Source organism: Aythya marila (assembly GCF_965140915.1).
Source record: "Aythya marila genome assembly, chromosome: 8".
NCBI lineage: Eukaryota > Metazoa > Chordata > Aves > Anseriformes > Anatidae > Aythya > Aythya marila.
The window spans coordinates 12683363-12946228 of record NC_139049.1 but is presented as its reverse complement, the minus strand read 5'-3'; the positions used below and the strand labels follow the sequence as shown (position 1 = coordinate 12946228).

Here is a 262866-nt window from a genome sequence, read left to right as displayed (position 1 = left end):
GGTGGCAGAGGCAGCTTCTTCTCCCTGTTATATTTTTAATGGAAAATGGTTAATTTGGTACTAATGAAGCCTCACATGCTCATGTATCTGGCAGGAACACCCCTTATGGGTTCTGCATTCAGTGCAACACCAGTACTGAGCAGTATGAAGGGTTAAGGCACGGGTGAAGGTGCCGCATCCCTGCCTTAGGTCCTAACTCGGTGCCCCAGGAGCTGAGCCCGGGGTTGCTAAGCTTCCTCCAGTAGCTATAGGAACGGCAGCCTTGACGCTAAACACCGTTAAATTACACCACGCAAGCTTGAGCTCCTTTAGGTTTGTGCTCTGAGCAGACAAATCCCTCGTGTTGAAGTGGCTTCACCTCCTACCCGTGCTCTGGATTATGGGTTAAAATTGCTTTGATTTGAAACAAAACAACTTCTCATTTCCATACCAGCTGTGACCCCCCAGGTGCCAATCTTGGCTCAAAGGCCACCCTTATCTGCAGCCTGAAATCCCCAGTGCCATCCTGCTTGTGCTGGGGATGGATTCAGCCCCATTACTCTCGCTGGGACTATTGTGTGCTGACCACCAGGCACTGACCATCCAGACAATGGGTTCCTCATGGTTTTGGTAAAAAGGTGCAAGGAGCTGAAGAGCTCCTCACTGCATCACCAGAAATTTTACCAAAGCTCTAAGAAGTCATGAACTTCAGGTATTATTCAGAGCCAAGATGTGGTCCTGTTGAGATGGGACCTGCCTTGAAGGGCCAAGGCATGTGCAGTGCCAAGAGATAGGAATTGCCCCATCCACTACAACATGCTCCTTCTGGGACTTTTGGTGAAAGGATGAGGTGGGATGACAACCTGGGGTTCTCCAGCAGGATGGGTGCAATAGCTCAGTGGTTGGGTTTCTGGGGATGGGAGAGGATAAAGGTGTGCTGCTTTGGTGTGATCTGACTTTGCTGCTGTCTGCAAGTGCCGTAATCTCGAGCAGTTTCCCTCTCTCACTGCCATTACCCCCTGCTCTGAAGCTCCTATCCAGCTCCCCAGGGAGCGGCTGTGCCTCTCCCTCTTCCCCTGTTGCTCAATGAAAATATTTCCTTACTGATTCCTCTCCTACAATACCAAGGTACTCCTGTAAATACAACTATTCAGACAACTCACAGCATTTATGGGGTTATTATCCCACATTACTGCAGCGTTCCTGCTGCACTTTTTCTTCTCACGAGCAGGCATGTGGGACACGTTTGGTAGGCTCTCTTTCTTTTTGTTTATGGTTTCTGGCAAAGCAAGAAAAATGGAAATAAAATGGAAACAACTCCAAGGTGGAGTGACCACCTCTTTCACCTTTGCTCCTCATGGTGACTTTGTCCATGCTCACAGGGGAGGGAAAGGAGGAGGACACCTGAGAAGACAACAAGGTGGGGTGGGTGTACCTTAAGCAGTGTTTTGGGGCTACTTACCCAAAGCTGGGGACAACTAAGCAACTCAACTCATGAGACTAACCAGAAAGTTAAGCTTGAGTGCCTTCAACCTGATGGTGAAGGCACTGGGTCCATCCAGGGCTTTTCTCCTTCGACACCCCTGCAACACCCCGTGGATGAGCCTTGCTCAAGGGGGGCTGCTCTCAGAGCCCCCCAACACCTCCTCCCCAATCCTTACCACCTCCTGACCTCCCCCACAGCTTCTTGGTGGCCCTGGCTGACCTACGGGTGGCACAGGGACTGATTAGCACTGCCTGCGTTTGATTGACTTGCTGGCATGAGAGACTCACCGCGAGCTCCTTGGCCTCTCTCCCTGCTTTTTTTTTTTTTTTTTTTTGTGTGTGTGTGTGTGTATGTTCCATAGGAAAGTAATTATGGCCACATGCCAGTGCGCAGAGCCAGGCTGGAGCTTCGAAGTGAGCCCTGTTGCAGGGCTGCAGAGCAACCTCAGTGGTGGGAACAAAATAAAGTCCTCCCAAACACCTCGCCGCCCAGGAGAACCCAGCCTGGCCGCTGGAAGTGCTTGCAGGTAGGATGAAGGAGAGTGTGTGCACGGCCATGAGGACTAGGTAAGGATGGTGAGCAGGTCACGTGGCTCACAGCTTCAATGTCATGGTTGGGCTTGGTCACCTTGGAGATTCTTTCCAACCTAGATGTGTCTGTGATTCCGTGACCCCAACCCACAGACAAAAAGACATCCATTTGCTCATAGAAACCACCAGGTTCATGGACCCGAACCCAATACTCGTCGTGCTGGGTGCCCGTGGGACACTGCTCAGCGCTCATTTCTGGGCAGCAAATGGTGGCATCACCTGGGTGGATGGATGGCTTCAGGTGGTGGTGCTGCAGGGGCAGTTGCATCCCCACAACATGATGCTAGGAGAGCTTTCTCTTTATTTTCTTTTATTATTATAAACAGAGTTGTGGGAACAATTTGGGGCTGCATGCACAGTTTGAAAGGTCAGGACTTGTCTATCCAGGAAGAGAAGTCGCATTAATGACAGGTTTGCAGGTGAATTTCGGCCAGCCCAGGCAGGAGTTTAAATTAAGGTTCAAATTCAAGTTTGGCAGGTGTCGAACGCTCAGCTCCAAAATGCTTCAGCTTAGGGGATCTGAGAAAAAATCAATCTGATACCATTTATGTGCACGGGGCTCAATAAAATGAAACAATCTAAAACTGAGAAAAACATTTGAGCACTTTTGCCCAAAATGTAACAGAGCCCAGTGCTCTCTTTCCCTCCCAAACAGCCTCTCCGCACACAGGATTTGCATCTTAGGGGCCACTGAAGGAAGAAATAGAGAAAAAAAAAAATCCTGCAGAGCGTCCTCCTTAAATATATATTGTAGGTTATTTTTACATGTTGCAGTCCTGAGCAGCATCTGTGGCCCCTTTTTTATTGCCTTGCAAGTGCAGTCACAGCAGGCACAACTCACACCATGGGACCGGCACAGGTATGGCACAGCTGCAAAATATGGAGGGGGGAACACAAGAGGGACGTGGTGAGCACTGTGCTGGGGATGATTTAAGATTTGGACAGCCCAAGAGCATCTCCAAGTGAAACCAGATTGAATGCCTTGCTTTGGGGCATCAGGTGCCCCAGCAGTCCTGGGGGGGCCGGGGCTGTGGATGGATGCAAGCTGGCTCTCGAGCTGTGCCAGGGATGCCCGGGGAGCGAGCACCTCCCCCTGCTGACTAATTGCATGGTTAAGCATGAAATACTCTGATGCTTTTAACAGCATTCCCCAACTATATGTGGAGGAAGAAATCTATAGTTCCCCGAGCTGCCTGTAAATTCAGCAGGCTTAATAATTCATGTGTGCCTTTGTGATCACAGCCTACATTATATCTTTCTTTCATTACATACTCTTTTATTGAATTTTCACGGCATATATCAATAGCCTCTATAAGCTCCCACAGGAAAGGATGAGCGCAAAGTTTTAGGGCAAACTCATTTCATTAACACATCAGCAGCTGAGGCCTGAATCTGGCCCACAGCACCCAGCTGTACGAGACACCTTGCTGCAGAGTTTTGTAGACTCTTTTTACCCAGGAACACACAAATTCATGGTTTTGGACGGGGCTAGAATTTTTTGGATTTCCTACCCTTCAGTGACACAGCCATGAGCTGTGTTTCTGACCCCTGAAATGAAGCTCTGCTGGCCCTGGAGCAGCTCTGGTGATGCTCTGAAGCCATAAAGCTGGAATTAACCATAATTGCGGAGCATTGCAGGGCACAAACACCCTCTAAATCCTCTTCAATTACGTGATAGTACTTAATCACATGGCAACTGGAATTTAAGCACAGAAATAAATACAATGTTATTTTTGTCTTTGGCAGGGACATTGGTAATGAATTTTGGAGGGTGATGGAGGACCTGCTGGCACGGCATGGTGGGGGCTGTGTGGTGGGGCTGCCATCGCTTTGCATCCCACAGAGATTTATCGTGAACTGCTGAGAAATCTGACAAAACGGTTGGGCTTTTAGCTCTTCCTGTATCCTTGTCTGGCTCAGCTTTTTCTCTGCTACTCTGTTTTTTGCCTATCCTAAATGGACTTCAGGTGCAAATGACCATGTGATTGCTTTCTACTTACGGCTACATTTAGCACCTGTATGGCAGGAGCTCAGTGTGGGGATCTGGTGCAGCACCACACGAGTGTGCAGAGTTGCCCTCCTTCCCTTTCTCTCCCCTGCTCCCCTTGCCATCATCCCTCCCTCTTCCCATCCTTGCACAGGCAGAGACTCATGGACAGACGGTGGCAGGGCCACGTGGCCATCCTCCAGCACGGAGGGAACCCAGTGCAAGAGAGAGCCTGGATCCCCAGTGGATTCATCTCACATGAATTACACTGGCTTCAGGTCCCTCTTGGCCACATGCATGAGGTGTTTTTTTTTTTTCCCCCATTTGCTCTCAGCACACAGCAGCAAAGCCTCGTGCTCATGTACTGGGTGCTTGCTGTCATGTTTCATTAGTGAGCGAGCCGTCCTGGCCCTCCTCGCAGCCTTGCACTTAGCCGCGGTGGATGCAAATTCCCTGACTTAGGGAGCCCCCATCCTGGCTCCACCAAAGTGCTGCCAGCTATCACCCCCCTGCACGGATATTATGCAAATTAAAGATGCACGGAAGGGGCTGGGAAGCTAGATGCATTGGCCAGGGGGCCATGCAAAGAGCAGGAGGCGAGCACTGCTGGAAGGCAGAGTTGCGTCGGATTTCATCTGTGGCACCAGGGCACCTGGCCCCAAAACGGGATTTGGAAGTGCTGCCACAGGACTGCATGGCAAAGAAATGCCCGTCGGGCATGTCTTTGCATTCATTTTCCCCTGGGTGTGTATTTTTACACTGTGGAGAAGGAGCAGACCTGATGCGCCCCTCAGGTCGTGCGTGCTCTGGCATACCTCAGATTGTTTATACCTAGACTGGAAAATTCTCATTTTTCTCCCTTTTTAACATATCACTCAAGCTAAGCCATGGACTGCGGCTGATTCACATGCAACCTGGCAGGTGGCAGCAGGGATCACACTGTTTGAACCCTCCAATATTTGATATTTCCTACCAATTGCAGTTTCTGCAGAGTTTCCCCCAGTTATTCAGCAAAGCAGCAGACACTTGTGCCAGACTTTGCTCCCCTGGACGGAGCACACAGCCTCCCCCCACACAAGTAACACCGGCTGTGCATCGAGCAGCGTACTGCTCGTGCACCAACCACCTCCCATACCTTAACCTCAGCATTTTGGGAGAGCAGCAGAGATGCTCACCCCCAGCCCCATAGCAGGGCTCAAGATGATTTCTACCATCAAAAAGACAACCAGAGCAAGGAAATGAATCGTAGACCTGCTGCAGAGACTTCATTTGATAAATAATGTATATAGAGTTTGCAGTAATAACCACTATTTTTTTTTTCCTGAGCCAGCCAGCTGGGCTGTGTTTGACACATCCTCGCTGTACTGTCAGATAGGTTAATCTGTTTTACTTATTTTATTATTTTTTTTTCCATGCCAGGTGAGCCTTGTGTGTGCGTATGGAGAGGAGGTGGCAGCCCTGGGTATGCACAGGGCTGCCTGCAGGTACTGGCTGCCCCAAACCCAGGGCTGCTGCTCCCTTCATCAGCCTTGAGCACACACCCATCTCCCGCTGCTTCCCCACAAGCACAGGGCACAGCTCGCCAGCTCCATTGTCTCTGGTTTAGTCCTGCCACCAAATTCTTGAGGTAGAGTGGGAAACCCCCAGTCTGTCCCCATTTTACGTCCCTGTGTAGGACCTGGTAGCAGCGTCTGTGCCTTTTATTGCAGGGAAAATAAAGGTGATTGGGAAGCCTCAGTGCACCAGCATGGACTTGCACAGAAGACCTGAATCAGGCTGAGTTTTTATTGCCCTATAATAGGCAAGTACCTCATTAAGGAGTGGATATAAATGTGTAATATAATTTTGCTGAGCTTGGAGCCGGTGCAGGGCATGAGAGCTTGGAAGCAAGCCTGCTGGTCTGTCAGGCTTTCTAAGCTCCAGCTTGGTTTTGCTCACTTAAATTATCCCACTAGCATCATGAGTGTTGGGGTTGGACAGTTTACAAGCAAGCACTTAAAATCAATTTTTTTTTTTCCTTTTTTTTTTTTTTTTCTTCTGAAGAATTGCATGCTGAAGGAGACCCCTTCAATGCTGTGGCAATGATGTGACACAACCCCTGTCACCAGCAGAAAAGTTCATTGTGCTCTGCTCCCTCCTCCCTCCATCCCCAGTGCCAACCCATGCACATACACAGTTGCCCTTTGCTGATCAGGGAAGGCTGATTCAGCACTTCTTATTTCTCTGAGTTGGTGAATTTTATAATTTCTAAGCCCAGATTAGCCACAGTCATCTGGAGCACTCTTTCTTGCCTGCCTTTGCTGCCCTTTCCCTTTTGATCCAAAGGGTAGATAAATAATGATAAATAACACACTGTGGTCTTCCTGTAGGGCTTGCTGAACTGAGAAACGAGATCACTTGGACGGCAATTGCAGCACCGTAGGAAGGGGGGAAATAGCCAAAAATATTTGCAGAGTTGGAGTGCAGCAGTGCGAAAGCCAGGGATTATTGGTTGTGAGGTGCTTCTGCATAAACCTGCGAGCAAACACCTCCTGGTGCCAGCCGGGAGCAGGACACAGCCACTAACTGAGATGGACAGGGGCTGCCACTCCCACACCCTAAATACAGCAAACAGAAAGATAGTGACTTCTTCACCACGGGGGCACTGGCACTGGGTCTGTCCGTCTGTCCTGTGCCTGGGTGCTGGGGCAGACCCACTACAGTTCCCACCATAAGAAGATGCAAGTTCATGTTGAGTTGATTTAAAATGATTTATTTATTTATTTTACCCAAAATACTTTAGTGAAAAGTGCTGACGGCAACAGGATCCGTTCCTCCAGCATTTATCTAGTGGCTCAGCCTGTGCCTGCACACCTCTGGCTGTTGGTGTCAGGTTTGTAATTATGTTCTTGTTAGCACATTTTATTTTTTTCTGGGGGGTGGGTAGGTGATGGAAACATGCCTACATTTCATGTCAGCCTTTCTTGGCATGTCAGAAAGCATTTTCTATTTGCCATGACAGCAGGAGCTTAAATCAAAGCTTAAATATCCATAAAAACCTATTGGTTGCTGAATTGCCTGGTCCTGCGGCTGGCAGCCAGCTGATCCTGCAAAATCCACAGAAAAATGGGACCTGGGACAAGGTAAGGACCTGAGGGAGCAAATCTGCTCCCTCTGCTCCAGCTCCCATTCCCTCCAACACAGAGCTGACTTTCCAACCTCCTGGTCCTTGGGATGGAGAGGAGTGAGGAGATGGCCCTGTGCTCCATGGGAGTCTGGGGAAGGGCTGGGGCTGAAAATATATTTTTATTTTATTTTATTTTTAGACAACCCCTTGGTGGTGCAACATCAGAGCTCCTCCTTGCCCAAACACTGGCTCAGCCTGGGCTGACTTCCAGGTGAAACAGCTCATGGATCCAAGGCTGCGCTGTCCTGGTGATTCACTCTGCCACAGGGAGGGCATCTCAGAGCCAGCAAATTTTTGTTCCCCCCCAATTTAATACCAGCTCCAGCATGCAAAGAGGTGCCTGGCAGGGTCCACGAGCCCTGGCTAAAGACTGAACATGCACAGATCTGTGCGCACATGGACTGAGTAATGCCCAGCTTTGGGGCTGCAATGTACCCCAATTTTATTCCAAACTAAAGGACCATGGATATAGAGTGGGGAGTCCGACACATAAATCCTTGCAAGGCTTACACTAAGAATTAAAAAGAATCTGCAACTAATGGAAAATGTAACTTCGGTTGCATTTCTTTGCTTTTTGTCCCCTTGAAAGTAATAAAGAATTTAATAGAAAATGATTTTCTTACAGGTTTTTTGTGGCTCATGCTCTATGAAAGTGAGAGAATTATTCTCCCTGCCATAAAAATGTATTGGCTAGTTAAAACCACTCTTAGAAAGAGCAACCCGAGCTATTAAATCCTACAGGTTTCAGGGTAACCCTGCTAGCTGCGTTGCTATTACATCCTGTGGGACTTTTCCACAGGGTACAGTTTCTTAGGAAACTCAGACCATGCACGACAGTACTTGGGCATCTACAAGAGCCAAAATCACAGCAATAACATCTCCTGCATACTGGGGATTTTATCCCCCTGACTTATTTTATTTTTCCATTTTCTCTCCAGCCACCTGATGAGGTGTGGGGATGCCACCAGCAGGTGGGTCGACACCCGCCCATGGTGCTGCAGGAACCCTGGTCCTGGTGCAGCTCCTAGCCCCATGGCCCCATTTATTAGATAGATAGATAGATAGATAGATAGATAGATAGATAGATAGATAGATAGATATTTTTTCCCCTACATCCAACAGCCCTGACCCAGAAGGACCAGTGAACATCCCAGACCCATGAATCTCTGAGGAACTCTCCGAGCATCCTGGCCAACCCTGTACCAGAGACATAGGATGTCATCTCCCTGCTACAGACCTCTCCTGCAATGACAGCACCTTAGGGGTGAAGATTTTTGCTACATGACAGTGCTCACAGTTTTTCTGTCTTATTATTTATCAGGGCTGGAACTTGTGGTGATAACACAAATGGGAGTTTTTCTACCAACGTCTCTGGGCTGGTTAGCCATTAAAGGATCTGTGCACATGCTGGTCCTGAAGTCAGGCCAACTTTCTCTTCCAATTTCCCCTCCTATCCTTCATCCTCACTGCCTGTTTTCCCTTTGGGAGACCTGTTGTAGTGATTTTTTTTTTTCTTTCATTTTTTTTTCCCCTGTATATAGCAGAGTTTGATTTGGCGGCCAGCCAGGGGACTTGCAATTGCTTTGTCCTTTGGTCTGTTGGGTTATTTCGACTTCATGTTTCTCTATTGGGAAACTGATTAAGACCAAAAAAAAAAGTCCCATCTTCGACGGAAAATGGACTTTCAGTGATAAAAAAGATGTTCCTAGGTTATCCTGGAGGCAGGTGCAATCTCCTGTGTTCTTTTTTTTCATTTTTTTTGGCCTTGATTTATTTATTTATTTATTTTTACTTGTTAGCTCTTTCTTTTTTTTTTTTTTTTTTCCACAGGTGCTTGAGCATTTAAAGGATGCTTCTCCCCTTCTCAGGCAGGCACAGATGTTACTTTAAACCCATGAAATCCTATCCCCTAGAAGCAGAGGCATGCTTTGGTGTGGAATGTCCCCGGGGGTGGATGACCTAAAGGCTGGTGGAGGCAGGCTTACCATTGTGGTGGCCTGTCCTTGACCTCCGATGGCCATTGCCAAGGCATTCTGGTCATGCCAGCTTGCTGGCAAAGCAAAGATGTGCCAAACACCTGCCAGAGAAATGCCAAAAAATGGCAGTGAAAAACAAAAAGTGGTGAGATCAGAAAGGGGATGAGAACGCACATAACAAGGAGAGTGTGGTTGAGTATGGCAAATAAAAAGGGTGATGTAGTCTTAGAGCTTTGTTGTAGGTCTTAAATAGGATTATGGGGATAAACAGGACCCAGTGTAGCTTGTTTGGGAAGAAGGAAACTGGCCACAAAGGAATGAAGGAAAACGGGGCTCCATGAACAGGGCATTTCTCCTGAAGGTTAGCAAGGGGCCGGCAGCAGGTTACTTGGATGTGGGTAACCTGAAAGGGGTGGCCAAAATAGGGTGAAACTGTTGGGCCAGACCTCACGTGAGTTAGGGTGGCGAGGTGGGTGGATGCGAGGGGCTTTTCTAACCTCAGGTGCCTCCACACCGTGCAACCTCATGGCAACAGTGCCTTCGATTACACGGACACCTCATGGGAGAGGTACGACAGGATGGAGCCATTCAGATCTCAGGGTATGTGATGGCAACATCTCGTTTCCAATGATGGAGAAAGCTACTGGAGAAGCTGCTATTCTGGCTCTAATTTGGGCTAATAGAGAAGAACTGTCTGAAAAAAAAAGTGGGAGGTAATTTCAGGAAATAAATTACAAAATAGCGGAGCGCACAGTGCCACGAGAAAAGGAGCGAGAACAGCAGAGTGAGGATAATGGACCGAAAAAAACTCAGGGAACTGGTAGGTAACATCGCTAGGGAAGATGATCTGAGGGATAAAGAGAGCAGGGAAGCTTGCAATTACGTAAAGTGACTGTTCTAGGGGCACCAAAACAAGCCTTCCTGATGCAGTGGGATAGGAGGAAAGTGGCTCAGACAAAAAGGGTAGCAGAAAAGGGGAAATGAGGGCAGAAACCCAGTGATGGGGTTGGCAGAGCAGATGCTCAGCTAGGTATGAACAGGACAAGCTCCAACAGGCCATCAACCTAAAGGCTGTGAAAAAAACTTTTTGTAAATGCATTGGACAGGGAAGGGGAACTAAGGAGAGACCGAGCTCACTGCCTCCGTGGAGAGGGGGAGCTGAGAGGATCCACTGTGGGCTGTGCTTCAGCCCTCCCTCCCAGACAGCTAATTAGGCCAGGGTAATCATGGTGGGCTTACGAGGTTTCTCCAAGAGCTGCTGGTGGCAAGTGAGCATCTCTTCAGCAGGGCAACTGGAAGCCTGGCTCCAAAACAGGGAGCATTATGAGAAGGCAGGGAGAATTACAAGAAGTCATTAAGCAATCAATTTGTAAGAACCTGGAGGGTAATGAGGCTACAAAGCAGCAATCAGCACAGGTTTGTCGAGAACAAATGTGAAACCAATTTGCTCCTATGATGGGATACCTGCTCTTGAGGCGCAGGAGATATGCCAGAACTTGGTGATGAGGCTTGAACTGATGTGTGCAAGTCCCAAAAGCAGGATAAAGAACTTGGTCTGGTGTGGTCCTCACCACGAGGAGAGGAGAGGTGGTTGAAACACCTCCCTCAAGCCATGTGGGGAGAGAATTGAGGGTCTCCAGCCCAGCTGTCTCCAAGGGGTGGGTTAAGGCTGGTGATGTTGGTGAGCAAGCTCATGTGGAGAGGGAACGGAGTCAGAAACAGCGATGAGCTCAGCAAATGGCATGAGCAGGCTGCAAGCACCAAGGTGGAGGTGCACAAGGGTGATGGAGAAATCACTTAGAGCAACTCCAAACCAGGCATTAACAGGACTGCAGGAAGGACTGGGGACTGTGTGCTGAGCTCAGGAGGAGACGACCCGATGCACGTGGCTGAAAATGACAACCGCGAGGCACGGTGGCATCAGCTGCCCTCTGCCTCGTCCCCTGAGGCAGTGCCTGTGCTGCTGAGATGAGCTCACTCGTGTGTCTGTCCTGGCCAGGCGCTGACATCGCAGCTCTGCCCGCAAGGACCAGCCCTGCCCTTGCTAGGTCCTGCTGCAGTCACCAGCTGGTCCCAGTCACCGTCAACTCCACTGCAGGGGCTCCTCATCCTCATCCTCATCCTCATCCTCATCCTCATCCTCATCCTCATCCTCATCCTCATCCTCATCCTCATCCTCATCCTCATCCTCATCCTCATCTTCATCCTTGCCACCAGCTGCCCCTGCTCCCTGTCTCATGTGTTCAGAGCCCTGAAGGACAGCCCTGCCCTAAAGCAAACCTCACAGGGCTTGCCCAGGACTTGTTCTTGTGTCTCTGCCTTGCACCTCGTGCTCGTGCTGCAGTGCAACGTCCCTGCTGCCACCACCTCCGCACTGCGTCCCCAGGGCCATGGTCCTGCCGTGCTCGCTACGTGTCCACATTTGTCTGAACAGTTGACCCCTTCAGTTATTATTAGCTTCCTGGTCACCTCCACCACTGCCTGTCATGATGAATTAGAAATATAGTCCTCTCTGCATCATGGTCCTCAATAAACCAACCGTCTCTCCTACCTGCTGCAGTCACCTCATTATAACTCCATTACCTTTAACAACAACTCCATTACCACCCATTATCTTTCTTATCATCTCCTTTACAAGGCTGTTATCTGCTCCTCCTCCTCTACAGCCATCCCCTCCTCAATTACGATTCCATTATCTTTATTACCACCCCATTAGAGTCATAATTATTCCCATCACAATTCCAGGACCTACTCCTCCATCCCGACAAGCCGGTGTCTCCTGCAGCCCCCCCACCGCCACCAGCACCACTCTGCACTGCCTCTGTTGGGTAGCGCTGTCATCACCACCTGCCCTGTGCTCAGCATCATCCCTGTGATGATGGCAATATTTTAATTAGTCTTCATTACAGTTTTACTGATTTTATTTTATTTTATTTTATTTTATTTTATTTTATTTTATTTTATTTTATTTTATTTTATTTTATTTTATTTTATTTTATTTTTTATTTTATTTTTTTGCTGTTATTGCTTGCTTTATCAGCCATTTTCCTTTCCCTGTTGTGGTTGGGATTGGTGCCTGGGTGTGAGCTGATGCTTGGGTCCATGGCATTGCACTGATTTGCACCAGCTCTGAGTGGGTATCTTCCCCTCATCCTCTATCACAATTACAGCATTTTCACCTCTGCTAAAGCCCTAATTGGTGACATTATCCTTCCATTAGCCTCCAGCTTCCCTGGTGGGTGCGACCACCTCCTCCCACCATCTGTGCCCCCTCTCCTGCCCAGGCAGGGGAACATCCGCAACCCTCCCTGATTTTCCATGCCTACAGCTTCCAACGGCTCCAGGCATGGCTTATTCCTTTCATTTTCCCCGTGGTTTTAGTGGAAGAAAGGTTTTTGTTGCAAAGGTGCCCACTTCCACAAATTCCCATGGTGCAGCCCTGAGCACCGCATCCTGTCGGTGCTGTTCTGGTGGCTGCTGTGCTCTGGGCAATGCCAAAACCGCCCACCCTTCAGCCACAGCACCAGCAGCTTCCTGAAACCACCTTATTCACTCAGGAGAGGCATTCAAAAGCTCCTTCATTGGCATTAATAGTAGGGGGAGAGTCTCTTGCCCAGCACAGGGAGGGCTGCACCAGCACTGCACCCCTTGCTCCATGGTTTTGGGGATCTGGCAGTATTGTATCTCACTGAATATCACGGGAACAGGGCAGGGCAGAGCATTAGCTTCTTATGAAACCTTCCTGGCTTATCGAGCATGATCAGGGCATCATAATCCAGGTTTTATCAGCTGATCACAGCCCCTTCTCTGTGTGTGGCCGCACAAAAATACCACAGGCAAAAACCAGGAGCGTTTAAACCTGGTGCTGGTGAAGGTGCTGGGCTGGGCTCCTCCACCTCTGGGGCACTGCTCTACCTGGAGAGAAAGGGTGGGAGAGAGCCTGGGTGTTTTGGGCACCATTTCGGGTGCTATGTAGGAACAGGGCACTGCTGTGTCCACCCTATGGCACTGAGCAGAAGCCTGCAGGTTACAGAGCCACAGAATTACCAGAGGATTGGGAAAACACCTCTCTGTGAGAGATTCAGAGAGCTGAGCCTGTTTAGTTTATCAAGAAGATTGAGAGGTGATTTCATTTATTCCTGTAAGAACTGTCAAGGCAGGGAAACACTAAAGAAGGCACTAAAGATCTCCTGAAAGCTGCGGAGAAGAGCAGAGGGGGATGGCAGGGAGCAAAGGCAGGTGGATTTGGGTGACTGATGCAGCACACGTGGATTACAGTGCGAGCGATGCCCGTCTGCAGCAAGCGATGCTGCAACATGTGCTGGGCATCCCCAGGCCCCGTCCGTCTGCAGGCAGCGCTCAGGGGCTGAGTGTGGAGCTGGGGAATTGGGGTGTTGGGAACTGTTAATTATGCCGGGCTGACGGGTAATTAACGTCGGCAGGGCGAGCTGCGATTTCGATCATGTTCGGATGCCCTGGGGTTATTTCCCACGATCGATGCAGTGCATAAATAATGCATCCCATGGCAGGGGGGAACACTGCCTATCGTTATCAGACTCTGTGCTGTTTGGATCAGTGATGCTAGGAGGGAACACGGCTTAGGGCAAAAGGGAAAAATGGGAATAAATACACTGGTGGGGCTTTGCTAATTCTAGCTCGGCTGAAGTGGAATAAATGAAGGGAGACAGTGCAGTTCTCATTGCTCAGCTACTATTTCTAGATTGCTATAGGATGGGTATAATAGAGGGCAGTGGGGAATTTGGGTGTCAAAGGAAAGGATTTGGCTGACGAGCTGGCAAGGCACAGGGTGCTGTGTTTAAAGCAGGGCCAGGAAGGAGCCTGACTCTCTGGGCTTCCAGCTTTAATCTGTAGCCACAGGTTGCCTCTTAAAAGGCATCAGCAGGGCTCGCCTGAGCGAGCTGCCTCACTGCTGTAACCTGCTGTCCATTCCAACCACTAAACCGCATTATTTTGATATTTTTTTTTGTTGCTAAAAAAGACAAGGAAGTGGCAGAAAGTGGGCAGTGTGGTGTCCAACACTTTAAAGATTCAGACAACACAGCCAGCAAACCCGTGCTGGAAGAGCTGGTGCCACCGAGGCACAAGCATGCTGAACATCTGGAGAGGGAGCACCTGGGAGTTGTTTTTTTTTTTTTTTTCTGGTTGTTGTTGGTTTTGTTGTCTTTTAATTAAATGGAAACTGTTTGGTGAGGTCAGTAAATGATTTGGGGGCCCAGCCCTTTTTTTGCTGTAGAGCCCCATGGGGCTGCTGCCTTGGGTTTGCGAGCTGTGGTTAAGAGCAAGCCCACTGCAAACCGCAAGGCTGGGAAGGGAGCACCTTGGGGAGTCTTTAAACACCGCTTAATTACATTAGCTATACACCAGCCGAGGGATAATTCACCATCTCGAGACAGACACTTTAATCCTGGCAGCAGGATGGAACCAGAAGTGCGCAGGGGCTGATGCAGGATGCTCTGCTCCCTGGGTACTGCCAAGGGGCTGAGAACTGCTGCCGATGCCTTGCAAAGGACTGGCCCCAGGGGCTTCACTGGCAGCGGGTTTCTGAGTGTGCCCAGATACCCTCCTGAAGGAGCAATGTAGTATTTGCAAGACCCCAGCTGCTAGCTGGGTTTGGGGTTTGCTCCCCCAGTCCTGCTCTGTGGGGCTGGCAAATCCGGCTCAGAGCTGGCTCCCACACCATCATCAAGCTACAAACACTCCCGGAGAGAAAACTGGCACTTAGTACATGCTGGTACAGCCATGGGGTCATTCCCTTTCTCTGTATCTCCAATACTCAGAGATTTGGAGCTTGGCTGGTGGGGACAGGGCTTTCCAGCCCCCCAGGTCTGCAGCCCAGATGGTCTGCACAGATTACTGCAGCCTCAGGAGCCACCAATCCCGGGCAGTTTGGCAGGGCTGAATTCCCTCCAAATGACAAAAATAAATAAAATCTCTTCACATTAGATGCTGGGAAGCCCATGAAAAAGCTGTGTACACAGTGAAAACAAATACGTGGTTAAATAGCCTCTCCAACAGTATTTCTCTAAAACGCCTCTCTAAATAACGCAGAGTGAAAGGCTTGCTCAGCAGTGATTAACCTCCGCTCGGGAAGATGCTCTGTATCAAATCATTACCGTCAGCTGATTAAAAACGAATTAAACCGAACAGAAAACAATTCCCAAAACATCATCTCTCCTTTTGAATGCAACGCCCAGATGCGAATCATAGCACACCCTATCCCACCGAAGAGCATGTGGAGGCACCTGGAGAGCCTGAGGATGAAGGGCAAAGGAGATGCAGAGAGGGATGGGGCGAAATAACTCAACCTGGAGACAGCTCTGCCTCGAGGGCCCTTCTTATTTCCAAGCTGCCGGTTTAGAAAAATAAAATAAATGAAGTAACGGGGAAGGACTGCAGCTGATTTAGCAGCCTTCGTCTGCTTGGCATCCGGTGGAGGTCTGAGAGGTCAGGAAGGACAGGCAGGTGGGAGAGACCCGCGCCGTGCCAGGCGCTGGCACCATCTCCCATTCCTGCCAATCAAGCCTCGCCAGCTTTTAATTGCCACGCTCCATGTGACTCCAAGCAATGGCAAAGCATCAAATGCTGCTTCTCATGCTAGCTTTTTTTTTTTTTTTTTTTTTAAAGTAATCCCATTTTTCTTGTTCATTTCCCTAGTAACTGCACAATTGTTGGGTCCCATCACTTCTGCCCTTCTTGGGGTTGACTCTCTTGGGGGCTACACCAGGGCAGGTTGGACTGAACATTGGGAACAATTTCTTCATGTGGAGGAAGGGTGGCCAAGCACTGGAGTGGGCTGCCCAGGGAGGTGGGGTGTCCCCATCCCTGGAGGTGTTTCAGAGATGAGGACATGGCACCGAGGGACGTGGGTTAGGACTTGGTAGGTCAGGTTGATGGCTGGAGTAGGTGATCTTCAAGGTCTTTTCCAGCCTAGAAGGTTCTGTGACTCTATGATCCTAGAGATGTGCTGCCCCGTTGCCTAAGCTGGAGGGAGGAAGGAGGAAGGCCCCAAAATTCCTGCTGCTTGGACAAAAATCTGCAGTATTACTAAGGAGAGCCTAATTACCAAATCTAATTACAAAGGGGAGTAAATCACCTGGATTTTTTTTTTTTTTGGGTTTTGGAAAGTGTCTTATGTATCATAAAAAAATGAATAATGGACAACCAAGTGAGCCCATCATCCTGATACATTAATGAGAACCTATTTGGAGCCACCAAACCTGTGACTCAGCAGGTTGAGAAGTTGCAAAAACAGTCACGGTGATGCCCTGCAGAGGCTCCATGACCTCATCCCTTCTTGTGCCCCCTGAAATCAGCAGAAAACACAAACAGCAGTGTTAATAGGAGTACATATCTATGCACCCAGTTCTTATATACCTAGATACCAGCACGGCACCTGGGCTGTGCCAGCAGGAACTTTCCCCCACGCTTTGCTGGGGCGTCCTGGTGGGGTACCACCGCCCTCGCCTCCTGCAGTACCCATGCCGGAGAGCTTGGTGCATCCTCTGCTTCTCTTCCCGAGAGCAAAAGGAGCCCGTGCCCAGCCCAGTGGTGCTGCTCTGGGTTTTGGCTGGTGCAAGGCGATGCAATTAATAGCCCAGCCCACTTTGCAGAGCCATCGGGGTGTCGTTAAGGGGGGAGGGAAGGCACCATGGTGTCGGTCTGCAGTGCAGGGAATAAGCACCACTGTGCAACTTGCTTTGTTCCCAACAGCTTTTTTTGACTAGGGCTGTAAAATTAATGTTTCAGCAGATAGCCGAGAAAATAGGAGGCTGTATAAAGTAACTTGGGGCTTGGCAGGGGAATTCAAATGAGCTGCATTTGGGAGATGCCGGGGTTTTCTTCCTTTCCTGTCGTCTCCCCACCCCGCAGGCTGTGAGAGGCAGTGGTGTCTGGGCGGTGATGACGACCCTGTCCCCATCCTCTGCCCCCAGCTCCTCTCATCTCACCACTTATTTAACCACCCAGTTTTTCTCCCCATCACTTCCATGCTCTCTTTTTACCCAGCTCTCCAACAACTCAGCCCCTGCTTTATTCCCATCTAACCTCCCTCGCCTCTCCCTCGCAATCTGAGTTGGAGCATTACCTATTTATATTCTTAACCTTTGCCTCTCTTCCCTCTGCCTCTTTAATCTGTGCATCGATCTTGTTTACCACCCCCATTGCTTCTCTCCTCTTGTGCCCATCACTGCCCTGTGCTCCTGGCCCCAGCCCTGAGTCCCCACCAGCACAGCACCTGGTGACATTTCCTCCATGCACCACAGCCTGGTGGCAGATCGGTATGGGCACAGCACCTCAGCATCCTATCCTGGGGACTTTTCACCTGGTTTGGGGATTTAGCCTACTAACAGAGAAGTTTTCTCCTGCGCATCAGCATCAAGGGAGTGGCGATGTACAGGGGCACCCTGCTTTTCCCAAATTCCTTCACCCAGAGGGGTGAAGGAAGGGAGGCTGGAGAAAAGTCCCTCCTGCTCCTCATCTCCTTGCCAAAGCCTTCACCTGTGACACCCACCTTGCCCTGGCACCAAGCCGTGCTGCAAAACGCCAGCTTGCCTGCAGGAAAAACATAGCCTAGGAGGGTTGGTTGCCTCACTGTGTTCTGCCTGGCCCTGCATGCATTTTTTTCCCCTGCCTCTCCCTCCCCGGAGGGTGACAATTTTCCTTGTGCTCACTCCCGCCTCCGTTGTGTCATTTTTGGGTGCTCGCCCCAGGGACTGGACTTCTTCCAGCCACATGCTGCAGGCGCAGCCAAAAAAAGGCCACCCGTGCACGTGTGCTGATCAAAGCGCAGCCTGCCCCGCGGGCTGCTAAGCAAAATTCTGGGGGCTCATTTTCACCAAGAGCTCCCCCCGCCATTCCTCCCCCCAACCCCATGCCAGGCACCGCACATATTGAAGCTGAAAAAAAGCCTTTTTTTAGTAGAGAAATCCCCTGGCTCTTCCCTCCAAGTGGGGACGTGGCTGTTAGGGTGACAACAGAAGGTGCAGAGCTGGGTACCTGCGGATTGATGGGCTGTGCTAGCCTTCGCAGCACGATGGGTGTCCCCAAATCCTGGGGTGGGTGTCCCCAAATCCTGGGGTGGGTGTCCCCAAACCCTGTGCATCAAGTGCAGCCTTGCTGGAAGAAACCCTGCCCTTCGCATGCTCAATTAAAGATGTCAGGTTTTTACCTGTAATGTATTTGTAACACTGGCCCTAGCTGAAACCCCTGGCTCAGTGCCTGTGCCTCAGTTTCCCTAAGCTGTCTGAGTGCCCTGGAGACCTCTGCTCCCCCCCCAGTGCTGCAGGTTAATTAACTAGGTAATTAAGTAATGAACCCCACAATCACAAAGTTGGTGTGGCTTTAGTTACAGCTATTCCACCGGGCTGCAAATTACTGGGAAATGGGAGTTTTGTACTCAGCTGCAGTGCCGGCGTTACCGATAATCAAGAGGCGCCTGTGATGGGGACAAAGTGCAGAGAAAGAGAGAACATGGTAATTACTGTGTAATTACAGTAACGATTGGAGCGATGTTGTAAGGCGAACATGGGGCAAACACCCATCCAGGACATCGGCGGCTCCATGGGACAGGAGGGAGGACTGAGAGGCTCAAATTGTACTGCGAAGCCTCAGAGCTGGATCTCTTTAACTCCCCTGCTGCCCTGCTTAACACAGCTGTGTAAATTACTAATCCCGTGGTTTCTGCTCCTGGTTCCAGTGGTGGAGTCTCTTAGCTTCACAGGGCACTTTTGGGGGGTTAAAATTCATTGTCCCATCCAGCCCTGGAACTCTTCAGCCCCTCTGGGTGCAGTGGGCTGTCACTCCTGCATCGTGGGTGCTGGTGGCAGGGGCATCTTTGCTTGGTCGCCCCACACATCCCTTCTGCCCACACTGGTGCTCAGGTCTGTCCTGAAATACGTTTGTCTGACCAGGCCATCCAACCCCAATTTCAGGACTTCTCCTCTCTCCAGCCCTATTTGTTATTAATTTTTGGAACCCGTTGGAAACAGACTGGTTTTGACGCTGGGGGACTCGCTGTCGCCAGCGGCTGACCAGCTCCCATCAGTCCCGCATGGTGGGGCTGGCACAGAGCGTGGGGTTTGTGGGCATCAATGGGGCAGCCAAAACCCAGGCAGCAGGTCGGGGAAGCACGGGATCACACCCGGTGTCACCTTGGGATCACTCCTGGTGTCACCTTGGGACTGGTCCTGGTGTCACCTGGGGCTCACATGGAGGGCTGGCCATCAGCTGCAGCGTGCAGCCCTGAAATGAGGGAGATCCACGTACGCCAGGCTCACTGTGGGTGCTGCAAAAGCCCCTTTGGATGACACCGAGGCGTACACAAGACCATCAGTCTGGTGGCCAGGGTCTAATTAAAGCCTCTAATCAAGGCCCCTTTGACACGGCTGTCTCACAGGTTGAGTTGTGAGGAAAGAGGGAGGAGGCGAATGAAGGGGAAAAGTTTGGCAGAGGGGAGCTGCAGCACTACAAGCTGATGGATGCCACCCCAGGGCCCCCAAAGTGAGGGACAGGGACAGCATCGCCCCACCTGGGGACTGGCGGGGACAGTCCCATGGTCCCCATGGTCCCCACGGCCAGGGCCAGGCAGAGCATCACCCATACCGCCGCCCTGCCAGCACCCATTTCCATGGAAACCTGCCCTGGTGCTCCTTTAAGGAAATCATCCCCTTCCTTCCTTCACTCCTCCTGTCCCCTTCCTCTCCTCATTGCCACCTCTTCCCCAGGCTCCTCTCCCCTCCCTCCCCGCTGCTTATCTCAGCCCCTCTCATCTCCCAGCCTTTGTGCCACTGCCTGTCTCCACTCAGCGCGCTCCTTATCTCCTCTCCCCCCCACTCCGGCTCTGTTTACATCGCTAAAACACTTGTCCAGGTCAAACACGTTTTCCTGATAACCACATTTCCATTGATTGCTGGGAAGAAAATCCTCTGGAGCAGCAGATTCTGTGCTCTGGGGATCGATAACAGGAAGCCCTTTTACCCCAGCCCAGTGAGCCACAGCCCGAGGGCGTGGGACCCCCAGGGGAATTTGGGGGGCGACCCAAAAAGCGAGTGGTGCCCATTTCCCACTCACTGCCACCAGCACCCAGGGGTCACCCTGGCCATGCGGAGGTGACAAACCATTGCATCCCACCGGGGACACCTGCGTGCTGCTGCAGGGTGCTGCACACCCAGGCAGCCCCCCCATCTGCAGCCCCGCTGGGAGCTGGAGCAGACCCCGGGTGGGCTCCCGCTGCCTGCTAATGCACTTGCGAGGGGGAAGCTCATGCGTTTCCACAGCGAGTGGCTTAGCCATAAATCCACAATCGATAAAGAGAAATTTAAAGGGATTAAGGCTTTCTGCTTCTGCTGCAAAGGAGCTGCTCCCCGCCAGGGTCTCTGCTCCCAGACCACTGCCGTGGGACATCAGGGTGAGACATGGCCGTGGGTGCCCATGGGTCCCACCGCCGTCTCCTGGGTACCTGCAGGGATGCCATGGTCAAAATTCACCCCAGAGGATTTTATTTTATTTTGTTTACAATAAAATTGCTGAGTGGCACCTAACCTACTGTGCAAATCGATGCCTCAACCACAGGCTTGGCCCGTGGTTTACCTCGTCCGCAGCAAAGCACCAAGGGCAAGCCTGGGAACTGCAGCCAAATGAGCCGTGCCATTTGGTGAAAAAGAGGAAATTAAAATAATAAAAGCTTAGCAAGAAGCCAGCCCCGGTGCTCCCTGTGGCCAGGCTGCCCCTGCAAACTCCTAGGGCTCGGGACCGGGGGAGCTGGCACAGCGCAGCACAGCGGAGTGTTGGTAATGAGAATGAATCCAAAGTTTCCATGGGGCTTTAATAAAGTCCTGCTGCAGAGGGTGAGGGGAGATGTGCAATTCTGTAATGCTTGGGAATGGGCTGAAAGGCTGGGAAAAAAGAAGCAAGAGCCCCGCAGGCATGGTGGGTTTGTGGGTTAGGCTGCTGGGGGGATATAGTGTGTGCATGGGGAGACAGAACCAAAATGGTGATGTCTTGGGTTAAATCAGCAGCGTGTGGCTGGAGGCAGAAAGCAAAGCCAGCGCCAGTGTGGGAAGCCTTGGAGCAAAAATACCCAGGTCTAATGCTGAGGTCTGAGCCCTTCCTGAAGGCAAACCAACGCCATGGGTGTCTGTGGGGCTGGAGGGGGCTCTGCCCCATGCCCCCCACCTGGCTGCAAGCCCACGGCACTGCTAAACCTCTGCCCTGCTGGGATGGCTTTTTTAATTGGATTGTGACAAACATTTAATACCTAATAGAGCTCACACCAGCACAGTTAATTAAGGATGTGACTAATCCAATTCACTCGTGGGAGCGCGGGAGGAGACGAGCGGGAGTGAGCGCGTGTATGGGGGGGCAGCAGAGGGGAGGGAGCTGGATGGGGAGAAATCAGCTTAACTGCTATCGCCATTCCTTTCATTTTGTGTGCACTCATAAATGATGAAGAAAGGCTTTTCTTTGCCGGCTTTTACTCCCCGCTCCCCTACCCCTTCCTCTGGGGGGGAAGCTGAGCACCACGGGAGCATCCCTGCTGTGGGTGGGATGCGGGACCCCAGCGCAGCCCCGCAGCGTGGCAGCCTTGTGCCGGGGCACGTAGTGCCGGCCGGGCCAGCTGTGCCAACATCTGTATGCTGGTCACTCCCCGTCCCCCCGGAGTTTATAAATAAAACAAGTGGAGTTATTTTAGCCCCACGGACAGGGCTGTCTCCCGCAGCACAGAGCTGCTCTTTCTCCGTCTCGAGTTCATTGTTATTCCCCAGCTGAGAACAGGGCGCGGATTGAGCGAGGTCCCCATCTGCGGCGGGCAGCCGGAGAGAGCCTCTCTTCATGCGAGTGCCTGACGCAATAAATAGCGCTTTTCAGCCGAGCCGGGAGGGAAACAAAAGCCCGGAGCAGGGAAGAGAGTGTGGTGAGGCTGGTGAGGGAGAGGGACGGGTCGGGAGCAGGAGGGGGAGATGGAGGGGAGGGAGAGGGGAAGAAGCAACTAACGAGGAGGCTGCGAAGCTTCGTGGCCCGGCTTTGGGCCATTGGCTTTCCCACCCACTTGCCCAGGGAGATGAAGCATCCCTGGGCGTGCTGGCCCAGGCTGTCTGAACCAGGCAACGCTTACCCCGAGCGGGACACCGATCCCCTTTCCTCGAGCATCCCCGAGCCACCCCATTCGCAGGGCGATTGCACAGCGCCGAGCAGGACTCCAGCACAAGGCTAACAAAACCCCTGCACTTCAGCAGAACGGCAAGCAGACAGATTCACCCCAGATTTGCTCACTGATTCCCTGCCCTGAGGGGACCCGGTGCTGCTGCACGGGCACTCTCCCAGCCTCCACCTGCACGGGGACGCCACATCCCTGGCAGCAGTGGGGATGCTGTGGGTGAGCACAGGACAGCCAAAAACCACATCATCCATCCTGGTTTAGCTGCCAAGAGGGGTGCTCAGCGGTAATGAATGAGGAATTACACAGAGGGCTCATCCCTTCTGTGGCCGGGAGCCCCCCGTGGCACTCCAGCCCTGTCCCCCTTGTAGGAAATAGTTACTTACATTAAAATTATTTGCTAAATGAAGCAATTCCTTGAGCTCTATCTCAGAACTGTTTGTCTGCTTTACTCTGTTCCTAGTGCTCTGTGATAAATTATCTGGGTAATTAAGGGTAAGTTTAAAGCTCGTGCTTTGCAATGGGATTTCCTTGGACATCTCGGGGTGTGGGGGGGTCCTGTTAGCACCAGCTTGAGCATTTCCCCCAGGAACCCCTGCTGCACCCGAAGGGAAAACAGCCCGATCTATCCCAATCAATCTGCATTTAATTACCAGCCGAGAGCTCCAGCTGGCTAATTTGGAGGCAACCGGCCTCCAGCGTCAGGGCTGTGCTCTTGCTCAGGGATGGGCTTTAGGAATCAGGAGTATTTTCAGAGCTTTCTGCTGATTATCATGATTTCAGCTGAAATAAAGGGAAGAGGTTCACATTTCCAGTTTGGAAAGGGTGATTAGGGACTGAAATGGGTTGGAAACATGGATGCGAGGGGGATGTTGCATGAACCAAACCATCCTTGCCCCTCTTGCCTCCCAGCTGGAGACAGGAGACTCGGAGAGCAGACATCACCTGTGCTGCCCTTTTTGATGAGGGCTTTTGGGTGGTCTTGACTCCCCTATGCCCCCCAGCTGCCCACAGGGGGCACGGAGGGAGGATTTAGCATCACTGTGATGCCTGCCACACCAGCAAACCCAGCAGCAACCAGCCATGGGGTCACAAAACAACCACGGAGCACATGTGAAGGAGACCAAACCCCAGCTGAAGAGCAGGGGCATTTCTACACAACCTCTCAAGCCTTAGCAAGAGCCTGCACGTGGCCACAACACCTCACAGCACTGCAAGTCCTGCAGGACCTTGGCTCTGCTCCTCACGCAGAGGCAGTGAGCGCTGCTTGGACCTTCCTCTCATGGGTGACCCCCAGTCTGCCCCCCCGGGATGCTGGCCACGAGGGTCACCACCTCCAGGAAGGCACCAGAGCCAGGGCCAGTGGTGGGACAGCCCAGGCTGCACCTCCAGCCCTTCAATTTTTGCCTCCCCTGCAGCTGTGTTGCTGGAGGGGAGCACCGTCACTTACGGACCTGCAAGGCTTTGACACTGCAAGGCAACAGGGAACAAAGCACGGGGGGAAATCAAACAGGTCCCTGGGGATCATCAGGAAGCTGCTGCAGGAGGTTGCGAGGGGTAATTATAGAGGTAAAGTGAAGGATTTAGAAATCAGGCTCTGAGATAAGCATAAGGAGACAGGGGGGCTTAGAAGAGGAGGGCTGGGGAGTGTATTGTGGTGCAGCCCCATATGGATCTATCCCCGACCCCTGCAGCCATGCCAGTACCAAGAAGAGGAGAAGGGGAGCAGAGGAGAGAAGGAGAAGAGGACCATGCCGCAGCCACTGGAGCCCGTTCCTTGGGAAGGCTCACAGACCTCTGAGAGGTCCAAAGCATCCCACAAAGAGCCCCCTGGGACCAGGGACGTCCTGGCAGCGATGTTTGGGCAGCCATTCCCAACCATTCCCAGCTGAGAGCAGGGTGCCCAGCTCCATGACCAGGTGGCTTTTGAGTGTCTCCAAGAACAAAGACTCCCTGGCCTCTCTGGGCAGCCCGTGCTGGTGCCCTGTCACCCACACGGTGACCCTTGGGTGCTCCTGTCCCTTTGCCACCTGGGAGCACTCTCTGGGTGCGCCAGTAGCTCCGTGTCTCTTGACTTGGGGAGCCCAGGATTGGGTCCAGCACCCCAGGTGTGACCTCGCCAGTGCTAGGTGGAGAGGAAAAGGCACCTCCTTGGTATGCTGGCAGCTTAACGCAGCCCAGGATTTCTGCCCACCGTGGTGCCCACCGGGACCCCCAGGCTCAGCTCTCAATGTGACATCTCCACAGGCAGCGCACAGCCGGCTGCAGCTCCAGCCCCCATCCCGGGCTGGATTCCTCCAAACTTTGGGTCTACTTCAGACAATACCATAAGAAATCCATCTGTGCAACTGAGCCAAAGCTACCGGCTGAGTACCTTGTCCTAAGCTACCCTTGTCCCAGGCAGCCCCAAGCTACATCATCCTACGCAACCACCCTTTGGGGCAAGGAGCCGAGGAGCCCTCCAGCACTGCAGCCTCAGCAGTGCCCGTCCCTGTGGCCCATGGTCAGACACAGTGGGGCTGGCTCTCCTCCTGGGGTGAAAACAGACGCTTTTGGTGCACTTCTCCAGGATACAGGAGGATACCACAGATTCCTCCATAAATTTCCTTCTTCTTTAATATTTTTTCCCAATCATTTGTATTCCCCACTGCCCCAGCCCACTTCTCCCTGGGGACAAGGGCTGTAAGAGCCCGCAGCAGGGCTGGGGGGATCTGACCAGCCCTGGGTTCGCCCTCGCTGCAGTTTTAGCTCTGGTCTGGCTGTGGGGCACGTGGCCGAGCCCCTGCGTGTCCCCTGTCCCCCAGTGCCACGCCGATGGGGATGGCGAGCGGCGGCAGCTAATGACATTGACATTTCATTTCTCATTACAGACACGATTAAAAGCAGAGGGGATTATAAGCGGCTGCCACGCCATGTCACCGTGCTGCCGGCTTTATCCCTTCTGCTTGGGCAGCTCCGTCAATGAATCGACTCCTTCCAGCACCTCACTTGTGGCTCTGCTCCGTTTGTTTATGTAATGCCTCCCAGCACCGACCTCGCACCCGCACGCCCCTGCTCACTGACGAGCATTTTCTCGACGCGTTCGCCACGCGCCCCGGCAAGACGAGTGGGGCCAGGGGGCTGCCGAAGCTGGGGGAGCCTGCCAGGAGCTCTGACAGGTCCCTGCTGATGGAGTGTGCCGAATTCATCCCTGCCTGGGGCACGGCCGTGCCTGTCCTTCCCCGGCTGCTCGGAGCGCCGGGCTCCCCGGGGAGCGGCTCGGCAGGGATGCTCCAGCCCCAGCTCCTGATGGAGGAAAGAGGCCGCTGAGATCCGGCGTGTGGTGGTGCCAGCGGGGCCCTTTCCTCCGTTTTGTTTTCTCTCCGGCTCCACGAAATGACAGGGCTGGCGTTCAGACCCTCCGGGTTCCGCCCCAAACCCCCCCAGGTTTCACCCCAAAACGCAGCCACGCGCGGGGCGCCTCCGAGCTATTCCCGAGCAAGCAAGAGAAGGAGGAGAAAAAAAAAAAAAAAAAAAAAAGGAACCTCGTTCAAACTTTGAACGCGACCAGAGAGAGCCGGGCTTTGGGCAGCCCCCGCTGCTCGGCGGGGCCCGGGTGGCCTCGGGGCTGGGGCTGCCCCCACCCAGCCCGCCCGGAGCCGGGGCTGCCGCCTGAGAGGAGTCCCCGTGGGAAGGGGAGCCGTGGGCTGGAGGGAAGGGGTGTGGGGACGGAGGCACAAGGAGGCACAAGGAGGTACAAGGAGGCACAAGGAGCACGGAGCGGGGGGTGCAGCGAGGTGTCCCCGGCGCTGCCCGCAGGACGCAGCGAGATGCAGCCCCCCCCCGCTGCCTCCTCTCGCCGTGTGACGCAGGTGCCGAGAGCCAAATTTCCTCAACCTCCTTCCAGCAACGAAGGGAACTCGCAGAAAGTGCGAGCGGCTTTTGCCGCACCCCCCCGATCCCCCGACCCTCTCCCCCACCGCCTTTCCCCCCCGCGCATCCCTCCCTCCCCCAAATAAAACCTGCGCCCCCCGCCCCCCCTCCCCGGCCGGGCTCCGTCCCCCCGCCGCCTCCCTCCGAGCCTGGGGGGCGATGGGGGGCGATGGGCTGGGGGCGATGCGGTGGTCGGGGGGGGCTGCAGGGGCGGCGGGGGCCGGGCAGCGCGGGGGATGCGGGGCGCGGGGTGCGGAGCGCGGGGTGCGGGTGCGGAGCTGTCCGCGGTGCTGGAGGCACTCACCGGGCCGGGCCGGCTCCTCCTGCCGCCGCCGTCGGGTGGGAATTTGGGGAGCCCCCGCTCCGGAGGGGTCCCCGGGCTCGGCCTGGCGCCGGCAGCCCCGCTGCCTGCTGCGGCGGAGCGGAGCGACCCCGGCACTGCCTGGCTGCCGCTCCCTCCCCTGCTTAAATTTCAGCAGCTTGTTTTTTTTTTTTTTTTTTTTCTTCTCCTTTTTTTTTTTTTTTTTTTTTTTTTTTTTTTTTCCTGCTCGCCCCTCTTCTCCCCTCGCTCCCCGCTCCGGGCTCTCCTCCCAGCACGCAGCCACCTAGCGGGCAGAAGCGGGAGGAAAAGCCCGCCCGAAAACCCAGGCGGCACTGCTGCTGCTGCTCCTGGTGCTGCTGCTGGTGCTGATGCTCCTGATGCTGCTGCTCCTCCTGCTCCTGGTGCTGCTGCTGCTGGTGCTGCATCGCCGCCCCCGCCGGCCCTGCTGCAAGGCGGCTGCCCCGGGGGATGCAGCATCTCCAAAGGGGCGTGCGGGGAAGGCAGCACCATGAAATTCCCAGGAGGAGCACAAAAAAAAAAAAAAAAAAAAAGTAACAGTGACAAAGTAAGAGATGGAAGGAGTGAGCCCGCTGAGTTTGGCTGGGTTGGGAATGCAAAGCAGCAGGGCAACTGCACGCAACAAGGGTTGGGCCTTGCTTCCCTGCTGAGGGTTAACAGGGGTGGAAACTGCCACTGGTGTGTGGGGCTTCCTGCCCTGTTGGACCACAGCATCACAGAACAATGGGATGGTTAGGGTTGGAAGGGGCCCTAAAGGTCACCTGGTCCCAACCCCGCTAGGTCCTTTCTACCCAACACCTCCCGCTAGAGCCCCATCCAACATCCACAGGGACCGGGCATCTGCAGCTTCCCTGGGCAGCCTGTACCAGTGCCTCACCGCCCTCTGAGTGAAGAACTTCCTCCAATATCTCATCTAAACCCACCCTCTTTTAGTTTAAAGCCACTGCACCATGTCCCATTGCTGCTCTGCCCAGCAGACAGTCCCCCTCCATCCCTCCCGCAGACCCCCTTCAGGTGATGGGTGCCAGCAGCTGCTCCAGGCCTTGGGGAAGGATAAAAAGGCCAAGCTGGCACTGGGGTTTTTACACCTGTCCTTGTGCATCTCAGTTAAAAAGCCCTGAGTTCAGCAGTCCCTGCTGCTCCTGCAGAGCCACGCACTGGCGTCACCTTGAACAGGAGAAATGAGCCCAAATCCCCCGCGGCCGCTGCCTCAAATACGGCCAGGAGGAAGTGCCAATTGAGTTCTCTCCTTGCAGATTTAAAGCTATTTGTGAATTCCTGACAAATCCACCCAATTACCATCACCCAGCCAAAAAAAAAAAAAAAAAAAAAAAAAAAAAAAAGCAGGGAAGATCCTGAAGAGATTGTGATGTTGTATTTTAACAGATTCAGAGCACTCTGATTCCTTTCGATTTCACAACTTAGCTGAATATTCAAAGTAATGAGTCTCCCAAAGCTTTGTGCTCAGCGAGGAGTAGTGCCGTTGCTGGCTGAGGTTATTTCCCAGCTGAGCTGGTTCACCAAAGTTGGAAAAGGCAAAGCCAGCCTGAGGATGCGCGTGGGGTTAGGCAGTTTCCAGCAGTGGCTCCAACCTACTCCTTATGAGCCACACTGCACGGCTCCGGGGCAGAGGCAGCAACCTCACCAGCATCAGCAAGCAGAAGCACCAATACCTGGCTGGTGTCCTGGGCAAACCTCAACCCAACCTTTCCACACGTCCTGCGCCCTCATATCAACCCCCAGAAATCTGCTCCCATGCAGCAGCTGGGCAAGGGTGAACGCTGCTGGGTGCGTATGGAGCAAAGCAAAACCAGGCGGCAGCCCTGGGCTGGAGAGGCCAGCAAGTGGCCCTGCAAGCAGCGTGTTTGACCTTGCTGGGCAGAAACCGGGGAATTTTTTTTGGCTGAACATTAATATTACTGTGCGGCATCGCTGCGCGCTCGCGCTGCTCCAGCAGGCGGGTCGCAGCTGAAACCGCGTATATAAAATGCTTATTACGAGCAGATAGCTTTCTGAAAACATCCAATAAAGCTGTGTTTATAGACCACAGGCAGCACACAAGAAACCAAATGGATTTTTCATTTTGCCTTTGAAGGAAATGACCCAGTGGTGCCGCTGACAGCACGGACACCTGTTGCTCTTTGGGAGAGGTGGCGCTGTAGGAAAAAGAATTTTAAAAAGAGAAAACAAAAAAAAAAGAAAAACAACAAAAAGGATCCAAAAGGGTTCCGGCTTTGGAGAAAAGCCACCGGGTGGATCTGCGCTCCTGCTGCTTTCAGCACAACTGCTTTGGCTTTGTGGGCATCTTGCCCCATCTCTGCCAGTCTTGTCCCAGACTGGTGCAGCAATTGCACAGCAGCAGTTGTCCCCCTAGCAGGGGCTTCGCCAGGCTGCTCCCATCACACAGCCTCCAAACGCTACGCATTTGGAAAGCAAATGGTGCTGAACTGAGCCCCAGTGTTGCACTTGGGCATCCTCTTCACTGGCAAAATACAACCCGGCTCCCCCAGGCACGATGCTGTGGTGCGTGGCCATGGAGTCCGAGCTCGCCCTGGGGACGCAGCATTGGGAAATCCTGTGGCTTGCAGTGCAGAGCAGAGGCAGACAGAGCAGCTGCAGCAGGAAACAAGTCAATGCCCAGCAGAAAAGCTCCCCTTGCTCCCCTGCTCAATGGCAGAGACCTGGCACCTTCTCCGTGGCTTTTGGGGACGAGGTTGGTGGCATTTCTGCAGGGGCAGATTGAGGCCGTGCCTCCGGCCACCCATCCTCCTCTTTGGTCCTTCTCCCTCTCCGGCTTCCATGCCGTCCCAGGTAAGTGGCGCTGATGTTAACGCCTCACCATCAAAGCATCATTGCAGCACAAGCCCTTGTTTTCTCATTTGTCCGTGCTGAGAGCATCTCCATCACCAGAATAAATCACTCAAAAAGGAAGGCAAGAGGCTGGGTGATGTCCCCAGCCCTCACGGAGGAGTGTGTTTAATGTCGGGTTCATCGCTGGCTGAGCCTCAGGTGGCACCGGGAAGACAGAAGCAAGGGGTTCACAGGCACAGAGCTGTCCTTCTGCAGGGGCATTTCAGTGCCTCTCTGACTTAAATGAGTCCAGGCAAGCAGGATTATTTATTCTGAAAGAGAATCTTTGGCCACAATGCTGGATGACGTAAAGCAAGGGCAGGCAAGTTTTTTACCCCATCATGTCCAGAAAACAGTATTTTTGGATGTTCTCCTCTTTGCAACCTCTTGTTTCACAGACTTTCCAAAACCTTGTTCCTAGAAAATCTCCTTTACCCAAACCAACCCCCTCCTACCCAGGCGCCCACACCGCAGCCCCACCAGTGCTGCTGAAACCGATAGCTTTGCGTCAGGGTAACGAGAGGCTTCGCCAGCTTGCAGACAGACAAATAGCTCTGTAAACAGCTACAGGAAAAATAGGCACCCTGGGGACATTGTTACACGGACCACGCTAAGCACAGGGATTTTAAACCATGATTTTTGTGGCAAACAAGCCCGACATGCTCGCAGCGTGGGCGCTCGCACGCTGCATCCGGCTTGCTCGCCGCTTGCTGCTGCTCTTCTCCAAACCTCAGGGCACCGGGTGAGGGTGGCTCGGTCCTTGGGCACAGGCACAGTTTGAGGGGGTGGGCAGAGGAGTGGCATCAGCCCCAGGGTGGGGGACCCTCGCCTTCTGCATCTCCATCCCCTCCTCAGCGGTGGGGCAGAGGGGAGCGCAGGGGGAATTTGCAGCAGCGTACAGCGGGCTCCTGGGGTTTTTTAAAATGCAAAATTCCCTTGGGTGCTGCTCTTACCAAGAAAATTCATTCCGATGTTGCAGCGTGTTAAGGAGGGTATTAAAGCAATTAAATTCCACGTTCAGGTTTAGCGTCTGGTACTGAAATGAGACTCTGGCAGCCCTGGGTGCCGTGGGGAGGAGGGCTCCGGCAGCAGCCAGTGGCTCTGGGGACAGAAGTGGCCAGAAGGGGACTCGCTCCACAGCTGCATCACCCGCTGCCATACAACAGCCCCTGCCTCCCACAGCTCCCTGAGGGACAAGAGGAAGGAGGGATCCTTGCCCCCACTCCTGTTCTGCTGGATAAGATGCTTGGGCTTTGCATGGTGGTGAATTCACGCTCATTACACAGCTGGGTAAAACTGAGCCCAGGCAGGGCCAGCAGCTGGGAGTGCCCAGCTCTGCTGGGTTGTTGAACAGCCTGCAGCTGGCTTGTGGCAGTCCTGCAAACCCCAGCTCCTGTTCACCATCATTCAGCTCCATTTCTTGGGCAGAAACTTAACAGCAACAGGAGTCGACCCAAACTTGTGTCCTGGGGATGCTGCAGCAGGGTTTCTGTGCACTGCTGTCCCTGCAGCTCTGTCCCTGACTGCCAGCAGCTCGATGCCCCCTGTTTGATGTTCCCAGCCCTGTAACAACACCTTCACCAACAGCCAGGGGCTGGGGGCTCACCGGGTCCCACCAAGCCGGAGCACAGCACGGGACTTGGTCTTGTTCTGCAAGGAAGCAGCACGTAGGTAGGGGTGTTGGCATCACGGGGCTGCACATGGGTTATTAGGAAAGAAAGATGATAAATAAAGATAAATGGATGAAAGTGGAGCATGCTGGCAACCCTTCTCCATCATCCCTTTTCTTCCCTAAGTAGATCAAATTATGACCTGAAATCACTGAATGCATATTTTATTATGTGGATAATTTAAAGGATGAAGGCGAGAGAGAGAATTTGTAAGGCACAGTCATGTTAAAAGACAAAGAATTACCATTAATCTCCTATGGGGAAAAAAGAAGAGGAGGAAAGGAAACGTGGAGGGGGAAAGAGAGCACATGGGATGCTGCCTGCTCTTGGGCACCAGAAACCCGGCGGGTGACCAGTGTGTGTTATTCTCCCACCCCTCCGTGAGCATCGTTTTGGCACCCGTGCTGTTCCCAAATAATTTCTGAGCCCCAGTGCTGCTCAGTCCCCAACTCATCCTCACAGTCTGCTGGGCTTTGGCTCAGTGTCACCCATCCGTGATGGGAGCAGCGATGCTCTCATGCCTTGGAGGGGTCGCCCCGCTTCGCTGCCCCTCTGCCCCCACCACAGATCAATAGTGCCTTCAGGGTGTTTTTTGCTGCTGTCGAGCAAATGCAAACCAGCAGGGGAGGAGTGGTCCCTGAAAGACGGAAAGGAGAAGTAATTCTGTAAAAAAGATCCCCTAAACCCATTTACCCATGAGGATGCTCCTGAGCCTGGGGAGAGCTCCAGCAGGAGCATCCCCATGGGTAAATGGGTTTAGGGTCCAGCTCTGGACCCTAAGTGGGTTTAGCAGGTCCAGCCCTGCTGTGGCATTTGGCCAAAGGGGGTCCCGCAGCCCCAAGGAGGCACCAAGACTGCTCCTTACCTGCATGTGGATGTTCCTGCACCCATCTCCATCTACTGCGAGGGGCCCAGCCCCAAGGGACGAGGTGGGGCAGGGCGCGGGCACCGGCTGGCAGTGGAGGGGGGGACACACGAGCAAGTGGCTGCCAGCCTTGTAAAAGGGGCCACCCCTACAGCAACCCCAGGAAAAGGAGCTGGCGCCCAGCACAGAGCCTTGCCCAGGGCCCCGGCTGCACGGGCACAGCCAGGGTGGGATTGGCGTTGGGCTCGCACTGCTGGCTCAGTTTGGGCTGTCACTTGCTATTATTCATGCCTCCTAAGGATGGCCTTTACATTCTTCATATTTGAAAGCCTCCAAATTATTTTCTTCGACTGCCTGGGAGGATTTTGGAGACGAAGTGACAGCGTGCTCCCAGCCCTCTCCTGCCGTCCAACTGTGGCTGATCCAAGCGGGCAGAGATTTTGGGGAGGATGCTGGGGCTGGTGCTGCTCATTCAAGTCCCTGAGGAGATCCCACATCACTCCCTCACCCGAGGGCTTTTTCCTGCTGCTTGATTTTATAGGACAAATTCTGATCCTGCGATGGTGAATCATCACCCAGACCCAGATTTAAGGGGTGAAAGTCAAAATGGAAACACTGAAACCTGCTGCTTTTGAAAAGCCTCCTGAAGTGGTTTGCTAAGGTGGAGCAGAGAAGGAAGCTGTGCTTTAACCCACCCAACCACTTTATTATCAAAGCCCCTGAAGATGTGGACCAAATACCCTTGTACTGCCTTGTTGAACAGAGAGGATAAGACCCACAATCCAAGAACCTCCTCTGAAAGCAAACCCAAAGCAAAGCATTTGGTGATGGTCACCAGAAGGCTGTGGGGATGCCTACAGCCGCCTCTCTGAAGGAAGAAGAGATGTGGGCTCTGGTCCCATGTCACAGGTCCTGCTACACCTGGGCTTGCCTTCTTGCTTTCTTCAAGGCACGCATCATGGTGCTGCTGCACCTCTGACCACTGCCTGCTGGCTATTGCTGGCCTCCAAAAAGGAGAAAGAGGACTCATGAACAAGGAAGGAGCTGGGCTTGCCTTTCCAATTATCTGTGGGTGTCTTTGCAACCTTCCGTGGTTAAACAGAATTACTCTAAACGAACAAGGACCCAGCACGTGGGTCGAACGCTGGCATTCGCGGCCCGCCTGCGCTCACTGAAGAGCACCGACATATTGATATTAATTTAAATTTCCCCTTGACCATCATTTTCAATTCCCTCCAGCTATGAACTCCTTTCTAGCACTGAAGCATGTTCCTCCTACTCTTCTATTGAATGCTTTGAAATTAATTAAAGAGGCTGGCTTGCCGTGCGGGATTTCCAATTCCCTTTCTCAAAGAAAAGCCTTCCTCGCCCAGCACCTCTCCCAGGGACACAAACACCGGAGGCAAAACCAAAAACTATTCTGGATCAGTGTCCACCACCTGCAGTTAACTTTTGCAGTGAGAGCAGCTCAGCACTGGACTGAGTTTCCCAGAGGGACTTACGAATCTCTGTCCTGGCTCGGTCACGCGTTTGAGCATCTCCAAGCCCTGGATGGCTTCTCAAGGCAGCAGACGAGACCCTTTGCAAGGCTGCGCAGTCAGCACATTGCCTCTTCTGCAGGCACAGTGACTGGGAGGGGGCCCTGTCCTTCCACACGGGTCGCTTTTCTTTAGGGTAACACACGGCAAAGCAAGGGCTTGGGAGAGCAGCGACTAAGTTGGAAGAAATTGAACCAAACGCTGCTAAAAGATTACAGTAAGTAATTATATGCAGCTTAATATACATCAACAGCAGAGAGTTACCTGAAGGAAGGAAAATTAAGGGGATTAAAATAAAGAGCGTATCACTTGTGACAAAAAGACAAAGACAAAAAATGCCATCAACTCGTGTTTATGAGCTGCTGTGTTTCTAATTAGGGCCAGACACCAAATTTGCATTTTATCTTGATTGAAGCGGAATGAAAACCTAAAAAATAAAGAAGGCTGATGTTAAACTGTTTTCCCTGCTTAATTCAAGGAGTAACCTTGCAGCATTCAAAATAGCTGTTTTCCCTTCTGTTTTTGAGCATCTCGGCTTCAGCAGAGCCATTTCAATTTAAAACACAGAGGCCGCTCAACGTGGGGGGCAGAGAAGGCAGGCAGGCGCTTGACAAAAAGTGGCTGCCCGTGGCACAGAGCTGGGGTACAAGGGGAAGCGCCCACAGGCTCTCATCAAAACACCAGACACAACAACAGCAGCTCACAGAAGAAATCAATAGGCACCAATAAATGAGAGAGGCTGGGGGAAAGCTGAGATCGAAGCGAGGGAAAGCAGAGGGGGCAAGGGCTGCTGGCAGGGCTCAGGGCGCAGTCACCCACCAGCAGCCTCTGGAAATGGGCACTTGGCAGGGAGCATCGGCTGCCCCGACTTTGACAGAGCCAATTTCGATCCCTTCTGGCACAGTGACTCTGGTGACTCACGTGGCTGAGACCTGCAGATAGTACCCCAGAGCAGGACAAACACCATCTTGTGATTTTTCTCATTCCCCTGGCATGCCAGTGACCGTGGGCGAAGCCCAGCGCGCACAGGGTGCTGCCCACGCAGCTCCTGCAGCTCAGCGCCCTGCGCTTCCTCCCCCCAGCCACGACTCTGCCAAATGATCGTGTCCTACACCCACCTGCTGAGAGCCATGGCCGTCAGCTCAAGGAACCAAGGAACGCACAAACTGACGCAGGACAGGATCTGTCCCCAGCTTTGCTACGAGCCTTCATCCCTTCTCCTTTGTTTCATACTAAGATACTAAGAGCATCTTTTATTTTTATTTTTTTTTTGCCTTGTGACCAAAGGAGGTCGCAAGACCCCACAACCCTTCTGGGAAGAGCAGTATCAGGTGTTTAACACGTGAAGGACATACAACACCTTTCAGCAGCTACAGCTGCTTGATGGGTGGCCTGAGTGGAGCAGGACTTCACTCTGCCCATGCAGAGAGCGCTATGCCTGTGCAGCAACCCCAGCCTCAGGGACACAAGGGAGATGAGCACGGCTGTGAGTGAATCCCAGGAGTGCTGTCTGTGAATGGAAACGCTTCCTCCAGGTACTGCTGCACATATCACACCTTTGCCAGACACAACCAGAACAGACACTCCACCCACCAACTCCGCCTCCCAGCCTAACAAGTCCTGGCATCTCCCCAGGACTGTTACTCCTGAAGTCTGTCTGCACCTTCTTACCCCCCCGTATTCTGCCAACAAAGCAACAACAACTCTTAGCTTCACGCTTTATTCCCCCTCTGTATGTACAATTTAAGTGTATGCATGACCATTAAAAATAAGGCTACTTATATCATGGCTCTGAAACACATTACAAACCAACTCCATCCCCTCTCTTATTACAACGTTCACAATGCTCAGCTCCCACGGATGGTTTGCAGAGGGGCAAACGCAATCGGACCACACGGGACAGTAGTGGTGCAGGGCTTTGGTAACTGGATCAAGAGACTTTCTACTCTAGCTGGGATAGTCAAACACAGCCAGATCAGTGGTGGTGAGGTCGTTACTGCGCGACGTCTCGGTGAGGTCAGTCCGGGTGCCAGGTTCAGGTCACTTCAGCACAGTTGTTGGCAGGCAGCAGGAAGGGCCAGGCTCACGTGGGTGAATGGATGACTTGCTCCTCTCCTTCGGAGCAGCCCCTTTGGGTTGAAGCATGGGCACAAAGAAGAGCAAGGAAGCTGCCCTTCTCTTCTTGACAACCAGAGGACTACAGTCTCCAGCGGCGTCAACCTGGGTGACAATTTCTCAACATTTAATGCATCTAAAATAAAAATCAAAAAGTCAAAGGAACAACTCAACCATATCTCAAAATGAATTGCTTGCGTGTCCAGGTACGGCTTGGAGACTTTTTTCCCCCCAGTAGGGATGAACAGTCCAGGTAAAGGTAACTGGAGATGTGCAACTGACAGCAGCCCTGTGTGGTCCTGTAAGTTCCCTTCCCAAGAAAATCTGTTCCCATATGCAACAAGAGAGAATCTTCCAGCTTCAGCTTGTGGCTCAATAAATTTTATTATTCCTTTTTGTTTTTATTTAAAAGAATTTGTTTTCCTATCATAAAAATTAGACAACCATACCACCACCAGCAGCAGCAAAGTCTGTGGAGTTAATGTTGATGGCAGACAGTTCACTGGTGTTCCCAGTGTCTCAAAATGTCCTCAAAAGTCCATAAATGGAAAACAAAAAAAACAAACGCGATGGTTTTGGGGAAGAACATCAAGGTGGTTTCGGTTTCTTGTCCCACTGAGGATCCCAGATGAACACTGTAGCATATCAGCAGGACCAAGTACCTCAAGCCTTGAGAGAAAACCCTTCATACCAGCTCCAGTACCTGATTAATAGGGAAGACAAGACATTTAGAATATGAATTTACGACACTCATTACCTCCTATATCAGCATATAGATCACTAGGACATGTCTGACCCTTCCTGTCTCCCCTTTTCCCCTTTACTCACCAGCACGCAGTAATACCACGCGATGAGACAAGAACTGTGAGGGGTGGCACCTGCTGAGTGATTTGTACAGCCGGTAATACCCCAGGCTGGTTTTAGCAGGGAGGGCTAAAGGCTTTAGCCCACGAGTACAGGATGGCACGGCTGAAGGGGGTTTGTGCCCATGGTGTAATTGCAAATTCAGCCCTTTCCCAGGCCCTGCCAGACCATCACACCATCCCCCCTGCCTGCTGATAAATTCAAATGGAAATATCACAATTCAAATAACCTTGGCTGTTTACACATTCCTCCCTCCACCTTCTCTCATTAAGAAGCAAAGAGCATGAGCAAAACCTCTCCTGTTGCTGCTTAATTCACTTAAAGATATCAACAGCATCTGTATGCTTTGCCCATTTTACTAAGAAGGAAGTGACCGAAGTAACAAGCAACCAGTTCCAAAGCCTGATAAATTAGTCACCTACAAACAAAAGGCTACAGCATCACACACTGCAATAACAGGAGTAACCACACCACTTGTGGCCTAAAAAAAGGAAGAAAAAAATAAATTTTGTCACACACACAGAGGACACTTGCGTCTCCCCTCATTTCTGCCTTTTCAGTGATTTTTTTCTGGATTTTTTTTTCTTTTTTTTTTTTTTTTTTCCAGCATCGTACAGATTATTGGCTCTGGTCTGGTTTCACAGAACTGCCAGCACAACAGGGGCACAAGGGAGAATCGGGAGGAGTCTCACAGCTTCACCAGGGTGGCAACCCAGCATGCAGCTTTGCAGACAGCAAGTAAATACCTTTATCAGCAGCTACAGAATGTCAGAGCTCTGGGCCACATGCACGCAGCACTAACCACCAAGCCCCAAGAGCATGGTGAGGTGAATGCTGCTGAGCTCAGTCAAGGATGATAGTGGATCCAAGGCTCTCCAGAGCAGCCAGCACCTGGGCTTGGAACTAATTTTGCCTGGCTACCCATTTGATATGCACGCGAAGGGGGACAAAGCCTTTTTCATATTGCTCGATGCTTCATGGATAGAAATGCATCGAACAGATATTCTGGAGAGACTTTTATCTGAGTGCTGAAAACCTGGCAAAACATTCGCTTCTCTTCTGTGCACGGGGAAGGCTGTTGCTTTCATAAAACCCTACGCTGGCAGCTGCTGTCTGTTAAAGTCAGTCCGTGCGCTTGGAGTAGGCAAGGCGAGGGAGCATCCCTGCTCATTTCAAGCACTGCTCTAGCTGGCTGCACATCAGGAGCTCAGCTTTCAGCTCTACTGCACCCCACATCGGCAGCAGCCAGAGAACGGGGTCTGGCTAATGCCAGCGAGCTAACGCAGAGCCTCCTCTGCTGTCACAAAAATCAACACGAGCGCGTGGAGATGTTTGTGCCAGACAGCACTAATTTAAAACCTCCCCATTCAAAGCAACGCCACACAGCTGCTTTTGAACCAATGCGAAAACCCAGCGGCTGCTGTGGCAACTGAGACATGGCACCTATTATCAGTCAAGAAAAATACTGCATACATAAAACCCAGCACCGGGCCCAGGTTTAATCTAAGCAGCACATCACTGCCGAGCACCGAGCTCTCCCCGATGCAAGCTGGTTTCCCTGCGCACCACCCAGAGTGGCGGAGGCATGGTGGGTGCTGGGCAGCTGCCAGCAGCTTTTCTCCACCTCGTCTCTACCTCTGTTTCATTGCTCTTGTGCTGTCTGCTCGTTCCTCCGTGTGCCAGAGGCAAATACATCATTTAAATTGCAAACTTCCACAGCTGGGATGACCTCCTCTAATGGTTTCTCCTGGCTGTACCATGTCTGTGACCTTGCTCTTTGCTAACAACGGATTCAAGTGCTTAAAGAGAAGATGCATGAAATAACTTACCTTAATTGTACCCTGACTGTTAGCAGCAATCAGCACATTGGACTCCTGAAAAAAAGAAGAGGCACTGTCACAATTCACCATTGACAGTTTTCCCCCCCCCCCCTTTTTTTTTTTTGAAGCAGTACTGAAGTAGTTTGCTTTTTCCTTTAGATATTAGGGGTAGATCTGATTGCAAGAGAACTTAACTCTTCCCATTTCCAGGGTGCTCTGGAAGCTAAAAGTCTTTATAAAAAGTTATGTTGCCTTAAAGAATTAGAAAGCAATAATCCTTACTGCTTGTACAGAGCTTTAAATCTCAAAAGCAATTTACAAACATGAATTAATCCTTACAGCCTCCCTGTGAAGTGGGCAAATAACAACAATCATTTTCATCTTTTGGCAGCATATGGACAAAGGTCTCTGGTGCCTTTCCTAACTGAACTGACTCATCAACGTGACAAAACCTCTCCAGCTCTGAGGCCACCCAACCTCCTGCCCAGCCGAGAGGTTTCAGACCAGTAAAACAAAGAGCAGCAGCTTTGTCTTACCCACCATTAGAAAGCAATAGCAACTACACAAAATTTGGAGGAGAAGAAAGGGCTTCAGCCCTGCTATTACTCAGAAAGACAGCATCGATTTACCTCCTGCAAATTGATGGAATTTCCTTTGGAGATATCCTGGTTGTCTGCAAATTAATGCTCCGCCACCCCAGCTGGGCAACCCCAGGCTAACAGCAGGTGCCAGCCACGGACAGGAGAGCCTCTGCCCTTCAGACTGAACTCCTGACGTGACCAGCGAGTGCAAACACACCCTCCCGAACCAAAACCTTTTGGGGAAGGGAAGCCCCAAAGGAACCAGGTGCCAAAAACCCTATCAGAAGTGAGCGCTGGGGCAATGGCACCAGTGGTCATAGGCGATGCTGCCAAACCGCCCAGCACAAGCTGCTTTGTCTGAGGGTAGCTGGTATTTTTTTCCTCAGGCATGTCTTTCAATTTCTCATGCTGCTGCTATCCATCCTCATAGAAACTCGCTGTAATTATCCCGTCACTTAACACCTGCATTTTTAGAGGAAGCCGGTGACTGGAACAGCCCCGCTGGCATTTGGGGCTGGAGGTGGAGAGGCAGCCCCGTGGGCAGCAGGCACAATGTGGTCAGGGCACAAGGGGATGGATGGACTTGCATGCTGCCTCGCCACCAGATTCAGGAGCCTGCACAGCCACCAGCTCTCAAGCAGAGGGAGAGAAATCCTTTCTGACATGAAAACCCACTGATCAGGTAAGAGCAGCCTTCTGATAGCCTGCTGGGCTAATTGTTATAAATAGATTTGTTCACCCCCAGTACTACCCATTAGGGGATTAGTTACGACTCCTGGTATTATCTCAGCAACGATCCTCCAAAGTCAAAGCTCCCAAGAAGAAAATACATCCTCAAAGGAAGCATATACTCCAATTTCCATTAATTTGGTGGCTAGCAAAGTCTAATCCTGTGAACTCCCCAGCTTCTGGTTAACAGTTACAATCAGAAAACACCAGGGGGAATGCAGATCTAAGTGTGCTTTGGGAACCAGAACAGGTACCAGATTGCTCTGGGATGCCTGATAGGATTTTGGAAGAGAGGCACGGGTACCAATCTGTTGAGAAGTGCCAGAGACTTGAACTCCTGGGTACAGACAATCCAGGGTCTGAACGATCCCCGTTTTCACTGCAAGTGATTGGTAATTCATCCTGTGGCTGCAGTCTGCTGGGGTACCACTGTAAATGAACTCTGGCTCAATGAACAGTTTTACCTTGCTAAATAAAATAAAAATGCCAGAGAGTAATATACTCTCTCTCTCTTGTTCTTCAGAGGCACAGTTTTTTTTCAGCAGGGTCTGAGCTAATCACTGCTCTGCTGCTTTCATCCAGAAACAGGAGACACAAACAGAAGCAGACAGCAGCAAAATTAGCACCAAATCTGTCATCGAACGAACAGCGACTCGTGTGTTAAGGCGCTCTAACATTGCTTCTCTGGGAACACAGCTAAGTAACTTTTTGAATCCTCTAGAGGAACAACTCTCTTCCTTCTGTGTTGCCTGTAAAACAGCCAATACATTCAATGCGTTAAAACCTAAGCAAGTCACAAAGACGCTTAGATAGTAGGAAGAGACCTGCAGGTTTATAACTTGCAACAGCCATGCACTGAACCGACCTTTTTTGACAGGGCACACGTGAATGGAGTTACTTCAAAAGACAACCACCACGGCCACCTAGCTGGTGGGATACCTATTTCCCCTGTGGCACCGCTACAAGCATCTACAGATCTCAGGCTATCACTGTCAGCTTCGCTTGCACATCCTGCTTTATCGCTACCACTTTGTGACTCTGTAGGGCAGGAAGGTCAGAAGGTTGGCCTTCTCCATCCCTCCTTGCTTGCCGCAGGGGCCAAAAGCTCCCCAAGCAGAGGCAGGAGAATACAGAACAATGCAGAATCCACCACAACTGAGTAGTCCTGGCTCTGGAGAAATGGGTTTGTGAAATGACTCTAAGCACGCACCTGCGTGGGGTCCTGCTGTAGGAGGTCAGCAGCTGTAGCCCTTCGAGGCAGCGGGTGCCAGCTGCCTTTGCTAAAACAAGATTGAAGGGGCAAACACAAAAGGAACAAGTACAATCAAAATTGAGAGAAGGGTTTACTGCCTGGCAAACAACAGCATTTTGTTCCATACGGTTGCTAATCTCAAGTATTATTTCACCCCTGTGGAAAGCCATAGTCTGTGCTACCTGATGAGATGTGGCAACCTCTCCTATGCCCATCAGTGCAGATAAGGAGTGATGGGTGGAGACGTGACACAGCGTGCTCAGGTTCCCCACACTGAGATAGCGTGGCATTTCAGTAAGCCAGGGACAGACATAGCATTGACAGGAGACTGTTTAAGAGTTTTGGTCCTGTTAAATCAACAGAAAAAAGCAAGGCTCTGGGAAAGTCAGCAGAACGCACTGCTGCTTGCCTCTTGGAGACACAGAGGAATTTAAGAGGATTAACTGCCAAATGTAGGTGCGCCTCAAGACTCTCATCAGGGAAATGAGATATCATTATCAGATATTAAGGGAAGTCTGAAGAACAGTTCCTTGACACTGGGAAGGATAAGCCCACCACAAATCTTTTACTTCCTGGAGACTGGATGTATATCCACATGAAGGTAGGCATTATGCAAAATGAAGTTGTAAATCAGACTTGGGAACAAAGACAGACCAGATGCAAGCACCTCTGTCCTCAGCCTGACATCCCCATCACCTGGAACCAGCACTGGAAGAATGTGATTCATCCACCCACAGCAACTTCAGAGCATTTACCCTTGGGATTCAAAGGGACTTTCACTGATTGCGCCAAAAGAAGAAATTGCCACAGCACACTCTTGAGGGGAAAGAAAAACAAAATCAAATTTGGGACCTTCCTGAGTAGATGAGATACCTGCTACATTCATCATTCAACGGAATTATTCACCTGGTGACAGCTGGGTTTTGAAGCACTCTGATTTGCTCCCCTCCTAGATGAGCCCTGTATGTGGATGGCCCTGGGGAAGCAATTTGTACAGGGAAGGGAGGGTGGGGAAGGAGGGCCTGGCTGACTGCTGGCATTCATGCAACAGTAGTCAGCACTAGGAGAATCAGAAATGATCTGAAAGTTTCATGAAACTTGAAGAAAACTTAGCCAAAAAAATTGAAGCCCTGAAAATTGTCAGAGCTGCTTCAGTGTAATAAGGAATAAGACTCTGGGCAAGAAAACACTGGGTGGGGGGACCTAGCTAAAAATGTCACCCAGACAGTGGTTACAACTGCAATGAGGACACGTGTCTACTTGGAAAGCATGCTGATATTCAGGCAGACAACTCCACAGAGCAACTGCAAGGGTCATCTCTGGCCATCTCCCCTCATTACTGAAGAGGTGAGCAAGGGATCACTCCGTATGTCCCTTGAGGATGCTCTCTGTCCACCCCAAGCATTGCAGAGAGCACTGAAGTCTCCCCTGAGCCTCCTCTTCCCCAGCCCAAACACCCCCAGCTCCCTCAGCCGCCCCTCGCAGGATTTGTGCTCCAGGCCCCTCACCAGCTTTGTAGCCCTTCTCTGGACACGCTCCAGGGCCTCCGTGTCCTTCATGTAGTGAGGGGCCCAAAACCAAACCCAGCACTTGAGGTGCAGCCTCACCAGAGCTGAATACAAGGAATGATCACCTCCCTGGCCCTGCTGGCTGCACTATTCCTGATACAAGCCAGGACACTGGTGGCCTTCTTGGCCACATGGGCACACTGCTGGCTCATGTTCTGCAAATGGGGCAGTTTCGTGAAAGCTGTTCTTACCAGGAACAGAGTCAGAGCTCTTAAAGAGGTGGGAAATGCACCGGGTAGCTAACAGCTCTGACCGCGTATGCAAATACATAAAAGATGCAGAAGCACTCTTCAGTGCCGTTAGCCAGACAAAGCTACGCTTCAAACAGACTTATCCAGCTGCTTCCCACCAGGACCACACTGAGGAAGAAGGAAAGCTTGGTTAAAGGAAAAATGATACAATCTGTACTTATTTCCTACGTTTGTACTCCCCCCCCGCCTTCTACAAACAGCGGCAACAATGCAATGGGATGAAGAAGTTGTTGGTTAGGAGGATTAAGGTACTGATAGTGGAGAAAGATGTTCCTACAAGTTACATGCGCACACATTTGTGCAATAGACTGAAAATCTTATTTGGGACTTCCACTGTATCATAAATAATTACAGGCCAAGAAGTTTGTGCCTCTCCCATTCCCACATTTCTGCACAAATAAAGCACATTCCCCCCAGCCTTCCAGCCCCATAGCCATTGAGGTAAGCATAAATTTTCTGGATTTTCAGCAAGAGTTGTTCTATAGATTCACAGCTAGGATTCTTAAAGATCTTATTTTAAATTAGCAACTTCTCACCTTCCCGCCCCAGCAGACGTTTTTGCTAACAAATGCCTGGTTTGTCAGCAATTCCCTTTCAAGCAGACAGACTCACTGCCGACTAACCCCGAACATGCATTCAAAGGAGCTAGAGCCCTAATTAAGTAAAGCTGTTGGAACAATGGGAAAATATAGTGGGTGAGAAAGCTTGGCCATTGTTTTATGTTATTTATAGATGGAATAAGAGTGCACAGTTGAACTAAATCTAGTGCTGTTTGCACAAAAAGCCATTTCTTCAGCAGTAAAGCTGCTCGGTCTGTACTGAGGATGGCCATTAGTCAGCGCTGGCTTTTAAGACTAAAGCCACTGACCATCTTCAAAACATTTCACTGTATGCTTCCACATCGACATCGCACACGAAGCCTTTTCATATATCAAGATGTGTGAAAGTAGCTCCCCAACAGAACACCAATGCTTGACTGCTCTCCACCTTGTAATTAGCAGATTATAATGGCTCTTCACTCTAAATCCCTCAAGATCCCGTTATTTTCTTGTTGCATGACTCAAGTCAGCTTTCATTTTTGAAAGAAAATTACAAATTCTAACCTGTGAAACAAGATGAACTTCCAACATACAAGTTTATTTTATTTTTTTTTTTTAAAAGAGTTAAACTAGTAAATGACAATTCCTCCCATCAGGGTAATACATTGCACACAGAATTATCTTTTTTTCATTGTTGTGATACAATCTTTAATCGATGAACGGGTGCACTGTACAATTGTTTAAGAGCAATGCACAACCCATTATTTCCCTGCATTCCAGAATTTACTTTATGTGCCATCACAACTGCCTAATATTAATCCCTTCTGAATAAATTTAACAGAATACTATCTCCACTAGGAACATCAGGCCCAAGCAGAATTACTTCTTTAAGCTGAGAAGTTCTTTAAAGAAGTTCTTTATTTATTGTCTTACACGCAAACTATGCTATACCAAGACTTTTCAGTAGCAGCACCATCCAGCTCTTCAGGTTTTAAATCTGGAACAGAACACACATGCCTAAATGGTGAGTTTTTTAATCCTTGGAAACTGTATTTTTATCTTGTTCTGAAGGTAATTCCTTTATACACGGAGATCAAGCCTCCTTAGGCTTATCTGAGGAAAAAAATGCGATGACTAAATAAATCTAAAAAAGGTCTCATCTGTGCTTCTTTCTAACTCCAGCTGTAGATACTGAGGTTTTTTCCCCTCTCCAAGTTTATAAATGCTACACAATCACACCTGCATAGCATAATAAAGACATTTTCTTAACACATTAACCTACAGATTTACAGATGACAACACTCCTTTGGCTTGCTTTCTTTGGAAAGAGTTGCCCACAACCATACACGCACTCATGAAGCTTTTTCTCATGTAGGAATCCATGGGTACTCTATAAAGGGAAAAAGCATTCAACCAAATTAGTTTTCCTCATCCTGCCTCATGCAGAGCTTGAAGCTTCTTCACGAGATCTTCACGAATCTAGCCTCCCTACGAAGTGAGAATAGGCAGAAATTCAGCATCTCATTGAATCCCTGCCCTCATTTTTCTGCAATTCCATACTTTAACCTCTTTTCCATGGACGCTTTTATTAGGTTTTCTGACACTTCCACATCTGGCATTTTCCAACTGCAACTCCCAAAACATGAACATATCCTTCTTTCCTACCCTAAGAAAGCATCCCCGAAGAAGCAGTCTGCTCATTTTGGGATTTTACACTTAATGTATTTTCCTACTTCTATTCAGACCAAACTCAGCACAAGAAGATACCACGCAACTGGAAGCTTATTTGCTACTATATACACCCAGGTTTCTGTATTCACAGCACGCGGGTGCTCAGAGGAAAGCAGTCCAAGGCTTGCTCCAATGACACACTCAAATAAGTAGTAAGCTATCTCTCAGCCAAGTGAGAAATCACTTTTTCATAGCATGACCCTTCTTTTCAGTGTGCAGCTCTCAAGAAAACAAGCTCAACAAGGCAACTAAAGACCAGGCTAGAAGAAAAGAGGCACACACATGGACGGAGCTGCATGCAACTGGGCACCGATTTGCTCCCTTCTGAATTCAAGATGCAAATGGGGCCAATGAAACTGCTTGGAAGAGGGCAAAGAAATCTGTACAAAGGGAAGAGCCAGCCAGCAAAGCCCACCCTAGGAACTGCTGGCACGTTACAGGCAACCACCTCTGTAATTTAGTCGTTTTGGAACCAAACTGCTTTTGATGAGTGCCTAATTTATTTAGAATACAAGATGAGAATAACTTGTCACAGGCTTATTACTCTGCACCTAGTGCATGCTGAACTACACAGCTTAAACAGCTGTTGCACATCCATCGTCAGGCCAGGTAGAGAGACATGTTAAAACCAAATTATGTTGCTATTAACATACACACCCACCAACCCCTCTCCCTCCCCAACGGGCAAGTTTTCTCCTCCTTTACGTGTGCAAATACTGAGCCCCACTGCCCATCTATCTGTGATGAGATCTCTAAAGCTGCTCATTTCTATCACCATATACTGTGGGATTTCAGCCACTCCCCACAAACAATCAGCTCAAGGCCTTGAACAAAGCGCCAGCAGTATATAAATATAGCTTGCAATAAGCCTACAAAAAACATATACATAAACATGCAACACATTAGCATCAATTCTGCAAAACCACAGGAAATAGTTAGGCATTAGTTTTGTGAAAACAGCTTTTAGCATCTATTCTATTAGTACTAAAGCCCCCAAACATTCATTTGGCAATTCTACATAATGCGATGCAGCACGGCGCTCGACAACTGCATCGTCCAAGAAGTGCATTCTTATGCCCATACATTTTCCTCCTTCCCTCCCTCCCTCCTTCCTCTTCTGTTTGTTGCACTCAGTCATTACCTCATGCTGGAGGTGATGAATTTAATCTCTTCGCAACCAAGGTCATGCCGCCCTGCCCATCAGTGCTGCATGTGGCAAAAGGAAGCCCTGGGGTGCGGGTATTACTATTGTTATCACTGCTGCGTATGCCTCCCTCCTAAACGCTCATTTTTTAATCAGAGAAAATGTGTGATCTGAGAAATCACCACCAACTCTGCATATGAGTACTCAGAAGTGTGACCTAAATCTGGTGCTTTAGATTTTCATTTCGTGCAGACCAACTGCAAACCATCAGGGATCAAAGGCTGTAAACAGAAGTCACTAGAACGTGAAAAGCCTCTTCAGATCTAGCTCCCCCGAATTACACAAGCAGTTTACTCGACAAACACAGCCTACTGCGAGTGCTGCACAGCCCAGTCCCCAAGCACAGCAAGGACCACTGCTCCCAACTGCTGCCCTGGGCTGCTGCGGGGGAAGGAACAGAGAGATGCTGCTGGGAAACCCCTGAGAGATGCCAGAGACATCCCTGGCTATGCTCCTCAGCTCCTTGCTCCTCTGGAACTTGGAGCACTCTCCTTGCCCCACTGCGAAGGGCAAACTCCAATTTGTTTAAACCCTTCTTCATGTTTAGATAGCTCTCCTATGCATCTCTTTCACTCTAAAGATGTGTTCCCCCGTCCCTCTTACCTTCTCTTTACTTCTTCCTTCTCATTTTCAGCAAGTCAGTGCTTCCTCTCCCAGCTACACTACATCCAACACTTTCCAGCTGCTCAGTTCCCTCTTTCAAACCTTCACACAGAAAGGGACAACTCCCTGGTTTGTGCAAAAACACTTCCATCTTTCCCAGACCATCTGTCCATATCCTTTGGGGATTTCGTATGTGAGGGATCAGTCCCTCACATAGGTTCTCTCACCACAACCCTACTTTCAGTGCTCTGTTCTCCAGTTTCAGGTGCCCGACCTACAGCACCATGCCACGTCTTTGCATCTCCGCTCTCCCTGCCTTTGTGAATCCAGCCTTGTAAATCCCGCTTCCCTTTATTTCCAACCCTTTTGCCTCCAGCACACTGTCACTAACACCAGCGTGCACGTTTTGCTTGGGTTCAGAAAAGGAATGGACGAGGGCTGACCCTCCGCTCCAGCCCCAGCATCCAGCCACTTGACCAACCGCACCTGCTGCCGCACGCCTCCTCTCCTCCGCTCTGTACTTCCAGGCCCCTGAACTCCTTAGTGCACGAGGATGCCATACCTCTTCCCCTGGTGCTGCCTTGGCTGTCAGCTACAGCTTATTCACCTCAAACATCTGCCTGGTTAGAGAACAGAAGAACATAAGGAGGCAGAAGCCTTGAGGTTAGAGGCTGAAGCTCCACGTGACTTTGTGGGAAGATAACCACTGCTGGGCCAGGAGCCGTCAGCAGGAGGTGATCCACGTCAGCAGCCTGGCACACACGTTCCCCCAGACATCCTTCCTTTGCTGCTTTTTTCCTGGAACACCAAGCTAATTTCATACGTCATCTGCTACGTCGAACTGGAGCGTGCACTTCTGAACGCTGACAAATGGTTTCTAAGTCAGTCCAAGAGGAATGGTTCAATGACACCTCCCATGCCCTCCAAAACTCAGCGCACTGCTGATCCTGCCAATGGTTTCCCCAGGCCATGCACTGGCGGTGAGGTCCTGAATTAAAACAGTCTCCACATGGAGACGCCATGGAATAACTCACTAGGTGGCCAAGCTCCTGCTTCCCTTTCTCTCCCAATGCCATTTACGTCCTCTAAGTTTCCAGTACCAGTTTAATCCTCTAAACAGGGGGAGTGCTGTAGGCTTAAAATTGACCTAACCCACCTTGATGCTAATATTTTAAATTATTAAGTCTTAGTTCTCTAATGCCAATAAATCATTTATATGTGCACATTTAATTAACAATCCAATCAGTAAAAACAACTTAGCATTCACACAGCATACTTTACCAGAGGAACCAAAGACACATTACAACATTAATTAAGAGTAACAAATGTCCTGGTGAGGCAGCTGAAGCATTATCCTACTTTGACATGTGGGGAAACCGAGGCAGCACCCCCAGTGGATTTGCTCAAGGTTAATCCAGATGTTCACAACGAGGCACTGAAGACAAGAAGCAGCAAGTAATCCCCCTGAGATTTCACTCTTCTAATAAGCATTCCTTTTCTGAGCTGTGCCATTTATTTATTTGCTGACGAGAGACCTGTTCCAGCTGCACTCCTCTCCCAGACGGACCAGGGGCACAAACCCCATCAGGCACACTGAACCCCTCCAGCCCACAGCAGCCTGCCAGGTGAGGCTGAAGGCACCAGGCCCAATGTGCTACCTAGCCGAGGGGTTGGGACAACATGCAGTGGCCCTTCAATGTCAGAAAATACCAGGAGCCCCACCATCCTTGCTCCTCTACAAAGCTGTGGCTTCACCTGTGCTTCAGGCCCTGCAGAGCCCCTCCTGCTGTTGCCCCTTCCCTTCTCACATCCACGCCAGCTGTTTGAGGACATGCTCCGTGTCCTGAGCCTAAACAGTTCTGGATCCAGCACTTTAGTTTGATTCCCCTGGTTGGTACAGAAAAAGCAGTGGTTCTTGGGACCGATGCTATAGCTGACAGCCAAATTGATTTGCCCACAGTGCTGTCAGTGATGGCTTTTTTTTTTTTGGTAGCGCCTGGCAGCCACCTGGAATTCAGCACAGCAGCCCATCCCAGGCAGGTCCAGCCTTGTGCTTGCTGAAGCTCATTAATTCTGCTCTGTATGCAGTTACTTGCTGTTGTAATGCTTTAGGTTTCCCAATTATCACGTGATGAAGCATTTCAGACCCAGATGATGCCTACTGTCAGTCCCTTTAATTCAACAGCATGCCTGTAAGCAAGAACAGCTGCATTTTTGGAAGTTTTCACTGAAATGCAGAGGAGCTCATCTCCTCAACCTCTTTGGCAACTGGATCTCTGAAATCAAGGGACCTGAGTACCGATGCCTTACGACGGCAGGATGCAGAGCCATCCTTCTCTGAGCACAGTGATGCACAAAGCCTTGCTTAGCCACATGGGACTAAACCCATCGCATGACACTGTCCCCTCAAAGCAAAAGTGGAAGAACAATTAATGCATTATTGTCACAGATGGTGGAAATCAACATGGGAGAAGGGGTTAATCCTAAAAGATGTCAGGAATGGCAGAGAGCCAAGCTGAGTCAGGCTGGCTGGGTCAGCAAGAGGGGAAGGTTTTGGCAAAAAAAAAAACTCACAAAATGGCTGATGGACTAAGGAAATGAATTTATTTAAAACTGATAACAGATGCATACTCTGCTACTGTTCATTTTATATGGCTTGGCTGTCAAGCCTTCAGGGGCAATAAACTGTCACTTGCTGTCTGCTTGGACAATACCTAGCAAATTGGATCTTATACCGATTGCAGCTCCTCTGCGTTGCCCTAATGAAAGTCACCTCCACCTGCCACACATGCAAAAAAGCTCACGTTCAGACAAGCCGAACCCAGACAGCTCATTTGTAAGCTTTAACTGTAATAATGTTCCCTGAACATCCCCATCCGTTCTGACGTGAAATCCCGCCGCCAAGCCAAAACAGAGCCCTGATAGCACAGCAACGAGGGAGCCGCGGCGGATGCTGCGCGGTGCCTGCAGCAGGCTGCTGGCTGGAGACCACGATCCGTCACCTCTGACTGCAGCTAGGCGAAAGGGTCGGGGCGACGGTGGTTCAGACTGCACAGGTTAACGTCTCCCTCTGCAAGCAAGCCAACTTTGAAGGCTCGGGACATATGTTAAAATCCTGACCGGTTTGTTAATGGGTCTTGGAATGACGCTGCACAGGGACTCGAGCGCTCTGATACCTGCAGAACACACATTAACTATTCTGGATGCTCATGCCAGCTGGAAAAGAAACACGATGGTTTCGCTGCATCTGCAAGGCTTCTAATTGTGTTTCTGGATGGGCCAGAAGTTTGGCAGCCATGGAAATCAAAGCCTTCATTTCTCTTTAAGCCAGGGCTGGTATTTCTAACAGCAACTGGAACAAAACCAAGGGTTTAAGTGCCAAGGCTGAGGATGCTGTTTGTAGGGGGAAAATGACAGCACACCTGAGATGCTATACCTCCACCCAAGGCTGCACACAGGGAAGGTGGGGGTTTAGGTGCCTGCGTGGGAAGCAGAACTACAGCAAGGGCAGGGGAAGTGAGGCTCAGCAGGAGAATGGAAATATCTGACCCCTGTCAGGCTGCTTCTACCCTAAGGGCTGCAGCTGCGTGGTGGTAAGAACAGAAGAGGAAAGGATACCTGCCTGCAAGACGGCCCAGCCTGTAGCTGTATAAACCACTCCAGGAAATGTAAAAATAAATATACACAAAAATATATATACACACCCACTTCCTTTTTTTTAGGGCAGGAGAAAATACACAAGCTGCAACTCTGAACACAAGTGTTTTCACAGAACAGTTTTCATCACACTGGAAGGAGAAGTGTCAGGGGAAAAAAAGTTAGAAAAGATATCAGGGGGAAGGCACAAGGACAAAAATCCATGAAGCAGCCTAGAACATAGCATGGCTTGTGTATCACGAGTGAAACCACCAGCACCTGGTGAGAAAAGGGACAAATTGTTTCTTGCAGAGAAAGTGTTAATATTAGTATGTATCTAAGCTCCATGAAGTTATCCCTATATTAGTGTTATTTATACCATACACCTGTTTTGGAAAGAGGAATTGATTTAATGAATAAAAGTTTAATTAAGGTAAAACAATAGTTTCCATTAATCTTGAAACAATTCACAACCTGCTGCTCTCCTTTAACTTTCAATCCAGCTAATGGTATAAACAGGCTCAACTGCAGCACTACATACCTGAAACCTCCTGCAATGCAGACAAAGCAGCGCTTTACCTAGAAACAGGAAGCCTTCTCTCCCAAAAATAGCATTTCAAAGTGCTCCAAACACAGCAAGCAAATATTTTCACTGGCCAGGGCATCATATGAACACAAAGGAAAATCACACGGTAGATAATCTGTTGATAAACTAGAGGTTGCCACTGAAAACCAGCTACAGCCTCTAGTCATTTTCTTCCTCTGCTTTCTATTCTGGTGCAACAGGGTAAGCATGGATAAGGATGGGGCAGCGGCACTGGGCATCCTCCCCCAGTCCCCCAGGCAGCAGAGCCAGCCCCCAGCTCACCCACAGATGAGAATGAGGTTGGAGCCAGGCTGGCTCGAGGTCAGCATGGTCTCCATAAATCCTTATCGTCATGAGCATATGCACAAGGGAGCTGAACTGGACCTCGAGCTGGGTCATGCTTGCAAGGCTGTCAGGCAGGGTGCTGCCTTTCACTGAAAGAAAGCGTGGCATTGCTGAAGGAAGCTATGTTGCAGCCCGCCTGACATTTTTGCGAGTCAGCTCTCAAAGGAAGGCCACGCTGCAAAATATCAGCGTTGATTACCAAATGGTACTGCTGGTGTTGAAAGACATACAGTAAATTGAATTTTAATAAAGGTATGACTGTACATAAAAGGTGAAGAACTTCATTAAACATAACCATGCGGTGTACAGATGATACATATGAGGCTGTTTCTCTAATATCCTACTTCTGATGCTTTCTCTACTGCATTTACCTGGGGGAGAAGGGAGCAGGAAGAGACAATGGCTATGCCTTAGCTACTGAGATTGATGAGAGCACAGCTTTATAGCTTTAGTGCAGTAAGTGCCAAGCATGACATCTTCCCTACTTAGTTCTGCAGAATGAACTATTCAAAAGGTAATAATGAACTTCACATCATCTGAAGGACTCAATTGTGCTCTGCTGCCTGCTTCCCTGATCCCATCCATCTAAAACAGCCCAGGATCCAGAAGGACAAGTGAAACCAGCAACAGAAATGCACCTGAGAAATCAGAAATCACTGGGTCATTCAACTGTTGAAAAGCGTTTTAGATTTAAAAACTATGAGAATGCAAAAATAATTGCAATCCTTGGTGGGTTGTTAAGTCAGAAGAAAGATGTAGGATGTCTTTAGGTAAGTTCACTGATTGTGAGAGGAGGAAAAAAACCAGCCACCCTAACTTGACACACAACCCTTACAGCCAGAGAGAAATTTCCCTATTCTTTCACCTCACCTCCCTGCAACTCACTCGCCTTTTGGAGGGACACCAGGACATGGCCTCTGCATTCTAATTGCATTTGCTACTCTACTGATTGCGTGGACTTCAGTGGGCAAAATCAGTGGGGCTCACGTATCAGGTATTCTCCACAATACTGGATGAGAAGTCATCTGAAGCTCTAGATGGGTGTTTTTGTCTACAGCCTTTAAATAATTCAGGGAGAAGAGCTGTCAAGCTGAATCTGCAAAGCCCCCTTGACTTTGTACTTACGCTATTAGCCCGACTGCCTATTGTTTACAAAGACGAAAGGGAAAACATTACAGGTTTATATGTCCGCAGAGGAGGGGAGTCAAGGACTAGAATAACAAGGGCTATCCATACAGAAGCCAAAAAAATGGATGGGAAAGCAGAAGATTCAATAAACGAAGTACAGTTGTACCAGCAAAACAGAAGAAAGTTTCTGGTTCAGTCATGCTATAAATAAACAACGCCAGTGGTTGCATGCATGTCATTCTTTAAAAAGGAAAACCCCAAATGCAAATGGTAACTTCAATTAATTAGCAATTAAAAGCACTATTTTTCAGATACACAGCTGCAACCACCTCTTCCAGATCTGTCTCACTTCTGCAAAACAGTGACAGGAACCAGGCAGCAGGCCAGCGCTCATCCAAAAAAACTCAAGAGAGCAATTCCATCCTCCCTGCTTTTCCTTTCAGTACCTGGGCTTTCTGGGCACACAAACATGGTCAGGTCTGTTGAAGATTCACTGGAGCCTGTCTGGGGACACCAACAGATGACTGCAATGGCCCTTGGCATGCCAGGGAGCTCTCACACTCTGAGGTGCCTTTTAGATACTAATATATGGATATATTTAAGTGACTCTGGGACATGAACAGCTTTGATGGGCTTTTGCACAGTTATTTTCAACCAAAACTGTAAAGCTGGCTCACAGCATATTACTGCCTCTAGAAGCAGCAGGACAAACTGAGAAGGAAGGGGAACCCCAGGACGTGGAGACCTGCTCCATCCCATGCACTTTTCCAGCAGAATTTAATCACCTCTCCAGCCAGCTTGCTATAAACCTAACGAGGACTTGAAAAAAGGACATTTTAATACAAAACACAACAGCTCTGATTATAGTCTTTGTTTACTACGGGGCTGGGCTACCCCTAAGCAATTATGCTTAGCTTTGGGTTGCCAATGCCCCCCTTTGGACCTTCACAGCTGGCAGCAGAACAAGCTGTGAAAGCAGCTGCAGGAGCTGTATCGGCCCATTTTGGCTTAAAACATGTATGGAGGGGAACGATCCAGTTTAGTTGGCTCTCCTAAAGCAGACAGAGACCTCCACTTTACTCTAGGAAGACTGCAACAGTGGACAAAACACTCTTCGTTTGCCCACGACTGGTCCCAACTGGTCCAGCAGCTTCCAGCCCTCGACAACTCGATTAAAACAGACTTTGGTACAGTCCTTTATCCACAGCTTCCGCCTGCATCAAATCCTAAATGAAACGTGATTGAGTGCATGCAAATAAGCTGGAGAAAAGAGGATTCAAATAATCGAAAAATTATCATTAAGTGCGCAAGTTTAACTCAGAAGGTCAGAGTCACTCTGGCCACAAGAAAGAGGCTGCACAGGACACAGGCACAACAGGGCTTGACAAGGCACGAAAGGCTCCTTTCTTATTCACCTGGTGACTGCTAGCTAGCAGCAGTGCCTGAAGCTGCAGTGCCTTTAATAAGCCCCTAAATCTCCTGGCCTTGACTACCCTCCTAAACCACAGGGAGCAGCGTGCCAGCAGCATGCTGGCTGCCAGTGTCCTTACAGCAAGGCCATTAAACAACACGTACACTTTTTTTTTTTTAGATGCGGTACATGCATCTATTACCAGTTCCCGAGTGTTACTGATCACAAACCATTTTCTTGTGGCAGTCCTCAAATTATGTGATGGACTATCAAGCTTGCAGGTCACAGCCTGGAAGTCCTCAAATTAGATGCTCCCCTCCACCCCATGCTCTCATCTTGCTCCTCCAAAAGCGAAAAAACAAACCTAAAAAAGATGAAATCGTTATTCTGTGCTGTAACTGGAGATTTAAGACAACCTGCATGCTCTACATGCTTCCTGCTGAAAAACAGGAGATTAAAGAGGCATTAATTCTTAAAAGTTATGTTTTTGTTGTTAGCATTGCTGCAGCATAAGCACAAAGTCGGGGCTGGCAGCAGCAGTGGGAGCGAGGGGAGGCTGCAGCTTTGCCCAGCGATGCCCACTGCAGGGTCCTGCAGGGCTGTCAAAAGGTCTGGGCAGCTGGAGCCTCCATTTGTCTTTCCTTGCTATTTTTTTGTTTTGACAGAATCTGAAACAAGGTTCCCAGTCTGGAAATACAGCTGCACTAAGGTACTTGAATTTCTGTCCTGACAACTGCACAAAATCAGCAGTGGCTCAGTTAGTGGCAGACCTTTAAGCTGTCAGAGGCTTTTGCGGGTGGAAGGAAACCTTTATTCTTATTGCAAGACAAAATTCCTAATATGCTACACAGATTTAGCCCATTCCACACAACAGCTCATGACAACTTTAGCTTATGACAACTTAAAAAAAATCAAAAAATATTTCCTTTCTAAAGAGCCAGAAAATAAAGAAAAAGCATCTTCATGTGGTGCACATCACAAGTAGTTCATATACTCATGATTTCTCAGTATTGCAGGACTGAAAAAGGATTTTGATAAAGTGAGATCTGGGTAACGTTCTACATCACTGTTTAAGGACAATTCAATCATCTTCTGGATTAAGTCTTGCTCCCGATTAATCTTAAGAGAGCGATGAATAGAAAATCCAGGTCCCAGGAATGAGGAAGATTTTATCTGTAAACCCAATTCACGAGTAAAATCATCTCACTTACAATGGATAATTCTAGTACTGTTCAAGTTATTTTCACACAGTGGGTATAAAAATTATCTCTAGATATCTCAAATTGAAATGACTGTTTTTAACCCTCATTCTGAGAACATGCACAGATTAACAATACTGTATCAAAAAAGGAGCTCAACAATCAAGAAATCCATTAAGCTACCAATGACACTAACAGCCAAGGGGATGTTTAAGAAGATTCAAGCCCATAATGAAAAAAATCACGCCATTTACTACTGGAATTGCAGGAAGGAACAAGTCCCTTGTTTAGAGACACAGTACCTCTGATTTCATATCCTTCAGCTACACAAATATGAGAATACAAACCTGAGCTCTGCTGATGAGGGAAGACAACAAACAATTCCAGCATTTGATTACTTTTTTATTATTAATTTCCAGCTAATCTGCTTCCTCCTTCCTTTTTTACTACCCTTTAAATGCTCTTTCTGAAGAGACGCTGCTGCTGACTTACTCCTTAATAGACATCATGGCTCTGGAGCTGGAGAACAAGGCAGGTACCTGCTGTTTCCTTGCAGGCTCTCAAAGTCTGAGAATATAGGACAAAGCACAGTGAATCTGAGAAGATAAAAACAACTGGACTAAACAAGACCTACTTCTTGTCGCAGCACACCTATATATGCTGCTACATCAGCAGCAGGAGGACAGCTCCTGCAAGAAGTTCACAATCAACTACCCTAGCCACAGCTTCCAGGCAAGAACTAAATGATGCAATAAGAAAGGGATCCTAGAAAAAAAACAAAACAACACAAAGCACATACACAGTATGTGTTCCTCTGGGTAAGGAGAGGCAGAGACAGCATGGCTTAGTGTGCATCAGATTCGTTACTTCATTAATTTTTATTTATAGGGAGATGGAGTCAAATTCCCCATTTGTGTGTCACCATTCCAGATATAAAGAATACAGAAGCCCCATCCTGGCTGAGAACACATTTGTCTGCATCATAAAACCACCTTAAACCTGCTCAGAAAGGAAAACGGAAACTTTAAAGTCTATATAAAAATGAATTCTCACCCGTTCTGGTGTGGGGAGGGAGCCGTAATTCCCAGGTTCAAAACAGGGATCAAAAGCTAAAGATTTTGAGACTGCAGTTGGCTTACAAGGAGACGGTCTTGTCCCCACCTGCACATTCAGTCAGCTCTGCTCCTGGGAAAAGCAAGGAGCATTTTTACAGGAACCGCAGGGATGGCTGCAGAAAGCATCCAAGGGACTTGGAGAGGGTTTGAGTTTGCAATCAAGGATGCCCTGGGAAGGGTGCTGCCAGCGAAGTGAGCCTCCTTGCCCTGGAAGCATACCGCTATCCAAACATTTATCTAAAAGAAATCTTTAAAGCAGTATTTTTCTTATACAAACATCTGAGCACCAGCAGAGTGATTTTCAGTGTGACTCTCTGCTTACCCTTCGTAAGGTAAATATATACTCTAACGTTTTGGAACAAGGAAAACTCGCGCATTCCCAGCGCAGGCTGCTTGCTGCAACACCAGCACCCAGATTTCGCAAGCTGCTAACTCCTGTTTTACCTCCCGTTCTCAAACGTTGCCTAACTTCTGCCAAATGAGAACCTAACGAAGAGAGAAAGGCTACAACAAGATGAATCCTTTTGTACTAAATAAGGACATTTGTATTTCACTTCCAGCTCATTTCTCTTTTTTTTAAAACTGCTGCTGGCTCAAATTTATCCTTGCTAATGCTGGAGCTAACATGCGAGCTCTAAACCAAGACACACACAGAAGCACTATTAACCTCCTATTTTAATCAAGGATATTTTGCTCTAAACAAGAGAAGACTTTCCACAAGCACACACTTCCCAGACTAGACAGGCTTTCCATTAGTGGGTGGTCTGGAGAACAAACTTGTCCCAATCAGCCTGCTTTGTAAAGAAGTCTGTCTTGGAAGAGAAAGGCAACAATTGCTCAATCGAATTGATCAACCAAGAAACTAGGAAGAAAAAATATTCATGTATGCTTGCTTTGGAGGCTTGACCAAGGATAAGGATGCTGAGTCTCTGCCAGTGAGGAGGGGTGTGGTTTCTCCTGCTGCAATTAATTTATAACACTATCTACAGATTAAAGAAAAAAAGCTGCTTTTACCTGTAATGGATCTGAACCAATCTTTCCTCCCAGTATATGTAATACTGCTTATCTTCCCTCCAGTATCTCTCATTATTATAAATAAGTGGAAAACAATGCAGTTGTCTCATCTGTCTGCGCCTCTCTGCTCAGCTTAATATTCACTTCAGACATATGAAGTAAATCTAGAAAATCCACTATTGCATCGCACAGCTTACTTTCCTACAGCTTTAGCAACCAAATAAAAGTTCAGGAAGCGATTCTGATATACAACAGCATGAAAGAGGTGTTGCTGTTTGAGGCACTGCTTTCCTCGCAGAGCCTTGTGCGAAGGCAAACCCCGCTGCGCAGCTGCACGAGCAACACCACCAGCACCACTCCTGGCCAGGAGGTACCCATTAAATTGTAAAACATCATTTTCAAGCCATACCGGATTCCCTTCCTTAGGCAGGGCTGATTGTTATAACTGTAGGTATTCAACAGAAAATAATCACGTCCTAATTACATACCCAGGTAGTTTTGATTCCAGCTGACTGCGTGCAGGTAGCTAGCTCATCTGGCCTTGGTTAGGAGGTCATGACAACACTGAGAAGCCTGGGGTAGTTTAACTAGGCTAAAGAGACAAATCTTTTTTGCTGATAGAAAAGCAGCACGACAAAAGCTGAAATTCTTGCCTTACTAAAAAGCAATGCAATTGATGTTAAACTGGTCACAAGTTATGGGGTTTCAGGATGCTCTGGCATTTTGCTATTGATAATGGAAGTGCAGAAAGCATAAGGAAGCCTCCAGAAGGATTACTCCAAAGCCAAGAACTGTTAATGTAGAGACCTGCATAAAGCAAAGCTTTTGCAGACCTGTGCATAAACGCTTCTACTTCCATTTCACCCAGAGGTTAAATTATCTGATCAAAATCTTGTGCTGGAAAGAAAAAAAAATCAGTTCATATTTTTTCCACTTCATTTAGACTCTGTAAAACATTAAATCCTTGCCAGTAAAACTGCTTAATTAGGAGCACCAGAGCACAAGGTTGATGCAGCTCATGAACCACAACTCCTGAATGGTGGTGGCCTTGCAGAACTCGCTGTCAGGAGGTACACCAGAAAATGAGAAAAAAATATTGAGAGGTTGCTTTGACGGTAATTGAAGCAGTCACTTTTTTTTTTTTTTTTTTAAAGGGGATGAGGTTATAAAACCACCTTCAAGCAGCAGTGACAGCAGAACATCAGCAGTGAGCGTTCCAGATATCCTCGGTGTGGGAATTGTGCTGCTCCACTGAAGATGACTTTTGGGTGATGGTGAGCCTGATACCAATGGCTTCCTGAAACCTGCATCGCTCTTACTCCTCTGAAACCAGGCTCCTTCTTCAGCACAAAGTGGTGAGATGTATTTTTACCCTCACATTTCCATCTTAAACAGCCCCTTCATCTACTTCATAAACGACAAACCAAGTACTGCCTAGCTCCCTGAGTAGCTTCACATAGCCAGAGCTCATCTCACAGGCTCCTTTGTTCCAACCAGAGATGTCAGCAGATAGATGGCACTTCAAAAAAAAAAAAACGAAACCACAAGCAAAGCCAGATGAACTTATCAGGGGACAGGATAGCAGAGGCTGCTTGTGTAGTCTTTGTGACTAATCCAGAAGAGACCACCTTTTGTTGGCGTTTGAGATCAGGCAACAGAAGCAGACTCCAGTACCTGCAAACCTTGCTTGTTTCTTGCAAGGACTTACTGCTTGCAGTGTCTTGGAGCAAAGCCCCCTGTGCAGGGACAAGAAGGGGGCAGCAGTGTTATTTGGGGAGTGGGGTGGAAGAAATATTAGAAGTAGGTCTTCCTATCCAAAGGCTATGAGTTCTGGGGGAAGAGAGAGCAAGCCTGCCCCCTGTAAAGCCTCGTACTACAGAGGATGAAAAAACGAGGCTGAGCTCTCTCACAAAGACATCAAGAACAAACGGAAAAGAGGAGCTGACAACTCACAGTAAGCAGGTTTCTAGGCTTCATCTGAAAAAAAAAATATATGTAAACCTTATAACAACCTAATTAATTGTTTGATTCAGCATCTTTACAGCCCAGCAGGACATGTATCAGAGTTCAGTCCAAGGGTCCAACAGCAGCACTGCAGAGGTTTGATGGGGGAGGAAAAATCATACCAAAGTTTAATTTCATAAGCAAATGCTCCCTGAATACAAATCTCTTATTTGCCCTCTACAGAATACATAAGGGTGTCCCTGAGCATTACCATAATACAAGCAATTTTCTATTAACTGGTCCTGTTGGGGATACAGCATATGTGAAGGGCCCCACAATACATACTGCTGCTCCTCAGCTTGTATGGTACAACGGGGAACAAAGGATGGAGCTGGGAATGAAGTCAAGGTTCCAGGTGCATTCCTGACTTGGGTTCATCCATTATACAACTCAGACCTTTATAATGAATTGATGGTTACTAAAGCAGCAGAGTCCCAACAGGGGAGAAACACAGCCACTTACAAGTTTAATGACAGCTGCAGAGACTTTGCGCCCCCAGCTCACAGCATGTACCATACCAACGCAATTTCTGATTGTGTGGGGGTACTGCTATTTTCTTAAAACCTAGGAAACAACAAGAACCTGCGTGGACCTCTGCTTACAGTGGAGTGAACTGCAATCCATTATCCATACAGCTGCACCGCCGGGATCAGCTACTGAGCTGTAGTGTCAACAGTACTCAGAGTTATGCTGACCACCGTGTCATTCACTTGCTCTAGGAAGGAGATGACTCCAAGAAGGAAGATGTCAGTCCCATCTGCATCACGCTTCTCCCGGCACTAGGAGAGATGCGTTGGTAAGCAAATATCAGCTACGGAAGTCTGAATGTAAGTATTGCCTTCATTCAAGCGGTATGTGCAACTTTGATCTTTCTTCACTTCTAAAAAACATCACCCCCGTGGCAATTTTCTGTGATTTATGCAGGAAAAAAGATACACACCTCACCTTGCAGGAGGAGAGAGAAATTGAGTTTGTAAATGTAAACTTAAAACTAACAAATGAAAAAAAAAGAACCACCTACACTTCTTGGAAAGGCTATTCTTAAAATAGAAGCTAGAATGATATCAGACTGCTGCAGTACCACAGGGGACCTGAACTTCCAGGGCTGAACAAAGGCGACAGCCTCATCCCCTCTGCTCGCACAGGCTGCTCTGCATCTAGAAAAGGAAGAGTTAACATATGCATTATGTACCAGCTACCTGCTGTCATGCCGTGTCGAGCCCTGAAACAGCAAAATAGGGGAGGCGAGGCATCTTTTTCTGCCCCCAAATGCCCCTCAGCAGACATGATGAGCGCGCAGAAGCCAGTGCTAGGGGCAGTGCCTGACACCCTTCAGCCCTGTCCCTGGTGCTCGCCCCCATGCTCCATGGGAGGGAGCTCAGAGGGCACCCTGCAGCCGGGGGAAGGTGGTAATGAAAGAGCATTTACCAATATTTGTCTTCTTGTACGAAAGAGTCCAACTTAAACACTTTCTCCTAAAGCCTATAATTTGCATAATCACATTACCAAGATGGTCTTTCACATGGACTGAAGTGTCAAAACATTGAAGTTTCAATATAATGCACGAACCATTAATAATAGAGGATGTTTTTCCCCAAGAAGTTCTCTGCAGTTGGACTTCCAGGATTGTGATGAGGAGTAAAACACTGTTATAGAGTAACTTTTTTTTTTTTTAATTAATTCTCTTTGGCCAAACAAACCAAAGCCCCAGAATGAGTGTTTGAAGAGATGCGGGTATAAAAGAATATGGACATGTTCAAAACAAAGGAGCACGCATACTGAACTACTGACTTTTTTTTAATGTCTAAGGTAGAAACTATTCTGCACACAACAATAGTTTTCAAGTGGCATACAAAACAAAATATACCGTGTATGTTGGTATGCATAAGTAATAAGGTAAGATTTGGAAGAAAACCTCAAGCATGCCTGATGTTATCTTGCAATATTCTAGCTGCCACTGAAGATCCGAGATTCCCAAGCAAATAAAAGGAGGAAAAGACATGAAAAAGGTAGATTGTAAATATGTTTTATTTCCCTTCTAAGGCTGGAAAGTGTGAAGCAGCTAAGTAAAAAAGCCGAAAATGTCTTGTTTAAAGCACAGCCAAAGGCCAGAGAGAAGAGGGCATTTAGAGAAGAGTGGGAAGCTATCACACAGCTTCCAGCTTCACAGCATGCACGCTACGGGGCTTAGGCAAGTTCCACCAGAGGGAAGAAAATCTTTGAAGATTTTTAGGAGGGGGAGAGGAAAAAAAAAAAGAATAAATCTGATCAAAGCTACGTCTCCTAGCTTTCTTAAAAGCCGATCATTCTCAGCTTGCCATAAACTGCTGTGTGTATCAGTCACAAGGGAAAACTACTGCATTTCCAGGACACTGCAATGCCACACCAGAGAATAACCTGCAAGAACACCACTTTGGGAGATGCTGCTCAGGAATGCCGGGGCCAGCTTCCAAGGAACCTAAGTCGGGCCCTGCTTCAAGCAAGAAAAGATGAAGCAGAAAACATCAGGTCCCCTCCAGGGACACGCTCCCACTGCTGCCTGCGCAGCCACCTGGACCAGAAGGAGGCAAAGGATGGTCTGGGTTTGACCACTTCATGCAGGCTTTCTTCTCTCCCCTATGATAGACACACTTCAGTAATCTGAAGCTTCACTGCTATCTGAACAACTAGCTGAGGATGCTCTGAAAATAAGCAAACCTGAGCCAAAGACATAAGTCAAAATTCTGGACAGTTTTGAGACCTTAAACTTTTCAGCAGCAAAGAAGCACAAAAATATGAAGTGTTCCTCCTGTTCTCCCCCCCAATCCCATTGAAAATTTCAAGTTACAAGGGACGTAGTTGCACTCGATACAAGTTACTCAGGAATGTCACTGAATAAGCAATTTGGTTATTTGGGAATGACAAAGGAGGTTTCATTTCTAACGTTCATAAGTCATCCAAATTAATTAGTGCTTTAAAATGGCAATGAATCACTTCCCGAAATAATTTGTATTGGCTAAATTAAATCCAGTGAAGGGAGCCAATTTGCTGATTGTAAATTATCAGAATCCACGCTAGCTCATGTGTATGCTGCGTACCATTTATTAGGCTACTGGGAAACAAAGGATGGCTACTTTTCATCACTGAACAAGATTACAGCCCTATTAAATGACCAGCTTATTGTGAAATAATTACAGGTTTCTATTTAAAGAATTCAAGCCAGACATCATTAAGAAACAAAGCTGAGCGTTGAGGGAAGTTGAAAAAAAACAAACAGAGGAAAAGCTTGCTTTCCAAAGAGCTGCACCAAAAACCTACCTGAAGGGAATATTTCCATCTTCAAAGATTAATGAAGGTTAGTTCGGAGATGTAAGACTAGTTATGAAGATCTCTGTCACGTGAGTGCCTAAAGGCAGCCTGAAGCCCCAAAGTCCCACAGCCTGCTTCTTGCACTGGTGGCTGGACAGTTGTTTCCAGACTCCTCTAAATTGACCTGACTGTTGTGGAGTGCCAGCAAGGTGAGGAAATGCACACCAGCACCTCCCATGTCATGCAAAGCAGATGGCTGCACAGCGCTGCCGTGCCCCTGCTCTTCCCCCTGCTGCAGTCCTCCCAGCACACAGCCCCCGACCCTCTCATTAGAGCTAGGTACCTTGGACAGTCTGCAGCACTGCTCTCAATGCATCCCCTTCCTTACCCCTCTAAAAGACGAAACATATGTATATTTTATACATACACACACAAATAAGTAAGGCTTTACCTAAGCTAATTTACATAGCATTTTCCTGCTCTTAGCTTTATCTCCTTACTCGTATCGAAACCTTGACATTTCAGCTTGAGAAATCTTTCCCCAGCTAACCTGCTTATCAGCAGTAATGAATACTCATTCAAACAGGTACAAAATTAAATGGAGTCTTTACAGTGATTATGATAGATTGAGCCACGCTTAATCTACATAATCAAATTGCTTCTGTGTTCAGCAGTAATACCTTTTTGCTGTCCTGGGAGCAGGTTCAGCATTGGTTTCTCTTTTGACAGCTTCTTTCTGAGAAATGCTAACCATGACTGGGAAAGGGGCTATTTGACATACAACAATTGAAGAGATGTGCGATTCACATCTTGGACTCTGGAACATGGCAAACCGGGTCCAAACAAAAGGTGTCCCCTTTATGGAAGAGGAGAACATCATGTCTTTAGTCTGCTTAGATGCTAACAAAATAGAAGAATGTATGCAGCCATCTCAAGACCAGATTTGGGTTTCAAATCAAGTTAGGTAAGTCCTGCTGAGGTGCCAGAAATAAGGGATGACAGGTATATTAAAAAAAAACTTGACTTGTGAAACAAAGATTTGGTTCTGGGGGGATTCTGAAATGTGTCTCTGATCCTGCTTCTAACTTACCAACTCATATTAGCAGGTCACTTTGGCCAACAATTTCCTGAAGCCTTCTCTAATTTTCAAAGAGGAAAAAGAAGCGACAAATGGCATTACCCACAAAATACTAATGATTGCCTTAAAAAAAAAATTATAGCCCGTTTACCGTTGTCCAAAATGCAGCATCAAAAGCAGCACAAAGGCTTGCTCCCTGAAGTACATGCTGAAACGTTTCTCTTTGAATAGTCTAACAAATACTACCCTACAAGCTAGTGCTCATTTCTAAAAATTACTTAACTGTAAGAGTTGAAAAATAAATAAGCCTTACGCAAAAAGCTAATAAGCGCTTACAAAGAACAGTTTCTCTAACTCAATACAGCTTCAACATGTGGAAAAAACACACTGCCTGTACCTCCACAGCTGGAGAAGCGACAGCTAGAGTAGAAAGGTCTCTGCATCATCCTAAGCAGGGGAAGACCAAGAGAGGGGGAAACAACAGTGGATTCTGGCAAGGACTGCTGGCACAGCTAGACTTTGGCTCAGGAGAAAGGAAAGAGCTTGAATTATACAAAAATAGATTTAAGAAAGAATCAATGACATTTCATCTGAAAGTTCTGGTTTAAGTTTTAATTAGGATCCAAGATTTTGCACTTAAGTGCGTGAAATGGAGCACATGTACTTCTGCTTCCCAAGATAACTGACAGATCTGAAACTTACTCATCTCAAAAGGTTAATTAAAGAACAATCCTTGAGAGCACCGCCATGGGGAAACAGAAGAGTCTGCTCCGCTGGGGTGTCCTGGGGAAAAGCTGGCACGCTACACCCGCAGCCCCCTGCCTGAAAGACTCCCATTTGCAAACCAAAGTTACTGCACAGCGACCACTGCTGTGGAGATGAGCAAGATGGTGTTGAACTGGCCCAACAAGGCACAGAGACCAGCACAAAGCTTACCCACAGCGTTTGCTACAGCTCTTTGGCAGGCTTCCTAGCCTGTGCTGAGCTCTGCACTTCGACATAGGTATCCTCCAGCAGAACCAGCATGACCACCCCCAGCAGTAAGAGTAGGTGTGGTAGCTCTTGTAATGAGGAAACTAAGGCCGGGTGACTCACTCAGGATCAAAGTCTGCAATTAAGCTAGAAATAGGCTGTAAGTTTGCCAATTCCCAAACATGCTGACAGCACTGCAAGGCAAAGGACTTCTCTCATCCGAGCATCATTAAAAAACACGCCGGCTTTTAGGGAGCCCATACATACGCAGCTCATTTGAGGATCTTGTCAATTTAAGAAACGTTATCAAAAAGGAGAATAAAAGTTCCATCATTTTAGCAAGACTTTGCGGATGTAAGTGACCTTTGGCTGTGCAGTAATTTAATTTCCAAAGAACATGAGCAAAGTCTCAATTAGACCTGAGAGGACCACTACACCCTTACAAGAGGGAGGAGAAGTGTGCGGGCGCGTCGCTGAAGAGCACTTCACGTCTTGGGGAGGCTGGAGGGATGGTACAAGGAAACATGAAGGCTTCTTGGCAAAAGCAAGCGTGACTGCTTGCTTGCGATGTAAAGCAGGATGACACGCACTGCAGACATGCAAAGCAAAATGCTCAGCCAGTGGCTCTCAGATCACAGGCAGCTTTTTGCTGTTTTCATTACAAACTGAAGCCAGGTACCAAGGCTACCATGGGAGAAACACTAATTTGAAAGTAGCCCAGGGAAAAGCAGAGGAGTGATAGGAAAAAAAATCAGAGTGGTGACAGATTCTGAATGCTGCTTAACAAGGGAAAACTTGAATGTTATTTGGTGCAATCTTTGTGGGCCTGATTTAACTGTTCCTGACCTGTTATGGTTTTGAATTCTTACATTTTCATCGCACAGATTTTTTCATTTTTAGTTATGAAGAATTGTTTGACAGCCCTTGGTGACTGCTCAGAAGTTCCCCAGCGGTTTGAACAGCAGGTTTGTAAAGCACAATAAGCCCGGTAAGGAGCGAGCAGCAACAGAAATAATGCAAGGGGTGAGACCACAATTGTCGTGTGGTCTGAAGGAAAGCTGGACAGGAAGTCAGCAGGACAACCCAACAGAAAAACACTGTAGTAAAGAAAGTTAAAGAAAGGGCGTATGTGGACCCAGGTTCCCACAGCACATTTTTATCCAGCAGAAACAAAATTACACAACTTCCAATAGTCACTCTTCATCTGAGATGTGCGATCTGTATATATGAAATCCCCAGCCAGAAAAACAGTGACCCTACATCATTTACTCTCGTGCCCACTGCTCCAACTGAAACACCCCACTTTTCAATTTTCAATTGCAAGTGCGATCTATTATTTCAGATGCTTGATCTTTGTTTATTTTTATTTTTTCTTTGCTCAGAAGCTTTCATCTGACATTCGTGACAGTTAGAGCTGAATCACAGTTGTGGGGGCAGTTTCTTCATACTGAAACAGATTGGTAGATGTTACCCTTCCGAAATGTTATCTTTGTGAATGCAATGTCTCAGGACATCAATTAGGCAACATTCCATTTTAGCTGCTTGATAAGACTGCATTTAGGATGAGCTCCTCTCCTCCTCCTCCCAGCAAACCAGTTAAATATCTGATTTTCAAACACTTACATACGAGAGAGTCACTTGCTCAAGGTTTTTTTTTTTTTTTTCCACAAGGTTTTCAAAGAGACTCAAAATTTACAAGCAGCATTCTTGGCCTCCAAAGCAGCCCCACGCCTGAAGAACACTCTCAGAAGTGGATTCAGGTCTGCTTGTGGCATCAGTACATGCTTTATATATATGAATTGCCTGTCACTGAGGTAACTGCAACCTGGGCTCACCTTTTACATATCTAAACATGCGGCATGTATTTCAATGAGCAAGCCCATGTGGACAGTGTAACATTTAAATAAAGGTGTGCAGTATCTGTAAATGTTAAAGCAACAAAACTGCTGCACAACACACAAACAAATTGCATGTCAAACACACACTTCTGCTTTGGGGGTTTCAGATACAGAAGAAAATAAATTCAGACACAGAGGTAGAAGAATTTAGACCACAGCAATCTCTTGTCCCCCAACATTCCCCCCCCGCCCAGTCCACAGTGCTTCAGTTACCCTGCAGCTCTTGACTTTCTTACACTGGTCTGTACTATCCATGAACAGGGAAACACCAAATGCAGTCAAATCCTCAGCGGTGTCAAAGCAAGCAGGAGGCATCCCTTTAGCACCCAGCCAGCTGAACGAGCAGGAAACTTACCCCATCTGGAAGCGCCCTCCAGCAGACAGCACTCACAAACTCATTGGTGTCATCTTCCTTCCTGTCCTTGTCCAGGACGCTCTTGACCGTATCAAACTTGAACGTCAGCAGTGTCTTTGAGAGGCCCTTATAGTATAGGTAAAGGGAATTATTTTCACTTCCTGGAAATAAAAAGTAAATATGCAAGATTACATTCTGCAAAGAGGCACAAAAATAAGGCTTCTTAGCTCTTCTGTTGTTTAAAGACGTGACACTTCCTCCTAGTAGTTATCATTGTGCTCATGGTGCCTTGGCAACTTGGCATGCTCCACAGCAAACTTTCACAATGCTTAAAGCAGAGCCAGGCTTTATTACAAGACAACTGTAAAATATCCAGGACCCCAACCTTACTCCAGAACTTCCTTAAGGCCCAGCAATCCGAGCAGTGCATCTACACTAGCACGTGGAATGCCTGCTTGGCGTTACAGCCATGAGGCAGGTAGCACTGTCAGTTTTGCTTGCAGTAATCAAATATGACAGCTTGGTCTATGGAGGTTTAAGTAAGAGAAACTATACAGTGTGAAGACTTTGTTTAGAAATCCATCCCAATTTCTGCCTTGCAAGCTGTGGAGAGATCAGAGAACACACAAGCTAAGGTCCTCCTCCCTGCTGCACTGGAGCAGCCATCCCACAGGGCTCAGCATGCCATTGCTCTTCCACCAAGACTTGAGGATTTGCAGAGTTTCAACAGCCTGACGTAAGTGGCAAAGAGACAAGCTTCCAAAGGAGTAACTGCTTAAGGGTGATTTAGTCTTCTGGAAGCTGTTCACACTGAGGGTGTCATTGCTTCACCATGCAGAATGCTGTACGAAGTGACAAGAATGTGACTGCTTGTGTGGTCCAGGCTACTGACCTTTCTTAGAAAGGTACAGGAGGATGTGTCAGTTGATAAACTTTAAAGACAAACACTATCAACAGCAACTGCATCAGCAATGAGCTTTTGGTGACAGCAAACCCGAATCACCATATACAAAGACCTCATCTTTAATGAGAGGAAACTAAGTTCATAACTCCTTAAATCAGGCTCCTTACACCATTCCTCATGAGGGGAGAGGAGGATGGAAGCTCAGACCGATCCTCTAATTAAGAGGTCCACGCAGCTATGTGGTACCTTGCTGGTATGCTTTGCAAACAGCGAGGCAGGAGCTCCAAGGAATCACTCTAACACGTGTCAGGGTGGCTGCTCTACTCACCACAGGCAATGTAGTCCCCATTGGATGCCAGCCCTACAAAATTCTTCTCGTTGATGTGACCCTTGAAGGAGCGCAAACAGTGAGGTTTCCCTACGTTCCAGAGCTTCAGCTGACTGTCTGTTGACCTGAAAACAACACTTAAAGTCACACTGCTGCCATATGGCAGGTAATGCTCACTTGAAACGCTGCTCCTTAACACTCTGCTTGCAATGGAAGTGTAGGAAGTCTTGGTGCACTCAGTGAGATTTATTTCACTTTCAATCACATGCAACCCAGCTTGAACTTGGAAAAGGATCACATCATTTTAAAAGACCATCAAAATGCATTACATGTTTGAATAAAAAAATTCCTATTACTCTCCTTTTCTCCAATCAATTGCAGAATTCTCCACTGAACTGTACACAGCCTGTGGTCCTTCACCGCCTCCTCCAAATCCTTGCAGATCCAGGACACTTTTTTTTAATGTAACCTCTACAGAATAGACAAAGGCTGTTCCTTTCTGCCTGCTTGCTCCAACTCTCATTCATGCCTTTACAGCCCTCAAGGTAGGAAGCAGTCTCCTCCCCTCCAGCTGCCCTGAAAGCAGGATGTTCTCCTCCTACCCAGCATCCGGGGACTGCCTGGATACAAATCTCAAACTTTCACTGTTTTCACCTTGACAGCGAAGCTAAATATTACTTTTAAAAATACACAACTCTGCTGGGATAAAATCAAAATCAATGTTTTACTTTGCTCCCCCACATGCAGACATACCTGCCTTCAAAATGTTTTTCTGTTTACCATAAGCAAACACTTCCCTTTTGGCAAAAGAAGGGAGGTGTGGGTAGTCTTCTACACCTGGCAGAGCTCAGCTAAACTAGGAAGACCTCGGTTTCTGAGAGAGATACAGGATTAATTTGTCTCCCCAAATCCAAGGGAACTTGAGTCTCTCACCTCCCAGGAGGTAATTCTCCAGCAAATGCCACCTTTGGATATTCTTACACTCCCTGACTTACAGGGATGCAATCCACAGGACATCTAGAAGTGCTGATGTGGTGGGGACCGGAGTCCAGCTAACCTACTCTTGAGAAAAAGAGAGCTGTTCTAATCTGAAATTTGAAAGGGATTGGGAGTAGGACCTGTCATCCTGCTGAGGTGGGAGAGAGGGGAGGCAGGTACAGGTTGTGTTACCCAACCTTTCTGCTTTCCAAGTATTAGAAGCTGAAAGAAAAAAACAACAATATCCATCAAATATTCCTGACATTAGTCCTGTACCAATGTCACATTTGCCTAAAAATATAGCACAAGAGAGAGATGCACCTCGTGCTCTACTGCAAAAACCTTATCTCAGCCCTCAATGACAGCTGGAATGACAAAGGAGTGATAAGGGAGCTGCAGCAAGATTTGTTAGTCATTTGTAATAATAGCACGAGGTCAGATCACAACAAAGGTATGAACTTTATCTCTAATACTATGACTCGAGCAGAAGTGCAATCCTGGTCCCAGGTCTTGACTGGGGGCACCCTAAAACAGGGTATTTGGTTTCTGTCTGATTGTTCCACATCCATTGCTGCCCTATGCTGCAGCTCCCTTCCCTTCTCTTGTACTTACCACCACAGCAAAACATTGAAAGGGGAAAAAGATATATACCACTTTTTCTTTTTTTGCCCAGAGGTAGAGGGACAAGCTTTCTTTGCTATTAGGGTAGCAATATTATTTTTAAAGCACTGCTTTTTAAAGCTTCAGAGTTGCTTGGAAACTAAACACTTCTGAAAACAGAGTGAAGCAGTGAAAGAAAATCCCTGGTCTACAAGCTGTCAGGTTCCTGTGATAGCTCGTGCTCTCAGCTAACCCATCAAGAAGACCTTACGTACATAGGCACTTAACCTCCACATTATATTCTAGATCTCCCTGTTAAAATAAAAACACTTAACCTATTAACTAATGGAATGCTCTTCCTGTTAAGAATTTCTCATCAAGCCCTAGCCATGTTTTCATTGCTTCGGACAAGTGTGCCATGTAAGATGACAGTTACCTGCCACTGTACCACAAGGACAGGAAAAGGCCACTGATCCCTCTGCTATTACACTGCTCTTCTGGTTTCATACCCTCTCCAAAAAAAACATCATGGATGTGCTGCTCTGTTAAATCTGCCTCTCTGTAAATCAGCACTGCAATCAGCGTGTTGTGCTAAATACCAGGCAGTTCTGAACATCCCTGAGGTCAAAACCTAACTCTATAAAGCACAGTAAATCAATGCAATCTATAAAACAGCTTTAGTTAAAAAATTTAGAGAATATGAACATACTTTTTTTTCCCCCCTTAAAAGGGATTAGTGCTTTGTTTTTGGGAGTCACTACTGCCGACTGCCCAGTTTGCAAAATTAAGACATGAAAAATCTACTCTCCCCACCATTTCTTGCTGTTCACACACAAAGATAGGTGAGCCCTGCAGTTAGTTCCCTGTCCAGGTCTAACAGCCCTATTTCTATTCCTCCCAGGACTCAGGGATAGCCATTCTCAAGCAGGAAAGTGCCATTTTGTCCTGAAGCATCACACATACGATGCTCCACTTGATCATGGCTGTAAAACATTCCCAAGTTCCTTACATCCCTATTAAATGCTTTCTTCTTAGTCAGATTTGGTTCAAAGCGTTCAATTTAATTTGCTCTGTGTTCCAGGTACGAATTAGCACCCTTACAAAGAGCTATAATGCTAATAGAATTAAGAAGAGAGGAACTGGTAAGCAGCACTAGAAATCACCAGGGAATCTTCCATCACACTGCTCACATCAGCATAATTCACCAGCAGTCTGGATGCTCACACAAACACCTTAAAAAAAAGCTCTGCTTTGGCTCCAGACTGCTTGAGCAAGCTACATGCAAACCGAGGACAGAACTGGGGTAGATAACCATCCCCTCAGCACAAGGCAGCAAGCCTACTTTCTGGGACTAGACCTAACCCCATGATTCAGTCCTGCTGCCCTCTGATGGCAATACATTCACGTGTAACACCTAAGATACACACCCCTGGCAGCCTACAGACCCCAAAGGTTTCTTGCGTTTTCCCAATCATTTAACAGTTACTTTAAATACACATTTAATTTCCCCATGTGATCCGACAGACACACTCATTCCTACATACAGGAAAACATACCTAGAACTGAGGCAGTCCCGTGGTTTTGGGGCACTTCTATCCAAGTTGCTTTCGGGCCATGGCCAAACATCCTCTTGGGATGTAGCAATACTATTTGATCACTTCTGTCACTCCCCAGCTGCCCTGTTAGTGCACATTGGTAACATCCCTGAGGCTGCCAGCAAACCTGTGCTCAGGAGCACCCCCTGCACACAAGCTCTTCAGAAGGGGACCATCCACTTGCACTGTCCCAAACTCAGGGCTTGTGGTCAGAAACTGGATCTGTTTGCCTCAGCGTTCCTCTTAAGCTTTTTAGCTCCACAAGACAGAGCAGAGCCAAGTGACACCAGGAACGAATTGCTATTTTCATCTTTGAAAAAGCAACGATCTGCTTCCGAAAAGCACAGCAGCGACTGTGCACACCCACCCACACCGGGGAACTCGCACGAGGGCCCCAATGACTGCCAGAAACCAAGGGCTACGAGGTTTTTAGCCTACCTAATAGGAAATACTTACGCGGAGACAATTTCTTCCCCACTCACAAATTTTGCATAGGAGACTGCCTTGCGATGCCCTTTGAACACCATGATGGGCTGCTTAGTGTTGCGGAGGTCGTAGTAGTGGACACAGTGATCTGGGGATGAGAAAGAAGAGGTCAAATTCATCCGCTGGGGAGGACACACGGGACCTCTCAGAGGGAATCAGCTCATGCTGGAAGCCCTGACAATGGTTTCCACATGGAAACCTCACCTAGGGTAAATAGTCTGCACTATTGGAAAGTAGCATTTAAAAGCAGACTGCTTAGAACAGCCCCAGAATTTAGTTCTGCAAACCCCACTTAGCCTACATGCAAGGCAGCAGCTAAGAGGACCCTCGCTGCTCCTGCCTCCCTTCTTGGCACCATGCCTGGGCAGGCTAATTGCCAGTTCTCATTCCCTGCTCCCCCCTCTTTCCTTCCTCAATCTGTCCCCTCTTGGAAAACTGTTCAGAAACCTTAGGCTACACACTCAGCCTGTCCACTGCTTCACAGCAGAGTGGAAAAGAGTGCCTGAATTTCTTATGGGTAACCCCTATACTTTAGTTTTTGGCTTTATTACCAAGAGAGAATTAGCATTTCTGCTAATGAGAGAGCAGAGACTGGATTCCAATTCTTCTTAAGATTTAATTCGCAGATGTGCTGCAGTGCCACAGCCACATAAAAGGGATTGCAACAGAATCAGTGGTACGCTTTATTTTCTGCACAACTGTGTCAATTCCCAGGAAAACAGAAAAAGGAAAGCAAGAATAGCAGCCCCCATGAGATCCAAGCCCCAAAGACACCCAGTACTCTTTCCAGCTCAGCAAGGTTAATAAGCTACTCCCTCCCTGACTTGCCATCATTAATGTCGGGCTTCATTTAATTATCCCCTGCTGTTCTGGACATTCAGGGAGGGGAGGCCACATGCGTGCATGGAGACAGAGCAGGAAGCCTCCCTTCTCAGCAGGCAACTCGCAGCACCCAGACAGCAGCTGAAAACTGCTCTGACCCTCCTCCCGCTGAAACAGCACACCCCCAGTGGCAGATCGTCACAGAGATTGCATGAAGATGCATTTAAATGCCAGTAGCCACAGCTATTTTCGTATTTGCACGGAGTTTCAAAGCAGGGCTCTCAGCCATACAAACAGCGCCCGGCTGTCTCAGAATCCCATGTGGTTCGAGAGATAACTGGATTCCTATTGATCAGGCTACAGCTCTAGAAGCTGCCTTCAGAGCAAATGCAGCTTTCCACCTGCATTACTGGGCTAATTGCTGGCCACAGCAGGACAGGGGACTACAGGAGCAACCTGCAGCAAAGCGTGGTGAGCAGGCAAGTCGTCCTCCTCTTTGCTTTGGGCATCTGCGTATCACTCCAGCACCAGTGAGGTCTCCAGTAAAACTTCCTAACTGTCTCCCCCCCCCCCCCCCGACCCTTCTCTACATCCCTCAGGCTTCCTCCACGGGGTGCAGCAGGGTTCGGGCAGTGATGGGAGCTCAGCAGCTCTCATGCCCGCCCCTATGAGTGCTGAAACGCCAGCAGTGCCGCACCCCAAGCGTTCCTTCTCAGGCCCCCATTTTTTCTTCCCCCGAAATGAAAACCCTCAGAACTGCTGCTACTATCAACCAAAATCCCCAGAGCATCCCTACTATGTGGGCATTTTCATCGTCTTGAGAACATCTCGCTCCCTTCCACCTCTTGGAAAACTCAGCCAAAAGCAGACCCATTTCCCAGCCTGGCCAGCACACCTGATCCTGGAGCTAGGAAACAGTTAAGTGGTGATTGTTATTTTAACAAGCAGAAATGATTCCAGCAGGGCTTTCTATTAGGAGCCAGGTAGCAGATAAGCCCCTCAAGCCTCTTTTTGCTCCCAGTTTCAGCCTCCCCTCCAGCTGGCCTGTCATTAGGACACCTTCTGAGCACCAGATTTTATCCTTCAGAGGGTGACAGGGACAGGAAGGTTCCTGCGGAGGGCCCTGTCAGCAGCTGGAGCAATGCTGAGCATGAGAGCTGGAGCAGGAAAAGCCAAGGCCATTTGCTGCGAAGGGCCATGAAGTTGCATTTGCCTTGTGAACATCACCACAAACAGCTGTAAGGCCTCTGGCAGCTGGCCCCAACACAATGTGCCTCACCGTACCGGCAGGGCCATCAATCACTGCCTGCTCTCAGTGCAGCAAGAGAAAGGGAACAGCAAGGCTGGGGGGTTCTAAAATTAGCCACTTAATTATTAATTGATTATTTCAGCAGCCAAAGTGTTGGCACACAATCAGTGGTTTTTTTTGTTTTTGTTTTTTTTTTTTTTTTAATTCAACCGAAGCAGCTATTTTTAAGTAGATGTATGAAGACGTGTGCCTCCCGCATTCATTAAAACCCGAACAGGTGGTCATGTTTTACAGTTAAAGAGATACTCTCTCTTTTAGGCCATATGGGCTTTCCGAAAACAAGATAAAAATGCCATCTGCTGAGGAAGCAGAGAGCCTGGAAATGAAGCTAATGAGAAAAATACAACTCCCAGGTAGGCTGGCAGGAGCCTCGTGGGGCACATTTGGATGAACTGAGGCTGGCCATGAGGACAGCATCAGGGGCACGAAGCTCGGCACGGCTCCAAGCAGGGGCAGTGCTGCTCCCAGCTGACAGTCAGCAAAAGAGTGGGCACCAAGGGGACACAAAGTTCCCAAACTCTGCAGCAGCTCCAAACTCAAACGCCGTTTGCTCCTGCCCTCGGCATTTCTAGAAGCCACAAAGTGCCTGCGTTTCATTGCTAGCCAGCACGCACAGGCTTATTTGCTTCTCATTCTGCTCCTCAACCATCAGCATTATAATCAACTTTCAGTGTGTGTTTGTTTTTTCAGCTCCACAGTTTCTATCCCTGGCCAGAAAACTCACTTAAAATAATTTCAGCTTGAAAACAATGCTTCCACAGTTAAAAGTCTCCTGCCTAACCTTAGGCAGCAACAACTTACTGCTTTACTCTGTCTTTTGTATTCTGGCTTAATTGAAATATACATGAGATAATGGGAAAGAACATGTATACATACCGGAACAAATTAAACACTCCAAAGTGATTCTCATCCAGTTCAATGTCGCTGCATAAGCTGAGCAAGACAGAGTCCTGCTGCCGCTCCTCCTGAATCCCAGTTCTCTCCAGCAGGCCATATTATGTCTATTTCATCTATTTTATTTTATTTTTTTTTTGAATGGTCTCAAAAAGCAAAAAGAGCAGCTCAGCTTTGCTGCTGCTGCTGAGAGGTCACAGACCACGAGTCTGAGTTTTTTAATAGTGCTTTGCCAGATCTGCTTGCTTCCTGGAAGGAGGCTACGCTCTCACCTTCGAGCTGCTTAGTTACAACTAATCACAAATTCGGACTTCTTAGCGCAAGTGCTGACAACTCCAACAAAACTTCCAAGAGATCTCACTGCCTCTTCAGGAAATATAGCCCATGTCAGCAGAGGCTGGCATCACTCACTGCTTATCAGCTCATAAATTCCCAAGAATGCAGCCAGCAGGAGCAGGGCAGGTGGGAAGGCCACTTCTGCAGCGTGCAAGGCGAGGAGGTGAGCATCTCCCTCTGCAAGGGAGGGGGGCCAGTGAACAAATCGATGATGTGGTTACACAATCTTAGGAAATCAGGTTAAGAACTTCTGAAAAGAGCTGGGAATTGCTAATTGAGCCAGTAGCATCTTAGATAATTTTCAGACTGTTCAAAAAAGATGTAATTGCTCTTGTATTTTTCGCTGTTTAAACAAAAAGAGGTAAAGTCCGCCTTTTGCTAAAAGCGATTTCCCTTACTCTTCAGGAGATTTGTTACTAAAATTCACAAAGCAGCTGTTACTAGAAGGCTCGAGGCTCACATCACCTAGTGCAAAACTCTTAAAACGTACTGAGGAGCAGCAACTCCAAGGCAAGCTCTCTGCAGGAAGGTCTAGGAGGGTGCACCACACAGCAGCACCGTGCTGGGTTGCACGGAGCACTGGTCCCGCAGGGGTGGTAACACATGCCCACTGAAGCAGAGCAACTGAGCTCTGCAGGTACCCAGCAATTCAGAGCCACCTTCACCTTCATCTTCCATGCCATGTGCTTCACCCACCTTCACCAACATTTACCACCCTAGAGCTACTTACAGGCCATCCAAGGCTTTTTTTTTTTTTTTTTTTTGATCAAGAGCCACTTACTAGAAGGAATATCATCAAGCGATGGGCAGCAAAACACCAATTTACCTGCAAGGCAACAATTCTACATTCAAGGGATGTAATGACTAGAAAGCCCCAAGAGATGCACGCAAAGGTCCTGTAGCTCTCCTCTGGAAAATGGAATTGCAGAAGAACTAATGACCATTTTTCTTACTTCATACAGAAATGCATATTTCTCAACTGTTCAATATTTCTCCTATTGATCTACTCAAAAAATAAGTAATTTACATTGCCCTCATTTTTCAAGTGCTTATATGCCTGAGAATGCAAGTGGTGCTCACTGCTACAGATGAACATTACAGCCAAGAAACGCCCATATCCATAAAATTAAGTCCGAGCGGAGCAAACTAGGTGTTACTAAGGTCTGTTAAGAGGTCTTCTGTTACCAAAGCACATTCTGAACTTTTGTTTTCTTTTAAATAATCAATATCTTCAATAGCAAACTTAGGGATCAAATTCATTTTCTATATAAATGCCCCAGCTGCTGCCTGCAGTCCTGCTCGCCTCGTGCTGCTGCTGTTCTACTGAAACAGAAGCCCAGGGTAGGGCACAGCCTTATATATGTTTCCCTCATGCTTCTTTGATAGCGATAACCCTGTTTATTTAGCGTCTTGTGTCAGTGGTTGATTATCCCCTCAGTTTTGTCTGTTTGTTTTTCTCCCTGATATTCAAGTCTTGATCCAAGGCTGCCCATTTTCACCGTAACAAAAGCCCGCATGTAGGCAGTGAGAAGCAGAGACACCAATACAAGCCTGAGTGAGGGGTGGAGGAGGATTATTAAATGAATTGTCCAGCAACATTTAAACTGAAGCCAGGCAGAGCTGGTGCAAGATGCCTGTGGTCTCCCACAGTTAGGTTATAAAGAAACAAAAGAAAAAATAACCTTTAATAAAATGTTAACAAAAAGCCCACATGGTATCTTCAGAACGAAACATGAGAGGCATAATTTCATGGAGTTTGATTCTATTTCTATATCTGATGGTTAAAAAATGATTTTAGAAATCCTGAAGGAAGCATCCACCACTCAAAACATATTGAAAGAATTCACTGAAATCCGATTATTTATATTTAAACATCTACCTATAGGAATTGAGCTTCCCTTTCACATATTTCTCCTCTGTATACAAAGCATACAAGAATACTTAGTGCACAGAAAGGACAGACTGAAGACTTTAAGGCTACCAGATTTATTTCTTTCTGCTGAACAAGTTGCCTAGATGAGCTAAACACAAACACATCCCAAAGCCTTCAAGTGTCCTAAGACCAGTGGCTCAAACAAAATCTTGTGTTTCAAGTGTGTGGGTGAAAAGAAAGAGCACACATTATCACTCCCATGAGTGCTATTCCAGAAAGGGAAGGGCAAGACACTTTAATGAATTTTTGTTCAACAGACACAACCAACCAATAGAACAACTGATTTTTAATATCAAGACAAGTTAAACAGAAGTCTTTTTCTGCCAGGCTCAATGTGATTTCTCCCTAAAAAAAAGCAAGTTTGCATCCTCAGAGGTAAAATCTTAGGCTAGACTAAAAAAAGGAAACAATCAGGAGGCTTACATACAACGTTGGTTTTCAGTGCTGAAAACTCTCCTGTTAGTACAGAGCAAGAGGAAGGAGATAAAAGGGACTAACATCCCAATTTTAAATCCTGATTTCAAAATAAACTCAAATGAACAGTAGCACACTGAAGTACAACAGGCTGTATTGCAGTACTTGAGAGATGGCTTTACATACTGGATGCCTTTGTCCTCACAGAAACCTGAACAAGGGCCAAATAAACAAGCACTGCTCTTCCTCAAACATCTGAGGAAAGAGAGCTGCTATCAGAGTCCAAACACTGAAGATGAGAACTTTTACGAGATCTTACAAAAGCCTCAGTGCTACTCTTGACCTCAAAGCCATCAGAGCCATACAGAGTAGCTTGAAAACTATTAAGAAGAAAGCTGAACCTCCCCAGTGGACCTTCTACCTACCTCCATACCAGGAAACAGAGCCTCCCCAACGGCAGCGATTTCCTCAGAGGCTGGTCAAAAAACAACTCAGGATTTAATTATGAGAAAGTCAAAACAAACTTAATCCTTATGCAGAGTGCAATTTCTGATTAAAATCCACTTTTGCTCAAGGGCCCTTAAAATCATAGAACTATGTGAGATGGATTCCAGAGGTCTCTTCCAACCAGATCTTCTTACTCAGAAGAGGGTCATGTGCAAAGTTAGATTCAACTCAAGTTCAGTAACTGTGCTCAAGTCCTAGTCAGTCAAGCTCTGAGCATCTCCAAAGATGGAGATTCTACAAACTGTTCTCTGGTCCTGGCTGTCCTGAAGAGCGCTCTTATGTCAAAGGATTAGGAAGAATATTTTTTTAATCCAAATTTACCTAAGCTATTTGCTATTGACATAAGAAAGATAAGGCATTTGTCTTCTTAGATCTTTCAGGTTTTGTCTATGTACTCCCACATGCTGGAGGAGGCATGAGGTACTGCCATTCAACCTTTGTTCTCCTGTAATTAAGTTTATTCTTACTAGTTAAAAAAAAAAAAAGAAGATGAACTAAGATGAACTACTGAATTTTAACTTTTGCAGAGTCTGTAATACCAAACAACAGCATTTAAAGACATACACTCATGTGACTGAGGTGGCTTTGGTCAAAAGAGTCATGAATGAAGTAAAGTTTCCTCCCTGACAGCAGAGAGGTGGGAGTGGAGTTTGACCATCCATGTGTGGGTCTTGCTCTGGAGAGAAGACTGGACAGAGTTGAACACTCCAGCTTTGGAAATAATACAACTCACCAAGACATGTAAAAATGGGTGCTCTCCAGGGCAGAAGAGAGTATGGAATAAGTGGATCTTTACTATAGCAACAGAAAGCCAAGATGTTATTTGGGCATTCAAGAAAGAATGGCAAGAAAGCCTCCCAGCCAAGGAAGCACTATAAAGAGAGATTCATTTCACTCAAAGCAATACCAGAATGGGCTAGGATCAGTACAGGCTTTGTCTTCTCTCCCTGAAAATGCTTGTGATAAACCAATGTGATAGTTTCCACTACATAAAGGACATGGATGCTCTGGGAAAATGAATGAAGACAATGCATTAAACATGGGAAATAACACAGACTTGAATTCAAGAGAACAAAAGCCCTGCAATGAAAATTAACACAAGAATTTTCTGAGGAAGAAATGAGATAAATATCGACAGTGAGCTGACATCAGCATCCTCTTTACAAACCATTTCCCTTACTGTAAGTGAAGAGATTAAAAATGGGTTTGATGCAGCTTGACGCTAAGAACCTCTGGCATACCAAACTGTGCAGAGCATTTTGCTGAAGAACGCACCACGCTGTTTTCCACTTGCAGCACGACAAATCACATGAGGAGAGAACACAGAAAACCATCTCACCCTAATGTCTCCTTGTTGGAAGATCATCACAGCACGGGCAAAGCCAACTGATATTTATTTTTCCTGCTCACACCTTCCCTTCAAGAGAACCAACAAAAAAAAGAAAAATCTACCCCAATACAGTCATTGTTACAGGCACAATTAAAACGTTTCCTGGATATAGCTTTGTATTTATAGCATTCTGTTACAGAACCAAAGTACTTGTAATTTCTGTAACTAAGTCAAAATTATCCATTTGACACATTTATTTTACCTCTTATTTTTATCTGAGTTCCCTTAGCAGTAAAAGAACATTTTTTCTCTGAATAACCATCTTCTTTTGCCCCAGGGGAATTTTGGCAATCTATTCGAGGAGCAACGCTCTGGTCTGCAGCAGTGAACTGGAACAAAGTCCTTATTTTGTATTTTGTGTGTGTGCTTGACATAATTTGGGATGCAGTACTTCATTCATGTTTGCTATCAGAGTTCTGTCTAGACAAGTGGTCTCAAACTCCATTGTTCAAGACTCCCAGGGAGCTCCTGCACACCCTGTCTTCATAGGTGTTACAAGCATTCAACATCCACCCAAAAAGGGACCAGAGGTTGAGAAAAGCATTCAAGAGATTTTTCCCTGTAGGTCAGAACTCCTTCATGTGCTCCTCCCTTACATCATGCTCTTAGAAGTATACAACATTAAGCAAGCTCTGTATGATTTATTTTGCTGGTGGCAAAACCTGAAAATATATTGTCAGTAAAGAAGGCACAGAACCAGTGATGTTACAAAGGAGACGAAAGATTTCAAAAGTAAAGGAAGGTATGCAGGTATTTGGGGATGACTGCATTCTGACAGCTCAATCTCATTTTCCCACACCGCGATACAGATGATTTTAGAAGGCAATCACCCATCGTATTTAGGGAACCCAACACAAATCCATCTCAGCTTTCCATGTAAATGAAGGCAGAGCACAGCTTTGAGAAGGAAATGCCTGATGGTGTTCTGTATGACTGACTGGATGATAAAAAAGCAGCATGGGAAACGCTCACCTCCATGAAAGCTGAATTCAAGAGAGCTGCAGTTGTATTCAACGCATCTGCTAGCCTCAGCTTCATCCCTGGCAAAACCAACAGCACAATAACCACTCTATCAAGGAAAGGCTCAGGAATGTGGAGGCAGGGGGTTACAGGTTAGCATTTGATATATTTTGCCAGAGCTCTACAGTAAAGACGATGCTTCAGCCAGTGATTTTAATCTCTTACAACACCAACTGCACCTTTTTTTTTTTTTTTTAATGTATATCAACACTAGCATTTCACTGAAGATCTATATCTCCCTCTACTGAACATAAGAAGGGAACAGCAGCCTTGATGGGAACTGCCAACTGGGTTTTTAACCTTCATATTCAACAGATTCCCTATGGTTTGAAGTTACAGATGACATTTGCCGGGGTATGGATAATGGTCTTCATGCACTGGGGACATTTTTTATTGACTTGTCAAAAGCTTTTGACACAGCAGCCCATAAAGCCTCCACTAAGTAACTTGCCTCATATTAAGGAGAGAAGGAGGAGACATAAAGCATTAGAGATCTTAATCAGTTGAGAAAAAGGGCTCAGATGGGAAGGGAAGCAAAACAGATTTCTCTAGAACTCCTTTGAAACTTTGACCTTTACGGTTTTAAAAAAACTATAAGAGACTTCTCACAGGAATAAGGGCTAGCTAGTTTGCATGCAATTCAAAGATTGGTTCCTACCAGATTGCTGGGGAAAAAAATCAGTACGGATAAGGCAGATGTACCAACGTTACAAAACTAATTTAGAGAACAGCAGTAACAACCTACAGCTTTTAGAAGAATTCATTCTTTAAGACTGATGAAGAAAAAGTGAGTATAACCTACTGTTCTCCATAACTATGAACACGTTTGACTATATCCGCTAATGCACGCGTATCAATGGCTAAAAATGAGTTTTACAACGCCTAGAATATGTGAAGAGGAGTCATTTTATAGTAAAAGGTGCCCCAACCCATGCTGTCTATACAGACTACATATCCTAAGATCTGAAACATCTCACATGAGCACCACGAGTCCTACTAGCACAGTGACTGCTGGATACATCCAAAGCCAGCAGCTCTAGATCCTGATTCTAGATATTTCCAGGACACGATGTTTGATCTCACTGCAAACCAGAGCACTGGCTACTGATTGACTCCAAGTACTGCAGGTCATGGAGCTGCGATGGAGGGGAGAGACAGCAGTTGGACTCCAAGACTGCGTGCTCCGAGATGAGTTCATGCAGATAAGGTAACCTAAGATGTTAAAAAAGATAGATATGAAAATAAACATCCTCCCTAAGTTTTTAGGAGTATCTCTATGAAGCAACAGCTTTATATTTTTTGTTGTATCAGTGAACATCATACAATAACCACTCAACAAGCTTCAGAGCAATCAAACTGGCTCTAGGGAATGTGCAGACTGCTGCCATGTGCCTTACAACAAGCAGCTGAGGACACAAGTTGGCCAAACTCTCAAAGCTGATGTTGGCCCAGTACTACGTTGTGCTTAAGTAGCCTGAGGAGACAAGCCTCCTGCTACCAGGTTCTGGAGACGGCCATTGATTCATCACCTAAACTGCTCTCAAAGCAGATTCCACTACTGTTGGAATAATGGATATAACAGATACTGTCCTGACCAGTAATATTGAAGTTTCAGATGAGAATGCTTCAACCAAAGCCCCACTAAAGATATGGTGGGGTATGCAGATGATGAAACAAGCATGGGAAGACTATAAGATGATACACAGGTATCCAATGTGGGAGAGAGGCAATCTGTGATCTAGCCAGGCAATGAAGTAAGCCATGTGAAGGGTTGCTGGATTTGTACATGCATCTACAGCCTTACTTGTTGTCATCAGCTTCAGTTACAAATGGCTATCAGTTCCTCTTTAGGGGAACTCTCAACCTAGCACAAGCATTTAAAAATTCTCTTCTTGAAAACCATGTGCAAAGCTTAGATGCTCAGATGCTACAAAATGAAGCCTTCTAGATGACAGGTCACACTGCATTTGCAGGTTACATGTTTTCCTATGCAGTGTAACAATTTTTTCCATACAAACTGGTGAAAAAGTAGTGTATGTTGTAAAGTAATCCTGCACTGTACCCAAATAAGATACTGGAATGGTTCATCTCTGCAGCAGCTTGAAAAGGAGGTACCACACTAATGCACTACAGAAGATCCATTCCAACAAGTAATTCCTTCCAATTGAGGTACTAGAAAAACTAACTTCACAAACTCCAGGTGTGAAATGGGTTAAACTACTAGGAACACAGCAGCAACCAGTAGCAAGAACAATTTGGCAGTTGGAGGAAAAGACGAATCTCAGAGTTGCCTATTCTGTTCCTGAATTTCAAGGCTCATTTCAATTTTAATTTGGATTTTGTAATGTTGAATAAATAACTTCTGCACCAGTCATAAGACAAAATGTTCAGGAAAAGAATATTTAAGCAAACAATTAGCACGCCTGTTTCTGCCACTGATAGATTTATCCTTTTCTCCAGAGAATCAAATGGAGCTTTGAGTTCATTTTATTTGTTCACTTGTTACTGAAGTGTGACAACCTCTAGGATAAAAGTTTGGTAACTCCCAGTAGGTCTCTAGAATGCAACTCACTCATTATTGCGAGCGCCTTATACAACAAATCAGAGATGACGTTTTCTGTGTACAGAATGTAAAAGCTTATATAACTTCATGAAGTTTCGTGAAATTCATGCACATATCTCCTGGATGCCTGCAAGCAGTTTCTTGTCCCCTCCTGACCTGCTGGGAAGCAGCCTCAGCACTAAGACACGCTGCAGCACAGCCTGAAGACTCAGGGACTCACCTGGCCTCAGATGGGCATGAACAGGCAAGCTGGTTTCACTGCAAACATCATCGGTTTCGGTAACACCGTGTGGCTGCAGTTCTTCTCCTTGTCACGCCAGAAGCAGCAGCAGACTGAGCTACCAAGCAAGTCTGATCCGAGTCAGAAAGTCTCTTCAAACATGCATCAGGGCAGCAGAAGGCAGGTTGATACTTCACTTTATATTGCATCCCAGCATCATTTTAAAATCAAACCTTCAAGACCTTGTTCTAAACTGAACAATGTCACTAAGCTCAGCACTTCCCCCAACACATGCACTGTCAGTACAGATATATGATTGTTACCACTGAAGGAATTTGTTGTTTTGGCAAAATGACCCTCAGCAGATTGAGCAGGTAGTGTAGGTGCTTTCAAAGGCTGCCACAACTGAAACACTTGCCATGGTTTCTGGAATGAGTTTAGCCCCCAAGACGTCCAGTGTGCACTTCTGAATCATGGACCTTGTCCTCTTCTTTCCTTGCCAACAACCTCAGAAATTAAGGACTAGAGCACACTTGCTGAATACCCACAAAAAAGGTAAGACACGCGAAGCCCAACAGACCTAACAGGCAAGTCCTTGACTGCTGCATGCCCTGCCAATTTCAGAAAGGCTCAATTTGGAAGTGTTGCTGTAAACTTCAGGGTTGGTCATGCTTCGAGGAAATGCCTGACCCTTGCCTGTGCATTTGAATACTGCACTCAATTCACGTGCTAAAGATAATGTTGTAGCTTAAGCTCAAAGAAGCTGTCCAACTCCACCCTAAACATGTCATATATTTGCACAAATGGACTCTTTCTGAGTCACTGTAGGTTTTCAACAGAGCGGAGTACTTACCCAGGAGAATCTATTAAGGTAGGACCTTGCTTTCAGCTGGAAAACATTAATTCACTTCCAAAAAGGCATACTGCCTTCTTGGTCATTAATATCACATCATTCTCCTAAGCTGAGTGACAAGGCAGGCAAGTCACCCAGATCTGAGGAAGCATGAAAGGCTAGCTCTACAGAGAGATATTTGGAAGAGAGAAATCACTGCTCCAGTTACTGCAGAAAAATCAATATTTCACTGGACAAGGATGGTCTCCAAAGCAGTCCTGCTTAGACACCGAGTATATTAGCAAAATTGAATGATGCTGATAAAGAAGCCACACGTGACCCTGAACTGTAAGTGCATCAGGGCTGTGCAGAGATTTTAAGGGGTGATGGAACAGTTGAAAATCAAAACAAAGCTGTTGACATAGCAACAGGAGCCCTTTTCATGTTGTACGCTGTGAAGCAGAATCATTAGTTTTGTGGCCTTTCAACAACAAATGGAAGGCTCCAGCGTTCAAAGCCAGAGTATGACGCTGCTCTGTAATGCTGTAGATGTTGCAAGATTTTTAAATAGCATGCAAAACCTTCTAGGCAAGGGCAAAAACCATCTTGGAAGACCAACCACATTCTTGGGAAGCGTTCTGGCACAGCAGCATTGTACAAGTAGGGAAATGAGGAGGAGAGACAGAATGGGCAAGAAATGCACGAACAGGAGAAAGGTAAAAGCCTCAGCACTACGGAGAGACTTCCCCAGTGCAGAGGGTCTCAAACTCTGAGGCTGTAATTTTAGGTAAGCATTAAAGTCAACATAAATCAGCACTGTCCTGTGTTTTCCCAGGTCAGGTCACCTGAACCCATGCTGTCAACGGTTTATGACAATGCAGTAAGACCTGACCATGGTTAAAACTCACTCAACAAAACCATTAATCTCTGAATATGTCATAGCTGTTCTGCTGCACCTCTCCATCTACCTGTACTGCTTCCACTTGTTTGTAGAACTCTTGGAGAGCAGGCGCTCTCTGTCTCACATCTGTGCGGCACTGAGGAGTCCCCCTCACCCCCAAACCAACCTACCAGATTTGTGGGTCCCACAGGGAAAAAAAAAAATAGCATTCAAGAAGATGCCTCCAGTGTAAGAACTTTGGAATCTGAAGTTTTGATGATCTGATCTCCTAATATATGGGAAATAAAAGGTCAGTGGTAGCTGCTGACAGTATCACAGCACGCCACGATAAAGCATTGCTACTACAAAGAGCTATGCTTAGCTCATCGAGTTCGCAGACAGTCTGATCTCACCCGGGCTGCACAACTTGGCCATTCAAGCTGCAAACTGCATGTATTCGCAGCCTTTTTTTTTTTTTTTTTTTTTTTTAAGAAGGGAAACAGTACTGCTAGAAAATATATAGGTTGAGGGCATCAGTGCTGTTGCTGAGGCAGAACAATAACAACTTTGGTCATGATTTATATAGCTAATTTCAGGATAAAGCCCTATCTATTTTTAAAAAGAAAAGACCACAAAATTACCTGATTTTGTATTCGGCAGTGATTACAGTTTATACTGCACAATGTTTCAACTCAGTAAGCATGCAAATAGAATATTTTATTGAAGTAACAGACAAAAGGGATCTTTTCTTCTTTATATGCCCTCTCCACTGCAACAGATTTTATCAGGTTGCAGTCAGATGTGATAGCTTTCTTCTAACCTGAAGTGCCTGTCGAATTTTAGGAGAATTATTTCCTAAACCAAATATTCATTTCTCTCCTTTTTAGGCTCCTCTTCCACTTTATTGCTCATTTGTTCTGTTTTAAGTCACAAAAATGATCTTTTGGTCATCTAAAAGCTTTCAGAGCAAAGAGCCCAGAGAAGAAACATCCATCACTAATATTAGATGGTAATCCTGGGATTTGCTTCTATAGTAGCAGCTAAGCACAGTTTTCCATGCATTGAACTCGAAGCCCACCCAGTACTTCATGCTAAAGGAGCATTCCCCACACAGAAGCATAGTGTTATCACTTTTGACCACAGCTGTATCTAAACCAGAGCCCCACAGCGACTGAAGCAGAGGCTTCAACCAAGAAACCCACAGCTACAAGAGATTTCAGTTCCAACCCACATCAAGCCCTTCTCAGGAGATTTTGTTTAAGACTGACACTTCATCTTCTCCTGCTGTTGCTAAGGGCAGGGACCTGCCCAGGAACTCAGCATGGGGAAATGGATGACCATTTCAACAGGCTGCTGCATCAGCTCACCTAACTGGTACCACGTGTTGGTAGACCTTCTGAAATTTTGGGGAAATATGAAGATAAAGGGAATTCTTCCAAAACTGGAGCAAGTCTGGAAGTACAAAGCTACCTCCGCATATTTTACCCAAGCGCAACTGTATGGCAACGCTGACAGAAGTCAGCCAAGAGTCAACATTTTACTAACAAATGAGAAGGAATCCATAAACTGAGACAAGGTAGAAAGAATCTTAAGATAATCATCCTGTTTTTATGGATAACACAAGGGGGGAACCACCACAGAGACTCAAGGAGAAAGCTAGTCTAGTTGAAGCATCTGATTATGAAGACTGACTTCAAAGAGGCATCCTGAATAGATGGACACTAGTGGGCATGATGCCTTTGTCAAGGGCAGAGCAGAACATTTCATTAATCAAGATGTAAAAGAACAAGGCCTTACAAAAAGGGATCACAGCTATATGGAAAGTTGAAGTTCCATCAAATCAACGAATACAAGTATACACAGGAGCAGTACTGCTGCTTAAAGACTGCACAAAACTCTGCTGTGAGCACAGTGTTAGTAAGTCTCGGCTCCTTTATCACTGGATAAAGCACTGAGAAAGTAGTTGACATTCTCAGAACTGGAACTTCAATGAGCAAGCCCTGGCAAAGACGAGCCAGCTTTCTAAAACTGCCCCTTATAGTGGTCAATGAATTAGTGTCTTGTACTGCTCATCTTTATTCCTACAGAGGGAAACAGGAACCTCCAAATTCATGTGTCCAAAGTGTGTGCATTAATACTGCTTAAAGAAAACAGCTTTTACTCTTCCTTTATGAAGATTAGAGCTCACATGACAAATCACACTATTTACAAGTTATATCACTTCTTTCCATAGACTGAATGAATTTAGTAAACATGATCATTTGGAACTCTTGGAGGAGAAAAAAATCCGTCTCTGCCATAACACATTAAACAGGACAGTGCCTACTTTCATATTCTACACAGAACAAAATAAACTTTTTGCCCTCGATTTTTCAGTTCAAAAATAAAACCACCTTTTAAGACCCCAGGATTTTTAATTTCACATATTTTTTCACGTGTTTATGGCTGAAAGATCAATTACAATTCCTTTGTGGAAAATCATTCCCATCAGTTCAATTACTCCATGTAATTGTTTCAGCAATCATAGTTAAATATCCATTTTAATTTTTATTTAAAAACTTAATTACCAAGCATCAAGCAGATGTAAACACTTTAAAATTTTATCTGCTGTCTCCCTCCATGTTCTTCCCCAGTGCAAGTACCATTTTACCATCAGCGTTCTCTAAATCTCAAAAACACACGTGTAGTCATCTAAAACTTCCAACTAACCCATGGCACTCATTAATGCCTCTTTCCCAAAATAACTTGAAGACAAGACCATTGTGGTTCATCAGGCACAAGCATGGCCTGATGGATAGACACTCTGCTTTCATCTTATGTGCCCTACAGCTCCAAAAATCTTCACAGATTTATCTGTGCCTTGTCTCCCCTCTGCCTTTCAGGTGGAAAGGAATCCCAGTTACTGATTTATCAGGAAGAATTCTTTATTGTGGTGCTATTACATATCTATTTTAATCAGCAGCTGATTCATTTGGAGCTGGTGCTCTCATCTTTCCCTAGAGCCTCTCACAGATAGTCCCTTTCATTCAAATGCTGCTAGTAGGTATTGTAATTCAATTCTATTCTTGCATGTAATTCACTAACCTTCAGCGAGATGCCTGTCAAGCAAGTCAATATTTTACACTCCAACTTGAATCCATTTTTGCAGTGTATCAAAATGCAAATTTATTTTTTCTCTTCTAAGAGTCAAAATTTAAGTAGAACCAGACTGGAAATTGGAACATCTAAATGAAATGGCAAATCAGTGGTTGCAAGAATGTGATCAACATATCTCCCGAAGTCCAGAGATAGCTAGTGCCATCAGAACATCTAGTTACAAGCACATTAAAACTCCCCAAGGAGAAAGGAAATGCAGAGTTGGTTAAACATTTATAATAGGTACCTCTGAGTTTCAGTTGCTGCACGCATAGCACGACACAGTTTCCTCCCAAAGTGATATCTGCTCTGCTTTCAAGTCTTTGTATTATTACCAAAACCTATTTAACCTAAGTGAATAGAAGTCTCACCATGCCTTTCCCATTGACTACTTTAAAAAAAAAACACCACACAACATTAACAGAGATGCTTTGCCCAACATAGAAAACAGCCATCCACAGGGACTACAGTTGCAGCTATGGGAAACAAGTACAGCCAATCTTTTACAGCATGCCTCAGGTAAAACCAGTTAAAATTCCCAGTATGGCTTTGTAGCTTTCATAAGCAATGCTATAAATCAGGAAGAACAACTACCATGTTAACATATTAACCTAGCTTCCAGGCTCACAAACCTGAGATTTGCCTGGTAACCTTAGTTACCCCAATAAATACGCTCTGACTTGCTTTTGTGAGTTTTTATCTCTGATGGACACCCAAATTAAGAAGTTGGACTGCAGAACAGAGTTGACACTTGAGTATCATTGATGCCTTCTGGGTGACTGCACGCTTGAAGTCCTACTCAGAGGCATTTTAACTGCAAAGACACCTCAGTTCTGGGTACAGCAGCCAACCTCAAGTCTCCTGAAGAAGCAGCTTAAAGCAAAGAAGAAACAGCATTTCTTTCTCAGAAGACCCTTTTACCTACCTGCACAGCCAAAAGCTAGGTGATACCTAGAAGAGGGGCTGAATTTCACACAGCACACATTCGCCTTGGCCTCGATGCTTGCTACTGAATTGTCCAAGTTGGTAGACCACAGCTTCACTAGAGAAACAAAAAGAGAGAAACAAATAAGCAAAAAACAAACTTTATCTGAAAGGTGTAAAACATAGTTCCTTTATACGTAAGATTTTCATGTATAAGATTCTGAACAACCTCAGTTACCAAGATGCTAATGATCAGAAAAGGTCAGATTGCAACCAATGGCTAGTGAGCCTGAGAACACTCTCCGGTACGTACACATCAGCATCTCCCGTGAGTATGGAGAAGGTCCACATCCCACACAGCTGAGGGCTTCTTCAGAGCAGGTGACTCAATACATGTTATAATCTTAACATTTAAGACTAGAGGACTACAGATTCATATAATCAAGAGCAGGAAGACTTATGCCCTTTTTGTTCCTTGTTTCCTAGCCTGGCTGTACAGAAGAACTCCATGCTCCAAAGCAGAATTGCTTTGCACAGAATAAATACACCTAATTGTATGCTTAAGCACAGCAAGTAAGAACAACTTGTTTTATTCTCAAGGAACTGGCACAGACAGAAAAGAAATCAGTATGCTAGCTTCCTATGATGATATATTTCCTTAGTACAAAGGACTCTACTGTTTTGTGAGACTACTGTGTGAACATTGATTTAACCACATCATACGGAGTGAGCTCTTCCCCTGTGTACTGGCTTCAGGGCTTCCCAGGAAAACCAACAGAAAATACCACAGGCTTTTCAAAATTTAGCTTTCCCCTCCCTCCACAAAAATTTTGAGCATCATTTAACCTTAAAGATGAAGACTGTTAGGTGCTCCCCACATAATGCACCTTATTTTTAAAAGGTGCAGGTGAAACGCTGCCCTCAGTCTGGGCAAAGGGAGCAGCACACTGGCATCAACAGGGTCTGCTACAAAGACTTCAATCAGACAAACATTATCCCTTCCCCCTCTTCTCGATGAGGGGGTTGTGTAACATTTGAGTGTCATGAACAGCGTGCTGAGGAGTAGGCAGAGCAAGATAGAGGCTAGAGCTAAGGACTGAACATGCAGGAGCTACCCAAAGGCTTAATCCTTTAAACAGCTCCAAGAACTGCTTGGGCTTCTTCAGATCTGTAGCCAATGGGTCCTCTGCCACCTTTTGAGGGAAAGCTCACTTTGGAGGTAAAGGAGTGAGCAAAAATGGCAAAAAGGACCAGGAATAGTTTCCCCAGTGTTTATTACCTCAATAACAAATGAGGTAATAAGTAGCCTGACTGCACGTCCTCCCACCCTTAGAGTGCTCCTCTATGCCTCCTCTCGGCCATTCGTTCCCTGGAGCTTTGAAGGAGAAGCAAGACTTCCACATGGATTACTCAAACATGTTTTAGACAAGGTTTTACACAAGGAAAGGGAGGAACATTGGCAGGTTCATTCTAAGGCACCTTTTTTTTTTTTTTTTTTTTTTAAGTAGTACTGCCAGCAACAGAACACAACAAGACTGTGCTGTTTCTGACCATACGTAGGAGAATGGCTTCAAGAATGAAGGAAATACACGACTGCTCAGAGTGCACCACTCAAGCTTTTTAAAATACAGCCCTGTTGGCATCTGACAGCTGCCTGGAACCATTATAAAGCTGCACACAGATACCAGAAACAAACACTGATGCATGCTGTATTTGCATATAACTATTATGTAAAATTCAATGAAAACATCCCCCAACCTGTTGCTGGATTTTCAGAAATAAATCCATCCTTATTTACCTGAGCTATAATAAAGCTCTAGCTACGTTTCTAAATGAAACAAACAGCCTTACAAGCATAGCTTAAGATGCTCTCTGCTCCCAAGTGAGACTGGATGATATACCTCCCCAGTGTGTTTCTGCTGGGGGGGGGGAGGGAAGGGCAGCAGAGAAATATAGAGCCAGGAAAAAGATAATTTGGCACAGTAGCAAAACATCAGTATTTTGCTTTAATGAACAGAGATGTTCAGTCTAAGTTGCAGTGGCAGTAGAGGACAACACATTTAGGAAAGTGACAGCATAGGGAGCAAATAAGGTTGTGATTAGAGGATGCTGGCAGACAATACTGCTTAAACCTGAGGTGTGCAGGGAGGTTAAATGTTCTCACCATCCAGAGCAATGTTCTGCCCAAACCTAGGACTGAAAACACACACTTGCCTTGGAGCCTTCTATCTACTTATCGATACTTAAAGCTCTGTCCAAAGCGGACAAGTCTCTTCTTGACACCACCTCTCCTCTACTAAACAAATGGCCGTTGGGTCTCAGTTCTGTGGCAGAAGCTAATTGAGGGCTACGCTGCAACTTGGCTCATTTTTGGTTCAAGTCTTCAGGTCATAAGCTCAGCCATTTACCCTGGTGAAGAGACGACCTGTGTGTTCAAAGCCACCATAATATTCGTTACCACTGACAGACACAGATTAGAGTCTGCAGCAATTTCTGTGATCTAACTGCTGTGGGATACGCTAAGCTCCAATTATATCTTAGTCAGTGCCATTAAAAAGGATATATGCGACATCTAACAACGCATAATGAAACTTGTCAAGTTTTACCTGGAACTGTCCATTATTTTTGCAAAAAGAACTGACAGGTTAATAAAGCATAATTCATAAGGGTAGAGTTTATTTGCTGTAGCTTTCAACAATTTTGCTGAGGTCGAGGCAGTAATTATACAACACACAGATGTCTTTAACACTTAGAATTGTGTAAATGAGGCAAACAACCATCTGAGATTGACTATTTCTAAAACACATGTTCCCAAAGTGTATGTCTCCTAGTATTGCTGTTACTGACAGATACACCTCTGTGGCCAAGTGTCCCTTCACCAAAAAAATAAGATGCTGCCTCTTAAAAAAAAAAAACACAAAAAAACTCCCCCCCTTTAAAAAGTGTCAGTCTTTTCAATATTCTTTTTATTGGGTTGGAGCTTTACACCAAGCGTGTCAGTTTATAAATTCATCTTCCATAGCTCAGTTCTGTGTCCCAGCACCGACAGAGATGTAATGCCTGCACTGCAGTAGCCGAAGGGGTCGATGTACCCAGCTGCCACGCTGAAGGTAAGAGCAGGAGCACGGTGTAAACTCAGGACTGTTAGCAGGCAACGACTTCACAGCATCCCTCATTGTTCACACAAAGCATAAGTCAGTCAGTCAGGTATCTTGGTTGCCACTTTAACCATCAGCATTATCTTGACCTTTTGAGGCACTCCCTGTTGAATACGACCCTTAAATCTCCAAGAAATTATTGAACTGCTATTAGCCACGAAAATGAACAGACAAAGTTCAGCCTGATATTTTAAGAGCAGTTAAAGCAGCAGAAGCTGAAGGAGCTAGCTACCTTTGAAAATGAAGCACCAACGCTCTGAACATCCTCAAAGCTGGGGTGCAAACCCTGACATGCAGCTCCCAGCAATGCTGCACTCTTTCACGAAGCCAGCTCAGCAACCAAATTCATGGGTACTGTGAAAAATAGGTGCCGGTAATGCAGCTGTGGTCTCATTTACCAAGGCTGCACAGAAATAGTTCTCCCTTTTTGCAATGCAATAGTTACCTGCATTCCTCCTTGCCACGAGTCAAGGAAAAGTAACCTCCCACTGCAGCTCTGAGCCTTCAGGTGCTCCTGTTCTGCTCCACCTCTCCATTTTGTGCTGGTAAGAGTGAAGGGACTACAGCTAACAAGTGACATAAAACCAGGACTCTTCCTTTAGTTTCTCAAAGTTGCCTGCATTTCCATGTGTTTCGGAGAGCTTCAAAGACATCAGAAGAAAGAATAGGTGCTTGACTGCTCCAGAATTGGTCACTACCCTAGGGGAGGTTGAAATTCTACCCACAGGGCATTAGGTAATATCTTGCCCTCACTGTCTTGTGTCCTAACTTCACCCCAACCAGCAAACTGCATTCCTGGTCTGGAACAGAGAGCAATACTGGATTAGGAAACAGCTGCAAGTCTGCACTGGCTCCAGCACTACCCCAACCCTTTGATACTGATTGTATGCCTTCACAGAACTAAACCTTCTCCGCTGAAATAGCACAGCTTCACCTTTTCCTCCTTATGGGAGGAATCATTTTTCCTGCCATTACCAGAAACATATAAGAACTGAAATTAAGACCACGCACTTTCCCCAAACTGCTCATAGCACAAGTAAACATTTTAATTTTGCTCACTGCTGTCTCATGGGCTTACACTTTGGATCTCCAGGGACATACTCGACTACCTTTGCCCCTTTAAAAGGGAAGGGGGTGACAACCATAGATAAAAATGAGGTTTTCATGCATGCAGTTATTCCAAATACAATAATGCTTCTATGCTCTCATTATCTGCTATTAAAGTACCTTTCACAAATAAACATCCCGGATCATCTTCAACTAATGAACATGATGCAGGACCCAAGAATACCCAAGGATGTTGTTTCCAACTATATCAGAAGCATTTTATCCCTTGTGATACTCTGTTCATCAGCACCCCCTTTGCTGTGTATGAGCCATGGCAGAGCCTGTTCTGAAGCCCTGATGATAGGATTATTAATCTAAAAGCTCCTTTCCCAATACATGTCTACTGAGCACACCGAGTGCTTTAAAAATTAGCCTCTAACTTGAAAAGACTGAGAAAAGACAAGCAGATACGCAGGCATGCAGGAAGAACTGGCAAGGCTGTCACTTTTTTGCTGGCTTGTCCTGATCACTTGACAAGAAAATTTTATGCCCATGCTTTCCAGGGAAGCATGAAGAGATTAGCTCCAATTGCTCTGGTCACACCAGTATCTATCAACACTGAAATTTCTTGTTAGAAAGCCCAGTGCAGCAGCCTCATACAAGCAGAGAAGTAAAAGAACAGGAAGGTTACACAGCTCTTATATTTCCCACCAGACACTGTACCTGGCCAAACATGTCCTTAATGCATATTCAGAGCTGGCCAGAACAAAATTGAGCACTCATTAAGGTAAGCAAACAGATTAAAAAATATAAGTTAGGCAGACTTATAAGTTCAGACAACTTATAAATGTGAGGAAAAAGTAGCACTTAACTCTTTCAGTATGATGACTGAGATGGAAGTTGGACTCCAGAGTCAGTTTGATTTGGGTGTTTGCTGCTGTTGCTCTGTACCTTAAAGACTTAAAAGCTGTGCTTATTTCAAACACTCACAGAACTCCATTTGTCTCCAGTTGCTTATTATGTATGCAAATCACAGGCAAACCGTGGTAGGAGCAAAGGATAAAATGTTCTAGGCCAATTCTGCTCACCAAAACCCCGGTGTACCTTCAAAAGACCTTCATGGATTGAAGTGTGAGTTATGTCGATTTGCAAACGCTGCTACAGTCATTTTTAAGGAAATACTACACTTTTAGAAACTATTACTGAAAAAGTGAACTGTTAAACTAGAGACAAGAGCTCTGCTTGCAGCTGGCTTTGCAGGACAACTTGTTAACATGCTAATAAGTGTGTGTCTACCTGGAAGATAAGCTTTTTCAAATGCATAGCATGAGGGGGGGAGCAGAGCGATGGAAAGGCTGATAATTTACAAGGTGAATGTTCACTCACTGTATTTAAGCACAGAGAAAACTCTCCACTTCAACCAGAAGGAGGCAAGTGTATCAAAAACATCTAAAAAGCACCTTAAATATAAAATAATCATTAAAGCAACGCTGTAAATGAAATTACCAATGACATGAAGAATGTCAAATGTATTTGAAGAATACTAATGCAGTTTTCTTTTGAAACAGAATTTAAAAGCATTCTGCACAAGAAAGGTTTTCAAGGTTTAATGGATATATAAAATTTATCATTTCAAAGCAGACCATGAACAGCTCTGTCCAGAGCTGTATTAAACCATCTAGGAGAGCTCATCCCCAAGGACTATGAAAGGGACTCTACAGCTCCTGCTGCTTAATAACTAAATTTGATCTTGTAAACACATTACAGATGAAATCTTGTTCATTAGGGATGAAGAACGTTACGTATTCTTCAGTGCTGTCTTTATTAGTTTCCTACAGCTTCTTAGGAAAGGAAGATTTTCCTACCAGTATGTTGGGAAAAGGCTCCTTTAAAGGATCTCCAAAAGCCCTTCGACAAATGGGCCCTGGAGCACAGAAGTTGAGAGCTTGTCCCAGCGCTCCCATTCAGTCCACGGCCCAGCTCCATTAAACTCTTAGAAACACCCTGCACGTCATGAAATCAAGAGGCTTCCTACCACGCACAATCTTTAACATTGAGAAATACAGGTAAAAAGATGCCTTCTGCTGTTTAACTTCTGCTTTTTCACCGAAAACTGAATTTGTGAAATACAAATACACGCTGCTCTTTTAAAAGGCCCCAAGGCTTTAACTCAACAAGCTTAACTAATGTTAAAACACATTTTGCTTTGTTTAGTGATTTGGAAAATGCTAGAGAGCATACTACCTGAGAATTGTGAACATCATACCAAGAAATCTTAATCCAAACAAAGCCTCTCTTTCTCTAAGTTCTGAACAGTTTGGGAATATCTTGACACATTACCACATCAAGTACAATATCGAAGGCAGCTGAGGAATCAGCTACTTGAAATATCACATTTTTATGCCTCAAAGGGAATACACAAAGCACAAGCCTTCTGCACAGAGATGGGGAAAAAAAAATACCTTTTGCATCATCAGAGCCTGAAGCCAATAGTTTTGGGTCCATCAAGTTAAAGTCAACACTCCAGCACCTTTTTTCATGTTCCTGTTTAGAGAAAAAAAATATTGCATGGTAGTGAGTTGTAATCTGATAAAATAGTAAAAGAAAAATGCATGCTGTTTGGTATAAATCATCAGGAGATTCCTGGCCAGAAAACTTTAGTATATTTAGCAGTTTCTCAAGAAAAGCCTTTTCTCCCAGACAGACCAATGCTTGTATGGCATGCCAGACATGCCATGAAAGAAAACAACAGCAGAACAGCAATTTTGAAAGCTAAAACCAGTTTTTATTTTTGTTTATTTTTACTTTTGTTTTTAAATCTTGAAGCAATATTGAGTTCAGGAAATAAACGTTAAAGATCTGTTTTCCCAGCACAGTTTAGCTGCTGTTCCATTGCGTGCTGCCAATTATTGTAGTAGAACACAGCTATATCTCCTTATAATGATTAAGATGCATGTTCATAAGCCATTCCAAACACCTCTTCTCTGGAAGTCCTGGAAATCCTTACCTTCCTATTCAATTGGGAAACAAAACTTCTGGTGTCTAATCCTGTTTTTCCAAATGCATACTTATAAGCCTACTCCTCCCCAAAACACAAAAGAGCTGTATCTGCTATGCTGGCATATCCCACGTGGAAGCAAACCACTGCATTGAATAAACCTTCGTACAGGCCAGCAAGACAATAACATGAAAAGCTCACCAGGATAAAGTCACTAAAGGATTTCTAATACATGTGAAGCAGATGTCACTGTGTATGCCTTTAACTATGTAAATCCAAATACAAAAAATTCCAGTGATCTGATAAAGAAGCAAAATTAGTTTGTTTTAACACAAGCAACAGCTGGTCCCATCCAGGCTCATTATTCAGTCTTAAAGAAATGCAAAAGGCATTTGTGAGGAAAACAGACAAGATTTTGTCCAGTATAATTTGTTTTTAATTGAGATACACAGAGGATTAATGAAAACAAGCATTATAAATGGCTAAAACACAACAAAAGAATAAACAAAGCCTTAAGTAGGAATTAAAACTTAATTGAACTGTCAAGAAAGGAGAACTGAAGGCTAGCCTGCAGTTCATTGCCACTGACCACTTTCAATGCAGTATTCTACCTATGGAAGACCCTGCAGCACTTCCAACCTCTCCCTGAATGGGCTGTCTTTTCTTCCAGCAGCCTCCTTGGTCTGATCACAAGGCCTCACTGCTGAGCTCAGTCCACTTCTGCGCACGCACTGCTCTGCTGAGCACAGAACTCCATCAGGAAGCCTTCTGCCTACTGGTCCCTTCTGCCAGACTTACCAGTTGCACCTGCATCTTGCTCTTCTGCTTTACAAGCACCTGCAACAGCAAATCACTGCAGGATTTTACAGAAGGCTTTTGACAAAGACAGACATGGAACAGGTACAGAGAGAGAAAAAGAGAGGTTTCTAAAGAAATGCAAGACAGAAGTTCAAGAAACTCATTTCTCCCCGTACAGATTCCCTGCCTGTGAGCAGCAGCAAGAAAACATCAACCATTTCATGCCTGTAACAAGAAGATATAGGTGACTCCTTCAGAGGACTACAGCTCCATAAAGCTGCATGGATGAGCCATTTGCCAAACAGAAGCACAATCTATTTTGCCTTGTGAAGCTTGTAAGCCTACTGCTGAACAAAAAGCTGCATCTTAGCCCTAACACTGCTCCCCTGACACGGTCTATAGCATGGGGAAGTGTTGCTCACTGACTGTACATTACCTGGTAGACCTTGGATCTTTGTCCTGTGAACCCATCCCACAGGATGACGGTGCCTTCATAGTCGCTGCTGGCTAGCAGGTTCTTGTGGTAACTACTCCAGCTGATACAGCTAAAAAAAAAGAGACACAGTCAGTCTTACCTTAAATCACACCTTACAACAAAAAAATCATGCTTGCAATATGTCAGTCTCTTTGCACAATGTTCAACAAGGGATGATCTTGAACGTCTTTTCCAACCTAGATGATTCTATGATCTGGTCAGTCACTTCACTGAAACATTTAAGAGGTGCCAAAACCAAAACTCACCGGAAACATAGCAAACCTTCCACCATGAGCTAAAAGAAAAGCTTTACTTGCTTGAGTGATGTCAGTTGCTCCAACAGGAAATACTAGGATTTGGTTGGTTTTGTTTATTTTAAGATACATCCATCTCTAATAATGCTGTTGTTCTGCTGCTTGAATTCCACAAAAAGCTCAGAGCTCAGGGTTTGATGACTTCGTCTCTTGCCAAGAGCTACTACTTTTATCATTACCACAAGGATAACTACTTGCCTAGCAGAACCTACACACGCAAAACATATAGCTGCATGGAGGACAAACCAACCCCTCTCCCTACAACACACCCAACAGCAAACACATACCTACACGCACAATGAAAGCCTGTGACTTCTGACAAAGTACTTTCAGCTATCTGCACATGGGGGGAAGCCCCTTCCAATTCAGAAGGGAACAGCAGTTTAGGAGATGTTTCTTACCAGGAAGGATATTGCTTGGCTTATATTTTAAACTGAATTAAGTGGCTATGTAAAACTAAGCGACAATTCCACTGACAAACTCTAACTGCTAGCAGACAAAACAAGCGCAACAATACTGCCAAGTCACATTCAGACTGTTCTGGCACTATGCCTCCACTCTGCCTCCTGAAAATCTGACAGAGGTAAGCAAATTTGTAATACTTGTTCACCAATTTTTGGACCATCTGGCACAAAAGCACGCCAGTTGGTATCAACTGTGATGCATGTAGCAGAAACTGAACTGACAGAGCCAATTCACGCAGGTCATCAAACAGCTCTGACACAGTTAACTAGATTATGGCAGCCTTAAGGCCAAGTTTTAACCAACAATAATGCTGGAAGTCCACGTTCCTGTAACTTTTTAGTAATCCTTCGATTAGTGCAGCCACGCTTTGAAGTCCGATGTAGATACATGGAATCCCTAAGGAGCATTTTCACCTTGGCAAATTCTTGGTTCCACTAAACACTTGCATCCTGTTTTCCTTAGGAGTCAGGCACTTGCAGAGGGGAAAATCCTTTTCCTTTGTTAAGGCAGTTTAAAAATATAAGCACTACTGTTCTTTGATTAGCTGAATAACTACAAGCAACTCTGGTGTCCTATTCCTGACCATGCTCTAGCTTACCGGGGCATGAATATAACTTTGTAATTACAGGGAGACTATGAACACCAACTGCAGTCACAACTGATTGCTACATTGCTGTGGCACAAACAAGTTTCTTTGATGTTCTGGAGCAGCTGAGTAATGGGAGGCAAGAAACTCAGCTGGTTTCTAAGAGAAATTTGAAGAGAGATATTTGAAGAGATGTGTGAAAAAAATAACGCACTGTTGGTGCTCGTATCAACGGGAAACTTCACCGGGTAATCCAAAAGACTTCCAGCTCTGACATGCTCTGTCTGTAAAAGTTACTCCAACTTAAAACACAAGACCAAGTCATCCAACAGTCCCATTTTCCCACAAGTCTCCCGCACCACTGCGTGATGCTTGGAAAATGATTTCAGGACCTTCCTTCCCCCATGCATCTTGGGAAGTTGGGAAGCTTGCTTTATGGAAACGGCCGCACTTCTGCCTGTGCCCACACCTCCCTACAGCTCACATACTTGCACACTGCTTTCTCCTAACAGCCTCTATTGTTTTTAAAGCTTTGCTTTCAGAAGTTTGAAAGTTTTACTTACCCAATAAAATCTTTACCTTGTACCATCAGCTGAAGAGAGCTGAGGTGACACAGTTTAGGTAGTGCTTCTCCTGGTTTCACATCTTCCAGAATAAGTCATTAATTAGAAAGGGTTAGTGTCACCTCACCTTGCAAGTTCAAGGTTGTCCCTAGAGTTAGCACTAGGATCACCAGGAACGCATCACTATGTTGATGCTACCACCTTCAGGTGCCCACAGAAAAGCAGGTCTTGAGTCTGCCATTTACTGGAAGCCTCGCTCAGAGGCTCAGGGGGCTCCCTGAGGACAGGTGCAGCTGGCAGGCACTGCTCGCCAGGACTAGGAGATTAGGAGATGAAGGCTGCAGCAGTCCAGAGATAAGAGATAACCACACCTGACATCTGCAGCCTCCGTCCCATACGTAGGACAGCTGACCACTGATGGAAGGAGAAGTGGTTCAGAGCTCTACAGCTACAGCACGAGGCCCTGGGCTGGGAGCAGCCTCCAAGTAATAGCGGGGGTAAACAATGCACTAGACATTTATCTGCTTAAAGCTTTTCCCCTGCCGCCTCACCTCCACTTGAGTCAGGGCTTCAAGGAGACAGCTGAAGAAAGAAATACCGAAGTTCAGCCATAGATGAGCAGACAGAATACAGCACAGGGCCAAGTCCCAGAGAATGCACTCCTCTATCCAGACAGCAGTGAGAGCACATCAGGCAGGCAGAGAGAAGGGGAGATGTGCTGGTGCCTGGCTGGTTAGGGGATCTGCGCTAGGGGAGCACAAGAGCCCTGTCTGACCTGCAAGAGAGAGCTAGGAAATGCAAAATAAACTATGCAGAGGGTAATAGTATCACTGGATCTTGCAAAAAAAAAAAAAAAAAAAGTCAGCCCTAATGATGAAAATTCAGAACTATTAAGTGTGTAAAAAAAAAAAAAACCTACAGTGTAACAGTGCTGTCTGAGACGTGCTAGATCTAAGGATGTAAGTAATGCCAAGTTTATAGGGAGAAGTAATATGTTATCAGATCAATCGATACCGATGGAGAAAAATGAAGGCTTTCTGTGCCCAAAAGCACATTTATTAGACTTAGCGCAGCGAAGAGCAGGCTGTGTGTTCTGCACCACCTAAGCCTGCTGGTGCTAACAAGGGGTTAATGCTCACTTGGAAAGCATTTGTAGGTAGAGTGAGACAGGGAAAATGGGAACTGACAGGTGAAAAATGTTTGGGGATTTGCAGCGACTAAGTGGTTCAATTAACACCTTTTAAGTCACACACACCATAAATCTTTCATTTTTAAGGAATATGATTAAAGGATCATAATAAGACAAAACCAATCCTGTTCCACCTCTCTGCTTTAATTCTTCCCTCATCACCTGACTCTCTGCAAAGTCTGAAATTAGAAACGTTCTCCCTGACACTGCAGTACTTAAGCTTCTTTATAAGTTAAAGCCTCAAAAGTAACTTTTTGTAGAGCACAATTCAGGGTTGGATCAGACAGAGGGGGGCTCCCTCTCCAGGTAAAGGACACTTACCTGATCATTCGCCCTATTAAAATGAAAAACAAGCTGTTCTGCACACCCCTACCCTGACTGCCCCATGGTTGTATTCTCTGGCATCTGTGACAGTACAGAGCTGAATAAAAAAACAGCTGTCCTGTGGCTGGGACATTGCAGTGTCTCTCTTTAATGGGGCTTCTCTGGGATGTACAGAGGGCTGGATGGTACTGCAGTGTTCCCTTCTGTGGGGGCACAGATCTCTCTTCCTCGCCCAACATGGGGGATTTTGATGAAACCTGCAAAGCCTTTATCTTCTGGTGCTTTAGTAAGGTGTTATCATGGGTAACAAATTGGGTAAGACTCAGAAGTATATAGGTAAGCAAGATGGAGACAGGGAAAGGAAAAGGTGAAGGGAGATGGACCAAAAATGCAGCTTCCTCAGTCCTCAGATGAATTAAGCACCAAAACCCCAGAGCACGTAAAAACAACCTTTTGCAGACAACCTGCAGCCACACACAGGGTTAAAAAAAAAAAAAATGAAATATGGATGCTGTGAGGTATGATACAAGAGATAGTTACCTAAGGTTGAGACAATGCATAATAAAAAGGGGTTGTTGCATAATGAAAAGGAGTTATGCAAGGTCAGCTGTTATTTTAAACACTAGTAACCATCCTTTTCAGTTTTTGTTTTGTTCTTCAATCCAGAAACAGTGCAACAGCTGCACCCCAGCCATCTACCTTGCTCTAATTTCTGGCAGCTTTATTTCCTAGGAGATTAGCTGGGAAAAACGCTACAAGCAGGTCTCACTGTTTCAGCAGTGGGTGATTAGCTCTCATTCTCCTAACCTCATCATCAGATCTGGACACACGGAAATCCCGACCCCAGGAAGATTTCTGTTCATCTCATTCAGTGACACGAGGGGGCTGGCTCAGTTAGTGCTGTCAGTCATGCTGCTGTTCCTTCCATGAACCAATGCTTTTATGGCTGAAAGGTCTCAAATCCAGGATCAAGTTAGCAGGTGTCAACAGCCCCTCTGGCAAGTGACCTAAACAGAGTTAAAGCTTTTAATAAGGCATAGAACTGCTGTGGTCTGATGTGCTTCTGAGTGCCAAACACTTGGGATCCAGTCTATTACTATGAGTCAACTGATGCCCAGTCATTTTACAACAGAAATGCTTTTAAGGGAATAATCCATTACTGGCAAGGAGCATCCATGTAGCAATGCTAACCAAATACTTCAGAGACATGCAGAATTACACCATCACAACAAGTGTTTAATGACATTTTTTTTCCCCCCTAATCAATCCAAAGGAAGTGTTTTGTAGGTTTAAGAGGAATAGTTCTGCAGAACGACTACTTCATTTCACTCCAAGATGAGGCAGCTACTCTGGAAACTGGAATTAATAGAAGTTGAGTGCATACTTTTTATAGCCTGTTTAGTGTTATATGTTTTCTGCAGTGGAAATACAGACGTCCAACAACCATTTGTGAAGTTTTTCAGCATAAAGAGTTCATACCTCTCCAAACAGCAGACCGAACTGAAGAGCGCCATGCTGAGTTGTTGACTAATTTAAAACTTAATGTTGGGAAGCGAGTGACATTTTAAAACCTGACAGCAACGTGCCCATGAACTGCTATTAGGCTAGAGCAATCATACGTTTGATTTACTGACACCAAAAAATGAGAACAATAAAATACTAGCAGCCTGCTAAAAAAGAGACCTTCTGATGCTTTGCTTTTACTGCAGTCGACTAAACAGATGCAGCTGATTTGGGAGGTTTGGGTAACATCTATCACTGAAGTACAGGTGCTGCTAACACACAGCAGTTGCCATGCAGAATATTAAACACGTATTTCAAAGGCGTGTTTACCTAACCACACTTGCACATCACCTATTATAGATTAACAAGGCCTAAAGCTTATTTCTTTTACCTGAACGCTAGCTTTCCTGTTTTTGTGTTTGTTTTTTTTTCCCCCCTCCTGCAACCTATGGTAAAGCAACAATTCTGCTTCTTGAATAAATCCCAGGAGAGCAGCAGCTCGCTGTTCACCCTGTCCCTCTTTTCCCCTACCACCCCGTGCTCTGGGGTGGGGGGGAGCTGCAGATTATCGCCTGCCACTGCCGGGGACGCCGCAAATCACAATTAGCTCACAGGGTGCTGTTTATAGCTCCTACACAATGCCAGGATTTGCTTCTTGTGCTGAAGCTATGAATCTGTAAATGGGATTTTTATGAGGATTTGTGTGTCAGCTTGTGTTTTTCCTGGAAGCTTCTGCCTCTGTCATCCCCGGGGGACGTGGCGCGCATTTACCAGAACACTGACACACCAACTTCCTCCCCATTCTTAAAAATAAAGATCAGAAAGCTCAGCAGATGATGAAAAAGGAAGGTATTTAAGAAGCTGGTGGGTGTAGAGAGGGGGCTGGAAAAGAGGAAGAAAGGCTCGGATACAGCTCCAGGCAAGCCTGCAGCCCAGCACTGCCTGTGCAAAACCAGAGCCTGCAGCAGGCTCCGTGCTGGGCTGGTGCCAGTGGTGGCCGGGCAAGGGCTTCCCCACAGCTGCATCAGGACAGCGGGCTTGCTCCCAGCCCTCCAGTGCTCTCACAGACATCCCTCAGTGCCACTGCTCCCCCGACAGTCGTGTCACCGACGTAAGCAGTAGCGCCTCGTGCTCCAGCATCACCGCCTGGAACGAGGTTAACCAGGATCCACGCAGGGCGAGCATCCCCTGACGTCTGTCAGGAAAGCAAAGCCGCCTGCAGAGAGGGGAAGGGACCCTACAAGCCGTGCTGCTGTCACATGCCAGCTATGACAGAGCACATCACCAGATCCCAGATGTGTGCTGTCCCCACGTCTCTGCAGGACGTGCCCGGGACAGGCTGAACATCCTCAGCTGTCTGTAGAGCACCACACCAGCAGCTAACACTGTTTTGAGCAAGCTCTTTTTATTTGCTTTCTAAATGGCCTCCTAAAAACAGCCGAGAACTCGAAGCTTTCCACAAGGCAACCCTACGACAAATGGGTTTTTGAATGGCAGCATGCCGGGGTCCAACCAAGGTCCAAAAATCCAACCAAGATCTTCAGCAGAATCCCCAAGAGATAGCGGGCAAGAGATGTACCACCCACATAGCACTACAAGAATACACCTGTCCCTGGCATCAGAAAGGGCACTAGCAAGTAGTCAGAATAAGCCTTTGGAAGATCCCGTACTGCCACCCGAATTAAGATCAAACAGCTTTAAGCCAAGGCTTTCTACAAGCAGGCTCCACTTGTTTGGTTTTTACTACAACCCAGGCACATTTTCAGCATACTGCAATATTCTCTAACACAATTACTGTCTTCCTATATAAGTTTTCCCTCAAGCTATGCCACCTCAGAATAGCAAATTATTATACTCTTTTACACTGTGACAGCGAGCCACAGGACCAGTGACTGGCAGCACAGCTAATGGATATAGCAAGGATGCATTTGAGTGACAGCCTCACTTTATTTGTCAAAACCAAGAGCACCCACATGCAGAAGGAAGGCTGATATAATGTGAAGGTGCCAATGGGAAAGAAAAAGAAAAAAAGCATTTCCTGGGACCAATGAGCGAAACTAGAGCAAGGAAACGAAGAGGACCTTGTCCACCTCCGCTGAGGCAGGCTGTCAGAGGACAATACATTTAGCATCATCGTATATTTTTATATATATGTGCATAGAATTTGAGAAAGAGAAGTGTTGAACGCAAGCAGTGTCTTGTCTGGAGCGCAAAGCTGACAGGAGTAACATCACTGGATGCGGTGATGCAGCTCTACGCACCAGTGACTGCCGGGGAAGGCAGAACAAACAATTACCTAACGCCTGGCAGGGCTGTCGGGGCAGATTCCTATCAAATGTGAAGCAGCAAGTTCGGAAGTAGACTCAGAAGGAAATACGGAGTTCATATTTTCCCCTTCTAATTAAGGCAAGAGGTATTAATCAACTGCAAGATTGTTAGATTGTTCCATTATTCTGCTCTTCTCTTCAGAATAACGGAGCTGAGCAGCATGAACTGACTATATTTGCTCCAAAAAAAAAAAGCAGAGCGTTTCACAAGTCCAGCAAAACAATCTCCATCAGCAATATGGCTTATCAATACAAGTTCCTCTCGTACTGTTTATGTCCATCTCCTCACAGGCAATAAATCAGAGGGGGGAAAAAGACAGTTGAAAGAGACTGGCATAAATACCAATGTCATGAAAAGAGAGCAGGCAAGAATGAAGAAAGCCAGTAGTTGATTAGAAAAGGCTCATTCTAAGCAAAAGGGTGCATTTAAATAAATGCAAACTGTATACAAACACAGGTGCACAGGAAGAGAGCCTATTACATTTGTATGCTGCCTAGTCCATAATGAACACCTTCACTCAAATAGAGAAATCTGGAAAGCTAGTCCCTAAGTAGTTGTATTTACATCTTCTCCTCCATAAAATACACATATACAATAATCAACATAACCAACAGAAGCATGACTTATCTATCTTATGGAACATATCAGGTACAAAATTATTCTTTTATGCTATAAAGCAGACTTGCAAACATTATTATTCTTGTTGTACACCATTTTATTTTAGTAGAAGCTGGACTTACATAAATCTGTTGCCTACACTTTTACAAGTGCTTTACTGTTTTAAAAATGTAGAGTACTGAGTAAAAACAAACAAGTTCAGGAGTGCTGAAGGCTTCTCTTATAGCACGGGATTGGTTTGATTGCCTATATTATTTACCATTGAACCGTAACTGAATTTTTGAATTAGGCCTTTTTTTTTTTTAAGTTACATTAGTTGGATTCTTTCAATTGAAATTCTGGGGTGGTCTATAATTTGACTTAAGTCATCTAAAAAGATTAGAGATCTGGTTGACAGTTAACGATAGAAGCACAAAGCCAAAAATCAAGCGAAGTCTTTTCCCAAAAGCTCAACATAAGGAGGCTCAAACACTACTTCAAGCAGATATAAATTCGTCGGCAGAAGGTGCACATGAGGCACGTTTCTTGAGGACTAGCAGCTTCTTGGCACAATGGAAAGGATCCAGTCAGAAAAATGAACAGAGCATGAAAGAACTGGTGGCTCTTATGAAGAGCCAGGGACAAAAGTTATCTTTAGATAAGCTCAGTCATTACCTGTAGCAGATCCACTACTCTGGTTTTACTCTGCTTTTAACCAAGTGCGTATCCAAGAGCATTTACAAGGAACATGAAGACAGTTCACTACCATATGCCCCTCTTACTGCCTGAACACCTGGGCCTGCTGTTCCCTTGGATGAGCCTGGCATACCCAATCCTTTGTGCCACCACCACCTTGTCCCACTCAGAACTTGAAGCAAGCTCTCTACCAGCTCCTGCTTTCCACCCTTCCCTTCCCTGCCAAACATTACTGCAATGAATGAAGAAAGCAAAACAGCCACTAGACAAAATAGAAAAGGCAATTCGAGTGTAAATGCGAAGTCAACACCTACCTGATTTTGGAATTACAGGTCATTTCATTCTCAGGGTAGTGAATATCCACTGCATCCTGAATGACTGTACCATACTCATAGACTTTAATCTTCTTTGTCACCCCAGCAATGGCAAAGTAGTCACAGTCTCGGTCAAACTCAATACTAGGGAAAAAAAAGCACAGATTGAGAACCATGCCACACAAGACATGCACTTAGCAGCAGGGTATTTTACCATCTGAACCTTCAGTTTGGCAGAGCTGACAATCATGATCCTTCTGAAGAGTGCAGTTAGCAAAGACCCCATTCAGAGCACCTTAGAAAGGTCTGGCAAACAGTTTTCTTGCTCTCAGGCACCATCTTCTAATCCCCTCCAAGTGCACATACATTTTGATTTACAAATTAACTTTTGTTCAGGTGCTCTAGAAGTTTTTACAGTTCAACTACACCAGCTACATTATACAGCACCTGAACATCAAAGCTGACAGCTCACCCTGGAAACATGCTTAAAATTCAGCTGTATGGTCTTTGAAAACAAGATGATATGGGATAACTGCCAATTAATTTCTTTTGGTTGCATTGCTCCATCCCTTAGCTCTTGTATACAGCAGCTTAGTGAACTGTAAGTGTCAATGCAGAGTAAATCAGTACTTGTAGAAAAAGGCCCTCTAAATTCCCTAAGCAACAACAAAGGGCTAAAATGCATATCATCGATACTGTAAAACACTTGCACACTATGACTTCCACTTAGGGTTGCTCTTGGAAACATAGGCACTTACTTTCTTGAACTGCAGGGCAAGTTTGTAATAGATATCAATGAAGTTGCAAGTAAAAGCAGTCACCTCATAACAAAGTTAAGCTGCAAATGAGAAAAGCCTGAGGTCGTACATGACACACATCTGAGAGGGATGCAGGCAGCAGGTTATACAGAGCTCGCGTCATTGCTACTTTCACAGCTTGCAAGGGCTCGAGAGAAATCCATTAAACATCCAGTAGCCAGAGAAGTAAACCTGCTTTCTAGAAGTAGCTCCTTATTCTGAAGGAGCCTGAGGTTCAGCAGGAGGGATGCCTGCAGACACCTATCAAAAATTTGGTGCTACTCCTAGAAAGTGGTTGGGTGCAGCATTTGCCCTCAGTCCCCAGGTTGCTATGATGGGGTGCCAGATCTTCTCAAATCTCTTGACGAAGCAATCTTCTACTACTTCCACAGATCCCTCTTGGGCCTTACCCACTCAGTAATTAAAATTTCAATCTCACCAGTCCCTACCACAACTTTTTCAAGAAGCCATGGCATTTACGCACCAGCCAGCAAGTTCTGAATGACAGCAGAGAACACCTAGCTTTGGCTGATCAGATTTTCACATTCATACAGCCTGTAAATCCTGAGCTGAGGCACTTAAGGTAACTTCCTACAGTCAGAAAGCAACGAACCAGTTAAAAGAGGGGGCTCTTCAGGCTGCCCTCACAGCTTCAGCAGCTCATGTTTTACTACCCCTTGCAATAGCTGAGAAGCTGAAGGCACTGCAATGCTTTCAAGGGAAGATAAATTCAACTGCCAGTTTTCAGATCCTCGTAAAGGATCAAGTTATCCAGTTATTTTTAAACCACAGAAGAGGACTGTTGATATGCAGTCTGATGACACAAAATAATTCAATGAAGCAGCTTGAAATTTGGCCTTTTAACTCCAGAACCTAAAATTCACCAGAGCAGCAGCAGGAGACAGCCCCACCATGACTGGGTTTGCTGGAGAAGTCAGTTAGGCAGGCCAAGCCTGCCAAATCACAAGCCCAGAAAAAGGTAAAGAAAATGAACGTGCTAATGGCTGGGGATTAAAGTAGGCAAGAATGCACCTGTTTATATAAAATGGGAGAGGCAAAGCAAGCAGTAAAGCAGCAAGCTGCTTTCACCCCTCCTCAGATCTCTGTCAGCCCCATCACTTTTTATACAGGCAGGACAAAAGCACCTTTCAGGCCTGTCTTGTCTTGCCAGCTCACTCTGCTCTATGGAAGAATTTTATAATCAAAAGTCCATATACCGAAAGAATGGATTTACTTGTATCACAATCTTAATTGAACTGCTGTCTCGGCTCCTGTTTACTGCCCCGTAGATTCAGGTAGAGCACAACCAAACTGATGGCAGCAATTCATCTACTTGGGTTCAATTTATACCCTTCATCCTTCTGCTGAAGAAAAATAATATATTACCATGTCTTGCAAAAAGCCAAGTTATTAGAACAGAACACTGTCTCACCTGGGGTAGGTTTGCTTCTCCAAATAAGAAATTTGAATTAATGCTAAAGACATACTGTAGACATAACAAATGAGTATTTCGATATGTCAGTAAAGTTAACATACCATTAAAAAATTAATAAAAAGAATCAGCCAATGAAACGGATTGCCAGACCTGCGACCTTCAAACAGTATCAAAGACACTGCAGGGAGAAAACTGATGCACAAATAAACCACCACCTGCTCAGATGTTCATCGGCCATGAGAAAGGCAGGCAAACCCAGCACAGCAACCTCACGCAGCATTGCACCCTGCCCTCCACAAACGATGCATGGCACACAGCGCTCGTACAAAACATTTCTACTTCTCTGCCAGTCAGCCTTTAGGAAGTGGTTTACAAAAGAGAAATACGAACAGTTTAAACAACTAATGGAGCAGATTATTTACCATACAAAACCATTCCTAATATCTGCAAAGCTCTGCTTCCCCCTGGACTGATCAGGATTAGGACAAACAGCCCACTTGCATGGTAAGTTATTTCCATGCTTTTTCCTGCAAGTCTTCTAAACGTGTTTAGTATTAAGCAGGGCTCATTTGCATTTAACTAGCTTGATGGAATTCCTGTCACTTACTGTCTGAAGCCCTTTTGTTTCAATATAACACTGGCTTACACACATTTATCTGTATGAAATTCAGAGAACTTGGTTTTATTTGTTGCCAACAGACACAATGGGGCTAACTCTTGAAACCTGGTTTTCAGGTGACACATTTATATAGTCAAAGCATGTGAGAGAGCAGGTGGACTATAAACCCACCTCAACTCCAGCCTGAAGCAACCACCTCTAGAGACTGCAGGTTGCCCTCTGCACTGAGGGCTAAGACAGCTCATCACCAGAAATCCCCAAACTGGCCAAGAACGTGGCTGCTTTCTGCAGCTCATGAACGGGCTTACCCTGAGAAAAAGAGTACAACTGCCTGGCTGGCACAGAGAAGGAAGGAAGGAAGCCCAAGATGCCACAGCAGGGCAGCAAAGCATGGGCCGCAGGTAAAAAGACAGGGCACATCACTGTCACAAGTTAGTCAATGTCAGCAACAATGTTTGTTTAATGAACTTGATGGTTTTCTTCATTTGTCCTTCCCAAGAAGGAAAAACCCATAGTTTGATTTTTCTAATGAGCTAAGGAGATACTTTAAAACAAGCTTCAAAAACTATTAGAAGGAAGGCTAAAAGAACATGAAAAACTAATAAAACCAAGAAACTGCTGTAGTATTTTCTGTTATTTCCAATATTTAAGGAAGTGCTGGAGGTAAGCCATACTTCAAGCATTTGAGCATCCACTGCAGTTTCCTTTCAGACTAGCAGTGACCCTTGCTCCTCGAATCTGTGCACATTAGAAGCAATTAACAATTGGTTTTTCCTCCTCCCTCCTTTTTAAAGCCAACGCTTTTGAACTCCATTTCTGACAAACAACTATCTGAATTTTTATAAGGAATCTTTTGGGGACACAAGAACTGCTGAGCTTTTTTGAAAAGATTTATCAATGCGCTACAGAATTTACTTGTAGAGATCAAATTGAAAGGAACCAATTGTCCTGTTTTAGGGAAAACAAGACAGACATCTCCAATTCCCGAGCCACTGCTTTATTTTTCCTACAAAGTCAAGCAACCAGCCTCAATATGGAAAGCAAAGGCACTCTCCAGAATTCTGATTTCTCTGCTGCTTTTCCTTATTCTCAATCTGAGATTATAAATCAACTTCTTCATTTTAATTCTAAAACCCATGACCTTGGAGAGCACTTGTAGCTAACAAATGGAATTAGGAAATAAATTGCTTCTGAAACATGTCTGGAAGCTCGGCTTGGCATTGAGGGCAGACCTGTGGGGACCCAGTGAAGAATGAGTATTTCCCATTTTTACCACAGTATAAAGCCTTGCTACATTTGCATCCCGATGGTTGTGTTTGCCACATGCCCAGAGGACACACTGGAGCTGGAGAACGCATACAGATGGGCAATCAGAATAATCAAAGGAACGGAGCAGCTGCCTTACAAGGGAGGCACCAGAAAGGCTGAACTCTTGGCTTTGGCTAACAGAGGGCTGAGGGAGGGGAAAAGTGAGGCTGACAAAGCCATAGTGTTTACAAACCAGGTGACAGCACAACTGGTGTTGAAACACTTCATACTAGAACTAGCAAGCAGTCGCCAGAAGACTCACTTGGCATAGACAAAGGTTTGCTTTGTCCCACCACCGTCACCCGATCCTTGCTGCTGCATGGCACGGTGGTGGTGGCAGGGAGAACCTGACACTGGTAATCCCTGAACACTGTTTCCACTACACACACACTACAATCACCACTAGTCATGAATCCTGACTTGATAACAAGACTGAGGGCAGCAGAAGGTGCCACTTCCACAGAGCATACAATTCAGTCCCTCCCATGGGACTGTATACGATTTAAGACTGAATACACCAAATCCTGTCAATTCTACTTCTAGCTAATACCAGGCTATTTTCACTTCTATGTCTCCAGTCCCATTTGCCATCTTACCTTGGCCCCACATCAATGGGATGTGGACAGATTGCTCTCTTTAAATTGGGGAAAACATTAACTAGTGGGAGACAGGTGGGGTGACAGCAGCAGTGTTTGTTCTTTGCTTACATTTCCTGAAAGTCTCACTTCATGCTCCCACTCCTCAGCCTCTCAGGGATATTCTGTCGCTTCAACAATCCCCAAGCCTATTCCTTGGAGCCTGTTCGCCTACTTCCAACATCCATTTAGAAACAATGAAGTCAAAAGAGTATAAATATAGGTAACAGTCCAACATCGTGACCACCACTGCAGACTGTTTGGCACCTGGGACCAATACAGAAATTCATATTAACATCACATGCCTGAGAGACTGTTTTTACAGCAGACTTTTATTTTAAGGCAATGTAATTAGTGTCACTAAGTGTGCACTAGCATACTAATTTGTGGTTTTAAAAACAAAGCTACGTTCAGGCATAGGAAGCTGCTCTAACAATACTCATTTTGTGCTTCATCACCTCAAAGACAAAGTTTTGTCACATATAAAAGCAAAGGTTACCGAGACAAAGTGTATGAGTGTATGAAGTTTCAGTATCAAAAGACTATTATGCTAAAGCTGTACATGGCTAAAATATTGTTTTTCTTTTTAAATTGTAAAGCAACAGTTGCATCAGTTACTCCTTACTGCAGAGCACCATCTAAATGAAGTCTGTCACTGGGCAAAGTCCTGAGCCAGTGCCACAACACGCATAGAGCACCATCAGTCCATGTCCCACCCCATTCCAGTTGCTGTGCTGGAAGAGAGGTTTTTTAAATCAGCTGTGCCAGCACACCACAACCCCAGCCAGGCCGCTGTAGTCTCTAAATCTGAGGAAGTCCCCCTTAAAGAAAGACCCATCAGTTCTGCAGACTGCTGTACAGGCAGACAAGTTAGCTATCCAAACGAGACACTACTTACTGATTCCCTCACAGCAAACATCTTCATCCTTAAGAACCGCATCAACCAGGGTTAGACACGACCCCAGATCATCAGAAAATTAGCTTGATTAGAGGACAAATCTGACAGACGTTTCAGCTACCATAATTATGGCCTCTTAATGGATCAGATTCAAGACTAATTGAGATCTGATGAAGAACTGATTTTGGTGGATGAGACATCCCAGAAGACGACCTGTGGAGCACAAAGCACTCTAAATATAGTAACAGCCCAGGACTATTCCACTCGTTGCAGAGGTTAGATTTACTGCCTGTACATTTTTTTGCTTCAAGCAGTGATTTGGATGCATCCTCTTCACCTAACCCCATGTTTGGTTAGGGGATTCTGCAGGCTGCCTGGCATGTTCCTTACCAGGCCATGGAGAAACCTGTGCTGAGGACACCGCAGGAACCTCCACCTCCCAACAGGCAACAGGACACGAAGATGTCTGAATGCGGGGAAGAGTTATCAAGTATAAAATGAGGTTATCTTTCACAAACATTTGCCACTTTTTGTGAAATAGGAAGTCTCCACATCCCCTATGCCACAGGTCAAGACTATTTTATTTATTTATTTTTTAAATCAAAAGTAGCTTGCAGATGGAATCAGTTTTGGGCTTCCACCATTTCTACTATTTTCATTCTGATCTCTTTTCAAAAAGGAACATGGGTAAGTTCTGTGCAAGGTTCAAGTGAAAAGGACAATTTCAGTAACATCAGCTCCATAACTGACCCAGCAGAAACAAAGCCAGGGTGGAAAGAGGAGCGAAGGGAAGGAGAACACACAACTGAGATAACCGAGCACTAACTGAGCACAAGTCTGTCAGCCCCAAATGGCAGCTGGTCCTAACAGGAGAAACTTCCTGCCACTTGTAAAGAGATGCATAGAAGCGAACAACCCCGTCACTCGGGAAGGCCTTCCTATTCCCTGAGCACACCTACAGTTCCCATTTACTTCCCACCCCCAAGGACTCCCTCACCCCCAGCAGTGAGGAAGCTCACCCAGTACCTGCAGTTATTTCTGTTCTGCCTACAGCCAGACTGCAAGAACTGGAAGAAATACCCAACCTCGTAGTCCCTTTGATATAGTGCTTTTCCAGAAAAAAAGCTGAACATCCATTTGAACCCTTGTTCAGAGATCTCAGTTTTAATCTAGGTCTCCTCTAGCAAAGGGAAAGTGCTTTAGGAAGTAAGCATTCCTGCCCAAGATTAAGTACATCACTTTCTATGAAGAAATACCATTAGATGTTTCCCTCTGACCAAACCACGGGTGTGTCCATGAACTGAGTAGCACCAAGAAAGGGATGGGCAGAAGCACTTGGGAGCTCCAGAACAGCAGGCAGACAGCCTGGGAAAATCGCATGCAGTACAGAACATGAGGGCTGTGAGCTGCATGCCTGAGAGTTCCCTTTTTTCTTTTCCCTGTTAGGCATTCACCGTTAACTTACCACAAAGAGTATGAAGTAGATCCGGACCTGAACCAGGGCAGTAGATGGAGAATACACCAAAGCTTCAGTTTTACCTCTGCTGGAGCCAAGAGAATCTCTTCCCATCTATCCGGAAGAAGCCTGCTGGAGCCCCAGTAGCAGAACTGGGAAAGCCAGCAGCCCTCCTACAGTGGTATCACTCCTCACCATCCCACAAGAAGGCATGGTGCTGGCCAACAGCCCAGACTCCTGTGTTGCTGGTTACAGCACATCTCCCCATCAACAGCACAGAGGATCCTGAGCTATTTCAGTTTGATCCCGTTTCTTGGAGCAGTTTGGGATACTCCAGCTGTAGATTCAGCAGCACCAGCTGCTCTTTGAATGGACCTCAGGTACCCACACCTGCCACTGCACCTCCTCCAGGCTTCAAGCAGCTGATGGAAACAGAGGCTTGCTTAGCAGCAGCCTCTTTGTAGCATGACAATAAGCCAGCAGAATGTCAGCTCTTTGTGTGTTGATTATAAGCTTTTACTCATAACCACTCCTATCAGCTGGGAAACAAATAAGGAAAGACATCACTGTTTATTAAGTCTGCACTGCACAGAGGTGAGTCCTCAACTCCTGAGCTCTCACAAAGACATTATTGCACCAATCATGCTGCAGTCACACTTCCAGCGTCTTTCTCACAGCCACTGTAGCCTAGAGTTTTATTCTGCTCTGTTTGAAGAAAGGTATAAAAAGGTACCAAGTTGACTAAGTAATGTCATTAGACCTAGTTCTAAGACTATTTCATGCTTTCAAAAATCCTTTTATGTGTAATGAAATGCCATCAGTTCTAACAGAGACAACTTAGCAATACTTCCAATCCACTCAGTATATTTAAAGGAGAATATTAAACTGAAATTGAGGTTTGGTAGGTTTAGCTCCATCTCTCAGTTCTGAAGTCAAAACCAACATAGCTACTTCCATGCTTTTTCAATCACTAGATGAAATAGAATTATTCCTTTTTTAAACCCAATGAGAGAGTGAATGCACTATGCTATGAAAAAGGCTGCTTCCAGCAATAGCTCAGCTTTCAAAACCAAGATCCCCTCTGTTTTGGTGGGGAAGCAACCCTGAAACTAATCTCCTCTAAATACAACCCCAAAACCCCTTCTAACTTTATGAGACTGTGTAGCTAGGGACATTCTATTCTACTAAATAAGTTTTATTCATATAAGTATTCAGGGGAACCTAGCTTAATTAGCACTAATGATGAGAAAACCTATAGGGAACTACTGAATTTTGCAAGCAACTGAACATAAAGCGTATTGATAAAAAGCCACTTTACTGCCAGGCGATGCTCTTCTGCATGCTGAAGAGAAGACGACGACAGTCCCAGGGTTTATATGCCAGATACACAGAAGTACAATGAGCCAAAGTCACTGCAGACAACTACCGTGCAAGTTAATGAGGATTAGATTCAGTTGTTTCAAAAGCACCATTTTTAAATAAGCTAGGGTAGACAAATGTTAACCAAAAATTGCCAACGGTTAAGTGCAGAATGTTTATCATTTTTTCTTATGATGCCATTTAACATTTGAGCCAAATTGTCGGTCTGCCTGCTGTAATATTTCAGGTAACCTATTCCTATTTGAAGAACAGGACCCTCCCTTTCCCCCAGCTTTGCTGATATTACCAGCTTATTAACAGCTCTGACAGTAGCACAAGCACAGCTTGAACATCATAAAATATTAAGGTAGAAGAGGCTTTAGGTCTCCAAACATACTCACCTGTTCTGCTTTCAAGCTTGAGAAACTCTTTCAGAAAGGAAGCTGGCAGCCTCTTCCCATGCTGTATACGAAGCAGGTTTGAGAGAGTAAAAAACTTTTTCCACACCAAAGCCTAACTCAGACCAGTTGAAAGGTTGTCTGTACAGCAGTACCATCCTAGCAGGATCATGCCATCAAGTAGGCATAAACTGAGTCACTTCTGATAGATATTCAAGTCCTCTCTGAGCATAAAACCAATCAAGAGCTTGCAAGCTTGTTTCCAAGCCACCACATTTATTATGCCCCCAACAAAGGTTTTGTTTCTCCAAACCAGAGCACCGCAGCTGCAAACACAGCTGAAGGGGCAGTGGGACAAACATTAAAAAAAGGAGTTCAGCATCAGAAACATCCATCAGCCTTGGGACTGTAAAACACAGTCCTTCCACAGGCTCCAATATCCTTCATTTATGTTTTATGCAGAAAAAGTCAACCTGACGTCCGCCATCATTTACACAAATAGGTATATACATGCTTGTTTGTATGATTACAAGATCATATCCATCAGTATCACTTCATAACTGATTCTACAACACTTAGGCAACACATGAATCCAAAGCATCCTTGTCTCACCCTGTATTTATTACTAGAGCCAACATTAATAACCATTTTTAATTACCATTTGCTCAAGCCTCTTCTCCAGGCTGAACTGCTGGTAGGGTTCTCTGAGCTGTTAAAGACCACCCCACACATCTCCGCACGCCAACCTGTCATTTAACAAACTAACTCCCCTAATCAAGGAAGGAAAACAAAAAAAAAAAAATCTAAAGGTGTGCTAATTATTCAGGTAATGACCTGCTGCCAAAGCAAGGCATTTCCAACAGGTATGGCTAGAAATTAAAGAGACCCCAATAAACCACCTGCACCATTAACAATGGGCTTTGTTTCCTCGAGCAATCAGCCCAGAGGCTCACTGCATCCAACTCAACAGTTATGGAAAGCTGTAAAATCGAGAATGGGGGGAGGCAAGTTTGTGAAATTCATGAAAAATCTGTCCTTGGCTTTGTCAATGCCATTTTCCACACAGAAGATGCTGCAAAACCACAGCCTCCATGGCTGCAAGTCCTATTTCTGAGGTCAGATCACAGCCATCGCCTGCCAGCAGTGCTGCCTGTTGCACAGACAGGAGCAGGAACAGAAGGGCAGCTGCCTGCAGCCTCACAGAAAATCATAGAAAAGCCTGTTGGACTGAGCAGTCAGGAAGGGGGGGGGGGGGGGGGATACAGTGATGTACATGCCTTCCATGTGCTAGCAGCCTCCATCCTGGATATCCACCTCTCAGAGGACGTTTTTGCACTACAGCATCTGCTGTCAATCCCTGCGCTTTTACAGAGCCAGTCCTTGAAGAGCCCGGTCTCATTCGAATAAATGGTCCTCTGCCAGTTAACACCCCTTCTCAAGCGGGGCATCCCGAAGTACAACGAAGCAAACCTCACTTTGCATGGTGGCAGAGCCACAGGAGGACATGGCTTCTCCTTCAAAGAGAAGATGCTCAGCAGGAAGCCACAAACACGACAAGCTGACCACATGCCTTTAGTGCAAGCCCACAGTCCACAGGCTTAGAATTGATTTATAAGCCTTGACAAATGGCACTTAACTACAGGTTGCTTTAGTTAATGACACAACACAAGATATCCAGGCTGGAAGGGACCCTGGGAGGTCTGCAGTCCAACGCCACCTCTTCAGGTCTGCTCCAGTGCTCAGCAGCACAGGGCTGCAGCCAGGGGGCACCACGCAGCATCTCCCAAGAACCGCTCGCATCAGCTGCAGGAAATTGCTCCACATTATAGAAGAGATCATGAGGAACAATCATTCTGTTTAATACATTTGGTTTAAAAGCTGATTCCCACATTGATCAAGGACTCTTCAATACTTTTTCAGACTATTCATAAAAATTCATAAAATTTGATTTAAATTAAAAAACCCATCTAATTATCTGCAGATGGAGACAGCTTTGAAGTACTAAAAGCTTAATGGGAAAAAGATCGTCTTACTACCAGATAGTCTGAAATTACTAGAGAAAAGAACGTCCCACTGGTGGCTATGGAACTTTCATTCATTAGCTTCCCAATTTAAAATTATGTAAATTTTATCCCTAAAAGTAAATGCAGATGTAAGAACAGACTTCTGACTCTCTGCAATGTCAACACAAGCACCAGAAAGTTTATTTTTTCCATCAAGGACTGGAGATATGACCTGGCAAGTTCACCTTGGGTTTCACAGTCCCTTCTGGGATACAGGGCTGTCCTCAGGACCAGGAGGGTTACATTGCTGAGCTGAGATTGCCCCGAAGTCAGAGCTGGGAGCTGACACCTGTGTAACCCTCCTGCTGGTTACACATCTTATTCGGCTTCTGCTCACAGGATCCAGACCACAGCCCTGTACTAGGAAATGTGTGAGTTCTATGCTCAAGAGGAGAGAAAGTAATAGAAAAGCTGCTTTTGTTTTTCCCAGCTCAAATTAAACACAATTCCACTTCAACCCCAGACAGCCTCTGGTCTGGAGGCCAAAACTTCACGTGAGTCAAAGTAACATAACAGAGCCAGAGGAAGGGCTCAAACACTGACGAGGTTCAGGTATTACTTTTCGCATATCCTCTGCCACTCTGCAGTTAAAGTTGCTTTACCTGAGCATTTCTCTTCTCTCCAGTTTGGAAGAACAAGCCAAGACAGATCCATCCACAGTTTAGAACTGCCACCTTTAAATAAGAGCCCATTTCAAAAAATGATTGACTTAGAAAAAGCTATAAGAAAAATTCAGCCCTCCTCATTTCTCACCTCCTCAGCATCTATTGCACTCAGACGTGATCCTGTGAAGGATAAACCCACTTGCGCGTTTCTTTCATTCATCTTTACCACCGAGATAGAGGCATCACTGGTCACAAACTTAATAAAAGCGCTCATCTAATCCCAGCCAGCACAGTGCATTAAAAAAAAAAAAAAAGCAAAAGAGACTTGTTATGGTAGATACAGAACTAAAAGGCACCTTATTAAGTACAGATCTCAGAATTTATATGGACGAGCAAGTAAGCTGAAGTAAAAAGGGGAATGAAAGAATAGAGTGGTTCAGTGAATAGACGGAAAATGTCCTCCTAATGGTTTTTTTCTTTTAATGTCACCTTTGAAGAAAGGACTTCAGGTCATGTTACTGAAAGGGTCAACACAAACAAAAAGTACAACCTTGAAACTGTGGCTTAATTGTACTGTTTGAATGCTCAGGAAGGTCTCTTCAGATCCACTACACTGCTTAGAGGCAACAGAATAAGTAATAAAACAATAAATCAAAAAAAACAGCAGACCCCAAAGGTAAAAGCCATATCTTGATGAGTGAGATTTCAGCAGCCAAATATTTTATTTTTGCTTTAATGAGGTAAATAAATAAGCCTCTAGGCAAATATAGCTTTGGCTGTACTTTGACTGTATCCAAAGAGCTTTGTATACAAAGCCCTTTGGATGTCATTTTAAGACCTTCTGGAGAAGTGGTAAACTAGCCCAGAAGCATTTGAAGTATAAGCAATTATGAAAACCTACATACCATTTGCCCCAGAATCTTCAGGGCTTCTGGGACAGAAGCACCCCCGTTTCCACCAGACACGGGGACTCCAGCAGGCACAGCCAGCTTGCTGATAACCAGATTTCAGACAGACATCTTGCTGTAGCCTTCCTGCTATTTTTCTGTTCATTTTTTTTTTGAAATATGAAAGACTGCCACATTATTCTCTGAAGGCCTCTGACAGCGCTAAAGCAATTTTCTACATAAATCATTGTAATGCTAACGCTGCAGTTTACGGTCTCATCTTTAAAAGAAAGCCTTCTACTATTTACTGCCTCAGTAAGTGGAGAAAAGAGAAGTTAAGCTCTCACGACTGCTCTGTCTGGGGGCATAATAAATGCAAAATTTATTCCTTGGCCCAATTCTAGCAAAACTTCACATGCTCAGGAAAGCCATGTAAACACTTTGTGCTTGGAAAACTGGGCGTAGAAGAGACATTTAGCATATTGAGCTATACACACATTCATACTGCAAAGCATGCTCAAAGTCACCCTGATGTTAACAAAAGCAAAACCAAACAACTAGCCACTGCAAATCTTCCCATTTATTTCCACTGCTCATCCTCTGTTGGTCTTTCCTGAAGCAAGTACGGGTTAAAGAGGAGGGTTACAATTCTCATGCATGTGCCCTGCTTCTAAGCAAAGCAAGAACGCCTGGCCCGGCTTCCCATCTTGCAGCACGCACCTTATTCAATAAAATAGCAAATCCCTGATGGAAGATGCAGCTTAGGGACCGGCTGCTGCCCACCCCCTGCACTGCAACCACCGGCTGCCACCGTGTGGATGCTGCCTGGGGAGCGCCAGCACTGGAGCACTGGCTCCTCATCAGCCTGAAAGGCAACAGCATCTTTCCTCGTACTTCACCAGGATGTTTCCAGGTAACACAACATGCAGGGGGTTGTTGATCATCTTTTATTAGTCCTCCAGTAGTCCAGGCATTCATAAATATGCTTGTAGCAAGTGGCTCAGGAGAGTACTCCTAATGCTCAGCTGGGGGGCTTTTTCAGCCTGCTTATAAACAGTCTTTAATTACACTTTTCATTCCTTTCCCATAAATCCAGTTTTATTTCCCTTATAAATAAACTAGGTTTTGCAGATAAGGAACATGTTTCCATCAACTTCCTTCGCACACAGAGTTAATATATCTTAAGCTTCAAGCCAAGTGGAGTTTTCAGAGCCCGGTGCACGTTAAAGCAATGCAAACCAAGCACCCCTGTATTCTGTCAGTTTATAATATCCCTTTATTTGATATATTTAAAAAAGCTACATTACATACAAGGAAGTTTAACTTCAGATAAATCCCACTTAGATTACTAAATATAGTTAAAACATCCCCTTTAAAATACAGGTGATTGGGTTTTGGTTGTTTTTGTGTTTTTGCTGGATTTTTTTTTTTTTTTTTTTATTGATGATCCCTTATTTGTAAACCTTATTTGCTATGTATGGACAGATTTTTGTCAACAGCAACAGCTAACCAGTAAGACTCACCTTTTTGTCATTTATTTTAAGGTTCCTACAGAATGCCCAGGAGCACATTTAGGAATCAGTGTATGTATGTGTTTATCTGGTCCTCTAAACAATAAAACTTTTCACAGCATTTCACTCAGTGAGAAATCTTTTTAAAGCACCCTGGTAATTAATTCACCCCATCCGTGGTTACCCGTGAGTTTTTATTATCCTAAGCTGCCCTCACCAAGACTCACACACCTCACTTATTACTTTCAGAGGCTCTCTTTGAACTTGAGCCTACTAATTAGGATGAAGAACAATAGTGAACAGCAGAATGTGTTGGACAGCACATATTATATACAAATTCTTGATTAACAAATTCAAACTTTAAAGGAACTGTTTGGCTAGCCAGAAGCTAACTAGAGTTACAGCAGCAGAACATTCGGCAGCATTTCTTTACCGAAGCTCTTAAGGACACACTCTAATGTGAACTCTTACTCAGCCCACATACTAAAAACAACTAAAAATTTATTGAATGCTTCTAATAAGAAGTACAAGCAAGGGAGGAACATTAAGTTGGAATCCAAGCTTTTTGGAGTTAAATGCACTGAACATTAAATAACTACCGATTCTAGCGCTGGCTTGGAGGGAGGCCCTGAAGTATCTTCATTTTTAACAACAATAAAACACATACTTTTCAAACCTATATTTCACCCAAGAATTATAATACCTTCAAAACCAGAGTGAGATTTACTGCCCTTCCAACATTTTCTAACCAAATACCACAAAAATGCTGTTCTTGCAGAATGTCAAGGAGAGAAAAGGGCAAAGGAGCAAAATCCAATCCATGCTCAAGTTGGTAGCTAAGGAAGTTTGTCTATGTTGCAGTGAGATTCCCATCTGCATTTCATTGCAGCTAGCATGAACCCAATCAGTGCAGGTTAAATATACGTCAGATCAGTGATTATTGTGTTCTGACCTCTGTGAACAAGTCGGACATTACACATTCCTGCTACATATTGCAGTAGTTAAGGGATCAATGCTGCTTTAAAAATATATATATTTTATGCTACACATGCTTCAATTTTTTCATGTAATGCGTATTTCTTGTAGTATTTCAAGAAATATTCAAGCTGTTTTGTCACTGTCTGAATTGCTCTAGTGGAAGGTATTAGATCTAGACTCTGAAAGCCCAAGCTCGATTCATCATATTATTGTAATGTTTCTTTCAAGACCTCAGGTATGGCCACTCCGGATCCCATGCTCCCTACCTATAAAATAGGGATGATACAACCACTCCTCATCAGAAGGTTGCTGTGAACAAATGCATTTCATTTTGTAAAATGTGCCTGGGAAGAGCTAATGGGTCCTGAATACGTGCCATATAGAAAAAAAATACTAATTAATATATTGCATCATCTTTTCTGACACTACCAACAGCTCTAAACAGGCTACCACAGACTAATTAAATCCCTCAGGGTATGCTTCCACAGCTGCTGAAACCAGCTGAAGGTAAGGGCTGCTGGCAGGTCCCAGCCTCTCCCCATCCCATGTGTTCTCTCAGGCTTGAGAGCTGGTTCATGGTATTAAACTAGAAGAAACTAACCCTGTTAAACATTTCACCAACTTCGGTGTCTCAACAGGTCCACTGCAGGCTCAGATGAACTTCAGTGGTGCACAGGATGTGACCATCCCACGTGGCAGAGGGTGCAGAGATATCGTTGGCAAGAGCAGAGTTATTGAGTTGGCTTCACCACAACCACCCCCTCACTAGTTTGAGCACGGTAAACAGCTTTCAACACTTAGCAGAGGTCAAGCAATCACAGCTATAAACAACTCAGCTATTTACTACCTGCCATTATGACTGGCTCCACCAACACCATTTAACACCAGCACGGATTCATCATTACCAATTCCAAAAAAAAAAAAAAAAAAAAAAGGTGTTTCTTAAAATCCTAGACTTGTATCACTTATAATGCAACCATACTAACATGAAGAGCACCGAGCCCACAACAGGCTTCATGTCTTCCCAGAAAGGCTGCAGATGCTCATGAGCATCTCAAAGGTTCCGCACTTGGTCTTGAATACAAACTGGAAGAAAATAGTACTGTGGTACTCAAGTGCCTTCACAGATCAATGATAACCATACATCTGCCAAACTATTTCAGGAAGCCACAGTCAAGCGTTGTATGTGTACAGACCATAACTTGTTTAATACAAGTCATTAATTTGGCCTCAGCTGCCTGTATTGCCATGAAACGCGCTGTTAGAGGCACAGTATTTCTTACCTGGAGACTATGCTGGAGCCATTGTAGAGGTCACTAGCATAGGACAGCGTTGCCAGGGGGCGGACAGAATTGTAGCGTGTGAACTTGGATAGACACTCCTGAAACTCATCCAGCTGGCTTGTGGTTCTGCTGTCATCTAGGGAGGGGTACCAGAGTTGGGGAGGATGAAGAATAATAAGGTGAATAAACACAGCAGCAAACAATCATCAAAATGCATATCTTCATGTGACACCACATCTGCCTGTTATTTGGGAAGGATTCTTGGTCAAAAACAGGTTTTATTTCCCACCTCTAGCATTCCCTGAAGGCAGCAGGATTTTCAGAGTGTAAATTAAGTCTTTCCAGTGAACCTACTGCATTGAGAATCCGCCTAGTGATCACAAATACAGCTTTCCTGGTAGATGAGCTCACTTATTTTAGTCAAATTCAAAGCCCGTAGGCCATGAAGATTATTAACAGAAAATCCTTAAGCACATCAACATGCAGCGTAAAGAATATGTCTAGCATTCAATGGAAGTGAAAATATATTCCTTTTCCCCTGAATTGTACTTCAGTTACAATATGCCTACATTTGGTGTCAATTACATTCCAAATACTTCTAGCAGAAAATATTTCTCTTGTTACTCCAAAAGCAACAGAGCTAGGGGAGAGCTGTTTCATGGCTGGAGAAGGGAGACAAGCATGAAACCAGAAGACTCCCTGAGCTGTAAGCTTTGTGGAATTATGACCTTCAGCAGACAAGGTGAAATTGAGCCAGCTTGAATAATGATGATAAACATTCTGTGGAAAATGGAAGTTTGCTACAAAAGTTAAAACTAAATTGCAGTATAGATAACTAAAAATTATTCCCTGCAACCTCAAGTCCTAACTTTCCTCAGTACGAATGGAATTTTGTTTAAACCGTTTTAAAATTTGGAATTTCCTAAATAAGGAAAAATTCCTAGCTTACAGCAATGCCCTGTGGACAAGCCAGCTTTCCTGAAAGTGATCATGCATCTGCAGTCAAACACCAGACAGAGCCCTCAGGCTTTGCAACTATCCCCAGAATTTGCAGCAGTTCCCCCTTTCTTCCTCTAACGCTACATTTCTGTTGTCTTTTTGCACGATAGTGTAAGAGACCAAGCTGAGAGCAGTGATCACTAACACACAGCACCTCAGTTTACAGGCAGGCCAGCATGCAAGTCACAGCACTGCACACCTCGCCTTCTGTTAGACTACTGCAGCAGCAGCAGCGTGCACACTCCTCACTTGTGCCTCTGAAGTCATGAATTCATGCTCTAGTTATCCTTATCAGTTCCTTATCAATAGCATAAGGAAGTGACAAAGCTCAACTCCCTAGAAGTCTTTGGAAATAGTGGGGTGAAAAGAAAAACAAGGTTTCAATGGTAAAATTCAACTATGATTTCTGGTGGGAAAACAGAATAATCACTTTCTGCACCTTGGTAATTCCCTGCCATCAGAAATAATTATACTGCTCCACAGTCATAAGGCATTTTGAAGTCTCCCTCACACACTGTTTAATGTTTGATTGTATAAAGGAACAGGGGAGGCCAGTAATTAGCATGTTTAAGGGTCCTGGCTGTGGGTACATTACCCATGTCAGATGGATCAAAATAGGCAAAATGAACAAAGTACTGCTCTAAATTAAATCATCTGCACCTGACCGCTACAGGAAACAGCTTGAGAAGTATGTAAACATCAGTCAGTATTTTTCAAAGACTCCTTCCTCCTCCTTTGACACTTTAATAGGCACAAATAGCTGCTACTCTTCCATTTCCCATATTTTGAGATCAAGCACACAGTCCTCCTATAATTTATTCTGTATCTATGCCTGGAAAACCAAGTGTTATTTCTCAAAACATTTTCCCTGTCAAAGTGCAAGGCCATTTCATAATTACAGTTATATTACTTCTCCACTCCTTAGTAGAAGGCTCTCAGGCATCTCCTGCAAAAACATGTATCTTGCAAAAAGCATATAGCCACATTAAATCCTATTTAAAATGTGTCAAAAAGCAGGAATGACTCCGAATAGAAGAAAACCTAATTAAGTATTACAGGTTATCCCTTATTTAGGGAAAAACTCACACTTGCAAATCCTCCACTCTTGGTGCAGCTGACACACAAATAAAACAGTTTCATCACATTCATATTTATAGTTCCAATTATGAAGAAGGATGCCTTCCACAAGGGAATGCCGGGAAAAGTCCCATTTGTTATCCTCTGTTAATAAAGGTATTATTTTAACATGAACACAGTTATGCATCACCCAGATAACACTGTATGAAAGCATCTCAGTGTGATCTGTGAAGTGCTGTAGTCTGCAAAGCATTGCTAGCACTTCAGTGCAGACAGGCTGGTCATACACAAGCAGCTTCTCCAATCTTCCAGCTCCTGAAGCACTCTCCCAGTGTGTCACACTCTGTTAAAGTTATGCTGCTGTGCACAAGACCTGAGCCAGGCACCACCCTGAAATAGATATGCCCAGGTCTTTCACCCAAGTATGAGCTCCCCTAAAATGTCTGGTAGCCTTTAAAAATAAAGGCTATTTTTAAAAAAAAATGAAAAAAGAAATAAGACCTTGATGATTTTGAAGTGGATAAAACTCAAACTAAATCCACAGAGGAGAACAGCAGGAATTTCTGCCCTGGCTTGCTTGCTGATACGTCCTCTGGAGGTTGATCCTTGCCTTCCAAGGCTATGAGGGAAGATATTCTGCCGCAGCAACCTCTGCCTGGTTCCCTCTTAAGCCTTTGAGGTTTCTCTCATCCCTGGTGGCTCCCCACTCATTCTTGCGCTCTGCCCTTCTTTGTATAAGCTGAGGCTCAGAGCCTGGTGTGGCAGATCTCTTGCGTGCCACAGCTCATCATACAGAACTTCCCCCCAAAGCTTGCTTCTTCCCCAGGGGAGCCAGAGAACAACCCTCCTCTCCCTCAAGAGGCATTCATTTGACCCATTCATTTCTGAGGAGAATCTTCTTATGTAATTAAGAACCATCCATCCTCTATGTAACAATTACTCTAGCTGCTGTCACACTGTTACTCAATTATGAATGAGGCAATCTAGGCAACTGTGAAAACAGCTTTTAATTCTACAAAACAAGTATTAAATCTAAGGTGTGCCCCATGGGATAATGACATGCCTGCACACTCAGCTTGTATGCTTCAAGCCATTTTTTAACCAAGACTCATGATCTAGACAACATGCAAGTGTCATATTGCCTGTTAAATATGTAAGCATTTATCAACTTGTTTTTACTGCTGCGTTTTAACTGCTGCGTTTATACCACACCTAGTAGAAAGGCTACCCAGGCACTGCTTTCAAGCATTCACATCTTCAGGACAAGCATCGGTGAAGTTGTTTGTTACACATTATGCCCTTTCACAGTACAGCATTACAGCACAATATACAACTCCCTCCTAAATGATGGAATCGTTTTATAAGCTTAAAAACCTCAAAGATCAGTCAAAAACCTAGGTGGGATTATTTGAGTTATACACAAATATGCAGAGCAAAATTCCCAGGCAGGGGAAAGGTAAAGGCTGCTCTCTCTTTTCTGCAGACTAGGACTGTAGAAGTTAACTAATGTCAGGAGCTGAACACTGAGCAAGAACTCACCTGAGACACGTGTCATCCTTGTGGAAAAATAGCACTGCTCTAGGTCCTCAAAGTGAGCCGTGAGCCGCTTCCGTCGTGAGGCTAGCGTGCTGTTATACCAGGGCTGCTTTTTGGTCTGAATGGAGGAGAGAACCTTCTTCAGAAAAGTAAAGCCAGGCCTGGGTTCTATTTCAGTAGATTTTAATAAATTGCAAACAGTTTATAGATTATATCTGGCTAGTTAAAAAGTTTACAGTGACAATAAATCTCTTATTACTATCAACAGTTATGCTTAGAGTCTCATATTGTCAAGTTACAGGGTGCATACAAGCAGCTGCTTTTTGACAGTACTTGTTTTCTGAATCTTTGCAAATTCAGCTTCATACACAGAATAGCAGCAACCCCTGGAGTTTCCAGTTCTCACACCACATGGACTTGGGCATTCTTGCTAGAGCTCTGAAAAACTGCTTGAAAAGAGGGGTTGTTTATTTTAAGGAGGTAGTTACTAAATTATTTCTTTTAAAGTAACTCAGTAACTATAAAATAAGCAAATGAAGCAGAGATACACTAAGACACCATCAAGTTCAAAGGTTAGTTGAAAAGAAGTCCTTGGAAATATAAAAGTCATTTCCCAATCTATGTAAGCAGCAGTAGTGAGAGACAGAAGCAAGGGACTGAAACTGCATCCACCACCTCTCCCCCAAGAAGAACCAGAAAACCAAGTACTTGCTGTAATCGCTAGTGAAAGGAACAAATTCCTCTATTACAGGAGAGGCATGAAGAGCACCTTGCTTTTAGTTAAAGTCTCACACATCACACTTGCTCAGAGCTAATGAGGAAATGCTAGAAGATCCAAGAACCATCAAGCTCCATAACGAAGGCTTCCTAGTGAGCACCCCGAACGTGCACAGGGGCTGTAGTGCCACTCACCAGCACTAACAAAACCCATCCAGCACACACCAGGAAGGACTTAACTCCCCCTCAATCCATGCAGGAGAACAGGCTGCATGCATTACAACCATCCAGAAAGCTACCAAGGATTAACTAAGTTTATAACCTAGTCTGAAGTTCTTACAGCTGTATGAACAGTATCTTAACTATCTTAACTTATAAGGAGGAAAGCAAACCCCAAGCCACAAGATCTCCAAATGTCAGCTCCTGTGCGAGGCCCCCAGCTATGTGCTGGCATCATGACTCACAACCACACACTGACTGTGCCTCTGCTCAACAGCTTCTTCTTGCAAGCAGCTCCAATCTCAAAACACAGCTCCAACGCTGGGAAGTACTTCTACCTCAACACCTTTTAACTGCAATTTTCTAAAGCTTCAACAGCTTTAAGAGAGCTTTAATGGAACACTCTTATGGCATCTCTCTTAATTTGGAGCACCAGCCTGCGAGGGCTCCAGCCTCTCTCGGCACACCAGAAGCACGAAGGGCTCAAAACAACTCCAAGTGCTGAGCAGCAAGCACTTCAGTCTTGTTAAGACAAACTGCCTGCAACGTGATGAGTGATATAACCCAAGCCTAAATCTGCTAGATGGGTCTGGTACACACCGAGGTAGCCCCCGTGTTTTGAAGCAGCTTGCCTGCCATTTCACACAGCTGCTTGGTCTCCAGAGGAAAATCCCCCTGGAGCAGGTCTCCAGTGATCCAGCTGTCCTGGGAACCCATCTGCATTAAGCCATCTTGACATGATGCTCAGCAGCTAAGGATTTTAAGCAACTTTTTTTTTTTTTTTTTTTTAAAAACCAAACCATGTGATGAGCTTCTAAGCAAACAAGTCTGCTTCACAGCTACTTGTTAAGCAATGCCAGGAAACAGGAGTGAAGAAATAATGGGAAATAAGAGAAAACTGCTCACTGTGTTATGGAAACTAAGAAACCTGTTATGGTTGTTCCAGCTGAGAACATTAGTTAAGATTACTCTTATCAAGAGTTATTCTTCTGCCTGAACTCCAGTAGGCACCCCAAGGAGTCCTCTTAAACAGAAAGAGCTTCACAGCTGTATACAAGCTCCTGATTGCCAGCAAAAACGAGAGGTACTGCAACTAAATACTACCTGCAGGATTCCCCAGGACCTATGCAACTTGTCCACTGTTTATTTAAAATTGTCCTGTAGCTCAGTGATATATAAATTCTTCTTTAAGAACACATTTGCAAGCAATGCCAAGAGTCATCATATCAGGAAAGCACGATATGCTGTCCATTCCAGCATGGCTGTGTACTGCAGCTGTACTGAATCTAAGATTTCTGGTGTGACTGACAGTTTAAAGTACACAATTGAATTCACATTCTTAGAACTGTTTTTACTGTAAATAACTTTTCGCTGTAAACTCTTGTTGAAATGAGACTACCTTTGAATGAAAGGCTTAAGAGTTCTCTCTCAACTCCCGATCCAAACATACATTAAAGTTTGATTAGCAAATTTGCACTGGAGAATACAGTCTTTGCACTGTCAAGGACAAAAAATCGCATTTGAGGACAAAAAATTACTCTCACAAATAAGACTGTCACAGGAATGACTAGAAAATCTAGGTTGTTTGTTCTGTGCAGTACAGCTATGCCATTTCTTTCCACTTCAAAGGAAAAATTAAAGCACCGAGGCAAGTAGTGCCAGCGGAGAACAAACACACACTATAACATATCAGTCCCGAACATAAAACCCCCACCGAGAATTTACATGCCCTTTAGAGCATGGTGGAGCTGCAATCCTTCATTCAAGCAAGAACCTCACAGACCACAGTATCAGGAACTACAAACTTCCTTCCACAGGCTAACATAGGAAAGTTTCTCATGACCAATTAGTTACACAGCTGCAAAAAGCCCCAGATTCAGGTCTATCAGTTACTGTCAGACAGGATCCAGCAGCACTTGCACCTGTTAATTTGCTAGTTGCTTAATACTTGTGTGCCCACCAAGAGAGCACCAGACACATGAGTTTGCATGTAACCAGCAACCAGCCTAAATAAGAACTTCTCTATAACCAAACCCCTTTTGAAGCAGTGAGCTGGATACCAGTGTGATCTTCACAGCTCAGCTGATCTGCCCCCAACTGACAGCACTGCCATGGGTTTGGAGCTAGGCCACGCAGGTCGAACCGAGTTTAGAGGCTGCCTGCCAAACTGCTTCATTATGTGCTCAACTTCTTGCCCTTTGCAATATGAAGTCTTAGTACAGTTTGTAAGGCCCTAACAATGACAGACTACAAGACAACTGTATGTTTGGAGAACAACTGTTCCTGTATTAGAAGTCAGATTTGATCCCAAACTATTTAGGTCAATGCAAAAGGTGAGGAATTTACATCCCTTCCAAAATACTGCTGACTTGAAGAGATGGAGAGCAAAACATGTCCCCTCTGCCTTGGTAGAGTCAGCTTTGGGAATTAAGTCACAATCTAAATACACTAGATTAATTTTCTTTGTCTGCATTACTATGAACATTCATTATCATGAACAGTCATTTCTGAGGCTAAAATCATAGAATGTCTCGGGTTGGAAGGGACCTCAAGGATCACCCAGTTCGAACCCCACCCCCTGCCATAGGCAGGGACACCACCCACTAGATCAGGTTGCCCAGGGCCTCATCTAACCTGGACTTGAACACCTCCAGGGATGGGGCATCCACAGCCTCTCAGGGCAACCTGTGCCAGTGCCTCACCTCCCTCTGAGTGAAGAATTTCCTCCTAACCTCAAATTTAAGTCTCCATACTTTTAGGTTATAAACCATTCCCCCTTGTCGTTATCTGATGGACTAAAGAGTTGCTCTCCTTCCCGCCCCCCCCCCCTTTTTTTTTTTTTTTTTTTAATATAAGACCCCTTAAAGGACTGAAAGGTTGCAATAAGGTCTCCCTGTAGCCTTCTCCTATAGGATGAGCAGCCCCAGATCTCTCAGCCTCTCTTTGTAGGAGAGGTGCTCCAGCCCCTTGAGTATCTTTGTGCCCTCCTCTGGACCCACTCTAACAGCCCCACATCCTTCTGGTGCTGGGGACCCCAGACCTGGACATAGCACTGCAGGTGGGGCATCACCAGGGCAGAGCAGAGGGGGACAATCCCCTGCAGTTTGCCCTCATAACCAGTTAAAGCAAGAGGCCAGTTCACTGGCACCCTGAATTGTGTTATGTTTTTCTTAATCTCTCCCCAACCTCCACATCTGCTACTCCTTTCCCCCGTGTGCAGACACATGTATTACCTTACCTGAGAACTGCCACTGAAGCCTGGAGGCTGGCTGTACTCCGTGGAGTCAATAATACTACTGCAAAACCAAAAGAAATAGTCTGCTTAAATCACTGTACAATCATCCTTTATCATTTCCAACCCATTTTTCTCTCCCATCCTCGTACATCCTGTAGAACCACTTGCCTTTGAAATCCATTTTACAGACAGGGAGCACAAGGTTGTTTTTTGTTTGGGGGGCTGGGAGGGATGTAGGTTTTCTTGTTGTGTTTTTTTTTTTTTTTTTTTTTTTTAAATACAGGATGTCTACAACAGAATGCTGATCATCTTTGTATATACAAGAAATTTGTTTACTGTCACACACAATTAAGTGTAGCGCAATCTAATAATTTTTAATTAGAATGCGAAGTCATCTTCTGTACAAAATATGCAGGGTAGGACATTCTGAAAATAACATGCCACCAATGGATTTCGCTTCCTTTGAAAAAAGGGAAATTTAATGCTGTGACATTTGAAACAGCACCATGAACAAGAAGATAGAGGAACCAACTTAAGGAAGACAAGTGTTCACGGCATTTCTGAATCAATACAGGATACCAGCAACAAAACATAGAATTAAACCCAATACCGACAGCCAGGATTATTACTGGAAACCGCTACCATGCATAATCAGTATTTATGACACAGCATACCTTAAATCGCTGTTTTCAAAAACATATGCTAACTCCAGAAATTCAACTTCCAAAGAATGCAAAAGCATCTGATACAGTCAGAAAACAGGTGGTTCAGTATTCTTATACACATGGGCAAAATATTTAGCCATCAGAATACAACACCAGAGCCAGATTAAAACTTACTAAAAAATTTAAAATACAGGTTAACATAAAAGAATACCGTTTTAATAGTTACAGAGAACACATTGTAAATATCATCATGGCTTGTTTCTGGAAATCTTTATTCTGTAACTCATTTCTGCTATGTCACTTGGCTTGGACAGAAAAGAAGCTATGCTCATTATTCTCAGTTTTACTTATACGGTAACCCTGGATTTAAGCACTGCTTGGGAAAATTGAAGGTTTCTTTAAAAAGCTGCCAGAACATTCGTTTGTCCTGGTTTTGTACAAGACAGTTGTGCCTCTTGATGTTTATGTAATAGCTGCCAGAACTGATGCGTACACTTGACATCCTTGGTCATAAAACAAGTGGTCTGGCTGAAATGCCAGTCAGGGTACCTGCAAATCTAGAAGGATAAAATAGTGGTACTAGTGCTTAAATATTTCTCTGAATGTTTTAAAGCTCCCCTGGAGGTAGAAGGAAGTAGAAACAGATGATGAGAGATGATTTTAAAGTATCGCTAGTGGCTAACTAGCGAGATGAGATTGATTGGAGTTCTGTTACAAGCAAGACAAAAGCTACAAACAAAGAAAATCTAAGGGATAAAAATCATTATCTGCTGCTAGCTATTGCAGGGAGAAAGCAGCAGAGCTTTTTCAAGCACGGTCAGGGACAATGAACTTTAAATTAGAATGTGGCCACAAGAAATAATGAAACACGTACAGCAGATCCTGCCAGGAACAGCATGAGTAAGACACTTGGCTGGAAAGCAATGAAAAAGTACTCCACTCCGAGACAGGTATAGTGGCAATTAACAGCAAAACACAGAGACTTAGAGCGTCTAGTCTCGTTCTGCTGCAGGTTGTCTGGTGATGTAGAGCCTTCAAGAGTGCAGACGTCATTTCCCTAACCAGAATACAAATTCAAAGTCATTTCTGTGCAGAGCCTGTAGCAGAGTTAGCTGGCATAAGCTTGTATGTTTTCCTTTTAAAAAACAGGAAGCAAATAATCAGAAAAATGCAAGTTTCCTCTAAACTCTTCTTAAGAAGCTGCAGCAGTAGGCTCAGTTAAGAGATCCAGCTACACTAAAATGACACATTTTAAAATCTGGAACAAGAAGAACAGCAACGCAGCAACCTGTGGTCTATAAATCACATTTGTTATGGTCTTATGCATGTGAAGAGTAATTAGAACAAATGGAGGGGAAGGAGATCAGGATTTTGATAACTGACCCTGAGTTACCAGGCAACTAATTTTTAGATCAGAATCTTTCCTGAGAAATGCCTATTAGAGTGATCGTTTGTTATTGCTAGTACTACCTGAACAGCTAGTCACAGAAGTTGCTTACTTGTATCTCTTGTTTGCACCATTTACTGATAGCAAAAATAGCACATACGCCTGTTCAGAAAAACCCTACCCAGAACTATTTGTTCTTTTCCCTATTCTTCCCATCTTGTTCTCTATTAGTATACAAACCCAGCAATCTGCAATCCTGTAAACAAGTGCCATGCTATTACCCAATTGAATATTTCATCATACCCTGAACAAGCATAAAGGGGAAAATGTTTGTTTCTTGAAGCAGAGAGTGTATTGAACACGACAGCATTCGCTTTTTTGCTAAGGGACTTAAAAAGGAAGATGGGTGGGAGGCACTGTAGTTTCACATTTTCAATCTGTTTGGGATAGGAAACAAAGCTATTAAAGATGAAAAGACACAGAATTAATGGAGCAAGCTTGTAATTCGGAGGAAGCAGATGAATAAGGACAAGTCACCAGAGACCAGATAAAACTTGGAATTCCAGAGAACTATATTCTTGAGCTTTAAATTCAAAGGCTAAAGAAACTATTTTTTAGATCTCAGCTTGGATCCTTGGCCTTGTGCTATTTATGACACAAAATAGTAAATTTATATGACTATTTAATTTCAGTGTATTAAGCATGTTAACAAGTTATATTCTTTATTAAATATACATACTATTTTAATTCTGTTAAAATATTAAACTTGCAGATACTTAAACTTCTAACTGAAGTTAAATGAAGGAAGTGAAGCTATCTCAGAAACATTTGTATTTCATTCTTACTGATTCACAGCATCAATAAATGCACTTTGAAGATTAAATATATCAGTTAACATAGAACTGGAAAAACCAGCAGATTAAAGCTCCTATCAGTTGTTCTGCACTATTCTTTCCAATAAGGAGTAACAGTTAATTCATGAGATACTCTCCAGAACTTTTATTTAATGATGAAAAGAGAATGAATTTCAAGGGGTAGAAGTTTCCGGAATCAGAGGTTGGGTAATTTAAGCCAATTCAATTACTTGAAATACATAAAAACAACTTCTGAATAGGACAGGGATAGAAGCTGCAACAGCCAGGCAAAAAGTGATACCTGTTCAAACACCACCTTCACCTACTATTTTCTTTGCACACTCAGAACTACCTCTAACGCAGCAGTGTCAGTAAGAAATAGAAAAGCAGGTCTTACACTGAGAGAGAAGGCAACTCCAAACACTACAGAAAAACCCTAAACACTTCGTTTTACCACACTCTTGGTATTGTTTTGTAACAGGGGAAAACAACCTACAAAGGTTCAAGACCCAGCCAAGATGGAACTGGACAAACATAATAAGACCTGGCAAAAACACAAACTCATGGTCTCTGCACCTGCCATAATCTGATCCACACCATCTCCCAGCAGACCTTAGCTGAAGCTCCCTGAAATATTCGAGACATTATCTTGCATCTTCCAAAGGAAGAACTGAAAACAACTGACCCTAGCACACAAAATAAGCAGGCATGGAGAAATAGTAAGAACTCTCAGTAGACTGAAACCAGTATAGGTCACACGCAGCAGATTTGTGAACTCTTTCACAAAGAGTCCTGGGCTTAAAATATTTTCTCAGGTGTCAATAGGTTTCAACAGAAAGTTCTTTGGGAGCTTGTTTGTTAACTTGCCCCAAGTAACACAGATCTACTCATAAATACAATCTTCCTAGAAAAAAGGTTTCTAGGCCTGAAGCCATTCAACATAGAAGTAACAAGTCCAGCCCAACCCATGCCTAAGTTTTCCTCAAGTAGCAGTAACTTGAAACAAACCACAAGCAAAACTGTTTAATAGCCAATAACCGGTGAACTGGTAGAACCTGACAAAAATCTCATCTTCACAAAACTGCTGCTTAGCAGAACAGCAGTAACCCACATGAAGATGCACCTGCGTCCAAAAATTGGGCAAACAGCAGAGTAACAAACACTGCTCCCATCCATCTTGGCCGTATTCCCATCCCTTCCCTCAGGGCCAACTAGAATTTCCTAGAAATGAGAGATACTTGTCTCTATATCCAGAAACAGCATCTCAGTAAAAGCCCCAGCTGCTACTGCTACGCTCCATAACAAAGCACTATACCGAAATGTGTCCAGGAGAGGAAATCTGATCGTTTCTTTCTCACTTCTGTACTACCAGGTTTAGAACCCCTAGTTGTAGAAAAGGTACTGGTACTGAGAAAATTTTATAACAAAGTCAACCACAAAGAACTCTACTATTAGGAAAATACACTTGGGAGAAGTAGTAGAGATGATCATTTAATAACATAACTTGGCCCTGTAAAATCTGAGCTTTCCTACAGCCAAAAAATAGGGCTATGAAGAAGTGGAACACTACAAACCCTGGCACGTGCAACTTGGACATAAGAAGCATCTGCAATTTTGTCATCAAGAAACCAGACTATGCAATATTTCAGACAAAAATCCATATTGAAAGTATGTTATTAGAAATATATTTCATTAAATCAAATCAGACATTAAAACATGCATACTCTTGATTCTGTTTAAATCTGATTCTGTGAGCCTATACCTTTAGACACTCATGCTGAGTGGAAAAGCTATAGGACAACAGTATCATACAAAATTTAGACTTTTCATATGCAAAACAAAACTGCATAGTGTTCAGGAAAGGTAGTATGTATTTAATAGTAACATTTCATACCATAGCAAAGGCCTAGAATTCAAGTTAACTAATCCATTCTACATTTAAAATTATCAGCTTTCCACAGTATCTGGGTAAGAGATGTGGTTTTTCATCCAACTATAGTCTCAGATGGTGTTTGCTTTCTTTGCTTTCACTGCTTTCTTCTACTAGAGTTTGTATCAATCAAAAACAGAACAGGTAAATACTGTATGGTACTCAAAGTCTAGTTTTGTTTGTGTTTTGTGCATTGCATGGAAAAGACTAACAAGCATAGTGCAACATGTACAGTCCCAAATCCACATTCCGAGTTGCAAGGTCCATACCTGTGCGAAGGTGAAGGAGCTTCGAACTGTGGCACTGTACTGTCCTCACTGACTGGGGAATACAAGCCACTCATTTCCTGAAACAGAAAGCCACATTACAGCAAAGCTGACAATACATGAATACATGAACGTTTCAATATATGGTATTTACAGAGGTGTTTTTTTGCCCTCCAAGCAAATAACCAACTGTATCTGCATTTCTTCAGCTTCCACCTAGAAGTCGTTATACTTTTCCTTTCAGTTTCGCTCCAATTGTGTTTATGAAACTCCACAGTGATTCCCCCCCTGCCCCAAAAGAGCAGTTATGAAGCTTATACTCAAAAAGAAAAAAAATGATTCAGTTAACAATGGCCTCTAACCCAGTACCTCTCAAACATAGCAGAACAAGCAAGCTCTAACCACACTTCTGACATAGATGCAAGCTTTTATCTATAGCCTTCACAGCTATAAAGTCATGTTGGATGTGGGTCAGGGCAAGAACGGCCAAAAGAAGGCAAAGCAAAGGTGGCATCGTGCCTTAGACTTGAAAGAGGATATATCAACCTTCTGTGGGACAGATGCACAACAGAAACTTTGCACATGAACTTGGCTTTGTCACTTGAAGACTAAATCACTGCAGTGCACCCAGTAGGAGATTCTATCTTTAACCCATTTGAGAAATGAAAGCTATGAAGGATGCTGCAGCTCATTAGGTAGGGGGGCAAGGTGTTCCAGGACAACATTACTGGAGCTTTTTAAATTCCCACTAGGTGCCCATTAGTTGTTAGGTAGAAAGTAAGATATTTGTGACAAAAGACTTCCCAGACTTCAGAGGTCAGCCGTAAGGTCACTGTCACACACTGGATGCATATTCCAGCTGCCGTCCACTGAAGGACTTGATTAAAGAGCAGAAAAGCAGGGAGCTAGATATTCTTCAAGGAATCCAACAGCTTTGGGAATAGCTTCTCCTAAATCTGAAGGCCTATTTTACCAGTCTAACAAGCAAATTTATATTTATTTCCCAAGAATGGGAAGATTCAGGAAAGCCAGCTTGTTACCTACCAAGCTATAATTTGTGCAGCTATCATCTGAAGGGAAGTTCTGGCGGTTGTCAGTTTTATTTATATTTTGATTATTCATCAGCATTTATATGAATTGTAAGTAAATGAAGAAATCTAATAGGCTTTTGGGCAGTGCATGGAAGCTGGCAGTGAAGTAGCAGACATGCAAATTGATTTCCAAGAAGCTCTAAGGGAACTCTGTTTTTGAGAGGTGGCCAAATTTGATGCATTCGTGAAAGTTGCCTATTTCACAATCAAAACACTAAAATGATTACAGGGAAGGACCAAACAGAAACCTGAAGAACTAAATAAGTACAGAAAGATTACGCTGATGGGTTTACAAATACTTAAAGAATAATTCTTAAAGTCTAAAGAGATCCCTACCAAAATTAGAAGAATTACATCAGGAAGTAGCAGATTCTTTCTGCTTTGACATGACAGGAGCTGGTTCTGTTCCTACCCTGCCTCTGTGTTACAGCTCTCTCGTGCACCCCAGTACATCTCCATCCTAACAGTGGCACACTTAAAATTTAAATACCCTGTGCAAACAGCCAGAATAGGGCAACAAACAAAAATCAGTTACAATCAATAAACCAGCTGTTGATTTCTGGTGGTTATTCTAAAATACTTACTACCCATACAAAGAAATTGAAAGATATTATTATATAAGAGATAAGTTTCCATAAAGCGCCCTCTTACCAACCTGCAGCTTGCACACATCAACTATATGAACAAATTAAAGAAAGAACATCATCTGTTCGTTTTCCCATTACTGAACCCAACACCATAAATTTAACACAGCAGCCCCACAGCAAGGCAGACAGCTTGATGGAAATGAAAAATTGCCAGAGCTGGAACATTGGGGCACCTCACCTCTACTCGTTTAATATCTTCTTCCAGAACACTTAGCTCCTTCTGGATCTGTTCCAATTGCTGTGGATAAGAGAATGAGAGAAATCTAAATCAATCTGCACTGCACCACCACCATAAAGAAAGATCTCTTTAGGGAGAAACCTTAACCATTTTAATTAGCATACTACATTATTCAAAAGTCAATAGGCAGTTCATATGCACAGATTAACGCAAGTAGGCATGCAAACTACATTCAAGACAAAGTTGCTATCATGTAACGGTAAAAAAAAAAAAAACAAGAGCATGAGGTACTTGGATTTTAATCACAAAGAGACCCACATTATGCAAGTAATGCTTCTGTAGTCCCCCATGCAAGATATTTACCTTCCATGCAAGGTATTTACAACTAGTTTACAAGCACTGAACATGATCTGGGAAAAACACCATGAACAAGACAGCAACCATTTTATCCTTTAATATGAAATACTTTACTAAAACTATTAAGGGTGTTTCTCTCACTGGCAGCTAACCTGCCAATTGATAATTTAATGTTACTGGCAAGATTTTCAGATTGGCAAAAAATACCTGTTATGACCAGGGAGAGATTTGCTCCTGGCACCAACCATCATGGTGTTTCTTTCAAGGTGAACTACTTACCTCAGTTACTTCACAGACAGTGGTCAACCTAACCAAGGGCTGTCTTTGAAAGGGTCAGACAGGAACTTACACACTCGGTCATTCTCTTTCCCTTCTGTGGGTCACACTGGTTTTGGGGAATACTTTTCAGTCAATATCCCAGCTTTGCTCGTTTCTCATAACTGAGAGGACATGGACTTGAGGACTACCATTTATTCCGAGGCAAGAGCATCCCCTGCTTACCAGCTTGAATCCCCACCCTACTTCAGCAAACCTCTCTTGTCCAAACACCCGCACATGCTATGCCCAGCCTTGCAAGACTCTAGCAGACTCACTTCTCTAGGTGGGAGCTCCAAGTCCGGGCCTACCCTGACCAATCCCAGCTCCAGTGTAAGCCTGGTTCACCAAGACACACAGCCCTAATGAAGAAATTGAGAACTGGAAGCCCAGCTGACTTGCCTCAACTCGCAATAAAAAGCTGCAGACAGCTAGCACTGTGGCATTTGACCAGAAGCTATTACCAAGTTGGCAAGTCCACTGAAAGCACACTAAGCACAACGCATTTTTTGAAGGCTTGACAAATTTTTTGCTTTCAGAATTTACAAAGGAATATCAAATAGTCCAAACCCAAAATTATTAGTATCGCATTACATAGTACACTTAGTATGACATATTCCCAAGAACATTTGGCAAAATACTTCCAAAGATTTACTCCCTCAAGTGCTTAGGCCTGATTTTAAAATGACAGCCTTTTGTTCTTAAGCAAACAAACCCTATCAATAACATTCCCACTGTTGATCAGCATTGCTAATTCTTATGTGTAACCCACTACTCTAATTTACCTTTTCAACATTAAGAACGCCTGTCCCTGAAGGCAGGAGAGGACTGCTGGGTCTATGTCTGTTTCTATGGCCGATTCTTCCGTGGAACAACATGAGATTGTACCTGTATCCTAATCTTTCTACTCTGAAGTTTTCAGTTCATACTTAATTTTAGTCACAGACAGCACAAGTTTAATGGTTTAAACCTAGACTGCCACAGATAATTTACAAACCACTACACCATAACAGATAATTCCATTTTCACTTGCAAAACCTACAGCAAGAATAGCAGGTGGTGCTATAGCTCCAAGATTAGTGGTAAAGCTAAGTGACACTCACACAGCATGGGTCCTGCCTGTACTCAGCTCTAGCAGTCAAATACCATTAGTCCCCCACTTTCATAAACTTCATTTAAAAATGAAGTTACAAAAACACACTGAGAAGTTCCAAAATTACAGCAAGGAAATCAGCTATTCTACAATGCCCTCGCTCATAGCCAAACGAGAATACTGAAAAATAACTGATGGTGGTTGTCACCACATAAACAGGAGAACTTTTTATAGGCACCAGAGCAGAGGCATTTTATCAGCCAGCTTTTATTAAATATTGCAGAGAACCAAAAGAACCAGATTTGGAACGTAATTTACTGGGGCTAAAGTTTCCTTCTAGTTACATTGGGGCAACTTGAACCTATCAAGCTTCACAGGTAAAGCCTAAAAATAAGGCAAGTGCATTGCATGGTTACTGTAGGAAGAGACTTCTTACCCCCATCAGCAAACGGGTTCCTAATGCCCATGCAGAGACCTTTTTTCTGGTAGGTCAACTTAAGTGTTTCATGGTTTTGCTTTAATCTATCAAAGCCCTTAAATCTGTTCATGTTCATTCCAATTAAACTCTGAATAAAGAGACTGATTTATAAATTGCCAGCCATTGAGGAACATTTAGGGAAAGCTAGATAAATTATAGTCCTTGTAGTATATCCAGACTTATAGGCCCTTAATTTGATTTTCAATCTTGTTGGGCACCAAAAAAATAATAATAATAATAATAAATCAAGCCGAGTCCTGTCCCGGTGACGAGCAGAATCATGCCTGTCAGGCTCTAGATTAAGTCAGCATAACACCTAGAATGAATGCTTAAATAAATGCTAAAATAGAAGCACATAGTATAAACTCTCCCCCAACACAGATGCTTTCCCTGAACTGAAAGGAACAACGTGGACAAGCAGAAGGCTTCAGTTCAGCAGTTATAACACACCTAGTTGTTTCCACATCACAGTAGATAAACTACAAGAAGTAGGTGTATAATGTTCTGGTCCCAGATTACACAAATGCATGTGTACAAAAGGAAAAGGATGATCTCAAAATAGGTTGTTCTTATAACCTCTGGAAAACAAGTTTCAGAACATGCAAGTCATGAACTAATGGCCTGGAAAAATAGGATGTCAAGGAGCTGCATGTCAGTTACAAAAAACAAGCTAAAGGCACAACTCGGAGCTAGTCTCAGCTGAGCTACAAGGACAGACAAGCTCACACAGTGAATGAGCTGCACAGCTCTGCAGTGTGAGTACACAACTTGACTCCCACCCCACAACAACCAGTCAAAAATGCTTCCAGTACAGGCAGAATATAGCCCCCTTCCAAGTACAGACTCTTCAAAGGTTGCTGAAGAATTAAAGAATAAAAGCATGACTACTGGCAACCTGCTTGCTTAAATAACCTAGCAGTAATAGGCAAAAAAAAAAAAAAAGTGAAAGCAATGGCCAAGGAAAGAAACAGACTCAGCAGTTAGAAAAAAAGGAGCTACCATAGCAGGGAACATAGGCTCTCGTAGCTTTCTTATTAGATAACCTTTTAGATCCAAGCCCTTCAGACCACCAAGCAGTCCCCAAGAACCCTCTGGTTTGTATACATATCTAGACAGTTTCAGACTCAAGAGTTCCCTAAATACAACTCTCAGCCCTGGACTACGTGCATGAAGTGACATCATCTCAGTGCAGCTATGCACAGATACAGCTCTCACCACCACCAAAACACTCCTGACTTTGCATACAAGAATCTAGGTTGGGAATACTAACTTGGGTTTACACAGCACTAGAGGCCAGGATATGGTCAGAACAGGATTTCAGTCAGCTATCTACCAACAAGTGTAGCTGGGCACAGAGCTGTTTCCCATCCTCGTGCTTCCCGTTTTTCCTGGACTGAAGGCCCACGAGGCAGTGACTTCATTTGTTGTGTTTGTACAGCACAGACAAAAAGCAGTCCTGATTGGGTCTCCTTGTCCAGATTTAAGTACTTACAAGAAAAGCTGCCATTACATCGGAGTTGTTCACACTAAACCTGGCATTTTTCTTAACTTTGTTCATTCACTGATGGATGCAGGATGCTACCATCTAGACCAGGGCTCAGCAGAATTTCCTGGTATCAAGGAGAAGGCCTGGAAAGAAACAGCCTCGAAAAATGCATGCGGGAAAGAGCCATACACCCTTGATCAACCGTGTTTCAAACTCTAGAAAAGGCACAAGAATAGCAGAATTTATTTTCAATGGAAATATTGTGAAATTACTAATGCAACTCCCACCGAGCAGCTTAAATAGAATTTCAGGATTCATGTTTTTAGAAACAAGTCACATTATGTTCAGACACACACCCTCAATGCTCTGATCCAGAAGTTTCACCACCCTACATACAATAGATCAAGACAAAAAAGAAACTTCATCCAATGTTATCTCTTTCTACTTATCTTTCCATCAACTTGTCTTCTAACAAACTTGAGTATAAACTTCAGTATATTAGCAGCTGAACCTCAGTTCAGACCCCCAAGAAACTGATTTACAGTTTCTTACCATAAAACTGAATACCTCAACTGCATCTCTACAATGAATTAGATCAATTTCTCTGAAAGCCAGCTGGACGTCTCATCTGTCTCAGGGTTTTCCTTCCATTATTGCTTCTAACACAGCCTATTATAACATACAGGGCAAGTACAGCAAGGAAGTAATCTTCAGAGTTGAAAGAGATTTTAGCCTTTTAAATTAACTGCAAATTTTGACATCAAATTCCATTTGCTAAAAGCTTTGATGTTACGAAGTCTTTGCATAAGTGAAAAATGATGCAATGTTTTTTGGTATGAAGACATGAAGAGTGCATGAGTCTCTGAATGTTGTTTTCATTGGTCAAATGTGGAATCCAAGCCTTTTAGGCATATAGGCAGGCCATCCATAGCAGACTTGCCTGCAGGGAATATTTCTGTGGTCAATACTTCCTCCAAATGGCAACCATTTCTTCTTGATTGGGGACGAGGTAACAGAAGTTTGAAGACAGCATCCTTGTTGGATCAACGCACAGAATTCCTGCAAGCAGGAGGGTGGAGATACATGGCTGACCAAAAGTGTTTCATACTTTTAATTTCTACCCAGTTGCCCACTATAAATCCTCCAGTTTGGGTTGTGAGAGCAAGACTTTGAATGCTTACTAATATGGTCTGATTGAAGGGTATCACAAGAGAAGGACTGGTAGGGCAAGAAAGAAAATTGTCTAAACATTTAGATTAATTCAGAATTTATTACATCCCGACACAATGCCAGTTAGCTCCTAGGGTTAAGAGATGCCCCCTCTTTCTTTGGAAAGATCTCTCCACAGAAGAAAGAAAGGACAATCAGCTAGTATATACTGAAATTTTTATGGTAATCCCTAGCCTGCTGCTCATACATTAACTGCATCCTTGGCTTATCACTGCAGTCAGAACTCATGTCTCTAATTGAGCAGCTTAGAAATGCAAATAGATTTAAAATACCAGTTATTTAAGTGCAACGCAAGGGAAAGAGTACTATAGCTATAAATTCACCTCAGGAGTCCTGGAATGTAATCAAGACTATATGACAACATAAGAGTATAACAGATTTCTTGTTCTGTCACCTCCTCTTGCTTATTCATTAGTTCATCCATGTGTGTATGCACAGAACAATAAGATCTGACAGGTGAAGTGATTAACAAGCTAATGACATCCCTGGAGAATTCATGCTTGTAACTCCCTGCAATTATCCCACAAAAACTAATAACTCCTCTTATTTTTAGTATTTAACATGCTCATAATATGGAGTAAGTGGAGATGCTCGGGTAGATGCGTATCTGAGGCTGAAAACAGTGATGATGATTCTGAAATGCTGAGCAGGCACTCAGCACAGAAAACCTGAGAACACTGCAGGATTACTCCTCTGCCCCACGATATTTAAGAGCTGAAAACAGACCCCTTGTGTTAGCAGATATGAAAGAGGTCTCGTCACATTATATCTCATGTCTAACAAACATTATTAGAAACAAAAAGCCCATGAAGTGTAAAGATGAAGTGACAGCCGTCAAAAGCAGGATGAATGCATCTAGGGGATATCACCTGCACATTGCTGAACTTGATTTGTGATACCAATCATTAAGCTAATTATCTTCCTTCAGCAAGCAAATGTTCTACTTCACAGAAATGCATAACAGACTCTCCATTAAGTAGCTATGCTAAAAATGTTTTAGGACAAATTATACGTAACACATAAGCATACATATGCACAGGTACATAGGTGTGGTGGTGTCTTGCTTTATGTTGTAGGATTAAAATCATGACAAGGCAATTAGTAAAAAGTCTCCTTAAATAATGAAAATAGAACTGAGCAGAACTGTGTTACCTGGTATCATCAGCTTTCTTACAAAGGGTTCAAGATGAAAACGTGATCATTTAAAAGTATTTCAAGTTTAACTTTCATTAAGTATTTACACAACACAACTAAGCTAACAGCATTAAAATTCTGGCATTAAAATATAAATTTAAAGATGTCACAGGTTGGTCATTTTGTTTCTTATTACTATTTTGAAGAGAAACCAAGTCAAGTATTTTGTTATTAAACTTGACCTTCTAGAGTCCTTGGATCTTTTATTTCAACAGAAGAGAATGCTGGATGAAAAAAATGGGAAGTGTGCATTCAATTAACTATGCACACATATGGAAAGGCATGCAGCCACGCTACATTTGCTTTTGAGACAACCAACTATTGTGGATGATCAATACATTCCTTCCCTCCAAAACATATTCTGTTGAAAAAGTATTTTCAAGCTTTAGCCATTTGTTTTCAATCTTTTACAAAGTCAGTTTTTTTTTTTTTCCCATTAGTATTGCCAGGAGTTTGTTTTTTGCCATATTGCCATAGGTCAGAAAGAAAACAAGATATAACCTTAAAAGAAAAAGGACTTGCAAATACCTTCGTGCAAAATACATGCAGTAAATTTCAACTTGAAAGATCAATGTTTTGGAAAGTTATGAGCACATCAAAACAGGATTTCTAATGGAAACTTCTGCAGGTGCTAAACCTCACATTTATCTTCTAGAGAAATGATGAAAGCGCAAGGAAGAGGCATTTGTCAAAAAGACTTTACTACAGCAATATTCTGAATTCTTAAGTATAAGTCTATAGAGTTTTCTTCTAGGTATAAACAGCCCACCAATATGCTCAGAAGTCACCATTTCTGGGAAACAGAAGGGAAAAAAACTTCTTAGTGAAGTAAGCAAGGAGGCTTACAGGTGGTTAATTTTATGCTCTGAACATGTTATGAAACAATAAGCAAGTACACTAACCCTGGGATAATAACTGTATTAGCAAACACTGTACCTAGTCTCTACATAAGAAACTGGAGTTTGATAAGTAAAACCTGTTAATAAAATCATGCAATAAATAATATTCAAAGAGGCACACCAGAAAAAGTTAACAAGGAAATTGCATATTTCTTTAAACATTTAAGACGGATTTGAAACAGGCACTCTCAAACTACACAAAAGCAACTTTCCTTTTTTTAAAAAAACAAAACAAAACAAAACACACACATGGTACACCTATAGCTTACTGAGTGAAATTCCAATTGCTCTGTGGTCATCTTTACTAGAACCACAATTGAATTAGTAAAAAAAAAAAAAAAAAAAAAAACACGAGTAGTGATCCTTCACATTGCCTCCACAAAATAAAGCCTGCTGACATGACTCTTAGCTACGGTGAATACCTTGCAGAAGCATTCCAAGGTCCTTGCATGCTGAGTTCCATCTTTACTTCTTAAGAAGTCACCTTCTACAGCATCAGAATACATACATATCCCCGACAACCTTCCTCTGCTTTACTTCATTAAGATCATCTAAAGCCCTCTTCGGAACTAGCACCTCAGGTTTCCACAGACATCTCCATGCAGGTTACACCCAGATACACCTGCACCACAGGCATAAGCCATGTCCTTGCTCCAAACAGTAGTTCTACTATCCAAATAAAAATGTGTTTGTTTTCTTTTTTCTATAAAGTAGTATGTGTAACAAACTCTGCTGCCTACAGGGAGGAGCTTAGGATTTCCTGTAGCAGAAGTACCACCTGGATTAATTTAATCTAGCAGTACAGCTGGAGTCTTGATCACTGAATACACGTTCTGATATCTTCCCAAAACTATCTTATTGACTGCTCTGCATTTTCCATGCTTCTATCCATTGTTTCTTATCAACCAAAAAGAAAGATTGCTAGTACAAGTCTGACAAGGCTTCATTTCCTTTAAGAAGAATGGCAAGGCTAGATGCTAACACTACGGCAAGCTCTGAACGGACAGGCCTGCACAGAGGTCTTTTGAGATGTGACAGTCTGCATTTCATGTTGGGATACAAAGGGCGGGGGGGGGGGACAGGGTTAAAGAAATTACACCAGAAGAAATCTCAACACCAGAGGGAACACAAGCAGGGACAAAGGATCTGAAGTAAATCCTCTGTCCCAATAAGCTTCAGGATGTTCCCAAGGCCAGTTCTTAGCCTTAAAAATGATGGAGTCCCCGTCCATTACTGCTAAAGGCAATGGTACACACATAATAGAAAAGGTTCCCCAGGTGCTGAACACAGTCAGTGGAAGAACACACATGTTAAAAAAAAGTGAAGCTATGCAGTTTCCCTTCATCCATCCCACTCAACACGTGACCTAAGGCAGGCACCAATAGCACTTCCTTCTGCAAGACTTGTTGCAACTCAGTTTCAGCTGCAGGAGAGCAAAGCCAAGCCATCATTGTTTTTTATTCTTGGTATTGCCCCCAAACGCCTTGCACTTGAACCATTACTCAAAAAAAGGATGCCCCGGCTGTGTATGAGCCTCCTGCCACACCAGCTTCACAGTTCACCTCCCAGACAAACATGGTTCTTGTGAAATTTGGGAAATCTTGCAACAGTCCTTCAAGCTGCATCAAGTTTTCACAGAAGGTATTTAATGAGCACACGTGGACAATGGCTGGAGCCTGCATTAGTTCTGCCACAAAGATTATTCAAGTTGCTTAAACTCACTGGATAGTCCTAAACATTAGGAATAGAAGAAAAATGAAAATAGATATTCTGAGGATTGAGGGGTGTCATAAAGTAACTTCCTACCACTTTAAAAAAATAGATGTGGAGATGCCTCAGTGGTTTCAAACAGCGCTCCTGCCTTTGCTGTTTAACCAAAACCAACAGAAATAAAGATTTTCTTTTTAACCTTGAAGGCTTAAACAAATAGTCTGCTTCATGCTTCGGGATGACTCTGCAACCAGACCCTCAAACCATTCCGAAAAATGTTTCTCATGCGCACTGCCTTAACATGGTTCAAGTTTGCAGCACTTTGCATTCACACTGTTGGGTCTGATGTTCCGCATCAAAGAACAGTGCCTCCTGAAAGCTTTTCCTTTTGTGGTTTTCACCATCATTTCTCTAGGTTTCTAGGATATTTCTGGTACCAGGGTTTATGCTATTTGTATGACAGTTATAAATGAGAAGTCCCAAACCATGAAAGACAATATATTTGATTATGGAACCCTCTCTAATTCCTTAGGAGGCTCATTTTGAGACAAATGAGGAAGAGCACAGACTATTTGTTCTTTTGTGGCACAGCATTAGTCATGGCATTTGATACGCTAAAAAGAAAAAAAAAAAAAAAAGAGACAGACCAGTTTCATTCCTCCTCAGGCTTTCAACTTTTCCATCACAGAAAATATCTTGTTTCAAGAATTTGGTAAAGCATGTGGGAAGAAGAGAACTACAGGATAGAGATTCCAAATTGAATTTACATCAGTGAGAGACAAAAAGGCAAGAGATTAAGAACTGAAGGCGTCACACAAACAGATTAACTTCCCTTGAATCCCATATATCATCTGCATGAGACTTCCCCAAACAGGCCTTGTCTTTTTCTTTAAAGAGATAATGTCAGGCTAACACATCACTTAAACAGAAGCAAAACGACAGAAGGCCACAAACAACACCTCACCAGCTGAAAAACAAAGCAAGTTACCTCTCGTTTATTTCTTCTGGCAACTTTAAGAAATTCCATGAGGATCTGCAATTGGGCAGCATGGGACTCCTGTAACACAGTAAATAAGAGTGTTTCTCTTAATATCTATCCAACAGTTACACAAACATTCATTTTATATACAGAAATTCACACTTTGCATAAAAACGGCTTTCAGAGACAAGGAAAGGAAAATAGGTTAATGCAGTTTTAAGAACAGTAGTTATCCTTTGCCTCACGTGTGTTAAAGTTTTGTTTGGATCACAACTTTTTACATGAAGGCAGAAATCCTTGTAGCAGTTCTTGTTTGTGTATTTCTGAAGAGTTACTAATAAGAGGAAATGCTTTTCTTTGTCTACTGCACCTGAAATTGCTTTTGGAATACAGATTCTTTGAAGACTAATCTTCTGTCCTAGAAGATCATTAGTGTCCACTTCTGTGATTTTCATACTTCAGTATGCTACTTCTGTATAAAAAACACTGCCTGCCAAAACTAACATTTGAAATTATGTAAAGGGATGACTGCTGAAGACTTCGTGAATGGAAGACAAAAATTACTGGTGAAATTGAAAATATCCATTTCCAATCTTTCCATAACAGGTCATTTGCCTCAACCATTGGTTTAATATTTTCACCTAAATTAGCCAAAAACTTATCAGAGCAAGAGAAGAGGTGCATAACAGGGAAAAAAAAATAAATGTATTTTAGCATTAATATAGCCCTAATCCTATCCCAGCATTCTAAAGCTTCATTTCACCACCTACAGAAATACTTGCCACTAGAGGACTGTGAACATACACTCAAAAAGGTTCAGGATATTATTGCATACAAACCATTAAAGACAGAGGGGACAGGAAAAGTAGAGAGATCAGGAGGCAAGAAAACTATTTTTCACGAGATATTCTTATTCTTCCTCCCCAGCCCTTTGAATATAATTTAAAAAGTGAAGCAAGTAGAAATAAAATGTTTAGCGTTCTTGAAGTGTCAAGCTGGGTTTTTTGTCCTTTTTTTTAGGACTTAGTATCCTTAAAAGATATTCCTGCTTAGAAGCACCTATACACTAGATCTTGTTTCTTTGTTTCACATTTGTCACAAGTGTGAAACAGCCTTGAGTACAAAGTGCTTTTACTCTGAAGTTATGAACTTTACTCCCACTTCATTGTCACTGAACCACAATGAAACAGTTATGTACAAGCCCCCCACACAAGACAGTAACATAATTTTGCTCAAAGTCGATAAAAGTTTTCCAGTTAGCCTGTGGTTCTGATAGGAGGAGAGTAAGTAAACATTAATTCTGCAAGAGCGAATAAGATAAGCAGTTTCTAATACAACTTTTCCTCACCTGTTTTAAAACATCATTGAAATTCTACTCCAACTTCACTTGGCCAAATTTATAATTCAGTTGATTTTAGAAGGTCTGGTTCTTTTAACTGCAAAATGCTCATCTGAGACTAACAGCATGGAATGACCAAATACATAACAACTATCCCAACCTAGCCATGTTGCAGTTAAATCATAGAAATAGCTTTGCCTAAGCCACATTGCTTAAGTCTTCAAACTGACTTAATATGAGACATCTGAACTTTCACTACAATTTTTCTTTAAGAGGACAGCGACATAAAAAGAAAAAGCTATTAACTTTCATTTAAAAAGGACACAAGAGATTTCTTACTGCTTCCAACTGCTTCTTTTTTTGCACCAGCAGCTCCAGCATCAGGTTGACATTAGCCAAGTCAAGATTGTCTTGATCAGTTCCCAACAAATCTTGAATTATCTGCCACCTATGGCCATTCTAGAAAGATGAGAGACATTGGAGAGACATTAAGTTCAAGACACCCATGGCTATATCCAGCAACAGATATTAAAGGCAAAAATGCAATATTTCATCCCTTTGTAAAAACCTCAAAGCACAGGAATCACAATTCCCAACCCTCCCACATGTACAGGCCATAGCTCTTCCGTCCTACTGCTCTGTGTAACTGCTTATCTTGTTCGGAAGATATTTTGAGAACTTGTACTTTATGAGAGCACAGCTACTGCTAGGAAGAGATTATTAGAGCCACAATTTTATCCGATTTGTGCCCTAGTTTCTAAGAACATATTTCTAGGGAGAGAAACAGTGTTGTTTATTGAAGCTCAGTTCAGTTACATCCATCTGAAATATTGTTAAGTGGCAATACCTTTTAATTTTTTAACCAAGTAATAGGTAAAGCCTTAATACTAAATGCAAATGTTAGAAAGTAGTATTGGTCTGTTTCTTTAATTCCCACTTCCCACACTATTCCTCTTCGGAGCATTTTCATAGGAAATGAAACAGCAAGAAAGAAGACGAAACTAATCAAGGTGATCTTTTCATTCAACCTGTTAGAACTGAGAAGTACTCCTTGGAGAACAAGCACATTACCATGAAGCCCATTCTCCCTTCTCTACAGGTTGTTTGTCCTTCTCGTTGTCAGTAAAGTTAGCAAAAAAAAAAATATCTTTTAGAACAGGAAAGGCTGAATAATATGTTAACACTAGGCACAGCTTTGCATTAGGAAACCTCAGGATGTGGTTGAAAGGTCTTTAGGCCTTCAAAAAAAAAAAAAAAAGAAAAAACAAAGCTGGATCAAAAAACCCTGTCCTCTGAAGCTATGACGCTAAATCAAGATATTTAGGTTTGCAAGCAACTAGAAATGCCACCCTATCTAAAGCAGACAATTTCTAAGAGGCTATAACCTATTTGTATTGGCAAGATTAAGACAAAGAATGTAACATTCATACAGAACATTATTTCTTTTTACACAACACTTAGAACCTGTGGAAGCCACAGACAAAAAGCACAGCACAATTTCAACCTAGAACAACTAGAAAAAAATAAGTAACTTTAAATCAAATCAACATGCTATATAAGACAGATTTTAAGTAGTACAACTTAACTTTCAGGGCATAATTTCATTTTCATAAGAATGAAATGAGAATAAGCATCAGATTTATGAAAAAGGAACATTTCTCTTTTTATTTGGGAGATGGACTGCCCCACAAGGAGTTTGTTTTGGACATAAACACAGAATTAAAAGTTAAATGTGTTGAAGACTACTTCAAAAGGAAAAGAGGCAAAATATTAACCTTGAAAAAAAATTCTTCCAGAAATGGAAAGCAATTGGAATACGGTTTACATGTTTGTCAGGCTCAATAGGCAAGGTTGAAGAGAAAGATGTCTGAATAAATTGAGAAGTGGATAGGAAAAGACTCAAATATCTATAACAGCTCAGATTCTAGAATTACATTTGCAGTACAGACAAGACTGCTATATATTTGTTTGATATACGGTATAAATCTTGCCCTAGCCATCACTGAAGGGACTAAAATACAATCTTTACTGACTAGTGCTATTATTTTATTAATCTGCACTATTCAGAAAGCTTCAGAGATGCCGTAACGTGACTTCTTAATTAATGAGACATATCCTTTGCCAAGAAATGGTGCTTAACACAGGATTCATTTGCTGTAACATGTCTTTAATAATTTCACTTAACATCAAAAGTAGTACAAGAGGAGAGCATGCATATTAAGGAGCTCATACAGCAGCAAAGCTGCTCTTTTTAGAAGATGTTGGTATTTTTATTTGTTGCCAAGAGATAGACCCAACTTTTTGGAATAATTCACTGTAGATTTCCATCTGATGGCAGTTATCTAACTTAGATGCATCTACTGGCAGTTTTTAAAGGTGCTTTCTGTGAAAGTGGAACCAAATCCCAAGAAGTTATTGTACATGCCTTCAGGTTAGCTGCGTGCATTTTAAATGAGATATTAAATCCTTTATATTTTATCTTGAATATAGAACTGACTGCAAGTAAATGAATGAATCTTTGAAGACTGCTCTTTTCTAAAGCATACAACTACCAAAAGCATAGTTTTCTGCAATGCAGTCCTTAAACTAATAACACTTCAATAGAGCTGTACTTTTTAAACTGAGAAAAACAGGGGCTCTGATTTTCAGTATTACCTTGCATCCTTATTTATGACTTATATAGAAGCCAAGGAAGGAAACCAGACATAGTAAGACAATTATTATGCAAGTTTCCTGGTTAATATCATATACTCTTTTTGATCTTAATGTACAGGAGCATCCACTGCCGCAGTACAGGGTTTCCCTCAACCAGGAATGCAGCTCAGGCTAATTCGCACTCTGATTCCGTGACATGAACAAAGTTTAGAAGAGAACCAGGCAGTTTTTTCTGGGATGAGAGCCAGAACACCACTACTCCAAACACATCCTTCTCCCTCTTGTGGTTGGTATTATCCTTCCATTTCTCTGTAGAACGTAACTTCTCACACATGATCACACAAGCGTGTAGCACTTATGATCATTTATTAGTCTTATTGTAGCTGTAATTTCCAGCACTGAATGAAGATTATTACCTTTAAACAAGTGTGCTTCTAAGGGTAGTTTCCCACGTTATAATCAAGATATTACATGACATTTAGTTACACTAACACAGCTTGCTTTTACCTGTAAAACAGCTGGCAGGAAGAAGTGGAATTATCAAGGTTGAAGGAATACAGTGCCACCGATATCTGTATTACTACCCCATAAAGCAAATTCATGCAACAGCTCAACAATACAATTTATTCGAAATTAAGCCACATAATAACAATTGCTGTATAAAACCATTAAATAAAGTAAGAAAGTTGGAACATACGGTGCTACTCACTGAATGGTCCAGTTTGAATCTTTTCTCCTCAGATCTCTGTTTTTGTTTAAGAATCAGTTCATTGACTGAAAAACAAATAGACGTAAAAAGAGATTAGTTTTGAGCTCTCAAAATAAGCATATAAAATCCACCTCTATTTTTTTTAATTGTAAATTCCACAGTAAGTTTACTACCAGTTAAAACAGTAGGACATTTTGTCCATTTTTCTCTAACCAATTTCTTCTTTGGACAATTTGTTAAGGATAGAGATTTAAAAAAAATCAGTAAACATAATGCCTACACATCCCTAAAATTGCTTCATTTATTTATTTTTAAGTACCATGGTTTTCCAGCTTTAAGGCAGATGTACATCTAAGAGGAGTATGAAGGAAATAAAACATTAACAGACTTACTACAGGCTGAGAACAAGTGCAGCCAAATAGAACAACTTGCTCCTTTAAATCACTACATTCTTTGCTTCAGTTATTTTTGCTACAGTTTTATTTCACTCCAGCTTAGCAAACACTGTAAAGAGACCAAGATAAGCTCACCCCTTTACATGTATACCTCTTTTTTTTTTTATACATCCTCCAAGACTTGCCTCAGCACCATCTTCTGCACAACATGCTTGGGTCTAAATCAGGATGACTGTTTCTGAAGCATTCATTGGCTACCATAGCTTTTAATCTATTATTAAACAGATATCCCAGCATATGAAATCAAGATTTAGTTTAATTTCGATATTTCACACTCCAATGCATTTTTCTTTGGTGTTTTCTCCTCATAACCCACTATTTAACTATTTCCAGTGAAGATCATTTTCCTTCTTTGCTTATGCAGCGATTAATTAGGATTGCATATGTGTACGAATATTTTATGTAATTTACACACACACACCACTTGGACCACGCCGTAGTCACCAAAGCAGTACCATAAGTAATTCAGCCTCCCCCTTTCAGTGTTCATACTTTGAAAACAGCACAAGTTCTTGATTATTAAACAGACAATGCAGGAAAACAAAAGTAGAGATCCAAATCTCAAGTCGCCAGAAAACATCTTCATTTTGGTTTTTATAGCATGCATAAAGCAGCAAGTCAGTCTCCCTGCTGTAACTCAGCATACATAAGACTGCTAGAGACAATGGAGTGTAACAACCTATACTACTAACCACTTTTTTTTAAAAATAAAAAAGTTGACCACTTTTTAAAAAAAAAAAAAAAAAAAAAAAAAAAAAAGCAGTTGACCAAAGGAGTGATGCTTGGCCTTCATTTTCAATATCTGCAAGCAAGTTATTTATAGGATGAATTTACAAGTACATGCCTTCCATCACAACAAAGATGTTTCTTACAAAAACAAGCCTGGAGCTCACCTAAGAAGTTGGGATAAAGATGATCTATGTTGTCGACAACATAGTTACATTTGGGACATCTGTTATTGTCTTCCAAGCTCTGGTGAATACATTTATAGCTGTTTAAAAGACAAGATAAAGTACATAAACATAAAGAAAAAAACATAACTACAAAGGAAATAGCATCAACCTTAGATAATGTGTACTTGACTTGCACTGCTAGCTAACAGCTGTGTTGTCGAGAACTTACAGTGGAGTCAAAGCATTCCAATATTGACTAGGAGCATGCTACAGCAAAAAAAAAAATGAAGTTTCTTGGCAAGGATTACAAAAAGGTATTTAAGTACTTCACTCCTTTATTTCACTGAGGATTATGGCAACTTGCATACTTCAGTTATGCTTGAATCTTGAATTTGTGCCCTGCTTCCACACGCAGAGCTAGCAGACAGACTGTGTTATTCAGCAGCAACTTTTCCAGGTTAGCCAAATAGTGTGCAAGTGACACTGAAAACTACTGTGCACTTCACGTAATCGAGCACTGACAAAAGTATCTTCACCAGGGTCTCACATTTCCCCTGTGCCTCTCAGCAGCTATTAATACGAGTCACTCCAGAGTCACTGTTGAGCTCTTAGCTATTTGAGGGACAGAGTAACTCCAAAGATGCACTTTAACATTAAATTTAAGCACCTCACTCTCTAAGAACCAAGCTTGATGTCAATTTCAAAAGGTATCAGACAACATTGCTCTGTTCTTCCTAAGTAAAGGTATTTGAATGCCTCTTATCTTGGACTTCTGAAAAAGTGTTACAGATCACCAGGTTAAAATATTACATATAGGGCATAAAATCAGATGTTATCTTACCCGTATACATATAGAGGTCAAAACATTCTGAAAGTTAACTGATTCTGTTGCTCAAGGTGTTTTATGCTACTAAAATATTACTTCTTGAAAAGGTGGGAGATTTGTTTCTGTTTAACAGACACCATAACAGTATGGAATACAGCAAACATTAAAGCCTGATAGTTCAACATTTATTCCAACCCCTAGTTGAGATCCAGAGGAGCAGATAACTGTACACCTGCCCCAGAGGATTCTTGTATGTTTCCACGAAACATTCTTGCTCCTTGTGACAACCAGAGATAACATACTGAAACAATGTGAACCTTGAACCTATTTGATACAAGAGCTTCCTAGTAAACATTTTGCAAAGAGAAAAAGATCAATGGGGAAAAGAAAGAAACAAGCCTAAAGCATCTTCTCTGAAGTTTAATAGAATCACCCTAGACAACCTGGAAGCCACTTCAAACCGTATGCTCTTGCACGAAGGAAGAGAGAACCTCCCAACACCAACGCTGGCTCCTGTGACCTCTGTAACAGCAGGACCCACTGCTTCAGGTGGTAACAGAAAGCTTCCATTTCCCAAGAAAATAAGCTGACAAACTGCTCTGACTCTGAGCATGGAATGCTACCAACAGTTTATGACCATTTTATTGCATTACAGAGGAAATCATGGTGGCACAAAGTTTGGGTTTTAACACTTCATAGACTTCATTTTAGTTTAACTGGTAACCACCTTTTAAATTTTGATTTCGATTTCTTCAGCGCAGGGACAGAAAACAGAAGTAGCAGTAAACTCAAGGAAAGGGTTTCACAATGATGTCAGGTCACCAGCACCGCGTGATACAAAGATCTTACCAGAAGCTGTGTCCGCATTTCGTCATGTAGGCTTCTTCAATCATATCAAAACAGATGGGGCTGAAAACAAAATCAAAGACATCTTTTTAAGTTAAAAAAAGTATTAATTCAAAGCAGCTACCCAATCACTCGTAGGTAATCTTTTCTGTTTGTAAAGCAGAAGAGGATAAAAAAAGTGCAACAGCAGCTAGGCAGAATAAAGATCAAAAGGGCAATCGAGGGCTCTATGGCCTTGGAACGATCCTGCAGTTTGCTACAACTGGAAACCAGGTGAGCCTTCACTGGTGAGGCTTTCAACAGCTGCAAAATCTCAAGCTATCAGTACTAAATCTCAAACTGATCATAAACATTTGTTTTTATTGTGAACAGACACAAGGTGTTTATAAGCAATGCCAAAATCAGTTTATTCTCCTATTTTTCAGCCAACAGCCATTCATAACCAACTGCCTTCATAACTGCCAAGGACCAGGCAGGGAGCTGACAGGAGAAGGACGTGCAACTGTTACAGGACTGCTAACAGCTTTTGCAAAGCATCCATCTTCTCCAAAGTTCAGTTCAAAACACCTGACCTCAGACCACACCACTGGCTGAGCAGGTGTGATTTCACCTCCATTTCTCCCCCTCTAGGCTGAAAGGCCCATCGCCAACGCTCCTGAGAAGTCAGTCCCACATCTCATCGCTTTTTTCAGAGAATAGAAATTTGTGAGACCCCGCTAGGCATTTAAACATGAGAAGGAGATACCTCTACAGGCTTTAAAAATAGTATTTGGAGATGAAGTTGCAGCCTCTACCAACTCGATCCCCGTCAGAGTGACCAAACTGGGCATCATGGATGGCTCAAAGAGTTTGCCCACCCTGGGGCACAAACCAGGTTGTCTTCAACATCCCAGCACATCAGCTACATACACATGGCTTAGAAGCAAACAAATCAAACCAGAACATTATTCTTTGAACCAACCAAGCCACTGCCCACCAATTGTTCCCCAGAAGAAGCCACAAAAATGATTAACGACCACCTGCCCCTCTCTTCCCTAGCAGGTCCTTTTCTGCAAAAAAGATGTGTGAACATCTGAGGCTGGTTTCTCCCCACTGGTGACAGAGCTAAACTTCTCTGCCTTCTTCTAATCGTGCCACATAACACAGCCCCACTCCCCACAAATGCTAAAAACTGCTGCTTCCTACGGGGTCGGGTGTGTTTTCTCCAGCACACCCCTGCATTTCTTGCAGGCAGTGCACTAGGGACCAAGACTACCATGCTGTTCTGGCTGCAGTCAGATGTGGCAAATCAGAGCTAAACAAGGAAGATGTCCTCCTGACACCACAGCTACTCCGGGCCCCCATTTCCAAACTTATTCTTCTCCATACCAGCTTGACTGGAGAAGTGACAGAATTGAAACAGCTGAGAAAAAATGATCAGAGCCCACAGAAACAGCCATTCAGCACAGGGTAATTCAACAGAGCCTGAAGTTTCCATTAAGAACAGTTTCACCCCAAAACGCGGACTGATTTACAAATGGAAACAAGACTGATATCTCAATACTTATCAAAGCCAAGCTGGCTGTTACATGAGAGTTGCTGTGTGCCATTTGTTTTAATGGATCCTAGAGAGGGAAGGTTAAGAACAGATTAGAGGCCAGAGGCAGGAACATGAGCCATACTGCAGCTTGCAGCATGTGCCAAAGCTGAGCAGCACAGGTATGGCAAAATCAAGGCTCCTATGCGTGAGGTAACTCTTATTCTCTACTTGAGAGCCTTAAGCAGCAGTGCCATGTAAAAAGATGCAAAGTACTTCAGCAGCCATAGATTTCAGTGTTCCTTACCAGATACCGATACCTTATTTACTCAACAGTTCCTTGTCCAGCACTTTCTGAACTGCAAAGGCTTATCAGGTATTTTCTTTCTCCATGGTTGAGACATCAGGGCAGATATCAAACATTTTTGTTTTAACCAACTACTTGCCTCTGCATTTTGCCAGCTGTTTTCAGAGTACTTCAAGTGCTTTTGTCAACCTCAGCTACCTGAACACCTGGTGGAAACAGTCACTATAAAATTCAAGCACATTTCATACTTCCTTCTGTCCCACACCAAACAGGACCTGCTTACAGCTTCTCCCTCCTGTTCTGTTCTTCCTGGGCCTGAGAAGAAAGCGGGACCAACTCCAGGCTTTGTCATTTCCTCAGAGTGTGACCAGTTAAAGAGCACTGCCATTACTATCTGATCAGTACGAAGCTATAACACAAGAACAGATTATGGAGTTATCATTGTTTCAGATTACAGAACTGTCATAAAGAGCTGTTTAGGGTAACATTTCAGTTTGTGACCTCCAGTCAGTTTGAAGCACTCCTTATTAAAGGGACTTACCAGATCACAAACATACAAACATACTCAGTCCATGCCTGGCATCACCATTAATGGGTAAATACCTAAGAAAAGACTCAAGTCTACCTCTAAGTGTAGCAAACAGTGCTTCCTACAGCCAGGTAAGCTGGCTGTACCTCTCCAGGTCTGTATGCCACATACTCTTTTCCACATGTTCGTATTTATGAAAGAGCTCAGAAACAAGCACTGATATGAAACAGCCTCTGAAAAGTCAGCCTGCAGTATGATCCCCTCCATCTGCGAAGCAAAGCAGAGAGTAACTGGTTTTAGAAAGGTTTAGTGAACCATTAATTGGGAGGGTTAAGGTAAGGCTTGGGAAAACCGTAGGCAATTACACTGCTGGAGAGAAGGAAATCCTCCAATCAGAGGATTCCCTTTCAGACAGACACTCTCCAGGCAACTGCAGAAAGGCCTGCCTGCAGAAGCAGCACAAAGTCTGCCTTCAAATCCACAGCGTGCACAAAGAGGCACAAAAAGTTTCTCTCACCACCACACAGTTGGCAAGTCAGACACACACACTTTCCTGGTGGGGCATGCCACACTTCCAGGAAGGTGCTACGTACCACAAACAGCACCCATGTACAAAATCCTGACGTACACTTGCTGAACGTTTCACAACCCAGCCCAGCAAGGTATGCCAACGTTTGGGTTAAAGCCTCAGCCTCACAGTGCTGAGAGGGCATTTTTGGATGACAGACAGGCAGGTTGCGCACACTGTTTACAGTATTTCCACACGCACCTGCACACACGCAACTCACCCAAACTTCTCTTTTCTTTCCCAACTTCAGCCTGGTGCAGGCAGGACCTGCTGCAGACTTTACAGCTGCCGCTACCAGGAACTCACGGCCCACGTGCAGAAAAATTGTCAAACGCTCCCCTCTCTGCAGCTGGCAGTGGCTTGACAGCATCCTTATGGAAAAATGGCACACAGAAAGCTCCTGCCTCTCAGGCTGGGACAGCCAAAGCTCGCTTAAATCAATTATTTAAGCCCTCACACATGCACCCGTCTTACTGGACATTGCTCAGAACTCCAAAGTTGCCAGCTGAGCTTTTATTTCTGTGCTACATAACTGTATTGCTACCTCAAAAAAAAAAGATAAGTACTATAATTTGAATCTACTGTTAATACAAACAAGAACAAGCCCTACAGCCCACAGAAACACACGGCAGTGAGGAACCCAGGTAAGTTAACTATAATTATCACTTGCTCTTAAAGGTTCTGACCTGCACTTAAATACACCCAGCATGGCTCTCCTGTAAATACCAAGAGGGGGACAGGAATAGACATTTTGCCTTGATTACTGCTCAGCTGATTTTTCCTTCTCACTTAGTTCAGCCAGCAGTACTCCTGGATGAGGAGAAAACAACTCATTATGCACTCTCCTTGAAGCACTTACCTGTACAAAAAACAGTAAGAAACCCTGCTTTTTGAACCAATGCAAAATATTTCAACTGTCCCTTTCCCAAGGGAAACTTACTTCGTTTCCCTTCCCTCCAAACACATTCATGTCTACAACAGACAACAAACACAGACCAAAAGATAACTCTAAAGGGACAGGGAGTGATCGCTGCAGACCAGCCCTGCTGGAGCATTACAGCAGTGGGAAGGAAGAAGCAAGAACACTCACAGCCAGAAAACCCATGAGCAGCAGCAAGGCAGACATCTCCCAAAACAAGTTCCCCTAAATGCATCTAACACGGCCTGGCACTCAGAGCAGGACCGCCGCTGATCAGGGACGTACGCTCACCCCAACTCTGCTGCAGAGCAAGCCACTACCCACAGGGAGAAGTAATGATCAGAAATTACTCCTTATTACTAGCCAGTAGTTGCTGGTTTTCCTGCCACTAACTTTTCAGCAGCTTCAGGTTCTCACTTTAGTAGTAGGGATATTTCCTATCTACCCTGCCAGATCGCTTACAAAGCTATAGGATCGGGTCTGCAGGATTTCGCTACGATGCCTGTCCTGCAGAGATGCCAAACACCTGACCCTCACCTGGAAGTCAGCACAGCCAGACAAGGCCACCCTGCCAGCTGTTGTCCGTTTCTTTTCCTACTGTTTTACGGGTTCCTTCAGATGCACGACTTTCCTCTAACCCATGCTTGTCTCCAGTATCTCATCATCACGGTTCGCCTCTCAGCTGTGAACACTTACCCCAACTTTCTGTTCTCACATTTTAGTACATCCAGCCAGCTATAAAAGCCAAACCTACTCCTTATGTTTGAAGATTTGAAAGCCATTAGCAATAGGGTGCTCTTTAAAACCCAGCATTACCAGCTAGTTCTCAACGCAGAGCCTCGCTCCCCCACACCTGCCAAAGGGGCACTTCCAGTCAAGACCTGCAGTTTGGGCCAAACATTAGGACAACACATGAAGGGACTCCAGACAAGCCTTTATCTCATCATCGCAGATTTTTCCTACCCATCTGGTTTTAGGTGTGAGGCTGACACAAGCACTACCGTTATGTCACGCCAGCCGACCATCCCCAGCAAAGCCCACGAGGGTTTCGCTGGCTCTGTCAGGATCAGCAGCCACGAGCCTCACACCTCACCTGGAGGGGCACGAACCCCAAACGGGGCAGCAGCAGCCCTGTGCTTACCTCCAGAAGGGCCACCTCGCCTCGGGGCCCTCCTGGGGGCGGCCTGGCTGTGTTGGGAGGCAGGGCGAGCCCTTCCCTTCCCGGGGGCACAGCCGAGCCGGGTGCCCGCGGGGCCGCCCCTACTATCGCCGCCCGCCCCGCGCTGTCGCGATACGCCCCCCCCCACCCCTCTCACCACACGAAATCGTTGCTCTTGTCCTCGTAGGAGTTGATGAGCCCGTTGCAGAGCGGGGTGAGCAGCGGCCTCTTCCTGCTGCTGCCGCCGCTCGCCGAGGAGCCTCCCCCCCCCCCTCCTCCTCCTCCTCCTCCTCCCGCTCCGGGCCGCGCCGCCGCCGCCAGCCGGGCCAGCCCCGCGCCCGCCGCCACCGCCGCGCCCGAGCCCGACACGGCGGCCGCCACCAGCACAGGCCGCGGCGCCGAGCCGCCCGAGGAGGACGAGCCGGGCGCCATGGCCGCGGCCGAGGAGGAGGAGGAGGAGGAGGAGGCGGCGGCGGGCGGCGCGGCGGGGTGCGGCGGCGGGCGGCTGCCCGACATGCCGAGGCCGGGCCGGGCGGAGCGGGGCCGAGCGCGGCGGCGGCCGCCTCAGCGCATCGCCGGGCGAGCGGGCGGCGCCAGCGGAGCGAAAAAGTTGGTTCAAAAAATATTTAAAAAAAAATTAAAAAGGAAGAAAAAAAAAAAAGCAGCCCCCCCCAAACCCAAACGCGCCCGCCCGAGCGCCCCCGGCCCGGCGCTGGTTCAAGCTTTATTGACAGGCGGACACACGGCGCCGCGCATGCGCCGCCCGCGGCGGGGCGGGCTCCGGCTGCCCTCAGGGCGGAGCGGGCCCGGGGCTGGCGGTGGAGCCTCCCCGCGGAGCCGCCCCGCGCTCGGCGCTGCCCCCGGGCGGTGCCCGCGGAGCCCTCCCGGGAGGCGCGGCGCTGCCGGGACGGGCCGCGGGGTGCTGGGGCAGCTCCGCTGTGGAGGTGGGCGGGTGGGGGTCTTCTGCCCTCCGCCATTTCGCCTCCTGCGCCGTTCCTTGCCCTCAGCCCGTGGTGGTTGGTGCTTGACACCCGCAGCAGTCCCGGGCAGTCCATGCAGCCATAGAAACATTGAGGGTGGAAAAGCCCTTCAAGATCATCGGCTCCAACCACCAGTATCACCCACCAAACCGTGTCACTAAGCACCAGGTCCAACCTCTCCTCAAACACCCCCAGGGACGGTGACTCCACCACCTCCCTGGGCAACCCGTCCCAGTGCCTGACTGCTCTTCTGAGCAGAAATGTCTCATTGCCAGCCTGAACCTCCCCTGGCACAACTTGAGGCCATTCCCTCTAGTCCTCTAGCTAGCTACCTGTGAGAAGAGGCCGATCCCCAGCTCCCCACACCTTCCTTTCAGGGAGTTGCAGAGAGCAATGAGGTCTCCCCTGAGACCTATAGGGGCCTTCCTATAGTAAGCTAAACACGGCACTTGAGGTGCAGCCTCACCTACCTCTGCCTGTTACACCATCAAAAAAGATCACAATACACAAAGCTCTCCAAGACGTGAATCGTTTTTTGCCCCATAAAATGCTACCTTTCTGGATTATTCATTGCCTTCCTGATAACCATTTAAGAAAGACCTTTAAATTTGTAGACCATATCCTGTGGGCGCGTTCCCCCAGTTCACAAGTGGCCCCCCAAAGCCTGGGTCCATCCAGTTTTCACCCTCCCTGGGTGCAGCGGAGGCCCCATGGGGCAGGAGGCCAGCCCTGGCTGAGGGGAAGGGGACCCATCATGGAGGTGCAGCTGGGAAACGGGGAGTGCTGGCGAGGAGAGCGTGGGGTGAAAGCAGCCGCCCCTCTGGCTTTTTGTGGGGGAGAGGTAGGAAAGTGCAGAGGATGGCTGAAAGAGCGAGGAGGTGTTCCCAGCTACTGTGTCTTTATTACAGTGCTGAGGAGCAAGGTTGTCATGTTGTCCCTTGAGGATGCTCTCTGTCCACCCCAAGCATCCATCACTGGAGGAGCTTCAAGGACGAGGAAGGAGCCACCTGTATCCCATGGGATGCTGTCACTCACAATTCTCTACTCTGCTGAGGTTTTCTACACAAACTGAATGTTGTCCAGCCCCGCAGAAAGGCATTGTGCCTGGTAATGAGTTAGCAGTTTATGCTGGGCTTGAGCCTACTCTCTGCCCAAGCGATTCATAATCCCACTAACCAGACCCAGGGAATGTGCCAGTTTTCCTACAAGAAGGTGGTAGTCCCCAGTTTTACGGAAGCAAGGACAGCCCACTTCCATAAAGTTCCAGAAAGTTAATGCATAAAGCAATAATGAATGATTCCCCAAAGATGCTTTGTGTGTCAAGGGAAACGTTTCCTCCAGCCCCAGGATTCCGTGAGACAAACTGAAGTCAGAGGGCTTCATGAAACAGCACTGCCTGCTTCTCAGCTTGGCCAGACGTAATGCAGAAAGATAACAGTTCTTTCATTTCTCTTCAAATGACCTGTAGAGGTGTATTGCCTGCTTTGCACTGGGTAACTGTATTGTCTGCCATCAGCTTTCCCTGTCTAGGGTTAAAGAGATTTTGAGGCAGCTGGGGAAACTCAAGGGCATTCCCCGAGGATGGTAATCCTAAACCCAGGTATGGGAAAACGCCCAGAGAGATCAGCTCTGCAGCACTCCTCCCAGTGCAGGCAGCAGAGTGCACCTTCAGTCGTCTGCAAAACCAGTATGAGAGCTGGTAAAACTGGTCTGGGAGAAAAAGGTGGCTTCAGGTAGGCAGTGTTGGTCAGATGTCTCTGGTGCATGTGGCAGGGCTGGCCACATTCTGCATCTCCCAAAGGGAGTGCAGTGAACCCCAGCTCTTGTTTTGCTGGGGGAGTGCTGATGTGCCTGGACAGCTGTGGGGTGCAATCCCTGATCTCCCCAGATGCAGCTGGGCATTTGCTTTTTTGTTTACTCCTAATGTTGAGAAAACAAACAAACAAACAAACAAACAAAAAAACACAAACCTGAGTCTGGGAAGTCAGAGCAACTTTTCTTTAAGAGCTGGGTCAGAGCAGCCTCACCTTTATAAGATGACATCTGCCGTTACTGTCACTCCCATGATTTAACCCCTTGTAGCTGCTATTGAAAAGTTTCCTTTTTATAGTTATTGTGGGTTTTGTTTGTTTTTTTTTTTTGGGGGGGGGGGGGGGATGAGCCAAAGATTCTTCCCCTTGTTTAAATAGCCTTCTGACTGGAAAGTCTCAGTTCTAATCCCACAAAGACACTGAAACACATCAATTCCCACTGATTTCAGTGGAGGCTAAAGAAAAGTGCCAAAATATCTTTCTTTGAACCTGACTTGACATCTGTGTGCATCACATTTCCTTTTATTAAAAGAAAGGAAAGCAACAATTCCTTGTCTTCCAGAGTGTCCAGAAGCTTTATTGATGAGTATCTTCAGTGAACTGTTAATTTTTCCAGGGAAAAACAGTTTTACTGAGCACCAGTATAAGCAGTAGCTTGTCAATGCACTTCATGCATACTGAAATGCATGGTCTTTAAAAACCATGCAATTTTTTGATACTTAATATTACTGGCTGTGCTCCAGGGAGGAAAAAGTGGGCCAGGTAAAAGCTTTTAAGGGTCAGATATTTCCCCTCCGATGCCTCTGTGTAACTGGCCTTCCCTGCACCACCTCCACCTGCAGGCCTAGTGGTGAATGTGGCACTCAGCACCTTCAGCATTGAAAGACCAAATCCCTAATACCTGAGCTTCAGGATATCATTATGAACTCCTGGAGGCCCCTGAAGCAAAGACTTTTTTCTGCACTGCCCAGATGAATACTGAACAGCCTCTGGCTTTTCCTAACCACCTGAAACCTTTCCTTCCTAGGGTTACCTTGCATTACCAGCTTCAAGATCAATGTATGCAGCCTAAGGGAAGATTACATGCTACTTCTTAGAGATACCTGTGTGTTGTAGCAGGATAAAGGACACGGTTTTAATGTTCATGGCTTTAAAGCTCACCACAGCTGGAACAGTGGCATGCCAGTTATCCTCAAGTCCCTGTTAGCACAAAATGAGCACTAAATTAATTTGCTACAGTCCAAATATTGACAACAGTTATTAGGCTCGGTGGCAGGGGTACAGGAGTGAAACAATAGATCAGCTGTAAGGGATTTTTCTGTTCCCTGCAGTAAGCTGCATGCCCATTGCTTACACTGCCCTGTGGCTGGGATCCCATTTGGGAGCAAAACTTGTGCTGGGTTCAGTGCAGGGGAGAGTGGGGATCTCTGCACTCCCTTGTAGTATGTTCTTCCTGGGGTCCTGTTCAAACCTGTCCCAAAGAATCCCTCTGTTTCCTCACTTAACCTGGGTGTTAAGCTTATGTCTTCTCTTAAAGGAGATAAATGTGTCCGTACCTTCAAAGGTGTGTGGAGCACAGCAAGGCAAGCGCCTTGTACCCAGCCCATCACTCAGTGCCCTGAAACCTAGACTGAAAACAGCTCGGTTACCCCAGGATAAGCTGCCTCTATCTGCCTTAGGGATTACTTTGCACAACAAAACTGGTGTTTCTAATAGGAGTACATTTTGGAAAACCAGCTGTAGGAACGTGCTCTTATTTTACCACATTGTCCACCCTCCGAAGGTGGGCACTGACTGCGTCCTGAACAGCAACATTCTGGTTCTTGTCCTGCGCGAGCAGGGGTGACACACTAGCCCTGACATAGGAAGGAGCAGAAAAGTTGTGTCTATAGGTGAGTGAACCTTAATAGCAATGTAGGTTCTGTTCTTCTGGGTACGTAAATCCTGCTCATTATAAGCCCCACTTTGTGACTTTTATATCTGCAGATCCATTTCCCTGTGCAACAGGCCGCTGCAGCCATGATACCCACTCCTGGCACAGCTGCAGGAATCGTGAAGGACGCCAGGGAGTCTGCAACTCCTTCCACGCAGAGCAACGCTGGCCAGGTGTTTGGGGAAGTGACATTCAAGTCCCAGGTTCCGCTCCTGACTGCCGGTGACTCATTAGGAAAATTACTTCTGCTCCCGTTGCAGAGCCTGTGGTTGCCACCTAATTTCCACCAGGGCCGTTACCCTGTTCAGGTGCACTGCAGCCCCCGGTAGGAGCTGCCATCAGGCTTGGGAATTGCTGCTCCAGAGGTCATTAGAGAGCCTTATTAATAATCATTGCATTAACCTCCCAGCTAGCCAGTGACAGAAACGCCATTTCTCTCATTTTCTAGCTGAAAAAAATGAAGCATGGAGAGATTCATCACCTGGTTACAGAGTCAATGGCAACTCTTACTGCTCCATAAATCTGAAAATTAGGCTGTCAGCAACTTCTCCTAAAGCAAACCTGCAGCACAGCTGTCCAAGAGACCCAGTTCCTACCCGTTAGGCACACTCCCTCCTCTGCTTACCGGAAGAAACCAGGACACATATCTCCAAGCTTTAATTCCTGAAGCCAGGCACAGAGGAGTGGGAATCTGGAGGGCGCGGTGGATGGGCAGTATTGGCTTTTTTCTTTTAAATTTCCTTTCTGTTTTAAAAGTGAAGAATCAAATATTGCTGGGAGGGAGGGTGCTTAGTGACATCTGTTACAGTTAGGATTATACAATGCTATTTAAAAATAGTTTTTTGTTTTGTTTTGTTTTGTTTTTTTTTTTTTTTTGTTTGTTTGTTTTTCCAATGCTTTATAACAACACCTTTGCCACTCCCAGGAGGAGTTTTGTGCATTAGCCTTAACCTAACTCCAAGCTAGTGTAGAGATTTTGAGCAAACGCGATTCAAGCATCATTTTCAGAAATAAAGAACCAGCAAAGTAAAATATTAACATTTACTGCTGCATTTGAACAGCTCCGATCATTTAAAGAAAATAAAAAGTGCTTATCTGGGAAAGGTGTCACCTCTTGGCTGCCAACTGGATCGTTCAGATCTTCTGAAGTGGGGTTTGATTTGGTTGAGCTAAAATGAGGTTAAAAACACTTGGTGGTTCTCCTGTGATACTGAAATGCTGTCTCCAAGGTTCCTGGGTGCTGCAGAGACCCAACCAGCAATGCACGTGCGACTCCGCTTCCACGTGTGCGGTCTGTGGCGAAGCTGCAGGGGAGCCTGACTTCATTTCTGACCCACCCAAGCAGAAACACCCGACTCACTGCTCAGAATTTTGAAATCACTTTTACAAGGGGAAAAACAAACAGATAGTATCTTTTTACTAAACACCGCATTGAAATGCGCGTGCCCAGGGGTAGGGTGCAGGTTGCCTTATGGGACTATTTTTGCTGAGAGTCTTCGACCTTGCATTCAAGGAGTGGGCTTCCCAGGAAACATTAACTAAGCCTCTGTCCACTGCTCAGTGTAAGCAGGGCTGCTGCAGGTTTCTCTCTCACACAGGCTTGGCCTGTCCTCGAGTTGAGCAGCCCTGGGTCTGCCTCGGGATGCTGTACTAATTGTTTTAATAAAAATGAATTTGGCATCTCTGCCCAGGTTGATTTCTTTCCCACAAAATATAATCAACAATGATGTAGTTTGTGTGCCCTTATGATGTATAACAGGTCAATTTAGTGGCTTGCAATTGTTTTTTGAGCATTACTGTGTGCTGATATCTCCTGTGAACTTTCTCCAATATGTTACGGACAGCAAAATCATCTGCCTTGCCTGTTACCACCTGTGAGGATTTACTTCATGGCTTGAAATCTCCTCGTGGTCCCAGCTGCCGAGGTCTGGTGCTTGCCTAAGCCACGGGGCTCAGTGGTGTTTTTAAAGAAGTGTGTGTGTGGCTTAGGTTGCTGTAAGTTTTCAAAAAATCAGGAACTGAAACTCATATGCAGAAATCTATTTCAAATCTCGGCATTTTGGAGCCTGTTGAATGACCATGCCAGGGCTGACCGGGCTGAATATGTTCCAGTCCACTGTCATTCTCCAGGATCGATCCTCCTGGTACAGACTGGTGGGTTATGAAAACTTTCCCTTTCTACGGAAGGCGGCTGCCACCAAGGGCATGTCCAGGGGTGATGCACCGACCTGCTGCAGGTTTCCAGCCTGGGAAATTTCACACTGCCCAGTTGTCAAACTGAGCTTTTCCCTCTGTTTGTGTGCTATTCTTCATAGCCCAAAGCCAGTGCTGGGCGCATCTCCTCCTTGATGTAGGAAGCAAAGTGATGCGGTGAGAAAAATTGTCCTAAGAGCTCTGCAGTTTTCACCACCCTTGCACTTTTCTTTTCTGACCCCAGAGTGCCCAGGCACGTGCACATGGCACTTCATTCTGAAAAGGGGGGAGAAAGATGGGCAGCAGCAAGTCCCCTACATCTCTTCCCAAGTGTGTGCACAGAGGGGAGCTCTACCCTTGTGTAGTGTCTGCTTTCCAAGTGGATTTCCTTGAAGCTGGAGCAGCCCAGAGCTCTGTCATTGCAGGGGTGCATCCCTGGGGGCTGACTTTCAGCAGAGAAATAGGGGGGAAGTTCAGCTCTGCCTCTTGTGTCACACTAGGAACCCGAGGGCACCAAAAAGCCTCAACTGCCCTGAACAGTCCCACCTGGAACCTGCACCCATGCACCCACTGGCTGGGGATGTATTTAGGGTCAGGTCTGGGCCTCTCCTCCTGCTCTGAGCTGTGCTTGTGTCCATCCCTTGTCCTGCCTTCTGGCTGGGTGTGGGGTCTGCTCCCCAGCCCTGCCTCCCGGGTGGGCTGGGGGCCTGACCGATGGCTGGGGTGCCCGAGGGACCCTGCTAGCAGCACCCAGTGCAGCCAGGGCGATGGCAGGGCTCGTGTGAGCCAGCAGCTGCTGGCTTTGGGCAGGTTGGTGGGTGGCTGGGGAAAGCTGCTGGCTTCGCCCTGCTCCCTGGGCGAGCTCCGGCACTGAGGGTGCCTGTGCAGCAGCAGCAGCACTGGGGGGGCTCCCTGGCGATGGGAAGGCTCCCCCCGAGCCTAGGGGTGCCGAAGGAGCGGCTTGCTCTCACTACCGGGCTTTGCCATCAGAGGGCAAGCTCAGCCCGGGCAAAAGAGCTGCCAGGGCTCCTGCCTCGGGTACCAGCACAGCCAGCAAGCCCTTCCCTGCCCGGGACTAGACACCCAGCAGAAATTGCATCCAAGCAACAGACGTGGAGCTGGAAAAAAAAGGCAGTGCTGTTTGGTGTTTGCTTCCTATCCAGCACCCTGCTGCTCCCCAGAGTGGCTGCGCAGCCCCAGCGAAAACGGTGGGGTGAAAAAAGCACCCCAAGGGGGGCAGGAGGCTGAGCAGCTCTGGGTGTTGGAGCTGTGCTCCCTGGTGCTGAGCTAGCGGAGGCACAGCGCTCCCCGGGGTGGGCTTGCTGCTGCCCACCACGCTCAGCTGGGGTTATTTCCCAGCAGGGGAAATGCTCCCTGCGCCCCAGGTTCGGCTCACACGAAGGCGGCCTCTGTGGGAGCAGTTTCCCCAAAGCCTTCATGCTGTAGAGGAAGGCAAAAGGCCTTTTTTCTGGGCTTTTTTTGAGCCGCCTGCACTGGCACACGATCCCTGCTGCCAGCCCCCGTCTGAGGCTCTCCCGGGGCATTTGGCGAGGGTCCGCATCTCGCCAGCCCCACCGCCACACGCTTCCCCCTCTCCTTGCCTCTTCCAATGAGTTTCAGCTTTAATCCACACCCCCCTCCTCGCCCAGAGTCTTCCTTCAAAAAGCCTGACGCTGGAGAGCTTTTCAGAGAGGAATAATGAACCAGACGCTTTCCCGGTGTCTCTCTTTGTTTTTTTCCAGCCGTGGGTCTCCCCTGAGGACAGAGGGCCCTTTGTGCTCCATGGGGTCCCCTTACAAAAGGGGGCTTGTGAACAGAGCATCCTCCTGTCGGGTACCACATCAAACTGAGTTTTTTCCACCTGCCCTCCTAGGCATGGCCAGGGTAAAAGCCCTTTCTGTGAGCCGATAGCTTTAGCCTTGGCACCTCACCATGCACACACGTAGGATCGCTCGGTGCCATCCCGCTGCCCACCCTCTTCCAGCCAGAGGGTAAACGAAGGGTTAACCTGGCTGTCATCTTCTCCCCTGCCCGTTCGGTGTTTGGACTGAAGCCACGTTTCGTTCTCTCGATGGCTGATAATTGAATAAACTCTGCATCTCGAGTGAATTTAAAACCAGAGAGCTCTCCCCACCAGAAGTCGATGCATTCCCCTCGCAGGGATTTCTGTCTGGAGCGAACTCCTCAGCTGGAGCAGCAGCCGCCTCTTTTGGGGGACAAGGGCATGCCCGCGAGCAGTTGGTTCTGCCTCATGGGGCTTTACATTTAGTTCTGTACGGGCATAAAGGAGATCCCTGTTTGTTCCCTGCTGAAATGTAAGGCTGCAGCCTCAAAAACGGCCTTAAAGCTACTTAGCCATAAGTAACTCGCCTGTGGCTCGGTGATGTCCAGGATCCTTGCCCCATATCACAAGGAGAGGAAGACGGAGGCTTCACATGCTACTGACGTGGGTCTTGGTGTGGCTGGAGGAAGGGGACTGCGATGTAGCTGATTAACATCATGCTAATTAAATATTGGGTACTTCTCATGTACCCTCGCCATAAATCACCATTAGTTTCAGGTGGCAAATTCCCGTTGTAACTTAATGTGTGAGCACACGGTTGAACCTGAGGAAAGCTGTCTCCTGCAACACCAAGACCGATGATTTGTGGAGCTATTTAAAATATATTAGCTTTGGTCCTTCTTTGTATTCCCTTTTCACAGATATTCACACAAATGCCTTTGAGTCTGGGAACCAGCAGCTTTTTGGCACGTGTTCATTTTGCAAACAGGGGCATTCACACCAGAAATGCAGCTCTAGGCTTCCGTATCCACGCGGCCGGCAGGCAGGGATGCTCCATGCAATCTGTGCCCCAGCAGAAATACCTGGCACGGCTCGTGTTTCCAGCCTCACCCAGCAAAATAATTGCATGGAGCTGCTTACTGTCAATCTGCTGACTGCCTGTTATTAATAGGAGAGACGGACTGAATAATTAGGACTAATGATTAAATTAGAGAAAGTTGCCATCTACTCACGAATAGTTTGGGGAGAGAGGCAGCATCCGACAATTAAACGGATAGGCAAAAATGATTTGTTCCTCATTGCAAACATGCTCCTCTCCCACTGCCTGGCTTTCATCCCTCTTTGAGCAGCCACCCTGATACTGCGGTGTTCGGATGGTGTGAGAGATTCGTGAAGTTGCAGGATGCCCTTTAACCAACTTTGACCATCCCAAAGCTAGTTGTGGCAGCAAAAGCTGTCATCTGGGATCCCTCAATTGCCAAAGGGATGATCAAGCAGATGTCTGAGGGTGATTGGTGCTGTCTTAGCCAGTTTCCTCAAATACCTGGGATAAATTAACCTCTGAACTCCTTCTCGTCTCTTTACTGACCAAAGACAGAGCCTGGATGTTTTGCTCGGTTTAGACAACCAACCTGCCAGATACCTCATGTGAGGTGAGGTAAATTCATACTGGGTGTTGTAGCGATTTTCCATAGAGTAGTCCAGGGAAGATCAGATACCCAAGGGTCTGGTGAACGTGTAAAAGTCTTCTCTAGACCACCCTGGGCTCACCACTATTCACAGACAACCCTTGTGCGCACTTTCTTCTCAGCCGCCCTCTGCCCACGAGCACATTTTTGTTGAGACTGGTTTTCAGCAAAGGTGGGGAAGCTCTGAAAAAGGTCATCCCACAAAAGTTCACTTCAAGTGTTGAAATCCCTTTGTTCCCAAGCGGGAACAGTTCTCGGGGTGGTTGCTCTCCCAAGAACTGTTGAGCCAACTCATTTTCTGGTAGGAAAGGTGCCAGCGTGTTGAAAGCTGAGGGAATTCTGTGGAACACGTTCAGAAAGCAAATGATTGATTCACGATCATCTGTGGTGGAAAACTGATTCCAGGAATTGCGTGCGTGCCAAGCTGAAGCCCATCAAAGCCAGGGAAAAGGCATCTCTGAATTCAGGTCATCAGTCAGCGATGGGAAATGTCCCGAGGCCCCGATACAGGAAAGCTGAAACATCCAGCGTGCGCTTAAGTTTAACCAACCTCCGTTAACGTCAACGGTGATAAAATTAAACATGAGGTCAAGATTTTGGATAAGGATGCTTTATGGCCCGAAGGCTTACGTGGCCGAGAAGGTCAGGCCGAAGAGCCAGGGCGTTCAATATTGAGGAATCTAATCAAGGAGCTCCTGCGTAAGCTGCCGCGTGAATCAGTGAATAATTTGGAATAACAGACACATCTGAGTAATTCTTGACCTACTGGCAGACGATTCACGCAGACAGGCAACATCCATCAGCAGCGTTATCCCTCACAGAGGTCCTCTTTGGAGGCTCACTGGCCTCCACCCAGCTGATGGAAGGAGAAGCTGGGGGCGGCTGGGGGACGAGGGGGAGCAGAACCAGCCCTCCACCCGCCGCTGCCCAAAGGACCACTGGAACAACAGGGATTTAGGGCAAAGGGAGACCCCTGGGTGCTTCAGGCTGTCCTTGAGAAGGATGGGGTGAAGGCAAAGTGTAGGGCACTGTGATGAAGACGCAATGCCCCATCCTTGCTCAGCCTTCCCCGTGGCCCCGTTTTGCCATAGCTTATAAGTCATTCTCCAAAGTGAAGCTCCGGTGCATGTCTCTGCCTTCAGCCCCCAGCACGCTTTGCTGTTAAAGATACCCCAAATGTATGTGTGAAACGGGAAACACCACAGCTACGGATAAAGCCTAACCTGGAGATCTGACCGAAACACGGAATAAAAGAATCAAAATCTGTAGAAAACCAAACTCAGTCCTGTTCATCCCAAAGCAACTTGTTTAAGGAGATTTGTAAATTGTAGTAGGAGCTAAGCAGAGCTGCTCAGGAGAAGCAGCCAAATGGCACGGCCTGCTGTGAGCTTCCCTGGGGGTTCCCATGGACCAGGGGGCTCTGGGCTGTACCGGGCATTTTGGGAGCAGGAGGACCCCATGTCCTGCAGGGACATGGCCCAGCCATCGGCCTGGCTCCCAGCTGTGGAGCGGAGAGGGGTGCTGGCGTGGGAAGGGGGCATCGCAGTGCCATGGGATTGGGAGCACCCAGAGCAGCCAGCAGGGGTGGGGAGAGCTCCCTGGGACCCCACGCGGAGAGCTGCACCTGCTCCAAGCAGACAGGGAGTTCTGCTCCAAGCCGTCATCTGTGGGACTGACGATTTGCCAGAAAGACTTAAAAAAATAGAGTAAAACCCAAACACAGCCAGAACAAGAATCTATAAAATATCAACAGGGGGAAAGAGCATCTTCAATGCATTTGCTTGATCAAGGTCAGGCCTGGAGATGCCAGAGTAAGGGACAAAAAAGGTTTTATTTTATTTATTTTATTCCTTTTATATATTCTTTCCAGTGGAAAGTGAAGCAGCATGTACATCTCTTGTTTCCCCAGAGTGCTCCCACCATGTCTTGGGGGTGGGCAGCAGCTTGGAGCCATGCTCAGCCCCCTACCCTCCCATTTCTCCCCCAGTTTCTGTGCACCCTTTGTATGGGTGGTGCTGTGCCAGTCTCCAGCAGGGGGACAAGGCGCTGTCCCCGCCAGCTGGCATCTGCGTGCGTGGCAGATAGCCATCGAGCTGCTGCTGCTGAGCTTTGAGAGCCACTATAAAAAGAGGTTGACAAGATCAAATGCTAATAGCGAGGTTTTCTGAAGGTCGAAATCGATCTTCTTGAGGGCGTTCGTGACAGGGAGATGCCAGAAGAAACCAAATAACCAGTGCATCGTGGAGTAAATCATTTAATTTTAAATGCTCTCTGGGAAGGACCCTATGAGGGAAAAAAAAAAAAAAAAAAAAAAAAACAAAACAAAAAAAAAAAAACAAAAAAAAACAAAACTTAAAAACCCAGCCCTAAGTGCTTGGAAAGCTGCTGCTCTTCTATACCTCCCCTTCGCTGCAACACACAGGGCATCACAGTCCTGAGCTAGAGGTGACAAGCCTGTTGCTGCTCTGTGCTGCCCTGCAGGTGGTCGGTCCCGGCTTGTCTTCTCCTTTCAGCTCACAGATCCACCTCTGTCCCCGTGGGCAGCAGGACAGGGCATGTGGTTAGCCCTGCCTACCAAGGACATGTTCCCAGCCTCCAAAAATTCACGGCTCAGGGCACCCCGAGCACCCCACTGATGTGTTAACAGCCCCTGGAGGACTTTCCTGGCTCAGCGCTGAGCACAGGTTTGGGTCCGGCCCCAAAGCCAACGCAGACATGCTTTTAGGAAGGGCTGGCCCTGGCCATCCAGCAAAGCACCACGAGGCAGCTCGGAGACCCAGAGGTCCCTCATGCAGTCCCCATCCTTGCCTTTCCCCTCCTTCTCCCCCCATTCCTCCTCTCTGCCACTCTCTGCTAATGGATCCAGCGTGCAGAAAGGAGGTTTCCGAAAAGATCTCTGAACCCAAAGAGACAGCCGGGAGATGGAGAGAGAAAGAGGCTTTCTGAATATTGAATTAAGGCTGTCTCCAGTATTATTGAATTCCCATAAGAAGGCAGCCAGTGAGCCCACTGCTTTAGTGTCCTATGAATATTTCATTGCTCGACTCCAGCTCTGTGCAAACAGTTCCACTGCACAAAAGCACCTTTTTGGCTGGTGGGCTCCTTTCTGAGCAAGTGGCGAGTGCCACCAGGCTTGCACCGGCTACCAAGTCACCGCAGCTTGCGGACACAGCCGTCTGACACCAAACCAAGCTAAATTTGCCAAAGCGGGGAGATCCTTTCTCACAACCCAGCCAGCAATTCCCAGAAGACAGCAGGTCAGGGCTCAGAAAGAGTTGAGAAGGGGAAAGAAAAGGGGAGCAGAATCAATAAAGAGCTGGGATGTGGCAACTGCCCTGCTGGCAGCCCTGTGCTGATGGCAGTGGGGCTTGGTGCCTCTGTCCCCATTAAAATTTTGTTTGCTTCTGCTTGCAGACTGGCAGCAAACCCTGTTCACCAGTGCTACAGAGGATTCTGGTGCAGGAGCATCGCTTGCCTACATCACACAGATGAAAAGGGGGCCTCGGGTGCTGCAAGAAGAGGTTTTCTTTTCCCCCAGCATTGTTTCTGCCTGTCTCTTGCACAAATTCAAAGCTGCACAGGGGGAAAGACAGAAAAAGAAAAATCAATCAAACCACTCCAAAACTCGTAAATGGCCGAGTGTGATTTGGGACTGAAGCTCTTCCTGGGTCTGCTCTTGACTGCCTCACCTCATCATGGTTTGCTGCCCCCTCTCAGGACGGTGTTCTTCACTAGGGTCAGTGCCCTCCTTGTGCCACCCCCTGCCTCTCCTCCGGGAGCTTCCCCTGAAATCAGTCTGCCATGGGTGATCCTGCTCAGAGGCAGCCGTGGCCAAAACCCCTCTCTGCTTGTCGGTGAGCCTGGAGCTCTCCCAGGCTCAGCACTTCACACCTCCCCGCACTCTGCCAGATGCTGCTGTGCAGATCTGGAGTGATCCAAGTCCGGAGGGGGCTGGCTAATTCCATTGCTTTCTTCTTGTCTTTTTTTTTTTTTTTTTTTTTTTTTTTTCTTTCAGTCTGGAAGCACTCTTCAAAGGGCAACTTAATGAGAATTAATTATTTTATTGTAGGCAGGGCAGATAATGCTGCTTGTTGCTGAGGTTACCCAATACCTCCCATTATAAGGCTGTGTTTCCCATTGCTTAGAACAGTGCCCAAGGCACAACCGTTTAGGCAGAAATCATCTGCCAGAGGTTTGCCTCAGCCTGAACTCTGGAAAATTTCAGCCACATTGGGTCAGCTATTTCCAAGAAAGGCCAGAGGGATGACATTTGCTTTGCCTGTACCCAAGCAGCCTTCCTGAACCTCTTTGGAAAGCTGTAATGTCCTGCGCTTCATCAGGGGATGGGGAATTTTGGCAACGGCCCTTAAGGAGCCCTTAAAGAGTACCCTTAATGCTGCCCAGAGCAGAAACCCCTTGAAAAAGCTCTTGATGGGACCACGCTTGTGTCCCACACCAGTTCCTATTGAGCCCAGGATGGGGAAGGGGCGCAGGGGCCCCATTTCTCCTTCTGGGCACCTGCCTGGTGCAAGCAGGGGGCCTCCAGGCACCTTCAGCCTGTCTCAGCCACTTGCCCCCAGCAGGAGGTGACAAGAGAGGTGGCACGGTGCTTTCTGAGCATCCCACTTTCCTCTCCTCTGGGGTGAGAGGGAGCAAGGGGCTGCCTCTCCCATGTGCTGGTGTGGCCCCGGAGCAGCCTGTTCTTTCAATAATGGATGAGAACACACCGCTCCAGCACCGCGCCGCTTTTGCAATTCAATGAGGAGAAAGAAGAAGCCCGGGTTAAACGGGGCGGCGCGGCTCCTCCGTGCACGTGCGTTCCTCACGCATGCGTGGGGTCCCCATGGGTGAGTTCCTCCGAGCTGCCCATCGCGTGCCACCGTGAGCCCCTGGCCAAACCCAGTCCCGGTTACAGCTGCAGACGGCTTCAAGCCCATCCTCAGATCCCGAATCCTATTCCTCCGGGATGGTGGGCATCCAGCTCGGGCCGGCATCATCTCAGCTGGGTTCGGGCCACGGGGAGCCGTGCCCGCACCGTCTGCCCCGGCGGAGCCCGCGGGGTGCAGAGTCGTTTGGCGTGCATTAGGGCAGGCAAGATGGATTGCTCGGCTCCTAACTAGGACAGGGAGATAAGCATAATGGATGGACGGTCAAAGAGCAACCGTGCTTTAGATAGATGAATAAATCACTTTGATTGTTCGTACGTAAACAGGAGATGCCAGCGGGACTTAGCTCTCCAAGCGGGGCGCATCTAAATTAAGCCCTATGATTGCTTTTGAGGATCTAAAAGGTGTCTGAAGTGCCCCTTGTTAATTGAGAAACCCCCCTGGCCACACACCTGCAGCACAACCAGTGTCTCTCAACACTCAGCCGCAAGCCTGCATCCCTCCAGCCCCTTGGGGACTGCCACACCATGTCCCCCTGCCATCATTTCTGGAGAAGAAGAAGGCAAGGGAGAAGGGCAGCGTCCTTTGCCAAGGGAGGTGACTGCACAGCCTTGCCTTCCAGCACCCCTCTGACCAGCATGGGCTATGGCCACCAGCCCAGGACATCGTCCACCCCAGCTGTGCCCTGGCAGCAGGACGGGTCTTCGGCAGGCTTTGCAGCAGGCGCGGTGCCCTTAGGTCCAGAGGAAGCTCTGCTCCAGCATCTCCAGCACCTGGAGATGGGGCGATGGGGTTGGGCAAAGCCAGCACCCACACACGTCCCTGGTCTCCTCTTGCTCCCAGCAGCCCATGTGCTCTGCACGGCTGTGCCCACCATGCTCCCAGCCCAGAGTACAGGGACATATTTCTCACCCCAAGTGGTAGAGAGTGAGTGCCTGGTTTCAGCCCAACATGGGGCTGGAACAGGGATGCTGGCTTGCAGCTGCCGGGCAGAGGGGCACGCTCACGGTGCCCACCTGGAGCAAGGGGACCGCATGGTCTGTGTCTCCAGACAAGCCCCAGGAGCCAGCAAGGCAGTGCTGCCTCCATTAAGCCTCCCTCACACCACCAGCTGCTGGTCTGTCCTCTGCAGCCCGGCTCCAGAGATGCTTCTCACCTTCCTCCAGGGCTGACCAAGCCCTGTGGTACCCCAGGGCTTTGCCTCCCATCGTTTCACCCAGCTCCAGCCCCGCCGGGCCCTTGGGTGCCAATCCTGCTCCCTTTACCCAACCCTCGTCCCGCCGGCCTCCCCCTCCTTCCCTGCCTGCTCGTTGCCTTAATCACCCTCTGATCAATCTCAGGAGGAACCAGCAATGCGGGAATGGCAGATGGGGAACAGAGCATGAATATTAATTAGCACCGAATTCCAAACAGAGGACTTTAATTACATTAAAAGCGCAGGCTCGGAGGCAGTGACTTACTTCCTGCCGTAAATCTGTTGACAGGCCATTTGCCTCCGTGGTGTCAGTGCTCCCTGACGAACGAAAATATACATTTAGAGGGCTCGTGCATGTGGGGAAATCGGTTCTTGTTTCCTAAAATGCAAAAGCAAGCTGGCGTGCCGGCGAGAGGGCTTCTCTCTCTGGGAGGATTCGGGGAAATAATTATTAGTATAATTACCTGGTAACAATACGCCTGTTCTGGGAGCTCTGCTCCTCGGGCTGGAAAACTCCAGCGCACGGGTAAGACCTGCTGCTTTGTTATTTGTGGTCTGGTCACTGGGGGGAGACCAAGAACCGCAGCGTCCTCACCGGGGTTTGGGTGCTGTGGTCCCCACAGAGCCGCCACGCGCCCGGGAGCATCACCGTCCATCCTCTGTCCTCCTCGGGGGGCTTGGCTGGGGTGGCCCTGCCAAAGCTCAGGGGGGGTGAATGGGAGCCAACGGGGCCACACCTGAGCCTGGGGGGCAGGAGGGGACACGAGCACATGGTCGGGTGGCTGGCGATGAGCTTCTGCCACCGCAGCTGCTGGCTGCAGGGGATGGATGCCTCTGGAGATGCCTCCAGAACAGCCTCCCCCCAAGCCGTGCCGGGGCAGCTTGCCATGCACAGAAAGTGAACCCCACAGGCACGTTGCCCACATTTGCCCTTTTTCTGCATGGATCTGAAGCTGGAGCCTCCAGGCCTGTGTTACCGATGGGTATGGAGGGTGCACAATGAGCTCGCCCCCCGCTCTGCCTGTCCTGCCCCTGCGCACAAAGGTGGAGGTGCCAAGGTGCAAGGCAAGGGGTGAGCTTTGCCACTTGTCCTCCACAAAGCACCACATTCCCCAGCAGAGGTATGGGTGCACACAGAAAGGTGGTCGCTGGGTGATGGGGTTGTGCTGGGCGATGCTCCAAGGCCCACTGAATCCTTGGAGCTTCCCCCAGGCCTCCCGGGAAGTACCTGCCAGCAGACAGTCTCTTGCCTCCCTCTTGAACTGGAATAATCCTGCGGGGTGGACACCCACCTCTGAGTAACCCCCAGCACCCCAGGGACCATCTGTGCAGCTCCAAAAGAAGCCGCAAAAAAATAAATTGAGGGGAGAAAAAGGGAAAACCCTAACCTTGGAAGGTTAGAGGAGACTCAAGGGTTTATGTGGGCTTTGCCAGCCAACAGAAACCACGACACGGCACGGCGTTTCCTTGCCGTGATGCACTCGGCCAGAAGAAGCCAGGATGGCAGCGTGTTTTGGAGCAGCAGTCAGGATGCACCTCTGAGTGCCAGATATAAATGCATAGAGAAATGCAGGGGGCAGAGCAAAAGCTGTCTGGAGACAGCGAGGCTTGTTTGCACAAGGGATTGCTCTGACACGCAGGGACAGCCGCCCCAACCCAAAATACGCAGAGATGCTATAGTGCAGGCAGCACATCCAAGGGGCACCAGCGAGCAGATGTTGGTGCAGGCACGGGGAGGTTGGAGATGCAGCAAGGACATGTCCCTGTCCCACTGAGACCTGCCTGCTGTGAGCTTGGTGCTCTCCTGTAGCTCCTGCCAGCAGACCGGGGCTCTGCAGGGAGGGATTTTGGAAGCAAGCTCTGCTCCGTGCCGTCTGTATCAAGATGCTCCTCCTGCAGGTGGCTGTGAGCTGGTGTCCTCCAGGAGCACGCCTCTGCTGCTGGCACCGGGACCACAGCATCCTGCCTCTTCCATCTCTTCCCCTAAGCAGATGCCAGGGACACAGAAATAAACTCATAAACCCCTGACTTAATGGGGCTGAAACTCCCGACAGACAGCGGCCCGCAGAGCCGCGGGACAGCCCCAGCCTCACTCCTTGCTTCCTCATGCCCGCTGGAGGAGCTGCGTGGTGTAAAGGCGGCTATGTCCCTGCCCTGTGGGAGCTGCTGGAATAATTTTCAATATCTGAGACACCCCATCTGGCAAAGGTCGTGCTCTGTTCTCTCGACGGTCTTAATTTAGCACCCGCAAGTTCTTGGTGATGTGCAAAATGCCGGGGCGCAGACATTCCCCGCAGAGATGTCAACGTCTGCAGCATCCTCACCTCCTGGCTGGGAGCAAGTGGTTCGTACTGGGGGCTCGTCGAGGCTCACTGGTTTCGCCCGGGGCTCCCAGCACCCCTGCCACAGACCCGAAGATGAGGGAGCAGTCAGATCCTGCTGGGCTACTCCTCGCTGTTATTTAAAGCTTGTTCTGCAGCTCTGTGTCCAAAGGAGCTGAGGTCATGTACATCGCTTTTCAAATGCTTGAGCTGGTTTTAGACAAATCCAGCTTGGAGAAAATATCGTCACATGGGAGTGAGTGGCACGGAGAGGGCTGCGGGAGCTCAGCCTTCCTATCAGACTTTGGAGAATCCCATCCAGTGAGCCTGCGGGAGGGCTCTGGCAGAGACATGCAGCATTACCCCTGGCCCTGTTATGAGAGGTGTGAGCTCGGCCACGAGGCACACAGGAGAGGGGGCTCAGGGGGGTTCACAGCCGGATTTTTGGGGCTGCTGGCATTGGCACCAACTGTGTACGGGGGCTTCTCTGCAGAGCAGCCCGAGGCAGGAACCCAGCGAGTTCCCAAGCAAACCTCCAGCGTGCAAGGCCAGAGCCTGACCTCAGGGGTCCCGGCCATCTGAACGGGCTCCTAATCTGCTTGGGAAAAGATGTGGCGGCTGGGGGGAGGCCGGGCTGTGCCCCCAGATGCTTTGATTGCTCAGGCTTGCTGCCTCAGCCCGCAAGGTCTGGCTGCCCTGCGGTGAACAAAAAAGCCAGATTCTCCCCGTGTCTTTATTCCTACATCGAGCTCTCCGGTGGTTTCCTACAGAGGAGCAGAGGGTGAGGAAGGCTTTCGCTGATGGCTCTTGACAGGCGTGGGGAAAGGCAGGGCTCAGCCCCAGCTCCTGCTGAAACGCTGCTGCTCGCCTCCCCCCGGCACGGGCAGCGTCAGGTCAGGCACAGCCCTGCCCCTGCCCCAGCTGTGCCACCTTGGGGGGCACCCAGCAGGGACCTGCAGCCTCTTCTCCTCCCTCCCCTCCTGCACCGGGCTTCCTGGTGCAAGCATCTCTCTCCTGGTGCTGCGGGCAGGGCTGGCACCCAGCTGGGACCTCCGGCAGACGTCCTCCCCTCGGATGTCCCCGAGGGAGCCCACGGGGCTGCATTGCTCCATGGCACCGCCGGGCTGGGGCAGGTGGAGGCCAGGGGCTGGAGCATCTTCTGCCATCTGCAAGCAGTGGGGCAACGAAGCTCAGCAACAGCTCACAGTGGCAAAGCAAAACAGGGGTGGCTCTGCTCCGTACCCCCGTCACCCTGGGGAGATTTCACCCAGAGATTTTGCCACGATGCTCCTGCCCACCTTGTCCTCCTGCAGAGCCTGCACGGGTACATTTCTGCGTTTCAGGTTTTGTTTCTGCAGTGCTGGACCCACCCCAACCAGGCCATCCCTTGGGAGCGGGCACACACATTTGGGGCTCTCCTGGCTCCTTGGGGTGCAGGCTCCTGGTCTGGTGGCTGGGTAGCACAGCGGGGTGCATGGCGAGATGACGAACAACTGCTTAACATCAGGTCACTGCCATTCAAAATGGGCCGTCCCGCGGGATCCGCCGTTATCAGGCCCTGGTAGACGGGGCTATCGGGAGCTCGGCTCATTCCTGAACAAGTACGCACTGTAAGCAATGCCTGCTGGCGTTTGCCCCAGGACAACACGCCATCGGGGCCGCCCCAGCCGTGCCAAGCTCTGGGTTATCTTGCCCAGTGCCCCCGCGCTGCCTGGGGAGCCCCAAACCTCCCCACATCCCTGGGTGCTGGACCCTGCTCGTGCCCCAGGACAGGCAGCTCCTCGGGATCTCCTGGGACTCCTGTTCCAGCTCTGATGTCCTCGCATGCCGCACACGTGTCCTCTCCCCTCCACGTGTGTCCTCCCCATGCCCTTACCTCTCCCTGTGCTCGCACCTCCTTCCCTGCTTCCCCAGGGGCTAGGCAATTCTCCGTGCCACCCCTCTTGGCCCTCCGGTTTTCCCAGCCCTACTATTTTTTGTGCCCCCCCCCGCCAGCTCTTTGGAAAGAAAACAAGCCCCCCGCGGCCAGCTCCTGCCGCTTGCTCTTAAATCCCTTCCCTCCTGCCTCGCTGCTTCGAAAGCCGGTACCCTGGAAGGGGCCTCCCAGCTCTCGCTGGCAACCCTGCTTCGGACTGACCGCCACAGATAGTGTTTTGGAGAGAAATAAAAAAAAAGAAAAATAAAATAAGAAGAAGGAAAAGAAAAGCCTTGCTGAGTGTACCTGCCTTACCGAGCTTGCACGAGGGTTTCTGGGGGGGAGCTCTGGGAGCTGCCGTGCCCACCCGTGGGCTCGGGGCACCCTTTGTGGAGTGGGTGCCCCCCGGCCGGGTGGGGGCCATGCAAGGTGGGTCTGGGGGGCTTTGCTCTGTCCCTCTTGCCTGGCCGAGGCGCCTCCAGCCCACCTTGCTGCACGTGGCCAACAGATGGGATCATTGTTCGGGAAGGGAGACGGAAAGAAAGAAAAAAACAAAAAGCACCGAAAAACAAGAAGGAGGGAAAAAAAGAAGGGCAGGCCGGCCGGGGGCACCCCGCGGCTCTCTCCGGGCGGATTTCCCACACGGAGCCCCCCGGCTCAGCCCTCGGGGGGGGCTGGGGGTGCCCCCTCCTCTCGCCCACCCCCAGGAGAGGAGCGGGATGGAGGCGACGGCACGGCCGGAGCCAGAACCGGAGCGCAGCGCGGGCTCGGTTCAACTTGGGAAGGAAATAATAATAATAATGGTCCTAATAAATAAAGAGAAAGAAAAGCGGAGGAGCCCCGCGCCGGACTGCCAGGCTGGAGAGCGGTGAGCGGAGGAAGAGGCGAGGACGGGGAAGGCTGCGGGGAGCGTGGGAGCGGCGGGGGCAGCCGGGGCTGTGTCCGCAGGTGCTGCCCCTGCTTCTGCTGCGGCTCCGGCTCCGCTCCGCATCCCGTCCCCGTCCCCGTCCCCGGGCCGTGCCGAGCCGTGCCGAGCCGGGGAGCAGGTCCCGGCGGGGTGCAGCGGCCGGGAGGGCGGAGGGAGGGAGGGGAGGGCGATGCGTCGCTCGGGGTTTATTAGATTGGACATAATCATCTTTAAATAAGGCAGCCCCCCCCTCCAACCCCTCCCCGGCGGGGGGAGCGGAGCGCCTCGGGGCTTTCTAGATAAGGGCGCCCGGCGCATCCCTCCCGGTGCCGGCGGGCAGCGGCGGCGCGGCGAGAGCGGGAGCCCCGGCCCCGCCGCAGGCACAGGGGGTCCCCGCGGCGGTGCCCTCGCCCTCCCCCTCCTCCTCCTCCTCCTTCTTCTCCTCCTCCTCCTCCTCCTCCCGGGCCCGCAGGAGCGGACAGAGGAGAGCGGCGCCGGGGAAAAGTTGGGGGCAGCGGCAGCGGCGGGGACCCGGGGAGGATGCCCCGGCGCTGCCCCGGCTGCCGCCCGCCGCCCCCCTGAGCGCCCCCCACCGTCCCCCCCTCCCCAAAACCCCGGGGTCTCCACCCCCGGTCCCGTCCCCCCCCCCCGCCTCCCCCGGCGCCCCTCTCCGTCCCCCGGGGCCATGCCGAGCCTCGGGGCTCCCCCGGCCGCGCTGCTGCTGCTGGCGGCGCTGAGCCTGGCCCGCGGGGTGCCCCGGCCCCCCCTCCCCGGCCCCCCGGAGCTTTGCGGCTTGGAGGCTCCGAGCCGCCGGGCCTCCCCCCCGCACCACCCCTACGGGCTGTACCCGGGCCGGGCCGCCCAGGGGGTGCTCGGCGCCGCCGCCCCCGGGAGGCCGCGGGGTCGGAGGCCGCGGGGAGCCGGGGGTGGAGGCGAGGAGGAGCGGGGCGAGGCGGAGGGGAGGCCGCGGGGCCGGGCGCCGCAGGTGCCGAGCCCCCCCCGGGCCCGGCCGCTGCCCGCCCTGTACTTCTCCGGAGGCCGGGAGACGCTGGCGGCGAGGCCGGAGGCGCTGCCCGAGGTGCCGCGGGAGCGTTTCACCCTGGAGCTGTGGGTGAAGGCGGAGGGAGGACAGAGCAACCCGGCCGTCATCGCAGGTAACGCCCGGCCCGACGGGGGCACGGCGGGGGCGCGTCCGGGGGCACCGGGGGCTCGGCCGGCCCGAGACGGGAGGAGGGACCCGGCCGGGGGCAGGGGGGGCTGCCCGGCAACGGGGACACCGCCGAGCGCCGGGCGCTGCTCACCTGCGGCAGGTGACGTCCCCGCCCCGCTCCCCCGACCCCAAAGTGTCCCCTCCCCGTCCCAAGCCCCCCGCCGTCGCGGGACCCCAAACCGGCGCCCGGGCTGCGGGGCTCGGCCCCTGCGCGCCCCGGGGCTGAGGCACGGAGCCCCCCCGCTCCTTCCTCCACCTCCCCTCTCCTCCTCCTCCTCCTCCTCCTCCTCCTCCTCCCCGCCGGCGGAGCCCCGGGACCCTGCGGCCGCACGGTGGCAGCCGCGCCGCACGCACGGCCCCGGCCCCGGCCCCATTCCCGGCCGGGCTCCCCGGTGCCCCCCCGGCAGGCTGCGGGCTCTGTGTCCCCCCCCCGGGGCTCCCTTCTTCGGCTTTGGGGGGCGCTTGGCGCTGGGAGCCAGCCCGCAGCATCCCCAGCCGAGCCAGCGGGCAGGGGATGGAAAGCTGCGGGCAGAGGGCACCGGCACACGGCGGCCCCTCGGGAGAGCCGGGGGGCTGCTGCAGCCCCGTGCCGAGCCGCATCGGAGGGCTGGGTGGAGAAACCCTCCCGTTACCCTAACTCCCTTCCCAATTGCCACCCTCCCCCGGGCGCGTTGCTTAAATTTCCCTCCCCTTTTGCTGGGCGATGGCTGCATCCCCGTCCCCCAGCCTCACCGCACCCGCAGCACAGCTGTTTGCACCTGGAGCTTGGCCCCGCAGGTGTTAGGCTTAACTTTTCCCAGCTAGTTTCCTTTCTTTTCTTTTTATCAAGGCTTTTTTTTGTTTTGTTTTGTTTTGTTTTGTTTTGTTTCTTTTTCCTTGCCGGGGGTGGGCCAGTTGTTACACAGCGACCACTGGCACCCGCTCGGGCAGCCAATATCTCCCGCTCCGCACTCAAGCTCCGGAGGCTTGAGTCAGCCTCCGGCTCTCTGAGTCACCCGCCGCTTCCCACCCTCGCCCTGCAGCTGGGAACGCGGGGCCGGCTGCCTGGGACGGGGACAGGGCGGCGGGGACGTCTTTGATGCAGGCAGGTGACACAGAGAGCTGCTGGCCCAGGGCTTGTGCCCTGCAGGGACCGAGCCCTGGGGCCACCTGCAGCCCTGGGGCCACCTGCAGCCGTGGAGGAGCTGGAGATGCTCCCGATCCCCTGTGCACATGTGAGGGAAGGTGGGAGGAGAGCGGGGCAGAGCTGAGCATCTCCAAGCTTTCCCACCTTGCACCCGGCTGGGATTTGGTGTTGCTCAGATCAGAGGCAGTCTTGTTGGGTCGGAAGATCCCTCACCAGAGGCATCCCCAGACTTGTTCCCAGGTGTCTTCCTGGGGCTGCAGCTCCGTTGCTGCTTGGTCCCCAGGGGTGACCAGGAGGTGACACTTGGGGACCTGGGTGTACCGAGCGGGCAGCAGAGCACCTGGCCCGATGGAGAAGGTGCTGTGAGCGTGCTCCTTACAACGTGGGGCACCTCACCTTTTTGGACACTTCTCCATCAAACATTTTTCCTGACAACTTTTCTGCAATCGCAAGCTGCAGCAGAACCAATGGGGTTTATTATTTCTTGGCTGTCTCAGCTTCTCCAGCCTTATACCCTGATGCTTTGGGGGGCGTTTTTGCAGCCAGTTTTTTCACGTATCAGTGCTCAAGCAGCGCTGCTTCTCTTCACTTTTTTGCACTGCTGCCAGCAGCCCTTGTTTTAAAACCCGGCGTTATCGCTCTAATCACTGATGAACGTCACAGGCCAGGTTCCGCTCCCCCTTCCCCATCCTCCAGACGAGATCCAGGTCCAAACACCTTCCAGCCAGCCCTCTGTCCACGAACACGCTCAGCTTCGCCTTCCCACGGCTGCCAGGCTCCTTCTCCTGCCTCCTGCTTTTTGGCTTTGCTCTGTCTCATCCTGGGGAGTTTTATCGGGGTGGGAGCTTGGTGGGGTGGAGGGGATGGTGTTGATGGGCTTATCCCGAAGCCTTGCTCTGGGGTGGGATGCTGAGGTACAGGGCTCGGGGGGCTCAAGCTCTGCCTGCTTGCAGGATTTTCAAGATGGTTCAAATTCCAGCCCATCGCTGCTGGCTGGAGGGAGATTCAGGATGGGGCCAAGATTTTTTTCAAAGCAAAGCAGCCCAGCTTCATGCCTGAGAAAGGCATCTTCAAGTGCTTGGCTCTTGCCTTCTGAAAAACCCGGCCTGTCAACAGCCAGAGTGTCAAAACATGCTGGGAAACGGGGCCAGCCCTGCCCCCATGCCAAGGTGCCACTGGTGGGGCTCGGAAGCAATGCTGAGCTCACCAGCCCCAGGTGACGACTCCACAGATGTCCCAGCTGTGGTGGCAGCCACCAGGAGATGGCTGCCGGAGCCGTGGTGGCCTCAGGTGCTTCCAGGCACCCATGGCAGCGCCACAGCCATTAACCCAAGAGGATGGAGGGAGACAGGGAGTGAGTCTGGGTGACGGGACACTGAGCTGCCTCGGAGATGGAGGAGCCCAGAACCACTTTGTTCAAGCAGCGGGTCCATTGCCCCTTGCTGGGTCATGCACAGCCCAAAGCTCGGGTTGGCGATGCGCTTGGGTGCACAGTGAGATGCGTTCTCCTTCCACGCTCTTTGGCCTCTCCTCCCCTCCTGGCTGTGTTCTTCCTCCCTTCTCCATCCAGCCTCTCTGGCTGTAGCCCCCTCCTGGCTCACCCAAACGGTGACCGGCGCCTGCTGCCCAGCCTCTGGCCACCTGCTTTTTTCTGCATCTTTCCCAACACATCCAAAACCTCCCCTCACCCTTTCTCCCCCAAGCAGAAGCCCGGCGGTGCAGATTTTGCATCCTTGCTGCTGCCGGTGCTTAGCTGCTCTGACAGCTCCTCAGCAGAGCATCCCAGCAGGTGCAGGAGACCCTGGGATGCCACGAGGATGCTCGTGGAGCTCCAGCCCTCACCGCCTCTCCTTTCTTTCCATCCCCATCCCCTCTGCAGGCGTCTTCGACAACTGCTCGCACACGGCCAGCGATAAGGGCTGGGCTCTGGGCATCCGCGCCCTGCGGCTGGGCGGCAAGAAGGACGCCCGCTTCTTCTTCTCCCTCCGCACCGACCGGGCGACCGCCGCCACCGAGGTGACCGGGTCCCACCGCTACCGCCCGGACACCTGGACCCACCTGGCTGCCAGCTACGACGGGCACTGGATGTCCCTATACGTGGATGGGGCGCGGGTGGGCCGCGCTGGTGGGCAGCGGGGACCCCTGCACAGCACTTTCATGGCCTCCTGCCGCACCCTGCTGCTGGGAGGGGACGCCTGGGGGGATGCCCACGCTTTTCGGGGACACCTGGCCGGGCTGGCCCTGTGGCAGAGAGCCCTGCCCCAGCCCCAGCTCCAGCGGCCCTTCCTGGAGGAGGCAGCTTTGGGGGTGGCACCGGTGCTGGCCGCCGGCTTGGACGCCCCGGAGCAGCGCTGGGCGCCTTTCCGCGAGGGCTCCTTCCCCCGGCGCCAGGCGCTGCTGCCCCCCGCGCCCCCCATCCTTCGCCCACTGGGTCCCCCGGCCTGCGGGCAGACAGCGTGTGACAACGTGGAGCTGGTCTCCCACTACAACCAGCACTGGCCACTGCGGGGGGCCAAGGCGGTGCGGTACCGCGTGGTGAGCCTGGCCGAGGACGGCGGCGGGCGGCCGACGGTGAGCCGTGAGCAGGTCTGGCGGCAGCACCGGGCGCTGAGCGACGCTTTCCGTCCCTACAACATCTCCTGGCAGCTCAGCCTGCTGGAGGTGCGCAACTCCTCCCTGCGCCGCCGCGCCGTGCTGCTGGGCTGCGAGCCCAGCAAGGTGGGCAACGAGCGCTGCGACCCCGAGTGCGAGCACCCCCTGACTGGCTACGATGGCGGGGACTGCCGCCGGCCCGGCCGCTGCTTCTCCTGGAAGCGTCGTGATGGCATCTGCCACATGGAGTGCAACAACATGCTGGACGACTTCGACGATGGCGACTGCTGCGACCCGCACGCTGCCGACGTGGGCAGGACCTGCTTCGACCCCGACTCGCCCCAGCGGTAGGTGTGGGGGGGTTGGGGGCTGCGGTGCCACCGGAGCTGCCCCGCGCGTGGTCGGTGCTTGTGCCAGACGCAGCAGCTTCGTGGCGTGGGGTCTGGCCGCCGGTGTGTGTGCGGGTGCGAGGTGCCCGTGGGGCATCTGTGTGTGGTGCGGTGCCCCTGGATGCCCCCCGTGCTGGGGGGGCTGCCCTCGGTGTGCTCTGTGCACCGTCCTCCTCCCCCGGCACAGGCTGCCGGAGCCTCTGAAGTGCCGGCGCTGATGGCTTCCAGCACTCGTGGTGCTGCCAGATGTGCTCTCTGGCCAGAGACAGGGAAAAAAAAAAAAAAAAAAAAAAAAAAAGACATGGCTTTTCCTTTTTTTTTTTTTTTTTTTTTTTTAAGTCATTTCTGTCTCAGTGTCAGAGAGAGCTGCGTGTTCCCCGTTGCCGTGGGGCTCCCCCCCTGCCACCCCCACCGAGGGCAGCACTGCCCCCAGGGAGCACATGTTCAAGGGAGGGTTTAGGGAGGCGTAGCTCCTTTGGTCTCCTCTCTCCATCACTTTTACTCTCTAGGCTGTGCAAGCAGGTAGGCTGTGGCCATAAATACTTTTTTCTTCCCAAGCCAGCCTCTGATCTCTGCCAGCTCCCAGGTGGGGACCGCAGGGCAGAGGGAAGCAGGTGCCTGAGGGCTGGGCAGTGGCTCTGGGGCCCTTCCCTCCTTCTCAAGCTTTTCTCACACTCCGGGGGAGGACGAGGAGCCTTTCTCCCAGTGCTTCCCTCCAGCCATGGAGCCACACACGATGCCTCTGCCCAAGTACCCCCAGCAGATGTTTCCCCACCCCTGGAAGTCTCTTTGGTGGCAGCCACCATCACCACCCTGTCTCTGCCCGTCCTCCTGCTTCCCAGCGTGGTGAGCGAGCTCTTTCCTAAGCACTGGGGGACGAGCGGTCCTCCTGCCTGCCCCACTGCTCTCCACGTGTGGTGGCCACCCATGGCCACTTGGCCACCAGGCGGGACTTTGCTTCTCCATAGGAGCATGGCCAAGGCTTGGTCCTTGCCCTGTGTGTGCAGCGAGAGGAATGTTTTCATCCTCAGACAAGAAGGGCTCCACCTTAAAATAAAAAAGGCCAAATTTTTGCTGGTATGAATCAGGGCTTCCATTTGTCAGGATTTTCCCCTGAAAGTTGGGAAAGAAAAAAAATAAAAAGAAAACACAACAAAAAACAACACACACACAAAGCAAAACAAAACAAAAACCTTGCTTCTGTGGGAAAGGAATGGGAAAATGGGAACACTAGGGAAATAACAAATCTTTTGCAATTTTTCTTTCCGCAGACCTCGTTGGTCTGCATATAAGACAAGATTGATTGTAGGCTAAGCTCCGAAGGAGAAATCCAGTGTGCCCTGCATTTGGGAAATGTGGGGGCACAAATTGAACCCTGCTGCTGCTGAGCTCCCCCTGGCTGCCATTCCCTGCCCTCGGGGAGCGCTGGCACAGCCCTTGCCTCGGGCACCCCAGCAGCTGTGGTAGGCATATGGAGCAGTTGCACCCCGTTGTTTTTCCGGGAAAAACATTGGGAAATTGGTAGCGTGGGTCTGGGAAATGGTGAGGTGATCCAGAGCTGCTTGCATGGCTGGGTCAGTGCCGTTCAGTTGCCGGTGGATACCCCCAAATACACAAGCTCAAGGCGTTTTGCTTGGGGAAAGCTCCTGCTGAGCCAGTACATTTGGCTTTAGCCATAATTTGGCCAAACGAAGGTTTATGAGGAGTGGGGCAGCTGAGGAGCCTGCAGGAGGACTTTCAGGGTGGAAGCCAAAACGAGGGAAATAACGCGAAATAACTGCAAACTGACCGAGGAAGGGCAGCCCGGGAGGAGCCGGGTGCTGGGAGGTGAGCGGGGGCAGGCAGCAGGATGCCCCCGGCCACGCTCCAGCTGCCGACACCTCCTTTCAGAGCAAGGTGGCACAACAAAGCCCCAGGACTTTTCGTGCGGTGAATCATCCCCATCGTATTTCACTTCGAGGCAGCGGTTTGGGTGTGAATGCTTCTCAGTACTGCCAAAAATCATCCAAAGGAGAAAGCTGGAGCGAGGCACCAGGCGATTTCTTGCCAGGGCTGTGGACAGACGCAGTTTTGGTGAAGGGTCTCTGTGCCTTGGCTCCCGTGACTTTAAGCACTTGTAAACGCCTTTAATGTCCTAGCTGATCCCTCACCTCCCTGGGGCTGCAGCTTGGAGAAGGACAAATGATGTCTGTGGAGGGAGCTGTGCTCTGTAGCTGGTGGAGATCTCAGTGTGCTGAGCACAGGATGGAGAGGGGGTCTGAAGGAAGGGTGGCAGGGCTGCGGGGCAGGAACGACACTGACCAGTGCTGTGCCAGGACACCGTGCCCAGGCCATGGGGCATCTCCACTCGGCCACCTGGGCTGGGACACAGCCAGTCCCACAGCACCCCCACAGCACCCCCAGCACAGCTCAGCCAGGGCCTGGGTGCTGGTGGCTGGCTCCACGCAGAGCCAGCCCAGAAGACAGCACATCAAGGACATCCCAGCCACCCTGACTCACCATGGGAAGCGGGAGGGGACGGACAACGACAGGAGGGCTGTCGGCTGTCATCCTTTGCCCAGTCTCACCAGGTTTTAAAGCATTTTCCAGGAGCTGGTGGCAGCGCGGTGCCAGGGGCCGGGGTAACATCCGCGCTGATTCGCTGCAGACACGCATCTCCTTGCAGCGCCTGAGCGCAGCGGTAATTGGCATTCTTGGAAGGAAAGCAGCAACAGCTCATTAGCAGCAATTAACACTCAGCGAGGGTCCCCCTCGGGCAGCTAGTCAATGAGTCTGGTGTGTGACACAGGGAGCGTGAAAAGGAAAACCAGAGGGCGGCCCACGTAAGGGCAGAGCTGCCGGGCCCTGTCTCAGCACCCCGGAACCCAGCAGAACCAGCACAAGGAACAGCAGGAGGTGGAAAACCACCGGGCTCCGCCAGCCCCACCAGAAGCACGGATGCTGGAGGAGATGGTCCCTAAAGGGACAGCCACAAGGGAAAAAGGGGCTGTGGCACCTCCCTGCTATGTCTCTGCCATGGCGCTGAAGGCTGTGTAGGAGAAGGAGAGGTATGGGGCAGTGTCTGAGCTCTCCCTGCCCCACGCCTCCCCTTTCCCTCCTGCACACACATCCTCAGAGCCTTGTTCAGCTCTGCCTCCCCTGGGACGGCCACAGCTGCGGTACGGAGCTGTCTGATCCACCGGGCGCCTGATGAGCCTTAATGCAGGCGTAGCTGGGCTCCCCCCTAAGGGAGGGATGCTTAATTGGGTTAAGGTCCTTCGGGACCCTCCTGCTTTCGAAGTAGTGCCTTCAGAAGCTGACCCAGATTAACCTCAGGGAATGTCTCCTGTGGACACCCCCGAGGACTCATGGCTCTGAGCTGCTCCCAGCCCTCCAGTCGTTGTCAGGAAATTTGGCTGATTGCCCAATGGACATTAAAGGTGTCCCGGGGAGAGCAGGTGAGGCAAGGATGGCCTCCTGTTTCTTCTGCTCTCTGGCAGAGGTGCTGGAGAGGAGCATTGATTAACAGGGCTTTTTTTAGAGTCTGATGGATTTCTTGGTGGCGGTGTTAATGTTTTATGAGAGCCCTTGGACTGAGCCCATAAAAATCTTCGTCTCTCCTTGTGGAAAAGCCCACTCTCTCTGGGCTCTTCCCATTGATTTCTAATTTCAAACCTTGGCAAAGACAGATGGGACTGTCCTGGGTAGAGCCCCTGATACCACAAGGACAGGCTGCCTGCCGAGGCGCTGATGATGTGACCGAGAGCTCATGTCTCTGCGATCCTGCTTCTGGGTGCCTGAGCTTCCCCCGAGCCCGAGGCTGGGGCAAAGCTCCTGGATTTGCTTTTGACTGGCTGGGTTCCCCCAGGGTGCCACGCAGGAGGAGGACAACCCAAATCGCCTGTGAGCAGCGGGAGTGGGTCCCTGCCCAGGGCTGCAGGCAGTCTGGGCGCTTTTGGGGGAAAACAGCCTGCCCAGATGTGAGCTATTGTTCTGGGAGCTCCCACCACCCTGGGGCACAGCTGTATCAAGAGGACAATTGTGAGGAACAGCATGTCCGGGGGCTGGGACTGGGGGGTTTTGCTCTTTGTCCTGGCTTTCAGCACTCCTCTGTGTTCCTCCTCACCCCGCCGTGCTCGTGTCTGTGGCTGTGAGCCCAGGAAACACCGAAGTGGGGTGGCCCAGTGGCACCCCATCAGCTCCATGTCAGGGGGTCCTGGGGGTTATTTATCCACGTTTGGGTTGGCAAGTGGGGCTGCAGACACAGGAATCTAGTTTTCCTTGGCCCGACCAGCCCCATTATTTAGGAAATCAGATCATCCCTCTGCAGAGGGGACAGGACTGCCTAGGCTAGGCACGGCCTGAGCCCCCCAGAACAGCCCAAGGCTCTGCTGGGGGGCTCTGGATGCTGAGCGCTGGTGACTGTCGCCTGCCAAGGGCTGTGCTGCGGACCAGAGGCAGCCCCAGGGTTGGCTTTTTGTGTTGTTTGTTTGTGGTTAACATAGAATTGTTACATTGCAAAGCTTCCCCAATAAATTATCCCGTGTCCTTTTTATATCTGCGAGGGAGGCATTTTTAGAGTGCTGGCTTGCGCGCGCCGCACTCCGGCTGGGACACCCAATTGCCGGGACCTAAAAATAAGTTGGAGGCTGAGGACTTGTTTTTTCCCCTATCTTTTTTTTTTTTTTTTTTAAATTAATTTATTTTTTTTTTTAAAGAAGAGGCAGAGATGTTTGGGTTGAACAGATTCCTTTTCCTCTCTTTGTGCATATCGATCCCCATCCCAGCCAATGTCAAGGCTACAAACATTTGCCCTTCAGTGAGAAGCTCGGGGTGAATGCAGCAACGTCTCAGGTCTCTCTGCAGCCCTGCCTTTTTCCCAGCAGCAATCTGAGGCACTTCACACAGAGGAGGATGCAGGAGGTGGAGGCACCAGGTGAAAAGCTGGACTCTTGCCTTCCATTGAACAGCAGTGGGGGATGTAGGTGCCTACTTTCTTTAATGCCTTTGAAAGCCCTGTGCAGCAAAGGCTGTGTGTTCTGCAGTGTTTTTTAAGCATGGACCCACCTGCCTGTGCTGTGGGGAAGGGTAATACCAGCTGGGGAAACTGGGGCACAGAACTCCCTGCCACCACGTCCCCTGGCTGTGCAGCGCAGTGCTGGGGCTCTGTCTCCTGTCCCTCAGGTCCTAGAGGGACAGGAGACAGAGATAGAGGGGTAAAAGAGGCATTTAATGTGAGGAGATGAAGCTGTTCTGTCCTGACTAGCTGCGAGGCAAAAATCTGAGCTGGTGTCTGCACAGTCCTCCCTTGCCTGGGTTGCTTGGAGTCTCTTGGCCACGTGCAGCCCGTGCAGTGGCAGCGGAGGACAGGAGCCTTGCACCCACCTGTGTTGTCCCTGCTTTATGCTCCAGGGGACACCCACTTGTTTGCAGAGACCCCTTTATCCCCCTGTGCTGCTATTTCATTTATTCTGATGTGAGCAAAAAGTGAGAAGGAGCTGATTTACAGCAGATCCCCTCCCACGGTCTGAATGGGGACTGAGCTTATCTGCACAGCCTGAGGCAGGGGAAGAGTGCTGCAAGGCTCAGCCCTGGCCCTGGAAGTTTTTTATTTTCCTTTGAAACAAACAATCCAGGCGGAAAGTGAACCATACCTGGTTCTGTTTAGCTTGGAGCCTGCTCTAGAATAACTTGCCACTGTTGAGTTCAGACTGGTGAAACCGCAAGGGGCTGTGAGCGTATTCCTGCGCTCCCCCCGCGCGCGCACATGTTCTGTGTAACGCAGCCTCTCGGCCGCCAGCATCAACAGCAGGAAGAGCAGGCAAGCGCTTATCCTGCCCTGGGGACGGCCGGGCTCTCCGAGGCGTGCTGGTGGGCGCTGGAGCTGGGCTGCTGCTGCTGCTTGCGCGGGTTTTTGGAGCCAAGCCGTGTGGAGAAGGGCTGCAGGGCTCCCTGCCCCAGGTCGGGTCTGGAGCTCTTCTCCTTGCAAATTCTGTGTGTTAGCTCCCCCAGTTCAGCACTCTGTTCCTGTTCTCAGAGGTGATGATGCCTCATGCCAACAGCTCCCCTAGAATCAGAGAATCATAACCACAGAATGGCTTGGGTTGGAAGGGACCTCAAGGATCACCCAGTTCCAACCCGCTGCTGTAGGCAGGGATGCCACCCACTAGGTCAGGTTGCTTAGGGCCTCATCCAACCTCCCCTCTTCTTCCCAAGGGCCAGCCTCTCAGACAACCCTCGTGTAGCCCCCATAGGTGTGCAGGGGCTTCCCCACTTGCTAGGTCTGTGCCCTCGGGGTGGCCAGGCTTATGTTTTGGGGGATGAAGGGGGGGGTCAGAAGTCACTGTGATGGTCTGATCATCCTTTGTGCCCGCTGTGTATGAAGAGGAGACGGTGTTCTCCTCTTTGCAAAGCCCCCAGGCTGGTTTCAGACAAGAATCTCATATCCATGTCCCTGCGGGCTCCTGAAAATGGGCAGCCAGGGGAGGGACAATGGGCCTAAGGTGGGGAGTAACAGCAGCCCATGCTGAGCCCTTGGAGATCTCAGAGAGCTGCTAGGTTTGGGGGGAAATAACCATAAATCTATGTCTCAGTTTGGGGATTTGGGCTTCCTTTGGAATTTGTTCCTATTTATGGTTTTGGTCCATGTTAACCCCCAGATAAACCAAGTTTTCTGGCTGGGACTTTGAGTGCAGGATCATCAACTGGGAGCTTGTAGGTTGAGCTTAATCCCAGGGGTCTCGGAGGTGTGCTTGGCTTTTGAGCTCTCCCTGGGAGCAATGGGCAGCCCTCGGGGACACAGAGGATGAGGTGCTCTGTGTCCTCTGCTCCCTGCACGAGAACCCAGCTCTTCTGAAAGCCTGGCTCTCCATCGCCACCCGCCCTGATGAAAGACGTCCTCCTACCTTTGTGGGTCTCGGATGGGTCGCGTGTTTTCAGATGATCTCACCCGTGAGGAAATTGCAAGTCTCTTTGAGGAAGAGATGGCCATGATTCATGCCGATAGAAATAGAAAGGCCAAACAAGCAAATGGAAACTCCCTATTGACCATGTCCCTGCAATTTAAAAGGGTTTTTACTACCTATTCCAGTACGCATTTGAAAATCATATGCATTTACTCTTACATACTACAATCAGATGGTTTTTAAGCCATTAAGGCCCATTGGGTCAATAACTACCATTTTCAAAAATCTATTAAATACCCATTTCCGTGGAAATAGAGCTTCTGCAATTGATCACTGCTACCAACTCCCATTAAAATAAACCCCAAATGCTATCAACTCCCCCAAGATGTAGAGCACTAAAACACAGATTGCTGGGACAAATTTATCCCAGGGGAAAGTTGATGGCCCATTATACTTAAGCAACACAAGAATTGTCACATAAGCCAGGAAGTTTATGGGACTTGCATGGGCTTGTCTTCCCCGAGGGGCTGAAAAGGAAGGTTTACGGGGTGAATCGGTAGTACTAACACAAGCTCAAAGCCAGCCTCTCCGGGGATCTTTTTGGGAAACATCTGGCGTATTTTGTATTAACTTTCAAGTGAGTGTTGCCTTTGGTTGTTTGGCAGAATGAAATGATGCTCTAGGGCTGAGGAGCTGTAAGAAACAATGAATTTGTGGATCTGTTCTTGGTGTCACAGGGTTCTCCAAGCAGAATTATACAAGGTGTGTGTGGGTGTGGGTGACACACACCTCTGAGGCTGCAAGAAGGAAATCTGTGAGGAAGGTCACCTTACAGAAATGAGGATGTCCTTCTTCCAATCCTTGTCTCTCTGCTCTGGGAGGGAAGCTCTTTTGGGCTGCTGGTGTTGTGATGGACTCTAAAGTGGGCTGTGGAGGTGTGAGCATGGTGGGATTGTAGGAGATCACTGCAGGTTGTCCCTGGGTGAGAAGTGGCTTGAGGTGGAAGGATGGTGCCCAGGGGCTTGGAAACATGGGGGAGAAAGAGTTGTGGTGGGGACACCCACTCTCCCACATGGCTGGTAGCTCTTCCCACGCATGGGAGATGAGAGCTGTGCAAGTCCCAAAAGCCACTGTGGAGCAGAGGCTTGGTGTCCCTGCTCATCACTGGAGGGTGATAGCTCGGGCAGGTCCCCACCTGGAGATGGCCCAAGGAGCTAGGCCCACTTTCCCAGACTCCCACTGCAAATACCTGACACCCACCAAGTTTTTTTTTATCTATGAACACTTTCATTCCTGCACTTTAATCTCAATTACATCGAGCTTCAGCCCCCTTTCCTGCTCAGAGAGCTCGTTCCTTCTGTTGCTGCTCTTATTTCTCGAAGGTTTTTTTACTTTTTGCTTTCAGCCTGGCTTCAGGGAGTTCCCGTTTCCCCCTGCTCTCCCCAGCCTCCCAGATGCAGCCTGTCTGCTGGTCAGTCCTGTTTTTCCATTCTTAAGTCAAGACCTGTCTTTATCTCTCTATTTAAGTTAATCTCAATCAATCCATCATTAATTCAGGACAAGTTTTCTTTCTTTCATCGGCTCTTTCATAATTCTTACACTGCTTACCAAAACCAGGTCTAAAATAGCACTGGCTTTTTCTGGTGCAATGATTATTTAGTAAAGAATTTTGTTAGCAAACACTTCCAGGAATAGCTGGATCATGCCAACGTTAGCAGCATTTACTCTTCAGCCTATCTCAGGGCAAAATGCCCTGCACGGCTTTCTAGTCTGACACTAACGTTATTGTTCTTTCTTACCCAAATCTGACCTCAAGAAGCTGCACGCTCCCCTCTGATGTAACATCTGCTGTGTGCTAACAGGCTGCAGCCTTCTTGGTCTCTTTCCCCAGTAAATCTGCACAGAAGGGTCACAGCCTTGAACCACAGCCCCTTTCTGATCCTGTCCGCAGCTTTGCCAGTGCAGCTCTCCGACCCTGCAGCATCAGCAGCTGCTTCAGTCCCAAAGCCAAATCCACCTCCCACGTGGAGACAGAGGGTTTCCTCTGAATGCAGCAGGAATTGGTCTTGTGTAAGGGAAACCCCTGATCCTGAAGGCACAATACAGGGGGGTTTTGGACTGTCACCCTTTTTTACATCTTAACACTCAGCTCCTCGTGCTAATAGTAAAGTGTCTCCTACACAATGCTGTTAGTGGTGGCTGCTTCCTCCTTCCCATTATTCTTTCACTGACAGTGAGGTGTATGTGATGTTCTCATCCCCTGTGCACCCAAATGGCTTTGGGCTCCTTTCCTGGGCTCGGTTTTGAGGACCGCCATCAGTCTAGTCTGGAGGCAGACCAGACAACCCATCCTGGCTTGCACTCAGTGCCCAGCTGGTAGCATGTCCAGAAGGGAGGCAAGGTTGAGCATCACCTGGGAATTCCCATGCTGGGAGCAGGGATGAGGATTCACAAATTCTAGTAAGGGGGATTCATGCATGCAGACAGAGCCTGAGTCTGGAAGACTCTTCAGAGGAAGAGTCCTTTGGTGGAGTGAACTGAAGATGTCCATTTTGGCTCGCAGTCTGGAAGAACATCTCTTCACTGATGAAATGGGGAGTTGAGAGAGTCTGTCCTCAGAAGTATTCATGCCACTTGATCTAGCACCTATCTTCATGGATTGAGTTGTGGCTCTTCTGGTTTCAGCTGATTTTTCAGAAGAAATGTTGCTGTGCATTATCTTAACCCTTTGCAACCTTGCAGACGCATGTCAGCACACCAAAAATATTACTGGTGCTTGTTCCTGGGAAGTCTGAGGAATTCCTCATTTGTCAAACAAAGGTTTGGGTTGGAAAAAAGGAGCGTCCCTGCTTGGCAGGAGCAGGAAGAGGAATTTCCTTGTGGTGGGTGAGGGACATGAAAGCAGAATCCCCTGTGACTTCATTAGGCTGAATGGTTAGCTTGGAGCTGGCTGGGTCTCAAGTATTTTCCAGCTGTCCATGGAGGGCACTTGGACAACTTCCATCCAACCCCACTCCCACATCCCCTCTGAAAGGTCTACAGGGAGAAGACTCCTATTTTTGCATTGCAGTGGAATTCCTGTGGCATTACACATGCATCCTTTGCAATACCCAGAGAATTGGGATTGATTTATGGTGCTGCATGGGGTACGTGCTGGCCTTGCTTTTCATTCAGAAGTGCCATCTTTTGTCTTTCACTGGTAATGGTCATTTTTATGGCACCAAGTCTTCCTGTTGTGATAAGGCTATCACTAAAACCTGCTGTTCTTGCTTCTCTTCTCCCACTTTAAACCAAATCAGGCTTATATCACAGTTTGCCCATTCTACTGCTGCTTGGAGAAACACGTTGCTTTCTCTGTTGGCCAAACCAACCCAGAGCTTTACTTACAAGCACAAGAGGAAAGATGTTTTCTTCACTGTGGGCTAGGAAAAAAAATGTGCAGGCAAACACATGAGAAGGGAGGTGAGGGTTTTCCTGCGAGGCACAGTCTTCCTATTGTGACTGGGTGTCACAGAGGAGATAGAGGTGGGCTCTGAGAAGAGCTGCATGGCGAGAGGACAGAAACTGATGGACACAAGTCAGAATGTGAGAAGTTTGTATTAGGCATTAGGAGTCTTTATTTCCATCAGGATATCTAAAGGTTGCCAAGAGAGGGAGTGAAACCTCTGTCCTTGGAGAAGTTCAGGTCTCAGCGGGACATGGCCCTGAGCAATTTGGTGTAATTAGACCTGCTCTGAACAAAATAGGGTCAGACCAGTTGGCCTGAGGAGGTCCTCTTCACCTGCAGCTGTGAGTCTTGGATTCCACAGTTCTTTGGTGACAGTCACTGAAGCTGCTTGACTTGCCTTCCTTCCCTCCCTTCAGTAGCCTGAAATGTCACACAGTGAGAGCATGTTGTCATTGCCCATGCAGAGCTGTGTGCAGGGATGCAGCTACTCCTTAGGCTGAGGTGGTCTTGCCATGCAGGTAGCTGCTCACCAGTGAGGCTTTTACGTTCTTGGAAAAGGGTTTGTTTTGAATCTGGCAAACCTGATCACCTTTCTCTGCCTGTCTTCTGTCTTCTGCTTTATTCTTTGGGTTGTGAGGTGGTTTTTTTTTTTTGTGTTTTGGCTTTTTTTTTTTTTTTCTGCTCAGCTGAAATCTATGTCTTCATGTGTCCTTCTGGCTCTCCCTGTGTATGTGTGCTGGTTTGCAGCACTCACCGTGCCATAAATACCATCTAGTTTGGAATACTCAGTCTTGAAGGAGTTGGGAAGCTATTTGGGGAGCAGAGGAGAGGGCTGTCATTTGGCCCATTTGTGGAGACCAAAGGCTGCTCTGCTTCCCCCCAGGGAAAATCACAGAAGCGCCAAAGAGGAGGGAGAGCATGACCTTGGCAGTAAGTGACAGACAAAGACGCCAGTTGCATGCTCCTTGTCTCAGCTGAGGATGCCAGTGGGAAATATGGACTGAGGGGAATCAGAGTTGTCCATTCTAGAGTTGTTTTGGTCTTGCTCGTGTCTTTGGGGACACCAGCAGGATGATGTTTGTGCTTTCCCTGTCATAGCGGGTGAAATCGGGGTCCTTTTGTCTCCTTCTCCACCCAACCCATGAGCATCTCAGTGCTGAAACTGCTCCCCCTACACTTTACACAGCCCCGAGCCATCCAAATCTCTCAATGGAGGAAATTAGTTATTTATAATTAAGGGTTGACAAAAAATGTTGCTAGTGTCAAGGGAACAGCAGGCGACAGCCAGAAAAACATCATGTCTCCAGAAGAGAGGCGGCGGGAATATCCCTCTGAATAGGGCTGACGTCAGCCCTCGGAATTTGGACAGCCTGGAAGGCTTTGGGGCTATTTTTCCAAGATATCATAGGTCAGGAATCAACGTTATTTTTAATTCTGTGTCCCCCGAGCAGCTCTGGTGCATGAGGGAGACTTTTTCTCCCTGTTCCCCCTCCTTACACTCTATTTCTATGAAATTTTTGCTTCTCTTCCTTCCGACTCATGCCACAAATATGTCCTTCAGGTTTATTTATTCTTCTCCCTATCTATTCCTCCCGGCCTGCTCCCGTCTTGGTTGGGTTGAAGAGATGGCGTCAGCGTGGCGCGTGTCTGGGATGCTCAGGCGAGACATCACAGAGAAGAGATCATGTTATCCTAATTTGCCGTTTCCGGTTGGAAGAGTTTTTCTCTCCGCAAGCTGATGTGGCTGGGGAAAGTGTTCTGGGAATGCTGCTTTGTGGTGGGAGATCTCAGGGCCTGGTGAAGACAAGCTGGTCATCTCATCCCATCGCTAAATGCTGCCATACGCATCAGCCAAGATTTTCTGAAGTAGGTGAAGTTTTGGAGCTCCTTTGCCCCTGGGAATGTGGGGAGATGCCCAGGCCAGGATGGCCCCTCAGGGGGGTCAGCAGATCCCCATTACCTGCAGGGAGAGGCAGTCAGCAGGTCCCAGTTACCTGATACTTCCCGAGGCAGTAATGGCTTTTGAAAATCTTTGCTATTTCAGATGCAGGGAAATGGTCACCCTTGGGTTTCACGCACTCCTTTCCACATGTCATCCTGCTTTAGTATGCTTCTGAAATCTTGTTCCTTTATTTTTATTTTTTATTCACTTTTTCCTCCTCCTCTTCCCTTTGCTGTAGCAACCTCTCTCTTTCTAAACAAGTTTGTTGGTGTAATAACTTCACTAGGGATCTTGCCATTTCAAACAGTGTATTTGCACATTTCTCACTGCTTTCCCTGCTCGTTTCACATCTTGGATGAGAATATGCCTTTTTCCTCTTTGCCCGTGTTTAACTTTTTGTCCTTTCTTCCATAATTCAACACGGTGAGGAATGTGCTAATGGATGCCACTTTTACAGAAGCTGCTCGCTCACATACAGCCGGTGTGCCTTCACGGCTAGTCCAGCGTAAAGAAACTCTTGTGTTCCCTTCGTGAGCTCTCCATGCAGCTCGAAGATGCCAATTGCTCCTGGAAGCAGGGGGATAAGCGAAATGCTTTCCACCACCTTAATGTTGCTATTGGCTTTATGCTGCAGATTTAGTCATTCTTATGACATATTTCCACAATGGTGCATTTCCATCATCATTCCACAGTGATGTACTTGAAGCCTTTCCATGCGTTTTTTTTCCGCTTAGGACCTCTGAAATTAATGCAGTCTTCCCTTTGGTTTCGTAAACTGTGGGGTCAGACTCCTCAGACTTTGAAGACCTGGAGACATGTCTTCTAGGACTACCTGTCCCAGCGCTGTCTCAGCCCATGAGGGTCATGGCACTGACAGTGGAAACAGTAGTACTTAATTTAAGAGAGTATCTGGCACTTACAGCACAGCCCAAGGCCCTGCAGTCCCACTACTATTATTATTGGAATTGGCGTTGTTATTATTAAGTTAGATCCTGATCCTTTTACACTGCTGAGGACATGAACTCTGTAAAGACCAATGCTGTTGGTGTACTGGTGAAGGCAGTGTAGATCTCCAACCTGTGCAGAAAGCACTACACAGGGGAGAATAAAACCTAAATCTCCCAACTACCACTTTTCTCCGAGCACAGAGACATGCCAGCCCTGCAGGAGTAGTGAGGATCGTTGTCGTGATGCCCAGGTGCCCATGGTGTTACTGCTCTGCTGTTCGCTGTAGGACAGGTGCAAAGTGACCTTTAGAAATGGATGTATTGCATATCCCCATTCCAGTATTTTATTTTATTTTATTTTATTTTATTTTATTTTATTTTATTTTATTTTATTTTATTTTATTTTATTTTATTTTATTTTATTTTATTTTATTTTATTTTATTTTATTTTATTTTATTTTATTTTTTACTCCTACGACTGTTTATCTTCAGCTCTGGAGACTGGAGGAGAGACAGCCAACAGTGTCATTAGGAGGCTTCCCCCTCTAGACATGCCCCTTGGTGGAGCTGTCTCCAGACCTGTTCCCCTCTCCTCATTAAGCTTATTTTGGAGTTTAGTTGGTACTTCTCCACCCTTCTGCAGCCATCCCAGACCACCCCCTCTCAGAGGGAGCTCTCTCCAAGGTCAGGCCATGCTCTGTTTTGAGCAGAACTGGAAGAGAGATGTCTCAGAGCGAAGTTGGAGGAACCTTTTGCTCATGTTCTTCCCTACAGAACATGCAGGCGTGGGGGCGAGGTGGCACCCCGTGGCACACGCCTGTGTCCTGCTGGGACTCCTTGTTCTTACCACACGCTGCCACCTCCCACCAGACCGCTTGTCCTGAGGAAGCGGGCAGAGAGGAGAGCCATGGCTGTGAAAGCCTCCAGATTAGAGAAGCTGGGGAAATGTCTTCATATTTGTGTGACTGCATCTCACCTAAAGACGTCTCTAACAGTCCCTGCTCCTCCCACACTTTACCAAGTTGGTCCCAGGCAGCTGAGGATGGAGTCTCCAGGCCTGCTGCCTCCTTGCCCCCCTATCTACAGGCAGCTCTTGCTTTTCCTCTTTGCCCCACCGATGTGTTTGCTGACTGTCTCCTCTCCCTCGTCCTTGCAGGGTGTACATGAGCGTGAAGGAGCTGAAGGAGGCCCTGCAGCTGAACAGCACCCACTTCCTCAACGTTTACTTTGCCAGCTCAGTGAGGGAAGAGTTGGCTGGTGCTGCCACTTGGCCATGGGATAAAGAGGCTCTTAGTCACCTCGGTAAGCAAGCGAACCTACCCGTGGGGCCTTGGGGGCGTTGGCTTCTCTCTCTCGGTGGGCTTAGCCAGAAGAGGCACTAGACTTTGCTCTCAGGTAGAGTGGGAGAAAAAGTAAGCTCATGTTTTGAGACAAAGCCTTTTGCCTTCAGTTACAGGTGCTTAGGGAGGTTTTGGAGTTATCACCTCTAGTTTAGCCCTTCTGTGGCAGGAGCTGGTGTTTTGGCACTGAATTGTGTTCAGTTCACCCCAGCCTTTTGGGATGGGGGCAGCTGGGAAAGTGAGCACAGACTTCCACTGCCATGGCTTGGCTCAACACTGAGGACGTGTAATGAACATCAAAAGTCACGGTAACAGGCTCTCTGCTTCTGTATAGAAAGGAGTCATCTGTTCCTAATGTCTATATGGATGGGGCTTTCAGGTAGCCACAAGCTCTGTTAGTGGTGAGGGCAGGGAATCAGTGGGGCAGGGAGTGAGGGGAAAGCTGCAGGTTCGCCATCGGTGCTGGCTCTGGAGGGGGAATAAGAGTTGTACTTGTCCAGATGCTTTAGGTGAGGAGGATTCTCTGAGACCTTCCTGGCCTATCCACCAGGGTTCTGGAAATGGTGAACTTCACTCTGCAGTGCTTAATGACAAACATATAAACCAGGAGCCTTGGTGACCTCAGAGCCAAGGCTCCTGAGCTGAACAGGCAGTGAGCTTTAGCCACTTCCAAATCCAGCTGCAAATGTGAGGATGACTATCAAATTAAACCTCGTTTTTATAACTTGGCTTGCTACCTGCTGAAGGCAAGGTATTCTGGCTTCAGTGAATTCAAGGCAAACCATTAAGGTCATCAGTCTTGGCAGACTGTGAAATTGTTAAAACGGCAGCTGCTTCGCTAGAATGTAAATGTACCGTGTGTTTTCTCCTATTTCTGTTGTCTCTTTTTTTTCCTGCCTCTCCCTCCACCTCTTCAATGTCAGAATTTTCTGGCAAGGCCCTTTACACTTTGTAGTCAAAACATCTAAAGTGTTTCTCAATAAGTAACTGGAAATAATTACTCGTGACACCTGCGCAGCAGACCTAGACCTTCTGCTTTTACAAGTGCGTGATGTTCAACCCTTAAAGTTTTACGCCGCTCTTAAAGACCTGTTTTAAAGTTCTTTTGTGCCAGTTTCCCTCCCTCAATGAGTTTCAGGGCTGGTTTTTCAATAGCATATTGCTACAATTGCTTGTCGAGGAAGGCAAACCTCCATGAAATTTATTCCTTCAGCTTCCAGAAATCACTTCCAAGGCTCAGATGGACAATCATCTTACTACAGCAAGTGCTTCAGCCACACATGTTCTTGTCAGACCCCTCCCGATGGCTTGCAAGGAGGTGTACGGAAGGGTAATCAGGGTAACTGGTTTAATCAAAAGCTTGCATTTAACTCTGGTCTTGGAGTTTGTGTCCAGCCAGAGTCCTTAAGCAGGGGTTGCACCATCTGGAAATGTTGGATCAGGGTTTTACCAGGGAGGTTCAGGGGAAAAGGGGTGTTGTCCTGGCTCTGGTGCCAGAGCTGTGAAGTGTGAAGCTGGATCTGAACTTCTCTGAAGCTCTGGCACAGACCAAAGACTTCGGTTCAAGACAGTCCTTGGTTTTAGATTTAATGAGCTGGGGAGGGAGGGTGACAGATTCTCTTCTCTGTAAACAGTAGGCTCCAGCACATCATCAAGTGTTTTGTACTAGGCACAGTGTATACCATTGTCAGTGCAGAAGAAATTTAGGACTGAGCAGGAGGTTACCTGCTCTGAGTAAATCTGAAGGTACGGTAGGGAGGAAAGAGCAAAGAAAGCCTTGGGAGGAGTGAATAGTAGCTTGAGAAAATTTCCTGAGCTTTAAGGCCCTAGCAGTGACCAGGGATGCCAACAGGCTTTTACAGAAGAGAGGAATCAGTCTCCAGAAAGACACTGTTCTTCCCTTCTTGCGATGATTCTTGCAGGTCTCCTGCCTCTCCTGATGTTAATGGCTTAGGTCAGCCCACAGGTTTTGCTCCCCCTGTGCCGCTGTCTCTTCCTGTGGAGTAGAAATGCCACCTTGCAAACATAGACCCTGCCCCATTGGCTTTCTTTTGCTTTGATTCTCCAACAAAATCAGGTTGATTCCTTGAGTATCACTTGACTTCCCTAAGAAGCTAACTTGCCTCCTGGCCAGACTTTCCTCCCCACTTTTCTCCATTTGTCTCTCTGAAATGGACTTTCTTAGATGTTTTCAAGAGAAGTACCATGAGACTTCTCTCCAACTGCCTTTCTTTATTCTGTTTCAACCTCTTCTCTCATCCCAAAGCTCGCTAAACATATTGTTTCCAAATTGTCCTTCTCTTCTTCTCTAGATGGTTTTAATCTGCCCTCTGGACTTTGAACTCTGTAGAAACTCTTTCATGCCCTCCAAGTGTGTCCATCAAGAAGGTCCTCTTCACCTTCCTGTTGGCATTGTCACCTTCTGGAAGTTTCAGAAAATTTTGTTTTTTCTTCTCTTTTGTTCACCTATGATTGTTTTTGGAGTATTGTAAATTACATGAACATTCCAATGCTGATGACCTGCAGATCCATTGCTCTCCTCCAGGTTGTTTTCCTGAATAAATTCAAATTTCATGCAGTTTCTGCAGACTTACTGTCTTAGCCCAGTAGCAATACCAACAAATAGCAGCTATGTTCCTTGAGGCGTAAAGGGTAATGACTGACTTGGAGAGGGTGAACTGGTCTGTGACATCTCTATAGGCAATATTTCAGTTGCTTTACAGCTTCCAGACAGAGACAGCTTGTACCCAGCCAGCAGAAGAAGCAAAATCTCAAGTCTGTTTGCAGTGCTTCATCTAACCATACTTTGTCTCAGTGTTTCCACCATAATCACAGTCAGTTCTTCTCAAATTCAGAGTGTTCTTGCTAGGAGTCCAGGACTAATTTTCTGAGAACTTGCAAGTAAATCTCTTTAACTGCAAAACACAGAGATGAAGAACTCCTGTCCTATATAAAATTCATCTTTCCGCAACGGAAAGCCTTGCCTCAAAAATCCCAGCAATGCAATAATGTAGACACTTCAAACTTTGTCTAGTTGCATGTGAACGGTATTTGCATAAACATGGTTGAAAGGCAATGGGAGCATGAATATTTGATGTTATAAACATTTTCTGTAGTTATATAAGCTGAGGCCAGCTCATATATCTGCTGAGGTCATTGGATCCTGACGGAGGGCCAGTCGTTCACCAGAGGTACCTCTAGCAGCGGCCATCTTCCTGCCTGACTAACCACCGTGCGTTTGTTCCACCAGCTGCCATTCTCCAGTTGCCCAGCCTTGGTTTGGCAGGCACGTCCAAAGACGTCTCTGGTTCACCTACCCTTGATGCCACGGGGACACGACACTGACATTTTTAGCTTGGCTGTGCAAATGCTGATCCTGGGGGGGTTCTTTGGTCTTGTCCTCAGGCATGAGAGGACGAGGTCACTTAACACCTGATTTAGTACACCTCCCAGAGCAGAAGGAGGTAAAGGTGGAAGGAAAGATCTGATGTGCAGAGGAAGGAGAGGGGACACTGTTCTTGTTGTAACGGGATGTTATGAACACCTCCATATCTTGCCTTCATAGCAGAGACCCTCCAAGTGGGGAAATGCAACTCCCAGGTCTAAAGCTGGGGGGTTCTTGGAACCCTTTGCTCACCGGGGAGCTGTGGGGAGAATGGAGGGATGGGGAAGGTCTGGAAGACAGGCACTGTTCTCATGCTGTTTCTAATCCTGCCATCTAATTAGCTGTAAGAAGGACTAAAAATACGACTGTCCTTGTGGAGTGTGGGGGAGGAATGGGATAGGGGAAGCCAGCAGAGAGGAGGGAGTGACAGGGTATCCCAGCCTTGGCATCCCTCCCCTGCGACAGTTTTCTCTCTCCCTGCATCAGAATCCCATTTTTCCCCTGTTTGGGAAGAGCATCGAGTTTCTGGTGGAAGGAGGATGGTTTGGTCGCAGGGCCTCTGGTGCCCCTCAGGCCCGTCTTTGTGGTTAGTGCTGCAGGATTCGTGCAGGGCTTTCACATCTCACTCGTTTTGTTTATGAACATTATTTTCTTTCTGCATGCACATTCCTTCTTTCAGACCTTTGGGCAGGCAGCCCCCTGCCTTGTTCAGGCTTGGGTTTGGCTGCAGAGTTGCCTTTCCTTTCTGTTTTCTCTGTTTGCTTTGAAATGAGAAGTAGCTTTCTATATGCCCACTAGGTTCTCCGTCGATGGGGTGCCCTCTGCTATCTACAGTATTTGCCAGCCTGAGAGCTGGGAGAGAGGCAGCGTGCAAAAACCTTCTGAACGACAGGATACAGTCGAACATGAAGGTCCTGAAAGGATTTTCAAGCTCTGTAGCTTATTGTGGCTCATAACCAGTCAGATCTATAGGACCAAGGTACAAGGTCCTTTACTCCAGTGCTCTGGGGAGAAAGGGCATGCGGTCACTATGTGCCCCATCCTTTGCCTTGGGCCAACAAAATGCCTGGGTTTAGCCTCCACATTGGGGACAAAGCATGAGGAAAAACAACCACCGTGAGTTTTTTGCTAGGAAGTGGTGCCATTTCATGCCACTGCTGCCTCCCAGCCCCTCCGTGAGCCACACGCAGCGCAGGGCGCTGCATGGAAGGTGCCACCCTTACTTCCTCACCCTTTCAACCTGTTGGGCTTGGAAGAATTGCTCAGGGCATCTGGGAAGGCCCTTTCCAGCCCCAGCCCCGTTTTCCTAAAGCACGGCTCCACCAGAGGAGTCGCAGTCCTGCTGGTCCCCTGCCAGGGACACTGTGATCTGAAGAAAGCCCTCGCTTGGAGGGAATGCCCTGTACTTGAGGACAGGAGGTAGGCCAGCAGCGCACGGAGCTGATTCAGGAGCAGATTTCAAGCTGTCTATGCTGTGGCTGGAGACAGGATCGCACGGTGGCCCTCTGCCAGTTTTAACTTTGCTGGCAGGGGCAGCGATCAGCAGCAGAGATGCAGTAGCAGAGGCTTTGCTGTGAGGTAGCTGGCACAGTAAATTCTCCAGGGCCTTGCAAAGGAGGGAGCAAGCTGCACGGGAGCCAACTATTCACTGCACTGCCATCCGAGCTGTCTAGGTTAACAGTAGTTGGGTAAAAACAGCCTGCCATGCCATGGAGGTATTGCCTGGAGTTGGCCTGGGCACATGTTGGGAGCTGCTTTTTTCCCTCTTGTCTTGATGATATTTCCCAGCCCTTGCTCCTGCACCACAGGGCAGCACAGAGAAGTGTCTGGAACAAGGAGAAGGGGATGAGGAAGGAGATGGCCACTGAAAAACAGGGAGAAGAGGAGCAGTTTTGAAAGAAGTTTGTTTGGGCAGAATACAGAAAAGAAAAGGAAGAGAGAGGAGAAGAGGGGCAAGTTTTGTTCTTGAGCATCTTCCACAGAGAGCTGCCCAGCGGGTGTGGGGCACGGCTGTCATTACAGGATGTGCATCCTGCCTTGGCAGTCAGATCTGGCGGCGAGCAAAGGGAAGGCTCTGCTCCTCTTGGCTTTCCTCGACATCATTGCTCCTTCCTCTTCTCATAACGGGCAGGTGGGCAGGAGAGGAGAAACACTTTGTCCAGCAGGCTGCTCGGGGCAAGGTGAGCATGGGACCTACCCAGTGCTTTTGGATCTTCTGGACTCTTGCTGCAGGTGGCTCCCAGCTGGCAAAGCCAAGCGTGTCAAGACTTTGCGAGGCAATTGGTTCTCATCTGCCGTAGGAGCTGGCATACTTTAGCCACCTGGGCCTGGGGGTGAGCTGTCTAATCTCTCCTCTGGTTCAAAAGATTGTCCCTGTAAGCCCAGGTCTCAGTTTGGTGCCCCAGCTCCAGACTTCATTTGGAGTTTTAAGTGTGAACCAAAGTAGACAATGACTTATAAACACAGAGGGAAATGGTAGCTGAAACAACTGAAGACTTTTTGGGGAGCAATATGGTCAGAAGGGGGAAGAGAAACCAGCCACCCTACTCTGAAGCAAGGGAGCCTTCTTCCAACCCTGCAAGGCCAATACTGGCCCCCACCTGGCACCTTCTTTGTGACCTGGAAGCACAGTGAGAAGAATTTTAGCCAGCACAAGTGAGTAAGGGCAGCTGCTCACTGTCGCTTTCTTACAATGATTTCCCTGTGCTTGAAATTCCAGGTGGTGTTGTCCTCAACCCTGCTTATTATGGTATGCATGGCCACACGAACACCATGATCCACGAAGTGGGACATGTCCTGGGGCTGTACCATGTCTTTAAGGGAGTGAGCGAGAGGGAATCTTGTGACGATCCCTGCAGGGAGACAACTCCGTCTATGGAGACGGGAGACCTCTGCGCTGACACTGCCCCGACCCCAAAGAGTAAGCTCTGTCGGGACCCAGACCCTACCAATGACACCTGTGGCCAGATGCATTTCACGGGGACGCCCTTCAACAACTACATGAGCTACACAGGTGAGGAGCAGTCATTGCTAGAAATGGGAAGGGGTGACCTCTGCGAGAAACTTGTGTTTCACTCCCTTCCGCCTTGCTCCCCAGTTAACGTGCTCCCTCCCGGTGTGCGAGGATGCGGTTGCAGGAACCTCATAGCCCCTCTCTTGCTGTGGTTTCCATCCCTCCCTGCCTGCCTGCCCGTGGCTTGCTGGAAGTGCACTGAGGCTGCTCTGCCTTCCTGTTGGCATGTGCTTGTTCTCCTGTCCTGAAGCAGTGTTATTATTATTATTAATTTATTTACGGTTACTTATTATGACCGGAGCCACCGTGGCAAGCGCGGGGTTGTGGAGCTGCTGAGGCAGTGCCATCTTGTGGCCCTGGGGACACACGACACCAGCCATCCCTGGCAGGAGAGCCACCAGGCGCTGGTGTCTCCCAGGTCTCCCCAGGAGGGTTCTCCAAAAGAGGATTCGGGGATCAGGGAGAGTGCCAGCTGATCCCTGCCACCCTCATCCTGACCGCTGTTCCCCCAGATGATGACTGCACCAACACCTTCACCCCCAACCAAGTGGCCCGGATGCATTGCTACCTGGACCTGGTGTACCAGCGCTGGAGCCAGAGCAAGAAGCCTGCGCCCATCCCAATCCCACCCATGGTCACGGGGCAGACTCAGGACTCCCTCAGCATCTACTGGCTGCCTCCCATCAGCGGTGTTATCCACGAGAGGTGAGAGAGCAACATCCTCCTCACATCGGTTTACTTGTGCAGGGATCTGCCGGGGCAGAGAGCAGGGGATGGGGGGAGCCTTTTGGGAGTCAGTGAAGACACCAGGGAGGGCTGGCACACCCCTCGTGCCCCCTGCCAGCTGGCGAGTCTCACCCCAGCCTTAGCAAGCACCCATTCCTGCAGCTGCCCTGGTGATGGAGGGTGTAGATCTGGTCCTGGCACCTTCTTCCCTGTGACCAGCTCCTGCGGATCTGGGCTGTGTGCAGGGCTCTCCCACCAGCCTCTGCCATCGGGGTGTGGGGAGGCGATGCCAAGGAGCATCGGGAGGTGATGCCAATTCTTAAACCCAAGAGTGCAATCACGGAATGAAAAACGAGCTTCATTTAGCACTTATTGTATAAAATAGCCATTTACCAGGAGGAAATGCAGCCTTGTGGTTAAGGCAGGGAGCTGGAACCGCAAGAGCTGGGTTTCGTTCCCAGCGCTGTCGCAGACTGGCGGTGTAACTAACTGGGGGTAACTTGAGGGATGTTTCAAGCAGGAGAAATGGAATCAGTCATTTGGCCTCCTCCGGCAGCTGTCTTCCTTTTATCTTGCTAATGCTGGGGAGTCGCTGAGACCTGGACAAGCAGCTCCTGCCTCTGTTCAGCAGCCCCTCTAACTAAAGCAGTTCAGTTTCCACCAATTTTCAGGTCTATGTTTTTATTATTGGACCTTAAGCACATCTTAGAGATTTCAAGCTTGCTTAAAAGCTGCTTCACAAAGCCGTCTTTTGCAATTTAAATGAAGTGTTTTAGGGCCACTGACACAAGCATGGTTCCATGGTTGCTGTCTTTTCAAAGAATTAATGTTCTCCATGATGGGCCTTTCATGCTGGGGGTGGCAGGAACCTGTTACCCACCCAGGCATGAGAGCCTCCTGGTGCTGGGTGTTGTGAGCCATTCAGACAAGAACAATCTGTCGTGGGGCTTCCTGAGAAGTTGGGTTCCTTGGTTTTCTAGCTTCGTATCTGATCCTGCTTGAGCAAACTTGTATGGAAATGTAACTGGCCATGATTATACACGCAATTCCTTTGTGTCTGTGGTCTGCAGGGAGCTGGACACTCTCTGTGATGACTGTGCTGAAGATGGCACTTTCCGTCAGTATGTGCACGAGGCCTCGTCCCCTCGGGTCTGCGACTCCTCTGGCTACTGGACCCCAGAAGAGGCAGAAGGTACTCTCGTCCTCTCTCTCCTTGTCCGTGAATCCTCTGGGTGGAGATGAGGTCTTGCTGGGAGAAGGAAAAGGAGCTTTTCTTTGAGAGAGTGAACCTTCTCCTCTTCAACGAGGCTTGCTAGTGCAGGAGGTGCCCAGAAGGTACCCAGAAGGTTTCATTGAAATAAAAGGCTTACAATATAGATATTGGGGCCTCATCCAAAACCATGGGGACGTTCCCAGGCTTTGAGACCACTCTGTCCGAAGGGAGCAGGAGAAGCCCCTTGCCCAGTCCCACGCATTGTGTACCAAGTCCTGGCTGATCGGAGTCGGATGCTATTCTTGCTGGTTTGCAGAGCTACTTCATGAGCTGCCTGGGAGCTCTGGCTCACAAGGTCATGCAGCTGCTGCAGAAGTTTTTGGGCTTTCTATGCTGCAGAAGGGGCAGGAGACCAGGTGAAACAATCCCATGTAGTGTGCACGCTGCTGTTGAAACCTGTGGAGCCAGAGGATCTGCTAGTCCTGTGTGTCTACATGTGTTTGAGCCACTAAGGCTGGCTGAAAATGCACCAGGGACTGCTGAGAAAGTACAGCTGGGACTTCGTTACCCCCTTGGGACAAAGCCCATGCTTTGAGAACAGGAGCGTCAGCATATAGCTGGGGTTCAGTGCCTGAAAACTCATCTCTAGATTTGGCATATCATAGGATTATCTCCTGCTAGCATTGCAAATCACACACACACATGCATGCGCACACAGGCAAGTTAAAGAAATAATCAAATTTGTGCTTATTCAGTGATACCAAACAAATCAAAGCTTGGCTCATTTATCTTCAGTAGTTCCTGTTTCCCCTGCCTGTCTGATTCACTGGCAAATTAAAACTGCAGCTGGAAGTATTGGATGTTTTTTTCTCCTTTGCATGAGCCTGTAATTATCACAAGCTCATGTTGGCTCTGGTGGAAAAGAGACAGGTTTTAAGGTTTTTAGAAGAGGAAAGTTAAATGGATGCAGGCTTTGAACTGCTGCTCCCTAAGGAACGCTTGCAGTGGTTTATGGAGACAAGAGTATTTCACTACAGGATGATGAAATCTGGTGATGCTTTCTGAGACTGAAAGCCCGATGCTACATCTGTCTTGCTGAGTGCTAATCCTCCACCAGGGGAAGAAAGCTGGACAGCTGTGGCCAGCCTGGGCACCATACTGGAGGTTCTGGTGGCCCTCAGCAAGCCTTCTGCACCCATGAGACCACACAGCAAGCTTTGTGTCCTCCAGCCACGTCCAGGCAGGTGCTAGAGCTACTGGTGGCACCAAGACCTGATGCAGTGTGGGTACCAATATCCTGTCTGTCAGAGGGCTTGGCAGATCTGATGCTACCAGGAGATGGGAGGCCAGTGGTGCTTGTTGCTTTCTGCGATGTCCACGACCTCTGGAACCTGCAGCTATAGCACAGATGCATAAGCTCCTATGGGGACCCTGTGGGGAGGATGGCCCCTTTGGGTCACCTGTAAGGTCAGCTGTCGCCTGGTTCTCATCCTCTTCTTTGTCCTTCTGCCTAGGGCCCCCAGACGTGGATCAGCCCTGCGAGCCCAGCCTGCAGGCCTGGAGCCCAGAGCTCCACCTGTACCACATGAACATGACCGTGCCTTGCCCCCAGCCGGATGGCTGCATCCTGGAGCTGCGCTTCCTGCACCCCGTCTACCCTGATTCCCTCACCCTCTGGACCACGTACCTCTCCACTGACTCACCCAAGGCACTGTCTGACATCGAAATCCTGACAGAGCAGGGGGAGTCCATCCATTTGGGCCCCCTGGACACCTTCTGTGACGTCCCTTTTACCGTGAAGCTCAACATCCACAAGAAGGTGTCCGGAGTCAAAATCTACACCTTCGATGAGAGGATGGAGATAGACACGGCCCTGCTGACCTCCATGCCCCACAGCTCCCTCTGCTCCTCCTGCAAGCTGATCCGATACCGTGTCCTCCGCGAGCCCCCCTTTGCAGATGGATCCCCCGCCACGGCAGCACAGGCGCACCGCGAGTTTGTCGATACGTGAGTGCCAGCCGCGGGCCCCCAAGTGGGTTTGTGTCTGGCCCGGTGCTGTGAGCAGACTCCATGCTCGAGCTCACAGGGTTACAAGGCCCGGCCACTGTGTCTTGCTGCAAGCAGCCTCCCCGCCTGCCATCGAGGAAGCTTGTTGCTGCCCCGTTGCATTAGCACAGGCCTTGCCAAGGAGTTGAGGCTAACAAGAAGGAACTCATTAAACCCAGAAATGAGGCTACTAAAGTGGTTGTTAGAGTTCATGCAGCTTCTCCCCGGCTCAGTCCCTCAGGGAAGGAATGGCAGGCCCCTCTGCATGACCTGGCAGCAGCTCTCTTCCCACAGCAGCTGCCTCTGGCAGCTTAGGGTATGAAGACGCATGTCCAGCCACAGCACTGCCTGGGCACAGACATGTGATTCCTGTAACAGGGGCGATCAAATTTGTTTGCAGGTTGCATGGGTTGTTCCCTCCTGCTCCTTGCTCACACCCTCCATGTTCCTGCAGGGAAGTGACGCCTGGGCAGGTGTACCGCTACCAGGTACAGGCCGTCTCTGGGACAACCCTGGGAGAAGCTTCCCCACCGCTCGTCCACGTCCACGGAGCGCCCTACTGTGGGGATGGGAAGGTGACCGCGTAAGTCAAGAAACCCATGCTCTCATCTGAGGGTCTTTAAGCTGGCAGGTCATCCTGCCCAAAAGGGAAGTGCAGGGTTGGTCCTCCACCCAGGGGTACCGGCCTGAAGATAGCTGTGCTCCCAGCATAGGAGATGGAGATGGTCTTTGTGAGGAGCAGGGTCTGGATGAGGGGTCCAACCTGAACTTTGTCCCCGTTTTCATCCCCTGGGCATGATGCAGTGTCTTTTCTCCTCCCTCTTACCCCATGCGGTGTTCTTCCTTTTCTCCCCCCTTCTATGGAAATGGACCTGAGGCATGGAGTCCTCACTTGTTATGAGGCAGAAGCACCCAGGGAGTGTGAGTCAAGGGTGGTGTTAACACATCTGGGTGATGTCCTCTTAGGAGCCTGGAGGAAGAATGTGATGATGGGGACTTGCTGGATGGAGATGGCTGCTCCAGGAAGTGTAAGAAGGAAAAAGGCTTCAACTGTGTCGGTGAGTCTGAGTAGATTTGAGATACCCTTGCTAGGCAGAAATCAAAACAGTGAACTGCTCTCACTTCCCTCATAACAGTCCTTAGAGCACATGGTGGTGCACGTCACTGTAATAAAATGTGGATCTGCAGCTGGAGTGATCTACAGGACTTGTCAGGCCCTCATGATAGGAAATCCCAGGGCCAAATGACCAGCACGCCTCCTGGGAGAGGAGCTGTGTGTGCCTGCAGCCTGGTTTGCAAGCAGGGCATTCTCCATCTCCTTGCAGGAGAGCCGAGCCTGTGCTACGTGCATGATGGAGACGGCGTGTGTGAGCCCTTTGAGAAAACAAGCAGTGTCCTAGACTGCGGTCCCTACACGCCCAACGGATACGTGGACCTGTGGGCAGCAAAAGCCTATGCCTCGCATCAGGATGAGAAGTCCTGCCCTGCTTCCTTGGCCACTGGAGAGCCTGTTGCGAAGGTAAGTGAAGGCATGACAGAAAAAAAGACTTTTCTAGCCCATCCCCACCCCCTCCCAGTAAAGCTGGGGGATTTGCTGTCTGAGCAGGATTTTACTGAGGCAGAAATCAAAGCTTCAGAGCAGCTCTGGAAGTGTTGACTGACTACTGTGCTCCCATGCAGAGAGCCAGTAGAAGACCAGAGCATTTCCTACAACCCTCTTGCAGTAGTTTCTAGGGCCAGGAATTGCAGTCCATGGAGGAGTTTCTCATCAAATGGGGGGCACCTCCCCTGTATGCAGTAAGGGACCACCCCTGTCCCACCAGCTAAGTACACGTGAGCAGTGGTTCCACAAAAAAAAAAAAAAAAAAAAAAAAAAAAAGTAATACCTTATAAAATTGGGGCCTGAAAGGATAAAATCACATGTACATCAACATCTGTGCTGCTCTCAGGCTGTCTGATCTGAAGCCAAAGAAAAAATCAATGGGAGAATCATCTTTCATATAGGCTTTGGAGCAGGGCCCTGGAGGTCCTCGGATGGGATTTCACCTGATCAGTGTTAACATGGTGTAACATGGTGTGTGTGTGTATTCTTTCCTAGCAAGCTGAAGAAGGGGAATAAGTGTGTAGAGAGGGCACATTTTTAGCCATTTATATGTGCACTTCAGCTGATCTGATGATCTGTGTATCATGAAGATGGTTCCTTGCTTAGTTAAATTGTCCGTATGCACGTGATTAGTGGGATGCCTTGGGCTTGGGTGTCTAATCCTCTAGAAGGACACACGTATCTCCCAGGCTTTGTCCCCCAGGCCTAGAGGGAGGCCTGGCACACCGCAGGGCACCAAATCGTGCTGAAACCTGGTATTCAGGCAAAAAAATCTTCATCTTTAGATCTTGTTGGCTCAGTCACAATCCAGAGACTATGGTCTTTCTGCCATCCTACAGCCTGTCTCAGGTCCACAGGCACCATGAGGTACTTCAACAGCATATTTACACCACCCCAAAAGGACAAAGGCTTTCTGCACACATGTATGAGGAACACCTCAGGGTCCTTACCTCTGCTTCACACTGTGTTGAGCCTCCCCTTAGTTCCTGTAGGTGCTCTTTAATTCTTTCTCTTACTTCCCTCTCTTCTTTCTGGGTTGAAAAAAAACAACAATACAAACCTCTCTTCTTTCAGGCATGTAAATCCTACCTTCACGCTGTGCCAAAGGACCTTTCCCAGGCTGCTTGGTTCCCATGTTCTCGCAGCCAAGACAATGCTCAGGATCCAAATGAGGAGAGGATGCCCTTGGGCGGTGAGAAAGTTTGGCTCAAGGTAAGCGAGGGCGTGTGGTCAGGCACAGAAAGATATGCTTGCCTTTATCCCAACACTTTGGTGACCAAGGCCAGTCCTCTTCTGCCCTTCCGTAGGAGCTCTGGCAGCCTGAAAAGCTGCTCGGATGGGACTGTATACCCTACCAAGCTCTTTGCAAACCCTGGATGCCTGTGGCTGGGTCTTAGGTAGTTGCCCCATTCCCACTGTGAACAGCAAACCCATCCTGGGGCAGACTGCCAGGAGGAGGGCTGTGCCAGAAACCAGAAGCCCACAGAAATGTTTTGAGGCTGAGAAACAACTTGCTCCTGACTACTCCCTGCAGTCGAGCTGTGCTGTTACACCCGCAAAAGGGTGGGCACAAGCTGGCTGAGCTGTGCTAAAGGCCTGGGTTGTTGCTGTTGTTGCTCCCCATGGCTGGGAAAAGCAGCAGCGGGTGCTTCAGAAGCTGTGAGGGTTATAAGAAGAGCAGCATCTTTGGGGATGCTGGGTCACCTGCTGCCTGAGCCTCCAAGAGAGGCTGCTCTCAACACGCCAGGATAAAGATCAGAACATCTGCTCTTTAGCCTCATGAAAATCCCACTTCCAGTTGGCTTCACCTGGAGATGTACTGTCCTCCTGCCTCGGTGACTCCACACCTAAGGAGACGCTTTTATGTGCCCAAGCTGCTGGTCCCCAGCCTGCGCTGGTCTTGAGAGGGTGTCTGGCACATCAACCTCTCCATCCCAGCAGGCAGGGCAGGGAAGAGCCGTGGGCTGGGCCAAGGCGGTTTTTACAGTGTTGATTTTCTGACTGCAGCCACAGTTTGGAGGTTTCGTGGCTGCTGCCTCGTGTTACTGGAAAGATGGGTTGTGGCTTGCTGCTTCCTCAGCAGCCTGAGGGACACCTTGCCCTGCTTGGCTGGAGGCTGTCTAGAGAGGACCTCATCCTGGGACTCTCAGAGCCTCAGGGAATCACCAAACCCAAGCCAATAAACTTCGCTCTTGCCTCTCCATCCTCTCTGAGGTCCTCTCCAAAGAACTTCCTTTAACTGATTTTTTTTCCCCCCTCTGTCTGTGCTCACAACCTACTTTCCAGGTTCAGTCTCTGGTGTAGGCCATGACGGACGTACCTCCTTTCTTCCTTTGCTAGTGAGAAGGCAGAAATCTCCCTCTCTGCCCTACCTAGATGAAAGCTTGCTCTCCACTTCTCACCGGGGGTTAAAGCATGTTCCAGTTTTATTGGAGCTTGTGGTCAGTTCTCTTCCTCTATGGATGTTTATATTAAAGACTTTCATTATTGGTTCTCCATGCTCTCTTTAGGAGTGCTATTATTTTCCGCCCATAAAATTATTTATGGACTAGTAATAAATATGCCCTTTTCTTTCTCTCTCTCTCTCTTTTTTTTTTTTTTTAATAGTTTTCCTGATTGGTAACATATTGGGTTGGGAAAGACAGATTCTTGTTGACAATTTGCCTAGCACGCCCGCCTGTGCGGACAGGAACGGTGCTGCTCCTACACGCGTGCACATGTAATTTCGTGGCTACCACCCCCCTCAGCCAGCTCAGAGCTGCACCTGTGTCACCTGGGCTAAAACCATGCCACGAGCCTCACCACAGTGTAGGAATTGCTTCCTACCTCCTCAAGAGGTAGCACCAATGAGCGAGGAAAAGGTTGGGTCGTGTTGTAGGGGGGCAAGAGGTGCACGTGGCTGTACCACCTAATGAAGCATCGACCGTGCAGATGGGAATAATTACCACTTGCAGATCTGCGGCCATGCTTTGTTCTCTGTTTGCAACACATCCGATGCAGGGAGGAATCAAAATCACTTGGAGGCAAGTCACGATGCGTAACACACAGGAAATTAAATGTGAAGGGGGGCAGGGAGGGAGAAGAAAAATTAAACAGATAGCCTGCTGTGGTCAAACACAAAATATGTAAAAATAAATTAAGAACTATTTTTTTTTTTTTAAAGTAAATTGGGATGTTAGGTAATCCAGCTGCCCTGGCTCTAACTTGGGGCCACTCAGTGCACTCCTGCAGGCTGGGAGACCTGAGCTGTCACCCAAGGCTGGCTGCTGTCAGTGGCTGTGCCACTTTGGCTGCCTAGGTGGGATAGGGAGCAGTGGGGCAGGTGCTGTCCTCACCCCATGCTAGCACCGGCCGAGAGCTGAGCTCTGTGGTGTGCAAGGGCAGTGCCCAGCATGGCTGGGCTGAAACGCCGCTTGGTGGCTGCTCTCCGGGCTGTGCCTGGCCAGCCGGGACTTGTCCTCCTCCCAAATGCAGCTTCGCCTTGAATTTCTGGACTCCATCTATGCCTGCATTCAACAAAAACACTCCATAGGGTGGATCTGGATTGAAACACATCTTGGCGCTGGGTGTGGGGGGGTCTGGGGTGGGGGAGAAAAACATTTCTATCCTCTTACTTCCCAGGAACGTCTGCCCCGCCGTGATTGATGCCACCCATTTCCCAGCTGCCTCCTGTAGCCTTCAGGGCTGCAGACAAGTGGGGAGCTGTCAGCTCTCCGAGCAGGCAGGACTTCCTGCCACAAATCTTTCCACGTGTTGGCTGACGGACAGCTCGCGCTCGCTCTGGCTTCTGGGGCCGTGTCTTGTTTTTAGTGGAAATAGTGTGGCAGCAGAGCCGGGGCTTGCACTACCCAGGTGCCTCGCTGGTGTAGAAGGGGGAACCTGGCGAGGAAGGGCAGAGAAAGGGGGATCCAGGTCTTGGTCAAACAGGGCTTCGTTTTAATAGCAGCAAGTGGGGAAGCTGGGGAGATGCCATAAATGTATGGCAAGGCAGGACTGGTGCACGTGGGAAATAGTAGTGAAGGGAAAGGAGGAGGGGAAGGACCATGTTCCTGCACCCTCCTTTCCTTCCCCCTGCCCATTCACTGACCCCACGCAGTGTGTGAACCCCAACCCTCCTCTCCCCACCTGCTCCCTCCTTGCCTCCCTCTGGTGCCATCAGGAGGGTTGCACCAGGTGTGTGTGCTCCGACTCTCCCCCAGGTGTGCTTCGAGCGACCCGCAGTGCCCACCTCCATCCTGGTCTTCCTGGCCTCTGACGGCACGGCCCCGAGCGACCAGCACAAGCCGAGGGTGACCGTCCAGCTGAGCAACGTGGAAGGGCTGAACCGCTCCTTGGGTGAGCACCGGGCGCAGCGCCTCTGCTGCCCAAACTGTGCTCTGGGCTTGTCTGCCAAGACACGTGGGCAAGCAGGGGTGGTGGTGGAGCACTGGAATGAGACACGGTGCTACCAGCGCTGAGCCTGTGCCTTCTTTTCTCCTCTTCACCTCGCAGGGACGCACGAGCTGTCGTGTCAGCACAACCCGCTCGTCATCGATGCAACCCGCGGCCAGAAGGACCCGTCCTACCGGGCCGGGTCGGTGCTGCTCAACTTCTCCTCCCCGCTCGTGGGCATCGCAGCCGTGGCCTTGCGGACGCCAGCTCTGCCGGGCTCTGCTGACCCCACCACGTGCCTGCTGCCACACGAGGAGGGACACGGCCATCAGCGATACAGGTATTGCCGCCTCGGGCGCCTTTCCAGGGGCTCTGGGCTTGGGTTTTGCTGGGTTTGGCTCCATGCAGGGAGTGCCTGAGCTTGAACTGGGGGGAAGGGAGTGGACCAGGTGGCCCCTTCCAAACCCAGCTGCTCTGTGACCACTCTTCATCCTCAAAGAGTTGCTTTGTGACTGTTCTCAGGTGGGTTTTGAATTGTTACTGGAAAGGCAGGTGTAATTAGACTTGATTTGTTTATCTCGCTGCATGGGTGAGGGGGCAGGAAAGCAGACTTTGTGCATGGCCTGTGCATATGCACAGAAGTGCATGAAGGCAGTGTTTCCTGATGGGAAAGCCAAGCTCTCTCTGCTGAGCAGCTATTGCTGAGGGTTTCTTCTGTGTGTGCTTTGCTGACATCATCCCACCCAGTCCTTTACTTCCCTGCAATATGGGGAACATGGACAAAGCTCCCCCTGCCACGGCTGGCAGCCTCCCTTTGCTGGCTTGGGCTGCCTTGCTGATAAAGACGATAGCTGCCACAGTGCTTTGATGCCAGGCATGCAGCAGTGCCCGAGTGTCTTTGTAAAGCTGTGAAGGAGAGGAGGTGTTTACAGAATGGGGTGCTGCTTTCCAGGCAGCTTGAGCTAGCAAAGGCACAGGTAAGGACCATCACCCAAGATAGGTTAAGTCGACAAGGCAGCAAGAGCATGCAGACATGAGGAGGGACAAGGGGATGATACCCAGCTTTGACCTGGAGCAGTAGTGGGGCTGGCAACCCCTGGTTGCTAAAATCACGTAACTGGGAATGCTGAGTTTGGGTCTGAGCTATTGTGGAGGCACTAAGAGCAAAGGGCTCTGGCTAGGGTCATCGCGTCGCTACTCCTGTCGTTATTTTTCTGCTGCTGATGGCCCTGGATGGATGAACATCCCTGATAATGAATGAGCGTGTGTGTGTTTGTCTAAAAGCTTGTGGGATCATGGTGTGATTGATTTATGTAGAGTTCTGGAAGCTGTGAATATCCAGCAGTTGCTTTTTACTTTTTTTTTTTTTTTTTTAAGTGCATGTGTGATTTATACAGAAACATAAATCTTAGTGAGTCAGCATATAAATATTATTCTCAGCCTTACATTAAAGGATCAGTGTCCACCTGAAATGCAGTCCGTTTCCTCCTGGTAGCTGTTACAGCTATGTACACACATGCTTCCAAGCCCCTAGCCAACTGATGTGGTTTTTCAATTACATTTTCTCATCCTTTAAAATAATTTTGTGCTCTCATTGCTTGAGAGCTTCCCCCTCCCCCTCAGAAGTGGCTGGAAGGATGAACAGACTGACCAGACATAGCTCAGCATCGCTTATGCATGGGCAGAAGTACATAAAGGGACAGAGGAAAGTAAACTTTTCATAAAAACATACAGCTGGTGAGAGAGAAGAAGCTTCAAGGGGAGACCCTGTCAGCTCATTTTCTGTTAGACACCAGTGGATCCACATCAGTAGGGATCCAATCCCACCTTCAGGAAAAACACCACTTCCAGTGTCGGGAAAGAGGAAGGCAGCAAAGTCAGGCATGGGGCTGGCCTTTGGAGAAGAGATTTCCGGAGCAGTTTCCTCTGGCCAGAGGCATCGTGAGGTTCCAGCCATTAACAGGGTGGACACAGGGCTGAAATCAGCCTTGTTACAGTGTCTTAAAAATCTTCTGCTCATCACCCAGGCAGGAAGAATGGCAAAGTGATTAGCTTCAGCCCTTCCTTATCATGAAGCAGCTTCAAGCACCCCAAGCCCAGTCTGCTGGCCTCCCTGCAGTGACCTTCCCTGCTCAGCTGCGAGGGGGCAGGATGTTAAACTGCAGGTTATGCACGTGTCTTTAGGAAACACGCTAAGCAAATCAGATCCCCAGAGTCTGAGGAGTAGGAAATGCTATTTATAGTGTTGCTTTTCTGGACAAGAAGCTTGAATATTTAGAGGGGATAAGGCTTTGATTTACAATCTCCAGTAGTCTTGCTAATAATAAAGGATCTGCCTTTGCTAAGTCAGGAAAGGTCCAAGTATTTTTTTCCCTTTTATTGTGTTTATAAAATCTATTTCATATCCAAAACAAATGTTCAGTAGTACTTTTATTTTTCAGGGCTAATAATTGGTTTCACATAAGGGCAGGTGGAATCTGGGGAAAAGTATCCCTATTAAAAAAAAAAAAAAAAAAAAAGAATGTAAAATCTTTATAGGTTTAGAGATATTCAACTGTAAAAGATCATAGAAGATCTGTGTTATTCCAATAAAAAGTTGAATTGACCATTCGCATGCACCCAGCCTCGCATACACAGTACGTGCATGTAAGTGCTTTCCTAAAATAACCCAAGAAAGGGACAGCAACAAAAGCAAGAAAGAAACGAGGTTTCCTGACTTCAGCCTAGAAATGCTCGTTGCCAAAATAATAAATATGACTGCTTGGTATTTCTGCAACATCTTTCATCTTGAAGGATCTCAAAGTGCTTTGCAGGCTTAGGAAAACAAAGAGATCACGTTTCTGCTGGTGAAATGCAGCCATCTCCAGGTCAGGATGCAGAAGGCGATTGTCGCTAGAAAAACACGTCCTTGTTTTGAAGAAAGAGTTGTCTTCTCCCTTCAAACCCACCTCAGGCATCACAGGTGGGAAGAGCACTGGCAGACCAAAGTGGCATGGACCTTGACCCTCGCTACCAGCACCACCACCCCCCCTCTCCACTGGGCTCTTTTTCGCATTCTGCACCGAATCGCAACCACATGAGGTCGAGCAGAAACCAGACTTTTAATAAGTTCCCTGAAAATTCCCATCTGCAGAGATATACGTGCCTGGTATGAAACTGGATGCAGGGCACTCTCCTGTGGGTCTGTCCCTTCCAGACCAAGCAGCACCTAGAGCAGGGAGCGCTGCCCCTCGACAGGACTGCCGTCCCACCAGGCTCGGGCTCTCTACCTTTCATGCTTTTCTTTGTATTTTAACACTGAGCCACAATCCCTCCTGTTTTCCTTGGTACAGACTATATAGTGAACCAGGGGAACATTGTTCATTTCCTCTGTTATTTTTATTTTTAGCTCAGTTTTATTTTTAGCGTGTTTTATTTTATGTTAGCATATGCTGGGAAATGCCTTGGCAAGTTAACAGGCAAGGTGCTACAAAATGCAGGCTGCATTGTGCTTCTATTTCCTGCGTGCCTGCCCTCCTCTGCGCCTTCAGAACTTCATTTTGTGCACTCAAGGGGAGCCTGGCCGGGCTTCCTCCTTCATGGAAGGGGACTGTCAGGAAGGGAAAGTCAGAGGGAGGAGGAGAGTTGTATCTGTTAGTGTTAAAAGATAGCTGCATCTGTGCGGCTCTGTGCACATCCTCTCTCCTTGCCTGCAGGACAAAACTTCTCAAGAACCAAGTGGTCCTGACCACCACCTTTCCCAGGGCATGGGCTTACCTCAGCCTTTGGCTCTGCCCTCAAACCTCTCAAGGTGCCTCTCCTCTGGCAGCAGAGGTGACAATGCAAACCCTCGGAGGTGCTAGGACCATCTCCAGGGGCTGCTCCATACCCTTTGCTCTCCGCAGCCCAGCTACCTTCTTGGTTTTAATGTTTCTTATATGGGCTTTTTTAGGATGCTCAAGGCCTCTTCTGCCTTTCTCTGGGGTTAGCCAGTCTCACCTAGGGAAAACACATTTCTCAGCACAATTTATTTTCACCAGTTTGATCCTGAGAGTTGAACACAGCAGCTGAACAGTTCAGGAACAGTCTGCTTGGTGTCACCTTAGAGGAAGGGCCACCTGGTCCCAAAAATATTCCTTAAATGTGGCCAGCCCCTGATACGCAGCAGAAAGGTGAGCTGCCATGGACATGCTGTGTGTGATGCAAGGGACATTCCCTTCCTGGCTCAGGCACACCTCCTGGTGAGACCCTTGAACCTTGGTCTTGATTCCCTCACTCTCTTACCAGTAGGGACATTATGCGAATCACGCAAAGCCCTCTGTCCTCCCTGTGTCCCACGAAGAAGGGAAGGAGTTCTGGGAGACCCGGGTTTGCTCCTGGAGGCCCTCAGTGTACCGCTGCAGCCAGCCTGACCCGTTCTGCCCTGCCTTCCCCAGTGTTGCACACAGGCAACGACATTTTGCCCAGAAGCTGGATTAAACACATCCTTCAGAAAGCTTTCCTATCTTCTATTACAGACTGCAGGAGGTGATGAGTTCAGCATTTCCCCTGCTGAGCTATTCTTGCATCCAGTAACCCTCTGTGCTGAGAAGTGGCCTCTTTCATGATTTCAGGATGAAAGCTGTCCATCTCCAGCTCCAGTCACTGCCTTTTGCTCCATCCTCCCCAGCAAGGGATTGTCTCCCTCTACTTCGCCCTTGTGAGGCCCCACCTGTAGTGCTGCCTCCAGGTCTGGGGCCCCCAGCACCAGAAGGATGTGGGGTTGTTAGATCGGGTCCAGAGGCGGCCACGAGGATGATCGAGGATGGTCACAGCAAGGCATGCGGCCTGGCAGACACATCCTGCCCGCGTGCTGTGTTCAGGAAGGAGCCAGGCCAGCTCCTCACAGCAGGATGAAGGTACAGCCCATCCTGCCTCAGGCTGGGAAGCACAACAGCCCAAACCCAGCGTCCTGTCCAGCCCTGCTTTCTGAGCTTCTGTAAACCTAGTTTGGTGCATTCGACATCTCACTGGTACTTCCTCTCTATCTGTGAGGTGGATGACAGCAGATGACTCATAGGGATGTTATTTTTTTGGCAAGTTTCTTTGGGAGTCGCATACAGAAGCAAACATCTTTTCTTGAGGTGGCAGCCTCAGTGAAGATCTTAATCAAGAAGTATCACCACCGTTGGGTCTGTACATGCAGCCTGCTCCCACAAGGACGGTTGCCATCAGGTTTACTGTAATAGTGTGAGACCTTTCCCCTTCATGAGAAACATGCCTGAAGGGAGAAGAAATTTCCAAGTATTTCCAAAACACCTTTTCTCATTTCCCGGCTATCCTCTTTCGCTAGACCGCATTGGGGTAAACATCTTTTATCTCACTGATGTTCAGTGCCGCAATCCAGACTCCACCAGAGTGTATGCAGTGACTACTTTCAACTTGGGGAGATTTGGCTGAAGCCTTTACCTTTCCATCAACACCTCCTACAGCCCCTTCTCCCCCAGATTTGCACTATGAGATGAACTTCATATAATAATAATTTTCCCCTGCTAAAGTTGGAGCTTGATGTTAAGGGCTGTTTTAGGAGCAATGTTTGGGTTGAAAGCTAGGGTAGATACTACAGCAATTTATGGATGATTTATTGTACTTTAGGCAGCTGCACTGTATTTGGCTTGGCTTTGCTTGACTTGGGTAAATCCATCAATATTTTCTGGGTTCCGTGAAATAATTGCTGTAAAATGCAAAACTTTAGCTTTTCAGAATTTGGGTTTCATTACAACAAAATGATCCCTTCTTACCAGCATTGTCACCACTGGTTCAACATGTTCCCCTGGTGGTGGTTGCCTCACATATTTATTAAAGAATGATGAAGAATCCCAAAGGAAAATCTTTACCCTAAGTGTATAGAATTGGTCCCATTTCATAAGAAAGCTCTTATCATTCCAGAGTACTTAAGGCCATCCCTAGGCAGAATTTCACAAATTTCCAGGTCTGAAATTCTCTTTCATGTATGAGTTATGGAACTCGATGAGCCCAGAAAGTCATGCAGGCTGGTGCTGATGTGGAATAAGTTAGGAGAAAAAGCTTTGCATTTTGTAAAAATGTTGTTGACAAATCATTAGTTTGAGCTTCAAAGGGTGCTGGGATAAAAATGGAAATTTTTTTTAGATGTTTCACACAGAAAAAAAAAAATATATTGGCTCGCCATACGTCTTAAATGGTCTGAACCAGAAATGGCCAAATGTCAGGAGTTTGCAGCTGTGATACAGGAATTTCATTTATCATCAAAAGGAGAAAGAGCTCCTTCATGCTGAGATCAGAACTGGGCTAACTACACCGTTTCCTTGTCCAGCCTTCGTTGGGGTGTTCCAGCGGCTGGGAGCAATGATTTATTCCATTGCGTTACCCGAGCCATAGTAAGGCACGATGGAGCCAGGCCACATGGCTTTTCTTGTCCTGCACTTGTATGGCATCAGGCTCAAAGATGTCCTGACGCAGAATAATGCAAAGGCACTCACAGTGGTGTTGGCAATGAAAAAGGAAGTGATCAAGGCAAAGCATGTAGATAGAACGACTTTTTGCTTTGTTTTTAATTGAGCTTACTGATGTATTTGAGAATAGCAGCCAGCTTTCAGTGATGAGAGCCCCTCTTTAGGTCTGGAATAGCAGCATTAGACTTCAAAGTACAGGCTGAGAGCTCAGAGCTACTCAGGACTTGAGAACATGCCTCAGATGGTGTCCAAACTAAAATGCAGTGTTTTTTTTTTTTGTTTTTTTTTTTGTGGGATGTGGGCATTGGTCGTCACACAGAGAGAACAGCAGCAGGTTAGTCACCTTCTGGGGCTAAGAGAGAAAGATAAAAGATATCTGCACATATAGAACGTGCAAGGTAATGCACGTGAGGTGTATATAAAAAGGAATGTTTCAACCTCACATTATGATACACAGCTATAAATCTCCCCATATACCTACCTCTACAAATCATGGTACATTTGTAACATAGTCAGTAACGTGCGTGTTTCTTGGTCTGCTTTCTACCAGCACTGCCAGTTGTGTGTCCAAACTGGTGGAAAGCAGAGCTGCAAACGATGCATGCCGTGTTAGTGCTGTCACCAGACAGCAGACGTCCGGAGGACCAGGGCTGTGTCACTGCTCCACCAGCACCCGTGGAGCCGCTCGAGTTGAGCCCTTGGCCCAGCTGGATGCACTTGGAGGTGCCACCACAATGAGCGTGGCCTCACGAGCAGATGAATGTGGGTCAGGACAGCGCCTGCATCCCGGGGAGGTGCAGCAGGGGCAGGGACCGTGTGTGCGTGCACGGGGGGCGCGGACAGGGAGCAAAGCAGCTGCCCGGAGAAGGTAGCTGCAGGAGGGGATAGGGCCACAATTGGTACCAGATGCCCTCAGAAGCTAATGACCTGACAAACGCTCTGCTCATAAAACAAATTCTTTAAAAAGGAAGCAAATGGAAATATAAGCTAGTGAAAGAATTTGCAGCAGCTGCCCTGAAACCATTTCTCACTTCATAAACAGGTCTGCATTGAAAAAACAGCCTCTTTTTTCTTGTTCTCCTTTGTGGTCCCCTCCCGTGCCGTTCCTCCCCTCTGCCTGTGCCCACCAGCTCTTGCAGGGCTGTGGCCCCCAGGTTTCCACCGTGCCTTTGGCTCGGCAGACTTGTCCAGACTCAGCGGCACATTGCGTTCCCTTAATATCCATGTCAGTACCGGGTTTTTTGTCGTTTGAGGAATTTCTAGCCATGTGTCCTCAGCTGGAGGGCTTGAGCAAATGCGGAAGGCAAAGGCAGCACGACATATGCTTCCTGTGGGCCAAACGTAGTGCACAAAATTGGGGCAGCCCTGTGCAAAGTGGGGTTTGGCCAGGGAGCAGGGGAGCATCAAGGGGCATCTTCTGCTCCCCCTATATTGCCTGGAGCTGCAGCACCTCTGCCCCACTCCAGGAGGGCTGCTGTCAACCTTAGCACCATTTGCAAAAGGATAAAAACAAAGAAACAAGCAAAAAACAAGAGTCCTAGCCACCAAATGTCCTAGGTATGCCCCAGCTGAGCCTATAGGGCTGGACAGATGCACATGGAGATGTTCTTGTTCCCGAAGAGCCTGGCATCACCGCAGCTTAGCACAGCCACGTGGACATTAAGCTCTGGACTCTGCTGACAGGCCTGGGAGGGGTCTGCATGTAGTTTGAAGAACATCTCATGGATGGCATGAATCTGCAGGGGCTCATTCTTCAGCTAAACCATTTTTTTGCAGTTGGAGCATCCCCCGTGGGTTCTCTGATGTCCAATGCAGTGCTTGATGTGCCTGTTGCCCTTCTAGGAGTAGAGGCTTTAAAAGGCTTCTTCATCTTTTCTTCCTGTCCACTTGTTGCTGCTAATCTTGTCATTAAATAGCAGCACAGGGAACTCTTACTTCACGCTAAAGCTGACTGAAATTGAGGTGTGGGTTCAAAACTTACTGGGAAGGAGGAACACCCAATATTGCTGTCTGGGCTTTGTTGCCTCTGGAAAGCCAAGCCTAGAATAAGCAGGGGCTGAGGAATAGGCATGCATCTCTGTACCCACCCGTGGCCTGCTGGGCATCCCATGCAGGTGCCACCTGTAGAGCCGCCCCCTGCTGCACAACGCCAGGGGCCTGCTGGCTGACCCCTTCCCTCTTCTTCTCCGTAGCTGTGCCCACGGTGCCTGTGCAGGGCTGGGAAGCTGTACGAAACCCCCTATTGCTCACACCGCCAGCATGAACTGCACCTCTGATGGCCCGAGGCACATGGAGTGCTCCATCACCTGCGAAAAGGGCTTCGTGCTCCGCTCCAGCAATGGGAAGAGCCTGGGCTCCACGCAGGTGAGTGACTGCTGGGCCGGTTGAGAATGGGCTTAAGCAGCCCAGGGTGGTTGGTGTGGCCCCAGGACACGTTGTCCTTCCAAACCCAGGCTTTTTCAATGAACCTCAGGCTGATGACGGCCCTGGCACTGGACCTCAGTGCTGGTGGAGCTGCTCCGGACCCTCTCCTTCCTCTGCTGCCATTCCCCCAGGTTCCCAAGCCCCATGCAGCCACAGCTCTGCCAGGCTAAATACCACTGCAGGGGACATCCCAGGCTGGGGTGGTGCACTCCCAGAGGGAGAGGAAGGCATTTCTCTTCTCTGGATGGGCACTGCTGGGAGGGCTAAGCATCCCAGGGGCGTTTTCTCTTTTAAAGTTGAAGTTAGTAGCTCGGGGAAAAAAAAATGACATCCTTGCAGAGCGACTATATTTAGAGGGCTGCAGAGGAGAGCAGCCTCCAGGAGCTTTTCTTCCTTTGTGCTGTGCTGCTATACTGCTGCCCAGCCCCTGGGGCAGCGCAGAGGTCAGCAAGAAAGAACTCATCCAGCAGCCTCAGGGCTGTGCTGGCCACCACGCAGGCCTGAAGGGAAGAGTGGAGCCAGGCTGTGGAAGCAGGGTGGACCTCTCTGCCCTCCGGAGAGCTGCAGGTGCTCGCCCCTGGCAGGCACGTGTCCTGTGAGAGGTGCTAGAAATTCCTTTCCTGGTCTGTGGGGAGGATAGAGGAGAGCATGGTGTAGCCAGCAGCTTCGTTCGCATGCCTGCAGCTCGCCACATTTCCCTAGTCTCCGACAGTTTGCCTGTATGACCCTGCGTACCTGTATACATCTCCTGGCATTTTAAGGAAAAATGCACAACTCTCCACTGGGTGTCCTCTCCACCTGGCTCAGTTTCACCACGATCCTGCCATGCACCAGAGAGCACCAGGCTAAAAGTTAGTGATGTCCCTCAGGGCCACCACGTCCAGGTTCCATCTGGATGTGCTGGCTGGGAGGACAGACCACAGGCAGCGTGGTTGTGCTCAGTCAACGAAGGGGCAACAGGAGGAGTTGAAATAAACCTGTTTTTTTTTTTGTTGTTGTTTTGTTTTGTTTTTTCCCCTGCAGACCCTCTCTGAGGAGTGCTGGATTCGGGTTAGTGGGCTGGGGATAGCAACTGTGGCCCGCCATCGTGTTTTGGCAAGGTCCAGGGCACATACTGACCACATTTAGGCCTGGCACCCCTGGTAGTTGGGACTCTGGTTCTCATGCAATCCCCCAGACTCATAATTACAACTTATAAATACTGGTAGACAAACCTCAGATTTCAGTGGGCTCCATGGGCATGACAGGACCAGGACATTTGGGGAAAAACAGTCAACAGGAGAGGTGTACATCAACAGCTGTGTTAAGAGTTGGTCTTGTAGGGGAGAACAAAGCATTGCACAGAGCTGGGAATAACTTGTAGTTCAGGAAATTTTGGGGTATTTTGAAGGGATATCTTTTGGCCCTTAATGTGCTCTAGCACCGCTTAGACAATGTCACACTTGGAGGCAAGCAGTTACAGAAGGCCTCTAGAGGTGACTTGCGTGTCACCCCAGGGACCAGTCACTGCTTTCACACCCTCAGCATCATGCCTTGAACCCCAAGGAATGCCACACTGTGCCACACAAAGTCCCTGAAACCTGAGCCAGCCCGTTTGGCTGCGGTACTAGAACATACTGTTAGAGCTGGGTTTTGGGGGTCTGATGGAGCCTCACTTTCTCCGCAGCAGGACGTGGTTCTGACGTGCAGCTCAGGGTGGTGGGACCGATCTGTGACTTGTGACCCTGTTGACTGCGGTGTCCCTGACCAGTCGCATGTCTACTACGCCAAGTTCTCCTGCCCCAAAGGGACCACCTACCTGAAGCGATGCTCCTTCTCCTGCGTCCACCCAGCCAAGCTTCAAGGTACGGTCTGGAGTGCCAGGGGATTTAACCCTCCCTTTTTGGTGCCACCTCTCCGTGCGTGTCCCTAGGTATTTCGAAGTGACCATTGCTACTTTGAATGTCCTGGGTGTCCTCGCCTCTGCCAGCCAGGTGAGCTCTTGGGAGACCTCCCTACATGGTGAGCATCCATCCCTCTTGAGCAGGGACACCGTGGTGTGGGGATGCTCCCTCTGACGCTCACCCCCTGGCTGGCGACCCATATCCACTCCCCTCAGGGTGTTGGGATGTCTTCTTCTGAGACCTGGTGAGGTCTGGCAGGCTCCGGCATTATGGGGATGAGGGAGGCCAGAAGAGCATAGGGATCCAGTGCAGACAAACAGGGAGGACTTCAGAGAGCCAAAAATGGGCTGGTGGCTGTGGGAAAGCATATGGTTCAGGAAGCCTGGGGCACTATAAAGCCGTAGAGACTGATGCCCACAGCTGCAGAGCAGTCTCGGAGATGTGCACCACCCAGACACACAGCAGTCCTCCAGACACGCCATGGCCTGGCTTTCATTCTGCCGACTCCATCAATACCCACAGGAATGTTTTTAAGCCAAGTCGGAGAAAGAGAGCTACTGTTCCTGTCTATACAAGGCTGAGCTGGATGGGATTTCGTGGGTAATTGCCTTGACAGCTTCAAGCATTGGGACTTTATGTGAGTTTCCACCAGCGCCTTTGCTCCGAACAATCGCATACAACAAATCATTTTAATGGGTGCCCTATTTTATGGCGACATTTATAGCTGAAACGTATGAGAATCATTTACTGTTTTTTTAGTTAAATCTATGGAGCAAAAACTGCAGGGAATTAAGGTCTCATTTCATGACAGGAGGGACGCCGGCAGATCCCAGCGTGAGCTGATCAAAGGGTAGCGCACGAACGACAACTCGACAGACCAAATTCTGCACAAACCCATGCCATTGCCTTCGGTGGGTCAACTGAGGGCAGGGCTTGAAGCCGATATTTCCCTCACAGCCTCCTCTTGTTCCCGTTGAAGTCAACGGGAGGTTTGCCACGGGCTCCCTTGGCGGGAGGCATCCCATCCGTGGAGTGCCCTGGGTGGCTTCCAGCAGCTGACACAAGTCCTGGCGGTGCTCAGCCAAGGCTGTCGAGGCGCGCGGGTAGACTCGCAGAGGTCCAGCTGCCGAGCTGTTGAGGCAGGAACGTGTCTGCTGCTTGTACTCCCCAAAGGCTGGCGTCCTTATGGGCAGCCTCTCAGTGCTAATAAATGCTTAGAACAGGAAGGGAAGGGATCGCATGGCTCCTGCCACAGCACTTAGAGGTGGGGACAACCCATTCGCCTTGCCGCCGGGAGCACCGGCCCGTCGGGAACGCAAGCGCTGAGCGGAGCCACGGTCTTGCCCTTGTCCAAGAGCAGCTGTACGCAGAGCGGTGATCCTATAAAAAGAAAGTGATGCTCAGTTCCCTGTCAACTTTGAGGTCAGAATTCCCAGTTACACGAGGTAGGGCTCCTGCATCTGTCCTGCTGGCACTTCCCATCTTGTGCTGTACACGTGGCAAGACGGCTTGTAAGGGCAGGTGTTGGACAACCTGCAGAAAGCACCCAGGGAGACTGAAGTTGAGCTGAAATAAATACGAGAGAGAGGTAGTCATATACAAAGCCCCCAGCCCACTGACAACTCTCCTGAGGTATCACCAGAGAGGGGAATTAAAGGGAGAGTTGGGGGAAGATGTGCAGAACCAAAATCGCATCTCCAGCCCCTAGCTGTCCAACTAGCCCATGGTCTTCCAATTTGTTGCTTCCCTTTGTGCCCATGCCCACTCTAACAAGAGGACTTTTGAACCCAAACACGCTGCTTCTCTCCTGGTGCCAGGAATGAACCAGTGGCTGACCTGCCTGGAGGACGGTCTCTGGTCGCTCCCCGAAGCCTACTGCAAGCTGGAGTGTGACGCGCCTCCCGCGGTGCCAAATGCCAAGCTCCTGGTCCCGCGGTGCCTGCAGGGTAACCACGACGTGGGCTCTGTCTGCCGCTACAAGTGCAAACCTGGATACCACGTGGCCGAGAACACAGTAGGCAAACCAAAAAAGTAAGTCTGTGGTGGATCTGCCACCACTCCTCCCTGCCTCCCCTCTTTCCAGCTTGGAGGAGGATGGGCCATGGTACGCTGCATTTATTGGAGCCCTGCTTTGGCTGCTGGGATAGACACGAGGCAGAGCAGCTGACTCTGGTTGTGCTTATTTCCTCAGATGTGAGAGGTATTCTCCTAATTTAGGTCACAGCAGGTGGGAATGAGATGTAAGCTGCCATTGAGCACGTTAAGTGCAAGTTAAGTGCCTTAACCTAAAGCACATGAGTTGTCCCACACACCTCAATGCACTTGTCACTTGCTGAAAATGAAGCACATACAGAAGTGTGTGCAGGCTCTCAGGTAATTAGCTAATGATGTACCAAGATGCTAGAAGACTCCTGGAGCTGCCGCCTTTCCTCAAAGCAACAATCCCAGCACCGTGACCTGTTTTAGTTGTAACAATTGACAGCCTTCTGTCAGGGTTAACATTTTACCCCCTGCATGTCTTGGCTAAATTTAATCTCAAACATTTGTAGTTCAGTTGGAGAAGATTTTCCCAGTGCTTCAGGGAAAAATTCCTGGTGATTCACTAGCACTGTGCTGGGCCAATAACATGATGCTGGTGGGTAGAGCAGCGTTTTGTCTGCGATACCTCCAGCTGAAGTCCCCATTGGGTCTGGTCACTACAGATTCCCTGGCACAGGCGGGGTCCTCCCCAGAGTCCTGGTGCTAGCCCAAATCAAGTAATTACGTGCTAATTGTTTAATGCCCCCTTCCAGTTTTAATTGGATGCAGACCTCAGCTCTGCTTAGCTCTGGGGTAGGGTTGTTGTGCACTGGGAAGCTGTTGCCAAATTTCTTGCCTAGTAATGAAGGAAGTGGTTTCTGTAAACAGCTTTTCACAGTGTTAGGAGGATTTCTTGGGCCAGGGGGAGCTGAGCAAATTACGATTATGGCTATGGTCACATGGACTGCTTTGCAAACCGTGGAGCAGCTCGGATGCCTGTGGCATTCAGGCACTGGATGTGCAATCAGATCAACACAGCTTGCACAGTTAGGCTGTCTCACCCATGCTGCCACAAGCACTGGGGAAAAGGATGCCCTCTGGGAGAACCCAGCGCTCCTCTGATGCGTGGGACATCCCTACAGGCCCGAACAGCCTGTAAGTCAAGTCAAGGAAAATCACATGAAATTGTTTACATTTTCATGGCAAAGGATGTTGAGATAGCGCTTTCCCATTTGCTCGTATCGTTATTACTAATCCACCCAATATCTTTGACAGTAGGGCACAATCCTATTACAGCAAGCAAAAAAAATAAAAAAATTAAAAAGTTAACAAGCAGAAAATCTGTTGCTTTCTCATGTATGTTAACTGCTCTATGAGTGGCCTGATCCAAAGCAAAAACCCTGGAAGTGTCTGCGCACTGCTTCATCTGGAGCTCTGTGCATGCACTCAGCTTCAGTGCAAGCCCCTTGGCACGTGCAGCGAGCAGCAGCTACTAGTCAGTACATGGGCCAGTCGATTACTAGGTTGCTGGAAATCCTTCTGGTGTTTCAGGCCTGGCAGGCAGACCATCAGAGCTGCCAGAGGGGTTGCTCTCTGTTCAGGGACGTTTTTGGAGAATGGAGTTGTTAGAGAAGGGGAGGGGGAGCTCTGGAAGGGGTTGGCACTGGTGGGGTGCAGGCTCCTGATGTGCTGGTGAGGGAGTAGGGTTTCAGCTGAAGACTCAGGCATCAGGTTTTGGGGTGTTCTGAGATCTCTCTGGGCTCTTTCTGGGTTCAGCAAGCTGAGTTCATGGTCTGTTATCTCTGCGTCATCCACCAATCCAGCAAGAACCAGCCCTGTAAAAGATTTGGTGCTGTACAGGTGTTGGTGGGCACAAGAAAGCATGACTGCAGTGTCTGACCAGCCTTCTGCAGTGCCTTTCCCTCCCACACGCCGTGCAGAACACCACGGCTGCTGCACCTGGACTGGGGCTCCAAGCCCTGAGCCTTGCCCCTAAGATTGTAGGGCGATGGTGCCCACCTTCCTGAGCCTGGCTGGGATCCAGCTGTCTCTGTCCCACTCGAGATGCTCTTGGACACAGACGCTTGTGTGGTTTCCTCACTTCTGTTTTGTTAGTTGAATGTTACTGCAGGGGCAGGCGCTCACACAAGGATGCTTAGGAGGCTTCCGCAATCTTTTGAAGTTCATTTCCCATAGCATAGGTGGAAGAGAAAGAGGATAAAGAAATACGTAGGCTCAGAGAAGATGCTCTGGTGGGACACACCTGGTGGTTCGTCTCCTGCTCCTGCTTGCTCCCTCCCTCACTGTTACCCCTTCCTGGGACTACTCCTGAAAGGGCAGAGGCGAGAAGCTGGCCAGCATGACCAGGAGATGTGTCAGTGAGCAAGGAACGAACGGCCCATCACCGGAGATCACGGGAGCCATGAGACAGCTCCCACGGGGATGTCAGCCCCTCCAACCCCCTGCCCTGTTCAAAGTCCATGGCGGGCTGGTGGAGAGGAAGAGGAGGTGAAGGAGAGCATGGCCTGGAAGAAGTTAGGAGCCTGAGGGCTGGCAGTGCATCAGAAAGACCTCAGCAGGCAGAGCAGGACAGCCCAACCCCGCAGCATCGCAGCTTGGCAGGGCACGGGGCCATTGCACATCTGTGGTGGGTACAAAGGCATGGGGCTCCTGCTTCCCCTGCCCACATCTGGCCCCTTCCAGATAAAAGGCAAACACACAGCAGTGGAGAGAGCCAGAAAGCCAGGTAAAGAAAACACAGGCTGTCAACTGGGCTCCCATGTCATTTCCACCTCTCGGGCCTCTGATGAAGATTTACAGCCCGGGTTGCCCAGGCTGTTTGGAGCGAGGGGTGGAAAGCAGCAGAGGTCCTACAGGACGGCATAGCTTTCTTTTAATTTACCGGCAAATCTCCCTCCTTCCTCCCCTCTCCTTTTTGAAGCCATCGGTCTCCTGCCCTGGGAGATGAGGTGGGCTTTGGGCTCATTTATCACCGTTCCTGCGTGGTGGACCCCAGCCCAGGGCTGGATCCTGGCCAGGCCCCTGTGCTCTCAGCTCCTGGAGCTCGACGAAGCTCATGCCTTCACGTCAGGCACAGCCCTCGCTGGCCTCAGGCGTCTCCCCTGCCTCCTTTCCCCATCAGACATTGGATTGCCCAGTTGGAGGGGAAAGCGTTGACTCCGATTTTCCTGGCTTCCTTGTTAATCCTCAAGAAATGCCGCTAACCCAGATCAGAAGAAGTCAGGGGGTCTGGAAACTTCAAGCTGCTACAAGTTCCTTTTTTTTTTTTTTTTCAATTTTATTTATTTTTTAAAGCCTCTCCCTTCCCTTCTCCGTGCCTGAATACAAACTGCCCACTTCACACGCCCAGCAGTGGTCCCCACGCCACCTTCTGCCCTGGGGTCAGCCCAGGCCACCCAGTTTTGAAGTTTGTGGTACAGAGGCTCGTGGTGGGGAGAGCCTCCAGAGCAAGGCAGGCTCTTGGCCCAGGTCTGGAGGGGATGCAGGGAGAAGCTGGGGCCTCCAGCACCGCATCAAGATCAGGAGCCCCAGAGAAGGCAATGGGGCTGCAAACCACAGCACGTAGCCACACGAGGTGCCGTGGGGTGCCTTCTCCCCAGCCCTTCCCCAAGTCCTCGCTGAAGGGCCTCCACTGCGATGTGGGAGACGTGATTCAGAAGAGCAACAGTGACGTGCAGTGGCTGCATCAGTTATATATCAGGTGGCTGGGTGTACTCCTGCTTTGTGAAGGTTTTTTGCTCGGTGCCAGAGGCTTTGCACTGCCGGTTTGCTGCTCTTGCCCCGAAGCCATCACTTTGACCTCCCGCGTGGCTGTGGTGCAGCCGTGCACGAAAAGCCTCCTCTGCTCGGATTTACCCCTTGCCTGCCAGGCAATGCAAGGAGGGGAAACGGCTGTGTGAGGAGCCAACCCTCCGATGCACATCAGTGCCTCACGTTACGTGCCTTCGCTGGCCTTCAAAGGTAGGCAAAGTGTTCGGAGCAGCAGGTCTGATGGGGACGTCTTTGAAAGGCAGTGAGCATCATCCTAGGGGAAAGGGCAGCAACTGGGAATATGAAATCACCAGGGGGCTGAAGCTGCAGATGTCCGCAATGGGATCTAGAGATGTTTCTCCCCATCTCCCTTCCAAAATCTGATGTGGTTTCAGTTTCCTTCTGCCAATTTGAGGCTGCTGGTCCCAGGAGGGCATTGCAGGACTGCTCACTGCTGGGATGCTCACACCGTGGCAGCCCATGTTCCTGGCGTGGTCTGGTGGGGAGATTTTTGGCAGAGCTCTGGGGGCTCTGCCGTGTCCCATCCCTTGCTGTGCCTTCTCCTTGTTACTGGTTGGAGCCTGTGTTTGTCAGAGCAGGAAACGTCTATCACTTGTATGAAATCCCTAGGAAAACAAAACAAACAAAAAAGCAACACAGGTATCTAATTCCTGAAGGGACAAGGGGACTCTGAAAGCTTGGGATTGCAGAAACGTACACGCCCCCTTTGGGGTCAACCAGACATGCTCTGGGGCTAGAGTGCACATCTCTCTGTCCACAGCATGGTCCTGCCTAGGGTCCTGGGGTGCTCGTAGCATACTCCGAGGGGTGCTAGCGTGGAGGTGTGAAGGGCAGGTTGACCCCCCTCTGCTCCGTGGGCTCACAGGGACATCACCAAGCCCACTGCCTCCCGCTCTGGTGGCAAGGCATGAGCACTGTCCCCTCGCTGCACCAGGCTGAGTGACCCTGCCCTGTGCAGCGGGGGCACCCAGGTGGTGAACAAGGGGCAGTTCAGTGCCTCCCCTGGGGGGTTCTCCAGCCCCGCACCGGGCAGCAGAGGAGACACCAAATCCCCTCTGTGTACCCGTGGTGTGCTACAAATGCCTGGAGCCCTGCCTGCTGGCACCCCAGGGGGAGCGGGCAGAGGCTAGCAGCCGGAGCAGGCATCTGGTGGAAAGTGACGGGAGCCTGTTACAGAGGGGGAAAAGTCTCATTAAGGACCTGCAGTCAGCTCAGGGTGAAGCTCATCAGCGCTGTCAAAAGCCACGTGTCATTGCTGGGTCGCGGCGATGTGTCCCCAGCTCGCCCAAAGCCTCCCGGGGGGGTTTCATGTCCCTGTGCAGATGATGCGACATCTGTATTCCTGCCAAGGAGAGGAGACGGAGAAGCGGGTGGGCTCCGCTTCTGGCCTTTTGCTCCTTTTCTTTTTCATCATCTTTTTGGCAAGTGGTTCTCGCTGGGGCTGTTTCAGCAGCACAAGATGGTGTTGGTCTGCTCCGGTGCGGCAGCTCCTCGGCGAGAGTGGGATTGACAGCTCTGGCCAGCGTACAAAGAGGAGCCTCAGGAGGAGCTGGGCACGGGCCAGCAGGATTTACTGGGGGAGGCTCGCTCCTCCGAGCAAAATATGCAGCTACTGGCGGCAGGACAAGGCAACGCGGCGCACGTACCCGCAGGGGCTGCAGGGCAGGGAGAGAGCAGTTAGAGGTGCTGCAGTAGATGGTGGGAGGGTGAGAAAAAGTGCCGGGGACTCCTAAACCAGTGTGAGGGGAAGGGAAGGTCCTGGCTGAGCATGGGTTGTGCTGGGGAGTGGCATGGCAAAGCCCCACGCCTGGGGGTTTGAGAACCAAGGAGGGGCATCCAGGCTGCTCCTGCCTCTGCGGGATGCACGACCAAGAGATAAGGGATGTGTTTTGGGAGGCTGCAGCCCAGCTTTCCACCTCTGTCTCCCCAGGAAGTTCCTGAAGATCCAGTGCCTGGAAAGCGGGCAGTGGGAAGAGGGGCACTGCGTCCCTGTGGTGTGTGAGCCACCCCCGCCGGTCTTTGAGGGCATGTACAACTGCACCCAGGGCTTCGAGCTGGACAGCCAGTGCGTGCTGAACTGCGAGCCGCCGGGCATGCGGGTGAGTGACGGGGACAGGGGGAGATCGGCCGCACCTGGGGCTTCACAGAGCCTCAAAACAGCAGGGCTGGGCGCTTGGGTGCCACCAAAGAGCCACTGCCCCTCTGCTTTCCAGGTTCCCATTGTCTGCACCAAGGAGGGCTCGTGGACGGAGGAGTTCACGCTGTGTGAGAGCCTGCAGGGCACCTGCCCGCCACCCCCGGAGCTGAACCTGGTGGAGTACAAGTGCGAGCAGGGACACGGCATAGGTGAGAGCAGGCTGAAGCTAAGCATAAACGCAACCCCCGTGTTGATTCAGCCCTCCCGGAGAGCTAGCTGGAAGGTCACGGTGACTCCTCTTTGTGTGCCAATCCCCACTAAATCCATGGAAATGTTTTCTCTTCTGTCCCCTTTCTGAACACAGAGCCTGTGGGTGGCTTTAACCCTGTGCATAGTTGTGTTCATGGGCAAGACTGAAGCTAAAACCGTGTAAGCATTTCTTCAGAAGGAGCAAGGACTCGTCCCTGGGGCGAGCCCAGCCCTCTGCAGTGTTTTTCCCACCCTCCAGCCCTTCACTCCCCGCATGGTCTCTGCCCTTGTTACGACTGCTGACATTTGCAGGGTTAATGAGGCAGGCCCTAGATAAAAGCTGGAGTGACAATTGTGTGTAACAGGGCACTTTCACCAGACGAGGGACCACATCATCCATTTCTTTCTCCAAGACTCAGTCGCTTTTCAGCCGCAATGCTCAGTCACAGTCGTTACATCCCATCTAGCATCCTGCTGGATAGGACATTTGGGCACAACCGGGGTCTGAGCAAAATTGGCTGAGGCAGGGCTGAAGCTGAGCTTCAGACAGACCTGATGTGAAGCTGGGAATAGGGCTGGGACCCACATGGTTTTCTAGGGTGGCTTTTTTACATTTTTTTTCTTTTCCTCCTGGGTCATAGGAAGGTGTAGAAAAACTATGAGAGGTGCTTCTTGACATGTGAACAAACATCCCATAGCATCCAGGCCAGTTGTGTTCTCCTGCTGGATCCTACGTCCTGCCATCAGGGCTTGGATCTTTCTCTTAGGGCACGTTCAATTCTTATCTCATCCAGGAGAGGTAAATCAGCCATCAAAAAACTCCAGTAGGCTCTTGTAATAAGTCAGGATTTGGGGAAGGAATTGTCAAGTGCTAGGGGGCTAGGGGTCTCCTTCACACCCACCTCTGCCCAAAGTGAGGAGCCTGCAGGTTGGGACCTGGTGCCCACCTGTAACACGCTGCTGCCTGGTTCCTGCTGGAAGCCCTCAAGGCTGTCTCTCCTTCCGCAGGCGCTGTGTGCACACCCTCCTGTATTATACCCCCCAGCGACCCCGTCATACTGCCCGAAAATGTAACTGCTGAGACTATGGATCACCGTCTGCAGCCCACCAGAGTCCAGGTACATGGGGAGGTGGCGTCCCTGTAGCAGGGGATTCACTGGCCACGTAGGTGGGGCCCTCAAAATATTTATCGTGTGGCCAAATCTGTCCTCCCTCCTCTGCATCTGGTGCTTTTCCATACCAGCACTTTCCTTTGCCCGTCTTGAGCCCTCCTGGGTAAATTGGTGTGGCAGTGGAGGAGCAGCTGGGCGATGAATGCGTGTGGCTATTCAGGCTCATCCATGCCCAGGCGGAGGATGCTACTGCACGGCCTCCTGCTCTCCGAAACCGAAGCTCGGCGTAAGCCATCAGCTCTTGAGTGAGCTTTCCAGGACTTGCAGGATGCCTCCGCAAAGGAAGCTAAATGCAGGAATCCCACTGACTTTTGGGACACGCTGCATGCCTGGATCTGGCTGTTACTGTCAGCCAAGGCACTGGGAGGATTGAGCATGGAGCAAAAGCCGCCCTTGGCACTGGGCAGGGTGCAAGCCCTGGTCCCCGCTCACCTGGCAGCGGTGAAGCAGCCCTGGGCAGGCATCTCTGTGCTGGGGAGGAGGCATCGCCGTCAGCTGGAAGGTGGCTCCTGCTGCCAGGACCCGCTGGCCGCCCGCTCCCCTCTCCCTCCCCAGCCCTTACTCATTCTGTAGGCAAAACAGCTCAAATAGCTCGCATAGTTTGGATCTCGACGGCACGACTTTCCCAAAAAGCAGCTCCGCCGGGGTAATATTTCTTAAAATAAAACCGAGATGCAGAAGGAAGGAGGTGGAACAAAGAAAAGCAAACAGCCTTCCCCGGAGCCGGCGCCCCCATGCAGGCGCTGCGCCCTCCTCCCCGGGGGCCCAGCATCATCCCTGCTCCGTGCCTGCGGGCGCTGCCCTGCCTTGGCTCCAAGCAGCAGACCCGCAGCACGGCGCTGCCGGGGGCGAGGACGCCCGTGGCGTGTGGGATTGCGGAGCACGAGCCTTGGAAGGAGGCACCGGGTGGCTTGGCCACTGGTTCTCGTGCAAGGGAGGCAGTTTGGAGCAGGGAAGAAAGGCGTTATTTTAAGCAGCGGCGCTGCCCCTTGCCAGCAGCCTTGTTTTCCCCTCTGCCTCGTTCCCCTTTACACCACCCAGCCCTCCCACCGGGCTTGTGTTCCCGGGGGCTGCCAGGCTCCCCAGGTGATGGGGTCGATGCAACAACCCACACAAGGGGTGGCACCGGTGGTTTTCAGCACTGATCCATCGCATCCCACTGCCAAGCAGGTTTGGGGATTCGTTCAAGTCGTACAGAAACCACGTATGAAATGTCCCAGTGGGGCTGGGATTCGAGTATCTTTTGGGATGAGCAGGAATTGGCCATCCTGGGCCTCTCTGCCCAATCTGATTGCAACTGCTTCTGAGTCTGCCTTCTCTGCACTGACCGAGGACCCTGAGGACACTGGACCTTGGGACCAGGTTTGCTCCTGGCAACACATCAGGTTGGACTGGAGGCTTCCTGGTGCAGGATGGAGCTGAGAAACACAACAGAAGCCCAGGATGGCACGTGAAGCAGAGAGAGATGCCACCAGGCAGCCTGCAGCTACCTTGCCCTTCCCCAGCCACATCCAAACCTGCTGCTAAAGCATAGACCCAGGCAGAGCTGCCACATCCCGTGCTGCCGTGCATCCTGCAGACGCCGGAGCCAGGCTGGGGAAGACATACGTGCCCGTCCGTGCAGCTCCTGTGCTATGGAGGGCATCCTAGGACACTTTCACAGGCCAGCTCTCGTTTTATGGGGCCTCAGATTTCAAAGCCTGCCTGAGCTTTACAAGGAGGAAATTGTCTGTGTGGTGGGGCTTTTCTTCCCCCATATAATCATGTGTGCTCCCAACAACCCCCTTCTGAATTACGGGGATGGAGCGTTCCAGTTAGATGAAACCGAGACCTCTGCATCTTGCTCTTGTGTCCAGTTGGCTGCAGCAGCTAACTTCAAGCCTCGTAAATACCAGCAATGACCTCAATGGCGTGGGTGAACGTGAGCCTGGTGTATCCAGACCCGGCCAAGTTCAGGGACGTGGGTCCTCAGGTGTCCCCCCTCCCCCCTGCCGCCCCGGGGACACGGCTCTTGGAGCCTGAGCAGGACTCAATGGGCGAATTGATGCCGGCATCCAGCGACCGCAGGCTGGACGGGAAGTTGCTAAATCCAGCTGGGTGCAATGAGATGAATGGAGGGCTCCTGTCTGTGGTGGCTGCAGATGGCTTCTTCCCAGCTTGGCTGGTGGCCACCGTGGCATAGTGCTGCCAGCCAAACCCGGTTCCCTGGAGATCCCTGCCATCTCTCCTTGTCCTCTCCCTGTTGTGCATATATATATATATATATACATACACCCACATGCCTATTTGTCTAGCCTCTGTTTTGAGCAACATGCCCTGCTCTGTGGGTGAAGCTGGTGCTACCTTGCTGGGCTTCAAGAGGTGAAGGGAGGGCTCGGGGGTAATGCTGCTGCCCTGCCCGTGATGTCGAGGGAACCCCTATGCCCCCAGGAAGCGGTCGTGGTGGCTGCCCTGCCTCTGCCACCTCCTCTAACTGCTGTTTTCTCCTCTCCTCCTCAGCACATTGTATGCACAGGCAGGCTGCGATGGTACCCAGACCCCTCCGGCATTCACTGCATCCAGTCGTGTGAGGTGAGTCGCGGCCGGGAGCCTTCACCGCACGCTTGCTCCACATGGGGCCGGGGCTTGCAGGCCAAGCAGGAGACCAGAGCAAGCACACTTGGCAGCGCGTGGTGGAAGCAAGCTGGGTTTTCAGAGCTACCACGGACACCAGAGAGGGGGGAGGAAACTCCCCGGGCACACTGAGAGTTAGTGGGAAACCAGCCAGAAGCTTGCAGATACCACAGGCTCTCAGGTGCAACTCCTGGCTCTGCGGGCTCTGCCAGCCCACAGCCAGGTCTGGGCCAGTAGGGTGGATTCCTGGAGATGAAGGGACCAGAGGTAAGACGCCTTTCCCCATCTGCAGGAGCTGCAGGGACGAGGTGAGGTATGAGCTGGCGCGGGGCATCGTGATGTCCTGGCGTGTCAGCGGCTGGGGCGATGCTGGGGGTGAGCCTGCAGCGTGCCGCTCAGCTGCAGAGCGGGGCCAGGGCTTCAGACCGCGCTTCCTTCCTCACGCTCTTCTTGGCCAGCCCAGGAAGAAAATTCTAGCAAAAGGATTTCACTGGCAAGGGGTATCCCCAAAATGTGCACGCTGACTCCAAGCCTGAATATTTCCTTAACCAGAACTGCAGTTCTGGAGTAATATGGGTCCAGAAAAGCCCGGTGTGACTCACACGTCCAACCAAAACAAGGAGGATTTCCAACGTCGTGTGTGCAAAACAAACCGCTCCCCAAGAATCTGCAGACAAAGAATTCCTTGCAGAAATTGGTTAGCCACTCATTTCGTTTTGAATAATTACCAGGCAGGAGAAAATCATAGGCAGCCTGGAGTCAGTTCGCAGAGGAAATGAAAAATAGGCAGTCTTTGTCGAGCACTATTTGTTATTATGATTGAGGGTAAAAAAAAAAAAAAAGGGGGGGGGAATCTGGAATGTTGTATGCTGAAAATTTGGGATTTTTACCAAAAAGGAAAATGTAAATGAAGTCTGCACACCAAAAATAGCTTTGGGTTTTGCTGATTTTTTTTTTTTTCTTTTTTGGATGCATTCATTTCAATGCAAATGATCAGTTTTGCTCACTGATTCTGCCTAGCTCAGCTCTTTGTCGGCTGAACTACAGGAGAAGGGGCAGCATATACCACCATGTATGACCAGACGGTCTCAGTGCTGCAGGGGGCACGTCCCCAGGGAGGAAATGTGCTCAACAGGACATGCAGTAGTTATTTCCCAAAACTGATTGTCGTGCTGTGTCTCTCCTGTAACCCATGGGCTACTAGCTTAGGGGAATAGGCTGCTGTGTGCTAGAGAGGTGTTGGATGGTCGAGTACCATGGCTTGGTGGTGGATCCGGTATCTTGGGATCTCCGTGTCTTTCTATAGCATGCCTTTCAGCTTGGCTCTAGGGCAATGTCTTTGAAGCAGGATGGTTCTGCACCTCACCTTTGGTCTGTGTCTTCAGCAGGAGGTCCCATAAAGGATGATGGAAAAATGCCAGCCTGTTTGTGTGTGCTTTAGAGAGGGGGACTGACTACATGAATCTCACACCAAGTCTCTGTCTCACACCAAGTCTCTCCTCTCTTCTCGTTAGCCACCTAAACATGCTTGTGGCCAACACAAGCTCTTTCTGTTCCTGGATGCTTGTCATCCCCATTTACTTTTAGAAAGCAATCCCAGACAACAGTTATAGCCTACAGCTATAACAAGCAAGCCAAAATCTTGCAGTGTCCTAAGAGCAAAAAAAGAGTCCACTCTCATCTTTCCAATTGTATACTTTTCTACACCTTCTCTGTTTTCAATTATTCTTTCAACAGGAATGACCAAGCAGTACATACTCTTCCCGCTGAGATCTCACCAAAGCCCTGCAAGAAAGCCTTTGTGTGCAGGAAATCTCTCGTTTGATAGGACCCAGGAACATAGCTGTCATTTCTGCAGTTGCATCAGTCTGGCAGCTCAGAGAGATCCTGAGGTCAGCAAGTACACCCAGATCTTTCTCTGCATCCTTTGTTTCCAACTGATGAGCTCCAAGCTAACAGCAGATGTTTTACTATCAGTATAAGAGCTTGCCCTTCAATTTTACACAAGCGAATGTCATCCTGTTTCTCTCCCTAGTTCTCCAGGTCATCTAACTATTTGTCAGATAACCTGATCCTCCTCTGTGGAACAATGTCTTCTTCCTTGTTAGCAATTTCATCAGCCCAGGACTATTTTTAAGGTCACAGTCACTCACTGCAATACTAATGAAGATTCATCCTTCAGATTGTTTCTTTTGCCCTCGTGCTTTCCTTTTAGAAACAGCTCACAGTCGCCTCGTCCCTGTTCTCCTCCTCCCTTCTCATGTCTTTGATTACTCTTTTCATTGGGTTTTCTTCCACAATCTTGCAGGTCATTAAGTCTTGCTAGGCAACTTATTTTATTTTATTTTATTTTATTTTATTTTATTTTATTTTATTTTATTTTATTTTATTTTATTTTATTTTATTTTATTTTATTTTATTTTATTTTATTTTATTTTATTATTTTTAACATGGGTTTTATAGTAGTCATCATATTGCCACAAAGCACAACTATTACCTAAATTGTCTCATTCAAAGTATTTCTCTGGTGTCTATTTGGCACTAGGGAGAAGAGAGGTGTTACCAGTCCCCTCATTTGATTGGGGGAAATGCCCTGAACATCATTCCCACCTCATCTGTACTTGCTTGCACCCACATCGCCTCACTGCCCTTCGTCTCCTGCCTCCATCCTTGTGACCAAAAGCCCTGCAGATCTTGGAGGTCATTTCACTTGGGGGCCAAATTCTTGTGGGATGTGGGGACATCAGATGGCAAGAGTAGGGTAGAGATGGAATACAGCCCATTAATCTGGCTTTGCTGCATGACACCTCCCTCCCCATCCCTTATTTTTGTGTCTCCTTCATTTGCCTGCACAAGAAATGTTCTGCTTTTTTAGCTTCTCATGGTTCAGCTTTGACTTGCCAGCTGTGCAGGCCACCCTAGTCCCAGATTCCTCCTCATTTCCCTGCAATACCTCACCAGGGGTACCTCCTTTAGGAGCCCAGCCTCTGCTCTCCACTGAGCAGACAACTGCTGTTCCAGTGGCCTGTCCATGTCCCCTCAGGTCCACATCACCCCTCGGAGATGTCACTGTCTCTCCACTGACGGCAGAGAGCACGTTGGGTGAGGAAACATTCTCATTTGGCCATTTCAGCTAGGGGAGCAGCCCTACCTGGGAGGAATGCAGGCCTCCTGCCTGCTGTTCAGCCTCTTCCTGGAGGACGCACTTCAGGCTGGGGCATGGCAGTAGCCACCAAGCCCAGCCTCAACCCACCCGGCCCCACCTCACCCATCTCCCGCTGGAAATTTCAAGTCACTGTGCAGCAGCACCAGAGTGATGCTCGCTCATCATTCTCAAACTCTGGCGGCAAGACCAGCCTGCCTGCTCATCCCTCTCGCTCCTCTCCCCACCTCCTTTCTCTTTCCATTAATCTGGTCGTCCATCTGCCTCCCGGTCTCTCACTGCACCTTGCCAAGTTCCCCATCCCCGCGGCGCAGAGGCACGTAGTTGGGGATGCAAAGCCTTCCAGGAGCTCGTCAGGAATACGAGTTAGCGCTGAGCGCACTTCGCCTCTCGAGGGCCAGCGGAACATCTCATCCCCTGCCATCAGCAGAAAAACAGACGGCAGCACCAGGGGGAGAGGGAGGGGGCTTGGGGCTGGGTGGAGGAGGAGAGAAGGCTCTCCTCCCCACCATGAGCCTGGTGCTGTGCTCGGTCCATGCATGAGGGTGGCCAGTATTTGCCACATCTCTGAAAGGAGAGCATCTTCCAGTCCACGCTACTCATCAGCTCTGCACCCCTATTTCTCCCACCGTAGGGACTCCTCTCTTTTCATACTGCGGTTCCAGTGGAAAAGCTCGCTTATTTTATCATCACCATGTTTACTCAGCATTACTCACAGGATGGTGCCACCGCCACCATCCTGCTCAGAGCCACATGGGCTGCTCTCACAGCGATCAAGCAGACACAGGCAGCCAAGACCTCCTGCAACAACATTATGACCTCACCATCGGCTCTGTTCCACCATTGTGTGAAGGCAGCAAAGGGTTAATTGCAGTTTTAATTGCGGTAGGTGCCCTTTTGGGGAACAGCCGAGGGGAAGGCTGGGGGGCTCTGCCTGAGGCTGGGGCATGGCCGGAGGCTTGGCCACAAGATGGCTGCCTGGCGCGCTGGGTGCTGGCGGGTTGAGCTGCTGGGGCCTTCTCAGGTCTTCGCCACACAAGGACAAGGTCTCACTGCCCTTGCGTGTGCTACCGACTGTGTTATCATGATCATAAAATGCTAAGCTGTTCTCTCTTTCGTGGTTTTCCTGAGTAATTGCAGTGGCAATTAGGAGTTAGGGATCAAAGCGTGGTGCTGGCTGCTAGCTGTTACCGCGGTTCGTGACCCAACAGGTAGCTGAGGACCCTGAAGGATCCTTGGCCCTCCTCACCGCTATGCATAAAACCCTCCCTTGGCATGTCTGTGGCCTGGGGCCAGCATTTGTCAGCCGCAATTAACCCCTTTGAGAATGCATGCAATAGGGACGTTGGGAAGTCTCATCTAAAATCAAGGTCCCACCGTGCATTAAAGCGATGGGAGATGAGGTGTGGCACCCTGCTGGGGTGTCCTCACCATCGACGGGACCACTGTGTTCTCAGACCCTCAGGACTCTGGTTTTATGCCATGGCAAAGCTCAGCTCAGGAAAGCAGGCAGGAGCATGATGCTTGCTCTCCTGGTGCTTAGGGCAGTGAGGACTGCAGGTGACCCAGTTTCTCTGAGGAGACTCTCTGGAGCAACCAGGTATTTTAGCATGGCCAGAATATAAAGTCACCCTCTCATCCTGCTCATATCACCACTGTCTCATCTCCTATCCCCATGGGAGCATTTTGTGACTCTTCTATACAGTCTGCACTCTTCCTCTGCCTGCCACCTGACTTTGAAAATGGGGAGAGGATCCTACTGCTCTTTTTGTAAGAAAGCAAGAGGCTGTGCGACTGCTGTTCCCTCAAAGGTCTTGCCAAAGCCTAAAAGCCCGTGTGGTCCAGGTGACCAAAAAGGACTCTGTGAGTGGCCCAAGGCTCTGGTACATTCGCATATTGGTTAGTGTGTGCCATGTTGGCCTCCACATCTCCAGAGGATACAGTGAAGCAATCAAAGTGATTAAAGGGATGCCACAGCTAGGCATCTTGAAAAGACTGGGACTCTCCAGTTTGGAGAGCAGGAGGCTGCTGGAGGTTTGCCAAGTCACAGAGGTGCTGGGTAAGATGGACGCAGAACTAGGGAGCGCTGCCAGAGGCTAGCAAGGGGGTTTCAAACAGGTGAAAGAAAATATCTTGTACACAGTGAGCCCTGAACTCTGAACCTGGCTGGCAGGTGAGGCTGCAGAGGTGGGCAGTAGCTTTAAGTTCAGGAAGGGATTTAAAATATTCGAGGACATAGGATGCTTAAAGAGATACAAATAGGACCAGGCAGGGCTGTATGAGCAGGAGAGAACCTTTGTCCCCTGCACACATGTGGAGTGTGATTACAGAGATCACATTTTCTTAAGAGACAATGCAACCAGAGGGAAGCAAAGCAATCACACAGGAGCGTGGTGAAAGGGACAGGTTGCAGAGCCCCCGTCCTGCTCTCCCCTCTCTCTGCAGTGCCTTCGTGCAGCCAGGGGCACAGACAGAGGAGTGGAAAGCCACTGAAAGCACCCGCTGAAATAAAAATCAGCGAGTTGCATTGGATAATAAACAAACATCCCCGAGCGTAGCCCAGCCAACTGCTCTTCCAACACGAATATTCCCCTTCAGCTCCTTCATCCCTCTTACATTGTTTTTCTTTCTGTTTAAGATCTGTAACAAGAACTTGGCAGAAACCAGATACAAGTGGGTCAGGAGGCCCTTGTGGTTTTCAGGGCTTGTTTTCCATAACCCGTTCTATCCTGCAACATATTTTGCACGAACGGCTTGGCAGGAGATCCCCTGCCGGGCAGCAGGCGAGGTGCTGGGGCAGGGCGGCAGGCTGGTGCTCGTGGCAGGGGAAGCCCAGGCTTCCTGCGTGCGGGGACCCACCTCGGGGAGCCCCGGGCTTGCCAGGAGCACTGTCTCCACGCGGCATCTCCCTGTCCTCCCCCTTGCCTGCTCTCTGCTTCTTCTGGGCGCTTCCTCCCCCCATCTGCTGTGAGCACTGAGATCAGGGTGTAGAAAGGATAAGGGGAATCCACCCTGACCAGATCATGGACCAGATGCTTTTATTCAGGCAAAGATCTGCTCTCATGTGGTGTTCACCTACACCTACACCACCTTCCCATCCCCTCCTTCCCTCATGCCCCCGCAGGCTGTGCAGAGCCCTTTCCAGATTGCCATCTGCTGAGATGCAGGCTCTCTGAGGAGCAAGGGTCAGGGCTGAAGAAACATCCCTGGGCCCAGATGTTTGCAGGAAACCCAATGTCCACGGGATCCTCTTTGCCTGCAGCACCTCCAAATTACCAAGGCTACTGGGAGCTGGGCAGTTGCTTGCTTGCCTTGGGCACCACAGTCCAAGTGATGGCACATAGGCTGAAACCAGACAGCAGGGTGCCTCCTTTCAGCCCATCCCTTCTTCCTTCAAGTATTCCTTCGAGTACATGGAGTGCTCTTTCTCAAGCAGCCAGCCTCTGTTTTCTTTATGAGGCGTGGGCCGCAGGATGCCAGAACTGGAGCAGATTTTCCTGAAGACCTGAGAAGGTGATGAAAGCAGCCTGCATGTTGTGCTGATAAGGAATGGCTCAAGGACACCAGCAAACTCAGAAACAACTGGTGTTTCTCTGTTTTGCTTTCTGGCTGTGTCAGAGGTGTTGGGGCGGGTCTGTGACTTCTCCAAGCAAGCCATCCTGTAGGCACGTGGCTCCGAGGGACAGCTGTGACAGTTCAAAAGCAGCACAGAAACTAGGTAGTGCAGAAATATTGGGTCAAGTGCTGGGTCTGCAGGAATTTCTCTTTCCTCTTCCTCGAGCCACTTGTCCCAGGTGCTTCTTGCCAAATTTCTCGATCTCTCCTCTCTAGAGTTCTCTTTCCCTGGGTGAAGTCAGCCAGGTAGCACTTGCTTGCTGTTTGAAGTGGCCCAGAGCAGTGAGGCATCCCAAAAAAAAAACTTTTGAGCTGTTGCCAGCTCTGTTCCCTCTCTGTCCCTCCCTGTGTTTTTCAGAGCTGATTTCCTCCTTGCGTGCTGGAGAGCCTCAGGAAAGAGAGAGGGAAAGTCAGCGTGCTTGGGGTGTTGGGGAGGGGGGAGAAAAAATAATGAAATAAAAGACACTCTGCAACAGAGAGAGGGCCAAGAAAAATATTTAATCCAAACAATGAACATTGTCATTTCCTCCCACAGTCTGCATTCCCCGTCAACTTCCCTGGGCAAGCCAGGGGAGCCAAGAATTGCCGGGCTCTCTGCCCCACCAGCGTCAGTGTGTGCAGGGAAGGGATGCGTCCTGGGGACACTGTGCTGGAGCATCCCTTTAGCTGTGGCTGTGGCTGGAGGGATTGAAAGCAGCCTGTGTTTTCTGTAAGGGAACAGTGGTTTGGAGCAATGCTGAAGGGATGGAGACAGGGATTTTTCCACAGGGGAATTTTTAGGGACCCAAGTAAAGACTGTGGGGTGGTGGATGCACAGCAGGGTTGTGTGAACCAGCCTTTAGCAAGGCCTAGGGCACCCTTCATGTCCTCCAAGAGACATCCTGAAATAGCAGAGCTCTCTGAAGCACCTTGCCTGGGGACTGTGGTGGCCCAGGTCTTGTGCAGCCTCCTTGTGCTCACCATCCTCCTCCGTGCAGCAGCTTTCGCATATGTGCTGTGAGATCTGCGGCTGTCCCCGAGGGGAGCAAGTCCCTCATGGAGGCTTATCACTTAGTCACATCCCTGTGTCCCTTGTTGCACCATCTCCCTTCGATCTTCTCCAGTCTTCCCACCCAAGCCCTGGCAGACACTCACGCCACAAGAGCAGAAACAGCAGCGATGAAGCTGATGCACAAGGTGTGGGGCCGAGAGCATCAGCAGCTTTTCCAGGGCTGGTCCCCGTGCCAAAATGATGCTCGTCCAGGGCTGCTTTGAAAGCTACAGCTTTCCAGAGAGGCACCTGTGTGGTGGCATGTGGCCATCCTGGCATGTACGTTGTCCGAGGCCTTCCACATCAAAGCCCAAAATACTGATGCCCAAAGTGAAGGACGTGAGGACCTGTGTTTCCTCTCTGGATGGGATCACCATGGCTGCAAAGCCCAGGACCTGGAGGCTGGGGGAAAACATTTTGCTTACTGAGGCTGGATTAATCCCCAAAAATGGGGATCTGGGCTTTTTCTAGCTAGGGGCAGACTGAAATCACAAGCATTTTCCACAGCAGTGCAGTAGAGCTGTTCAGTACATAATTGGCCAGGTGTATGCTGCACTTTTTTTTTTTTTAAACTTATTTTTTCAACCTTCCTCTGAAGCATCTGGAATGGGTCATTGCCAAAAGCAAGGTACTGGGGCTTCAGGTCTGCTCAACCAGAGCAAAACCTGCGTTCCTGAGACGTGCTGTTGACCAACCGCCCATGACGCAGCACCGAAGTATGTTCAGTACTGATGGCATCTGTGGTTTATCCGCCGTGCTTCGCCGCCTTCCCCAAACCCAGCCTCTCCGGCTGTCTTGCTCACCACCATTCCTGTCACACCCTTCCAGGCTCTTTTGCAGTGAATCAACTCACTTATAAGGCGGTTTGAAGAAAGCATCTGGACCCCGTCCACCTCGCCAGTGACACTGGGGCAAGAGCCAAGGAGGTGGCCCTGGAGCTCCCTGCACTGTCAGATTTGGATCAGCCAGCCGTGGGGACAGAGCCAGTGAGTTCAGCCCCAGCCCTGGGGGCTCTGCAGGATGGAGGAAAAAGCTGTGAGCAAAACACTGGATGCGTGGTTACTATTTTTATTAGGGCAGTGCACCGCCTGGGCCCTGCAGTGCCAGATGCCGATCTCCACGTGCTAACACATGTCCTGGCGATGCTCCTGTCTGAACAAGGAAGATGGATGATATAGCCCGGTTCATGGTGGCACGCAGCCTGGCCAAACAGCTCCCTGTCACATCCTAAAACACTTACAGGTCCTTCTGGGAGTCACCAGCATGCTCCAACCTCCCTTCACCCCATGCTGGCATTGCTTCCTGCAGAGCTGCATGGCTCGAAGACTGGCTGCAGGTGTCTGTAGGTGATTCTCTCTCTCACATCACCTGTTTGTAGCTGTTTGCACTGCCCATGTCCTCCCCGGCCATGACTCTTACGAGACCTCAATGAGACTGATGCAAGTATGGACAGAGGAAAGCCAAAGCCCATGGATGTGCCCCCATAAATGAAGGGCATCCAGCAGCACCATAGTTTTCTCTTTCTGCTTGCCAAGACTGAAACCAGCTGGAGGCTCTCTGGGCAAAGCGACAGGATGCGTGGTGTCTCCCCTGGGGATCTGCTGAGAGGTGCAGCATCTCCTCGCCAGCCCGTCCCTGGTAGCTCACCTTGATCTGCTGCAGCCCTGTCAGAACTGAGACTGCCCCAGCCCATCCCGGGGCTGCGAGGAGCAGGGCTGGCGGTCCCCAACCCATGCTCCTGGCTCTCTGGAGCCTCCGGTCCAATTAGTCATTTCTTATTTTCCCCTCATATGTTTTTCCAATGTAATTCGGAGCATGAGCTGTTAAGTTTCCCCAACAAGTGTTGCCATAGGAGCCTGTATTTGTTTAGGGTGGGGTACGGGCTCCAGCGGGTTGAGGGGAGGGGGGCAATTAGCCCTAATAGGTGTAGGGAGAAAGCAAGAGCCTCTTCTTGCTCATCCTGTCCCTGCCTCTGTCCTCCCCCACCTTGCACACAAGACACAATCTGGAAATCATTTCAGACCTGTGCAGCCGGGACCGGCAATCCTCTGCAGTAATTAGATGGAAACTGCAGGAGCAGCAGGTGTTGTTTTGCCAGTGAGTCATGACACATGGAGCAAAGCTCAAGGAAAAACTCTGCCGTGAAAGCAAATCACATCCAGAGCGCGTCCCCGCCAGCAGCCAGCCCCCAGCCTGTGTCCCTGCACCTGCCAGCCCCAGCATCGCCACCCCAGCCCACCGCATCTCGGCCCAGACACGTTTGCTCACCATCCTTTGAGAGCCACTGGAGGTTTTCTTTGGAAGAAGACGAGGAGTGCGTGCCCTATTGCACTGGTGAAATCGCTCCCCAGGGTCCTCTGGGCTTCAAACAGGTGGATGTCCCCATGGAGAACCAACGCGGGGCTCAGCTGGCCAAAACCAGCAACCACCCTGCCTCTGTTCCTCAGTTTCCTCATGGGAGAAATGCCAGCAGTCCTCCTTAGCTTCCCAAGGGGCTGGGAGTGCTGGGGACTTCTGCGAGGCACGAGGTGAGAGCCATCGTGCAGAGCCCCCTCTCCCTGGGCTTAGGACGAGCTTTGCAGAGGGCTCGGCTTCAGGGCTTCGTGCATCTTCTGGCAGCTGTGCTGCTTGCCCACATCCCCTGGGAACTCAGGTGCAGTGGTTCCTGGGCTGGAAAGAGGCTTGGATGAGCAGCTGGGGGCATGAAAAGAAAACTCTACCCAGCTGCCTGGGGTAGCCCCGGGGCTGTAGGTGGCTGCAGCAGCGCTAGCGCCGACGGGTTCAGCAGGTTGCCATAACCCCTGCGCCTGTTCCCTGCACTGGGGGAGCAGAGGGGCCATGTTGGGCCCCAGCCTAGGGCTGACAAAAAGACACGTTGGTTTCCTGGTTTGGGTTCGGCTCTGGTGTGAATCAGTGGCACTGTCACCGTGCTGGCCTCAGCACGGTCGGTGCAGGCGGCCCCGGTGCGGTGACATTTCTCTGCAGGCTGCTACGTGGTTAAGCAGCACTGTGGGTGAGTGGCCACCAAAGGCCAGGGTCGGGTGTGTTCTCCTAAGCCCTGTTGTCACCTGGGGCCTCCAGACCCAGTGAAACGGGCCGGCTGCTTCCATGAGCAACGGGATGGCCAGGTTTCCACCAGGAGCCTCTCTGATGACAGCAGTCCTCCTGGAGGATGGCCACGGTTGCTGGGCCAGTAGCTACCAGCGCAGAGCGGGAGAATTATTTCATTACTAATCACCCAGCTAATGAATGGCCTCTCCGTTCTGTTAGCACATTGGGTTGTTGCTTGGCGGGGCTGATGTGGATCTGCGATAAATAAACCTCAGCTGCAGATCGTTCCTGACAGCTTTTTGCAAGTGCTCCACATGCACGCAGTTCGGCTGCACCCGTCGCACGGCCTCGTTTCACAGCCCCACTTGGCTGCTGCTCAGCTCCAGTTGCTTGTTTCTCTTCTCTGATCAGATGACTCATGTAACTAAACATAACAAAAAAAAAAAAAAGAAAAAAAGAAAAAAAGAAAGAAAATAAAGTGGATTTCTGAATGGCTGTTTGTGCCATTTAATATTTCTGGTCAGAAAGCTATTCTCTTGGAATAGCTTTCTGTTTCCACATTACTGCTGAAAGCACAGGAGGTTGCTAATGATGGGGCATTTGTCTGGGCTGCACAAGGGCAAGATGGGCACCGTTACCCCCAGGGGGCCAGATGGGGCCCCCACTGACTCTTCAGTAGGCTGATGCCGTCTCCACTCAAGCCAGAGTTGGATTTTGCCTACAGGGAGCTAGTGCTCAAAGATCCCTTCTCTTCTTCCCACCCAGACACCAGATAATAGCCGTGCAGTCCAACCTGGCAAGGTTTGGCAGAGCCATATGCTGTGGACTGGGCAAGAGCCTCCACTGGAGAGCCTAGAGGAATCAGGGGGCAATTCCCTTGGGGTAGGGCCATACCAGGAGCATTCTGGAAAAGGTTTAGTCCTTGCAACCAGCACTTGCCAGCGTTGGCTTGGCTTGGGCACAAGTGCTCCTGGGGGACTCCTGACCTTGCCAAACCTCTCTCATAGTCTAAAGGATGCTCCATTGCTCCTCATAACAGCCTCTCTGTTTTTAGCTGCCCAAGCCAGGTCACCAGGCTCAACCTCAGAGCCAAGCTCTTTGGGAAGAGGGGTGATGGAGGGAAGAGCTGGTCCAGCCTCTCACCGAGCCCTGCCCTGGCAGTGAGCACGCAGGGAGCAAGATTACAGGGGCACTGCATGAGGATAGTGTTAGAAGGTGGACGAGCAGGTGAGGTGGTGAACTCACTCCTAGGTGGGCTGCGCTGGGCTCTGTGGAGAGGTGCTGAGTAGGATGGGGTCTTGTGGCACTCAGTGGGATGGGGTCTTGTGGCACTCAGTCTGTTGCCCCCTCATGCAGTGTGGATTTACCTTCTCGTTTCCTGGCACAATTCCCTTGGGCAGAGGAAGCCCATCCCAAAGCTGCTGCCCCGTGAGCACCGTCTTCTGGTGGCCCTTGGCTTGGGGTTAGGCTGTGCATCTTGGAACAAGGCCCTGCCTCATCAGGGGCACATGGTGGCCTTGCTGAGGACCAAGGATCTCTGCTTTTGGGGGCAACCTTCCACTTCTGAATAACCCTTTCATCTATGACTCCTTTCTCTAGCCCTTCCAAGCAGATGGCTGGTGTGACACCATCAACAACCGGGCATACTGCCAGTACGACGGGGGTGACTGCTGCTCCTCCACACTGTCCTCCAGGAAGGTAAGTGCCTGGATTTAGGAGTAAGTGGTCACTGCTAGCCGTGTTGTTTGGCTTTCCTGGCTGCAGAAACTGGCCTGCAAGGCAATTCTCCCATCAACAAACCCATGATTTTAAACCAAAGCCAGCTGAAGCTGATAGACATCGGTTCCACTGATTACAGTGAGGTTTGGACCCATGCCAGTGCGACTGAGAGCTCAACCCAGCTCCCGCTGAAGCTCACAGGATTCCCTCTCATTTTGGGCAATAAGTCCCAAATAAATGATTTCCATCATAGTGCTAGTCATGGTGAGTCAGAAGTCACCTTGTATAACAGAGCAATCTCAAGGGACTTTGGCATTTGGCATGGTCTGTTGGCATCTGCTGTGGGTTGATTTTCCCTCCCAGCACTCGGGGTAAAGAAGGAGGAATAGCACAGAGCGAGCAACGCAGCGGAAGAGTTGTGCAGACCCTTCTTTGTCTCCCACCACAACCACCCCTCCCATCTAACTCGCTATCCAGTACTCACAGCCCATCCTTCCTAAACATATCCAACAGCAAAACAAACCATAGGGCACGAGATAATTTCTCACTGCAAAAATATGTGAATTTGGATCTTCTCATCTTTGTTGTGGAGCTTGAATCATTTTTCCTTTCATCACACACACATACAGAGAGAAAGGGAAAAATGAAATCCTGGGAAGATCCAGCTGAGATAGGAGAGAAAAGGCTTTACACCCAAGTGATGAGTGAAGCCTGTGTACCGGTATCACATCTCAGAGCCAGGCATGGCTCTCAAGGGTTTGAGACATCTGCATTTCTGGCCAAAATACAGGATGGGTTTGCAGTGGAAGGCAGGGGGATTCAGTCCCATGGCTCTCAGGAGACCCAGCCCCAGCTCATGACCCTCCTAGGTCCCAGCTCTCCAGCAGCATGAGTTCCTCCAAGGAGTGCAAAAGATGAGGCCGTGCTACCTCCGTGCTGTGGCTGAGCCGGGAAGAGCCAGCAGTGGGCTGAAGGACAGCACCACAGGCTCAGGCATGGACACAGCGGGCTTTCCACCATGGGTCAAAGTAAAACCCAAACCTAGACGTGCCTCACCTAGTCCAAATGGTTAACACCCACCAGGGGACAGTTCTCCCGAGGGTTTGACTTTTGGAGCACGAGACTCAAGCTGACCCCGATGGCAGAATTTGAAATGCAAATTACTGAAGAGGAAAACGCTAAGAACAAACCTCAGCTGTGGGTCGCAGCTACCACTGGGGACACCCCATGGTGGAGCTGTTTTCTGGTGGGTGTAGAGCCCAGCAGTCACCACCACACCAACATCAGCCCAAAGTCTGTCCGTACCGAGGTGGAGAAGGCTGGTGGAGCTGCAGGGCTGCTGGCAGGCCAGGGGCCTCGAAGCGGAGGCTTGCTCTGGTCTTACCTCTCCCTTGTGTCCCGCTAGGTGATCCCATTTGCTGCTGACTGTGACCAGGACGAATGCACGTGCCGTGACCCGGCGGCGGAGGAGAACCAGTAGCGGGGCCGTGGAGGACCTCTGTCGGTCAGGCGAGCGCCCGAGGAGCGAAGGGGCACCAGCAGGTGGTGGCAGGGTGCCGGGGGCAGGAGGCCTGAGGACGAGCCGGGCAGGAGGATGGCAGTGGAAGCCACGGAGCAGGTGGTGGCTGTGGAACAGGAGGCCGGGCGGTCCCATCCCCATCACCGCACCCTGCCTCACAGGCTCCTGCCCGGGACTTCGGGGTCTGGCCCGAGGGGCTCAGCGCAGGGTCCAGCACCAAGAGCCCAGACGCTGCCACGGACGTGTGTCCTGGACCGGCGTCTGAGCGTTTGTCTTTGCTCTGGATTTTGTCACTATTCACCCCCCTCCCTCTGCTGTACAGGCTTCTTTTAGCAAGGTCGAGGTAGTTGTGATCTCTGCAAATATTTAAACTTAATTATATATATATATACATATATATATATAATATATAAAAATATATATTATATTTTCTTTGCTCTTGATGAAGCTGAGAAAGGATACCCTTTGTCACACACCCATGCTGCTGTGAAGTACAAACCATTGGGAAAAGGGCAGGTCCGGGCGGGAAGAGCAGGGAATTCCCCCTCGTTTGCTGAGAGGGAGCTGGAAGGAGGACAGAGAGAGAAGCCAAACATCCCAGCCAAGCCAGGAGAGAGCTCCCAGGTGGGAGGCATGGAGGCCAGGGCCTCGAGGTGTTCTCGGTATCTGCCGAAGGCAAGTTTTGCCCTTGGGATTTGCCTGCTGCTGGTCCTGGAACAGGATTTTGAGGTTGAGAAGTGTTGCTGTACCCTGGACACACCACAGCTGGTGAGATCCAGCTAGATGAGGGATGTGACGGGCAAGCTGGAGTAACTGTGATGCTCTGAGATGAAGGAAGCTGAAGTGGCCCTTCTTTTCTTTCCCCACATCTCCAAGCATAAGCTTCAGTCAGCAGCTCTTGGGGGAGACCAGGCCATGTAGAACAGGGAGGGACAGGACCCAGATGACCTGTCAGGACACCTTGAGCATCATCTGCTGCTGCTGAGCTTCTCCTTATTGCTATCTCTGTGGCCCAGTCCATTGCACTGCACATCCAGTCAATGAGTTTCTTCCTCCTGTAGATACAAAGTGAAAATCTTCAGATTCTCTCCTCACCCCGAAAAGGCCCAGCTAGAAATTTTGCCCCCTGCCCCGAAGCTTGGTGTGGGACCCTGGGCCAGCCCCATAATGTGGCGGGCTGGGAAGGGCCCAGCTCCAGCTGGGGCTGTCACTGATGGTTTTGTGCTGCAAAGAGAAAAGGGATGGAAGGAGGAGAGCTGAGAAGGGACCCCAGAGCAGGAGCACAGAAACCCATCGGTGTCCAGGAGGCTCTGCAGCTCCAGGCTCAGGCTGGGAGGCCCAAGGCTGCTCAGCTGCATCCTCAGTGCCTGGCCTGAGCCGGTGGAGTCAGGCTCCAAGCCAGGGTTTGTCTGGTGCAGGAGCGATGGAGAGAGGGTGACACGGTGTGGAGAGACCAGGGATTTTCAAGGCATCCTTTGGCTTTTACTAGCATCCTCCTCACAGCGCTTTTTGTCAGGCATCTCCCAAAGTTATATTTGGCTGAAGGACAGGAGCAGGGGGCAGAGGCACCTGGACATCCCACCAGCACTGAAGCAGGAGATGCCGTGTCCTTCTCCAAGCCCTGAGTGCTCCCATTACCCGCTGGTCACATCATGTCCTGCCCTCACTGTGTGCCCTGGCCCAGGCAGGGATGCTCAAGGGGGTGCTGGGACCCACCTCCTCTGGACATTTCTGGTCCTGTCAAGCACAAGCAAAAACACCCCATCTTTTCACCCAAATGCACCGTCAGTTTGGCAGAGCTGCAATTGTTTGGCTTCAAGCAACTTTTCAATCAAATAATAATAATAATAATAATGAAATGGAAAAAGAAAAATAAGCTCTCTGTGAGTCTAATGCCCCATGGAAGGTGCAGCTTAGGTGTCCCATCCCACTCCATCACAGGGAAGGGGACACCCAGGGCCCCCCAGGCGCAGGCACAGCAGGAGTGGGGGACACCATGGGGACCTGGTAGCCAGGGGGTTGTGGTGGCCACACGTACACGGGATGAGGGTGACACGCAGAGGGAGATGGGAGAATTTCAAGCCTTGGCATCTTGTCACCTGCCTGATGTCAGCGTTACCTGGGCACCTATGTGTTTAGATGCTGAAATTGTACACTTTTTGCATGAAAATCCTGGTCTCGGTCATGGCTTGTCCCTGATCACCAAGGGCAGGAAGGGACGGGAGGGCTGGAGGTGCTGGCTTGGCTGGTAGAGATCTGTGCTTCTCATGGCTGAATAGCTTCTACATACCGAAATATTGTTCTTCTATAGCGACACTGAGCGGTTTTTGTCCCCTTTAGGGTTTTATTCACAACGGAGGCTGCTGCTATTTTTATTTTTTTGTATTTGATAATTATTTTTTATAAAAATCTATGAAAAATAAATAATCTTCTCATCCACCACCTCTCCTGCCTCTTTGCTTCAGCTGATGGGGTCCGGGCTGGGAACAGAGGTGGTCCGGTGGCTCCTGCACCTACCTGACCCACAGCCCTCCTCTGCCCCAAACCACGGACTCCCCCAGCACTGTCCCAGCCCACCAGGAGAAGGCCTTTTGGGTTTGGGGGGACCTCAATGCCCTCCACCAGCTGCAAGGACAATTTTGCAGCCAGGCAAGAAGGGTGACCATCACCTGTGTCTCTGTGCCGAGTGGCCTTTCACTGCTTATGCCACAAACTGGCCCACAGCAGTTGTCTTTTGATAATCAACACACCATAAAAGTAGGAAATTTGTGTGTGTGTTTGTGTATTTCATGTGCCACCTCCCTGGGGGCGGGGAGCACAGGATGGCTCACATCAGTGCCCAACAGGCCAAGTGGCACCCTGGCAAGAGAGTTAAAACAAAAAACAATAAGAAAGGTGCTTAATAATTTTAGAAAGCCTTATATTAATTTAATTTTTAACAACCATTTATTCTTTGCACATACAGACAAAGAGCCCTGCATGAGGTGGGTGGCACCATGGTGATGGGCTCCAGTTCTGCCATCAGATGGTGGTGAGCCCAAGGGATGCCAGTGACTTCAGCACCCACCATCGTGGAGTGTAACGGGGACCAGGACAAGCTATTGCCACAGTGCCAGCTGAGCCCAGTCCCATGGATGTCCCCAAATCCCACAAACATCCTGTGTCCCCAAGACAGGGGACATCCACAGATGGTGGCCACATCCCGACCAGGGCCAGCCCCTTTGGTCATGTCCTAGGGGCTCCAGGATGGTTTGTTCAGAGGAAATATTGCTTTTTGTAGACTTTAAGGAAAAGAGCTTCCAGGGCTTCTCTTTCCCATTGCCAATGTGACTATTCCAAACCTCTCCCCCCATCAGACCAGGGCTGTAGCCCACAAGGCAATGTCCCCCTGTCCAGACACTGGCTCTCAGCGCTCACCTGCCCCAGTGCGGGGTGGTCCCCAGGGAGCCCCTGCACCCTCTGGCAGCTCCGCGGCAGGGTTTGAGCAGCCCAAACCCGAGCTAGGAGCTGTTTGTCTTTCCTCCACCGCACGCCTCCCTTGCAGACGCCGGAGAAGGTGAGTCACGGCCGAGCGAGCGGAAAGGTCGGGCAGGACTGGAAAACACAAGCGACGGCAGTGGGCTGGGGGGCTGATGGATGCCGTGGGGCAGCGCCGAGGCTACAGAAGGCAACAACATCCCAAATTTCCTCCTGGCATGAGCATGTCACCGGCCCCAGCCCCAGAGAGGGGCAATGGGAAGAGGACATGCAAGGAGGAGCCCCTCGCCCTGGCTGCGTGCTGGGTGAGCCCTGCTCCATCACCAGACACCTGGGGGGGCGAGGGCGGCTCGGTGCTGTCGAACACCCGTCCCCTTGTCACCACAGCCCGGGTGTGTGGGGCCCTTCCTTCTGCCGGCAATTGGAGCCAGATGTGCTGATGGAAACAAGCTGAGCCGCCTGGGCTCATGCTGCTGCTGGAAGGCAGGGAGGCCACGGCAAGCCCTGGGGGTGCCGGGTGTGGGGACACAGCAGGGCTGCCTCCAGCACTGCCCTTCACAGCACACCCAGGGGGGTCTGGGGTGCTCCTGTTGGGGATGCTCACCCCATCCTGAGCGTCCCTCTGTATTATCTTCTATCTGTCACGTCCCTTGTCCTGCCTTTATATCCTGCTCCCTCTCCTCCTCCAGCAGCCACACGCCTCCCCCTGGTGAGCACCAGCCCCTCCTTCGCTCCTGGTCTTTGCAGGAAGCCTCTTGCTGCTCCCCGGAGGAGGAACAGCAGTTCCCAGTGACACCCGATGTCCCCAGAGCACAGATTCCCACCAGAACCAGATTTTTATGGAGGACAATTCATTAAGAGGCCCCACAGCCTCAAGCATGGGAGGGAGCCACCAAGCAACCAGCACTCCAGCTGTGGGGCTTGCACTTAAAACAAAACAGGGCCAATGTCTAGGGCAGTAGCCAAGTGAAGAGCAGTTTTTCCATCCCATCCCATCCCCTCCTTCCCACCAACCACCCAGCCTCGAAGCAAGAGAGCCAGGCCCACGCGTCCCCAAGACAAGGGGGACATGCAGTCGAGCAGGGTGGTGGCTCTTCCAGATACACAGACTGGGTTTTTGGAAGCTTTGGCAGCAGTTGGGATGCCCAAGGAGTCCATGCTGAACTTACAAAATGAGGTGGTTACTGGCACCGTGGGGACATGGTGTCTTGCGTGAGGGCTGCAGTGCTGGGATGTTACCCATGCCTGCTCTAAAATGAAGAAATCCCTGCAAGCACCTCCTTGTAGAGGGTAAATAAAGTCTGCTGGCCAACAGCAGCCTTTCCAACACACACACACGGAGCTGAATGGCACTTAAACCAGCAGATTTTCATCATTTTAGAACGCCAAAATCAGGGAATCACACCTGCATGTTTCTGGGGAGCTGGGAGACAAAGGTGGGAACAAGGCTGGGGCTGTGCCTACCCCCTCTCCAGGCCCTAATGCTGCCTTTCCCTTCAGCTGGTGGTGCATCCTTTACAGCCCATTTTGCCCTGTTGGGGGTGACTTTCTCCCCCGGCTTTCACATCAGGATCTTCCAACACAGCAGTTCATGCCTGTGACCCCATCTCACTGCCATGCAGCCTCTCTCCTCCTCTTCCTCCTCTTTCTCTTCCTCCTCCTCCTTCACAGGTCATTGTGCAACAAGCTGGTGGCAGCCACAGCAGTGAGCTGCATGGAAAATAGTAGAAGGAAAGTATCGGGTGTATTTTTAACTTATTTTCCTGCAATTTAGCAGTGGGAAGAGAGAAAAAAAATCAATTTGTTCCATGAGGCGGAATGAAGTCTGGTTTCCTATGGATTTGTGCTCCATAGCCCCTAAATCCCCCCTCTCCCATATCCTGCCAGGCGTCCTGTCTGCGCTCACAGCAATCCCCAGCCGCCCCCGGGTCTCCCACCTCCTGGCAGGGCTGGTGGCAACATGCAGCAGACCAGGGGAAGGGCCCTGCCGCCACCAGTGTGCTGCCTCTGGATGCTCAATTGCACTGTAAGTGAATTTTAAGGCATCCTTTACGTCTCCCACACCTGCTCAGGCACCGCTTTTTGCATCGCTTGTAGGCAGCTGATGTTCTCAATGCTGCTGCTCCTCTGCCAGGGGTCTGCCAAGTGGGGCAGGGGGTGGTGGACCACCAGACCGCATGGTCCCATCCACCTGCTATCTGAAAACAGGCTAAAAGGCATTTTTGGGGAATCCATTCCCAAATTCCCAGCATCCATGGAGATTTGCGAAGCAAAGCCCCTTGCTGAGGGTGTGTTAACACCGCCCACCCCCCAAACCCAAAGGGATCTGGACCTTCCTGTGCCGGTGGAGCAGGTGAGGGTAACCGAGGCGAGGCTCCTTCCGTGCTTTGGGACTTGGCTAACCTGCTGGGCAGACGGGCTAATGCTGAACTCATGTGAAGAGGCAAAGAGTTCAAAGCCTTGGAGCTTTTCATCCGCTCCCAAGAGATGACATCAGCTGGACCAAAACTGCAAACAAACATCCCAGATTGCCAGAGCCACGGATTACTAACAGCTCCATTTAATAGTCGGTTAAATTATCATCTGGAGTTGTACATAGTGCTAGTGACTTTGTTGTTGTTGTTGTTCTTTAAAACCTTTTTTTTTTTTTTTTTTTTTTTTAAGTAATCTGGAAGGGTTTTGCATTTCTTGCCATGTGGCTGTCCAACCCTAGAGCACCCTACTTTCAATCTACAGTAGTAAAATGTCACATTAGAGTTTTAATATAACATCAAGGAACATGAATTGTAGCCATCTTTTTAAAGAAAAGGACCAAACCATCTTTATATGTTAAATAACGGCACAACAAGTAAAAGGTAGTAATGCTATTACAGGGGAAGGGGTGCAGCAAAGAAAAGTTAATGACCCAGAGGTTCATCTCAGGTGAATGGTCATTTGTTAATTCGGAAATAAAACAAGGAGAGAAGGCAGGAGGGTGAGGGAGGTTGGGAAAAAACCAAAACACGTTGTATTCTCCTGTGGTTGGCAGCACGGAAAGAGGCAGGAGTCCACAAGAGGAAACACTGTGCAGAGCCAGGGCTGGCTGTTTGGGGCAGGAGCCTTCGGCAGATGAAGTCCTCTAGCTCTGCAGGGAAGGGGATGCCTCGGGGCTAACTGAGCAGCTGTCTGAGATGAGCATATGTGCTATAACTCAGGGATCTGGGAAAAAAATAAAATAAAATAGTAATAATACAAGTTTGGGCAAGCCAGGGCTGCCACGAAAATGGGCACACACCGCACCAAGACAGGCATGTGGCGACTCCGCGACAGTCACCCAGGTGCCACAGAGTGGTGCCTGCCATGGGCTGGTGACAATGAATCCCACCCTGTGCGAGGGTCTTGGTGTCCGACCTCGTGTGGGTCACCTCGCCCTCACCCTTAGGGTGTGCCTCTCCCAGCCAAGGGAGCCCTCACCCAACCACAAGGCTCAAAGGAGGCTCTGCAGTGTTTCAAGTGACCATGCAAGGGCTTAGAAATTGTAGAGTGGGAGCAGAAGAGAAACATCTGCAGGGCCCCGTGGTAAGTTCTGCGTCTGGGTGAAAAAGCCACCGAGCACACGGGGTTTTCCTGGCAGAGTCAGGGTGCGTGGCTGGCTGGCTGCGCCCGCCCTGCTCCTGCACCTCATAAGCAACACGAGGGAGGAGGCTGCTCCCAAAAGGAAAACCGTCTGTGTTTCCTATAAAGGCCACGTAAGCAGTATTACATGGCCAGCTACCAAGTCGCATCCGGGCCAGAGCAGCCTCTGTCCAAGCATCCCTCTGAGGCACTGCGTGGAGGTGCCCTTTGCTCACCGCTGGCCGGCTGCCTGGATGGAAGCTAAAGGATGTCTCAGTGTCGGCTGGAAGGAAAAAGAGACCGAACCAAAGCGTCTTGGCCAAGATTCCTCGTGGCTGAAAGGAAATGGAGCACCTGCCCATGTGTACCTGAGCATGGAGATGGTGCTGGGCTTGCTCTGAGCACCAAGCCCTCGGCAGCGTTTAGTACATGAAAATGGAAGGAAACGTGAGGGGAAGCCTGAAGGCTCTGGTAGACTTCTTGCTTGCAAAAATCAGGTGTTTGGCTGCTGAGCCCTGCCAGATGAACTCCTTACACAAATGACACTCGGATGCCCAGGTAATACTGATTGCTGGTGGCTGTGCCCAGCAGCTCTCCCACCCAGCCTAGTTGCCCCTGCGTGAGAGCTCTGCCCATGGGGAGGAAAAAATGCAGCACTGTCCTGCTGGGGGACGCTTGTGTGCTCTGATCGGCTGCTGTGCGACTTCTGCGGCACGGCGCCGGTGGCCGTGACCGGCTGCAGGCCATGGCAGCCTCCCCTCCAGTGCTGCACAAATACTGAAGCCGTGTCCTCAGCAGGTAGTGCGAGGAACGAGGTGGAAAATCAAAAAAGACAAGGCTGAAGATTGCTCCTGCCAAGACTGAAAAATGAAAAGGAAATTTCGCTCTGAAGAGGCATCATAAAAAATCTCTCTGCGGGACTCCTGGCTTGTCCAGATCAAAGGTGCACAGCTGGCAAGTCCAGAGGTGCCTCCTCTGCGAACCAGGCTGGTAGCTGAGGCTAAAATGAAGCCGTTTGCTGCCTCCAACAGCATCAGTGGTAACAGGGTTTTGGGGAACGGTTTGCTCTGAATGGAGCCCAGCCTCCATTTTTCAGCTTTTGACAAGCACTAGTTTGTCATTGCTTCTAAGTCTTTATTACGGTGGGTTAAAAAATAAATAAATAAAAATAAAAAAAGGAAGGGATTTTTGAGTTGACTTCCTAGGAGTTTGGTCCCACGAGAAAAAAGATCGCGCTGTCCAGCTGACCGCTGGCCCTGCAGCCAGGCTGCCTCTGCCCCGAGCACCCTGCGTCTCCGAGCTGACGGGGAGCTGGCCGTGGCAGAGGAGCCCCGAGGAGGTGGGCTCACCGCCGCCCATCTCCTCCCCTCA

At 48.3% G+C, this 262866-nt stretch overlaps 2 protein-coding genes across 4 annotated transcripts; one reads left to right on the top strand and one right to left on the bottom strand.

Annotated features, from left to right (window-relative positions):
- Window positions 1-35228: 35228 nt before the first annotated feature.
- On the bottom strand, window positions 35229-160425 carry COP1 (COP1 E3 ubiquitin ligase). Of its 3 annotated transcripts, none has more exons than XM_082766612.1 (20): window positions 159897-160421; window positions 154745-154804; window positions 153070-153167; window positions 151710-151786; window positions 148697-148816; window positions 147028-147096; window positions 137278-137337; window positions 135365-135441; window positions 130263-130320; window positions 126092-126206; window positions 122477-122612; window positions 106245-106388; window positions 97327-97435; window positions 95557-95638; window positions 88891-89007; window positions 71681-71798; window positions 68052-68176; window positions 66820-66980; window positions 38342-38386; window positions 35230-36351 (listed from the first exon to the last, which is right to left on the bottom strand). In XM_082766612.1, the coding sequence occupies exons 1-20, from the start codon at window positions 160253-160255 to the stop codon at window positions 36334-36336; spliced, it is 2148 nt and encodes a 715-aa protein (XP_082622738.1). In that variant the 5' UTR covers window positions 160256-160421; the 3' UTR covers window positions 35230-36333. The 3 variants fall into 3 exon arrangements, with proteins under 3 accessions (XP_082622740.1, XP_082622738.1, XP_082622739.1); XM_082766613.1 differs by having other exon boundaries at window positions 151722-151786; XM_082766614.1 differs by lacking the exon at window positions 106245-106388 and having other exon boundaries at window positions 35229-36351; window positions 159897-160425.
- Window positions 160426-182036: 21611 nt separating this feature from the next.
- On the top strand, window positions 182037-254385 carry PAPPA2 (pappalysin 2; the record flags this gene model as incomplete). The annotated part of the gene is made up of 22 exons (XM_082765729.1): window positions 182037-182505; window positions 185567-186626; window positions 201046-201191; window positions 207334-207627; window positions 208140-208332; window positions 209424-209545; window positions 211081-211573; window positions 212067-212195; window positions 212579-212670; window positions 212938-213131; window positions 214290-214427; window positions 217415-217550; window positions 217707-217926; window positions 226231-226402; window positions 228129-228306; window positions 230163-230376; window positions 236087-236255; window positions 236370-236502; window positions 237551-237660; window positions 240214-240285; window positions 252786-252884; window positions 254311-254385. The coding sequence occupies 22 exons, from the start codon at window positions 182037-182039 to the stop codon at window positions 254383-254385; spliced, it is 4908 nt and encodes a 1635-aa protein (XP_082621855.1).
- Between the last annotated feature and the right edge of the window lie 8481 nt (window positions 254386-262866).

What these genes read in the sequence shown, in the direction of transcription:
- COP1 (XM_082766612.1), bottom strand. Translation starts at nt 160,255, where the DNA reads ATGTCGGGCAGCCGCCCGCCGCCGCACCCCGCCGCGCCGCCCGCCGCC. An exon ending in GGGGAAGAAATTGTCTCCGC is followed by an intron (nt 68,177 to 71,680) that starts GTAAGTATTTCC and finishes TGTTGTTTTCAG; the next exon opens with GTCAACAGACAGTCAGCTGA. An exon ending in TGGGGACTACATTGCCTGTG is followed by an intron (nt 66,981 to 68,051) that starts GTGAGTAGAGCA and finishes TTTTATTTCCAG; the next exon opens with GAAGTGAAAATAATTCCCTT.